At 54.1% G+C, this 220623-nt stretch overlaps 7 protein-coding genes, 1 long non-coding RNA gene and 2 other non-coding genes across 27 annotated transcripts; 4 read left to right on the top strand and 6 right to left on the bottom strand.

The window, feature by feature from the left end:
* Positions 1-6609: 6609 nt before the first annotated feature.
* Positions 6610-6725, top strand: LOC125623717 (U5 spliceosomal RNA). Its single transcript, XR_007353095.1, has one exon. It is a non-coding gene; the product is annotated as a U5 spliceosomal RNA (small nuclear RNA).
* A 4062-nt stretch (positions 6726-10787) lies between these two features.
* On the top strand, positions 10788-21449 carry CDK9 (cyclin dependent kinase 9). Its single transcript, XM_048822470.2, has 7 exons — positions 10788-10994; positions 13023-13104; positions 13937-14027; positions 15858-16024; positions 16907-17078; positions 17462-17610; positions 20222-21449. The coding sequence occupies exons 1-7, from the start codon at positions 10903-10905 to the stop codon at positions 20585-20587; spliced, it is 1119 nt and encodes a 372-aa protein (XP_048678427.1). The 5' UTR covers positions 10788-10902; the 3' UTR covers positions 20588-21449.
* An 86-nt stretch (positions 21450-21535) lies between these two features.
* Positions 21536-42288, top strand: FPGS (folylpolyglutamate synthase). Of its 7 annotated transcripts, none has more exons than XM_048822465.2 (16): positions 21536-22176; positions 22854-22929; positions 28225-28353; positions 28589-28642; positions 28962-29026; positions 29142-29256; positions 29832-29909; positions 30654-30715; positions 31168-31270; positions 31618-31695; positions 32221-32368; positions 33883-33984; positions 35445-35595; positions 36065-36140; positions 37065-37131; positions 37745-42288. In XM_048822465.2, the coding sequence occupies exons 2-16, from the start codon at positions 22891-22893 to the stop codon at positions 38179-38181; spliced, it is 1704 nt and encodes a 567-aa protein (XP_048678422.1). In that variant the 5' UTR covers positions 21536-22176; positions 22854-22890; the 3' UTR covers positions 38182-42288. The 7 variants fall into 7 exon arrangements, with proteins under 7 accessions (XP_048678422.1, XP_048678420.1, XP_048678423.1 ...); XM_048822463.2 differs by having other exon boundaries at positions 22823-22929; XM_048822468.2 differs by lacking the exons at positions 21536-22176; positions 22854-22929 and adding an exon at positions 24002-24157 and having other exon boundaries at positions 37745-37833; positions 39750-42288.
* A 2201-nt stretch (positions 42289-44489) lies between these two features.
* ENG (endoglin) lies at positions 44490-98923 on the bottom strand. Of its 2 annotated transcripts, none has more exons than XM_048822460.2 (15): positions 98533-98922; positions 81523-81671; positions 71077-71214; positions 65939-66095; positions 64957-65122; positions 63799-63937; positions 62643-62817; positions 61625-61767; positions 61181-61321; positions 57757-57795; positions 55566-55679; positions 51878-52132; positions 51030-51090; positions 47445-47540; positions 44490-46669 (listed from the first exon to the last, which is right to left on the bottom strand). In XM_048822460.2, exons 1-15 carry the CDS (start codon positions 98588-98590, stop codon positions 46551-46553), a joined length of 1950 nt encoding a protein of 649 aa, XP_048678417.1. In that variant the 5' UTR covers positions 98591-98922; the 3' UTR covers positions 44490-46550. The 2 variants fall into 2 exon arrangements, with proteins under 2 accessions (XP_048678417.1, XP_048678418.1); XM_048822461.2 differs by lacking the exon at positions 44490-46669 and adding an exon at positions 46676-46848 and having other exon boundaries at positions 98533-98923.
* TRNAR-UCU (transfer RNA arginine (anticodon UCU)) lies at positions 83450-83542 on the bottom strand. Its single transcript has 2 exons — positions 83506-83542; positions 83450-83485 (listed from the first exon to the last, which is right to left on the bottom strand). It is a non-coding gene; the product is annotated as a tRNA-Arg (tRNA).
* Positions 98924-109927: 11004 nt separating the features above from the next.
* On the bottom strand, positions 109928-150896 carry AK1 (adenylate kinase 1). 7 transcript variants are annotated; one of them, XM_048822986.2, is made up of 14 exons: positions 150744-150896; positions 146516-146702; positions 146000-146161; positions 144860-145032; positions 142880-142993; positions 141743-141934; positions 141247-141337; positions 138629-138708; positions 123861-123903; positions 118926-118961; positions 117563-117726; positions 116825-116941; positions 111995-112186; positions 109928-111419 (listed from the first exon to the last, which is right to left on the bottom strand). In XM_048822986.2, exons 1-14 carry the CDS (start codon positions 150801-150803, stop codon positions 111351-111353), a joined length of 1680 nt encoding a protein of 559 aa, XP_048678943.1. In that variant the 5' UTR covers positions 150804-150896; the 3' UTR covers positions 109928-111350. The 7 variants fall into 7 exon arrangements, with proteins under 7 accessions (XP_048678943.1, XP_048678944.1, XP_048678945.1 ...); XM_048822987.2 differs by having other exon boundaries at positions 146516-146633; positions 150744-150865; XM_048822988.2 differs by lacking the exon at positions 150744-150896 and adding an exon at positions 147362-147550.
* Positions 134698-144143, top strand: LOC125623503 (uncharacterized). Its single transcript, XR_012665291.1, has 3 exons — positions 134698-134905; positions 135826-139080; positions 142869-144143. It is a non-coding gene; the product is annotated as an uncharacterized LOC125623503 (long non-coding RNA).
* Positions 150897-152797: 1901 nt separating the features above from the next.
* ST6GALNAC6 (ST6 N-acetylgalactosaminide alpha-2,6-sialyltransferase 6) lies at positions 152798-168249 on the bottom strand. Its single transcript, XM_048822413.2, has 5 exons — positions 168180-168249; positions 161366-161545; positions 159907-160304; positions 158641-158748; positions 152798-158538 (listed from the first exon to the last, which is right to left on the bottom strand). Exons 1-5 carry the CDS (start codon positions 168192-168194, stop codon positions 158349-158351), a joined length of 891 nt encoding a protein of 296 aa, XP_048678370.1. The 5' UTR covers positions 168195-168249; the 3' UTR covers positions 152798-158348.
* Positions 168179-192781, bottom strand: ST6GALNAC4 (ST6 N-acetylgalactosaminide alpha-2,6-sialyltransferase 4). 4 transcript variants are annotated; one of them, XM_048822409.2, is made up of 8 exons: positions 192580-192781; positions 192149-192254; positions 191269-191331; positions 188000-188173; positions 186747-187159; positions 185339-185446; positions 184215-184400; positions 168179-168244 (listed from the first exon to the last, which is right to left on the bottom strand). In XM_048822409.2, the coding sequence occupies exons 2-8, from the start codon at positions 192176-192178 to the stop codon at positions 168187-168189; spliced, it is 1032 nt and encodes a 343-aa protein (XP_048678366.2). In that variant the 5' UTR covers positions 192179-192254; positions 192580-192781; the 3' UTR covers positions 168179-168186. The 4 variants fall into 4 exon arrangements, with proteins under 4 accessions (XP_048678366.2, XP_048678364.2, XP_048678365.2 ...); XM_048822407.2 differs by having other exon boundaries at positions 192149-192223; XM_048822411.2 differs by lacking the exon at positions 168179-168244 and adding an exon at positions 181552-183613 and having other exon boundaries at positions 192149-192223; positions 192580-192780.
* A 4784-nt stretch (positions 192782-197565) lies between these two features.
* PIP5KL1 (phosphatidylinositol-4-phosphate 5-kinase like 1) lies at positions 197566-220067 on the bottom strand. 2 transcript variants are annotated; one of them, XM_048823139.2, is made up of 11 exons: positions 219846-220067; positions 213289-213425; positions 210987-211181; positions 209639-209689; positions 208965-209119; positions 207309-207433; positions 206724-206758; positions 206553-206608; positions 205777-205889; positions 202011-202173; positions 197566-201249 (listed from the first exon to the last, which is right to left on the bottom strand). In XM_048823139.2, the coding sequence occupies exons 2-11, from the start codon at positions 213289-213291 to the stop codon at positions 200829-200831; spliced, it is 1317 nt and encodes a 438-aa protein (XP_048679096.1). In that variant the 5' UTR covers positions 213292-213425; positions 219846-220067; the 3' UTR covers positions 197566-200828. The 2 variants fall into 2 exon arrangements, with proteins under 2 accessions (XP_048679096.1, XP_048679094.1); XM_048823137.2 differs by lacking the exon at positions 219846-220067 and adding an exon at positions 214689-214842.
* Between the last annotated feature and the right edge of the window lie 556 nt (positions 220068-220623).

Here is a 220623-nt window from a genome sequence, read left to right as displayed (position 1 = left end):
GTTAGACCCAGGCAGACTGCGAAGAGCTACAAAAGGATCTCTCAAAACTGGGTGACTGGGCAACAAAATGGCAGATGAAATTTTATGTTGATAAATGCAAAGTAATGCACATTGGAAAGTATAATCCCAACTATACATATAAAATGATAGGGTCTAAATTAGCTGTTACCACTCAAGAAGGAGATCTTGGAGTCATTGTGGATAGTTCTCTGAAAACATCTACTCAATGTGCAGCGGCAGTCAAAAAAGTGAACAGAATGCTGAGAATAATTAAGAAAGGGATAGATAATAGGACAGAAAATATCATGTTGCCTCTATATAAATCCATGGTTCGCCTACATCTTGAATACTATGTGTAGCTGTGGTCACCCCATCTCAAAAAAGATATATTAGAACTGGAACAGGTTCAGAAAAGGGCAACAAAAATTATTAGGGGTATGGAATGGCTTCTGTATGAGGAGAGATTAATAAGACTGGGACTTTTCAGCTTGGAAAAGAGACAGCTAAGGGGAGATATGATAGAAGTCTATAAACTCATGACTGGTGTAGAGAAAGTAGATAACAAAGTGTTGTTTACTACTTCTCAAAACACAAGGACTAGGGGGTCACCAAATGAAATTAATAGGCAGCAGGTTTAAAACAAATAAAAGGAAGTATTTCTTCCCACAATGCACAGTCAACCTGTGGAACTCCTTGCCAGAGGATGTGGTGAAGGCCAAGACCATAACAGGGTTCAAAAGAGAACTAAATAAATTCATGGACGATCAGTCTCTCAATGGCTATTAGCCAGGATAGGCAGGAATGGTGTTCCTAGCCTCTGTTTGCCAGAAGCTGGGAATGAGCGACAGGGGATGGATCACTTGATGACTCCCTGTTCTGTTCATTCCCCCTGGGGCACCTGACACTGGTCGCTGTCGGAAGACAGGATACTGGGCTAGATGGACCCTTGGTCTGACCCAGTAGGGCCATTCTTATTTTCTTATGGCTCCTCTGACTGCCATGGATTTTGATCAGTGTTCGTGAGATTGGAGTTTAGGCCTATGTATAGGAATCAATCTGCCCAACCTGAAACACAGCCACCACTGCGATGAAATGTGACGGCTGTTTAATTCTACACAATGATTTTTGATAAGATGTGAAGAAGAATCCTGGAGGGTGGAAGGAATAATAATAGTAGTAGGAATCATAATGAATAATAATAAATCAATTAATTATTTTTATTGAATAATAAATACATTGTACTTATATAGCACCTTTCATCCAAGATCTCGAAGCACTTTACTGAGGTGGGTGAGTAGCATTATCTCTGTTTTACATGCACGGGGAGTCCATGGCATGCTGAAGGGCACACAGAGATTCAGTATCAGGGTTGGGAACAGCACCTGGGTCTCGACCGGACTCCTCTGCTCTAACTACTAGACAACAATGCCTTTCTTTTGCTAAAACGAGGTTTACAGAACTCATCATAGAATCATAGAATCATAGAATATCAGGATTGGAAGGGATCTCAGGAGGTCATCTAGTCCAACCCCCTGCTCAAAGCAGGACCGATCCCCAATTAAATCATCCCAGCCAGGGCTTTGTCAAGCCTGACCTTAAAAACTTCTAAGGAAGGAGATTCATCTCCAGTGCAGCCCACTGACACATTTCCTGTGCTGTGCAAATTGGGATTTTACCCTCTTTTTACCCTTGGGACAGGTGTCGTGTGTGAGATACCCACAAAAGGGGCAATCGGTTAATCAGCAACAACTACATCAAATGGACAGTCTAAACATAGATGCTGAATGGTATTTTTTAGTTGCATCCTCTGAAGCATTAGACATTGGCCATTGTTAGAGGCAGGAAACTGGGCCGGATGGATCAAAGGTCTGATAAAGCCGATTCTATGTCACTATGAGTAGAAAGGAATGAGCATCAGAGAAAAGCCCCCTCACTGTGCGTGCACGCACACAGAGAGACACACACATGCACGCCCAGATCCCATGCAAAGAGCCACATTCTACCCACCCAGATGCCCACAGTGGAGTGGCTTGCACGGGTATAACTGAAGGCCAGTATTTAGCCCATTCAGTGGAACCAGATGGTGAATCTGATCTCGCTTCGTTGGTTCAGTCAGTGAGTTCCTATAATAGAAATAGGTGTGAACCATTGAGCCCAATTATGGTCCCAGGAGATGCTGTCTCACAGCCGGATCTCTGTGCATCCAAATGGAATCAAGTTTTACATGAGTGGCCAGCTCAGCAGAGATCAAAAATGGGGCTTCCTGGGCGGCAGCGAAGGGTGGCCAGTGGCAAGGTTGGTTATGCAGGAATCGGTCCAACAGGACTGTAATTGGAGGAGCGTTTTGCGCCATCTCCGGGGGCCAAACGAGGGGGCTGTGTGCCCCACAGCTGGGGCGGCTCATCCTTTCTGTGCAGTTTAAACAGCATCCGGCTGCAGCAACAGCAGCGCTGGGTGGAAAGAGAGCGTGGCCTTCCAGCATGCCGAGTGCTTTACACCCATCCCAATGGCAGCAGTAGCCCTGGAAAGACCCACCTGGACAGTGAGGCTCTGCATGGGGGAAAAGGAGACCAGCCCCTTCTGGTCCAAAGGTCCAAGCTGGTGGGATTAGGCGCCTGCTCGCTGCAAACCCGGCCCGGGTAGCGTAGGTCAGAGCCAGGCTCAACACCAGAGCATTTCTGGGCCTGGGGAATGGGGGAAGCTTTGTACCGGGCGCGATGGCAGGTCAGAGGGGGGACGCAAACTCCTCTGGACGTTAGGGCCACAGAATTATTCACAGGACACCCTGGTCAGAGACTGTAGGGAAAAGGTCAGTGTCTGGGAACCAGCCTCCAGGTTTTCTTTGGCAGCTGGGGCCCCTCTTGTGCGGTGGGTGAGGAGAACACTTTGGGGCGGGGCGGGGGAAGGCGTGTTAATGCAGCTGGGGACAAGACAGGTACCTAGACGGGGCCTGTGGGAGGATGGTGCTGAAAAGACAGGGCCCATGTGGTGGGTGGAGGGGCTGTGTGTGGGTGGGGTGTACGGGAGGGCTAGGAGGCAGGGGAAGGGGGTGGGGGTGGTGTATGGGAGGGGGCTGGTGTGGTGTTTGGAGCACTAGGGCGCTGGTGTAGCCCGTGAGAGGGCTGGGCAGAGGGAGCCACCCTGCGGCTCCCACCACCCCTTTCGGTAGCACGGTGTTGTGGCAGACGGGCAGAATTGCCGTTGCCCGAGAGCGCTCGCTCGTTATTGAGCACGCCAAGAGGTGGGCGTCACCGGCGCAGGGTTTGTTCCACCCTGGACACCACAGTCACCCGCTCTGTCCTGATGGCTGCACATGCTCCCTGAGACACTGAACGTCATCCGCCTGCTCCCCTTCCCCTTGCTGGGAAAGTGGCCTGTGCGCTCCTTGCCTCTCAGAGCCCGGCCTGGCCTGCGCACACAGCTGCCGAGCAGCAGCTGGGCTGGCCGGGCTTGAAAGGGCGTGTAACCCGATCGGCATTTCCCACGCTGGGTCAGAGCCTGGCAGGGCTAAACCCACAGGCCAAACGCTAGGGAATGTGTTACTGAGACCGGAGGACAAAGCAGCTGTTGTGGGCTAGGATATCTGCCAAGCCGACCTGTTAGAGAGCAGAGTGTGGCACCCAGGAAGGGGGCTGGCTGGGCTGGGCAGAGCTATTGCTGGTCATACCAGGGCTTTCACCACAGCAGACAAGTTGCAGTAGTTCACTGCTACCCGTGGGACACCTGAGGTGTGGAAGATGCTTCCATCACACTAGGTTCTAGGCTGAATCTGGGGAGGCCCTGGAGCTCTGTGGGATTCTTTTATTGGACTTGGATTAGATTGTCCTCCTCACCTGCCAACCCTTCAGGGTCCAAAATACTGCTATGTGCTGGGCGAAACCTGGGTATGGGCTGAATTAAAGCCTCATTAAGAGTGATGGGTGTGAACAAACCCCTTCAATTAACATAACTATAAGGATAATTAGTCACAGTCCCTCACCAAAGAGAAAAGGGTTACATGAACCCACCCAGGAGATTTGGACTGTGTGTCCAGAGCGGGTTTTGCTGCAGAGTATTGTTTTGCATCAGGGGATGGGAGGGGGAATGGGAGGAAAAGGTGAACCCAGAACCAGAGAGAGACAGAGACAGCCTGAAGAAGCAGCAGAAGCCTGTGAGCATGGTTTGACCCTGAGATAAAACGTCTACACATACATCCAGGGCCAGCCCCAGGCCCCAGTGTTCCAAGCAGGTGCGTGGGGTGGCAGGCAGAAAGGGGCAGTGGTGTTTCCGCCGCGGCAGCAATCGGACGGCAGCTTCTCTCTTCTGCCGTCCGCCGCGGCAATTCGGCAGTGACAGTTTTTTTTTCACGGCTTGGGGCAGCCAAAACGGTAGAGCCGGCCCTGCCTAAGGACTTTTGCCTTTGGTTCCTCCTGCATTCGGAGCAGCAGGACTTTGTTTATTCTTGTAAATAAGCAGGATTGCGTCAAAGCAAAGCCAGACTCCAGAAGCAATTTCTGTTCCCAGCTTGGGCATCCCCTGGGCGCCAAACTTGGACGAGCAAAAAGAGGCAACTATATGTAGTAAATGACAACAAGACTTTGCCGTTCTCCACCGCCTTTGATCGGAGGCTGTCTGTGTGATTTACAAAACCAGGAATTAATTCTTGCTATGCTCCTCTTGAGAGAGCTAATAAATGGCTAAACTGGGGCACAGAGAGGATAAGTGACTTACCCAAGGCCATGCAGGGAATTTGTGGCAGGATTGGGACTTGAACCCAGAGTGCCTGAGTCTCAAATCAATGCTTTGAACACAAGGCTCTCCATGCCACTTCCTGTGTACACAGTTTTGGTGTCATGGTATGAAAGTCTTGGCGTATGTGGTACTTTCAAACAGCCTCTTGCCCAGGACTCAGACTGCAATCTGTATATGTCACAGCTCTGGGGGGCATAAATCAGGTGAGGTGAGTAAAAGAGGAGGTAGTACAGTGCTTTCCATTTGCAGGGCGATCGATGGCCTCTCAGTCTGTGGCACCTAAACCTACAACGCTGCTGAAAGCACCAGGACAATGAAAGGCAGGTCGTTCGGCTGAGTGCCGCGCAGCCCAAGGGCAGATTGGATTTTGATGGGCAATATCCACGTTTGTCAACCAATCCTCTCCACCTCCCTGACCTGAACGTTTGCACTTGGCGGCTTGGGGACCCATTGTGCCCTACATGCGATGACCCATGGTTGGGTCTGAAAGCAAAGCAAAGCGCAAGGGGGCAGTTGTCATTGTTCGCTGCAGGTCTCCTGAGCTGCAAATGAGCAGGTGCTCGCGGGGCCCTCTGGGATCAGGGTGGCAGGGTGTCCTGCTCCTCAGCCTTGATCCCGAGCCCGCGGGTTAGATCTAGGCTCACACCTGCCTCTGTGGCTGTGATGGATCCTGTGCCAACCAGTCTGGTTCTTCTGGGCCAGGTGCATGTCGGAGCACGCAGTGGCAGGGGGGGTCACAGAACTCCTACCTGCACTGCTTGTACCTGGGCTGGATCTACTGCCTGGTTAAACAGATAACATCAGAGCCCAGGCCCTGGCAACCTGGCACTTCTCCCCAGCGCGACATTAGCACAAGGTGCTTCCATTTTCCTCTCTCTGTTTCTGGACGTGCATCTGAGGAGTCGCCTCCCCCACGAGCTGAGCTCACTCTCTGCTCCTGTTTATTGTGGCTTTTCCTGCCCAAGTCCCCAGAGGCAATGAAAGAAATCCACTCACCGGCCCCTGGCAGGAAAATGATACAACAGGATGGAGAGCGGACGGCTCACTCCTGCATCTCAATGAAACACCCACGCCTGCTCTTCTCCTGGCGTTGATTACATTAAATGAGGGGGGCCCAACATGCTCCCGAGCCAGTAGAGCAGATGATTCACTGGCAGCAGCTCGAGTGTGTATGCCAGGGGAGTTGGCACACCGTGTTCCCGATGTGAGCGCTCTCCCCACGGAGTATTGTTCATAAACAAGCAGCCTTATCAGCCGACTTGTTGCTCTGTGTCTGCAAAGTTCTTTGTCTCTACAGAGATATGGGAAGCCCAGATATTGCTGGGACGGTTCTGGGGAGTGAACTGCCAAGCCAAATAACAAGCTTGGGTCACAATGGGATGTCAGTCACTGGTGTCCTTTGCAGGACTCTCTCTGATGTATCCGTACACTGTCCCTCTCCCGCTCCCAGTTCACTCACAGATCTCAAAGGACTCAGCGAAGGCAGGGCAGCGTTCTTCTCCCCATCTGACAGTGAGGGGAAGCTGAGGCACTCAGAAGGCCAGCATTTGCAAGAGTTGCTGCTACTTTTGGGTGGGGAGGGGCCTTGATTTTTGGATGACCAGCGTTAAGATAAGTTAGGGTTGATTTTAAGAGGAGTCGAGCACCCAGGGCTTCCACTGGCATCACCTGGAGCTGTGGTTGCTCAGCACCTCCAAAACCCAGGCTCCAGGCACACAAAGCCAGAGGCCACTTTTGAAAATTTCCCCCTAAGTTACATTACGGCTCAGTGGCCGAGCCACTATAGAACAGGAGTCTGGACGCTCAGGCCTCTGGTCTTCCCACTAGCCCACACTTCCTAAATAACATGAATGATTTCACCACCTCACACCTTGAAGATGAGATTGGATTTTGCACCAGATCGCATAAATCTTTCTCCTTTTACTAAAGATTTCCGTGGAGAGGATCCACTGCAGAATCTGCAAATCATCCCGCAAGTAGGAGTCAGCCTGGTGGGCAGAGGAGCGGGAGGGCTTTTGCACATGCAAAGAGTATTTCTGCTCAGCATAGCAATGTGAAATCTTTGTTTATTGCAGGAACATTTCTCCCCGGCTGGGAGAGCAAGGACCATGGAGTCATAAGAACAAGGTCACATCTCATCCATCCCCTGGGCCAGTGCAGGACTGTTCCCCACAATGTGTATTGCACATGTTGTGCTTTGACAGGAAGAGAAGACTGGAGAAGCTATTCTGCAGGGTATGTGAACTGACCTGGGTGGGGAGTTTCCTCAAGGAAGGTGTAAAGTTATTTTATTCCTTAGCGCTGTCAAGAGGCTCATCAGGCCTGCTGATTATCTCACTCGCCTTTCCTAATGCCTGGGTCACTCGGGAGGCTGGATGGATCTGGTGGAGAGCTGTAACGAACCCTACAAATTGCCTGCTCCCCTGCAGGGACAGTGCCCATGGTGCAACTGGGTAAAGTTGATCCAAAAATTGGGTTTGTTTAGTTTGGAAAAGAGAAGACTGAGGGGGGACATGATAACAGTTTTCAAGTACATAAAAGGTTGTTACAAGAAGAAGGGAGAAAAATTGTTCTTCTTAACCTCTGAGGATAGGACAAAAAGCAATGGACTTAAATTGCAGCAAGGGAAGTTTAGGTTGGAAATTAGGAGAAACTTCCTAACTGTCAGGGTGGTTAAGCACTGGAATAAATTGCCTAGGGCGGTTGTGGAATATCCATCCTTGGAGATTTTTAAGAGCAGGTTAGACACACACCTGTCAGGGATGGTCTAGATAATGCTTAGTCCTGCCATGAGTGCAGGGGACTGGACTAGATGACCTCTCAAGATCCCTTCCAGTCCTATGATTCTATGAAAATCATGCTGCCTTGCTAGTGGGCTGAGGGAACTGCAGACTTCCCTCCATCCCTAATACAAATCACTCCACTGTTATGCAGCTTGCCTGGTGAAAGATGGGCAGCACCTGACTTGGAAATTAGTATATATCAGCAGATGGTGTCCAGAATTAAAAGGAACCACTCAAGCAGGCAAACTGCATCACAGGACACAGCCTGCTCAAGGGTCAGGCAAGCACAGAGCCTGTCTCCCTGAGGAAAGGCCAGTGATGGAGGGCTGGGAAGAGGCAATGGGAAATATCAGGGGCTGATGGAATCCACTCAGAATTCTCCTTGGAATTATTATTCAGGGACTTCTGCTTGGGGTTGGGAGGAGAGGGGATCAGCCACCTTCATTTCTGGTCTTGGGAAAAACTAACCTCCTCCCATAACAACAGCTCCCAGAAGCACTGACAGACGAACCTCCAGACCAGCTCAGAACTCATCCCCCAGACCTTCTGTGTGCCTGGTGCTAATGGACATTAGCATCGCCTGTGTTGGTAGAGCCTGGTGGAGAGTTCGGTGCACTGGGGCCAGTGCTGCTACCTAGAGATGGAGATACCCTTTGTATTGCCCTGAATAGGGACTAAAATTGTTTCCCCTTCAGCTCATGCCACCCCTAGAGGGCAGGAAATGAGCACGCTGCCCCATCTGTGAGCGACCTAGCCTACTGGCACCGAAACACAAAGCCGTCAAAACTGTCAGGGACAGATCTTCAGATGGTGTAACTGACAAAGGTCCATGAAGTCAACAGAGCAATGCCACTTTATACCCACTGAGGACCTGGCCCCAGATGTACGCAGGAATGCATTTGACCCAGCCTCCAATGGATCAGAGAACAGATATGGGGCCCAGTGTCTAAGGGATCAGACAGCAGCTAGGGGATGTGTTGGATGCAGTATGCGAGGGCTCAAAGAGTAGCCAGGACGCCACAGCATGTCAGTCAGGGCAAAATGCAAACATTCTGTGAAAACTGATTGGTGTGTTTTGCTCTCTCTCAGGGGCCATGCAAATCGTCCCTTGTTGCTGGTTCTCCTGCATCCCAGCCTGTAAGTGAATACTGTGTATCACTGTCAGTGGGACCGGCTTTTGACACTGGTTCTCTAGGCTCCCCTTTTAATCTTAATCATACAGCTGAGGCTCTGAGAGGATAAATGACTTACCTAAGGCCACACCAGCAGACAGTGGCAAAGTCAGGCCTGCCTCCCAATTGCCCGTCCTAACTACTCCAATGATCTAGTCTCTCTCCTTTCCCAACGACGGGATTAGTGGCGCCCCACTGTACTATCAGATGTCTCTGCTCTCTCAGCAGGCCCATTTCTATTGCCTGAAATCTTGGCTTGACTTTATCTCAGGACTCCTGAGAGTGCTAAATCTCTCCCTCTCTGCCTCTGCCTGGCTACTAATACCGTCAGCTTGTCTCAAAGCCCCCCCTGCTGGCATTCTGCACTCATATGCATCTGCAGACAACTGCATCTGAGAATGCTGCTGAATTGTGAATAATTGTTGCATCAGGCAGATATGATAGGAAGTGTGGGTTGGGGTGGGGGGATAAAGCCCCAGTGATGGAAAGGTGCTGAGAAGATAGACAATGTGCATCTGATTCATATGCATGAAGAGAGAGTGTGTGTAGGGGGTGGGGGAATGAAAGACAGGGGGTCGTGAGGTTATTACATGGGCGGTCGCAAGCTGTCAGCCCCCACCCGAGACCCTGCTTTGCATCCACCATTTCTAATGGTGTTAAATATATTTAAAAGTGTTTTTAATTTATAAGGGGGGGTCGCACTCAGAGGTTTGCTATGTGAAAGGGGTCACCAGTACAAAAGTTTGAGAATAACTGTGCTAGGTTGATGTAGAAATACTCCACAACGCTCTAGAGGTAGATGGGAGTTTGTTTTAAGCACTTGGCCAATGTAGACACATGGGGAGATGAAGCTGAGGTGGTGTAAGGACACACAGAGATGACCTGAAGACACAGACTGAGGAATGACATACGTGATATGTGCATATTTTGACGTGATGTGGTACCAGCATGTCAAGAAGCAATGTGATGTCACAGAGGTGCCATAGAAGAAAATTCAGAGGGGATATGATGACAGAGGGCTATGACAAGACAGTACTGTACTGATGCTGCCTGATGCTGTAATGTTACAGTGGGTTGACACGAGCCAAGTGTGATAATGCAGGGATGCCATGCAATGATGCAATGTCTCAGCTGGGTGACAGGGCATGGTGCAGTGATGCAGTGTGATGATGTCATCTCTCAGCTGGCTGACACTGGGCATGGAGAGGGGATGCAGTGTGATGATGTCATCTCTCAGCTGGGTGACATGGAGCAGTGATGCAGTGTGATGATGTCATCTCTCAGCTGGCTGACACTGGGCATGGAGAGGGGATGCAGTGTGATGATGTCATCTCTCAGCTGGGTGACATGATTAGGGGTCTGGAACATATGAGTTATGAGGAGAGGCTGAGGGAGCTGGGATTGTTTAGCCTGCAGAAGAGAAGAATGAGGGGGGATTTGATAGCTGTTTTCAACTACCTGAAAGGGGGTTCCAAAGAGGATGGCTCTAGACTGTTCTCAATGGTATCAGATGACAGAACGAGGAGTAATGGTCTCAAGTTACAGTGGGGGAGGTTTAGATTGGATATTAGGAAAAACTTTTTCACTATGAGGGTGGTGAAACACTGGAATGCGTTACCTAGGGAGGTGGTAGAATCTCCTTCCTTAGAGGTTTTTAAGGTCAGGCTTGACAAAGCCCTGGCTGGGATGATTTAACTGGGAATTGGTCCTGCTTTGAGCAGGGGGTTGGACTAGATGACCTTCTGGGGTCCCTTCCAACCCTTATATTCTATGATTCTATGATTCTATGACATGGAGCAGTGATGCAATGTGATGATGTCATCTCTCAGCTGGGTGACACCGGGCATGGAGCAGTGATGCAGGGTGATGACATCATCTCTCATCTGCGTGACATGGGGAGGAAGGGCAGGGTGGGCGCACTGGGTCCACAGGCACTGCACGGGGCTCCCCGCTGGGGAAGACCTGGGGGACCCTTGGCGGGGCGGCCCCCGGAGAAGAGGCGCGGGGCCTCCGAACTCAAACGTGACTTTTCCCCGCCGTTCCAGAACTGCAACTCCCAGGCGCCACCGCGGCGCAGGAAGGGGCGGGGCATGGCTGGCGAGACCGGAAGCTCCCGGGATCTCGCGTCACCAAACGCGCCGTCGCTGGGGGCGACAGAGGAGCCGCGAGGGCGGGGACGGTGGCCGTTTGGCGCCGTTGGGCTCGGGGGCCCCGCCATGGCGAAGCAGTACGACACGGTGGACTGTCCCTTCTGCGACGAGGTGTCCAAGTACGAGAAGCTGGCGAAGATTGGGCAGGGCACGTTCGGGTGAGAGCCGGACCCTCCCCAGCCTCCCGGGTCTGCCCCCGCACGGGGTTAGAGGGGCCCAGCCACCCCCCCGCCTACCCTGGGGTCTGCGGGCCGAGCCCCCCAGCGCCCCGGATACCCTCCTTCCTGCTACCCGGGATCTGAGAGAGAGAGACACAGATACTCCCCCCCGCCCCGGTGCCCCGGGATCTGTGAGAGACTCCCTCTCTCCCCCCCCTCCCCCCGGTGCCCCGGGACCTGTGAGAGACTCCCTCTCTCCCCCCCCCCTCCCCCCGGTGCCCCGGGACCTGTGAGAGACTCCCTCTCCCCCCCCCTCCCCCCGGTGCCCCGGGACCTGTGAGAGACTCCCTCTCTCCCCCCCCCTCCCCCCGGTGCCCCGGGACCTGTGAGAGACTCCCTCTCTCCCCCCCCCTCCCCCCGGTGCCCCGGGACCTGTGAGAGACTCCCTCTCTCCCCCCCCCTCCCCCCGGTGCCCCGGGACCTGTGAGAGACTCCCTCTCTCCCCCCCCCCTCCCCCCGGTGCCCCGGGACCTGTGAGAGACTCCCTCTCTCCCCCCCCCCTCCCCCCGGTGCCCCGGGACCTGTGAGAGACTCCCTCTCTCCCCCCCCCTCCCCCCGGTGCCCCGGGACCTGTGAGAGACTCCCTCTCTCCCCCCCCCTCCCCCCGGTGCCCCGGGACCTGTGAGAGACTCCCTCTCTCCCCCCCCTCCCCCCGGTGCCCCGGGACCTGTGAGAGACTCCCTCTCTCCCCCCCCTCCCCCCGGTGCCCCGGGACCTGTGAGAGACTCCCTCTCTCCCCCCCCTCCCCCCGGTGCCCCGGGACCTGTGAGAGACTCCCTCTCTCCCCCCCCTCCCCCCGGTGCCCCGGGACCTGTGAGAGACTCCCTCTCTCCCCCCCCCCCGGTGCCCCGGGACCTGTGAGAGACTCCCTCTCTCCCCCCCCCTCCCCCCGGTGCCCCGGGACCTGTGAGAGACTCCCTCTCTCCCCCCCCCCTCCCCCCGGTGCCCCGGGACCTGTGAGAGACTCCCTCTCTCCCCCCCCTCCCCCCGGTGCCCCGGGACCTGTGAGAGACTCCCTCTCTTCCCCCCCTCCCCCCGGTGCCCCGGGACCTGTGAGAGACTCCCTCTCTCCCCCCCCCTCCCCCCGGTGCCCCGGGACCTGTGAGAGACTCCCTCTCTCCCCCCCCCTCCCCCCGGTGCCCCGGGACCTGTGAGAGACTCCCTCTCTCCCCCCCCCTCCCCCCGGTGCCCCGGGACCTGTGAGAGACTCCCTCTCTCCCCCCCCCCTCCCCCCGGTGCCCCGGGACCTGTGAGAGACTCCCTCTCTTCCCCCCCCTCCCCCGGTGCCCCGGGACCTGTGAGAGACTCCCTCTCTTCCCCCCCCTCCCCCGGTGCCCCGGGACCTGTGAGAGACTCCCTCTCTTCCCCCCTCCCCCCGGTGCCCCGGGACCTGTGAGAGACTCCCTCTCTCCCTCCCCCTCCCCCCGGTGCCCCGGGACATGTGAGAGACTCCCTCTCTCCCCCCCTCTCCCCCCGGTGCCCCGGGACCTGTGAGAGACTCCCTCTCTCCCCCTCCCCCTCTTCTCTCCCCCCCCCCCCCCCCCCCCCGACCTGTGAGAGACTTCCCCCCCTCCTCCTCTCCCCGCCCTCCCCCTCCCCCCCCTAGTGCCCTGGGATCTGAGAGAGACTCTTTCCTGAATGCCTCCACATCTGAGATTCCTCCTGTACCCTTCCCGCCACCTCTTGGAATCTGTGAGGCCTGCCTCCAAAACTCTCCTGGGGATCTGTGAGAGCCCTACCCCATTGCCATTCTCTCACATACCCTGGAATCTGAGAGCCTGCTCTCTGCAGGAGATCATGGCCTTTCTTGGCATGAAGGGGGAGGACCTGGGTTAGGCAGAGGGTCCGCACAGAGCTGCCTGTGTGAAAGTGTAGAAATGTCTTGTTTGGTCTTGCCTGGCTGTGCCTGCTCTACTTGGCCACTTCAACTCCTCCGGGAATGCTCATGTATTTCCGTCCTCTCTGCAGGGAAGTGTTCAAAGCAAAACATCGACAGACTGGCAAGAAGGTGGCTCTGAAGAAAGTGTTGATGGAAAATGAGAAGGAGGGGGTAAGATAGATGGGCATGGGCCTATATTGTGTATGGTGTGGGAGGATGGGAGTTTGAGAGCTGGGCATATGTCTTTAGTAGACAAATCAGAATCTTTGTCTGGGATGTGACAAGGAAATTCATTGTGTGTGTAACTTTGCAGGACCTTCTGCAGTAAAAACCAGTATGGAAATGGATAAAGTAATATACAAGACTGAAAGTGGTGTGCTTCCCTATGTATCAGGAAAGTGATTTGGTTAAAAAACCTCTTTCCATATTGCCTTTTTGTGTGTCTGAGTCACATCTCTGTTGATTCAAATAAGGTTTTACTTCTGTTAACATGGTAGTGTTGATACACTGAAGAGATGGGGAGCTGAATTCTAATCAGGATCACACATGAACAAAATGTGTCCATATTCCGATGACAAACATCTGTATTGCTGGTGACCTCATAAGAAGCAAAACCAGACTGGATTCTCTTCCACATCTCACTTGGGTTTTTTTAGTAGTTGGTGCTACACCCTAAGGGCCTGATCCTGTGTGGGGTTCAGGACACTCAACTTCTACTTAAGTTACTAGGTGCTAAGAGTTGTAAACTGAGCAGACTGGAACTGGAAGTCACAGTGAATAAAACTGGAACTCCACAATGTTGGTTTTAGCCTCTGTTCTGACCCTAGCTGCACTTTGTCCTGCACTTTTAAGTCTGCTTGAATACATCTCCTCTTCGAGATTTCTGCCATAATTTTCTCTCTTCCCTCCTCCACTGCTCCCCCGCCTTACCCGCAACCTGCTTTAGACTAGATTGGGATATTCTCTTGCAATTCTGACTTGTGGCTCTCTATCTCCTTGTTAGTTCCCCATCACAGCCCTACGTGAGATCAAAATCCTTCAGCTGCTCAAGCATGAGAATGTGGTGAACCTCATAGAAATCTGCAGGACCAAAGGTAGCATGTTTTAGTTCCCTCTTTTTGTTTTGTTCACTAACATCAGTTGATCTCCAGTGTACCCTTTTTTTTTCTTTCAGTGAGATGCACTTGCCCAATACAAAATAGCCTGGTTTGTCCAAAGATTTTGTTGGATACCTGTCTCCTTTGGATAACAGTGGCCTGCTGAATGCCCTTGGGCAGGTCACTGCCCCTCCCTGTGCCTCAGTTTTCCCATCTGTAAAACTGGGATAAATGATACTGACCTGCTTTGTGAAGTGCTTTGAGGTCTTTGGGTGAAAAGAGCTACATGGTGGTAGTGTGTTATATGAGCGTTAACACCTCAGTTAGCATAGCTCTGACTGTGTCACAGCTCGACTAGAAGATGCCTTTGTAAGCTTCTTCGAAATACTGTGTTGCTACAGTTGAAGGCGTGTGTGTGAGATTATAAAACTCATGTTTCTGGGGTTTTTTAACAACAACAAAAAAACACTGGAGAGAAACTTGACGTACAAGTTTCTCATCCTGAAAGTGGTTGGTTTTTTACATTTGTCCTTTCTTTAAAAAAACGAACAAACCAAAAACCCCAATGGTGCTAATATCCCATTAATAGCAGGAGCGCTCCCTCTTCTTGTTTAAAAACATTGTTTAACACAGGCTGGCTCTTTTTATAAACTTTGTATTCATGACATGCTCTGTAGCTGATTTGCTCAGAGCTCCCCTACTGTGGCTGGTAACTGTAAGCACTTTGGTCAATGGATTCAAAGGCTTTCTGGTTCCATGGTGCAGTCACTTGAATGCCTGGTTGTCCTCCCACTGCATTGCAAGTTTTGTTTCTTTGGGGCAGTGAGTGTGCCTCCTTTGTGTTTATATAGTGCTAACATCTGCGCTCCTGGAAGCAAATAATATAATCTGAGGCTGCATAAAACCTTCTGTTGTGTATTACAGCATTTGAGAAATAGAAGATTCCTTGGTTTTGCTCAGTCTTCGGTTGTTCATCCTCCTGGGCTTCATTTTGGATCCCCCACCTCCCCCCAGTATACTAAATCTTAAAAAACATAAGAATGTGACTGGAAGGGTCTTTCTGGGTCATCAAGTACAGTCCTCTGCTATGAGCAGGCAGCCCTGTCTCATAATCTTACTTGTAAACTTATCAAGCTCCATCTTAAAGCCAGATGGGTGTCTTGCCCTCACTACTATTGTTGAGAGGCTGTTCCAGAACCTCATTCCTCTGATGGTTATAGACCTTCTAATCTCCAGACCAAGTTTACTTGTGGCCAGTTTATTTCCATTTGTTTTTGTACAACATTGTCCTTTAACTTCAGTAGCTCTTCTTCCTCCTTGGTGTATTTCTAGAGAGCAGTCATTCCCTCTCAGTCTTCACTTTGCTAGGTTAAACTTTCCCTCTGAGAAGACAGGTCACCCTAGGAGCTCACCACTCTGAAATGTGCCGTATGTAATGTACACATGCCGTGATCGTCACTGCTGTAACCCTCCTCCTCCATTCTCCCTATTTCTCCTTTGGATAGCCTTATGGGTATCTAGATGCTGAGGTTCTTGGTGGCCAGGGATGTCCCCATTTCTCTGTATAGCTATGGCTGTGTAATTGAAGACTCTGGGGGTACGCGGTGAAAGGGGGCAGGCGAGGTGGAAGTTGTGTGTTCACCCTGACGCTCGATTGTGACCTTAACATAGAGTTATGTCATGTTTTCTATTTCTTAGTCATGTGGCAAAGGCTGGTCAGCATCCGGTGCTAGAAGTTGACACAGGGAAAGCTAGCCATCAGTGTGGGGGAGAGAACTGTTTGGGTTGATAGACCTCCTTAACAACCACACATCGCTTCTCTCGTAGCCTCCCCATACAATCGCTGCAAGGGCAGCATCTATCTGGTGTTCGATTTCTGTGAGCACGATCTCGCAGGCCTCCTCAGCAACGCCCATGTGAAGTTCACGCTGTCTGAGATCAAGAAAGTGATGCAGATGTTGCTGAATGGACTTTACTACATCCACAGGAATAAGGTAAAGGGCGGGATCTGTATTCCCTTGCTGCATGGCTTGAGGGCTGAGATTGCAGTGGCCTTGTGTGTGCCCTTCTGAGATACAGGCATGTGAGCACAGGCCAGTGTCTCTAGCGGGGCTGCTAGTTCTGCACACTCACACTCTGGGATGTGTGTGCTTTTCAGGGTGGCTTAGCACGGAATCAGTAACGATTATTCTCAGTCTCAGGGTTTGATGCTGGGAGGCTTTTTTATAGGCCGGGGGAGTGGGAAGTGTTAGCAGAGCCAGTGATGGCCAAGTAAAAACTTAGAATGTATTTTCAAAGGGGGAGAAGGATGCTCTGGAGGATCCTTATGAAGTCCTCCCAACCCACCATGGTGTTTGTAACACTGCAGAATAGAGCATCCAAAGAAGTGATACACCTGAAAACCAAATTTAAGCGTGACCTGTGTTCTAAGTTCAGGAGCTAATGCATAGTTGTGCTGTGATTGCTAACATGAGGGCCAGGACTGACTGGGCCATGTCATCTGCACTCACCCTGGCTCTCCCAGGGCAGGGGTGAGGCACATTAGCTGCTGTGGGGATGCTTGTCATACTACCGCCTGTGCTCTGTCTGTCCTGTGGGAGACCGAGGGTTATGGTTGCAGTACCTCTCACCAGTTCTAGATCCTCAGCTGTAACTTTCCCCTCCAGCCAACTCCATGCTCAGTGAGATGCTCCCAATGGGTTTATTTTCTGTTGTGTTCATCCATGTTCAATCCTAGCCTTTCCAGTGTTTCTTTTCCAGGGTCGGAATGCCCCATTCACCTTCCTGGTGGTGGGGATCTTTGTGATGAAGATAGAGCTGGATCCAGCGGAAGATGACTTAATGGCTTAACCTTTCAATTTCCCTCCTTTGTGCAGATCTTGCACCGGGATATGAAAGCTGCAAATGTACTGATCACCCGAGATGGGGTCCTGAAACTGGCAGACTTTGGTTTGGCTCGAGCCTTCAGCCTGGCAAAAAACAGTCAGCCCAACCGCTACACCAACCGGGTGGTGACTCTGTGGTATCGGCCTCCGGAGCTTCTCTTAGGTAGGTGGGAGGCTTGGCTAGAGGAGAAATTGCACAGGGAATTCTCCCATCTTCTGTTTGAAGAAAAGGAGGACTTGTGGCACCTTAAGACGAACAAATTTATTTGAGCATAAGCTTTCGTGAGCTACAGCTCACTTCATCGGATGCATTCCCGATGAAGTGAGCTGTAGCTCACGAAAGCTTAAATTTGTTAGTCTCTAAGGTGCCACAAGTCCTCCTTTTCTTTTTGCGAATATAGACTAACATGGCTGCTACTCTGAAACCCATCTTTTGTTTGTTTTCTCTTTCCCCTGTCCCCTTTACTATTTTGTTCTCTCAGTCTGGTGCATGCAAAGCTTTTAATATTAGAGTCTAAGTGGTTAATCTAGTGCTGCTGTCTTTAGGGGAACGGGACTATGGCCCCCCCATTGATCTCTGGGGTGCAGGCTGCATCATGGCAGAGATGTGGACTCGCAGCCCCATCATGCAGGGGAACACGGAACAACACCAGCTCACTCTCATCAGCCAGCTCTGTGGATCCATTACTCCAGAGGTAGGGACCCCAAAGCACGGGAATGCAGCACCTGTGGGGAAACTGCAATGAAACTGAATGGGCATGGGTTTAGAAACCTGGAACCCTGCAATCTAATCCTGCCTCTGAGACTGACCTGCTGGGTGACCTTAAGCAAGTAATAGATCTATCGGCTGCATTTAAAGGGGGCATCCTTACATCTCAAGAGTGGTGAGAGCTGTGCTCAAGGGCTGCGTTGCTCCATGAAGAGATCAAACATGTTTACTGTATCCAGAATGATACACTGCCCTGTTCTAGCACCTCTACCAAAGATAAACAGTGAATTTAGCCTCTCCCCATGTGAGGTGAGTATCACCCCCTGGGATGGGATGGACCCCCGGGATGTCACTTGGGGTGCTGGGATGCCTCTGAGTCAGAGTATTCTGCCAGCCTTGGCGCCCTTTTACCTGGTCTTACTGGGCTGGGCTCCCCAGCCTTTTTCAGCCAAGCGCACAGGCAGGGCCGCACCCAGCTGCGCAGAGAGACAGAGATCTGCTCTGAGAAGGCTCAGCTTAAGGGGCTTGCCACAGCATCCTGACGTCAACCCCCCCCCCCCCCCCCCTTGGAGTACAGACCCAAAATTACATGAAATTTGCCTCTTCCCTCAAGGTGGAGGAGGGTATGCACAACTTCTTGCCCCCCAGTTAGAAATCACATCAACTGGGTTGTATTATAAACCAGAAATAAAGGTATTAACTGTAACAGGTGTATTTTAAGTAGCTAAGGAGGTAGCAGACAGAACAAGACAGATTACTAAGAAAATAAAACAGCGTGCAAATTAAGCTTAATGCACTAAAGAAACTGGGTACATGTAAGTTCTCACCCTAAATGTGGTTCTAATAATCTTCTTCACAGACCAGACACCCTTCCAGCCTGGGTCCAGTTCTTTTCCCCCCAGTTCAGTCTTAGTTGTTTCTAGCAGTCATCTTGGGTGGGGTAGCAGGGGAGAACTGATGACCTGGAGTACCTCACTCCCCACCATTAAATAGGATTTACATAAGGTGGGAATCCTTTGTTTCCTAGTTTGACTCCTCTTCCCTTACAGTGGAAAGTTACAAGAAGTCCCAGGTAATGTTTTAGTATCAGGTGACAAGACCACCTGACCCTGTAGGGCCCCTGTAGCCATTCTTCAGAGGCTGACTCACGGGAAGACTAAGCTCTTTTACAGTCCATTGTCTCTTGCTGATGGGCCTGTTGTACCTGAAGTGTTAGCAGTGGGCATCACCCAAAGTAACAGTTGAAATACAGATACATAGTCACTATTCCTAATTTCAGATACAGAAATGACACATGCATACAAATTGGATAACCACTTTCAGTAAATCATAACCTTTCCAATGGTATCACATGAGCCATCTTGCGTAAAGTATATCTCAGTTATGTCATATTCATATCAAGCATTTTCCTAAAGAATATGGAATGACACGTCACACCCCCATTTTACAGCTGGGGAAATTGAGGCACGGAGCTGAAGTTATTTGCTCAGAGTTTCTCAACAAGTCAGTGAGAGAACTGAGAATTGAACCCAGGTCTCTCAGCTTCCAGTCCTGCGCTTTAGCCACAAGATAATCCTCAACCGCTATCACATTAGAGAGTTGGTAATAGGCTATTACTTACTATTACAGCGAGGGGGGGGGGTGCTTTTCATTTCTAGGTTGTGGGTCTGAATCTGTCTGATACGTGGCACCAAACCCATTGGTAAACTTGCCACCATCTTGCGGCTATTGAGAGGTCTGTGTGAAATGAATTTGGTGCCAGCCTAGTTGCTAGTTGACCATTCTTTCTCAGACAACCACCGTTTTTGGCTCTAGTTTTTTCAGGAGAGAGGCAAATGTCTTGAATTAGTCATTGCGTCTGAACCCCTAGCGATGGTCCCTTCAAGTCAGGATTGTGGCACAGTGGGGCATGATAGATAGACTTACGCTGCTGCTGCCTGATTATACCTGTGCTATGGATAAATAGGAGGCTGATCTCCAGGTCTGTCAGGCTGTAACCTTCACTGGTATAGATGAATGTATTACCCCTTTAAAATAAACAAAAGCTTGCCACGTTCCACGCAGACCTGGACTGTTGGGGAGGGGGTGCATTTGCAAAGGGCTCTGGGCTCTGCTGGGATGAAAGGTGCTGTATAAATTTAAGTTACTCGGTTGGCTTTTTCTTTTGTGTATTCTCATAATTGTCTAGCCCATGTTACTGTGCAGCTGCTGTCTGATGTCTAAGAGAATTAGAGTATCAAAGAGCAGCTTAAACGTACACTGCTAGATTTTTCCCACTGATTCTTCTTCTCTCTCCCCCCCCCCCCCCCCCCCCCCCCCCCCCCCCCCCGCGTGTATCTCCAAGTGCAGTATCTGCCTTACGGGTTTGTACTGCTGCTCATCTCTGTAGCAATTGTATGCATTCCGCTTTCGACTGCAACAGTAAAATTCCTAATGGATGTCATGGGGCCCTAGAGGGTGTGTAGTGAAAGAACTGGTTTGTTTGTTTCTCCACTACAGCTGAATGCATGTGGGGTTTAATTAGGGCACTAACATCAGGCTCTAAAACGGTTTAGCTGTCTTCTCTCTAAGGCTGATCTCCCTTATGCTCCCTCTAGGTTTGGCTAAATGTGGATAAGTATGAGCTGTACCAGAAACTGGACCTGCCCAAGGGCCAAAAGCGCAAGGTTAAAGATCGCCTGAAAGCCTATGTCAAAGACCCATACGCTCTGGATCTTATAGACAAACTGCTCGTTCTGGATCCTGCCCAAAGAATAGACAGTGACGATGCATTGAATCATGACTTCTTCTGGTCGGACCCGATGCCCTCTGATCTCAAGAACATGCTCTCCACCCACAATCAATCAATGTTTGAGTACCTGGCTCCACCCAGGAGAAGAGGTGGACACATGCCGCAGCAGCCAGCTAATCAGGGCAGGAATCCAGCTGCAACCAATCAGACAGAGTTTGACAGAGTGTTTTGACTGGTGGGGGCCCGGAAAAGTGAGTAGGGAGCAGGCTGAGTTTTCTTTGAAATACCCTTACGTTCTTCAGTCTCTTGTAGCAGCAGCTCTGATGGAAAGGAGCTGCAGGGCCTGGTCTGAGATATTGGGCTGGACGAACTGTCTGGAACAATTGTGGGCATAAAGGAAGGGGGCTGTCCCTAGATGTCCTTGGGAGCTGTTTCCAAGGGCCTGGGATCATCTCTCAGCCTATCTGGTCCAGAGTTTCTGCCTCAGCCCCCAGAAATAGCATCTCTTTACCAGTAGCTGGATCTAATGGGTCATTTCTGTTGGGGAGCCACTGTTGGAGAAGATTTTGTCACTGCCCAAGCTTTACAGCACTGGAGAACATGACTGGGTGACTCAGTAATTGAACTGCTGCTGCAGCTGGCAGGATAGATCGGCTCACTTTGGGAACTGCCTCAGATCTCTTCTGAATTGCTCATGTGTGGCTACAGTTCCCCATGTGGTCCTTCCTTCTGCAGGGAGCTTCCCTTGTTGTGTGTAGGGTGGGGGTCGCATTGCTGAGTGCCACTGAGCTCTTTGTGCGTGTCTTCCTTGTGTGGAGCCAGTGGGATTGGTACAGACAAAACGCCTCCAAATTCAAGAACTAGCTCACACCATGTTCAAGACTAGCAAGTCCTTCTGGTTCAGACAGGGTCAGAGCCTATGAGAAACAAAGGGTCGCAGCGACTAATCAGGAGGAAGCAGGGGTGCTCATTACTGTTGCTCTGACCAGGAGGATCCGTCTGAGTCGTTGCTTTCAACACAAGTTCATCATGCTTTGTGTTCAGCCTACTGCCACTTTTGGTTGTAAACTGCAATTAAAATTCCCTTTCTTAGACCCCTGGTCTGCTGTGTATTCCTCTGACTGACTCACTAACCAGTGCGGCAACAGCACCAGTTCAGACGTGAAGGGAGCTGGACACATTCTGCTCGTAGTCTGAAGGTGGATGTGACTGGAGGATGGCAGGGGTCTGTCCAACTCCCCAGGGTGCTGACCATAGTGACAGAGCAGCAATGCCCAATGAGCTATTACTACTGCGAAACCTGGCCCAGCTAGACACCTGGCTATATTCTTACAAGCATTCCTGTGTCTGTCGCTTTATCTGGCTTTGCTTACATGGGTCTAGATTAAGAGCAGTAACTCTCCAAGTGAACAGAGCAAATGCACTGCACATTCAATGCACTTAACTTCGGCAACGTGTATCCCGTAAATACCTTTTCCTGCCAACAGAGCTTATTAAACCTGATATGCACCTAATAGAAACTCTCTATGGAGATCTTAATGGATTCCTGTGCGGAAAGGAAATTCTCTCTTTCCTTGGGCTGCAGCAGCTCTTGTGAATTTGTTTGAGAGGGTGCAGCAGTGGTGCTGGCAAACCAGAGTAAACCCTGAGCCTTTGAAATGAGAGAAATGTGTGCAGAATGCAGCTGGTGATAACCTTTGTCCTTCAACTAGGCTAGTAGCAACACCCGCCAGCAGCCAGTGTGAGGTCTGTAAACAGCAGGCAGCAGAGATCAAACTTGCTTCAGAGCAGAAAGTAAGGATGATAAAGGACATGTATAAGGTAAATCTCTTCTCTGGGATGGGGTTCGGAAACAATGGGGAGTTGTGGGAAGCTTTTGGTGCTAAAGGGCCATGAATTAAATTAGCTGCAGGTGATACATTGGCCTGGTGCCCTATGCCAGTTGTTGTGAAGAAACAATCATATGTTCTGTTTTTAAATGATTTCTCTCCCCTGTGTGAATTTTTTCAAAAATAGGGAAAATGGAGCTGCAGCTCTTCAATGTGCTCTATGAGCAAGTAGGTAACGGTTCACATACCTGTAATTCAGTTGGTGATGTCCCCCTTAGCGGCTAGGATGGAGCTGTCAGCTGTAATGCTGAACAGTGTTAACAAGTTAGCTCCTGCATCAAGACCTGAGCAAGAACAAAATCTGGCTGAACTGCTGAATCCTTTCTCTCCAGAGCAGTGTTGGAATCTTAGAAGATGGCCACGTTAGAGTAATGATTCCTACTCGTTCCCTGCATTTTTTCCACTGAGGCACTTTGGGGCAGGGGGACTGTCTTTGTTATGTGTTTGAACAGTGCCTAGCACAGTGGGACCCTGCTCCGTGACGTGGGGGTCCTAGGTGCTACCACGATACAGGCAGTAGATGATAATCCTGAACGGGAACAAATGGCTCCTATACTAAAAACTGGTCTTTGCTACAGTTGTAATCTCTGGCTGAATCTCCACACTTAGCAACAGCCCTGCAAACTGTAGGAGAGAGACTGGCTGAATGTGGTGGAGCTGCCCCTACACTCGAAGAATTGAGATGGTAATTTAATTTTGTTTTAAATTCGGGGCTGGGTTACTAACTTCACTGCTAAAGCTATAAATGCAGTTAAGAGTTGGGAATGGTGAGCGGGAGGTAGAGCTGGCTGCACCTCCAGCTGTTGGTTAATGGAGGTTTTAATGGAGGTTTTCGTTGGAATGTGCCAACTATGGCGTATCTGGCTTGGGGTGTGTTTAAAGCTTGCTATTAAATTATCGTTTCGGTCCTTGCCAAAATCCTTTTTTAAAAGACCTCCGCATGTGTCTAGTTAAACGGGATGGAATGACAGCTTGCCCATGTATTTGCAACATGAGGAGAAAACAGTGCATGAAAAGTGGAGCATCTGCTGTGTATTTTTGTGGGGGTGGGTTAGGCCCCTGAAATACCCTGGCTGTAGTTGGTCGTTTCCTTCAGAGGGGTGTGTTGTGTTTTTCATAGATAGGCACCGCCATAACATTCCATTTTGTAATAAAAACCGCTTTATTGAACTAGCAGGATTGCTTGGACTTTGCGCTGCCCCTCTGTGCCGGCTGACCTTGAAAGCCGCAACGCGCAGAGTGCCCCCTGTGTAGTGGCGGGTTTTCCTTGCCATGTGCCCTGGAAGGCTTTAGATACTAAGCAGCGAATGTGCAAACATGGTTTTATCTGGGGATGTTCCCCTGTAGACACTATGGGGACATGGGGCCTCTCCAAGGCGGGACCTGACCTGTCTTCTCTAATGCGGCTATTGGGGGGTGGGGGTGGGAGGGAATTGATCACTGTGTGTAGCACTTGGGAAAGTGCTGTGTGTGGGGGGGGGGAGGCTGCTGCATCGCTATGAGATCAGCATTGTGTCCCCCCCCTCCCCTTTGCTGTAGGGGACATGGTAGCCCTAATGAGTAAATGGGAGACCGCGTTGCCCTTTAAGAGAATGCGGTGCCCCTCACAATGATGGCGGCCGTCGCCCTGCCCGGGCTCTCTCCCGCCCTGTAGTGCCCCTCACAAAGATGGCGGGGCTCACGCTGCCGCGCCTGCGCGCTGGCGGTGGCTCGCGGGGCGGGCGCACCCCCCAGGGAAGTGGGAGGGGTGGGGAGCTGCGCCCGTCGGTGGCGGCGGCGGCCGCCTGTCAGCGGGAGGCGGGATGGGCTTTCGCGGGCTCCGCGCGCTGCACTCCGCGCTGCGGCTGGTGGCGGCCGGCGGCGCGCGCTGCTTCAGCACCCGGCCGGCCCGCGTGCCCAGGATGGAGTACCAGGTACCGGCGTGGGGCCGGCCCGGTTACATCAGCCGGGACACGTGGGGCCCGGCGGGGGGGCAGGGCAGCGCTGCATGGTCCATGGGCACGTGTCTTTAGCTGGGGTGGGGGTGGAGGGGAGGCTGGTGTGGGCACATCGCGGTTTATATGCAGGGTTTCTGTGGGGGGGGGGCTTGAGGGCTTTGGGGGGGCATCTGGCACACGTGGAGGCGGGGTGCTGTGCTGGGGGTCGGTGCTGATTATAAATGGCTGTTGACGCTGCCTGGGGGACTTGGCCCTCGGCACCGTTCGGATGCAGAGCAGCCCCTCAGGCCAAAACCTCAGTGGGTGACCCCCGCCCCCTCGCCCCTTCTGGTTTTTATTTTCGGGGATGTGCCTCATACTGACATTGTGTAGGGCTCGATGGGCTTAAAATGCATTACAGGGTGACTGGGGTCGGGCTCTCTTCCTCATAGGTCCTAATAGCCCAGCTTGCCTAATGGTTTCTACTTACAACTCCCTGTCTTCCGTCAACTTTCTTCCCATTGATTGAACTCAGGGGAAAGACTCCCTTGATTTCAGTGGGCTTTCAGCAACAGGCACCATACTTCAAACAAAGGTCAGGAAGTAAGTGGGGGAAAATCATTCAGCCAACTTCGGATTTGTGGGGGAAACCTCTGAATAAATGAAAGGTTTCAGAGCACTCCTGTGAGTCTGTATTTGCAAAAAGAAAAGGAGGACTTGTGGCACCTTAGAGACTAACCCATTTATTTGAGCATAAGTTTTCGTGAGCTACAGCTCACTTCATCGGATGCATTCCCGATGAAGTGAGCTGTAGCTCACGAAAACTTATGCTCAAATAAATGGGTTAGTCTCTAAGGTGCCACAAGTCCTCCTTTCATTTTTGTGAATAAATGAAATCACCCTTATCCCATCAACTTGGGTTGGATTGTCATGCAAGCATCCACCGTCTTTGTCCAAGGCAGCGCTGAGGTCCACTTGCTTACCATCTTCTTTGCTGCAATCCATCCATTGCATCCTCAGCATCTCTTTCCTATCACCCTCTTCTGCTCTGCTGCTTTCACCAGGTGCCCTTCCTTCATCCTCTGCCTGCATCCAAACCAGTACAGCTGCACTTCCTGCATTTTGTCAAATTAAATGAAATCACTTCTGTACAAATAACAATATCACTTTTTTTTCTCATCACAACAGCTTACATTTGAATCTTAACATCGAAAATGGTTGCCACTGGTTGATTGGACTTCAGTTTGGGGGGGAAAAACTGATTTGTCAACTATCACTTAGTACATTTGAAAACTGCATCCTGAGAATGCCCTGTAGAAAAGGTCTCTACATCGGAGCGCTCTTCTATGTGAGCTGCAGAGCTGTATGTGCGTGTTCTCTTCAGACGAAGGGGCTTTGAATATATGGAAATCAGGGACTGTTAATAGATGCTGGATGGTCTTAGAGGAGTGAAATGCGTGAAGCACAGCTAAAGCAACATGAAGGTAGCTGAATTGGAATCAGAATGTCCGATGACGCAAACAATCATGTTCCAAAGCACCATTAACGTGGCTGGCTGCACCCGGCTAATGTCTTCGCTCGCTTTTTCTGGCGCTTGCTGTGTTGCTTACTCGGCTCCTCCTGTAAAGTCAGAAGGGTCTGGGACGTAGCCATGTTCAACATTCATGTGGAAACTGTGATTTCTACCCTTAGAACCAACTTTGACCGGGCAGCTCCATCATGAACATAATGTGGAGGGGTCTTTGTGTCTAATTAAATGATGTTTGGGCAGGAAGTGAGTCAGGATCACATGGGATTCACAGCCTTAACACCTGGCTGAGTTCTGAGTCGTGTCAGGTTTGGGTGTCCCGATGTCAGTAGTCACCAGTAATAGTGATGAAGGATGGAGGTGGGTTTCGGTCCCTGGGGCAGGGACAGTCTCTTCATTAAGTGTTTGTACTGCACCTAGCACAGCAGGGCCTGGTCTATGACGGGAGTCCCGGGTATCGTGATAGTGCCTAATAATAATCTGCATGAGCTACCGTGTGCCTGGGTCTAGCTGGGAAGTTCTTGGGGTCACCACAGGTCGTGGGCTGGCTTCCTGTCCTGGTTGGAGAAGGGGAGCAGTGCATGATGTGGGGAGAGCAGGAGTTCTGGTGCAGTGTGGGGAAGACCTGATTCCGTCTGGCTCAGCTGAGAGAAGGCAAGAAGCGGACGGGGCGTTTGGTGTCTTTGCTCCCTGGGAGATACACTATCCCACCCAGTATAAATAGCCACATGTATCTGGAGGAGCATGGCTAGTGCTTTTTATAGAGGTGAATTGTGGGGAGTAGATCTGGTTACCGTCCAGCCCCTGCCAGAGCTGCACAGTCTACCCCCAGAGATAATTTAAGAAACCCCAATAAATTGCTACTCTGCACAAGGCATACTGGAACTAAAGCCAACCCTGGGAAATGTATTAATCAGCATTTAAAGAGGCTATTCTGGGCCTTGGAAAACCAGGACCTTAAAACACTCTGACTCAGACAGTGCTGTGATCAAAGCGAGTGAGATTATATAGCCCTTAAATGCTCTGCTCCAGATACTATTGCTGTGGTCCCATGGTTGGGGCACAGGACTGGAAGTCAGGAACCCTGGGTACTGATTCTGCCATGATGAGGCACTCTTTGTGCCTCAGTTTCCCTTCTCACACTGACTGTCTTGTCTGTTTAGACTGTAAACTCTTTGGTGCAGAGGGTCTCTCCCATGCATGTTTGGCATGCCTAGCACAATGGGACCCCAGTCTCTGTTGGGCTTTCTAGGCACGACTGCAATACAACTAATGTTAGTCATGGCAATGGGTGAAAATATATTGCCCTTAAAGTGTTCTGGTGCAGACTGTGGGCGGATTGTACTGCCCTTGGACCCACCCAACGCACCCTGGGGCTCTGTTACACCAGTGCTCCAGCTTGCGTTCCTGGGGCTCATCTCGTGATCGGGGTATGCTCTGTCCCCACTCTCCGTGCCTTGGACATAGTTATCAGAGCTGATTTTGCGCACCTTCCCCCTCTCTTGCCTCCTCTGGCAGCTGCCTGTCATGTTTTCTGAATTACTGCTGAGACGCTTCCTCTGTGGGGATCGCTCATCTGGGGTGTCACTTGTGCCCCTTATTTTTGTGGTCCTTCATCTTGTGTATTTTTAAAGAGTTATCAGTCGTGTCTCTTCCCCTGGCCCCCGAGTCTGGTCTGAGCAGACAGGGCAGGGAGATGCATTGCCAGTCACCTAGCTAGTGGGGAAAACTCTAAAGGCCACTGGATTTCAGTTCCCTCTGCTCTAAGCACTGTACCTGGGACTGTGTAATTGCAGTCCCATAACGATAGCGGGGCAAGACAAGCTAGCTGTGTGCAAGTCCTGCTGTTCTGAATGCAGCCCATGCATCCAAGGGCCACTGTGGAGCAGACGGAGCTAGTGGCTGGTTCTGGCCTGGCCACTATGTTTCACCCTCCAGCGTGTGAGTAAACAGTGGTGCAGCGTATTGCCTGGAGTGATGCACCCCCTCTGGGCCCTGAGCTCAGCCTTTGTTTGCTCTGGCTGGAAGCGAAAGCTGGGGTTGGCGTGCTCTGATCAGCGCTCACCTGGCAGGGAGAGGAGGGAGATCCTACTGCTTCCCTTTGTCACGCTTCAGCACTGCTCTTGGTGCAGGGCAGACGAGGCTCTTGGCACAGGAGGTGACTGATGAGCCCTTCACCTGGGAGGGCCCTGGTGTGGAGATGGGCTGGGTGGGTGGCACTGGGGTTGGAGGTGGCTATCTTCCCACCTGAGATGAGGGCTCTGACGGCGGGGAAGCCTGGTCGGTAAGGTCGCCCTCCCCCAGAAGAGCAAAGGCTGGCAGCTGTGTGTTGGGAGCCAGTGATGGGTGGGAGCAGTGTGGGCTTGAGCTGCCTGGCAGCCCCTGAGCTTAGTATGTAGGTCCGGGGGCTCCTCTGTGGGTGAGCAGGAGACCCCCTTCCAGCACGCACAGGGGGCTGGAGCATTGGCTCTTGGCCACCATCCCCTCCTACGAGCGGAGAGCTGATCTGTGCCTCATCTTGTGAGTCTCATTCCAGGATGCCATCCGGACCCTGAACACCCTCCAGACCAATGCCAGTTACCTGGACCAGGTGAAGCGGGAGAGAGGAGACCCCCAGGTGCAGCTGGAGGCCATGAAAGGCTTCTTGGAGCGAAGTGGGTTAAAGGTGAGAGCTGTCATGTCCCCTTCCCTGGCTGAGCAGAGCCCTCTCAGTGCCGCTCTGTGGCGAGGGATGGCTGGAGGGCGGGGGGTGGGGGGCTGAGCATCCCAGGCTGTACTGGCCTCTCTGCTCGGTGGGACTGGCTGTGAGCCCTCCCGCCATGTTGGCACAGTGCCCGGGCCGGGGGGGTCTCCCCAGCCCTGACCCCCTTCTCATGGGTTTGTTAACCTCTGTCTTTCAGGTCGAAGACCTGGATCAACTGAACATTATCCACGTAACTGGGACAAAGGGCAAGGTAAGCGGGGGCATTGGGGTGGGGTTGCGTGGGTCACTGCTGGGGGGTGGGGGGTGGAACAGGGCACGTTGGGGTGAGGGGATTCTGTGGGGCGCAGGGCGAGGGGGAAACGATGGGCCAGCACGCAGCAGGATAGGGTGAGAGGGGAAATAACTCGGCCGTGTGATGGGTCATGGGACACTCAGGGTGCGGGTATTGGAGGTTTAGGACAGCGGCACTGGTACAGTGGGGATGAGGGGGACTCCAGGGGGCTCCCTTTTGCTGGGGGCTGCTGGGGAGGGCTGGCTCCATGGTTAATGCTGCCGACTTCTTCTTCCAGGGCTCGACGTGTGCCTTCACGGAGCGCATCCTCCGCAACTATGGCCTGAAGACTGGCTTCTACAGGTGGGCGCCCCGGTGGCTCCTGGGGGACGGATTCAGGGTGCTGAGTGGCACCCCAGGGAGGGTGGAATGGGGGAGCTGTCCCGGGTGCTGACAGTCTGTTCTCCCATCACCCCAGCTCTCCCCACCTGGTACAGGTGCGTGAGAGGATCCGCATCGACGGGCAGCCGATCAGCAAGGAGCTCTTCAGCAAGTACTTCTGGCAGGTGTATAACCGGCTGGAGGAGACCAAGGTGTGTGTGGTGGGAGCTCTGGGAGGGGGCTGCTGCTGCCCCGGGTGGGTAGAAGCGACTGCTGTCTCCTGGAGCCTGTACGAGGCACTGGAACACCCATTCCTTGGCAGGAGTGTGCCCCGCGACCAGGCCAGTAAGTTCCCATGCTAGGGGAGTCACCCCTTTTGGTACAGTAGCAGAGTCTATGCTCCTGGGTCCAGAGGGGGCCCAGGCAAAGTCAGACCGCAGCCCCCAGGCTGGCTCCTTGTAGGGATTGGGTGTGGGCGGGTTATCTAGTGCTTACAGCAGAGGACCTTTAGGTGTCCTTGGGAAGTCAGTTTCCCCGCTCTGTGCCTCAGTTCCCCAGCTGCGTGGCGAAGTTGACTCTTCTTGTAAATCTCTCAGATGAGCTGGGCCCTGGACGTGCTGTGTCTCTGCTCCTGCCCTGGGGGCTGGGCCGGAGGCCGGCAGCACTGGGAGAAGGGTCAGTCCCTTGCTGGTCTTGTGGCAGGAGTGTGCTTGTGGCTGTGGCTTAGCAAAGGGGCTGGGGTAGAGGTGCTGCCCTGCAGTCCCTGAGATAACGGTCTGTCCTGCAGGACCCCGGCCACACCAGCATGCCCGCCTACTTCCGCTTCCTCACCATCATGGCCTTCCACGTCTTCCTGCAGGAGAAGGTATGGCACTCCCTCCCCTCCGGGCGGATGGCTAAGTTCCTGCCAGTGCCCCACGGTGCCAAGTGGCTGCAGCCCTGATAGGCTGTAGTGGGAGCTGTGGGTGGTGAGGGTCTGGCCACCGGAGCCCGGGGCCCTGTCACTCCCTGGCCCCAGTCTTACCCAGCCATCTGCTGCTGGGATGGGGCCAGGGGCCTTTGTCTCTCCCACCCTTCCTCTCCCATGTTTTTTTCCTCCTTTCCTGGTTCCGTTCCCAGGGATGCCGAGTAGGAGAGTCCTGGGATCTGCACAGCTGTAGTTGCCCCCTGGGACCGCCTGTGTGTGTGACTGTTGCCCCCTAGTGGCTGCAGCCCACAGGGTAAAAGCTGTAATACTGCTGAGAGAGAGTGGAGCTTCTCCTCTAGCCTCCAGGGCAGAGGCCTGTGCGTGTGTAGCTAAAAGTCCTGGGTTCATGCTCTCTTACGTGCATGTCTTTCTGCTGCAGTCTGGCATGCGGGCAGCTCTCTGGGTAGCTGTGCATTCCTGGGACATTTCTCTGAGAGTCTGGATCGGAGCCTGTCCCTGCCTCGTGTGTTTGGGCCAGGGTCCCATGTGTCTGAAGGGCTGCTGTGAGTAGAGCATGCCCTGCGTAAGGGTGCTGAGCCCTCTGTCCCTGCTCAGGGCTGTGCCATGGGGCTGTTCTGTCTCCTGCGTGTTGGGCACGGATGCCACAGGTGGTCCCTTAGCACGCTCTGGTCTCCCCTCCAGGTGGATCTGGCTGTGGTGGAAGTTGGCATTGGGGGTGCCTATGACTGCACCAACATCATCAGGTAGGAGCAGGCTGGGCCTGGCACTGGGACCAGGTGCCCGCCTCCTTATTGCCTCCGGGTGAAACTCGCATGCGGAAGCCACCAGCTCTCCCCAGAGCAGGGACAGCCTGGGCAGGGGCTGGTGAGTCAATGGGCCTCAACCCTGCTGGGCCCGGTAGGGGAGTTCGGTCAGTTCTTGACCCCTCTGCTGACAAAGGGGCCCAGTCCTGGTGGCTGTGATGGGGACTCCTGGCCAGGGAAGCCATTGACTGTCGTTGAGGTGATAAGAGCTTCCAGCCATGTTGGGCTCGCTGTGAGCCGTAGCCCGGGAGGTGAAAGGCTCTGTGCCGATCCGGTGAGCCAGCCAGTGCCCTGAGTTCTGGGGCCTCCTGGGTGCTGGCTGCAGAGCTGGGGAGAGGAGCCTGCCCTTCGGGAGTCCTGGCGCTGGGCTCTCACCTTCTCTCTGTCTACAGGAAGCCGATCGTGTGCGGGGTCTCCTCTCTGGGGATCGACCACACCAGCATCCTGGGGGACACCATTGAGAAGATCGCCTGGCAGAAAGGGGGCATCTTCAAGGTAGAGACCATGGGGCTCTGTGGGGAGAGGGGGTCTCTGACAGCCTTGAGCGGGCTGGTCCTGGTTCAGCAGGACCAATTCTGCCCACATCTGGGAAGTGAAACTCCCCTGGTGCAGGAGGCTGGTCCCAAGCCAGACGGCACAGGGCAGCCTGGGGGGGTAGGGGCCCATCTGAGGGGCAATCTCTGAATCTGAGTGAGGGGTCCTAGCTCACCCCTGGGTGTCCAGGTCTGCCCCAGACCAGCAGCCTGTCACTGGAGTCCAGGTGTCTGCATGGGGATGGGGGGGCCTCGGCATTGGGTGGCAGGCTGGGTGGCTGCCTGTGACGACATCTGCTTTGCTTTCAGCCTGGTGTGCCGGCGTTCACAGTGCCCCAGCCTGAGCGGCCCCTGGAGGTGCTGAGGGTGCGAGCCAGGGAGAGCTCGGTGAGTTCTTGTTATATACATGCCTCCCCTGCCCCCTCCTGCTGCTGTCCCTGGGTCGGGGAGATGACTCTCCCTGCTGCACCCACGCCCGGTGCAGGGGCTGGGACGTCAGATGGCTCCTGCCCCCGTGGATGGTGCTGGCCAGAGGCCTGGGATCCCAACCCCCTCTCTCCTCCCCAGGCAGGGTTGGGCTCCTGTGGCCCCTCCTCACTCTGGACCCTTTGCAGGGTGGCCCCGGGCCTGTGATCCCAGGGGTGCCCCCGTTTCTCCTGTGCAGCAGCTGAGTGTGGGTGCTGCTGGTGCCAGCGCCCCTCGGGGTCCATCCCTGGGGAGGCAGGGCCAGATGGAAACGTGACGACCCATGAATACGAGCCCCAGGGCCCGGGGGTGGGGTTGCCTCAGTCGCTGCTGCCTGGTCTGTAGCTCTGCAGAACCCATCGGGGGCTCTCGGTCAGCTGGTGGAGCTGCCCCGTGGAGGTGGGTGAGCTGGGCAGGGCTCACCCTCTGCCCCCTCTCTCCGTGCAGTGCCCGCTTTACCTGTGCCCTGACTTGGGAGCCTTCGAAGAGGATGATCAGGCACTTCAGCTGGGGCTGGCGGGCGAGCACCAGCGATGCAATGCCACTCTGGCCCTGCAGCTCTCACGGGCCTGGCTGCAGCAGCAGGGGTATCAGGGTAAGGAGCAAGGCCCCGGCACGGGGGAGCTTGTGCGTATGGGAAGGGGGGAGCTTGTTAGGGAGCTGGGGCCGCCCCTCCTTGCGCTGAACAGCACATTCCAGCCCTTGCTTCTAGTTCCTTGGTTGGGGCGTCTCTCCGAGGAGATTCTGGGAAAGTCCTGATTGGGTTGCACTTCAGTGCGTGTGCTCGCAGGGCTCCAGGCGGGCCGCTCTTACGCAGCATGTGACCATCCAGCCTGGTGCTGCTCTTTTCCCAAGTGCCCTGTGTGTGTCGAGGGTGAGGAGCTCTGGCTGGGACTTTATGGGAGACTGGGAGGGAGGGCTGTCTGCACCCAGCAAATACGAGCCAGCAAGTTACCAGCGTGCTGGGGGCTAAGCTAAGGGGAGCCCTGCTGGCGAGGGGTGTAGGATACTTGGGATAGTTTTTATTTTATTTAAATTATAAGTTTTTTCTTTTTAAAAATAAACCTGTTTAAAATGAAATGTGAATTTAATACAAAATATGTTAAGGTCTTTAAACCCTTTAAAAACATTTCAATTCAAAATCAGTGTAGAAGAGCCTCTATAAAGATTTAGAGTTCAAGGCTGCTTTTCTATGCAAAGAAAGAACCAGGGGAAAAACATCTAACTTTGGAGGACAAGTGTTATCAATGTGATAGGTTGCGTAATGTGTTAAGGGCTGGATCCTGTGGGGGGGCCCAGGGGCTATGCTGCTGGGTGCATGAGACTGGCAAAGTCATCACAGGTATTGGGACCCAGCCTCTGAGTTCAAGAGACCCCATCGTGTAGCTCATCAGGACCTCCAGTGACCCCCCTGGAAGGTCTCAGGCCCCTATTTTATAGCGTCTCCTGTCCTGAGCTCTGATTGGCTCAGTTTTCAAATTATGAGTATTTAGGACTCCACCCACCCTGGAAACACTCTCTACCTCACGAAAAAACACTGCAATTTGTGTATTCAAATCATCAAAGGTGGTTTTGTTTAAAACTAAATGTGATGTGCTGTTTTGTGTGTAGTGCAATTCCAGGTACTGTCCTAATGCAGCTTGACACAAATCATGAGCAAAGTGCTAATTATCTAGTATAGAAGCAATGCAGCAGACACCATTTTCTAACATACTAAAAATATGCAATTAACAAGAATCTGAAGCTACGTAATTGCTTAAGTAAATGTGTATAGTTAGCGTATACTCTCCTGGGGAGCAAAAAGAGCTACCGCATGTAATGTGAAAGTTCCTTGATGCTTGTATCAACCCACGAGGATGCACCTGTCTCTAGAAAAGAACCAAAGTGCAAATGGAACCCTTGATGAAAATCCACGATTTGAACTGAGGTTTTCCACTCGGTGATTTCAATCACCTTGATTTAAATCAATCCACCCTCGTTTCTATGGAATATACCCCCGGGGTGGCTCTACCAGGCTGACTGGAGTCCAATCGTGTGTGAGGAGAGGGGGCTACAGGCGGCCATGTGGGGCTGTTAGAATGGTGATTCAGCCCGCCTTCCATCTTTCAGGTACTGGGGAGCTGAAGGACTTGCAGCCAAGTGCTGAGCTACTAGGCAAGAGACCCGTGCCCCTGGCACCTGCCTTCAGGCCCAGCGGCTCCATGGTGCAGGGTAAGGACGTGGGTGTCGTCCCCTCCACCCCCCCACTGCTGCTCCGGTGCCCCCTGTGTGTCCTGGGCATTTCCTGGGTGCTCTGTTGTGGGTCCCTGGCTAGTGCCTGCCCTTGGCTTTGGCGAACTGGGATCAGGCCGGAGCTGCCGCTCGTTGGAGATAACAAAGCGCTGTGGGCCGTAACCGCCAAGGCCCCGGACTCTGCCCCCAGCCCACCCCGGGCATTGACATTTTGAACTTGCTGCCCTTTAGCTCTTCCTGTTCCTCAGTTTTAACCCTTAGGAGCTTGGTGCTTCCTGGGCTGCCAGCAAGTGCTGAGGGCGATTGTACATCACCAGCCTCCAGCACCAACCCGACCTCCCCCTGCCTCCCGTGCTGGGTATTTCCCGGCCTGTTTGTTGGCGAAGGGTCATTGTCTCTCCGCCACCTGGCCTAGGAGGCTGCCTGCTGCTCTGCCCCTTGCTGCAGAGTGAGGGGCCTTCTCTCTGCTCCGCTATTACCCCCCGTACTGTGCCCCATTGTGGGGTCCCTGGGCAGTGCAAAGCAGTCACTAGCTGGGCATATTACAGTAGCCTCAATATATAATGGGTTTATCCATGCAACCAAAAGCAGAGCAGGGCTGATACCCCTGTTTTACCGACGGGGCACAGGGAGACCAAGTGACTGGCCCAAAGTCACACAGCGGTTTGTGGCAGAGCAGGGAATTGAGATCAGGTCTCCCAAGTCCCAGGCTGGCCCCTCACCACTGCACCATCCTACCTCCCTGGGAGCACTGGGCCGGCCCACACCATGACCCTAGCTGCTGGCCTGAGGGCAGGAGCCCAGGAGGGTTGGGCTGGGTGGGGTCTCTGCAATCAGTACCTGCCCCATTGGGAGTTAGCACACTATGAGGTGGGCAGGCCATGGGCGTAACGAGTCACTGTCGGGCTCCTTGCCTCTGCGGCACAGGGCCGGTGCCCCCACAGCCAGCACTAGAACTGGGGGGGCTGGCTGCCGTGGCCGCCTTGGGGGATTAGGGAGCTGGCTGGGCTGGCACAGTGCAGGGCTTGGGGGAGCTTGGTACCAGAATAAGGGGAAGGGGGGATCTGTTGGTGGTGTTGGGGTCTCCCCAGTGAAATGCCCCTGGAAGGTTTTATGGCAGGAATGGCTCTGGGTGGGATGAACATACCTATGCACAGGCCCCAGAGTGGATGGGTCACAGTGCTGTCAGCAGGGCCCCATGCCAGTCCCCAGCCTTCTAACAAGCCAGGCCTGCTTTATGACACCAACGCCCCCCGGTCTCTGATCCCTTTGTCCCCACTCCCCTCGTGCTGCCATAACTTAGCTGGGTCGGGCCTGCCAGGGAGCTGGTAACTTGGCTTGAACAACAGTGGCGGGTGTGCGGGGTTGTGGCTGGTGTAGGGGGCTGCGAGTCCCTGCTGCATGGGCCTGGCCCCTCATAGCCCCCTCTCCCCTCCCAGGTTTACGGGACACAGAGTGGCTGGGCCGCACCCAAGTGCTGCAGCACGGGCCGGTGACGTGGTACGTCGACGGGGCGCACACCACCAGCAGCGTGCAGGCCTGCGTGCGCTGGTTCCGCCAGGCAGCCCTCAACGAGGAGAAGCCTGTGGAGTAAGGAGGCACTGGGATGGGGAGGGGGGTCCGTCGCTCTGCTGTCACAGACTTTGCCTGAGCCCCACCTAGGGCGGCTGGAGGGAGCAGGCTTATGTGGGGATTTCCCAGTGAAGTGCCTGTTGGGTTGAGAATGAGGCTCCTGTGGCCCATTGCGGCGGAGAGCCTGCCCATCAGCCATGCCAAGGGTGCGAGCAGCACCTGCCTTTCCCTGCTGGAGGGGGGCGGGCCCCAGCCCAGCAGGGTATGTTTGGAGGTGGTAGGCCGGGAAGGGGAGGAGGGTTGAGGTTTGTCTCAGCAACCTGCATGGTCCCAGATGGGGAAGGGACCCTGGTGGGACAGGCCTTGGGTTGGGGTTCCTGGACTTCCTGGGCCTTGTGAGGTGGCAGCTGCTAGCACAGCCAGCTCCGAAGTGGGGCTGGGAGCAAGAGCCCCCAAGCTGACCAGGCTGGTCCCTTCTCGTCTGCAGCGGCTCTGAGGTCCGGGTGCTTCTCTTCAACGCCACGGGGGACCGGGACACAGCTGCTTTGCTCAAGTTGCTACTGGTGAGACTGTCGGTGCCTTGGGGCCCTGCCTGATACAAGCTGGTGGGTGGGGGGCTGGTGCCGGGCAGGTGGGTTGGTAAGGGCAGAAAATGGGCTGGCAGCAGATGGGCCTCCTGGCCCATGTGGGGGGAGCGGATCAAATGGATTTGAATTGAGGGAGGGTGGTTACAGATGGTGCTGGGTATCTGAGGCTGCCAGCATCCAGCTCAGGCTGGGGGCCTGGACTCCTGGGTTCTGTTCCCAGCTCTGCCCCAACCCTTGGCTAAGTCGTTTCCCTCTGTTCCTCGTTCTCCCCTTTTGTGCCATGGGGTAATGCTGGCCTCGGGCAGGAGCTGGCAGATGGATCTGACGTGCCAGGTGGATTCAGAGCCGTGGGGCCCTTAGTGGTGTCTGACCTGCACCTGCCTGGTTGTTCAGGGCCTGCTTTGACACATCCCACAGGGTGCCACCAGGTGGTGCTAGTGGCCCGCTCTTGTCCCCCAGCCATGCCCCTTAGAGTCCAGTCCACCTCTGTCTCCTGTAACAGCCCGGACTCTCGGGGTCTTCCGGCCTCCCTGCGCAGTGGCTGGGAGCGATCCTGGGATAGAGTCTTGGGGTCTGGATTTGCCCCCGATAGTGGCAGAAGTGAAAATAGAAGGGGAAGGGACAGTTTCCAGTGACTGATTGATTGGCTGCTTTGCCCAGTAGCCTCTGCAGGAATAGAACCCAGGCGTCCTGGCTACCCTCTAGACCAGATGCACCCCTGTTGGTTTGTAATGGTTCCAGCAGGAATAATGACGGATGCTGAGCCAGTAGCCGAGGAGCTGAATCCCCTGCTCATCCTCCTCCCCTCCATCCACCCCAATGTGGGCCGCCCAAGGCTGCAGCACCAACCCCCTATGCTGGCATGGCCATTGTGCTGATGCTGTGTCTCTTGTGCCCCAGCCTTGCCAGTTTGACTACGCCGTCTTCTGCCCCAACTTCACGGAGGTGTCTGCGGTGGGGAACGCAGGTCAGTACCCAGGGAGGGGAGCTCCATTGGGAGTCTGCTCATGAACTTGCCCTAGAGCAGGCATGCCCTGACTGGCTTGGATTCTGCCCTGCCCGTCCTGTTGGGGGATGTCTGTGCCGGGAATATTCCTGCCCCAGGGGCACGGGTTGGCTCAATGGTGGGGGTGGGAGCAAGTTGCCCCTGGAAACCTCCTCGCTGGAATTTTCTGCAGGGGCTCAGGATCTCTTGCAGAGTCTTGGGCCCTGTCTGCAGCGCTGGTCAGATAGCTTTGATCAAGGTTCTTGGGGAGACACGTGCTGCTTCCGCAGGCTGTGGGGCTTGGCGGGCTCCCCCATGTACCAGCGTGTTGGGCTGGGCCAGCCCACCTGCCAATCTCACGGCCCCACAAAGCCAGGGCTGGCTCCACAGCACTGCTCTGTCGGCCCATGCCAGGAGTCCCGTCTTGTCTGTGACCCTCCTGCTCTGCAGGGTTGGATTTGCCGGCTGGTGGGGTGCAGTGGCCTGGTGTCCCCCCGGGGCCTGGCTGTCTGGAGGCAGAGAGGCCATTAAAACAGGCAGGGTGGGAGTGTCCCAAGGCTGCTCTGATGCCAGCTCATTCTTCTCCCCTTTGCAGACCAACAGAACTTCAACGTCACCTTGGAGAACATGCTGACCCGCTGCCTGGAGAACCAGAAGAAGTGGAACCAGCTGATGGAGGAGAAGGTGGGGCAGGACCTCTGGCTGTCTCCCCACATGCAGGTGGAGGGCGTGGGCAGCCTGCTGAAGCCAGACCCCTTGCGCAGCCCCCTGCTTTTCGTGCCCTCCTCCGAGCGCGCTCTCAACTCCAACTCGCTGGTGTTCCCCTGCATCTCTCACGCCCTGCAGTGGATCACCCAGGGCAGGGACCCGCACTTCCAGGCGCCCGCCACCAAGGGGCTCCACCTGCACCCCGTGGCAGGCAGCGGGGCCGTCTTGCTCAAGGAAGCGGCCGCCATCCGTGTGCTGGTCACGGGAAGCCTGCACCTGGTGGGCGGAGTCTTGAAGCTGCTCGACCAATCGCTCTCGCAGTAGCGGGTGCCCGTGGTGGGGGGGCCTCCGTGCTGCTTTTTGAGGTTTACTTGAAACGGCTCAGGGGCTGGGCACCGCTCGTGCTGCTGGGGTTCTTGTGCTGAGCCCTTTGCAGCAGCTGGACCTACCCCCTAGGACTGGGAGTGGGGCAGCCAGGGTCCACGTCCCGGCACCGGGATCTTGTGCGGAGCCCCTCGCGGCGGTGACACCCGCACCCTGGCACCAGGACTCACATTCAACCTCACCCCCACCTCCCCGGAGCAGGATCCGCTCGTTAGTGCCAGGATTTGGTCACTGCACTCATGCTGGTGTCCCTATTGCCTGGGCTGGGGAGCCTGGGGTGAGACCCCAGCAGCTGATCTCTGCCCGCAGGGACTGGCTGCACCATACGTTTACTTGATGTTCCGTGGCGCTGTCCTTCCCGGAAGCTCACCGTCCCTGGCCTAGCCAAGCAGACAGGTGGGGAGCTCTTACGTGGGCCGGAGTGGAATTCCTGGTCTCTGCCCTTCTGCTGCCTTCTCCCTACCCAAGCCTCTGGGCCCCACGGGGGGCTGAGGAGGGCAGTGTTCGTCTGCGAGGGTGAGGCTTTCCCCTGCCAGGCATTCAGAGGGAGGCGTGCGCATCGGGCAGACCCAAGCTGAGCATCAGGCTCCCTTGGCTGGTGCGTTGCCTTCCCTGGGAGCTGCCCCAGCCACCCCGCAGAACGAGAGTCTCTCCCCCACCGCCCTGGTGCCTTTGTCTCTGCCCTGGTGTCTGTTCGGTTGAGCCGCACAACCCGAGCGGTGTGCGATCCAGGGATGGGTTTGAGTCTCGCTGCTTCAGACTGTTCTGGCTCCTCTGGGACTGGGCTTGCCCTGGGTGAATGCAGCCAGGTCCTGCCACCTGTGTGTAGAATCGGCTCCGGAAGCTCTGGCTGGGTGCTCGTCAGAGGCCGTTAGTGCTGAGGTGTGTCTGGATTGGGATCCGGTTGGAACTGCCTGTGATCGAAGGCCAGGAGTGCGGTGGGAGCTGTGGGCCAGGCACAGGGCTCCAAGTCGTGCTCACTCCCACCCATTGGTGCTGCCGGGCATGTTCACACAGCCCGTGGGGTGAGATCCATGCACTGTAGTGCCAAGGAGTCTCTCACAGTGGTCTTGGTGCCCCATTATGTGAGCTTCTCCCAGGCCAACAATGGGGCAATGGGGTCCATGTGCACTAGTTCCAGTGTTGTGTAGGCAGGTCATCCCTGAGTGCAGAGGGGCCTAGTGCAGGATTTGTCCCTGTCTTTCCCTCCCGTCTCCTCCCGGTGCAGAGATCTGTGCACTGGGGCTGAGACTCCTGCCTCTCTCCAGTGCTGGGCAGTGGGATGTGAGGGCTCTCTGCATGCCATTTGCAAAGTGGGTGATCCCCCCAGACTCGGGTGGGCCAGGTGGCAGGCCGGGCTCGCTCTCTGCTGGACGGTAACTATGAATGACTGGTGGGCAGGGCATGTGGGTCTGGGGGTCGGGAAGCCCTAGTAGCTGAGGAGCCGGGCTGCTTTCTGGACCTTATGCAGTTCTCTTATTTGTGCTGGTGGCTGGCCTGCTACCCAGGTCGCTTTAGGATGACAACTTCACCGCCCGGCAGTGTCCAGGCAAACGGGTGCTGGGAATCGGCCTGATCTCTCAGGGACCCTCGTTGAGCAGGGACTTCAGGAAGCATCTGTCCGCAGGAGCGGAGTCCCTCTGGCGCAAGAGTTGTGGAAACTGGCTCCAAGCCCCAAGGCCACGAGCCGCCTGGTGTCGTCACAGCTCAGCCAGCGTCTCTTGCTGCCCTCTGGGGGCGTGCTCCATGCAGAAACCCGCTGAAAGCTGCACCAGGCCAGGCAGCGAGCTAGCTGTCCCTGCTCGAAGAAACAGCCAGGCTGGGGCAAGCATGTTACCGGAGATGGGTCCTTGAAAGCCACTTGTGAGCAGGGCGGCCTTTGGGGTGGGGGGAGCGAGATGCTCTTGCGAAGGTCTTGGTTGCACTGGGTGCACTACATGGCCTGTCTGTGCTCACTGGAGTGCCCAGATGCATGGCACGGTCAGTATGTGCCAGGCTCTGCTGACACGAGTACCCAGCTGTGCCAGGCCAGCCATGACCTGATTCAGTGACTAATAGCCACCTGTCTGCTGTATCCCTGTATCCAGATTTGTTGCCCCAGTGCGAGGGCTTTGGCTGGACCCACTCCGGACATCGGCCAGGCTGTGGGCTTGGGCTTTGAACCCCATCCTCAAACGCATGCAGTGCCGGGGTGCTTGGGCAGACAGTGTGAGGTCTGGGCCATCTAGCCCCTGAGCATGGATCTGTGGAGCTGTGTTTGATCACAGCAAGTCCAGCCTGGTGCTGCTGGGCAGCTGAGCGTGTCTCCCACTTCTGCAGGCTCCTGCCTGGCTGGTCCCTGTGCTGAGTGGGGCGGCTAATGGGGCCGGTGCGTGCCGAGGGTCGGTACCAGCCCTGTTATGGCTGATCGTACGTTGGGGCGTGTGCACACACTGAGCATGTGGGGCTATTCGCTGCCGTGGGGCCTGTGCAAAATCCTGCTACTGGTCTCTAGGAACGCCGTGGGTTGCTGGGGGGACTAGGTGGCCCAGTGCATTGTGGCCCGGTCCTAGCCGTGTGTGTCTCCGCCCGAGGGCTGGGGAGCTCTGAACGATGCTGTGCCAGATCAGTGCCATTCCCAGCATGGGCGGCTCCAGTAAGGGAGCACTGCCAGGCTGCACCAGGCCCTGGGGCTTGTCACGCTGAAGGAAACCCCTCCCTGGCTTTGCAATGGACTGCCCTACCTGCTCCCCTTGCTGGCTGTGCCATGCAGCCGCCTCACTAGCTATTCCCAGTGCTCTGCTGCATTCGCCCTGGGAGACGGGCCCAGCCCTTCGCACGCACGCTGGCAAGTGTCTCTCCTCCCCTCCCCCTTTACTGCCACAGTGCCTGTTTCTGAGTACGCTGACGGCAGCCTGGGGCCTGACCCAGCCCCTGATGCCCTAACCCCTCCCCAGTGGGGGGAGGGGGGCAGGAGGGTTCAGGGGCTGACCTGGGTAAATCTCAAACTGCGAAAAGCTTGGGGCCCAGCATGTCCCCCTCTCAGCAAACCCAGCCCATGGCCTCTGGCCCAGCCACTCCACGTGCGGGTCTGGGTGACAGAATAATGCTGCCTGATCCACGGACCTCCTTGCGGAACCTCCCGTGCAACAGACTAGTGACCCACGCGGCCTGCTGCAGCCTGCCCCTCTCCCGGGGGCTGGGTTACTACACTGGCCCTGGCAGCGGAGATGGGGGGAGAAGCCGGCTGGGCCCCTCTGCACTGCCACAGAGCTGTGCTTTGGCATGCTGGTGCCTGCAGGTCCTGCTGTGATACAGAGGATTGTTGGAGCCAGGCCGCTGGCTCCGGAGTGTCGCCTGTCCCTTAGTAAGGGGCCATGCATAAGCCATGAGCGAAGCAGCTGGTCTCCCCAGGTGGGAGATGGGGCCGAGCTGCCTACGTTTGCCTTGGCTGGAATATCTGCTAGCTGGTTAGTGTTCCCCTATGTTGTCCTAACCAGGGATGGGTCGCGCCCCCCCCTCCTTTAAAGATCTTTGCAGAACTAGCCTGAAGGGAGCTGGGGGGGGGGTGTCTGCACAGCCGTGGGAGGTGTAACTGCAGCGTGGGTAGATGGACCTGTGCTACTTTTGATCCAGCTAACACAAATACCAATAGCAAGGAGGCTGCGGCAGGATGGGCTAGCCACTCAAGTGAGTCCCTAGGCTCCTGGGCAGGCTTGTGCAGGTCATGCTGCTCTCGCTAGCCAGCTCCGTGTTGGGGTCTACACCAGCTGCCATCACACCTCCAATTGCAGCCTGGACATTCTGGGTTCAAGCATGAAGGAAGGTTGGAAGTTGCTCCCCGTGTCCAGCCTCAGATGATGTTGAAAGGCTGAATGGTACTGAGTCTCCAATAATTTAACGAGCAATAGGGTTTTTATTAAATCTTCTGCAACTTAAAAAAGAGTATTGATTCAATTTCCAGATTGCTTCCTGGGAGATTAGGGTTTGAAAATGAAGCCATGGTGCTGCTGTTACATGAGAGTCTGCTCCATTGACCTGTTGATGGAAATAAATGTCCTGCTCATCGTGGTGTTGTACAGTGTCATCTCCTTCCTGGGCGCGTAGGGCGCCTGGCGGGGATGAGGCTGGGAGCTGTGTTGCCAGGCAGCATTGGAGTTGTTTGTGAAGCCCCTTACCTAGCCTAATCCCCTTGGCCCTGGTGTGGGCTGGAAAATGACCCTCACTCTGCCAGTGGGGAAACTGAGGCAGGCTAAGGGCCTGCTCCTGAAAGAGCAGCATTCCCCCTGGCTGCTCATTTCAAAGGGCTCTTCACCTTCCAGGTGTGGGCCTCACCTGGGTTGCAGGGGCTGGGGCGCGCCCCACTGCTCTGCTGAGCTCCCAACGGGCGAACGGTAGTTAATGTTTAGATGATGAAATTCTGTGTGTCTGAGCCCTAGGTGGGCTGCACCTGCTGGTTACTCCAGCTCTGCCCTGCCAATCGGCACTGGAATCTGGTGCTAAGCCGGCCACCAGCCTGGCCCAGAGGCAACAGCTGGATTGCACCCAGCTCTGGATTTTTAAACCTCGCTTGCTGCTCCACTTTCTCAGGGGGGAGGTTTCCATGACCAGGGCACTGGCCTTGGGGGCTTTACCTGGGAGGCTGCTGGCTGCTCTGATGCCCATTGCAGGCTGGTGTGTGCAGTAAGGGGCATGGGGCAGGTTCCAGCCTAACTCAATACAGTGCAAAGGGAAGGGGCCAGGCCTGGGCTGGTATGGAGTGAAATGATGGAACGGGAACAGCTGCAGAACAGCCAGCGGGGCTGCTGGCTGTGTTATTGCATTCACCGCGGGGGCCTGGGGCCTGGCCTGGGCTGCCCGGGTGGAGTCGTGGGCAGGGCTGAAGCTGCTGAGAGCACCATGGCTTTTGGCTGTTAATAAATCTTGGCTGGGTCCCCCTCCACGTACCCAGGGCCCTGGCCATCCGTGCACAGGTGGAGGACTTTCCTGGAGGGCTTAGTCAAGCTGTGTTCATCCCTAGAGCCCCACCACCCCATTCTGCATGTGGTCCCCCCTTCCCCGGGGCCTGCTGCACGGAGCGATGGTGGAGCTGGTGAACACGGGGCTGGCCTGGGTGCCGCTGCTCAAGGACCCAGCTAATATGTACAGGGGTGGTGTCAAATCTGCTGGGCAAGCCGACTGCAGCTCCCGGGGGGCGGACGGAGGGACACAGCTGCTGACGGGGCTGCTGACACTAGCCAGGCACCAGTGTCGGGGGAATTAGGCCCGGCTCACGTGACGCTTCCTCTCACCGTGGCCAGCCTGGCTGGTCCCTTCCATGCAGCCTGGGTAAAAGCAGGCGGCCCGCGCAGGGAGCTGCTTTTCCTGCTTCACTTTGCACCCCAGGGAAGGCAGCTCGGGGTAGGAACTGGGGTGCTGGGCTGGCTTTGGCCAAGGCGGGGCCTGGGCTCGCTCAGCTCGGGCTGGCGCCAGGAGGCTTAGCTGAGCTGTGGGCAGGAGCAGGGCTAACCCAAGGCCTTTGGGAGCCGGGGCAGCCTGGAGCATCTGACATCAGCAGTGCTACCTGCAGGAGCAGCGTCTCCCCCGTCGCCAGCCGAGGCAGCCCCCAGCCCGGGGCTCAAAGTAAGAGCTGGCTTTGGCTCAGCCCTTCCAACACCCGTCTGGGGCAGCTTGGCCCTTTCTGCCCGTCAGCTCTGCAGGCTGGGATGTGGCTTTTCCCTTCGCTATCCCTACCCGCAGGCTGGGATCTCTAGGCCAGAATAGACCTGGGGCTGTGGGATAGGATGGCTCCATCTGCCACTGGCTGTTCCTCCAGGGTGGGGGGATGCCCGCCTGGGGCCACGTTCCCCACCCCCTCCCCTGCTGCTGTACCGCAGCTGTTTGTCAGCCCATGGCCGCTGGTGCCGGGGTGAGCCCGGCAGGCCGTGCGGGAGCCAGGAAGGAGCTCGCCCCTCGGGCCGTGCTCTGCCGCTTCGGCAGCAGGGTGCTGCTCTGGGTTTCCGGTTGTCGAAGTGGGGCCGGCCAGGGCCCTGGGGGCAGCGCTGGCCGGCCGCTTGCACAGCTGCATGTGCACAATGCACTGGAAACCCAAACACAGGGAGGTCACGTGGGGTCTTGGCAGTTGCTGGCTCGCCCGCGCCCCCCCAGGCCAGCTTGCAGGTGGTTTGTGGCTGGGCCGGGATAAACAAGGAAAAGCTGGAAAGGGGGATGTGCTGTTTGGTGCCTTTCTGGGAGCAGGCTGGGCAGGGCCAGGAATCCTCTCCACAGGCTCCAGTCAACCCACTTTTATTGATACGTTATCATGGTTACACGGGTCAGTACAAATATTTACAGACCAGAGGCACAACCCCGGGGCTGGGGAGGGAGGGCAAGGCCCAGCCGGTGGGCGCCATTCAGACTGGTTCTGAGCCTGGGGGCATCAAACCTGGTCTGTGGGCCGGTGGAGCCAGGCCCTCGGCTGAGAGCCCGCGACTCCCAGCCAGCTGCGCTACGGCTCGGGGGGTCCACGTGTGACTTTAATTACACTCAGTCCCCCAAGGGCCAGGCGTTCAGCCTGGGGGGCCTGAAACAGGCCAGCGAGCTGCCAGAGCGGGTGTCTCCCGGTGGGTTACGTTTAGTAAAGGGCGGTATCAGTGACACTTCAGTCAGGGTCAAGCCCCCTGGGGGCACCGGGGGGGGGGTGTTTAAAGTGTGTGTGTGGTGGGGGGGCTCTGCAGGACCCGAGCCCACCTCTCGCCCCAGGGCAGAGGCATGGCGCCCGCCGTCATGCCAGGTCGCCAGTCAGAAAACGCTCCCCCTGTGGCTTCGCCATGCAGGCCCCCGTGTTCCCGCAGCTGTGCCTCGCGCCTCGCCCTGGGCTGTGCCTGGCGCACACGTAAATACCCGCTCGGTCAGGCTGAAGGCAGCTCGGCTCCCAGTTCTAACCCCCCCCCAAAAGGAAAGGTACATAGTTGCTAGTAACTGACACGCCGCCTCGGCACCGTGGCTGTGTGACTGCAGGGCTAGAGGGTTATGTACAGCAAGGAACGCTGGGTGTGCCACGGCCCGAAAGGGCCACGACGGCCGGGCCCCGAGCTCTGCCCTCCCTGCCCGTCACAGTCATGGGGGAGCAGAATCCCAGCTTCCTATTTGCTGTGCGGGTGCGCACGCCTTTCCAGCAGCCCCAGGGCATGGGGGAGGAATCTTTCCCTGCTGCCTGCCCAGATCTGTAGGAGTCGGTCCCTGACAAGGAACCGGACTGGGGTGGAACGAATCCCTCCAGCAGGAAAACCCCGTCTGGCCCGGGAGCCTCCCCTTGCCTGGCCGGAGTGCGGTCACACAGCTGCTGTCTGAGCACCCAGGTTCCACGAGGGGACCTGCTGATTTCAGCTGCCTCACCTGCGCCTCAGTGGGCCTGGGAGACCGGCAGCGCCTTGACCGCGTTTGGCAACCGCTGCAGTCGGAGTGGGTCTAAGCAGCTGGCTCTGGAGCCCACTGGCTGCCAGGCTGAGGCCCGGGGCAAAGGGCTGGGCTCATGCTGACTTAAGCTCTGCTGTGAGTGGCAGGGCATTCGAGTGGCCGCTCCTGCTCATGGGCTGTATCCCAGCAGACGGGCTGCGTGGGAGGCGACGGTGATTCTTCAGCTGGAGGGATTGGCAGGGAGCAGGGGCCTTTCCCCTCTAGTCTGGGAAGTAGGCAGCAGCAGCACCAGCCGAGCCCACTCCTTGACTGGGGGACCCCGGCGAGGGGAGTTCAGGCCTTACGCCCCCGTCAGGCTTTGGCCCCTCTCCTGGGGCAGCCTGCAAAGGGGGCAGGACAGGGGGGATCCAGCGGGGCCATCTCTGCATTAGGGAATGGACAGATGCCCCCAGCCCCTCTCAGGCTGGCTACTGAACAGCTGCAGGAGAGAGTTAGAGGGATTTCGGGCACTCCGGCTCCTGGGCAGAGAACGACTGGCCTCGGAGTGAAAGGCTCCCTGGGCCATCCGCTCTCCCGACGTGCTGGCTGCTAGTCCTCATGCTCACGCTCCCAGCCTGTGGCTGGCATGGGCCTGGCCTGGTCTCCCAGCCCTCAGCATGCTGCTGGTACCTTCCTTTGTTCAGTTCTGGCTGTGGAGAGCTGGTGGGCGTGTTGCTCCCGGAGTGCGTGAAAAGTGAGGGTGTGGTTGCTCCTCTCCGCTGTGCCTGTCCAGCAGAGCAGGCTACGAGGGACGGGCCCCACTGGCTTCTCCCCCACAGCTGTCCCTGGGTCGGGGAGCTCAGCTGCCTGCGGCTCCGATGAGGTCCATGGGCGGGAGCTCCCAGACAGCCCCTCTCTCCCCGAGGGGTGGGGGTGTCCGGGTGGCCTGCTGCCTAGGCCATGCTGCTGCTGGAGCAGGGGGTGCTCTGGGTGCTGCCGACGCTGTGACTGGGGCTGCTGCTCTCGGAGGCTGGGGCGTTGGTGGAGACCGGCTGCATTTTGGCCATGGGGCCTGGAGGATGTTACATGTCAGAAAAAATGGAAAACATTAGGCAGGCGCCAGGGGGTTGCTCACAGCCAATCAGGTGATGACGAGGGAACACAGAGCATGTGGTGGCTCAATCTTCCCTGGCCCAATCACGGCCCTGTCAGTGCTGAGATAAGCCAATTGTCCCTGTGTTTACACTGGCGCTGGAAGGAAAAGGCGAGAGATAAACCAATCAGCTGGTCCGGGCTGGGCCTGGCCAGCCTATTCAGGAGGGAGCTAAGGCGATAGGCTGCAGGGTTTTGTTGTCCTTGCTCTATTGATACTGGCATATTATGCAGATAAGCTTCCAGGCAAACCGGGAACAACTGCTCCGGCCCTTGGGAACAGGAGCAAGGCTCCCTGAGCAGCACCGAGCCTCGGACAGAGCCGGGGCCTTCTGACAGCAACCATCATCCTCGCTCCCAGCTGGAGGCCTCAGGAAAAGGGACGGGTGGACTGTTCCAACAGGACAGCATTTTCCCTGGGTCGCTGTGGGGTGGAGCTGCGGGGCAGATGCACCGGCTGGGGATCCGGCCCGAAGGCTGCGTCACACCCTGGAGCCTGGACCAGCCCAACAGCTGATCAGCACCTGCCAGCCACGGATTCCCCCACCATCCCCTGCAGCACTCCAAGGAGAGACCCGGCTCCTGCTGAGCAGACCGAGCTCACCCCAAGGCCATGGCACTGGGCACCATGCGAGGGGAGGGGGGCAGAGGGAGGGAGACTGGGGCAGAGACGAGGCAGAGCAGCTGATACTCACGGGTATGGGAGTAAATGCACCAGAGCGCGGCGGTGAGGAGCGTGCCAATTAAGAAGGCTGCGAAGGTGATCCCCACGACTGCTTCTATCCCTAGGCCTGGAGCCACACAGGAGACAAGGCGAGAGGAGCATTGAAAGCAATCAGCACATTTCCTCAGACATGAGCCCCCCATTCTCTTCTATAGCCCAGAGCCCCCCGCCTCCAGGCTCCAGCTGGGTTAACACACTGTGGAGCCTTCTCTCTGCCCATAGTAAGGACTCTCCACTGAAACCCATCCACTGCTGATGGGCCAGCAAGAGACGCCCCTGTCTCCTGCCCCAGAGCCTCCCTTTTCCACGCAGGTACCTGGCCAGCTCAGGAAATAGCCAAGATGAAACCATGGTGGGAACTGAACTACGGAGCAGAGCGACGAGCTGGGCAGGGGTTTGTCCCTGTGGGGGGGATCTGGCTGGAAGGACGTGACTGCTAGGTTTGTAAGGGCTCCGCGCCCTTAGCAGGTAGGATCGGCAGCTCATAGGCTGTGCAATGGTCTGACAGCAGGAGCGTGCCAGTCCCACCAGGCACTGAGGAGTGAGGGCAGGACCAAAGCTTGCCAGTGACTTGAAATTAACCAGTTAAAAGGAGACAGAAAGCAAAGCATATGGCTTTTAAGTGACCTTATCCCCCAACCCCTCTGCATCAGTCTGACTCTGCCCCTCTCCCGCACGGAGGGAGGGGAGCTTTAGAAATTGTCAGAGGCAGGTTTCTCTGCAAGCAGCAGGCTCACAGCTTCTCTCCTGCCGCACTGACCATGCGCTTTGGGCCATGCAGTCCTGCAAACTGCCGCATGCTTTATACGTTCGTTCCTGTACGCGCACAGAGCACCACCTTGGTGCAGCATTGAAAAGCAGCCACCTCTAGGCATGGGTGTGACAGCTGCTTGGCAGCGCACAGGAACACTACACTGATGGTGGATTTTCTGCAGGCGGGTTAACAAGGAATGCCTAGCAGCTGAAACCACATGGAGGATTCCAGATGAGGCTGAATGTTGTGAAACTAAACATTCGGCGTGGCGGGGGGAGGAGCGCACCCCTTGGGATCTTTCACGGGCACAGGTATTCAGGACTTCAGTGCTACATCTCCAAAGATAGCAAACCCCACGGCCACCACGGGCTCAATACGGACTCAGAGAAGATTCACACCACCACAGCCTGCAGTACCTAGTCAAGGAACGATCAAGCCTTTGCTCTGATTTATTTATTCTGGGCTTGCTACGGTCTCCCAGTTCCTTGCAAGCCCCACCTTGCTCAGGTGGCTGGGTGGAGGCTGGGTGGTCTGCTGATGGTTCCTGGACTCCTCTCAGTCACTGGTTCCACCCCCCTAGAGGGAGCAGCTCTCCTCTGCTGAGCCCAGCAGCTCCTCCCTGTGTCTGTCTCCGGGCCGCGGCACTCATGAAACCGCCCGGGGATGTGAGACGTGTGTGTTTGAGAGTGTGATGTGCGGCGCGAATTCCAGTCGGGGCTAGCGCGTGTCAAAAGCCTTTCCTTGCTTTGTTGTGCTGCCGTCCTGGGGGAGCTGAGCAAACAGAGGCAGGAAGAGGGGACCAAGGTGGGAGGAAAGCAGGAAATCATCCATTCTTGGATGGGGCTGAAGATTCATTCCTGCTTGGAAAGGATTCAGCTGTGCAGGAAGACAGGCCACGCTCCCTCGCATGGAGCGAATGCAAGAATAACTGCTCTGGGAGACATCAGCAGGACGCCCCCCTCGCGGCTGCTCAGGGGGTTCAGCCGGGGGAGACTGGCAGGCAAGGAAACCACTTCTCAGTAGACACCAGGGGCTGAAGTCACCCGTCCATTATCATCCCCAAGTCTGTGTCTTTCGGGAGCACCTGCCCCGTGCCAGGTGCTGTTCGCACGCAGGCACAGCTCCTGCCCCAGCGAGCTCACCACACCTCTGCCCTCGCACAAAGCTCTGTGCAGCATCGCCAACCCCAAAGCTTCAGAAATCCTGAGCCAGCCCCCCCACCCCCCAAAATCAGGACATCTTAAAAATAACACATTCTGGGGGCTTGACTTTGCCTGCTGGGTTTTGAGATGTAAGGGGTCACGCTGTCTAGCTTTTCTCTGCAGCCACCAGAGCCAGAAACGTCCTGGGTTGTAACGAAAGCCGAGCCTGCCACCTCCATCCTATGACTCCAGGAGCTGGAGCTTGAAGACAAACACTAACCATCTCATGACATGCATTAAAATGGCAAGGCTTGGCCACACTGTATTTGTCTATCAGAGATCAACTCCTCCAAAGAGCTTCTCCCACACAGAGATTCTGATTTCCAGGATTTTGTGGGGAGGATAAAAATGATGTGGTTGATACTAAATGCAAACACCAAACTGGACCAATAATGCATCTACATCCATGCAGCAGCCTTTGTTCAGAATGACCCAAAGGCACGTTACAAATGCTAGCTTTAGGAATCACTGCACACATCAGTGAAATGCAGCTACCTCTGGGGTTTAACAGCAACACAGGAAGGCTACACAAGAGTTTGGTTCAGGAAGTAAAGGATACTGCATCCAATTGCCCCCAGGCTCTTTTGACTGAGTCCTCTCCAAGTTGGGCTGTTTCCTATCACACCAAGACAAGTTTACTTGGGCTCTGGCTCACCTCAGAACTTCGCTTCCCTTCCCCACCCCCTGCAGCCTGTTATCCTCCGCAGACAACTGGTGCACAGTCACTGTACACAACTTCCTGTAGGTCAGCGCCTGGCCCAGCCGCAACCCCTAACCCCTCTCCGGGGAGACCGGCTGACACACTGCACGGCTCTGTCACAACAGCCACAGCGGGAATGTAGATCAAGAAGAAACAAGGGGAAGAAAAGCAGAAGGAAGCTGCCAGGAATTTGATAAGCGCGCCAGCGGGACGGCGCCGTGGAAAAGCCTGTGTTGAGTCTTGGGCTCAGTGCCAGCCTGGCCCCTCTCCCCCCAGCCCCCCACCAGGATGAAGGCATCTCACTTGCTGAGGCCTGCGCAAGCCACGCACCCTGAGATGGCCAGTTCTCAGGATGGCTCCCGCCAGCCTCTGGCCCGTGGAGTTCCTCGCACGGAAGCCTCGTCCATATCTCACCCGCTAGCAAGGCAGCTCATCCCAGCCTGCCAGGTCTCACAGTCATTCAAGGGCCTCCCCTTTTGGTGAGGAACATACTGAGCCCTGGTCCTGCTATCCCCTCCTGGGCATTGCTTCCCAGTTACAAGGCGTCCCATCAGCCATCACTCCTTTCCCCACTCAGCCCATTTCTATAGGTGCAACCACGTTTCTCTTTGAACTGGTATTTCTCTCCCGTCTAGTCACCCTGGTCCCCATTAAACCAGCTCCCATTCTCCAGCCGAGGGAGGGCGCTAATCCTGCCAGAAGATCCTCACCAGACTGAAACTCGGCAAGGACTATGGGACACTCTCTGCTCCCACCCGTCTGCCTGCACCTCGCACCAGGGACAATCTAACGGCAGTCCAGGCTGGGCTCCGTGCTGATCCACCCTCACTGGGTAGCTCGGCTCCAGCTCTCAGCTCTGACCCGACGTGACGTGACGTGACAAGGAGATTGTGAACTCACTGGAAGGTGGAGGTCTGGTGTCCTGCAGCGTCACCTCTAATTTTCTCTCGACGGTGCTGTCCTGTGATTTTGAGAAGAAAACCAAGAGGGTTAAGATGAGCTGCGCACATCTCTGCCCCGCCCAGCGAGAGAGCCCTGAGTACCCCATGGATCCCCCAGCAGCCGGTCACAAGGCTACAGCAGGAGGGATGAGCACCTGGCGACACCCTGGGAAGAGACCCCTGGCCTTGTGGCTAAGGTGCAGGCCAGGGAGGCAGGAGACCTTGATTCTATCCCTGCCTCTGCCACAGGACCAGTGCCCAGGTGACCGGGGGGCAGGGGTTCATTCCCCTCCTTGTGGCTCAGTTTCTCCCACTGTAAATGGGGATACTGATCCCCAGGACTGGTGTGAAGCCTGATTCGTTCCTGTTTCTAACGTACATTGGGGCTCTTGGCCAGTAGGTGCACTACGTGCCCCTGGCCGCAGCTCCACTGCTCTTGGGAACAGGGAGGCGACGTCACACCCGGCTTGTGCCCCGTGCGAAGGCTGTGGCAGTGGGGCTAGTCTGGGCCCTGCAATCCAGTGCAAACCCCTCTCAGCTCAGCAGGGCGGTGCAGCGAGAGCTAGGCCCCATTAACTTCCACCCAGCCTTATGTGTGTGTCGTCTGGTCTCGGGCTGCACGTCACCAGCCAGCCAGCGGGACACGGGAATGGAATCCCTCAAACCTCCCATCGGTGCCTCCCTGCCCCCCTGCTAGGGCAGTGGGAACAGCCCCCTCGCTCGACAGATGGGCAAAGGGTCCTGGGCCAGGGTCATGCCACCAGGCCTCCTGGGGGTGCCCACGAAGGAGACGGCCCCCACACTCACGTTGAAAGGCAAGGTCACTCTGCATGACAGGATGGCGCAAGGAGGAAAGGGCCCTCCCCCAGCCAGGCTGTAGACAAAGCTGAACCGATGGAGTTCCCGGCCCAGAGTGGCTTCTGTTGGCTTGAGGACGGTCACTGCTTGGCTGAGCGCTGTGACAGGCTGGATCAGGAGCTGCTGAGGCTCCTCGCCAGCAGCCTGCAGAGAGCACTCCTCCACCTTCAGGTGAGTCTGGGCAATCTCTGCCCGAAACGAGACCTGCAGGGGGCAGCAGGAGAAGGAGAGTTCAGTTAGCTCGTCTCGGAGGTTGCATCTCAGCTCTGTATCTGGGCTGGCAGGGAAGGAAGCCAAAGGATCCACCCATGTACAGGCTGAGGACTGGAGGGGGCAAGCCAGCCCCGACTCCCAGTCTCCAGTTGATGTGGCTTCCTCATGGGTGAGTACAACCCGGCTGGGTGCTTCTCTGAGGCGTGGGCCCTGGACGCAATGAAGCTCTGTCCACACTGGGATCAGAACTGGGCTACTCCAACCCTGTCTACACACCGCTGGTGTGGCACAGTTCTAGCAGGGTTTCTGTCACCAGCCCAGGCAGGAATCCTCCGCTCCACGCCGCCTGACCCACTGGAACACAACTGTCTAGCCCATCCAACGGTATCTGAGCCATACTATACCCCGAGGCAGGTTGATTCTCACCCACTCTTTACAGGATGACCCTCTCTCTAATTTCTCTTTGCTTTTCATTTGGCCATGTGAATGTGGGTTATCGCTCTCGACTCCCCTGCGGAGTCACTTCCCGCGGTGTGATGGTGTGGCAAACCCTGCCCTGGAGTAACAGGCCTGCGCAGACAGTTGGAATGGACAGTAGCACAGAAGGAAGGGATTGGCAGGATGGCAGAAGCAGAATAAACCTTCATTGCCCCCAAGCGCTGTCAAAGGCATGGGCGTTAGGGGATCTGCCAAATAATGCTGCGTGTACCAGGAAAAGCAGAGAGAGCAGGAGGTGGGCCAGCTGCTGGAGATCTTAGCCACCACCATGCCATGGACACCAGCCCTTGGGTACCTACCTCCCAAAGAATCTACAGAGGCTACCTTCTCCCCACGGCACCAGGGTTACTCTAGCTCAGCCCAGGTGCTCAAGGGGAAGGCTGTGGTCTGGCTGCAGGCCAGTGAGAGAGGGGAAGATGCTGCTGAGTTGGGGGAGCTCCACGCTCGGTGACCACAGGACAGGTGAACCCCCACAGTGGGGAGCTTTCCTCAGGGTAAGATACTTTGCTTTCATGATATAAGCATCACCCCTGGGGATTAAAGCTTTGTTGATTGCACACGTTTCTTGCCTGCTGAGTTAGTCCACTGCCTTATACTTGGGTTTCTAACATGGCTTCAGACCACTGTAATTCCCTGTCCTCTCTGGTCTGGGCCAATGTACCAGAACCCACACTGCAACTGCAGTGTTTAATGCACAGCTGTAGATGGCCTGGCTCTGATCCCCCTGTCAAACAGCGCCGGGTTGTAAGGGCCGGATCCAACAACTGTCGTGGCTTTGGGTCAGGCTGATGACAGCCACATGGCCGGCAGAGTTTGCACAGAATGGGTTTGCGGACAACCCTTCATCTGACTGATAAACGGTCAGGAAATCTAGAGTCCTAATTCCTGAGCCCGAAGAGTTTGAGCAGGAAGCTATGACCACATGAAGAGGCTGGAGCCACCTTGTTTGGGAAAAATGATTAGCCCTGATAGACGCTGACCCCTAAACCTGATTTGTGGATGGAGGGGGAGAGGGAGGGGACAGCCCGAACCATCTGGAATCAAAGAACCAGTTCCCTGCCAATTGTCTGACATGCACTGTGTATCCTGGCACAAAGAGAACAGAGGAGAGGAAAACGAGTTATTTACCTTCCCCCAGCCGGAAGGCCCCAGTGAGCTATCAGCACCCGTCACCAATGATCAAATGCTTACAGACGGGATGTGGGAATAAGAGAGACACCAAGCCAAATGGCTCTGTTTCCGGCCGGCAGAGCTTTCTGACGAGATCTAGGTTGCTAAGTGATATGTTATCATCTTTACGTGAAAAAACGTTCCACTAAAACCTAGGCCTGAGTCATCAGAGACCTGATTATCATCGAGGGGTAGTGTAGGACTGGAAGGGCGCTCGAGAGGTCATCGATTCTAGTCCCGTCCCCTGCACTCACCCTTTACCCCTCTGCACCCGCCTAACTGGGGTAATGTATATACCCATGGGCATAGTATGACTGGGGTCATTCTGGGGCACAGTCTGCCTCCAGCTAACACAGCGACGCTCGCTCCCTGGGGGAATGCCTCCACTGTAAGCCAAGGTGCGACTGCGGTTTGTGCAGCCACCCCCCCGTGAGCACCGCTGAAAACAGCAGCGTAGATGCAGCGCCGTGGGCTTCAGCCCGGTCTGTGCAAACGCACCAGGGTTCATTATATGCGTGTTGCTCGCCTGCGCTGAAGCCTGTGCTGCCATGTCTACACGGCTGCTTTGAGCTGGGCCAGCACGGGTCTGCCTGCACGGCTCTCCCCTCCTGCACTGAAGTGCGGGTGACTGGAGCGGGTTGTCACACGTTCTCTCGTGTCTGGAGGAAGCTGGTTGCAGGAGCAGCCTCGGTCAGACTGAAGCCTGTACACAGGGAGTGAGGCTGGGTGGGGGGCGGAGGTGGCGTTGGCATGGAGCGGGAGTTTGGGCCAGGTCAGCTGGGCCCAGGAACAGGTCCATGGTCACATGCCGTCCTTGGCAATTAGCTCTCCCCCGGAATTCTCTTCCTAGGAGCGGCTCTCCCCTTCCCGTAGCTATGACTTGTGTGAGCAGCAAAGGCAGGGGGGTGCAGCTGGCTCCATGCAAACTCCTTCCCACGCCAGCTCTACCGACTACCCTCAACCCTGAGCTGCAGCCTGATCCCCGTCCCCTCCCCGGGGCTATTCCTGTCCTAGCCCCGTCCCAGGGCGCTGGCTCAGCTACCCGCTGCCTGGCCCATTTGCACGGTCTCTTACACACAGGTTGTTGCTCTTGCCCATCTGCACCTTTGATCTTTTGATGCCAAGCCCTGCGGAACATAGTGCAGACATGTATCAGGAAGAGCCGCCCCCCCCCAGCTTTCTCTGCCATGACTCGCACACTTCCTGCTCCTACCAATTGTATCGCTGCCCCTGATTGAGCTAATTACCTCAGCAGACCAACCATTGCCCCCACAGGGCAACGGTCCCCACCAGACCTGGTTCACTGGTTCCAGTCATGCCTGTAATTGTCTCCGTGAGGCATTTAGCTAAGGGACACCTGTCCCAGCCCCACACATCTATCAGATGTGTCTGTCTAACACTTGGTTTTAAGCCCATACAGTGAGTGCTGGCCTGGGCCTCTCTCAGCCAAAGCCTGCCAAGCCGGGGGATTCATTCAAGCAGGTGCATAAATGACTTCTAGTCACAGAGCCCAACTGGGATTTCATCCCAGCTTTCCAGGGGTAAAGAGGCTCCTGCACTAACTCCCCACTCCCAAGGCATCACTCACTCTACAGCCACAGCAGGGAACAAACACACCAAGATGCAGGGACGGGCTATGCAAAGCCACTCTCCAAGTGGCCTGGAGCCTTCTAGCTGCTCACCCGGTCTCATGAACTCAGCCCAGCCAAGCCTGGCACCAGCCGGGCCCAGCAAAGATGGGAGAGATGCCCAATACCTGGACATAAGCAGCTTTGTTGACTTCCAGCACGGTGGTAGAAGGCCACTTGAAGTCCTGGGTCTGGTAAAGCTGCAACTGGAGCTCCTGTGGCAGTTTGCACTCCAATGGCACCTACGTGGGAAGGAGACAGGGCTGAGCTCCAGGCTGCTGTCGCTCTGACAGGGCTTCCACAGGGCACTGGGTGCCCACTGTGCATCACTGCAGAAATCTAAGCTCCCGGAGCCAGCCCTTAGGCCTTGCACTGATGGGTGCCTTAGGAATACCTCAGAAAAGGAACGATTATTTCAGCGACAACGGATATACCTCCCCCCACTCCGGTGCTTTTTCCTGATGCAGCATCCCAGAGGGCTACAGCCTTAATGCTCCCCTCCTCCCGCCCCCGAACAGTCCTGCCAACAACTCGGACATCTGGCTCCTAGTCTCACCTTTGACCTCTCTCTTGCTATTCAAGAGTGCGTGTCTGTGTAGGGCAGTTTGTTCAGAACTTATTGTGTACTTGGTTCATTATAACCAGGCGGAAACCTGCTCCACGGTCAGAGGTGTGGAAGCAGAGAAGTGAGGGTGGAATTGCCATTGCCCCAAGGGCCTGGGCAGGTCTGTTCCCGATGGCGTATTCCTCCCTGCTTTGTCCTGGCCAGTGACTCAAGGCATGGGGCTCCCGGAACCTGCATGAGACAGTTCCTACCTCTCCTCGCTTCACTTGCTCCAGGTCCCGCAGTCTGAGGAACCCTTGGGCAGGGCCAGTCTGGGGAGCTGGGGCGAGTGGCAGCCAGCTACAGGTTTCCAGATTGCCGGCTCCTGAGCCAGTGTGACAATTTGGGGGTCCTGTCTGCTTTCATGCACGGCGGAAGGCCCGTATGTGTGCGGATCCCCATGAGCTAGCGGGGTGGTGTCATGTCTCTGCCAGGCCAGAGACAACGGCGAGTGATCAAAATTCAACCATCCCCTAGCAAAGTTGAACACCTTGGGACCATGGGTTTGGTCTAGCTGGGAGACGCCGTTGCCTCCTCTTGTCTGAAGGGAGGGGGTTTGAGAGGAATGGAAGTTACCGGGAAGAGAACAAAAGAAGCAGGAGCCTCTAAAGGGACTCACAGGGGGAATGGAGAGCGACTGGAGGAGACATTTTGCATCAGATTAAGATGAGGGATGGGAGGCTGCGGCAGGGGTGGGATAGGCAAAGGGTGGCAGCCCTGGCCTGCCAGAACACAGGTGATCTCCCAGGGCCCACAGGAGCAGGCTGAGCTAGGGAGGGACATGGCATTTAGGGTGTTTTATTGTTTTGTATGCGCTGGTGAATTGCATGATTCAATACAAACAGCATGCCAATGTTAGACTGGCAGAGTGTGCGCGTGTCGACCGTGTCACAACTGCAGGCCCCCCAAAGCTTCACACCTTTAGGGTGAAGTTCTGCAAGAGAGGTGTGTTTAATTACTGGGGTCAGGGCCGTATCCAGAGTGGGTAGGCAGCTGGACAATGGGTTCCAGCCCTCAGAGGGGGCTGCCAGACAGAGGGTCTGTGGTCTGAGAGCGAGCCTAGGGACCCCGAGAATGGGGCAGTGGCAGGACTCCATTCGGGGTCCATGGGCTTGAAGCATTGGGGATCCAGAACAGCAGTGGCTCGGATTCCCCTCGCAGTAGTCCTGATGAGTGGCTGGAAGGGGGCACTCACTGGGATCTGTGACGCCAGTCAGTCCCCAGGATGGTAGAAATCCTGTACTTATCTCTACTGCCTCTGGAATGGAGGGATGCTCTCTGCTGCACCACGAGAACTCGGCCGTCTCAGTCACTTAGGGTGACCAGACAGCAACTGTGAAAAAACGGGAAGGGGTGCGGGTGGGGGGGTAATAGGCGCCTATATAAAAAAAAAGTCCCAAAAAACGGGACTGTCCCTATAAAACCGGGACTTCTGGTCACCCTACAGTCACTTCTAGCTGCATCGTGAGCAAATGGCAAACGCTTTCGCTTCCCCTCCGACGGGTTTTGTTGTCAATCCCCTACCAGGGCGGGAGGAAGGAAGACTGTTCCCTAATCACCGGGATTTCTCTGGCGCAGTGGGGAGGAGCAAAGCGTGACTGAAAAAGAGAAGGAAAGAATCCTCTCGAATCACAGCCTGGGACTCCTGCTGTCCAGGAGTTGTCCTCTCGGAAACAGCTTGGAGCCTTGGAGATTAAACAACAAACTCCTCTTACCTCGACTTTCTCCAGAGATGAAGCCAGTGTCAGGATCAGCTGGGAACACAAAGAGAATGGAAAGAACGTGAGACGCTGGTGAATGGCTCACAGAACTGATGCAGCAGACAGTGCTCTGGCACCTGGTTCCCGAAGCGCCGCACGTGGCATCTTTCAGAGGTGGGAGCCAATCATTTGGGGGGTAGAAAAGGGTTAAAAGTCCAGAAGACAGTGTGGTTTCTGGCCACTGAGTTCACTGTGCCACTTGGCATGCTTGGACTTGCAGTCTCCGCACGCCACCTCTGTATTAAAGACAAAACCGGCAGCTGCGGCCTACTTGTCTGCAAGTTCTGGTGTTGCGATTGCAAGGTACTGAGCAGCCTCAACCTCCAGCAAAGCTAATGGGGGGGTTGAGGATTCTCAGCACCCCACCGAATCAGGCCCTCGCGACTGGCTCTCGGCTGGGCTAGGGTCGGGCACCCCTGCCTGCTGGAGCCACGGGCAGCTGGAGACACGCAGATGAAGCTCGGTCCTTTACTGGCAGTGCCTAGGAGTGGCATGAAACGCAGGGACAGTTCTGGAAGCGACGGAGTCCATTTTAGTTGCTTAGCGCAAGGGTTCGCAAAACCCTTTTTTGTGCGGAGGCCCCCCCGCCCCCCCCGCATGCAGTAAAAACGCCACGGCCCCCCTGTGCCACAGCAACTGCTTTGCTGCATGTAAAATCCAGGGCCGGCGCTACGGGACAGCAAGCTGGGCACCTGACGGGGCCCCACACCACAGGGGCCCCCGCAAAGCTACATTGCTCAGGCTTCGGCTTCAGCCCCAGGCGGCAGGGCTTGGGCTTTCTGCCCTGGGCCCCAGCGAGTCCGATTCTGGCCCTGCGTGGCGGACCCCCTGAAACCTGCTTGCGGCCACCCCTAGCGGGGCCCTGGATCCCTGGTTGAGAACCACTGGCTTAACGGATGTAATGGACATTGGTACTGGGTACCTGCCCCGAATAGCCTTTCATTACCAGAACCTGCTATTGATGCTAATCACGGAATCATAGGACTGGAAGGGATCTCGAGAGGTCACCTAGTCCAGTCCCCTGCACTCATGGAAGGACTAAGTATTGTCTAGACCATCCCTGACAGATGTGTGTCTAACCTGCTCTTAAAAATCTCCAGTGATGGAGATTCCACAACCTCCCTAGGCAATTTATTCCAGTGCCTAGCCACCCTGACCGTTAGGAATTTTTTCCTAATGTCCAACCTAAACCGCCCTTGCTGCAGTTTAAGCCCATTGCTTTTTGACCTGTCTTCAGAGGTTAAGGAGAACAGTTGTTCTCAATCCGCCTTGTAACAACCTTTTACGTACTTTGAAAACTGTTACCATGTCTCCTCTCTGTCTTCTCTTTTCCAGACTAAACAAACCAATTTTTTTTCAATCTTTCCTCATAGCTCATGTTTTCTAGACCTTTAATCATTTTTGTTCCTCTTCTCTGGAGTCTCTCCAGTTTGTCCATATCTTTCCTGAAATGTGGCACCCAGAACTGGACACAATAGTCCACTTGAGGCCTAATCAGAGCAGAGTAGAGCGGAAGACTTACTTCTCTTGTGTCTTGCTTACAACTCTTCTGCTAATACATCCCAGAATGATGTTCGCTTTTTTTGCAACAGCGTCACATTGTTGACTGATATTTAGCATGTGGTCCACTACGACCCCCAGATCCCTTTCCCCAGTATTCCTTTCTAGGCAGTTATTTCCCATTTTGTATGTGTGCAACTGATAGTTCCTTTCTAAGTGGAGTACTTTGTATTTCTCCTTATTGAATTTCATCCTATTTACTTCAGACCATTTCTCCAGTTTGTCCAGATCCATTTGAATTTTAATCCTGTCCTCCAAAGCACTTGCCACCCCTCCCAGCTTGGTATCGTCCGCAAACAAGTGTACTCTGTATGTCACTATCTAAATCGATACTCCATGGATACTAATGGATACTCCATGGCAATTCCGAATGGCATTAAGGGTTTGCCTTCTTTTCTTACGGGCCTCACACCTTCCTCAGGACAACATCAGCCCCTTGGCCTTCCTTATACACTTTTGTTAATCAACAGGACAATTTGGACCCATTTCTTTAAAGCAAGGTTCTAGTGCAAAAAGCAACTAGGCAAAAAAGGCACCTTCTTACTTAGCCAATTTGCTCCCAGCATGGAGAGACTCATATCTGCTTATTCTAGTGACAACGATACACTTTCACTGCTTTTTTGCCCCTCTCTCAGCCCTGCAGACCCATACAGCTCTGAGAGAGGGAGCTGGAGGCTATTCGTGCATCGGCAACAGAATGCTTTACCAAGTTGCAGTCAGACTGCAGGGTTGGCAGGCAGATAAAAACAATGTCTTTTTGCTAGGAAACGGAGCACATCTTATAGAGAAATGAAGTGAGAGCCGGCTCCTGTGAGTGAGTGTTTGTGGTTTGCAGGCAGAGTCCTTTGGGAGGAAGCTTTCCAGGGCAAGAGACACGTATGCATATACGTCACTATATAAATAAAAAAGCCATGGTCTTTAGCTGTCTAAAGGTGATCAGCAGGGATCACTTGCCAAGAGTGACAGCTCATGTAGGTTTCATTCCAGGAAGGCAATTTGTTTATTTCATGCAACTTGCCCAAATGTCACTTCCGTTAGCAAAGCCAGAGCAGACAGCCAAGGGCTGTTTAGCAGGTAACATTTCCACCGAGTCCCTTGTTTTGACCAAATCTGATTTTTCCACAATTACTAGGAGCCAAAAGCAGCACCCTTGGGTTGGGGTGGGGAAGTGGCAAGGTGCAAACCCATGAACCGTCTAACAGCATGGATGCTGAAATGGAGAAATCTGAACTGGCATGCAGAACACCAGCATGTCGCTCGAGATGTCTTGACTACATCCTGCTACCTGGCTGGCCCTCGCAGGATTATTAAGACTTAGCCTGATATTCAAAAGTGCTGAGTGCCCACGGCTACAGTGACTGACGTTAGAGTTATTGGTGATCAGCTGCTCTGAACATCAGGCCACCAGTGCATTAGAAAAGGGGTCTGGAATTAAGTGAAATACTTGCTAGAAGGCCAGTGGCTAAGAGCCCGAGTCCGCTCCCACTGATGGCAATGGCCAAACACCCATTCAGTGGAGGCAGAAATGAGTTCTAACAGTCCCATGCTGTGAAATACACTAGGAGTTTCCTTGATGCCTGAAGGTGACAAAGTCTCAGTGAAATACACCTGAAATCTCTGCCCAAGCGAGGACGGCAGATCAATACCCTGGCGATTCTGTACAGCAGGAATCTCTGCAGCAGGGGGAGGGGGGCAATATCTCTGAGCAACAAACCAGGAATCAGTGTGCTGGGGGGTGCGGGTGGGGGCAGACTGTAACACCAAGCCGTTCACGGGGATAAGAACGTAGACGTTAGCACCATGTTGGACTATCACTGACCTTATTCTTGGCTTGGCTTCCCCTCTCCAGTTTGGTGTGGCAGTCCCCCAAATACCTTTTCAGCACAAAGTGAGTTTTGTTTTGTTCGGCTCTGCAATGGGGGTCTTGCAATGTGATATCCGTGACGTGGACATTTAAACCCTAAGAGAAAGATACCAATGTATCCATCACCTGTTACAGGCAGAATCCCAGATTCCCCTCGGCGCCCCCTGCTTGGGAAAAACATGTGGTTGATCCCTCTATTGCTTCTCTCCCCCGTCCATAGGGGCAGAGTAAGGCAGAACCCTCTGACTCCCAGCGTCCAAATGTCGGAGACAGGAGGAAACCAAGAGCCCAGCTCTGCAAGACACGGAGAACCCTTCTCCCGGGTCCCAGTTCTCTTCCCACAATTCTGTCCGGAGCATGTGATTTCTCAAGCCTGCGGGCTCCAGCTTAGTCACCCACCTGTAAGGTCGTCTTCAGCATGACTATCTCAATGGAGTCGTCCATGCACTTCCACGGTCGGGACAGACTGAAAAATGCTTGAACAATATTGACGGTCTCAGGGTGTTGTGCAGGTGTTGGTGGTGGAGTCTTCACTTCTGGTTCTATAGAAATCAACATCAGGACAGCATTGGGCAGGGGCTGGAACAGCTCAGTTCCTTCGGCAGCCCAGAGAGAGGCTATTGGTATCTACAAGGATGAACTCGCTGGGATGACGTCTTTGCAAACTCAAGAGTAACCCTCACAATGCAGGTGATGATAGAACCCAGGGGGTTTGATCTAGTGCTGGGGAAAGGTGCCAGACTGAGCTCTGGAGAGGGAAGGTAGGGCACAGGCAGAAGCAGGGCCAGCTTCCCATATGCTGCCCCACCACTGGGCCTTAGCCCTGAGCTGGAGAGAGCCATCTCTGGAGGGCAGGGGGCTCAGTCCCCATGGCCCAGCCAATCCTGGGCACTTCTCTTGAGGCTGCCAATAAGGGGAACAATTTGTGCGAATTCTGATGTGGACACTTGCTCGCTGGGATCTGGAATGAGGTCACCAAGCAGCCAGCAGATGACAACAGTGCTTAGCGAGTGCTGACCTGGCTGGAGCTGAGCCTGTGACCACGGGGGTGGGAGGCTCGGCAGCCCATTCCCAACCTCTTGAACCACGGGGCAGTTTCGCCCGCGGGGCCGTTAGGGAATGTCTACACTGCCATGTAAACACCCGCGGCTGGCCCATGTCAGCTGACTTGGGCTCGTGCTACAGGGCTGTTTCATGGCGGCATAGACCCCGCAATGGGTCCCAGGGCCTGGGCTCCAGCCTGAGCGCAAAGGTCTACACCGCCATTAAACCGCCCTGTAGCCCAAGCCCCAAGAGCCTGAGTCAGCTGACACAGGCCAGCCATAGGCATTTAACTGCAGTGTAGACCTACCTTTAGAGCCCGGCTGACAACTGAGTTGAGTGACTGGGCACCAGGCAGCGTCTAGTGTAGACTCACCACATCTGTGCAGCTCAAGGGTCACGTGGGTAGCAGACGGGATGTCTGTATATGAAGCTATGTCATCAAATCCTCTCTCGCGGGCCAAGCTAATCAGGCCCTGCTCATTGTCAGGGAGGACATTCTCATCCAATGCCTTGGAGGGGAATATGGTGATCCAGTATTTCCCAGATGCCTGTGGAAGAAGAAGAGGGAGGAGAGAGAATAGGAGGGCGGGAGATGGAGAAGTCAGGAACTGATGTGCTGGAGCGGGGTGGTGGCGGCTAGCAAGCTTGTCTGTGACCCACGAGCAATCACAGACCTGGCGGAAGCTGGCGGGGGTGCTAGCCATTTTGCAGTCAGGTTCAATGAGGGCACAACCGAGTGCATCCTCTGCAGCCTAAGGACGAAGCCTGCAGGAGCCCAGGTGTTGCGCGTGGTGAAGTGGCATGGCCCCCGGGACGTCATGAAGCCCCTTTGGCGAAACTAAAGCAGGGCCCCAGCTCCCCGCACTGCCCAGATGAGAGTCACTAGGACAAGCCAGTCTGTTCTGGTGCCGGGATGCCATCAGGACCCAGGCAAGCTGCAGGAGGCCGGGCTGGTCCTTGGCAAGAGACGGTTGTGGAGCACTCCAGCACGGCCGGCAAGAAATAGCAGCGGGGAGTCAATAGGTGGCGCGAATGGTTGAAATAGATCAAAACAGGAGGGGGCGCTCTCACCGCACCAGCCAGAGCTGGGGAGCCGTAGGGGAGCGCTGCCTGCCCAACCCAGGGAGAAGAGGGGAAGCTGTGTCCCCCCCCCCCCCCCCGGCCTCCTTTTTACTTTAACTTCTGTGCTGCTGGCAGGTACCACCTTTCGTCTGAGTGCCGGCCAGAGGTCCTGGCCACTTACAGCCTTTCAACATCCCAGGATGCTTTTCACAGAGTAGGGCTGGTAAGCCCGTTGTCCTGGCCAGATTCTCACTCAGTGACAGTCTGCTTCCCTAAACTCCTCCTGCTGTTTCCGTTGGATACAGAACTCTTCACTGCCCATCTTGGATTGCTCTGCAGCATGGCTGGGTTTTATAAAACAACTGCTGTGTTCCACCCCAGAGGTGGCTGCTTTTCAGGTGAACATTTTGAGCTGAAAGGCATCACAGAAATATGAGCTCCCTGTCAGCATTTCCCTCCTGCCTTACCATGATGCTCACGGTGCGTTGCGTATCAATGTTCCAGGTCACGTTGGGTTGGCTTTGGAGGATCAGCAGTATTTTCAGATCCTGCAGCAGCTTTGCTTCGGGGCAGACCACATTCACCTTCACCTCCACGGGCTGAGAGCTACAATGCAAACCCCAGAATAAACTGATGGGCTCATGAACCAACATGGCCTCCCACCGTGGTTAGTCCACTTTCTCGGCCACAGCTGGGCCCCCTGGACAAAGACCTCCCACGGTAGGCCTCTTCTGCTAACAAGCTCTCCGCAGCTTCAGGGCCTCTTTTGCCAACAACAAAATATGCCACGTGGTCCTCTCTCTCTCTGTCCCTCACACACACATGGGCCTAGCCAGAGAGGAACATGCCATCACTGGAGACTGGATAGAGTGCGTGGGTTTCAAGACCCTCCACACCTTTCCCAGCCCCACAGACCTCCCACCCCACTGACCTCCCAGTCTTCCTAGCCAAGCCCCCACTTAACTGGGGGCTGTCCCCCTCCATCAAAGAGGGAGATACCACACACTGCTCTACCCCCTGGCCTGGGCCCTCACAAGGTGCCATCCCCTTCCAGAGTGCACCCCGCCCCAGCCCTCACTCTCCCCAGCCCCTCACCCCCACAGCAAGGGCGGGAGCCTGGTCATCACTCTTACCACTGCTGGGCTCTTGCCAACAGGCAAAGAGAACCACAACCCTCCTCCAAATCACCCCTATCCGCCCTCTTCCTTCCCCTGACCCCCGACACCTGCAGCTCTGTCCCCAGAGCTCACAGATCCGAATCCCTCCTTGAGCCTCGCCGCCCGCCCTCCAAACAACTTCTCCCCAGACCAAGCCTCGAGACGTACTCTCGGCCCCATTGCTGGGACCCAGCCAGCATGTGTGTGTTGGGGGGAGGGGCTCCCTTCCTAAGTGAAGCCCCACTGCATACACCCCCTGGCAGCGCAGTGAGCTTAGCTACCCTGCGCTGCGGCTCTCGGCCCAACTGCCGGGGCTGCCTCTTTAAGAGGCGCCCCCTTTCCTTCCCTCCCCCGGCTAGGGAAGAACCTGCAGCCAGCCTCAGGTGTATTCTGATGGGGAGGCCCGGGGTGGAGAAGGCTCCGACCCCTCCCTTCGCGAGGTGACGGGGTTGAAAGCACACCGATTACCTGGTCTCCTCTGGGCCCTGCTGCACGTGCAAGATGTGAGCCTCCTTCCCCTTCTTCGCAGTGGGGCTGGTGCAGCCTTTAACCTCTTGGACTAAGAACTCGGTCTGTAGGTACCGCCGGGCACTGAACCCAGACTGCACGATGCAGTCCTCTGGACTGCTAGCATCTGGGGGAGAGAAGAAAAATCAACCGTATTCTCCAGCGTGGGGACCTCTGCTGAGCTGCAGTGACCTCCCGCTCCAACCTCACAGGGGCCTGGTCTCCAGGCCAGAGTATGGGACGGAGCGGGGATGTCTGACGTGGGCTCCCATGCCCCTCACTGCTATCTGCAACACACTGAGCCCTGGTAGAAATGGACACAGCTCCTGCTGACTCCCGTGAGAGGTGCAACCTCTTACTCCATGGCTCAATGTGGCCCATTGCTTCCTGCGTTCCACAAGAGTCAGAGCGGCTGGTTTTAGACACACACGGCGCTGAGATTCTCAGCGGTACCATTTGGTATCAAGGAGTCTTGTCCAGAGAATCCCCTTCCTCCCTTATCAACTCAGCCTCTGCTTGACTAGCTCCAAACCAGTGCCTGCAGGCAGCACTCAACACGAACCGCTGCTTGCAAGGGAGTGCATGCTGCTGAGATGCCAGCTGGCATGGACAGGCCACTGCTCTGAGGAAGTCCACAGCACTAACAAAAAAACAAACCTGCCATATCCTTAGTAAGCCTTCAATGAAAGTCTAAGCCTGAGTCGGGAAACGTCTTTCGCCAGCGTGGCTTTTCACGGTAAAAACGGCTTGTTTCTTTTAACAGTCCCAGCGACGGCCCACCAAGGAGGTCGGGAGCCACGTGCTGCCCTGAAACCTGCCCCTGCTTTGATCGTGTGAGAGTGAACCAGAGCAACAGCTGGGTACTGTGGAGCCTCCAAGGGGTGACAGCACATCACCACACAGTGGATGCCAGCTCCCAGCCCCAAGCACGTCCAGGACCCACCTTCGCCCACTCGGAAGTGGATGTGGTTGGGGTTTTCCAGCTTGGTGAAGGACGTGATGCCCTCATAGTGTTCTTTCACTCGTTGCACAAGCAGCTCATCACTGATATGCTCGAAGGCGCTTGACACGTTGCGTATGACGCCACTGACCATGTTATTCTGAAAAAAACAAAGCCAGCAATAGAATGGACACGACCGCCCCGACGGGTGATGGGCTCCCTGCTGGGGCGAAACCAGAGGCCCACATTCCACCAAATATCAGGCTAGCCCCAAACGCCCCATTGGGTCCAGGGGACCCGAGAGCACTCCCGTCTCTGGAAATCGGGCCCAAGGGTGACCAAGCAACCAGATACCAAGACCCCACAACTTCCCTGGCCGCTCTGGCAAAGGGCAGGCACACATGTAGGCAACGCCCTGCCCCGGCTGCCCAGCCGGCCCGGCCCGGCCCGGCCCAGCTCTCACGGGGATGATTAGAGCCCTGCGGGAGGGGTCTCTCCTCAGACACCGAATCCCAGCCAGGTACCACATCGGCAGCCTGGCTGCGCTTGGGTTCTGGCGGCCCCCCAGGAAGGCTGAATCAGCTGGCATGGCGTTGGGATTTTCCAGGAACATTCAGCGGAGCCAGCATCCAGCCTGTCTGAGCCCCTAGGTCACCTTTGCTGGGTGAGCACATGCCAGGGAAGAGAGCCAGGAAGCTGGGCTGGCCCTTCACTTCCCCCAGGGCAGCGCGTGGGATTAGTGGAGGGGCCGCTGGCAGGAGTGGTGCCGTGTTCGATCTGATAGCCCTTTGCACCCTGCCCCTGCCTCCGCCATTGTCAGCCCGGGTTATTATTAGACACAAATAGGAAGGAGGTGTAGTTTGCTAACAAAGCTCCCAGCCCCAGCCAAGCTCACTGGAGCCAAATCCCATCCCTGACCTTCCTCCAAACAGGCAGAGGAAACGGGAGCTTTTTCAAGTTCTGTGCGTCACTCGCTGCTCAGACTGGCCCTCTGCTCAGATCCAGGGCCAGAGGGGAAAGCCAGCCAGGGCCAAGCACAGGGCCTGAGCCAAAGGGAGGGGTGCGCTGCGGGAGGCAGGGGGATACAGGCCAGCTGCAGGGAGGGGCGCACTGCGGGAGGCAGGGGGATACAGGCCAGCTGGGGGGAGGGGCAGTCTGGGGGAGGGGCGCGCTGCGGGAGGCAGGGGGATACAGGCCAGCTGCAGGGAGGGGTGCGCTGCGGGAGGTAGGGGGATACAGGCCAGCTGGGGGGGAGGGGCAGTCTGGGGGAGAGGCGCGCTGCGGGAGGCAGGGAGCTGCTGGGTGGGACTCTGGGGAGCTAATGCTCTCCCCCCGCCCTCCAAAGGGAGGGTGGCGATGATCTCTCATTTTCTGGGGGAGCCAGCCGCTCCCTGGATGCTGCCAACTCATCTCTGACAGGCCAAGCTTATTCCTGGGGCTCAGCCCCATGCTTTGGATGAGTCCCAGCTTGCCTTGGGAGTGGCCCAGACTGCCCCAGGTGCTGGAGTTTTGAAACCGTTTGCAGCCGGAGGCTCTCCCCGGCTCCCTGTCAGGTTCTCCTGCACCCAGAGGCAGAGCGCTGTGCTGGGGCCCCAATGCAGAAGCACAGTACAGAAGGGATGGGTAGCTCCTCCCATCCCATCCCTGCTCCTCTCCGCTGCCCACGGACCTCTCACAAGGGTGGGGGGGGCTCTTTGCAGGCTTTGCTCACCTATTGACAGCGCACTTCCTGTCTCAGACGCCAGAGGGAGACAGAGAGACGCGGTATAGCGCCCGGGAGGTCCCTACGGGGAGACCCAGCAGGAGAGAAGGGCCAGGGACCTCCCAAGCAGCAGGCCAAGCTCTGGTTTAGGCTGGTGGGAGGATGAACCCAGGTGTTCCCTTCATCATCAGCTATTTCTCATGCAGCCCTTTGAAGTTCACACACCCCACGGCTTCTGCGCAGCTGCCTGACTCTGTGGGGCTGTGCTGGCCTGGCTCCCAGGAGGAGGCAGGGGCCCAAGGGCCCCGCAGTGGGCAATGCTAACAGGAAGGCAGCCGCAGAAAGGGGCTGGATGGGGGGATGAGGGGGCCCTGGCAGCCAGGGCTTCCCGAGGAGCAGGATGGGGGAAGCCCCCCAGAGAGTAGCAGGGAGGCATGGGCTGCTTTGACCTGGAGGTTGGGCCCACTAACCACAAACCAGGAGACGATGGGAGCCTTAGCAAAGCATCCACATGCCCTCTGCAGCGAGCACTGGGCCAGGGCTCCCCCAAGCGCCCTCCTGGCCCGTGAGCCAATGCTGCGTTGCCAACATTTCCACAAGGGGGTCCCCCTTGGCTGTGCAGAAGCCTGTGTGCCGCTGGGGAGGCATGTGCTGCACTGGGGATCACTGCGGGCTGGGGAAGCTAGGCATGTGTCTTCACATTAAACCAGCGTTGAAGAGGGATCTTCTAGTAAGCGGTGTGGCCCAGTGCTGGGCATATAGCATTGAGTCCTAGAGGAAGGGGGCCCAGGGCCTGCTACTGGCTGCACAGGGCTCAGGAGTTGGCTGCTAGAGGTAAGTGGTTCAGGGCCCACTGCTGGTTGTATGGGGCTCACGGGCCCCCTTCCCACTTGCTGGGTGCATGGGGCTTTGGTCTCCCCCTCACTGGGAAATGGAGGTCAGGGCCCTCTCTTTCCCTCCCCTGTGGGGTGTATTGGGGTCAGATCCTCACCTCTGCTGGACAGGAGGAAAAATCGGGACCTTTTCAAGTCAGCCTTTATTAACCCTAAAATCCTCCCTGACTTCTGAAGCCACCTCTGGTGCCAAGTACAAACCGTGCCATGACTATTCATAAACAGCCTGGACACGCCCCTCCCTGCCCGTGGCACCCGCCCGCCTCCCCGCCCCCGCCTAACTGCCAGTGCTGACCTTCGCGAGTCCTTTCTTCACCTCCTGTCCTAGCTCTGCATTCCTTCCAGTCCCCGGCCCCAGCCCCATGCCCACCCCCACCGGCTCCTGGAGCCCTTGCAGCTGCTCTCCGTGAGGAGGAGAAGGGGGATGAGGGGTGCAGGACTTGGCTTCTCAGCTAGGGAGGCAGTGCACGTTTCTGATGGGGGGTCACACGCCCTCTCCAGCCCCTGCTGTTTGTTATCAACACTAATGGGTCCTGGGGGGCTTGGTTTGGAATTTGGAGGATTTCTTCCAGCTGTGGCAGCGGCCAGCAGCTAACTGGCCAAGAACTCCCCCTTCCATGGGGCCCGTTGCTCAACCCAGCCAGAGGAGCTGAGCGGCTCTCCCAGATGCCGCCATCTGTTTGCTTCCCATTCTCACAAGAAAAAACACAGACAGACAAAGGCAAACAACAGGACACAGGAGCCAGAAAGCCTGAACGAGAGACCAAGACAGAAACAAGACAGAGACGCTTCCTTCTCCCCTTCTTTCATGCGCTCCTCCCCACCCTCCTATCCAGGGCACTCTTCTGTGTTGTTTTAATAACTTGTCCCTCCCTATAAGGGACTTCTTGTCCCCAGCTGGCGTCTCTCCCTGGGCAAGGAGAGTTGGTGTGGAGTTAGTCAGGGACACAACCTGCCAAATTCCCAAGGGAAGCAAAGCCAGATATTGGGGGGTTAGGGAGTCAAGGCACCAGCCTGTGTTAGTGACAACAACATTTATGCTGTTGACTCTTACCATGGAGTGCGGTAGTATTGTCTAGTGAGTAGATCCAGAACTCCTGGGTTCTATTCAGAGCTGGCTCTTCAGATTGTCCAATAAGCAGCTCTGTCTAGCTATGGTGCTTATATGTCACTCATCACCATTTTACCCGAGTGCCTCACAATCTCTAATTTAGCCTCACAACACCCCTAGGAGGCAGGCCAGGGCTGCTCTCCCCAGTTTACACAGGGGGAACTGAGGCATTGAGAGACTCAGTGACTTGCCCAAGGTCACACGAGAAGTCGATGGCAGAGTTAGGACCTGACATCAGGTCTGCTGAGTCCCAGGCTAGCCCACTAACCACTGGGCCACGCTTCCAAATGTCTGGCCCTACCAGGCCACAGTCATGCACACAAACAGATTCTGAGGATTTTGCTGTCCTGGCTAGCTGGCAGAACCAGCCCCACTCCTGCCTCTGCCACTGACATGTCTAAGGATCACGGAACTGCTCTGTGCCACAATTTCCCTACATGTAAAATGGGGGACTGATAATCTCTTCTTGAGTGGGGCAGCCTTCTCACCCCTGTAGGGAGCCCAAGGGGTCCCCATTTTTCATAGATTTACATCCCTGTCCCTGGAGGCCCTGTATTGTGTCCACCATCCTTTCAGCCAAGGAGGACTGGAGCGGCAGCATATTCTAGGGCATAGGACACTGGACTGGGGATAAGGAGATCGGAGTCTTATTCCCAGCTGTGACACTGAGCTGCTGGGTAACCTTGGGCAAGTCACTTTCCCTCTCATCCTCTATATTCAGACTGCCAGCTCTTCAGGGCAAGGAGTGTCCCTCGCTCTGCATATGTACAGTGCCTAGCACAATGGGGCCCTGAGCTCAGCTGGGGCCTCAGGGTGCTGCAGTGATACCTGAAAACAATAATGAAGGTGGACAATGCTGCTCTTTAATCACGGAGGGCCAGTCCTCAGAGATGTGATGGGCTCCACCTCCCCCACCATGGGCTGCCCTTCCTCCGACTCCCTTCTGACCTGGGGACAAGACCTATGAAGGAGGCTCCCACCCAGCAATACCCCAAGGCTGTCCCATTTGCTAGTATGAGGTAGCGTTCCAGCTGCTCAGACCCTTCTCAAGCAAATTCCTGGTGAGTGAAATTCTCCAGGCGCGCTCTGAGCCCAGAGCCTGACGTGTATTTGTGGGGAAAGTCTGAACTCAATCTGACTGGCCCTCGTGAGCTGAGTGTGGAAGCCGTGATGACTCCTTCCTCTGATGTTCTGCTCAGACGTTCCATGTTCGGCTCAGCCAGCAATGGCTGGATCAGATTTTACTCAGATGGTCTCAAAACACTCACCGTGAGGCAAGACTGAGCCTGGAGAACATCCACCCCAAAGAATTAGTTTGAGAAAGTTCTGAACAAGCCAATGGGAGCCGGGACACATCTTTTGTTCCTTCTGACGGTCATGTGTATTTAGGAGTTCCGCTCAATGCTGCTAATGTGTTTCAAGGTACAATACTCACCGAGACAAAGGTCGGGTGCAGATCCGCCGAATGAACTGTCACCCTACAGGACTTGTCACAGATGATCACAAACAGCACCTTTCGCTCAGGTGGGGTGGTCCTTCCTGCTGAGGACACACTCAACTGGAAGTGCCCCATCTGCAGGAGAGAATGGGGATAACGTCATTCATGCTTACTGAGGATAGGTGCTCTCGGGACAGTGCCCCATCCGCAGTGAAGTGCAGAGAAGGCCGGCTGAGCAGGTTGGGCAGGCAGGGCGGGGGAGAGGAGGAACCCTCACTTCCACACCTACATGGGCCAGCCACACAGGGCAGCCAAAGGCTTTTCAGCCTGGGCTACTTGTGCTGCAGATTAAGCTAAAGCCAAACACAGCAAGAAACAAATTGAAAGTCACCATGAGAGTGAGCGACCCGCTTGGTACCATTCTGCCCGTGGGTTGGGCACTCCATGCCAGCTGCCCCTGGACCCAGGCAGGGAGATGCCGCTACATGGACAGGGAGGGAAGGGGCCAGCTCTGTCCTCTGGGATCGGTGGAGGAGAGAAGGAAACCCTGACTATGCTCAGCTGATGCGTGTATGACCCAGTCCCTGTGCCTCTATGTTCCATCTTGAACTGGACCCTGCTGAGGACTGGTGAGGACAATTACACCTGGTCTATACCCGCCCCCCCTTCCCCCTCGGCCCCCAGAGCAGACACACTGTTATATGCAATGCCCCCACACTCCCCATTCACCCGGTTGTGCAAAGAGTCCAGTCTCCTTCTAGTATTAGTATCAGGAGAACCCTATCAGGACTTGGAGCTCTCGTTCATGTCAGAAGTAACTGAGAAGATAATGCAACCCCAGCATGGCTTGTTAAGAACAGGACCGAGGTGGAAAGACCTACCCAAACTCCACAACCTCTCTGTTCGGGCCACCACAGCTAGAAGGTAGCTGAGAGGCAGCCAGGGAGTGGACTGAAGAGTGTTGATGTCCTGGGAAAAGGAGAGCCTACTTGAGTTAGGCTCAGCACAGGGAAGATCAGGACCCAGATTCTCAAGTCCCAAGGGCCAGGAGTCAAGTCCTTGTCCAGTGCAGGGGGGAAAGCATGAGTTTGACTGGCGAGCCACGAGAGAAAGGTCATCTCGCTGCTGCTCCTCCGAGAGGCGGGGGCTGGAGTGTGCTTCCCTGATGGTTTGGGTTAGTTTCAGTGGACGCGCTGGTTGTTGTCAACAGCACACACACACGTGCAGCGGCCCGGGGAAACCACCGCCCCACCCTAGCTGGTGCATCCTGTGTGAGCTCAGACAATGCGGCTGCACCTGCAGCCACCGGGGGCTCCCTGTCACAGGCCCTGCCGAGGCTGGCGTGCTGTTTACGGCCACGCAGTGCGTGGCACAGAAGCTGCTCCGTGCCGCTGAAAACAGGAGCCTGCCGGGGAGTCTCATGGGCTCCTGCAGCTGTTTCAGGTTCTGTGCAGCCCCTCCCCACAATTTAACTGGAAACCTCCCTCCATCGCCCCCTAACTCGCTCTACAAACGCCCTCCCACTGCCGAGCCATTGCCTCAGCTCCCCCTACATCCAGCCTGGCAAAGGAAGCCTTGGGCACTGCAGCCAGGAGAGCCCTTCCACCGGCTTGGCTGGGGGGGGGGGGGTGCCCCAAGTTTGTTTCAACCAGTCCCAGTGCCCAGGAAGTTCCAAACTTTGCCCAACCAAGAGCCACCACAGCAGCTTGCCACAGCGAGCAGGAATGGAGCAGAGCAGACTGCAGTCCTCCCCCGACCTCCGCCACCAGCCCTCGGGCCTGGTGGCCCACAGAGAACCCAGCTCTCCTCTGCTCAGATTCAGGGGAAGCCCCAGATGCTCCAGGGGCTGCATTTCCGAATGAACACTTACGGCAATGGCAAGGTGTGCTGCAGGCTAGTAGGCACGCTTTGGCCACTCTTGAAGTACACAGAGCACTCCTGCCCACACACCTGTACACACAGAGCTCCGGGGCCAGCTAGTTCTGCCAGCTTCTTAGTTTCAAGACAGTCCGGGGGGGGGCCCTCAGACATTGAAACTTGGGGCATTAATCTGTACCAATCTGGGGTGCCTAGAGTTAGTCTCCTAAACCTGGCTTCAGGTTCCAAACTGCAGGGACCAAGTTTGAACACTGCCCCCTAAACCGTTACCCCACAATACCAAGTACGGGATGGAAAACTCCGAGGAGTTAACCACAGTAATGGATGGACAAATGAACAGAGAGACCCTCCAGCAGCACCTAACCCTTCTCCCAGCACCATCCAAGGGCCATCCGCATGGCATTGCACGCGCTGCTGAATCCCGCTTCCTGCCAGAGCCTGGCTTTTCCCTAGAGGTCACCCAGGCTGACCCTGCTCGGAGGAGCCGGTGGCGGTTGGGCTGCGGGCTCTGTGATATCGGCAGAGCTTCACACATAGGGTGGCCAACACTGTAATTCAAAAGTACGGGACTGTTTTCTTAGCACCCCTAGCGGGGAGTGGCCTGTGCCCACGGGGCCGGGGTGGGGTGCCCACCACCACAGGGGTGGGGGTACTAATCACATGGCAGTAGAGGAAACCTTCCACTCCTTGCAGCAGTCAGGCAGTCTGGGCTGCCAGGACCCGATTCTGGAAGCGAACAGGGCAGCACAGAAAGGCGGGGAGTGGAGAGATTCACCCGTGAGTACTGACCCCCGCTGGACAGGGCCCCCTGCTGACCCCAGCTTTCCCTGTTCAGGCTCTGTCTGGCAGAGCAAGTGGACGGGGCCGCATGCCTTGGAGATGCACTGAAGGGCCAGGGTGAGGAAGGGGCTCTGCCCGGCAGAGGGGTCAGTACTGCCGGGGTGTGGCCTCCCTGCTCGCAGAGTCTCTGCCCACGTCCCCAGCAGAGGAGCGTAACTTCTGGCCGGGGGCTGCTGCAGACTTGGGGGGCGAGGCAGGCAGGGAGCCTGGGCCTAGCAACCAAGCCTCTGCCCAGAGCCCTGTCCACTTCCCCCACCGGACAGAGCCCCCTACTAATTCCAGCCTTTCAGTGTGGCCCCCCCTCCCCGATAACCTTATTGTGCCCTCCTCAGGGGGCCGTGCGCCAGAGTTTGGGAACCTCTGTGCTATAGGTACATTGGTTCAGTAAATCATGGGACTGGCTCTGCATTATGACATTGGCTCATGTTACAAACTCTGTATCATTGGACGGTAAGGGAATAATCAAACTGGCTTTGCATAATGAGAATATTTGTAATATGTTGCGAGACGGGATACAAGGTGCCCTGCACTGATTTAGTATAGGACAGGGCAATTTTCTATTTCAATATCGGGACCTCCCTTGCAATACGGGACTGTTGGCAACGCTATTCCCGCACACACACACGCCCAGATGATCTTATCAGGAGCTACTGGAAATTAACTGCCAAAAAGTCTACCACCAGCCTCGTAAGAATAACTCAATCCTATTACAAGTCCAGCCCCTATGTGACAGCACGAGGTGTCCTGTAAATATGACTGTGTGGGTGGCCACAGGACCCCAGCCGGTCTGTCCCCTTGGCCTTGTGATGGGGAGGGCCTTGGTTCTATTTTTACCACCTGTTTTTTCCAGGGGCCATTGTTTCTCTCCTCCAGAGTGGCGGGAGGTTTTATTTTACCCCAGTGCTGCCTTTTTCATGGGGATCTGCTTATAGAAACCAGCTTCCAGTAATTCTTCTATATGTGGAGCCTAGACTTTCTCCTCAGCCCCCTCCTCTCAGTCGGGGCTTGGTGCCAACTACCTTGAATGGCACGATTGTGACATCAATGGCTGGCTCCCCCCATCTCCTCTTTACATAAACAGTTTGTGGGGGGGGGGCAAGGCTATTTATTTACATGATACAACACACTGCCCCACAACCAGGTCTCCCACCATCTCCTCCCCCCTCGTCTGTGCCTTGGCAGCCAGGCGATGGAAGCTGGGCTGGATCCACCAAGCAGAGAGAGGAGACACTGGCTGCGTCCACCCAAACACTGCGCTGAGGCCCAGCTGTCGCTGTCCCTGATTCACGGCATCTCCTGTGGGGAGGAGCCCAGTGTGGCTCCAGAGTCAAACTACTTCACTGTGGGTGGCACACAGGCCAGCTGTTGGTTCAGGCTCCTCTCTTGGAATAGGAGGGTCCAGTGGTTATGTGCTAGCCTGAGACTTTGGAGAAGGGCTTCAAATCCCTGCTTGGGCAAATCACTTAGCCTGTGCCTCCATTCCCCGACTGCAAAACGGGGATAACAACCCAGCCATGCTGCCCATGGGTTTGGGAGGATAAATACATCAAAGACGGCGAGATGCTCAGACAGTGCAATGATGGGGCCAGATGAATCCCTGAGATAGATCCTTAGATAGCCTAGAAGCCAGCTTAGCGGAATGGCAAGAAGGGAAACATTTCATGGGTGGGTGAGGTTCTGTGGTCTGCAACATGCAGGAGGACAGACTAGATGATCATGCTGGTCCCTTCTGGCCTTAAAGTCGATGTGTCTATCAGACTTGAATCCCTGTGGCCCAAAGTACCATCCCAATGATCAATGCAGCTGCTGAAACAGATACTACATGACACTGCTGTACTGCCTAGCCCCCTGAAGATCCCCCTTCAATGCATCACCCACACAGGCCAGTAAGAGTGGTGTTACCCTACACACAGGCTAAGAGGGTCAGAGCCTCAGCTCGTATAAATCAGCATCACTCTATTGAAGAGTAAGCTATCCTGATTTAAACCATTTGAGGATCCTAATCTGGATCACTTTCATGACTGCAAAAAGAAAAGGAGTACTTGTGGCACCTTAGAGACTAACCAATTTATTTGAGCATGAGCTTTCGTGAGCTACAGCTCACTTCATCGGATGCATACCGTGGAAACTGCAGCAGACTTTACATAAACACAGAGATCACAATGACTGCATGGTTGAAGCCAGGGCTTAAAGACAGCCTGGGTGGTGACATTAGTCAGCCCAGGCTGTGTGTGTTAGTTTGGGATCCTAGCCTGTAGAGCTGATGCTTGCTTATGTGTATATAAAAATGTGTTGAAAATGTAAGTATGCCCAGAAATCTGTTTCCTAAGAATAGACATGACAATAGCCAAGCGAGGCCTGGTACAACGTGAGTAGTCAAGTGAGACAATTCTGAGGGAAGTCAGAGATAAGTTCGGGCATAACCCAGGTCATGTTGTTTTGGTCCTCACTGGTTTTTACAAGTGTTTTAAATAAAATGTTAATGTTTTGGGCAATGTTATCTATATTGACAGTTATTGGTATGGAATTTACACAGATGTCAATTCAAATGATGCTTAATGTTAAATAGCCAATAAGGAAGTAGAAAATATTTAATTATGGTAGTAGAAATACAGATAAGGTAAAAGGTAGATTTAATGTTAATTAGTGATGGGGTGTTATTATAATTGATTATACAAAGGGTAGCAGGCTAATTTTAGCTTAGGCACATCTATCCACCATCAAGGTGCTGTTAGAGAAATGATTATACCCAGTCTCCTCATTTAGGGACCACTCACCTCTAAATGTGGCTTTCCTCTTAGCATGTGAGTATCAGTGCAGTGTCTGGTTATGGTGCCAGGCCTGATTGTTAAATAGATATTTGATAATAAATAACTTTTTTAATTCTATCACGCATGTTATTCACAGTCTGCCACAAAATTAAATGAGCTGTAACAGTGCTGGAGGCTCAAAACTTAAAGAATTCAGTTTGGTTTTCGTCCTTAAATGACTACTTCGGAACACACAAACCCTAAGGTCACAGGGTCCAGGCGAACCACAAGTGCTGCCTGCATCCAGGAGCCTGTGGCCAAAAGCATCACCGTATTCACACCCTACACACTAGTGTAATAATCTTTGTATAAAATATGCCTTGTGGGGTATCATCTAAAAACTAATAAAACGCTGGTCAATAATATCCTGGTGAAATGTATATAGCAACGTTATATGTACAGTTATGAATTCCCCTGTTATGAGCATATGTTCAGAGCCAGACAGCCCTGCTGAGGGTACAGTTGTTAAACCGGTCTATCCTAAACAAAGAAATGTGCGTTTACCTCACGTTACATATAAGTAGTAAACAGGGTCCTCAGGTCAGCAGGGGGAGGAGAGGGGAGGAAGCAGAACAATTTTAATTTCAGCAAACACAAGTGGGGGAAAAAAGAGGCTGGAGCCTCCTTCCCCGCCATACTCCATGGTGCCTTCCTCACTGCATGATAAACTTCCCTTTGAGGCGTAACCTTCAGAGGAATCCATTGCAAAGGTTCACTGGGCTATCCAAGAAAGGGGCAGAGAACCCCAGCTTGTCTCTTTCACCCAAGAAGACAAAGGCAGCAGCACCTTTGGGCCTTGGAGAGAGATCCTGACTGTGGATAGGGTCAGTCACCAGCTTGCTGAAAGCCTGGGGTGAGAATGGCCATCTTGAGCAAAGTCTGGAACCAAAACTTGCTAGATTAAGTTTTAGACTTTTAAGTATGTTTTTGCTGGTAACCGTCTCTAATTGTATCTCTTATACTTGAATGCACTTAAAATCCTATAGTCTTTTGTTAATAACTGTATTTTATTTTTAATCTAAACCCATCCAGTGCTGTGTTTAAACTGAACTGTCTGGTAACTCCAGTGAAAGTAACATCTAAACCCATCCAGTGCTGTGTTTAAACTAAACTGTCTAGTAACTCCAGTGAAAGTAACAAACTATTGAATCTTGACTCCTTAAAGGGGAAGCAAACCATAACATCTCTCTGAACTGCCCAGGAAAGGGCTGGACATTGCAGAACAGATGTTTTGGGAAAAATCTGGGACTGGGAGTGTGTTGGGGGTCCCCCTGCAAGTAGTAATGAAGGCTGGTGGAAGCCAAAGTGTGGCTTAGGGGCTGTAGACCAGCTGCTGGGGTCAGAGTGTTGAACTAGTCCTGTCTAGCACACAGACACTTCAGGGTGTGACCTACATGCTGGTAGGCGGGCTGTGAGCAGCCCAAGTTGGGAGCGACAACAGCAAAGCACTGTGAGGCACCCAGGGTTACAGAGAAGGTGATGAGACAACCCCTCACTGGGCTGGACTGCACCCCGGAATGTGACAGAGCCTCCATACAGAATTTCCTATAGATTCAGTACAGCTGGGTTCAGTCTTTTCTCAACTAGGGGGACAGGCCCTAAGGGCTGCTCGTCGAATAAAACCACCTTGGCTGGCACATTGTGTTCACACCAGCTTCCCCGCTGCACTGTTTGATTCTTTGCAGTGCCCAAAGCCCAAACGGCCTCTGGACCGCAAAATAATAACTAACCAGATCCTCAGCTGGTGTCATTCGACATGGCTCCATTGGCTTTAGCGGAGGATCTGGCTCAGCATCCACAAACGGGTGATGAGACCTTTAGAAAGCAGAAAGAAACCCAGCAGCCTTCCTCTGGCTGGATACAATAAAGACTGTAAATATCACACCCAGTCCTTGGACACAGAGTTCAAGAGGAAACAGAAAAGTCTTGCGCACAACCCTTCCGTTGCCACTTTGCATTTGGTTGCTATTAAGCTGGATGCTTTTTGTTCTCTGCACGCTGCACCTTGGAATTTTCAAGCTCTGTCGGAATGCGGAGACAGCAGCCGTTGTTATCGTTACTGTTTATTATTTGTATTGCTGTAGCGCCGAGCAGTCCAAGTCACGGACCAGGACCCCACTGCGCGGAATCACACACCGCGCTCTTTCTCTCTGAGAGACTTCACTTTTGGCCTTCCTTGCTATTATTTCTTAATCGAACAGCCATGCGCTCTGTTCTTTGGCCATGTAGAACAGTTATATTTTAATAATATTTAGTGAAACTAGTTGGGACAAAAGGAAAAAGCAACAGATTATTTAGAGAGCACTATTAGCACGAACAGCCCTTTCTCAACACACGAAGAAATAGGGTACTCTCCCCCAAGGGAAATGACAGCCTAATCCAGACAAAGTCAAGACAAATGACACATGAGTAGGTGCAGAAGCGGGAACAGATGAGGTGACACTGCTGAAGAGAATTAGTTCTGGGTAGGAATTCAGGAGAAAAGCGAGTATGAAGGAAGGATCAGAAAGACGAGGTTGCTTAGGGAAACTCCAAATATCTTTTAAACATCCAGGGATCTCGTCCTATAGAGCCTGAGAGATTTCACTGTCACCACAATTGTGGAAACTCTTTCATTTCCTACAAACAACAGACTGTCCCTTACAGCCTCCCCCCGAGAAAGCAGAACTAGGTAATCCTCAGCAGAGCCACTGGGGATATTACGAAGACTGATTCCACTACGTCTGCCGTTTTCTACCAAATCTAAATGTTCATTTAAAACGACCCTCTGGCTGGACTGATTTTAGGGACCTCCTGCTCCAAAGCACAGACAGGTACCACTTGAGCTAATGGACCGATTCCCTTAGCTGGGGAAGTAGCAGGCAAATAGCCACTGAGGATCAGCTGGGGGGAAGACGCAACACATTTTGTCAGTGCGCCACATGCTTAACATCCCCCCGCCCCCCCAGGCAGAAATATCCTTTTTGTCATGAAGAGCCAGTAGAGCGTGAACTGACAGCCTGTTGCCCTGTCACCCAAGCTTTGGAAAAAGGTGGTCTCCTCACAAATGGTCTATAGTTAAAAAAGGTTACATCAGCTCTCCGTGAGTGAGGGAGCATTGTCCAATGACTGGAACAAGTGAGGGGATGTACTCTGCAAGCATCTAAAAAGGTTCTTGTCTCAGGGAAGACGACCGGCCAGCCAGAGCAGCCTCAGCCATGCTGGCCCGTGTGGCCCCAGCCGCGCCAGCTGGATTGGCCCCAAGCCACACCGGCAGGACCTGCCCCAGCCGCACTGGCCAGCCAGAGCAACCCCAGCCCCTCTCCCTTTAATCAGTTAACCGTTTAAATGAAGTATTTTTTAATAGTTTAAACTGTTAACTTTTTAAATGGTATTTAAATCCTCACCTCGCACCACTCATTCTTAGCGCTGCGCCTAGCAGGGAACCATGCTACCAGCCTGGTAGCACAGAGCCTGACTTCCCAGCTTACTGGTCCCTATACATAAAGGATCCTTTCCCAAACAGCCATACCAGACCTCTGTGCTGGGGCCGATTTTCCCCAGGTCCAGGGCCATTAGCATAGGCGTAGTTTGACAGGTTAACCAGTCTATATTTAGTGTGTGTGTGTGGGGCGGGGTGGCTCCAGTCAGGCCAACGGGGCTGCGAGGGAGGGGGGAATTCTGTGCCTGCACAGGGGCACCATTTCAGATTTTTTGGGGGAGGGGGGCCACTTTAACCGTGATTCGAGGGGCTACCTACGCAACTGAAAACTTCTGATGCATCCATTAATCTTTTTCACAGACGCATCATATTGATGGTTCATAGTCATCCTGTGATCAACCAATACACTCAGTTCTTTCTCCTCCACTGTCACTTCCTACTGATAAGTCCCTGGCTCATAGCAAAAATTCTTGTTGTTAGTCTCTAAATGCGTGACCTTGCGCTTTGCACTGTTAAATATTATCTCATTTCTATTACTCCAGTTTACAAGGTCATCCAGATCTTGTATGGCATTCCAGTCCTCCTCGGTATTGGCAAGACCTCACAACTTTGTGTCATCTGCAAATTTTATTCGCACACTCCCACTTTTTGTGCCAAAGTCGGTAATAAAAATGTTAAATAAGGTTGGTCCCAAGACCGATCCCTGAGGAATTCCGCTAGTAACCTCCCTCTAGCCTGACAGTTCACCTTTCAGTATGACCTACTGTAGTCTTCCCTTTAACCAGTTCCTTATCCACCTCTCAGTTCTCATATTAATCCCCAATTTAATTCTCCAATTTAGCTAATAATTTCTCATGTGAAACTGTATCAAATGCCTTACTGACATCCAGGTAGATTAGATCTACTGCATTTCCTTTGTCTAAAAAATCAGAAAGTATCAAGGGGGAGCCGTGTTAGCCTGTATCCACAAAAACAACAAGGAGTCCGGTGGCACCTTAAAGACTAACAGATTTACTTGGGCATAAGCTTTTGTGTGTAAAAAACCATCATCCCAAAACATCATCCTTTGTTACCTTCTCTTGAATACAACAATTGTAGAAAAATCTACAATTACCATTCTGTTATTTAGGCTACTTACTTGTTGCAGTTCACCAAGCTTGGAACAGATCAGTTAACTTTAGAAAACATCCTAACAGCCCTTTCTTATCTTAATCACCTGTTAATCTCTGTTTAGAAACAAAATTCTGACTCCCTGCTTCAGGGGGCAAGCAGCAGTATCTCTCCTGTCTCCTCTACAGAACTCCTTATATTACACTCTCAGGCTGCCTGCCTGAGGCTTGCAGTTTGGGGGGGGGGGGGCAATGCCCTCCCCACAAACTCCGCCTATGAAGCCATATGCCCCAGGCAGTGAAAGCACCTGGTCTGTCTGCTGACAAGGAGCAGACATTGTGTCACTGCGTCTCTCCCCCACCCTCCAAGCCCCCAATTACTGACCTTCTCCATTTTCACTTGGAGAACGTGGACTTCCTGGGGTCTCCCCACGGTGCTGCGGCTCACACAGCCACTCACAGTCTTGCCTGTTGTGTAAGACACCTTGTCCTTCATGATCTGCTGAAGGGTGCAAACATCAGCGCTCATGGGACCTAGAGGGGAAACAACTCAATGTCAGTCATCTCGCTGCAGTGCTGAGGGACAGAACAGTTACAGTGAGAAGGGGGGCTCAAGGGGGCAAGGAGCACAGGAGGATGGGAGAAGAGAGAAGGGCCTGGGACATCAGGAGGGGAGCAGGAGCACAGAGTGGCCAGGGAAGAGAAGGGGTCAGGGATGCGGGGGAAGGGGGGCCAGGGGGGGGGAGGCCAGGAGAGGATACAGATCAAAGGGCAACTGAAGCCTTATCTAAGAAGCCTGAGTGGTAGGAGGGGAGAAGGCTGTGCTGCATTGTCCTTATTGTAACAAGAGGTCCCTGGGAGCCCATTTCCTGCTCAGGACAGCAAGAAGGGGCTCCAGGTTGGGGGCATAGGAAGGAGGTGCAGCAGGAGCTGAGAAGGGACTTGGGGGCAGAATGTGTCTGAGCACAGGGGGTTGGGATGCACTGAGGAAGCAACATCTGGCAGTTATTAGATGCTGCCGGTAGGATAAGGGCTAGGGGTTTGGGGGGGGGGGGGGCACTTTCAGCTCTAGTTTCCAAGGGTTTACAATGTCAAGCTTAAAAATTTGCTTTGGCAGAACACTTAGCCCTGAAGGGATTGTTCTAGAGGCCGTAAATACAGGAAGGAAGCAAGGAAGGACAGAAGGACGGAATATCTTGAACCGTTCCTAGGTTACTGAAAAGGACATTTCCTCAATCAGCTGTAACTGCTCTTTAAAAAAGTAACCAAACAGGATTCTTCCTAGTGTTTTGGCTAAGAGGCGGGGGAAGCACCAGCTTACCAGGAATACACCCTCTCTCTGGAGAACGCGTCCTGTCTTTGCAGCTGTATGGACTTTCATCAGGGTCTGTCAGGGCCAACTCTGAGACTAGCTCCAGGGAAAAGCAGCAGCAAAATCATTCAAACACTAAAACTATGCTGATCGAGAGGAAAGTCCAAATTAAGGCTATGCTCCCTCCTTTCGCTCTATGCCCTGGGTAACGACAGACATCACAGGTCATTCCTGGGCATCGACCCCTGGATTGCCCAGCACTAAAATGTGAATCGTACCACCTGAGCTGAAGGAGTAACTCAGTTAACTGGTACCTGTAGTACAGTCATATCCACTGTAAGCCAGCCACAGAGCGGGGATGGATTTAATAAGTTTATTAAGATGATGTTAAAATAAAAAGAAAACGGTGCAGAGTTTAAGCATAGAAATTTCTGGTTATCAGGGAATAAGGTACAGATTATCAAGGGGTGCAAAATTCGGTTTAGGATCTGGTGGTGTAAGGAATACATAATCTGCAATATCCCCGTAATACACTGAATAGTTTTCAGAGTACCAGCCATGTTAGTCTGTATCAGCAAAAAGGACAGGAGGACTTGTGGCACCTTAGAGACTAACAAATTTATTTGAGCATAAGCTTTCATGGGCTACAGCGTATCAGGGGGTAGCCATGTTAGTCTGTATCCACAAAACAACAAGGAGTCTGGTGGCACCTTAAAGACTAACAGATTTATTTGGGCATAAGCTTTCATGCATTTGAAGAAGTGGTGTTTTACCCACGAAAGCTTATGCCCAAATAAATCTGTTAGTCTTTAAGGTGCCCCCAGACTCCTTGTTTTTTTAGGGGAAACAGAGATGAAGTGATTTGCCCAAGGTCACCCAGCAGGTCTGTGGCAGAGTCAGGAACAAAGCCCAGGTCTCCTGAGTCACAGCCCAATGCCTTATCCTAGAACCATAGAGTTAGAAGGGAGCACAAGAGTCATCTAATCTAACCCCCAAAATATGACTCTGGTGGGATTCGAACCCACAACCTTTGAATGACTTAATCTGTCACTATGCTAGAAGTCCAATGCACTATCCATTGTGCCACAGAGCCTACATAGCATGCACCCTGGCTGAGGTCCTCTGAGCAGTGTTCACTGACACCTTAGATGCCTTTGAGGGACAATGGGCACTGTCCTGGGCTCTCTGCTCAGCATCCCCCTTTGGTTCCCTGATTTTCAATCTCTGACCTCATTCCTGCTCCTATTTTTAAATTTGTTTCCCTACATACTCACTTATGGCCTGGGGTTAGCGGTTCTTCCCCCTTAGCTATGGTGGGGGGCTTTAGTTTGGGGGGGGCCTTTCCCAGATCCGCAAATAGCACACGACACTGCCTACTCAGCCACAAGCCTTCCACCTTCAAACACCCCTGTGCTTCGGGGGTTGAAATCCTGAACCTTATTCAAAGTGAAATTTTCAGACCCATCCACACAAAACTGACCATGAATCAATTGTGAGATCTCAGCACGCCAGAGCACAGAGAAATCCGTGACTCACACTTCAGGACATGAACGGTCAATTCCCATCGAGGTCTGGAATTCCAGCCCGGTGCCCTCCCACCAAAACACACAGCATTTCGCAACAGGCCAAGTGCTCTATGTTGGGTCTTTTTAAAAATTCCTCTGAAGTGTCACATATTGGCCGCTGCCCAAGGCAGGAGATTGAACGTAATAAAGCTCTTATCCGGTATGGAAAATGCTATGTCCCTGCTGCAACCAACACTTGACAGAATCAGGCTATACCTTTCACAAACAATTGAGGACAAGAAGTTGTCCCTGTCCCCGCACGCCATGCCACGTACACCCCCTGGTCTGCAGCAGGGTAAGTGGAAATCGGAAAGATCAGAAGTTGTTATTTACATCATCTAAAAACCAGGGCATGCAACATTTTACTGAGGGGACAATAATACTGTGCCATTCAAAAAAACAAAATAGAAAATCTAAGTTACTGGAATGCACGTGGAATCCTCATTGTAAGGGGCAAGTTAGATACCTGATCCTGCAAGCAGATTTTACTTACTCCCGCTGACTGCAATGCAGCTGATTGGGGAATTGTCCCATTGAAGGCAATGGGACTTCTGAAGCCGAAAGGTGCTACTCGGTGTGAGTAACGCTATCAGAATATGCCCCCCTGGCTCTGTTTGGCAGAAGCTGAGACTAGAACTGGCCAAACCTCAGGAAAATAAAAACACAACAATGTTGAGGAAAATAAACATAAATAAAATAAAAAGAAAAGGAGTACTTGTGGCACCTTAGAGACTAACCAATTTATTTGAGTATGAGCTTTCATGAGCTCACGAAAGCTCATGCTCAAATAAATTGGTTAGTCGCTAAGGTGCCACAAGTACTCCTTTTCTTTTTGCGAATACAGACTAACACGGCTGTTACTCTGAAATAAATAAAATACATATTTTTTGTGTGGCTATTTTGCACTGACCTCGGAAAAATTCCATCCTGCTAGAGCTGAGACCCGGAGAACTGGGTGAGGACATGGCGAGACACCTCATCTCACACAGACCACCTGAGCTGGATTCAGACCAGCAATGGCCTAGGGGTATTCGGTTCCATATCCCGCAGGAACAAGTCCCCAGCTCATGACACTTTATGACTGAGCCCTTGCTGCTGCTGAAGGGCAGGCATTGCCCCTGCTCTGGATGAAGGGGGAGCAGGGAATTACAGTAGGAGCTGGCTAGTTTCCCCTTTCTGCGTCCTGAGGGTCTCACTGATATTAAGAAGGTGAGGTGCAGGCGGGGAGAGAAGAGGCTCCGTGGCTACAGCACGTCGAGAATGACGGTCAGGTTGACAACTCTCTGTCCACCTGTGTGAATGGCCAAGGCAGGGAGGAACAGGAGCTGCCAGTGCTATGGTGGTGAGACCCCTTTCCTACAGGTAATCAATGAAGACAAGGCAAAGGAAGAAAATATACTAATTAAATTGTGTGTGTGTGTGTGTGCGTGCGTGAGAGACGGACAGACAGACCGATGGCTTTCACTGGAGGGATCAGAATTGTTCAGTTGTGTGTCAGAGGCCCTATACAGCTAACAGCTAATGGAGATTCTACTTTGGCACACAGGCCTGGACTATCCGTGCAAGATCTGATGTCCCAGCTGCTTCTGTTAAGTTCCTAGTGGCCCTAACATTCAGCACTGCAACAGCTGTGAAGCCTTAGGTGCCTATAGATGTTTTACAACACATCCTAAGGTAACAAAGGATTCACTAGGGTGGTGGTAGTGAACTGTGACACACCATGAGCTCTTCCTTAAAGGGAGCTCAATATCCTTTGACAAACCTCCTGAGTCCGATACACAGAGGGTGGGAGAATGAGCCTGAAGCAGAGGGGGTGAATTGGGGTCCAGCAGCTGGGCCTGGCTGCCCCCTCAGGGTAATGTTTTCCTTGGAGATGGCCAGCCACTGAAAGGATTTCCATCACTTCCCTCTGGGGACTGACGCTTACCAGTGGCTCCAGACAACTGCATGCAAGCAGAGGCGTCTGGAGGCAGCGGAGCTGGGCCGGATGCTAGGCCCGGATTGTCCAGACGCCCTGACGTTGAAGGGGGAGAAGGGTGGATGACTGGACGATGCTATCTACAGCTCCAGTGAGTGACAGGAAATGGAAAGCCCAAGGAATGGGAATGGAAATTTACACAAAAGTGTCAGCAGTGCTGAATGAAAGGAGGATGGAGAGCAGGAGAAGGGGAGATGGAGGAGGAGAACGTGTGGTGGGGGGGAGGAAGGCGCAGGGAAGATGCAAGGTCAGGGTGCTGGTCTTATGCAAATGACAATCCCTTAATTTGCATATCTGATGAACACACATTCCCTTTTACAGAAAGAACAGAAGTGTCCCATTTCCCAGAATTCAAGCCCGCAGCAGGGAATGAGCTGTAGGAACATAGGGCCGGCCGTGCTCCGCCCTGGCTGGTGCCCGGGAAACTCCGGCTGAGCCGAGACTCGACTCTGCCCCGGTTGTTCCCTGTCCTAGGCTGGGTGGGGACCAAGGTTGGGGTGCTGACACCTGCTGCTTGCCCTGGAGAGGGAGGGGGACCTGGCTGCTCCCAGCTGTCTGCTAAGAGCGGCTATGGCTGGGTTGCTGTGGCCGCTCCTAGCCCCTAATTTCCTGCTGGGGGGCTTTGGGCTGCTGCTCCTGGGGATGGGACAGAAGCCTTTGGCCCAGGCTGCCATTCTCTGGCTTGCAGTATGGGGGCTCTCAGCAGCTCCCTGGCTGGCTGGGCTGGGGACGGGAGCCCTGGCCGCAGCTCCTGGCAGGAGGGTAGCTCTGGGCTCTTGGGTAGCATCCTTGGCTCTAACCAAGAGATCCCACCCACAGCAGCCCTAAGCCCAGAGATGCAGTCTTGAGCATCCACTCAGGGGACTGAAGCACTTAGGCTGGATCACTGCAGGGAGCTGCTGAACCCAGGGGCCTCCCCATCCCAGCCCCCAGGGATCCTGGACTGGCCACAGTAGGAGGGAAGTGTATTGGGAAGCCCTAGGCTGACATCTGCAAAGCCACCGAGGGATTTGCACTCTCAGATCCCACTAAAGCCAACCTCCATCTCAGCCACTTCCCCAAGGCCCCAGGCTGGGACATGGCTGTGTGTAGCTCATCCCATGTCAGACACAGTCAGGCTGTGGGGGAATGGGGGAGAGGAGTTGGTCTCAATGCAATGAATGCAGCAAGCAACACTCCGGCTACTATGCCAGCCGGAGGCCCCCACTCCTGTGGTCTAGTCCCTCAGAATGTTAGTAATAGTAGTGAGCCCTGTGACAGCAGTTCACAGCTTCCCCCATTAGCCACCAAGGGGCATACTTTGTGCTCACCATCCCTTCCCTTCAGAGCTTCCCTGAAGCTGCAAGGTCAAGGTGGGTCCCCACTGCTCTGCCCTTCCCCCAGCCTTTGGTTTTTTGAGTGGCCCTCAGCACTGGCACCTGCCCCGGCTTCTGGTCAGAGCTCCCCCAAATCAACAGAAACATGACACTGATGGGATCTACTGGGTAACACTCCATTGCAGCGATACTCAGACCTCAGAGGTTCAGGAGCCAAATTAGCGACCAACAGTACCCAAAAGAGCACCAGTCGTGTGAGTTCATAGTTTCATTTAGTACATTTCATTTAGTAAATATGACAGGACTAGTCATATTTAAACCGTATGACAGGAAAATGTTTACAGACGCTCCCTGTGTTACGCAAACCTGACGTACGCAAATCCGCACTTATGGAAAAAGTTCCATAAACTAGAAATAGGAGCGTTGCGGGTTTTTTGCGTAATGGTCGGAGATACGTTTCCAACTTACGCAAAATTTGTGTTACGCAAGGCGTTCCAGTCAAGTTCAAGTTCAAGTCGGAGGGCGTCACGTATGTGCATATATATAATTCTCGCAGCAAATAAGTTAATAACAGTGTAAGTTGATAACTTAATTGGTTAATAACATAGTAAAAGGATCCTGATTGGTTAATAACTTAGATTGGTTAATAATTAAATCCCACAGTGTTTTAATATCATGTGCTGCAAAAAGCCGCAGGAGACACATTCAAGAGCCACTTGTGGCACGTGAGCAGCAATCTGAGTTTCGCTGCTCTAGGGTCTGTGTTGTGGCCAGGAGCTCAGATGAGATGACCATAATGGTCCCTTCTGGCCTTAGGATCCTTTCTTGATCCTTTCATTGCTTGTTCACAGGGGCTTGTTAATTTCACCCTGCTGTTGGGCAGAGCTGTCTGTCTTTAGACTCGGACACCTAGTCCTGCTTCCCTTTACGCTCTGTTCCCCTTCGGACAGTTTGCTTCATGCGCATCCGAACTAGGAAATATCCTAGGTAAATCCATGCACACACTTTCAAATGACAGCTTACGTGCTGCCGAAACTGGTAGCTTCACCCCTGCCGTCCCGCAACACCACACCACACCCACGCGTCGAGGAAATCTTCCTCTGGTAAAGATTTTTCAAGCCCTGCTAATGAGCTCGGCCAGTGTCAAAGCCCAGTTTCCTGCACCCAGTCTGCAGAAGATGCGACTGCAACTGTGACTCACACAGAGTGACAGCTGAAAAGATGGGGGTGGGGAGAAGAGAAGTCAAACAAGGAGAAGGCAAATTGCAAAGCCGCCCTTGCACTAGGGTCACAGACCAGGCCTCGTCCAGGACGCTGCGTCCACTGCCCACCTATTGTCCTGCACTTCCTCGACACACCAACTAGACCAGCCATGCAGTCAGCAGCATCAGGAGGAAGATAAACAGAGGCTTATCTGGGTTCCACAGGCAGCCCACTCTTCCCTTCCAGCCCTACCCCAAGCAGCCAGTCGAGGGTTATTCAGCCAGGACTAGACACCGGACTCCTGCGGCTGCTCAGAACACTGCAGACAGGCCCCATCTGCGTAGAGCCTCACGGCCCTCGCACTGAGGGACTAGCACACAAAGGGGAAAGATTAGATCTCCGCGGCCCCCGGGAGCTGCTCGGAGACTGTTTCCAAGGAGAACGGCACCGATCACTTATGTAAGAGGGAGATTACCCAGCCGTCTGGCCTGGCTGTGAAGCCGCCCACCTACAGAGTGAGAGCTGGGCCACGCCGGCTGGGAGGAGCCAGCCACCCGGCATCCTAGGCTGGCACAGCCAGCAGGGGAGACCTTTCACCTGGCAAGGCAGGAAAAGACAGGCCAAGGCTTCCCTCTGCCTCATCAGCTCTGAGCCCCCACTCATCAAAACATTGCCCAGCACACAAACCAATCCATCAAATTCCCCATGTCACTCAGCGCCCCCACCCCCATTGCTACACCACGCTCCGCGCCTGCGCCCAGCAACTCATTAGTATTAACTGGCGCCGTCCAGTGAAACACCTTCCCCCTACAATCCATCAGACCCTCCCTTCGGCGCCAACAGGGCACCCACTTCCTGCCCCCTTCCGTTCCATATATCACCCAACCCCCACTTGTGCTCCAGACCCCAGTTATATGCTACCAGAGACCCCCATCACCTAATGCCCTCATACATCAAACACCTCTGTCTCACTTAACCCTCCTCCTGCTCCCTCGGGCTGTGTACATCCGCATGTCCCCAGTTCATAGCACTGTCCCTGCCCTGGCCAACACCTCCCTCTTGCTGTGCTCCAGCTCCTTTATCCAGGGGCCTTCAGCACAGTGCTCCCGAGGCGGGACTCCTCCCTTGCCCCCAGATCATAGGGGGCCAGGAGTCCACCGTTCTCTCCACTGTCCCACCCCCTCATGGCATGCAGATGCTAAACCGAGAAGGGGAAACCTCATCTCTTGTAGGCGCTGCCAGAACAGGATTCATCATCCCGCAAGCAAGGCGTAAGGGCCTCTCCCTGCAGAGGGCTCAGGGCTGGCAGCGTTACACTCAGGCTCGGCAGCTCCCCATGCCTGCTCCGCATAAACACGGCTGGCTCCTCACCTCCCTGCCAGGCCCCACTGGTATTCCGTCAGGGGGGAAAGCAGCCTGGCTCCAGCATTATGTAATGATCAGATAACATCGCTCAGCTGGGCCCAGCCTGCAGGGCCCCGGGGGCATCAGATAAGAGAGGCTTTATTTTTGTACAAAAAAATCTTGTTCCAACTCCTTCCCTCCCATCCCCCCGCCCACCCCAGCGCAGAGGAGACCAGGGAGTTGGAAAGGCCCTGAGCGTCACCCTGTCTGCCCAGAGCATGGGCCTGGAGGGGGTGGGGTGGGGGAAGTCCTGTTTTCTGCAAGCAGATCAAGGAGACGCTAACCAAACAAGTGCAGAACAATGGAACAGACCCTGGGGTGCAGTGGCATGGAGGAAACCATATGTATAGGTGGGGGTGAGGGGGTGGGAAAGAATTCCCATACAGATACAGTGTAAGACCCTCAGTCCAGGGAGAACTGAATAGATCCAGGGATTGATAATGGGATTTGGAGCCTTTCACATCTAGGTTGATGGTTTTGAGTGGGGACTAACTGACATGGCCAAGAAAAGCATCTTGGCTTGGCACACATGGAACGAGCTGGTGGGTCTCAATCCAGGAGCCCTGGCACAAGACCCTTCATGTCACAAAACCCAACACCCCTTTTGGTTCTAACCAGCCCCTTGTTGGCTGTCTCAGCAGAGAGGGCATCAGCTCACAATTACAGGGCAGTGCCTGACAGGGGGCGGAGATGTGGGAGAAGGCTTCTCTGCTACTGCCATGGCAGGACCTTTCCTGGGGATGAGCCCAGAGCATCAGCCTCTAGGGCTTTCAGCAGCACTAAATCATTTAAAGACTGAATAGAGCCCTGGCCCCACTCACTCAGACCTAGTGCGAATCACACCTGCGCTGGGCTGATACACCAGACACTGGGGAAGATTCTGGAGTTGTTGCTATTTCTGGCCTTTTAAGGGTTGGGAACTTTAGCAGTTTGTTCAGTGGGATCACTGGGAGTCCATTTGCATTTATTATTTACTTGTTTCCAAATCGGGCGCTTTCCCTTCTATGCCTTGGCCACTGCCCTCACCTGTTCAGCCCAACAGGGGGATTTTGTAAGGCTAAACCTAAGGCCAGGAGACTTGATCCTGGGAGGATATACAGGTTTGTCAATTCTGCAGTGACACTAACAGCTGTTGTAATCGATTCTCATTTACAGGCTGAGAAAAACACAGCGAGTGAATGACTGGTGAAAAGCCAACGGGATTCAGAACTCTTAGCTTTAATAACCGATGGGGCTGTTAGTAACTCAGAGAAGACATTCATTTAAAGTGTTTTTACACTGACTGTGTCAGCACTTAGCACCCTTCACTCCCCATGATTTAGTTAGCCAGAGTCGCTTGGGTCCTTCTGCTTTTCAGAGCTGATTTGTTACCACTCCATCTTCCTGGACTGGCTTGAGGAGGTGACGTGAACTCGTTCGAAGTCATGCAGTGGCTCTGTGGGTTTAGAATGAGAATCCAGGGCTCTTTGCGGTGACCAATGGACCACACAGACCAACCTGCCACCTCTGCCAGTAGGAAATTCCACTGGGGATGTGACATCTGAAAGCTTCAAGGAGCAGATATTCAGCAGCAAGCTGGGCTAGTCAGCTCCAGGACGGACCCCCATGAAATCTGCAGCTTAGGCTGTGTGCTCACTCATCAACCCAGGAAGGTATTTTACTAGGTTAACTAACCACAGCCACTGCATGCTGCAGTGATGGAAATCCACAGGTCAATGGAGTAGGTGAGAGCTGTCTCGGACCATTTCCCTCTCCCATCGTGGCTAGAGAAACTATTCCCCCTAGGTGAGGGGAAATTGATTTCCCAGGAATCAGCCTGTTTCCGGGACTAAGCAAAGGGAATAACCCCTTTTCTTTTTGAGCCTTTCTACATCATTTCTGCTTGTCTGTTCCACCCTCTACACAATAACTGGGAGATCGCCGAGGTGCCTCGGGGTCACGGAGCCTCTTTATGGGCCTGGGATTTAAGGGAGACAATGCAGATTTTTGCCGCTGGAAATCCAGCGCTAGTTCAGAACTACAACATGGATGATCACCGTCTCATAGACACCTCTCTCCTGGCCCCGCGTGTGAGGGAAGTGAGGCAGGATCTGCTGCCAAGCCTTTGTCCCATTGCCATGAACGGGATTCTGGTGATTCACTGTGGCTCATGCTGTCCAGGCTCCTGGTCCTGTGTTGTCACTGTTAAGTACAGCAGAGCCTTTCCCTGACCTCTTCTACACAGTCTGCAGGATGACATGAGGGCAGTGTAATCTGCCCCAGCTGCCATGCCAGGCAGAGCCAGGTAAACCCAGGCATATGAGGACCCTGAGGACAAACCCCCAGTTCCACTAAAAGCAGCATAAACGTTACCCAGCTCGCTTTTTGATGTCACTGGTGATGATGGATACAGTAATAGCTGGGTGAGCTCAGCACACCGGGACACAATCATATGATTCAGATCCTTTCTCTGAGCTGGAAAACAATGCCAGTAAATGGCCAGCAACACAATGGGATGCCAATTCAGAGCAGAGTGTGCAAACAGTGGTGGGTGTGATGCGCACATAGGACGGGTGAAGGCAGGGGTGGGGTTTAGGGAAGGGAGGTCTGGCTGAAAGGGGATGCAGCTGACTGGCGTGGCCAGGGTGAAGGGACTCAGGCTTTGGATCCCGATCATCCATTCACATAGCGCCTTTCACCCCATAGCACTTTACCAGCTCACAAACAAACGATACACGGCTCACTCCAACAGTCCCTGAAACACAGCGCCTTCTGGGGTGGGACATGGCAGCTGCTTCACAGCAGATACCAGCGCTCGACTGCAGTTTAGGACACAAAGCGAAAAATGCCTTTTTCAATGGAAAACGCAGATGGACTGTTAGGAAGGCAGAACATTAAAACCCACCCTGGAATTCAATCTGGGATCAGCAAGGGTTGTCAGGGGCTACAGGTACCTGAGTGCTGTCTCCTAGTGCTTCTCAAGCTATCTGATGTGGGGGACCTGCAATTTTTTTTTCCAATGTGCGTGCAGACCGGTAGCTGATGGCTCGCGGACCGGCACCAGTCCACGGACCACCACTTTGAGTAGCACTGTCCTAGGCCACAATTGTGGTGCTGGCCAAGGGAAGAGTGACACCTACTGCACCACCAACACCCACAGGGGAGCTCTGACCGGTCTCTCCGCTAAGCACTCACTCAGTCCAACACTGCTGAGCTCGGGCCAGACGGCAGGAGTGCAGCACAAGGGGCTACAGAGATGGCTAGATGGCAGCTGGGGAGCGTAGCTTTTCCCCCACTTGTTTGGGCGGCTTTTGAGTTTTTCCATAACTAGGGCTTTTCACGTGTTTTTTCTACTTTGGAAGTGAAAACCAGAGTGGGGGACAGGGAATCACAGGGGGAGACAGATTTTCATTTTGCAGCTCTACTTAATGTCACTGGTTCAGGTAACTGAGCCTGTATCCCGTGCCACGGTCCCTCGAGGGCACCCACTTAAGGTTTCTGGCTCCCAGCTGTCACCTCTCTTGGGCACAGCTCCGGGCCTTGCACTGTGACATCCCCAGCAAGCCAGGCTGCCGAAAGACGAGTGCCTGTAGTTTGCTTTCTGTCCGAGGGTTCTGACCAGCACCTTGCCTGCTGTTACAAGTTACCACTCAGCTCTTTCTGAGCCAGCCCAGCACCTTTATTCTTAAGGTAAAAGCAGTACAGAGAAAACGTGTAAAAAAACCAAAGTTCCTATACATGTGCTAACAGTTGACCTGAGGTCACCTGCAGCCTTAGGGGGACCTAACAAGCCAAAGTCTTTCCCACTCTTCTGCAAGGGCTGGGGCCCTTGGACAGAAGGTCCGGTCCGTTTGCTGGATCAGAAAGAAGACCTGAGCCTGTGCGAACCCAGCTCTTTATCCAAATGGCCTTGCTTTGTGGGATGGTGTCTGGAATCAGTCTCTGCTCTCTGGAGATGTTATAACCTGCGTGATTTGCCGTCATCATCTCCCACGGTTTGTGGTTCCTGGAGAAGCTGCGGGAGCCCTCCTCACAGGAGTTCAGTAAAATCCTTAGCTCACGGTGATACACAAACTTAATATAATACAGGCCCCAAAGACATTGCACAGGATGGCATCACCTGTCACACGGCGCCTGGCAGCTCCTACCCGGTTTGTAGATGATAAGGGCAGGAGAGGACATTGGATCATCCTGTGTGATCCCCCCGCCCACCATAAGCAGGGAATGCTCAGCTGGTCTCCTTCCTGGGCTGTGGCTGGGCAGTGCCACGCATAGCAATGCCCAGCTCACCTCTACCTGCATACAGCGAAAGAGCTTCTCATCCCCGGGTGATTCTGTCACTCAGAGGGGTTGGTGTCAGACTCCTCATGCTTTCCAGGAGCAACGGGAAACACACACTGGCCTGCAGCTAATCCAAGAGCAGCCACTGAGCCAGCATGCCCATCCCCACCTGTCATTCAGCACAGGCCCAAAGGAGGCCCACAGGGAGGACAGCAGCTGCCACGTGGAACATCAATGGTAGCATGAAAGGGATGATCCTCAGGGTGCCACCAAAGAGGACGAGGACCCTCTGGGGTTTTACTGAAGACATACTGAGCCAAATTTCCCCCAGGTGTAAACCCAGAGAAGTCATAGGGTTCCACCAGGGATAGACTTGGCCCAATGAGGCTGTCTAGCCACAGTCCAGTCCCATTTGAACCAGATTATCCAGCCACATGGGAGTTCTCCATGAGAAGTCACTTTAACTAGATCCCCTCGCACTGTTGAGCTCAGTGCCATGATTAGCACAGTCCTTCCCCACCTGCAGGGATCACACAAGCTCTCGGGACGCACCTTCCCTTAGTGACTCATGATCACAGGCGCAGCTTCTCCCATTTTCTAGGAGCTGCCCTGTCACCACACTTCCATGATTGCTGTTCTGCAGATGAGTGTGCGCCCCGGGTCCTGAGATTCCACACTGCTCTCCCAGCCCCACTCATTACAGTGCTGCCAAAGCTTATGGTTTTATCACAAGTCCTGGGATATTTGGTTGGGCTTCTTAAAGCTCCAGCTTCTGGAGTCATGTGATTAGGTGAAAATCCCAGCTGTAATTTTTTAAAAGGTTGGTTCCACAGAAAAGCTTGAAAATGTGACTCAAATGCAGCCCGAAAGCTCAGAAACAAAAAGCAAATCCCCCTGCTCAAGACATTTACACATTTTCTAATAGCTTGTGATTTTTAACCCATTCTGATGCTTGTTGGGTCTTGATGCATGATTTCTGAATGCAAGAGTGGGTTAAGCTGAGTCAGGGAAATTCCACCCTCATCCCTAGCCCCTGCTGAGTGGGAATCCTGCAGTTCGCCCAGTGGTGATCTCTCCTGAGCTGACCAAACTGCAGAAGATCCCCCTGAAAATGCTTCCATGCCTGCCAGTCCCTCTGGTTCTGTGGGCCAGGGCCCTGGGGCATACACATTTAAAAACCATCTGTACGCACTGTTAGCCAACGCAAGCCTGTATTCACACCCTACACACCACTGGAATAGTCTTGTACAAAATATGCCTTGGAAGGTATCATTCGAAAACTAGTAAGCCACTGGTCAATAATATCAACAACATACATAGCAACCTTATGTGTAAAGTTCTGACATCCCCCTGTGTGATGTTGAAGACACATGTTCAAACCTGCACAGCCCTGACTAGGTGGAACTGGTCAAGCAGGCCTGGCTTAAACAAAGGGGTGTGTGTTTACCTCATTTTACATATAAGCTGTAAACAGAGTCCCTTCAGACAGTGAGAGAGGGGAGAAAGACCACAGAGAAAATCTGCATTTCAGAAAAGAAACAGCATAACACCTCTTTCCTCCACCAGATGCCCTGTCTCCTTGCTCCCAGCTAGAAAGAACCTTAACTAGGGGGCACGCTCAGGAAAATGCTTTTCAAAGGGTGACAGGTCAACAAAAGCAAGAGGCAAAACACCTCCGGGTCTCCCTCCCTGCCCACCTCTCTCTAAGACAAGAGACGTTGGGCTTTGGGAGCAGATCCTGACCTGAGAGTTCGGTCAACAATGCTACTGGAAAGCTGTCGCAAGAATTTCACCTTGAACCACGTTCTAGTTTGTTACGTTTAGTACTAGGAAGCTTTTTGATCTTTATTTCTCTTGTAAGGGTTTCTGACTTTAATGCCTTATACTTGCACTCACTTAACACCTAGCTCCTTGTACTTCAGCAAACTTGTCTGACTTGCTAATCAAACCTAATCCAGTGTTGTGACCTGCATGGGTAACTCCTCTGAAGGCAGCAAGCTGCCGTGTGCTGATCTCCTTAAGGGACCGAATACATCTGGACTGTCCGGGAGGGGGCTAGACAGTGAAGAACACATGCCTTGGGGAGACGATTCGGGACTGGGCGTGTGTTGGGGTCACCCCACAGGCAGTACTCAAGGCTGCTAGAAGCCAGAGTGTGGCTGATGTGCCGCTGACAGGCTGCTGGGGTCACAGCTGCTGGACCAGGGCTGTGGATCTACACAGATACTCAGGACGTCAGGAGCCCAGCTTGGGAACTACAGTAGCAAAGTACTGTGAGGCACCCCAGGTTGCAGGTAGGGGTGACACAGCCCCTCACTGGTCTGGATTGCACCCTGGAATGTCATGACCATATTATCTCCACACCCACGATCCCCCTGGAAACCTGATTTTGGTTTAGAACCGATCTCCACGGCCAAGCCTGCCATGTTGTGGGACTGGGGTATAGCACAGTGCTGGCCTGGCTGTATGCATGAGATCACAGAGTGTTATAAACCAGCGTGGAATCAATGATGATTTTCACAGCCTGTCCCTACTACAAAGCTACCCTGCGCCTTGCTAGATATCCAGGTAGTCCGACCCTTCAGCAAAGCCACAGCTCCATCTCTGCTATCTGCTCTTCCAGTCTCATTCTCCAAGGGAGCTAACAACTTGTGCTCTCTCCCTGTAGCTCGTTTAGTTTCTTTGGTGTGTATTTCTGTTCATTAACTCACAACATTTGTCCCTTTCAAATCCTTGCTCATCCTGAATTGTTCTTTCCCCTCCTACTGTTGCTTTACTCTTTGGCCTCGACACTTGCAAGATTTTATGAGGGTGAATAAACGCAGCTGGGGGATTTCCCAAGCATCTCACTTCTCCAGAGGAGGTTACTTTAGAGAGAGGATTTATCCCGATCCACGGAATTTGGCCAAATTCCCAATTTCTTTACAGTCTCAGTTTTCAAAGGCTCGTACGTTATTTTCATTTCCCCTTTTCCCTCTCCCCTCCCTGCGCTGCCTGGGACCTTTACAATCCAAAGCGAGACAAACAAGCTGGGGTTTGCACTTTTCTAACATTTGTTTCGAGTTTTCTCTTTCCTATTCCCAGCAATGCTTCAAGCGATTTCCTCTGCAAAACTCCAGCTCTCAGCATTCTGGCTGCAGCCGCAGGAGTTTGATTTGACTGAGTAATCAAAAGATGTTTTACACCAAACACAACAGGCCGGATCAGCCTCCCTCCCAAGCCATCCCACTGGGGCATGTGCTGATTCACGCCAGCTGAGGATCCGGCCCCCTGCGTCTCCCAGCACTAAACGCTTATGTCAATCACCCCCAGCCCAACACTGGAATGGGAGAGGGGCCCTAAGCAGCACAGTGGTTTGTTGCCTTGCATAGCCCAGGAACCTCCTAACAGCCATTCAACTGGCCTTGCACAGTGTTTGTCTGGTCCCATACTGTGTCCTAGAACTGAGATTTATCTGGTGGGTCACTGGGAAGCCGCAAACCACCCCCCGTCCCAGGCCCAGGGGACAGGTTTTCCTTCCCTCCTTTAGCGATTTTTTCTGTAATTTGCTTTCGTACTTGCTAACTATGGCCCCAATCCAACTTCCATGGATGTCGAGAGACGGGCTCTCATTGATTTCAGTGAGTTTTGGATGAGGCCCAGGGAGTCCGGTTCTGAGCTGCAGATTGCCCTTGGCTCCCACTAAAGCCAATGGCGCTGAGGGCACTACCGGAAGCACTCAGCACTTTGCAGGATCTGGCTCTAACAGCAGCAGGCTACAGACCTCAGGCTGCAGTCTCGGGCCCTGTGTGCAAGCACCCGCCCGCCGGGATAGTTCACAAATAAGTCACTCTCCACTCGGCCACAGGGAGCGCAGTGCGGAAAGCCCAGGCCTAGGGATAGCAGAGGAGGTGCTGGGTGAGCTTTCCCGGGCTAACCAAGGGAGTGACTGGCTGAGATGCAGCTAACCGGAGAGCTAGGTAAGAGTCAGCCAGCGATGTGGGGTCCCTGGGTTGCGGGGAAAAGGGAAAGCAAAGCTGGGTTTTGCTCTCACCATCGGCTTTTCACAGTGCCTGCGAGGGGCAATGGAGACGCTTGTGGAGTGCAAGTTCCCGGTGCAAGAGCAGGACTCTGGCTGTGTTTGCTGGGGACAGGGTGGCACACGGCCTGGGGTCTAGCCCACCAGCGCATGTGAAAGTGCAGCATGAAAAATGGAGCACTTTGCTCAGCTGGATTCAGGTCTAGTGTAAAGATCCAGCTGCGAGAAGGATGGGGCTAAGGCACAGCAGGAGAATACAGAATTAAACCAACCCCATCAGCCAACCGCCCCGCACCCAGAGCCGCCCACCCAGTGCGCAGGCAAGGAGGAGTCACTCACTTGTGCGTATCGGTGTGCAAGAGAGCAGCAGCGCTGCTAGGAACAGCCCAGCCTCCATGGGGTGGGAATGCCAACTCCCTGCTCTGCCTCTCTTCTCTGCCTCCCGGCACTTCTTAGCCTGTGTCCAGAGGCAGGGGCCTCGCACCAGGAACCCCCGAGGGGCTGCACTGTTTCGCTACAGGACCGCGGAGACAAAGCCGGAGGGAGGGGAAGCGTCTCCACTCCAGCCTTGGGGAGTTTCAGAGCTCGTGGCGATGCAGAAGTGGAGGAAGCAGCAGAACCGGAGCCGGCCGTCGTGGGCTGGCGAGGCGGCTGCCACTTGCTGCGCCCGGGCTGCTCTGCAGCGTGGAGGTGCTGTGTGGGACTCACAATGCCTGAATGGGCAGCACTGACTCAATCCAGCCCTGATGACGCGGCGCGGCAGGAAATTAACTCCCTTTAGAGGAGGGTCTGCCAAGCGATCGCCTGCCAAAGGAAGAGAGGAAATGCCGTTTTCAGAGGTCTGGAGCCTCTGCTGGAGGTCATGCTCTGACAGCACGACGGGAGCTGTGGCTCAAGGCTGAAGGAGAGCAAGGGAGGGCGCCTTGCACTTTCGGTTCCCTCTGCAAGGAGGAGTGCAGCCGAGAAGGGGTTCCCAGCACATCTGGAGCTCCTGGAAGTGGCTCTGCTTCCTGGCCTCCATGTGGGTCTGCATTTTCTTTTCTTCTGCCCTCAGCCAACCCGGTAACTGATACTATCCCCTGGCATGGCTTCATCCCCAGGAACAACTGTACGGGCCACACTGGGGAGTGATTTCTGGCTTCCCAGCCAGATTCTGCATGGAGACAGATAGTTGGGTTTGTGAGCATGCCTCAGTGCGACTGCAGCATGTGTGTGGACACCGCCCTGTTCTCAAGTCCCAGCCACTGAATCCTTCCTTTAGGATTCCTGAGAGGGAGTGTGGTCTAATGATCAGTACCCAGGCCTGGGATTCTATTCCCAGCTCTGCCACTGACCTGCTGGGTAACCCTGGGCAAGTCACATCACTGCTCTGTGCCTCGGTTTCCCCTGTCAAATGAGGCTGCTAATCTCTTCCCGCCTCTGAGGGGTGGTGAATCTAGAGTGCTTTGGATGGAAGGGGACAGAGACGGACAAAGCATCTTTCTGCGGGGGCTCCCAGTGTCCTTTCAGGGGGTACGACGGGAGTTTGACGGGCTGTCTGAGGCCAAACGGGGAGTTCCCATGCCCAAGCTCAACAACATGGGGCACAGTGTCTATGCGCTGGAGAACACAGACACTGCAGCCTCTCCCAGGGCATTCTCAGAGCCTGGCTAGCACAAGGACCTACGAGGGGGAGAGGAAACTTTTCAGGCAAAGCACAGTAGAAGAAACTTTTCTCTAGGTTAGCAGCAGACCCCCCCACACACACACACAACACAGCCTGACAGGACTACGTGTTCTCACTGGCATATGGCTGATGGCGCCACTCCATGGGTAGTGCTGAAGAAGTCAAAGGGCTGCTCCATGCTACAGTAGCAGCTGAGGCAGAGGACCTGTTGCAACCTGGCTCCAATTGTAGTGCCGATGGGCTCTTAGAAACATAGAATCAGAGAACATTAGGGTTGGAAGAGACCTCAGGAGGTATCTAGTCCAACCCCTGCTCAAAGCAGGACCAATCCCCAACTAAATCATCCCAGCCAGGGCTTTGTCAAGCCAGGCCTTAAAAACCTCTAAGGATGGAGATTCCACCACCTCTCTAGGTAACGCATTCCAGTGTTTCACCACCCTCCTAGTGAAATAGTGTTTCCTAATATCCAACCTAAACCTCCCGCACTGCAACTTAAGACCATTACTCCTTGTTCCGTCATCTGCCATCACTGTGGTCTGTCCCTTAGCTGTGGTCTGTCACTGGACATGGCCAAGGCTTTAGCCTGGCTAGGGAATACAGCTGAGGTCCTAGGTAGGCTACAGCATGGAACTGCCTTTCACCCCGCTCAGGGGACAAGCATGTTGTTACAGGCCATAATTGATGCCCGGGCAGGGTCTTAGTCCCACGGCCATATGTGAGAGCAAGAGTGACTTGTTAAAGGCTCACTAAGGACACTGCTAAAGAGCTATTGTTGATATAACAATGGGACTTCATGACCTCAGAAGCCAAGGTCCCATAGTAGCTGGGGGAGGGAATCTCCCTGTTTCTGGTGGGCTTCATTCCCCTATCAGGCCATCCCAGCAGATCCTTCAAAAAAAAAGTGTTGTTTTTCCCCCCAGCCATTAGAACGTACCAAAGGAGAAGAATGTTTGTAATTGCTCACTGGAAGGCTCTGGGTGAGCCCCCAGGATAGGTCCCCCGGGCTGGGAGGGGTTGGCAAGGTAACGAATCCCATCTGAAGCAGAGAGATTCACCCCCACCCCACTTGACCCTGGCCCCCAACTCCAATAAGTCCCAGCATAAGCAGGCTAAAGGAACACGTCTATGTGAAAGGGTGGATAGCACCACGGAAGGGCCGAAGGGCTCACAACAGTGGAGCACCAGGGATGTCCTGGGTGAGAGGAGGAGGCTGGGACTTTGCCAGGTTGGGTCTTCACAGGGCAGGCCAGGCTCTGTTTAGATCTCAGCTCGTGACATGCTGCTCTCACAGTCCGTGATCACCCCCTGCTGCGTCACCCTCCCACAGCCCTGCAGCAGCTTCTCAGCAACTCCTCTGCCCTTCTGGGCCGCCAGCTCGGCCCTGACAGGTGGTGCCACCATCTTCGGTCATCCCTCTGCTCCCGAACCCACCATGCCACATGCCCTCTTCCCCCAGTGGGCCTGGAGACTCCTGTCGGCAGCTTTTCTGAGGCATTCCCGGCTCCCTCGCCAACTCACTGGCCTTCCACCTCTAAGCGGCCAGGGGACATGGGGGCCCTTTTCCCAAGCAGGCATCCAGAGCCCACACTTGGCCCCTCACACCGGCTCGGAGACCTGGGCAGGCACCAGAAAGGTGAGCTGTAGAACTGGGATCTGGATTTCAAACACCCCAAGGAAACTGGAGGCATGTTTGGCTCTGGGGAGGAGGGCTCACAGTTCCCAAAAGTGATTTCGGGTGCCCAGTGGGGAATGCCTGCAAAAGGGCCTGACCCTCCGAGGACGGATGTTCAGCACTTTCGGACCCTCAGGTCCCACTGGGGTGCCTCGTGCTGGGCTTCCAAAAGTCACCCGTCGCTTTTGGAAATGTAGGCTAGGGTGTCCGGTTTGGGTGCGTTTCTTGATTTCAAGCCCCTAGATGCCAGTTGAAGCATCCAAGGGTAGGATCTGACATCCCAGGCTTGGAAAGTGGCTGGGCATGCCTTGGGATAAACAGCTGGCCAGGGGATCAAAGGCCGGAGCATCAGCAGCTGTTTAATGGCACATAAAATATTGGTGTAACTTGTGGGCGGAGAACGGGAGTCTCGAGGACTCAAAAAACAGAGTGACTGGCTTGGACACAGGCCTGAAACCAGAGTGAGGAGCCAGCCAGAAAGCTAATAGATCTAGCAGAGGAATGGGCCCAGCTGGCGTAAATCAATATAGAACTAATACAGTCAACAAGCCACCCACGGAGAGCGAGACGGCAAAATACATGCTGGAGTTGGGATCCAATGGGTGGGAGGTGGCGATTCCCTCGGCCTCTTTCGATGCCCCTCCCCTCCGCTTGGAACACCATCCTCTTCCATCCAGACCCTCCCTTAAAACACAGTCCTTCTGCGGCGCCTGTCCACAAGGATTCCTCCAGCGGACGCCCGCACCGCTTCCAGTTGGGCCCTACATCCGGCGCGTTACGTGTCTGGTTTGGACTCGGAGCGTGACTCTCTCCACGCTGCACAGCCCTGAGTGTGCTGAGAGCGCTTTCTCAATAGACTCCTTCCCCAGTGGCTATTCACTTCGGGAGGATCAAAGACTCAACAGAGACATGCACGGAACGGTGCAGCTCCTAGACGCAGCTGCATTCCCCCCTCCCTGCTGTCTTTGGCCTTGTCTAGATTAGATCAACAGATCGATTTGTCCTTCTGGTGTGTGTGCATGGGGGGGGGGGGAATGCCCTTGCCTGCACACACAAATTTGTTATGATCAATTTTTCCCTGGTGAGTCCACAGCTCATGTTACCCTGATTACAGGTTGGGATGGACGTCAATCAGAGCAAGCTCCTTGATTGCAGAATAGACAACAGGACAGAGCTGCCTTCAGAATGGGGGACACGGATCCCCATATGCCAGGGCCTGGCTGATGGAACTGACACATCGCAGTCTGTGACCTCCTTTTGTCCACCATTAACATCTTCTTTGTACGCTTCGATTCGGCTTTGGCTTTTCCAGCGGGTGATTCCTCCCCTGGAGATGCCGGGGAGCAGAGGGTGCTCGCCACCTTGCTGTGCTGGGCCTGTCGCTCTGAGAACTGTGATCCCAAAGTAACTGGGGATTCTGCTGAGCCACATCAATTTCTAGAGCACCCATCAACCAGCACAACAGAGCTCAGGAAGCCGGACTGCAGAAGCTTCGGAGTATGTAGCTGTGGTGAAACTTACACGGGAGGGAGGAAACTCCTGCGCTCTTTGCTGCCCTGCCATTTTTATGGCTGGGGACAATTTTTAATTTTTGCTTTTCTATTTATGTTCACTGGTGGGGGCAGTCCAGCTCCCTGCTGCCTGGGAGAAGCTCCCTCTCCTGGGTCTGTCTGCATGCATTTTCGCTTCCATGGCCCTTTGACACCATCTCTCTCCCCTGCCCATCTGAACAGCAGCCACTGGCTCAGCAGCCACAGACCTCTGCCCCATGTCAGAGCACAGTAACAAAGATCAGCCTCTTCCCAGCACGCCTGTCTCATGCTACCACTGTCCAATAGCCGGAGACTCTAGCCATCGATTGTTACCACAGTAACAGAGCACGCCACAATCTTTAATGTTTTTATCCTCACAACACCGATATGGGGCAGGGCAGTGCTGGTATCCCCAGTTTACAGATGGGGAAACTGAGGCACAGAGCGACTAAGTGACTTGCCCAAGGTCACACAAGAAGTCCATAGGACAGCAAGGAATTTATCACACATGTCCTGAGTCCCAGGCTAGTCCCCATACTGCTGAGCCACTCTTCCTCTCCTCTTATAAAGTTTTGCCCCCTGGAGACAGAAGACTCAGTTCTTCTCTCACACCACTTTTATTCCAGTTTACCTCTGACTATACTGGAGTTACTCTTGAGTTATGCAGTGTATGAGAGTAGAATTGTGCCCAGAACATATAGATGTAAGCCTACCCCGCTCTGTTCCTTCCCCTGTTTGATGTGAAAATCATTCTGGACATTCACCTTCTTACTCACTATTGTACAGATGTGCTGATGACATTCGTAGAAGCGGACTCGTTTTAATATGGTTTTAAATGGCAGTGTAGGTAGCAGTTGTGTGTCTCCACATGAAATTCTGCTTTCATGTAAACAATTGGGGCTCTGCGGCGTGAAGGTTTGAGAAAGGGAAAAGGCCCCCAAATTTTCACTGTACAAGCGATACAAAAATGGCATTGTGTCACCCCCAGGACACATCATATAGACACACACAGGACACACCACACTGAGTGACACAGCACACAAGTATCTAGACAGGATGATCCATTACACACAGACACGCCTCAATATGATATCCCATCACACACACAGTGCACTATACTTGTGCACACGCATAAGAGTGCATCAGGCATTGGCAAGAGGAGCGCGTTGGCCTAGGCTCTGCGACTGGATGTCAAGGCCTGGTTCTCCCTTGCCTTGCTCCTTGCACGGTCATTGACAGCTGCCCAAAGCCTGGATAAAACACTGATTTGCAGAGTTCAAGGGAATCAGGCCCTCCCGTATCCCAGCCCCAGATTTCCAAGTGTAGTCAGATGTCCTCATGCGTCATTTGTGCGCTTGTCATTGAACGGTCTCACAGGGTTGTCCTGGTAAATCTCTGAATTTCTATGAGTTTGTACATTTTAACCATTTCTTCTAGATCCGGTCATTCCAGGCACTCCCTACCAATGGCACTTGTGTTTGCAGAGATCATTTCCAATAGCAAGGCCAAACTCATTTCTTTTCTTGTATCACAGAGAACTTTAGAGCTAAAATTAAGTTATTTTCTTTTTTTTTAAAATTGCTAATGGAAATGGTTTCATTAAATCTCACTCTCAGTCCCCATCATGCACCCAATATGCTGAGCGATTTTGAAAATAACGAGGAGTCCGGTGGCCCCTTAAAGACTAACAGATTTATTTAAGCATAAGCTTTCGTGGGTAATCTGAAGAAGTGGGGTTTTTACCCACGAAAGCTTATGCTTAAATAAATCTGTTAGTCTTTAAGGGGCCACCGGACTCCTTGCTGTTTTTGTGGATACAGACTAACACGGCTCCCCCTCTGATACTTGTCACCATGCAAGGCACTAATTTTGAAAATGTGATCTTTAGCGTTTTCTATGGGGTCCATCCCCGGCAAAGAAAAAGCGAGTTTATTTGTTTAAATAAAATCAAAGTGGGCTGAGACGTTTCTATGGAGAAGATCCAAAGCTAGGATAGTTCATGCTAACAGAACAGTTTGGAAGGGATATAAACCAAACGCAAACTATTAGGGATTAGGCGGAGACCTTCCCGGAGTCAGATTATCCTACATCTATCTGCCTGCTGCACGGTTTCCTGCATCTTCCTCCAACACACCTGGCGCTGGGCACTGCCAGAGATAGGTTGCTGGACGAGATGGAGCCAGTCTGGTAACCCCGGTATTCCTGATTCCCCGGCTACGTTAGTAGGTGACACGGGCACCCAGTGTTAAGTGTGTTACCTGTTCCCCTCCGTGCCTGCTCCACGGGGGATAGCTGCCCGCTGTGCTTTTAGATGAAGTGCTGGAGAGCCCAACCGTAGCACAGGTGGGCACTTGCCTCCAACCCAGGGTCCATTGTTTTCAACCTGGAACTATCCCTCAAGTCCACCTTGAGAGAAACCAGAGGGCTGTCTCCTGTGAGAGCATACTGCCACCTCCTGGACAGCTCCGGAAAAGCAGCGGCAACGGGCACCGCTACAAAGCCTTTGGTAAAACCCTTGCTTAAAGCCAGGTACAGTAGCAGGGAGCTGGTGGAGATTTACAAAGACACAGGAGTACACCGCTCTGCATGCCGCGAGGGGAACACATACCTGTCTTCTGGCAGCTGGGGACAGTCCAGTCAGTTTTCACAAACCCTTCTCAGGGGGTTGCCTGGGTAAAACTCCTGATTAGGCCTTGACAGAGCCACTTGTTTAGCAAACATTTCCTGCTCTGACCTGAGCATGACTCCAACTCAGCCACAGACCAGGAGGCCTTGGGCACGTCCTTGCACTTCTCTGGGCCTCAGTTTCTCCAGCTGTACAATGGGGACAATACCTGTCTCACGTGGGGTCTGGGAGATGTGGCTCTAGACAGCTGTGAATGGATGCTGTGCTATGTGAGTGCAGAAGCTCCAGGGCTTATTTGGGGGAAGCGCGGGAGGAGGCGGCCTGGGTGTTACTGAACATCTGACCCGGCTGGGGTTTGCAAAAGGAGCAATAGGTAGACTTACCAACATGGGCAATGGAGGAAGGGCGAGCAGAGTCAGGGAGGGCCCATGGAACTGGTGCTGGAGGAGAGTGGAAGGCTTGAGTCAATGGGGCAGGAATCAATGGGAGTTAGGCACCAAGGTGATTTAATGGGAGTTAGGCACTTAGGCACTTTGAAAATCCCACAAGGTCCCTGTCTGTTTAGGTGCCTGAATACCTTTAAAAGTCTGGCCCGAAGAGAAGAGAAGAGAAGAGAAGAGAAGAGAAGAGAGTGCCCTGCGTCTCAGGTAGCTCCCCCTGTGCACACGGAATGCTGGGGACAGGAGCAGTACGACCTTGGTACTAAGGGTTAGGGTTAGGGTTGGGTCAGTGCTTCTCTGACTAAGGAACACTGAGTCCTCCCTTCCGGGTTCTCTGAGCACCCCAGAGGCAGGTACAGCCGATGAGAGCTATGTTCACTCCCCAGCCTTGGCAATAATTAAGCCTTAAGTGTTTGCGTTCAGTAGACAGAGCCCTGGTCCTTTCCCCTCTCTAGCCCAATGCTCCAGCTCTCTCTCGCTGACCTCTCAATATGCAGAGGCCCCATATCAACAATTTCCTGGATACATTTTGCTTTTGTTTTCCAGCAACTCTCTAGGCACTGCAGTTCCCGACTGCAATATTGTTTGGGCTTTTCAGAGTCTTCTCCTTCCTCCTCACTCCGCTCTGCTGCCAGGTTAGGGGAAGGACAAACAACCCCTGGCCAGGGACGGATGGAGAGTTCATTGAAAGAAATCAAAGGGCGTCTCCTCTTCCAGGCTGCCTCTGGCTCCTAGCTCAGTCCAGCCCCCAGAGAGAGAACCCAGCCTCCCTCCCCTGGGGCAGGGGGTTAACACTTTCAGTGCCAGCTCCTGCAAGGTATCACCCGTCCCATCTACAGGAACAGTCAGCACTTCACAAACATGAATTGATTAGTCCCACCGCTTTCCATGAGGTAGGTCAGCATTATCCCCATTTTACACATTTGGGAAGCTGAGGCACAGGACGGTGAAGTGATCCAAGGCCACAAAGGGCACCAGTACCTGAGCAAGGACTAGAATTCAGAATTTCCTGGTCCCCGTTCCATGCTCAGATCACTAGGCCATGCTGCCGTGGGAAGAAGACGGTGGAGCTCAGGGGTGGGAAAAGTAGCATAAACCTCTTGGGCCTGGTTCTCTCCACATGAACACCTGCTGTCTCTACTATGCAATGGGAAGGAGGGGAGAAGCAGGCCCTTGTCCAGTTAGACCTATGGATATGTAGATGGCTAGCCCCCCAGGGCTCCTGCCCCATTGGTACCAGAATGTCATGCAACGTCCTTCGGAAAGCCAAGGAGAGCTGCACACAAGTCTGCAGCAAGCCTCAGGTAGCTCACCTGTCACCTCTACCTTCCCCCAGACACTAGCCACTGGTCATGTGCTCATCCCCATACTGCTAGCTGACTGCCCATCTGCACGTGGTCCGAGCTCCAGCCCTGGTCACTCACCGGGTTGCTGGGGTTGGCTCCCAGCACTAGACCCGTGTGCGCATACAGTGTGAATCCAAGCAGAGTTCAGTCCTGGCTCTATGGTTCAGGCAACGCTCGGAGTGCAGATTCTCTTCTTGCAGCCCCTTCTGAGAGTGGAGATCCCACAGTGCAACTGCCTAGGCCTTGAGACTAGGGCTGCCTTTCCCAAACTCCTCAACTGCGTCAGCACACCCTTCCCCAGAGCTCCTGCCTGCAGGCACGCTGGCAAACACTTTACTGCTTCAGGGACACGGGCAGGTGAAGCACAGGTGATTTCTGAACCAATTAGCCAGCAGGGGAGAGACACAAACCCAAGCAAAATACAAAGCACCGGCACGCAAAGCCTTGCCTCAGTTTCCTCACCACTCGAGAATTCTTTGGCCTTTGGCTTCCAGGTCCCCTCCTCTGGGCCACACTTCTCCAGCTCATGGCTTCTCCTCCAAGCCTTGGCCTCTCTCTCTTACAGCTTCCTTCAGCCTTGGCTGGTCCCACAATCAAATGTCCCCTCTCCCTCCAAAAGCCTGATCCCGTTGTTCCTCTCTCCTGCCCCAAGTTTCCTGTGTCTCTGTGACCCACCCAGGCCCCGCGTTTCTAAAGGGCTGTATAGACACATCTCTGTTCCCTCTCCTGGGCCAGTTCCATTCCTTCAGCCCCTAGCCCTCTGCAGAGAAGTTGAGAAAACTAGGTTTTTCTAGGAGGCAGTGACTCCTCTGCTCTGCCTGGGCAAGATCTAGCCAGGTGCTGATAGTCATTAATGACCAACCAGTTCATAAACAGACACCCAGCGCCACCCTCTGCCCCTTAGCATGAGGAGTGTGAGGGGACAGTACAGCCATTGACAGCCCTAACAGACAGTTCATAAACTCAACTTCATAAGTTATACACTGGAAATTCCCCCAGTCATCACAATCCTCCGCTCCATTGGCCACCTGACACACACACACATACACACACACACCCCCCCAGCTGCTGCAGGAGGTGATGCCTTTGATGGAATGTACCCCTGACGGGACGGGCGACATCCTTCCTGACTGACATTCCAGACGCATGCTGTGTCTGACTGATGCTTCTCAACAGCAGCCAGACTGGGCTTATTTGCTTGTTGCAGACCCACCGGTTGTTCCTGTTTGTGACCCAGACTCCAAGCTCTTGTATAACACGTCTAACATCTGAGCATGTTTTGCTGCTCATTTCCTTCCTCATCACCGTCTCAGCAACTTCTGTGCCTTCCAGACAATCTCTTTTCTCCCGACCTTGGATCTGCCCGGACCCTTGCTGGCTGATTGACGGCAACGTGATCTTCCCCTTTCTAGAAAGAACCTGATCCAAAGCCCTTTGAAGTCAAAGATCCCTGCTGACTTCAGTGGCCATTGGATCTGGCTCACAAAGGCCTCCTACTGATTCTTGTCCTTAGGAGGGTGGAGAAGTTCATGACCGTTGCTTCTCTGAGCATTTTGTGCACTGGCCCAGTGCACACCTATTCAAGCCCACTGACCCTGGAGTAGCAGCCCATGAGCCATGGGTACAGCAGTGCCAATGGGGCATGAAGCAGGACGAACTTGGCCCAGGAGGGTCCCCAAGCAATGGATCTGTTTGGTGCATTGGTTTGTCAACTGGGAGTCAAAATCACTTTCTGTCTTTTAGCCTTTCAAGTGTCCCTGGCTGAAAACAGAGGCCACCAGGACTTCACCTTCACTCAGCATCTCTCACACCACACAGCCCTTCATAAAATCTCTGCCTCCTAAATACACTGATATTAATGGCACATTGTCCTGAGAGTGATAACTTGGTTCTCCTGGCCACCTTAGCTTGCCCGCATTGGAGAAGATGCCTCGCCCCATTGTAGAGAGGAAGGATGAGCTTGCAGGTAGGGCCCCGGCAACATAAAGGGGTGTAAGCTGCAGTTACACCCACTTTAAGGCTCCTTCTTGCTGCCCGAGCAGCGACAAGGGGTCTCTGTGTACGTGGGAAACAGATGTTTGGCTGGAGTTTGGCCAGGATACCAGGGGCCAATACCCCACTGGTGAAAAGTGCCACATGCCACAAGGGCACAGGACTGCAGGTTTCCATGGCAACTTGAAGATGGCACCACTCACTGTCCAGGACCCCCTAACATTATGCTGAGGGCCTTGCCTTGTGGAGGAGAACTATGGTACATTCCCATGTCCTGGGCTTTCCTCGGAGGTCTCCCATCCCAGTGGGGACAGGCCCTGCCCTGGCGAGAGCAGACAGGATCCGAGCCAGGGGTGTGAATTAGGACAGCAATGCAGTCCTCCCCGCAACTCCCTAGACACAGTTGGTATTGAATGGAGCGCGGTGAAAGTCAAATAAAGGCACAGCTCACACTGAGAAGCACTTTTCTGCCACGCTCTTTAATAACAATATGTCAGTGTACATTTGGGCAGCAGGGGCAACATGCCGCCTTTAAGACTCAGGGTGGGGGTGGAGTTGTTGCTTTTCATTCATAAATACTTTTGTTTGTAACCATTGTAAAAAAAATGAGGAAGAGAAGAGCTGCCACCAATGAGTGTGTGGGAGACAATGCATGTGTGTGTGGAGAGGTGTGAAACGTGAGTGTGTGCGGGGCACGGGAGCCATAAAAAGCACAGTAAGACAGCGACCAAATGAGGCACAGTGTTCACATCACAGCCTTTTGGGGTAGGCCCTAGGCTCAGGCAGGGCCCCTGGCCTTTGGTAACTCACCCAAAGCGCTAGACAGTCCTGGGAGAGTTGGGAAAAAGCAAGCGGAGAGGGGTTTCAGCAGAGATGCACTCCAGCCTTGAACGCCTTCCCTGGAGACAGAGCTACACAGAGGTACAGGGCAGCTGGACTCCAGGCTCCTGGAGAGACTATTCCCTCATGTTCTAAAGCAGCAGAAGATACCACCCCCCCAAACCCCGGGCTCTCTGCTGCTAATGCTGGGCTACTCTGCTGGCAGATGCTGGCTCTGTGCAGGCAGCATCACAGTGGGGAATGGAGCTCATCCCTGACCCCACCTGAGAGCTCACACCCCCTGCCGGAGCCCCCACCCCCTCCCACATCCCAGCCCACTGCTTCAGCCTACAAATGGATTTTATACACCCCCTGGGGGAATCTGTTCCTTCCCCAGGGCATCCCCTGCTTGGTGACTGCTCTCTCCCTGTGCTCACATCATGCAAGGAGAGTGGATTGGGGGGGGGGGGGGGCGCTCAGCAATGGTGACACTAGTTGGTGTCTGGCTCTACAGGCACAAAGGGATTTTGCCCAGCCCTGGCTCAAATGGGGTTTTCTCTGCATTTGATTCAAATTCCCTCTGTGCCAGGCAGATTTTAAGACTCTCAACTGCATCCTCTGCTCAAAAGAGGGAGCAAGTTGCCTGCACTGTCAGAGAATCCTCCCCCTCCATGCAGGAGCAGATTCCCCTCTCCTCCTGCTGATGCCATGGAGTGGGATAAACAGGCCACTTCCTGCCTTTAATCAACCTCAGGGCGCAGTGGGGGGGCGGAGGGGGAAAATATCTGGAAAGAAAAACTCACTTCCTGTTACAGAAGAAAAAGATAAAGCCTGGACTCATTAAAGTGAATTTTACTGTGGCGAGAAGGGAAGGAGTCAAACACAATGTCCTTGAAATTTCCTCCACAGGGCTGTGTCCATGAAAACAGGATAAAGCCACTTCCGCTGTCTCTGCCATGGAGCTCAAATGGGGGCGGGGGGAATACTCGGGCTCTGGGGGTGGGAAAAGTGTGATGTTCTCTCTGGGTGGGAAGGGGTTAGAGGTGGGGGGTCCCTTTTGTGCTTTACTTCAGGGCATCCAGATGAGTGCAGACCTGTATGAACACGTCATCCACAGAGCCTTCTGCATTCAGCTGTAGGGGCAAAGGAGGAAAGCCAGTCAGGACAGGGCCATAGAGAAGCCCCTAGACTACATCCTGCATCGTGCAGCACCGCACAGGCCTGGGACAGCCCAGCTCCCAGATCTCCATGCTAGCCAGAGGATCTACTCCTGGCAGGCGCAATGCCCTCAGAATCCATTCCACAGCGCCTGAGGCCTGTCTGGCTCTGGGGGGCACCGGGCCTGAGGCCTGTCTGCTCCGGGTTGCCAGGCCCAAGGCCTGGTTGGAAAGCCCTCTCTGCTGCTTCTCTTCCCTCCTCAGAGCCCCATCCCTCCTTTGTTCTCCTCCCCTGCTTGTTGATCCATAGTAGCAGGGCGTGCTGACAGCCAACCTTGAATGTGGCTTGCTCTGGGATTTCCTCAGATCAGAGGCATCTGAGGGTGCATTCTGCCCCTTTAAGTGCTGGGAAGCCCCAGACCATCTGAGACACAAGGACGGCAAGTGGCTCAGACCTGCCAAAACCCACAATGGACTCTGCAGAGTCTCAGCAGATGGGAAAGGGCCAGTTCCACCCCCACCCATCCCCAGTTGGCTTGTGGCCAACGTACCTTCCGGACGATCCCTCTTTTCTCGTAGAATGCGATGACCGGCTCAGTGGCCTTGTAGTAAGTGTCCAGGCGCTTCTTGATCGTCTCCTCATTGTCATCCACCCGCCCGCTGGTCTCACCCCGTTTCAACAAACGCTTGACCATGGTGTCCTTCCCTGCATCCACGTAGAGCAGCAGTGTTGGGGGGGCGATCTGTTGGGGAGGAGAACCAGGGAAACGTCCTTACCTATACAGACAGGCTTTGGCTTTACCAAGTTCATAGTTTCCTCCACTAGCCCTGCAGCATGATGACCCGAGGGGTGGGGGAGACTGTGCCCCGCGTCGTCACTGAATCACCCTGACATGGAGGAAGGGAAGGGAGAGCTGGGTCTGGAGCAGTCACCCTTTAGGGTGACCAGGTGTCTAGTTTTCAACAGGAACACCCGGTCAAAAAGGGATCCTGGAGGCTCCGGCCAGCACCGCTGACCAAGCCGTTCACTGTCCAGTTGTCAGCGCCAAGCAGTGGGGCTGGCAGGCTCCCTTCTAGCCTCCATGCTGCATGGCTCCCAGAAAGCAGCCGGCATTTCCCCCCCTCCAGCTCCTATGTGTAGGGGCACCCAGGGGGCTCCCCATCCTGCCCCGCCCCAAGTGCTGTCCCCACAGCTCCCACTGGCTGGGAACCAAGGCCAATGGGAGCTGCAGGGGTGGTGCCTGCGGACAGGGCAGCATGCAGAGCTGCCTGTCCATGCCTCCGCTTGGGAGCCCGGAGGGGCGACATGCTGCTGCTTCTGGGAGCTGCTTGAGGTAAGAGCCACCAGGAGCCTGCATCCCTGAACCCCACAATGTCCCAACTCCCTACCCCAGCCCTGATCCATCTCCAACCCTCCAAACCCCTCGGTCCCAGCCCAGAGGACCCTCCAAACCCCAAATCCCCATCCCCACCACAGAGCCTGCAACCCCAGCCAAAGCCCTCACTCCCTTCACCGCACCCCAACCCCCTGTCCCAGCCCTGATCCCTCTCCCGTCCTCTGAACCCCTCATCCCTGACCCCACCCCAGAGCTCACACCCCCAGCCGGAGCCCTCACCCCCTCCCAAATCCCAGACCACTGCTTCAGCCTGGAGCCCCCTCCCGCACTCTGATCTACTAATTTCTGGCCCCACCCCAGAGCCCGCACCCCCAGCCGGAGCCCTCACCCCCTCCTGCACCTCAGCCCCCTGAGCCAGCCCAGTGAAAATGAGCGAGTGAGTGAGGTGGGCAGAGCGAGCGACAGAGGGAGGGGGGATGGAGTGAGCAGGGGCGGGGCCTCTGGGAAGGGGTGTTGACTTCTGTCGAATTGTGGAAGTCAACGAATGGCTACGCAGGTGGTGTCGGAGAGAAGGCTTTGGATTCTTTGACCATGGGATGGTGTTCCAAGAAGGAGGAGTGCTAGGCAGAGATGGGCTATAAAGTAAAGAATAGTAAATATGGCAGGTGACCAGCTTGGCTTAACAGTGAAATCCTTGCTGATCTTGAACACAAAAAAGAAGCTTACAAGAAGTGGAAGATTGGACAAATGACCAGGGAAGAGTATAAAAATATTGTTCGGGGATGCAGGAGTGAAATCAGGAAGGCCAAATCACACTTGGAGTTGCAGCTAGCAAGAGATGTTAAGAGTAACAAGAAGGGTTTCTTCAGGTATGTTAGCAACAAGAAGAAAGTCAAGGAAAGTGTGGGCCCCTTACTGAATGAGGGAGGCAACCTAGTGACAGAGGATGTGGAAAAAGCTAATGTACTCAGTGCTTTTTTTGCCTCTGTCTTCATGAACAAGGTCAGCTCCCAGACTACTGCACTGGGCAGCACAGCATGGGGAGGAGGTGACCAGCCCTCTGTGGAGAAAGAAGTGGTTCGGGACTATTTAGAAAAGCTGGACGAGCACAAGTCCATGGGGCCGGATGCGCTGCATCCGAGAGCGCTAAAGGAGTTGGCGGATGTGATTGCAGAGCCATTGGACATTATCTTTGAAAACTCATGGCGATCGGGGGAAGTCCCGGACGATTGGAAAAAGGCTAATGTAGTGCCCATCTTTAAAAAAAGGGAAGAAGGAGGATCCTGGGAACTACAAGCCAGTCAGCCTCACCTCAGTCCCTGGAAAAAGAGGGACTTTTTCCCTCTTGGAAATGGAGCAGGTCCTCAAGGAATCAATTCTGAAGCACTTAGAAGAGAGGAAAGTGATCAGGAACAGTCAGCATGGATTCACAAAGGGCAAGTCATGCCTGACTATTCTAATTGCGTTCTATGACGAGATAACTGGCTCGGTGGATGAGGGGAAAGCTGTGGACATGTTGTTCCTTGACTTTAGCAAAGCTTTTGACACGGTCTCCCACAGTATTCTTGCCAGCAAGTTAAAGAACTATGGGCTGGATGAATGGACTATAAGGTGGATAGAAAGTTGGCTAGATTGTCAGGCTCAACGGGTAGTGATCAATGGCTCCATGTCTAGTTGGCATCCAGGATCAAGTGGAGTGCCCCAAGGATCGGTCCTGGGGCTGGTTTTGTTCAATAACTTCATAAATGATCTGGAGGATGGTGTGGATTGCACCCTCAGCAAGTTTGCAGATGACACTAAACTGGGGGGAGAGGTAGATACGCTGCAGGGTAGGGATAGGATACAGAGGGACCGAGACAAATTAGGGGATTGGGCCAAAATGGATGAGGTTCAACAAGGACAAGTGCAGAGTCCTGCACTTAGGACGGAAGAATCCCATGCTACAGACTAGGGACCGAATGGCTCGGCAGCAGTTCTGCGGAAAAGGACCTAGGGGTTACAGTGGACGAGAAGCTGGATATGAGTCAACAGTGTGCCCTTGTTGCCAAGAAGGCCAATGGCATTTGGGATGTATAAGTAGGGGCATTGCCAGCAGATCGAGGGACGTGATCGTTCCCCTCTATTCGACACTGGTAAGGCCTCATCTGGAGTACTGTGTCCAGTTTTGGGCCCCACAGTACAAGAAGGATGTGGAAAAATTGGAAAGAGTCCAGCGAAGGGCAACAAAAATTATTAGGGGACTGGAACACATGAGTTATGAGGAGAGGCTGAGGGAACTGGGATTGTTTAGTCTGCAGAAGAGAAAAACGAGGGGGGATTTGATAGCTGCTTTCAACTACCTGAAAGGGGGTTCCAAAGAGGATGGATTTAGACTGTTCTCAGTGGTAGCTGATGACAGAACAAGGAGTAATGGTCTCAAGTTGCAGTGGGGGAGGTTTAGGTTGGATATTAGGAAAAACTTTTTCACTAGGAGGGTGATGAAACACTGGAATGAGTTACCTAGGGAGGTGGTGGAATCTCCTTCCTTAGAAGTTTTTAAGGTCAGGCTTGACAAAGCCCTGACTGGGATGATTTAGCTGGGGATTGGTCCTGCTTTGAGCAGGGGGTTGGACTAGATGACCTCCTGAGGTCCCTTCCAACCCTGATATTCTATGATTCTATGACAGGGGCCGGGGCAAGGGTGTTCGGTTTTGTGCGAGTAAAAAGTTGGCAACCCTATCACCCCACCACTCTGACCCCGTGCAGACGAGGGTCAGGACTGTTACCCCAGTGTGCACCAACATACATGCCCTCACACCAACCATCCCATGGCAATCAGGTTGGGGGTAACTTGGATTTTCCGGGCGCTGGGTGACTGTAGCTCACGAAAGCTCATGCTCAAATAAATTGGTTAGTCTCTAAGGTGCCACAAGTACTCCTTTTCTTTTTGCGAATACAGACTAACACGGCTGTTACTCTGAAACCTCTAATAGCTGGCTCTGTCTTTGCTCTGGAGCACGCGACTGCATATGTGCCAGGGGCACACTGAGCCTCCGTTTGCTTGTTACTTTGCACATGTTCATTAGCCCAGGCCATTTACCACCCTGACTTGTAGGTTCATCCCAGGCCACAGCCTGCTAAAAAGGATCCTTCCTCTTCAATTGTTTTTTCCAGCTGTTTCTATGGAGCAACCATTGCGCCACCTTGTGCCAGTCCCACGTATTACAGCCAGGGATCACTCCAACGCAGGTACCTTCCTCTCTCACAAGTTTTCTCCCCAGCCTCTCCAGGCCAGCACTAGCAGGGTTACAGTTTCCCTGGAGCAGACAGTAAAACCTGCTCCTAGGCAGCACACGGAACAGCCTTCCTGCTCTAACCCCATTAACAATACCATCATATACAACCTTGCACTCCAGACACCTTCAGGGTGTTTAAGGGGCTCACTGCAGCCACCTCTCGGGTGGAGCATGACAGTTATTTACCAGCATGCAGCAACCCTACCTCAGCAGTTCAGGATGGGAAGGAAAGACGAATCTGACACTCAGTTGAACATGACTGGGTAACTGGGGGAGGCAGAACGTAATTACTCAAGTTGAGCTGGGACAAAACCTGTTCTACAGAAAATAGCAGTGATCCAGACCTTGGCTCGACATCACAACCTAAAGATGGTGCCTCCAGGAGCAGATGAGATGGTCTGCCCCAATGAATCGACCCCACCACTTCCCCATTTCTAGGGTCGCCTTATCCAGCCATCGAGCAATCCCACCACGCTAAGTTTGTGACAAAACTACCACAGGTGTGGGTGTGATGTCCAGTGTTTGGGGGCAAGGGGTGAGAAGACACTGCTGGCACTGCTGTCTACACTCACTGTTTGTGTCTCTCCCCTGGGGAGCGTATCCCTTTTCTGCCCCACTGAACAGCTGCCCAGCCCCTGCTCTGCTCTCTAGGGTGGCTCTGGTTCTGCTTGACAAGCTTTTAGTGCAAATGGTAGCACGCTCAGTCAGGATTGTGCCAAGTGGATGGCCCTCCCAACGGCATTGGAGCCTCTGCCACCCTCTTCCTCACCTTCTTCTCAAACTCCACACCTTGCTTCACCTCTCGGGGGTAGCCGTCAATCAGGAATCCCTTGGAGACATCTGCCTTGGCCACCATGGCGTCTCGCAGCATATCAAGCACCGTGTCCTGAGGGGAGGGGAAACGTAGGTGTTTTAGGTCACAGTTAGGGACAGCGCTTTCAGTTCCAGCTAGCTGGCAGCTTTGCCGAGTCTCCCGCAGTCGCTGGGCTCCCCTTCCCTATGGGCAGCCCTACCTCTTAGTGAAAAGCCACAGGAGCATCAATGTTTGTCCTTGATCACACCAACAGACAGATCCTTTTGCAGGATCCAGGGACCATATGCAGCTCCTGTCTCACCAGAGGAGGCACAGCAAGCAGCGGCTGCTCACCGTGGTCTCTGGGCACCAACACCCACAGACATGGAGCTTGTCCTCCCCCATTTTATGCCCTAACTTGCTCCCCTCCCCAGCTGCCAGAGCACTTTCTCCCTGCTGCTGCCAGGAGCGACCAGACTCCTGGGAAGCCAGGTCCATAAGCCATCCCCTAAGAGCTGGGAAAGAGGTGCTCCAACAGTGGCCCTTCCATGCACCTGCCTCAGCTCCCCACAATGCACTGCAGCCAGGAAAGCAGGTGGCCTGAGATGGCCTCCGCATCAGGTTCTCACACGCCAGCATGGGTAGCTGGAAATGTGCCAGGATGTAACGCTTTAAGACCCACTTCCTTCCACTGCAAAAACGGCCCAGACTCACCAGGGGCACCAGCTCTCCCTTCTCCATGATGGCAGAGAGCTTCTTGCCTCTCTCTGAGCCAGAATTGACCTCTGCTCTCAGGAGGTCTCCAGTGGACAGATGGGTGTAGCCATACTTCTGGACAATCTTCTCACATTGGGTCCCTTTCCCTGAGCCGGGCCCACCTGCAATTCACACAAGGACAAGGCCCAGATTCAAAACACAGAAGGGGGAGGATGGGAAAAGAGCTTGGGTGCTTCCGAGGCAAAAATCCCACCTAGCAACAGCCCTGTTTCATCCTCCTCTTTGTTCTTACTTACTAGGAGCCTCTGCACACAATGGGGACCTTAGGTAAGGAGTTCAGGGCTCCTGCTGGGCTCCGAGCCCTCTGCCCCAGGCAGCACAACCAGCTCTGGGGAGATTATTATGATCTCATCAACAGGTCAGCGTGAAGCAAAACAGGCAGCAGCTGAACCCCAAAGCCAGGAAGCTCCTGTCTTTGTGTCTCTATCGCTAGTGACAAAAGGTGGGCGGCGGGGAGAGAAACAGAGATACCCGCAGAACTGCCTCCACAGGACATGGATCCACATTTCCCCCACAAAGCGCCCGTGTGTCTTTGAAAGCAGCTGCCCAGGATGTCACCCGAAATCTGTGGCTCAGCTGCCACTTCAAACCTAGCCCAAGCTGGGACTTTGCTTGGTGGCCTACATGAATAAAAGGGGCCGGGGGGCGGGGGGGGGGGTGTCACTGTGTGTCCGATGCATCCGATAGTCTCAGCAGAGAGAAGCAAAGGACTGAATGGGCCCTGGAGACTGTGCCCCCACTCATGCCTCCAGAGGTGGCTCCTCCAGGTGAGGTGGAGGAAGGCAGGTTGTGGAAGCTCTCCCCTATGCTGTACCTGATCTGGGGGTAATTAGAGGCCTTCAGGGCACCCTCCCCAACAACACCAAAAGCAAAGGTGGCAAGCGCCCACAGGCCCTCTGTTCCGTCTCGGTGCCACAGCAGGGCGCTCTCTATTGCCCACTCCCATGTATTCTGTCCAGTCTGGTTTTGGATGATAGCCACGACTTCCCTTTGGAGGCCAGGGCAAACATTTGCAGACATGGCTAGAGATTTTTAGAGCGCAACTTAGGACACCTTAAAGGCACCTGATGACCCGAAAGCTCCGAGCACCTGCCTGCTGAAAATCAGACCCCTTTACAGGATCTCAGGTTGGCCCCGTGAAATCCCAGGTCTCTTTGAAAACTTCAGCTTAAAATTTGAAGGACAGGGTCCCATGTCACAGCCCCATGAGCTCAGTGGATGTGGCTTTAGGTAACCGAGCCAGGACTGAAAGCGCCGCTCACGACTCCTCAGCTTTTCACTGAGCCCATCGCTGACTTACCCACCACGAAGATGATTTTGCTGTTCTTCAGTTTTTCTGTGGGAGAAGGAAAAGCAGAGAAGAGGATTAGTCCGAGAGCGAGTGAGCGATCGCAGGAAGGAAACCTCCCCCGAGCCGGGACAAATCCCTCTCGACCACTTCCCCAGGGGATCTGCCTGGAGGAGGGAACTTGGCAACCAGCCCCAGTTCCCCGGGGATAAATGGGAGCAGAACACGGTCAGCAGTGGGCCGTTCGGTGGCTTCATGGCAGGCGATATGGGGACATTGCCCCCCCAGGGTACCTTTGCCAGCCTTTTCCGCTGAGGCAGCCAGGCAAGAGCACTCTGTCCCCATCTCTCCGACTCGCTGGCTCCTGCTCTCCTCTGTTCCCCCCCTTCTTGCCAAGCAGTTTCTGCTCAGCACATTTTGATGCCTGAGCCAGCGGCTGGCCTCCCTTCAGGGCTGGGCCAGGCTGGAGCCTTGTGGTCAATGGCTAACACACATTGCCAGGGAGACGGTTGCTAGGATATGGCAGGAGCCAAGCCTCAGCCACATCACAGAAGCCAGTGGGCAAAGATTCTGATCTCAGTCAATCTGGAGTTACCCCATGGGGGGCTGGTGTAAATGGGCTCAGACAGCAGCTCTTGGCGGTACCTCTCACGGAACAGCCTTATACCGTGGAACCCGACAGCCACGAGCCCCCACAACATGGCGCCCACACCAATGCCACCCAGGACCCATCCTCTAGCACTGAGCTGTAGCTTTTGATGTATATATAAGGATAGGGGAGAAAGTGGTAGGACATCCCAGGTTCCCCAGGCACACAAGGCAGGGCACTGGGTGGCATCCATCTTCCTTCTGACCGGGAGGATGGCTTCCTCTTGGCCTCTGCCCCACCGCCTCAGATGCCTCCAGAGAGAGGACCAAATTCATCCCTGGTGTAACTCAGCTGGCTTCACTGGAGCTACACCAGGGAGGGATTTGGCCCACTGTAAGTAAGCTCAAAATCCGAGGGCCCCCAGTGAGACAAGGAGACTAAGGAATCAAACAGCGAGTCAGGGCCTCAGCCCTTTGAGAAAGGCATGGGCCATGGGACGAAACAGGCGGGTGCTTCCTTCTAGGGAGGGGAGAAGCTCCTTCAGCCTGTGGCGATTGACATCTCCCCCTTTAGCGCCCGCACCATTACAAAACCTAAGGGTGATTCACCTCTCTCCCGGGACACGTTCCCTCCCCAGAGGCTCACGTCCGTGGCCTGGCAGGTGCTTCACAAACTCTGACCCCTCGCAGATATCACTGTCTCCCATCTGCCCCAGCCAATACCTCCACAAGCTCTGCTGAGCCAGCCACTCCAATTCCAGATCTTCCACCTGCTCCAGTCGCCCCATCACAGCCTCTGTGCCCACCTCTTGCACAAGCCCATCATCTCTGATATTCCCACCCGCCATGGTATGTCCACCCGCGGACATGCCCACTATTTCCGACACGCATTCCCCTTTTCCTTGCCCACCCTCTCTGGCCATTAAACTCTCTGTGTGAAATCCTGCTGCCAGTTACACCAATATAAAGCTGGAGTAACTGCACAGGTGTACATACAGTCAGGGGCTGTGAAGCACCACTTAAAGTGTGTGTGTGGGGGGAACAGATTTATGCCACACCCCTGCCTAGCCCTCTCTTCCCTTCTCAGGTGCCCCCTGCACCAGCAGCCTGACCCTCCCACCCCCCGGCTCATGAGCCCCTACACCCACCCCCTCCATATTTGAATGCGTGGTGTTGTGGTGGGTGGGAGCTTCAGTGTCACTCTGGTTTGGCCTGGCCAAAAAGCGGTCAGGCTGATGGCCTAGACGACTCCCCCAGCCTATGCACAGAGTTACTCTAGCTTTACACCAGTGTGACTGAGAGCAGAATCTGGCCCCCATGCCACGCACAACAGCAAATATTACGCTGGATTAGCACCAGGAGGGCCGGCTCACTTGCATTTGGCCGCAGCTATAAATCCCCACCCAGGAAAGAATCTCCTCCAAAAAGCCAGAGTGACAAGAGAGATGCAACCACTGACCCTCTCAGAAAAGTTGCAACCTCAGTGTCCCAGCTGCCCCCCTCCCCCAATTCACATTGGGCCAACATCCCAGCTCCACAACCGAGAGGTTCCCTCAGCGTCACAGTCATTCTGGGAGTGGGCAATTTAATTCGAAGTCACCATTAATTCCAGTGCCTGGAGCTGATAGGGAGCTCCTCTCCCCAGGTACAGTACGCTGGAACATTTTCAAAGCTGGGTGAATGGTCCTGTCTCAAGTGTCGCAAGGACAAGGCAGAAGTGCTAAAAATAAAGGAAGATGTTCTCAGAGCTGGCTGTGGCTTGGAGTCTGCAGCTCCCAGCAATAAGAGGTCTTCTGATTGCAGCCTTCTAAAATTACACCTCCGAGCAGATGGGGAACAGGGTGGCCTTTGGCAGTTAAGATGCTTTCTGATCACGTTGGCAGATGAGATCTGACTGTGCCAAGGAGCTCATGCAGGGAAAGGCAGAGCCATGGTTGCAAGCACTGGCTGAGACACTGCGGGACTGCGTGTGGTTGGCTCACTATAAAAGCAATTTTCCCTCTCTTGGTATTTACACCTCCTCATCAATTGTTGGGAGTGGACCACATACACCCTGACTAAATTGGCCTTGAACACTGGTTCTCCACTTGCAAGGTAGAACTCCTTTCTCTTCATGTGCCAATATATATTTATGCCCATTTCTGTAATTTTTATTCCATGCATCTGAAGAAGTGGGTTTTTTACCCACGAAAGCTTATGCCCTAATAAATCTGTTAGTCTTTAAAGTGCCACAGGACTCCTCATTGTTTTTGTCTGAGACACTGGGGATGTTCTTCAGGAATTGGAGCAAAACTGGGAATGGAGAAAAGGCTGTTTGATGGTTAGGGCACTGCACAGGGAGCCAGAGGACGGGGTTCAATTCCTGGCTCTGTCACAGATTTGCACTATGGATAACATTTGCAAAAATGCTCAAGTGACTTAGAAACTTAAGTCCCACATTTTCAAAGGCTCTGTCTACACTTCAAATCCTACAGCAGAGACACTCACTACAGTGATGGGTGGGGTTCTCCCACTGGTGTAGCTAATCTGCCTCCCTGAGAGGCGGTAGCTAGGTGGACGGAGGGCATTCTTTCTAGCAATGTCTACATCGGGGTGAGGTCAATATAGCTGCATCTCTCAGGGGGGTGGATTTTTCACATCCTCAAGAGACATAGCTATGCTGATGTAAGTTCCCAGCGTAGACCAGCCCAAAGTGGTTTCCACACGTAGCAGCCTCAAGTCTCACTGAAAGCCAACGCTTTTGAAAATGGGACTTGAGTATATTTGAAAATTGTTATCCCTCACTCCCTTTGTGCCACAGTTCCCACCTATCAAACAGGGATAATACTTCACCACCCACTAGGGAGGCTGTAAGGATATATTCAGAGCCCATGGCAATGGGAGCCAAAGACAGAGGTGTACAGACAGGGGATTGGCTCTCGGTTGTATAGCCTGTCACTGGCTCAGGTTGGTAGTAACGAAGTCGTCACAGAATCATAGAAGATTAGGGTTGGAAGAGACCTCAGGAGGTCATCTAGTCCAACCCCCTGCTCAAAGCAGGACCAACCCCAACTAAATCAACCCAGCCAGGGCTTTGTCAAGCCGGGCCTTAAAAACCAATAAGGATGAAGATTCCACCACCTTCCTGGGTGACCCATTCCAGTGCTTCACCACCCTCCTAGTGAAATAGTTTTTCCTAATATCCAACCTAGACCTCCCCCACTGCAACTTGAGACCATTGCTCCTTGTTCTGTCATCTGCCACCACTGAGAACAGCCTAGCTCCATTCTCTTTGGAACCCCCCCTTCAGGTAGTTGAAGGCTGCTACCAAATCCCCCCTCACTCTTCTCTTCTGCAGACTAACAATCCCATTTCCCTCAGCCTCTCCTCATATATCATGTGCCCCAGCCCCCTAGTCATTTCCGTTGCCCTCCACTGGACTCTTTCCAATATGTCCACATCCTTTCTGTAGTGGGGGCCCAAAACTGGATGCAATATTCCAGATGTGGCCTCATCAGTGCTGAATAGAGGGGAATAATCACTTCCCTGATCATCTGATGGCTCTTCTCCGGTCTGGGAGAAACAAGCTGAGTGGTTCTCAGTCCAGTTGCTAGTGAACAAGTGCCAGCCTCACAAAAACCACCCTCATAACCAGCACTAATCGGCAACCTTGGCAGTAGTGATGCCAGGGACTGACTGAGGGCCATGGAGACTGAACTCCCCTCTCGGCCCTAGAAACGGTCCCTGCAGGCCAGTGCTGAGGTCTCACGGCAGGACAGGGTGGGGACACCAGGGACGTACTGCTGCTGCCAGGGCCGTGTCCCTTAGTCACTAGGGCTGTTATTCTGTGTTTACAGAGCAGAGAGCAACCCACTGCCTCCAGGCTAGAGCAGGTGAAGACCCAGGTGAAACCCAAAGAGGAGAGAGGGAGAGGGGGAACACCCTGACAGCTGCGAGCCCTCATACTGGGCTCAAGTGCAAGGACCGCGCATGGATGCTGCCAGCCAGGACCAATTGTCCAAGGGAGGTGCCTTAGTTCTTTCCGGCTCCTGATCCTTCCAGCATGCATGAGCCTTGCATTTCCGCTGTTCTGGGCTGGCAGGGAGATGAGTGGAAAAGAGGAAGAGAACCAAGGAAGGACACAAGGTTTCTAAAAGGGGATAACGCAACAACAGAACCTGAGCCTGGTTAGCAGAGATGGCCCTGAGCCAGAACTCTGGATCCAACATCCCTCCCCTCCCCCAGCCATACCCTGGATCTGCACTTGGGGGCTCAGGCCCATTGCTATGGGCTTAGACAACTGGATGTAGCCTTAGTAAGATGGAGACAGATGCGTGGAGAGAAGGAGCCACGCCCAAGCCAGGGAAAGGGAGCTCTCACCTGTTGCCATCCTCAGAAGATCTGGGCAAAGAAGCTCTTCAGTCTGAAAGGAAACAGAACTCCTGGTTAGACAGTGCAGGAGGGCCTGGGGGGTCAGCTATGGGCTTTAGGAAGGGGCTGGTTTGGCCTTCAGAAACAGCCCCAGTCCCTTTCCTCCTGAGGCTAAGTAGTCCTTAATGCTTCCCAGGGCCCATGCTCCCCCTTAGCTCACTGGGTTTCAATCTCTTCCCACCTCTCAAATACATTTCCTAGAAAATGGAAGAAGGTGATTCCCACTGTTTGCTCAGCTGCCAGTATCTTGGAGCAGAGGAACACGCCAGCTCCCCTGCACACACATGGCTACCCACACACGAATGGCACAGGCCCACAAACACAGCACCCTAGTAACTGCTCCCTTGTTCTGTTCTAGAGAGTGACTGACAGGGCTGGGGACAGAGGTGCAGGTTCCTGAGGCTCCCAGGCTGGTTGGCAATCAGGCACCTACTTACTGGAAGCTGGTGCATTTGAAGACATGTCCGAAGACTTCAGAGGAGGAGGCCCCAACCTCCCCTGCAGCTCAGAAGGCTCTCAGCCTATAGCCCGTTCTAGCATAGCGGTTCTGAACCAGCAATACCATTACCTGATGGACACGGACACTTCAGAGCCTTCCTCTAGCTGCTTTCTGCTACCCGGTCTGATCCAGAGAACAGCAGTCCCCCGGCCACCTGGGAGTGCCTCAGTGCCTATGGCACGTCACTGTGACAACCAGCCCTTCCTGCCTCCTCTTCCACCCAGGGAGGGAGAGAAAAAGCAAGAGAGAAAACACAGGAGACAAAACCCACCCGAGACAGGAACCGTGAGATAGATTCTGAGCAGCGAGAAATCAGAGAGCCAGAGATGGGCACGGGGACAGACCCCGTCAGTCAGACCTGGTCACCAGCCCGGCTGATCCAGTCCTGCCTGTCACAGCAGCAGCACTTGGTGTCGGAGCCTGGCGGCTGCCTTTGCATGTTTCATAAGCGTTGCTTCGGTGACAGCGGGAGCTCAGGGGATGAAGAAGCATCCTACAGAACCTGTTCCAGCCTCGTGACCCAGGGCTTAGTGCACCGCCCCAGCAGGCAAGAGGCCTGGGTTTGAGCCAACTGGATCACCAGCACACCCCGCTCCTTGGAGGGCAGGTGGAGAGCCTTGCTTTGGCCATTGGGGGGCGCTCCCACCCCCCCTTGTTCCTGCTCCCTCTTCTCCAGCCCCATTTCCTCCCCCCCATGGGATGCAGGGCCACCCTCAGCCAGGCGGTCAGGTCTCTTCTCCTGGGCACTGCACTCTGGTCTGGTGCTCTGGTGAAGATTTGGCATAACTAGCAGTCAGTGCTTAGACTCTGCTATGGGCCCAGCTGGGAGCCCTGAGCCATGTCTCCAGGGCAGCAGGCAGATTCCACTGTGCAGCGTTTGCCTGAGGGACTAGCTGCTCTCAAGCTGAGTTTGGGGGTGGAAACTAAGAGGGTGACGGGTGCTTTGACTCGCTGGGGTGAAGTGGGGAAAACTGGGGCATCTGGAATAGCTTGGGGCGGAGGGGATACGAAGTGCGAGTTTAGCCTTCTTCTTCCTTAGACAGATTAAAGGAAGAGCATTGGACATTCCCCCCCGGAGTCTCCAAAGTCTCCCGGGGCTGGAGCGCTCCAAGCCAGTGGCATGCAAGGGGAGCTCTTGGAGGAAGAGCTTTAGATAAAGCCAAGCCACAGAGTTTGATTAATGAATGATGAACTCCTCTCCCTGGCACAGTGTCATTGCACTCAACCCAATGGGGTCACAATGGCACAGGAGGGCTTGTGGGTGCGAGTGCATGTACATAGACCTTCCCTGCTGGGTTCTCTACATACTCATCCCAGAGGGTTTGCTATGAGGCAAGAACCAAGTTGACAGTAATATTGCATCTCCGTGGGCCTGCTGTTTACAGGGTAGGAATCAAGAGGGGCAGAAAAGCAGGGTAACAGGACCCCTTTAAAATTTACTACTGTGACATTGTAGAGGGAGTTCGGGGTGACACCCCCTTAGCCCTGAGTACTGGACACACATGATCGTGGGGGCAGCTGAGGGCTGCATTATTCAGTACGTTTCCCCACTAGAAGAGAGACCCCAAATTCCCTTCCAATGCTCAGCTGTACGTCTGCCTTGACACGATCAGTCCCATTTGGGGCTGTCTTGCATCCCCTCCCCTCCCCTCACTCTGTGACCACAGGTTTTGTTGATCCCAAAAGTCAGCTGCATCCTCAAGACGACAAAGTCATGCTGCTGAGGTCCATAGCAAGCCTCACCCAGCCCTGCCCGGCTAGGGTGGGGCAGTGGCTCGGGGCTCCAGCAGAAATGGAGAGACCTGGTTGCCTTCACGGAGCCCCAGAAGCTGGAACATGCAGATGTTTCTCATGCACCTTTATCTAACTCAGCCCTCCCTTCCCCACAAGTAGCCAGCCATGATTCCAGGCCCCCCCGCCCCCATTCCCTTGATATCTTCAGCAACTGACAGTGCACATCCGCCTTGCTGACTCCCTAGGGGGGAGGGCAGTTTACCTCGATTCACAGACTCCAAGGTCAGAAGGGACCCTTGTGGTCATCTAGGCTGACCTCCTGTGTAACACAGGCCAGAGAACTTCCCCCAAATAATTCCTAGTGCGGATCCTTTAGCAAAACAGACAGTCTCGATTTTAAAATTGCCGGTAATGGAGAATCCAACAGGACCCTTGGTAAATTGTTCCCCATCCTCCAGGGCTCACAGAGAATCCTGGCAATGTAGGGCTAGAAAGGGACCTCAAGAGGTTGAGGTGCCTGTTCAGGTATTAGCCCCCAAACCAGAAAGAGTCACCATCACTAAGAGTGCCAGCAGACCCATCCAGCCCCTGTTCAAACCTCTCTGACATGCAGGGAGAACTTGTGTCACTTTTCTCCAGCCTAGAATGGCCAGTCCAAAGGGTTCATAAATCATGAGTCAGGTCCCCAAAAAAGACGATTTCCTTCAGAGTCATGAGACTTTTTAAAATCATAAGTGTTGGGGTCTTTTTGTCTTTTGGTTACTGAGCCATTGGGCGGCATTTGGATTCATGTTCTCAAGCTTGTCAAACTGGCTTTTTAAACAAACAAACAAAAACTGAGATTCTCATCTAATCACATGACTCCAAGACCTGGGGCTTTAAGAAAAACACCAGGTATCCTGTGATAAAATTGCCAGAGCTGGCATCGCTGCGTTCACCTAGAAACAGAGCCAACTGGTGTATGCATGCGTGAGCCCGGCACCACACCCCTGTGATAGGAACCCCCTCGAGGGATGCTCTCTCTCACACAGACCTTGCACGCTTCAGACCTCACTTCCAGAATTCACAGCTTCCCTTTCCCAGAGATCAGAGAGGAAGTCATATGACCCAGCCTCCACTGTGCCCCCTGCACAGCCTGATCAAGGCTCCACCCTTACAGAGCACCTGAGTAGAGCTGACTTTACTCCACTGAGGGGCCAAGCTAACCCCTGGGTGTCACATCAGGAATGATCTTGGCCTGACAGCTTTATGATGCAGCCACCTTAGGTTGGAAACATAATGCTTACATCGGACACCTGTTGTTACCTGCCCCTGCGCTGCTCAGTGACCAGATCTCATCAGCTCTCAGCTTCCTTTGTTGCAGGAAGTTAACACATCTGATTGACAGTCCACCCAAATAAGCAAATTCTTAAAGGTACAGGGCCCAAATTCCACCCTGAGTTAAACTGGTGGGGGCCGGTAGAATTCCTACACATTGGTCACTGCATGGCCCTATTTCCTTGCAGCAATGTTGAATTAATGTGTGTTGAATGGAGAGTGAGTAAATGCAATACAGGTATGTAAACACTAGGGGGAGCATGGGGAAGAGAAGCATCCGGGGGGGACTGGAGAGAAGGCCGATGCATTTGGAGTGAGGGTGGAGTTGCTCCCATTTTCACCCCCTGACTGTGGGTCTACCCTGGGGGTTATTGAACTAGTGTTATTATGCCGATGCAGCTGCACCAGAGGGGACGCCCCGCGCGAGTGGAACAAGTGCAGCTTACCCTGGGTGTCGGTGTAAATCCCCTTTGACACCAGGGCAACTACATTGGTGCAAACCGCGCTTCCCCCTGATGCAGACAGGGCCTTACTCCAGTCTGTAGTGTGCAGGAACAGGGCAGTGTCCCTTTGGATAGTTCGCAAGCCCTCTAGTGGTGGATGTTGTATGTTTTCAGAAGCAGCCAGCGCAGCAGGATGTGTGCCGTTTGGGGACAGGACTAACCAGCCCTCTGCCTCCCCTGTTGTGTATGAAGAGCAAAGACACAACCCTGGACTCCCCCCGCACACAGAACAGCCCGTCCTCCCCACCCATCTCCCACACGCAGCAGCCAACTTACTGAACCTCCTGGGCACACTCCCGCAGCTGCCCAGCCCCCATAGAGAGCCATTCCTCTTCCCTCACCCAACTACAGGAGTCCCCCAGCCTTGGACATAGTGGCCCACCCCCATTGGCCCCCGGTGCACAGAACTGCAGCTCTCACCCTTCAGTAAGATGGGATCCAGGTGCTCGGAGAAGGGTTCTGGGTTCCTCATCAGCCTTGTGTTTTCACTTATTCCTGCCACTAGGGGGCATCCCAGGGCCCAATCCCCTCCTGCTCACCTGTGTTTGTCGCCTACGGGCAGCAAACCTGCCTGGCACGTCAGGGCCACCCTCATGCCTAGCAATGTAGGGAAAGCCTGAAAAGGCCTTGCGCATTAGGGAGCACATGAAAAACAGCTTGGGTAGCCCATCCCTAAAATAGATCCATGCCCTTCCAGAGCTAACGCCTCCTCCCCCGGGCAGGCCCAGCCTCAGTGGGGAAGAACAGAGGTCAGGTTACAGCCCCCAGCCCATGCCTAAAAAGGGCAGGTGCCCTTCAGCTTCAGCCTGCTCTGGGGTTCTAAGTATGGCCCAGGCATAAATCCTGCAGAGGTCACGTCCACACCTGTGCCAGGGTGGGGTTGGCCCCAAGGAGCAGCCAGCTAGAATCACAGTCTTTCCCCCATGAGCAGTCAGTCAGAGGAAGGCAAAGGTGGCAGCAACCCAAAGGAGGGTGGAAATAGCGGCCCCTCAGCTCCCCTGGCGTGTTGAACAGCTCCACAGGGACTAGCCTCTGCCCTCCAGCTTGCATCTCAGCCCCATGAAGCCCTTGGGGGCTGCCCTGTGACCAGAGGGGCCCAAAGTGAGAGGTCAGTGAGGCCTTGGGCCTCATCCAGCCCTAAGGGGCAATTCCTCTGGAGCTGCATCTGCTCATGCCAAGGCTGAACATGGGCCCACGAGGGCACCGGGAGGAAGTCGATGGGGGAGGCTAAGGAGACAGTTCTGTTTTCGGTGGGTGGGGAGGAATCTAGGAGTCCATGGAGGCTGGAGAAAAGAGCTTCAGCTGGGGTTGCAGGGCAATATTTGGGGAAGGAGAGGCGTTCCAAACACTGGTGGCTCCAGGGCAGGTTTAATCCTAAAATGCCCCGACAAGCAACCTCTTGGCTCAGATCAGTGTCATGCCCAACATAGCCCTTTCGGTGCCTGGCAGCATCTGTGCTCCTTCAGCTCAGCAGGCTGCAATGGCAGGGTAGCCAGCCCCCTGTCTGACACCCCTAGACTCTCCCCTCCATCAGCCAGGCCTCGCTCAGCCCCGAGAAGGGAGGCTCTGAGCACAGAGCTGTGGTTTGACCCCTCCATCTGAGCAAAATGGGCCCGTAGCCCCCTCAGCCCCTCTCCCTCCCCGGTTCCCTCCCACACCAGAGAGCAGCGCAAGGGGGCAGCACATTAGAGGTGGGGTTTCCAGTGCTGCCAGCTCACCCCTCCTAGGGGCAAGAGCCACTTGCTGTGACGTCCCAGCACTGCCGCAGCCATGTCCCCCACCCTCCCCTGTTCCTTAGAGCCACGGGCCTGCCCCCGCTCCCACTGAAGCCAAAGCAAAAGCTCCCATTGGCTTTCAGGAGCTGCAAGACCAGGCCTGCTGGCCTTCAATGGGGCCCTGCAGCCTTTGCATCTCAGGCTATGCCGCTGAGCGCCAGAGACAATGCCATGCCGCGGTTAGAGCCGGGGCCTGGGACTCAAGAGAGCTGGGTTCTGTGCCTGGCTCTGCTATGGACAGGCTGGGCCGGTCACGCTCCATCTACCTGCCTCTGCTTCCCCACCCACGGCCTGGGGGTAGCCACCCTGTCTGCCCGGGGAGTATCCCTGTTCATTAGGCGTTACCTCAGGTCCCTGACCAGGCAGGCTGGTTTCACATGCTGTGCAGGGCCAGGGTGAGCAGGGACATTAACCTAGAGAGCAGGCGACCGAGGGCTCCTGCTGCCCTGAAGCTGAGAGTGCTCATCAGAGTCGGCAGCTGTGCCAGCTCAGATCCCATCTGTTTCCCTGTATCCGGCAAGTGGGAGCCCCGTGTGCCTCACCCTCTCTGGGCTGGGGTGTTCTGGTGGTGGGTCAGGGTCTGTTTGCTAGGTGGGGCCCTGTAACTAGGGCACTTGGGAGAGTTGCCCTACCTCCTCTCCCATGCATGCCGGGCCTTTCCACCTCCCCTGGGGTCCTGCTGCTCCCCAGTTTGAGTCTGGGCCACCGGGCGACTCCCCCGTGTGGGAATGGCCCTCGGAGCAGCGCCGACACTGTCAGAGCTGGAGTGCATCTATGGGACCGATCCTTGGAGGGGCTGAGTGCCCCATTGGAGCCGACGAGTGGAAAGGGAGGTGAGGGCCCCACAGGATCAATGCGATCAAGCCAGCGACTCTAATAATGGAGCCCACAGAGTGGAGACGGCATCCCCCCATGGGTATCAGCAATTGCAGGGGGCGGTAGGCTGCCGTTACCTCACTCTACTGACTGTGCCATAGGAGAAAGGCCAGTGGATAGCCCCCTCCTCTCCCAACACTCACCACACGGCTCTCACGCTGCTCCATTCTGCCCATGCCACCAAAGGCTCCATCAACCACTGCTGATCCCCAGACCAGGTACCACAGTGATGGGCACGGTACAAAACCAACACCCCTAGGCAGATAAGACTAGGCAGAGGGAGAATCGTTTGAGAATCATCTTTAGGAACACAGAACTGGAAGGGACCTCTTGGGTCACTGAGTCCAGTGCTTTGTTGTCACAGGCAACCCCGTCAGAGACTCCTGTTCAAAAACAGATCAATCTCCATCTTCAGACTAGCTAGGGCTTGTCAGAGGCCATGTGGTCCCAGCCTGCAGACGCTGCAGGATCATTCATACAGAGTCACACATTCACTGTAAGCTCAGAGCCTGTCTCTTCCCATGTGTTTGTACAGCACCAAGCACGGCGTGGCCTTGCTCCTGACTGGTCTGGGTGCAGCCATACTACCAATGACTAGCTCCACTATTTTTCCATTTTGAAAAGCCACCGTAGTTCTCAGGAATGGTGCTGCATGGTTAGCCCTGCAGCCAGGAGCCCTTGAGGTACCTGCCGGTTAGAGTGATGTTTGGATGCATGGACTCTATCTTGATACTCTGATTCCCTGCCAGCTGATTGTCTGGCATCCACCACGTATTGGTAGCAGAGAAGCCAGGGGAATGCTCTGTCTGGGCTCTGCAATCCCTGGCTCAGAACATGCTGTGACCCTAAGCCCCATATTCTTCATAGAGATGTTGTTATGATATGATTATGGCGTAACTATGAGGTGTTTTATACAAGATGGGTCATGGGAGATGTCATCGGAAAGGTTATGCTTGGCTGAATATGATTCTCCTATTTGTATGCATGCGGCATTCTGGTATCTGAAGTTAGGAATATGGTCTATGCCTCTATTACAAATGTGTTTACACCTGGGGAATGCCCACTGGACAGAATGCAATCAGTCTAGATGGCTGGCTGGGAAGGGCCATTAGGGAAAACAACAGGTCTTAGAAGATGCTAATCTCCCTCTGGGGAGCCTTCTTGGGAAGTTTTCCTGAGGACGCTACAAACAGCCTCCGAGTTATGTGACCCTACAGGGACAAGTGACCAAGTCACCTGGTACTGGACTTCATCTTGGAATACCAGTGTTTTTTCCACTGAAAGGCGTGGGAACTAAGTCTGGAGACAAAGGATTCCCGCCATATACAAAAGCTATTTAAGGCACGGGAGTGACATCACCAGGGTTCTTCTCTGACTCCCAAAGGAGACTGCTGGAAACACCTGAGGAACAAGGACTGGAACTGGGGAGAAGGGCTGAACCCAGGCTAGACGGGTTTCAAGCCTGTGAAAGGTATACCTGGCGTTTTAAGCTGCAAACAAGTGCAGTTTGCCCTCAAGAACTGCCAAAATTAACAATTAGGGTGAGAATTTGCTACTCATATCCAATCTCTTTAGTATATTAAGCTTAGATTGTGTTTTTGTTTATTTGCTGGGTAATCTGCTTTGATCTGTTTGCTATCCTTTGAAATCATTTAAAATCTATCTTTTGTAGTTAATAAACTTGTTTTTGTTTTGTCTAAAACCAGTGTGTGGACATTATAACTTGGGGCAGAAAACATATCTCTCTCCACATTGAGGGAGGGGGTGAATTTTATGAGCTTACGGTGTACAGTTCCCTGTGCAGTGCAAGACAGTATAACTTTGGGTTTACATTCTAGAGGAGGGTGCACGCCTTGGGAACGGGGAGGTGCCTTAGCTGAGCCTTCCTATGCAGAGCTGATCCCAGCATCTGTGAGCAGCTGCAGCTGGGTGTGTCCCCACCTATGTGTATGCTGATTTAAAGAACAAGCTTGGAGAGCTTAGCAACTTGTCACACCAGCACAGTGTGAGAGGGAGCCCAGGCTGGTGGGTCATGGGAACTCAGTGATACCCCAGTTTCAGGTGGCACCCCGGGGGAACTCGTCACACATGCATCATCTCCCAAGCCCAAATGAATACACCTCTCCCTGTAGATTGCCATCCTTATTACCTAAACACATTGACAGTTGCTGGTGACTGCCCCATGCGATTCAACACCTCCAGGTAACCTGCCCTGACCCCACAGCCATCTGACTGGTGGGAAGAAATTAAAAAGCAACTCCAAATGTCTCCAGGTGGCAATGAACCTGGCTCTGGGCCTCCACAGAACAATATCCACTTCCACACTCCTTCTCCACCTGACTGCAAAGCACAAGGCCCTGTCCGTCGGGAAGCTGCGGCTCTTTCCAAGATAACCCCAGTGAAACCCAGCTGGGAACTGGGAACCATAGGTGCTGGAACTGGGGGTGCAGTAGCACCCCAGGCTGTAAGTGGTTTCCATCAAATGCAGGGTTTACAGTTCCATTCAATGGCTCTCAGCACCCCCCTATACAAACTGTCCCAGCACCCCTGCTGGGAATTCTGTGCAAAGGAAGACTGGGAAGTGCTAGCAGGGGGGCGGGGTCCTGCCAGCCACTCTCTCTCCACTTGATGGCAGGGTGTGTGGCTGGGGAGTCCTCTTCCAATCACCAGTGAGCGAATTCAGGGCCTAGGACAGCAAGGGGCTATTAGTATAGTGCAGGGAGACTGCAAACTTCCCAACTTCTCACTGATCCTGACCTGCAACCCTACCCAGCTAGTCCCGTCCTGAGCCCCTCGCCTTGCCCAACTTGGCCAATGCACCTCAGTCCGGAGCTGCAGCGTCATCTATCCTGGAGCCCCTCTCCCACCACAGCCCGGCCAACACCCCACAATCCCAAGCTGGAATCCCCAACCCCCTCATTTCAACCCAGAGCCCCACAGAGCTCCACCAAGACTCCTCTGTTCTGACTGTAACACCCCCTGCTCTGGGCTTCCCACAGCTCAGTCAAAACAACAGCCTTCAAACCTGCTACACCCACGGCTGTTCCACTCTTGGACCCGTCCTGTGTCCAGACTGGTGAGATGCCCAGAGAACGGAAGGGGAGCCGACAGCCACTAAACCAGGCAGACAACACACACAGGGAGCAGCAAAGCCACCCGCTACCACAGGCCGACACTCACAAGGCACAGCCAATACTGCCCGCATGCACTGACTCCTGCAGGCATGCAGAGAGCTCAGCCACGCTGCACCACCTACACAATGGACACGCCAGAAGCCCGGCCCAAAGTCACAAGCAGGTACCAGGAATAATAGACTTTGTATTGCTCCTGCAGAGTCCAGCTGCGCAAATCAAGGCACCCTTGACAATCTTAATTAAGCCTCCCGACTTGCCTGGGTGTGGGGGAAGGTAGGTATTGTCATCCAGATGGGGAAACTGAGCCACAGGAGTCACATGACCTGCCCAAGGTCATTGTGCGGCCAGGGCAGAGCTGGGATCAGAAGCCAGAAGTCCTCACTTCCAGACTGGAGCTTTCACCACAGTCACAGGCGAACCCAGATGCACACCCAGTGCACGTGTGCAGAGCAGCCAGCAAAGGGATAAACATCAACTCGCCCGGGGAGCGCTGGGAATCTGGACTGCCCGTGACAAACAGCTACGGACAGAGTCTGCCAGGGCCAGCAGCCGCCCTGAGCTGCCTCACAAGCCAAATAACCGTCCCGCCACCCCCCCGTCTGGCTCCTGGGGCGGGAGAGCAGATGGGAAACAAAACAAGACTCTGAGCAGCAGCCGGGAGGGGTCCAAAGCAACCCTCCCCTCTAACAAAACCCAGCAAAACCCTGTTCCCCTGCCCTCCTGCGCAGGCCCTGGGGGCTTTGCGTACTGACCTCTCAGTGTTGGGATGCAGAAGTGCAAGGGGGCAGAGAGCAACCAGGTCCGGTTCTGTGCAGCCAGCTGCCCTGCATGTCCTCCCTGGCTATTTTTACTCTACATATAACACTGTCATTCGCACTGCATGCCGGGAGGGAGATTTCTCACAGCCTCTGAGCTGAGCCAGCAGAGAGACACCTGACTCCCAGGGATGTGATCTGCATAGCAATGATTTAGGGGAGAAGGGGGGAGTGCATGGTGCAGACAAAGAGCCCAGTGAGAGCGAGAGCACAGAGGAGCTGGCTGGAGGTGCTGGAGTTACAGCAGGGAGAATGGGGCCAGGCTCAGCTCAGGTCTTGGGGCCCAATCCTGCTCCCATTGAAGTCAACAGGCAGGGCCAGAATTTGGCCCGTCATCCAGGGTGAGTCCCCTGAAGCTTGTAGGGCTATTGCAGTGTTGCAGCTCTGTGACTGAGGCCAGAAGGGGGCCCAGCACGTTTGCACCCACAAAGGAGGTTGAAGTGCCGTTTCCTGACCCCCTTCCCAGCCCTGTTTGGCGTGCAGGGGGCAGGTATGGTAGCCCTGGGGCGAGGTTCTGCACTGATCCCCAGATCAGATGTGGCATGAGCAGCAGCAGGGCAAGCTTTCCCCACATGCAGCCCTGCAAATGTGCCCTGGGGGGACCCCCTCTAGGGCTCAAGGGGGAACTGTTCCATGTGCTGGTCGGCCCCGGGGGAGGTCAGCTTTTGTGATGTGGCGAGTGGGGACTCACCCCTGGGAACTGTCTGGAAATCCCCCCCCCACCCCCCGCACCTCCCCAGGAAGTACCATCCTGGGGGGAGAAGGGGGGGGCAGACCAAACCGCTCCATGCTCAGGCTAAGCGGGAGAGCTCATTATTTCACCAAGTGGGGCATTTTTTGCAGGTGTGGCTAAAATACTCTGGCTACAACAGCCTCTTCCTGCCATCTGCCAGGCACCCAGAGAGGCACAGCACAGCTCCGTCCGGGGACGTGCTGCGGCTCAGACAGCAGCCACTCTGGACCATAAGGGCGTCTCCTTGCTCAGACCTAGCTGTTCGTCTGATGGAAGGTGAAAATAGCTCTTCCTGTCCCCTCCCCTCCAGAACTGCACCCAAACAAGGGACAGTGCTTTGGGGGAGCTAACCCCTGCACTGCTGGGCCCTGCTGCAGCACCAGGGCAAGCAACCCCACAAAGACCTTGCCTACTGCATGGGGGCAGCAGAACCAGACGGGGGAGCCATCCAGTGTACCAGGCAGCGCAGCTGTTAAAATGCTGCTGTAGGATCTTCTTCGTCTTACTCCCTTTTGCTTGTGTGTCCAGGTGGAAGAAGGAAGCATGAAGAAGAAGGAAGCAGGACACTGGGCTTCCATTCCCAGCTCTGCCCACTGCCTTGTTGTGTGGTGTGACGAAGTGGGACTGTTCTTAATGTTTCCTCTGAATAGTGTGGGGGTGCCTCAGTTTCCCCTAGGCAGTTCTTAAGTATCTAGGTGGTGGGGTAAGGGTGTATGATCATTGCAGTGCCCTAGAGGGCATGTGTGTGCAGGAGTCTGGACACAGAGAATGGCCAACACCCTGTTTCCTGGCAACTGATGGCCTGGGCCCTTCCCCCCTGCAAGGTGAGAGCTGAAGGGTTGGAGAACAAAGGAATCAGGTGACCTCCTGGCCCGGGAAAGGAACAAAGCCCAGAGGAGGAGGGGCTGGAGGGGTTTTTCAGTTTGGGGCTGGCTGGGACATGGAGTGAAGTGCAGACGTGGTTGTCTGGCTCACTGCCCCCCAGAATGGACCCAGCTGAGGGGTCCCGTTCTCTGCACCTGCAAGCTCTGTTTTAGACCATGTTCCTGTCGTCTAATAAACCTTCTGTTTTACTGGCTGGCTGAGAGTCACGTCTGACTGCGAAGTTGGGGTGCAGGACCCTCTGGCTTCCCCAGGAGCACCGCCTGAGCGGACTCGCTGTGGGAAGCGCACGGAGAGGCAGAGGATGCTGAATGCTCCGAGGTCAGACCCAGGAAGGTGGAAGCTGTGTGAGCTGTGTGTCCTGAAGACAGGCTGCTCACAGAAAGGCGACTACCCCAGAGTCCTGACTGACTTCATGGGGAGCAGTTCCAGAGCATCGCCCAGGAACTCCGTGACATGTGGCCTCAGGCAAATCACTTCCCCGTGCCTCAGTTTCCCCTTGGGATAGTACTTAGGGGAGTTGCGAGGCTCAAGTCCCTGGTGTATATAGAATACTATGAAAAAGGCCACTCAGCACCTTGAGTTATTACTCCTGGATTATTCACTGTTTATGTACTTCTGTTGTGTGTATTCACTTACTCTGAATGCCAAGAAGTGATGCCGAGCAGTGACAGCATAACAGTTACTGAGCCTGTGCCTTAATACAGCCCCTTGCCTCGGAGGCATGAGAACAGCCGGGTGCCAGCTCTGGGCCCCATTGTGCTAGGTGCTGTACAGACATATGGCAAGAGACAGTCCCTGCCTCTAGTAGCTTGCAATCTTGTGTGAGGCAAGCCTGAAGGAACCACCCCGGTGGGCAGGAAGAAGAGGGAGGAGGTGGTTTATAATCCCAGGCTGGTCTTTCAAGCAATGACAGCGTTTGGATGCGGAGCCATTAGAAACCATTTCCTCTGGGCAGGCTCCAAAGTGGAAGCTGCACAACTGAGGGCTAGCCCGTCCCACAGCGGCCCCAAGACAAGGGCCCCATGGAATTAATTCCCCTGCCCCAGCTAAACCAGCCCAGCCTGACGACGCTGCACCTCTGTCTCCCAGACAATCCAGTGATGGCTCAGGCCAGCTGCTCTGCCTCCCGCCTGACGCCCACCCACACACGCCCCTCCTTGCTGGTGGCTGGGGGCAATTCACCAGCTGGGATCAGGAACTAGGCCCCTGACACTCAGCCGGGCTTGCAGTCAACACAGCAGCAGGAGAGAGCAGGGCCCAGGGTGGACGAGCCAGAGATGGGCAGAGGCCAGGGCTGGCTTTAACTGACTCTCTCTGCTGCCTTGGGGCTGTCATGGGGGAGGCTTCCCTGCCCCCACATGGACTGTTTTTGGTGGGGGAGGCTTGTCCAGCCTGCCCCAGGCGTTTGCTGCAGGGCTAGTCTCCTCAGGAAAAGGAGGTTGCAGGCCAGGGTGGGTTTAGGGCAGAGTGAACGCAGCATAGCGCTGCTCCATCTCCTCCACACCCACTCAGCCAAACAGGGCCCCCAGGTTGGCATGATGCAGGTGATCTGGAATCAGCAGGGGGTGAAAAAGCAGCCATCCTGCCCACTGCCCCGGGCCCCACTGCGCTGATGAGAGCCAGGATCCTTCTGGAGCAGACCCGGGTGCAACAGCATCAGCTGCCCGGCTCAGCACAGCTGACGCCGTGTGAGGGATGGGCTAGCCCCCCTGTGCATGCATAGTGCCTAAAGTGTCTGAAAAAAGTGAGTGAGGGGGTCTCACAATCAGGGAGCTGCAGCCGTGGTAAGACAGGGTTTAAAGTGCGGCCCACAGCAGCCCAGCTCAATGTTAAATGTTCCCTTTGTCAAACTGCAGTCCCTTCCGAGCTCCCCAAGCACCACATGCCTGCAGCTGCTTACTCGCCCCACGGCTCTCCCGGTAGCCAGTCTCCTCTCCCATCTCCTAGAAAGCTCACGCACCATAACACACACAGACCCACATCAGGGCTCCCGCCCCTTCCATCCCTCCACCAGGGAGTTGCTTAGAATTGTCAGGCGTACTCGGCCCATCCATCTGGGGCTCACCATCCATCGCCGCTTCTCTTCCCTGGGATCCCGTCCAGCAGCACCCCTTCCCCATTCTCTATCCCCCTACGCTCCCTTTCCCTCCTCTACCTGCTCCACTCTCTCCTCCCCTGGCGTTCTCCGGGTGCTCACCGCCCACCCTGCATTCTCTGTTCCCTGCTCTGTGCTGCGGCTGTTCCTGACCTCAGCCCACTGGCTGCTGATGGCTCCAGCATGTGGACTCTGCAGTATGTTTCCACAGGCCCACGGGAGCGTCCCTGGTTCCTGTTTTTGACCCTTCAGGAGGAAGTTTTGTTAATTTCCAATCCCGGGCCTGGAAATTCCAATGGCATCTCCCTTAGGCTCCTAGCTGGGGCCTGGGGAGCGTCACTGCGGCCTTACCTGCCCTTCCTCATCTTCCTCCTGAGGATGTTCTCTGTCTGCACCATAAGGCGAGTCTAACAGAGCCAACTGCGGAGACCCTAAACCAGAGAGATAAACAGTCACCAGGAAGCCATGTCAAATACCCCGAGGGTTCAGGGGATGGGGGTGAGGGGGTGACAGGGGGACACAGGGGGAGTGCTAGCAATGGGACGGGTTTGAAGTCTTGTCAGATCAGCATCCGTAAGTGCAGTTGTCTATCAGAGCCATAACTAACCCTCTGTACCTTAGGAAACCCCCATCCCATCCCTGGCTCCTTCCACCCACTACACATGCGTTTCCGTGTTCCTCTCAGGGTCATCGGAGCCAGCTGTGCCAATCTGTTCCAGGATCAGACTGCTGCTGCAGGGACCCAGGGACCTCTGAGCTCTGGCACCCTCTTAGGATTGCTTTGCAAAAGGCTACACTGCACAGTGAGTGGGAGATTTGAAGGGCTGATCAATAGGGCCCTGCAGAGCAACAGTGGCTGCCTGCCGCAGATATTAAAAGGCGTGGGTGGGGATGAGCTCAATGTCGCTGTGAGATTAGCCCAGGGTCCGTGCATAGTGTGTGTGTGTGGGCACATGGGCATCGTCAGCAAGCTAGAACAGTGGGAATGATGGTGGAAGAATCAGAGAGGAGCTGGAAGCCCCTGCAGGGTAGATGCCTGGGGGGGAGGGGGGGTGCCACATTAATAGATCCTTTCCAAACTGTCCAGGAGGAGGCAGAGATGCACAGACTATGTACTGCAGACAGCATGGCCCAGTGGGCAGCACACCAGCCTGGGCGTCAAGAGCTCTGAGGTCTATTCTGGACTGCCATTGGCTTGCAATGTGACCTTGGGCAAGTCACATGATGCCTCCGTGCCTCAGTCTCCCTATTGAGGTAGTATGGCTTACCCCATATTCTAAGGTGCTTTGCACTTGGCAGTAGTGTCTCCTGGGTAGCTACAGGAAGTGGGGTCTTTGGGGAGATTTTCAGACTCTAGGGGAACAGCTGTGTGTTTGGTTAGTGGGTTGGATGGCGGGGGGCACTGTGAATGAGAGAGTCTGCCAGCCTTGGGGCTGCCCTAGCCTGTGCTATGAGCTGCCTGGACCCCAGCAGCCTATGCAGAGAGGAGGCACAAGCTGCTTCCCTCCATCCCTCCACTGGCACTTGTGCGGGTGCAATGCCCTCCATGCCAGCCTCATGCAAAAATCACCCTGGGGTTCTGTGTTGCCTGGTGCAGAGATGGGCTCATCCCTGCTGGTTTGTTCCTGCCAGACACTGAGGTGAGGTCAGGAGCTCGGAATGAGCCTGGGGACGGGGTATTCGGGTTCCTGTTTCCCACAGGATGAGGCATGTCTTGGAATGGGTTAAAAGCATCCCGGGGATCTCTGCTGCTTTAGGCGACTCTTCCCCATTGTCTCTGGAAATGGACTCCCCTTCCGGCTCCCAGCGGAGACGCCCTGAAAGCAGAGGGCAGCGAAATCTGCAGAGCCCTCGCCTGGCGTGGTGACATGCCCCAGAGAACGGTGGGGGAGGCTTCCACAAGGATGGAGCCTGCCCCAAGATGAGAATGTCACCCCGGCGACCCAGCCCCGCTCGGCCACGGTGGACAGTGCGGTGGGGGCTTCCGAGGGCAGATGGTCTCTGCCAGTCACTGTTCCTCCAGCGGGCAGATAGACACTCCCTTCTCTTCCCTTGTACTGCACGCAGGGACCAGAACAACGACACTGCCCTTCTCACCTGGGAATATCAAAGCACTTTGCACCAAGGGGGAGGCTTACAAAGGACACTGAGGTGCCCACGTCTCATTGATTTTCAATGGCGGTTGGGTGCCCAAGGTATCTTTGTGCCTTTAAAAAAAACCTTCTCATTAATGAGCCCTCGCAGTTCCTGGTGGGCCGGGTCTGTATCATTCTCACCATTGTACAGACTGGGGAAAGCAGAGAGGTGAGGGGAACTGCCCAGTGTCACACAAAGTTGATGGCAGGGCCAGGTACAGAGTCAGCCCTCTCGTCTCCCACGTCCTGGCTCTAACCATTAGGCTGCGCTGATTCCCTAGGGACTAGAGGGTTTTGGGGATCACCCGGACAGCTGGATGCCCTGAGCTCAGCTGAGTGCTGCTCCCTGGCCCGTGCAGAAGTCAGCGGTCAAGTCTCCCACCCACCTCTCTCATGATGCCACTGGGCGAACCCCAGACAAATCAGCAACACAAGCCGGACTGCAGAGTGCCGGCGGGGCAGGGAGACATGTGGGGCAGGGGGAGAAGCGCACCAGCTTTGTGGGGCTCACGCAATCCAAAGGCCGGAGCTGCCTCCAAGTTGCAGGGACTCCCGTGAAGGGAACAAAGACTCTGGGGTGCATCACTGCCGGAGCACCTCCATCGCCTCCCCCGCTAGCTATGCCATGGCTCTTGCACAAGCAGGAGGGGATGGGAGCCCCCAGATTTACTTCAGATTCCGAAAGCCGGCCGTAAGGGGCTCGCCCTGTGCAGAGCAGGCCGGGGGGGTCCCATCTGGACATGGAGTTACAACTCCCAGGGGTCTGTGTGCCCGGAAGCAGCCCAGTTTCCTTGGCCAGTTGTCCTGAGTGCACCTAAGGGGCTCTGCTCTCACCTGCTGTATCAATGCCATGCGGGAAGAGCCGCTCCTGAACCATGGCGCTGATGTCACCAAATACATCCTCCTCCTCTCTGTCTGCGTCAAACTGAAAGAGGGGAGACCGAGACAGCCATCAGCCGGGTTCTGGGGGTGGGGGAGGGGTGTGGTGGGGGAAGGGAGACCGGGAACTCCACTCCACGCTGGGGTTCAGGACTCCCCCACAGTGAATCCCACCTGCATCTCAGAAGAACGAGACCTCAGGGCCATAGTGCACATTAGGCAGGTCAGTGCCAGGGTCCTGTGAGCATGTCCCATGCTTACCCTTTGTGATCAGTACCAGAGACCTGGACCCAGTATGTGTCAGGACCCTAAATCAAGCTGGTAACCAGGACATCAAGACCCAGGGCTTGGATCTGTGCAAGTGTTGGTGTCTGGGACTACTAACTAGACCAGCTTCAGTGGGAAAGACTGTGTCCCAATCCAGGCGCAGGCTGCCCCAACGGAGCCTTACCCGGACGATGATGCTCTTTTCCTGATAATATTTCACAATCAGCGAGATGTTCTGCTTGAAGGTCTCCACCCTCCGGTCAATGGCGTGGGCATTATCGTCCGGCCGGCCCTGCTCCTGCGCCCGTTTCTCTAGACGCTGCCGGAGACATTGGTTGGAGCAGGCCAAGAAAACCACCAGGTCTGGGGAGCCGATCTGCCAGTGAGAGAGACAAGCACTCAGAGGCAATACAGTGGTGATCCCTTCCCTACAGGGGGCTCTGGGTAGTCCTTGATGGGCCTGACAGGGGCTCTGAGGATTTCAGGGCTCCTTGGGAGCTGAGACCCCATCAGCAAAGGACTCTAATGGCTGCCAGCCCCTCCACATCAACACGCCCCCCTTCCACAGAGGAGCTGCAGGTCTCCAATGAGTCCTGCCATCCCACAGAGGGGTCTGAAGAGCCCCGTGGCATCCCTGAATCAGTGTGGCCCTGTCCCTCAGGGACTAGAAGGGTCCAGGCATTCCCAGGACCCTTGGGCTGAAGTGAGTCGATCATGATCCCATCTGGGACCCTGAGCGCAGATGTTACTCCTCCCTCTGTAGGGCTGGCCGGGCTCCCATCGTCCTCCAGCAGTGCGGGAATAACAGCGGGCGCCTGACATGCCCTCGGAGAGGAGCAGCACTACCGTGGCAGCTCCAGGGCACCCAGGCTGGCACCCAGGGCAGGTGTGTGTCTTAGGAGAGGAGGGGGAAACTGAGCCATGCACCTGCCTTTGGCCAGCAAAGGGTCACCGAGAGCAACGGTCTTTGTCCTCTGTGTAGTTGGGTTTTGCCAAGCCGTGCCCTGTGTCCTCAGAGAGCAGAGCCTGGAGCTGGGGCACACGTCCTGAGGCCAGGGGGGGAGGGGGCAGCATGGAGGGGCTCGGCCAACATGCAATAACCAGAGAAAGGAAAGGACAAAGCAGCATGTCCAAGGAATATAGTGCCAGGTGAGGGGATGCTCTTCGGAGAGGCCCGGGGCAGAGGGTGCCAGGAGAGGGACACACCTTCAGAGAAGGCCCCAGGGAGCTGGTGCCTGATGAGGGCACAGGGAAAGGGGCAGCCCAGGATGGACAGCAAAGGCTTGTAAAGCCCCTTTGTTTTTCCACAGCTGCACCTCACCTGCTCCTCGAAGGTGAAGGCCTGTCCTATCTCCCGGGGGAACCCATCCACCACGAAGCCTTTGGCGTCTTGCTGCTTAATGAACTGCTGCTTCAGCTCCTCAATGGTAGTTTCCTGCAAGGCAAAGAGACCTCTCGAGGGGCTCGTAATGGGGGATGGAGACTGAGCCTCTCACCTACAGGCCACTGGGCTGAACCCAGCCCGGCTCAGAAGGAACCCAAAAGTCATTCCCAGTTGGTGGCTGCCAGATGGCCTATGGGACATGAGTTTGGTGGGTCTCAGTCCGGTTCCTGATGGAACAGTGTTGAGAGCACAAAACCCACCATTGTAATTGACACTAATTGTCCCCTTGTTGGCAGGCTCAGCAGAGACACCTGACTGGGCTATGGTTCCGTAACTCCCTGTGACGCTGTATGGAATTTGGGGGACACGTTAGTATATTATGAACACCAATATTGTAAAATTGCAATGAGTTGTGCCAGATATGCCATGTCAAGTATCTGCAAAAATGTTATAATTTGGCAAGTATGATAATCTTGTTTGTATCACCTTTGTATTAGGAGTTATAGATATGTATGTATGTCTGTATTTAAAACTTGTGCCATGCTTCTGGGCCTGCTTGATGGCTCACCAAGGAACATCAATCGTACAGTGAACCCATTGAAAGGTTCAAGGGCTACACCTTATGACTCAGCAAGGGCATGTCTGTGGACAGAACTCTAAGGCTTCCAGGCCATATGCTGGGCAGCTTGTGTCTGGAACAAAGGAAGCACAGGCCACATGGCAAAAGACTATAAAAGGCAGCTGCATCTTCTCCATTTTGTCTTCAGTCCTGCTTCTTGTCTTCAGTCCTGCTTCTTACCTTTGGAGTAACCTTCCTACAAACGAAGCTCTGAACAAAGGACTGAATGACCCATCCAAGCTGTGGATGTGTTCCAGAGGGACTTTCAAGCCAGCAAACTCACCAATACTGCGAGGAACCTGATGGATTTTGAAGTCTTTGTACATATGTGACTGTTTTACCATTTAACATCTCTCTCCTTATTCTTTCTTTTTTCTTTATAATAAACCTTTAGTTTTAGACACCAAAGGATTGGCTGGCAGCGTGGTATTTTGGGTAAGATCCAAACCTATACTGACCTGGTAACGTGGCTGTGACATTTTGTATATGTGAGCAGAGTTTTTTAAATAACTTCTCATTGTACTGGACCTAGGTGTTGACTGGGAGCCAAAGAATGGGAATGCAATAAAGGGGGTTGTGTGATTTCTTTTTTGCTTCTTGATAACCAGTGGGAGAGATCAGAAGCAGTTTGTAACTGGTTAGGGAGTTTGACTTCAGTGTTACCGCCCAGGCTTGGGAGTATCTGCTCTCCCTTTGCAGCCTGCCCTGACCTTGGCATTTCCAGTGAGGCTGCCCTAGGCATCACGGGTCACACTCCCTTCTTGACCTTAGAGAGAAGCAGCCTGGCTGGGTAGCATGGGAAGCTTGCACTGAGGCTGCTAGCCCATGGATAGCTCAATACTTGGTCCCCCAGGGCTGACCTGCCACCACCTTTCCTGAGGATATATCCAAACAAGACCCAACAGAGACACTGGGTGGCCGAAACAGGCTACTGTTTTGCCCACTATCTTGTGGGCATCACCAAGGGTGCTATTACCAGCTCCAGATCGATGGGAGACAGGACTCCCCACCATGAAAGTGTTGTGTCCCAGGTCCCAGCACTGGGAGCAGCCACTGACATGAACTCAGCAAAAGTGGGAGGGCAGAGCATGGAAAATATTTCCCTGGTGCCTCTCCAAGCAGGCTGTGGGGCCATGAAACATCTGCCCCAAGCCGGCAGGGTCCTGTTGACCAGACAGAGGCTGCCAGAAGAGGCCTCAGGACCATGAGTGCAGAAGGCAGGGAGTCTGTTGCGGGCTGGATGGATGCCCCCTCAGGCTGCGTTGAAGGAGTGATAGAAAGCTCTGGCCATGACTCACTGGTGGGGCCAGTTCCCCATTGGCGATTATCTTGGCGATCAGCTCCCACTTCCTGTCGCTGGTGGCATGGTGGATCAGCTGGTTGCGCAGGATCTCACCCACCAAGATGCAGACAAAGCCGAAGTGGGAGGCCATCTTGGTGCTTTGAGTGCCCTTCCCGCTGCCAGGGCCCCCTGCCAAGAAGAGAAGGTCAAAGAGGCATCCATGCCTGAGCATCCCCAAGCGTTGGCCAAGAGGCTCTTTCCTTGCCCTGCCAAGGTTCTCCCCAAGGGGTACATGTGTGCAAGTAAGTTACCTACTAGCAGCTCAGGAAAAACTCAAGTGGTAATTGCTGTGTTCTTCGAGCAAGAGAACACGGGTTCTACTCCTGGTTCCCCAGATACTTATGGGATTTATCAAGCACCTGTTTCTGTTGTCTGCAGCATGCGCATTCAACACAGAGGTGCCAGGGTCAATTCCCCAATATGGGATTAACCAGCTTTGGGTTTCTTCACTGAACTGATGAAGGAGCCTCTGATAAGGCAGCTGAGTTCCCACCATTGAATACTAAGGCCTGGTTCTTCTCTCACCTACACTAGTGTAAATCAGGAGGAAACCAGTGGAGTTTCACCGATGTAAGTGTGGGGACAAGCTGGCTGCAGACATTAAAGGGGTAAGAGGCCATTTCCCCCAAAATAGCTACGCTAGCAACAACATATATAATGGAGACAACAACCAAACGCCCTCCAAACTCATCAGGAATGGTGGGGAAACAGAGGAGAAGAAGCCATCCTTAGGGGAATAATGATCCTTCTCCAGCGCCTCCCATTCCAGGATCTCAAAGTGTTTAACACATATTTATGAATGAATCCTTTCCAGCCCCCAGCAAAGCAGCACAGCATTATGCCCATTTTACAGATGTGGAAACTGAGGCTTGCAAATTGTCCTCTTCCTTAGTATGTGGCTGTCTAATAGGGAAACCGCTGGAGATTACAGTATGTTTCTTCATTTGTCTCTCATCTCTATCTCCCCATCCTTCCTCTGCCTCTCTTCTCCCCTCCCTCTCGCTCTCCCATGCTCACTTATTCTTCCGCCTCTCCCCAGAGGGATTACCCAAACTGCACAGCTCATCCTACAGCTGCAGGAAAGCAAGTTTCTCACCAATCACAAAGATGATTTTGGGGCGGGGTCTACTGGGGTTGAAGACGTCATACTCCTGGATCAGTCCAGTGGACTCTGTCATGTCCGAGTCACTCTCGATGGAGAACTGGCTCTGGATGGGCGGCAGACACCCATACCGGCGGTATGGCCCTGCAAGGGGGTCTGTAGGAGAAACCAGGGGCAATGCATCAGCTGCAGTGGACTGCACACGGCCCACTCAGGTGGTTACAGTGCTGATACACTGAGGAGCTGACCTGAGTGGCACATAGGGATATAGGTGTGAACACATGGATGAGCCTGCTAAGGTATGCATGCAGCTGAGCAACAGGTATGTGTCCGGGCATGTGCAGGTGCACACAAGCCTGTGCCAACCCATGGGCAGACGTGCTCACGCTTGTGCACTGGGATCTGTGTGCATTTGCACGTACTCAGGCCCCTGAGAAAGTTTGCCCACAAGCAGTCCTGCCCCTGATCCCCCCTCACTCTGAACAGACACCAGTTCAAGATGCAGCTCACCTGTCCAGAAAATGGGTTTCTTCCCTTGCCCGCCATTGATGGGGGGTAAGGTCCGCCGCTCCTGGCCAATGAAAGTGTCCCATTGCACCTTCTCGGGACCACCCAGCTCCCGGACCTTCTGCAAGCAACGCTCAAGGTAGTCAATGGGGTCCTCAGGGTGGTAATACATCAAGCCTGTTAGCATGCTCTGGGAAGGAAGCAGACACAGGTCAGACAAGGTGGGGTGAGAGACAGCAGGGAAAAGAGAGGGAGAATTGGGGGGTGAGATTCTGCAGAGCAGGGGCAGCAATGAAATCTGTGGAGTGCTGGAATCACCTCTGCCTGTTCTTGTTGGAGAGCTTCATGGTTCTGGTGTACTAGGAGGAAGGATGGAGATGAGGGAGGCGCTTGTCCCTCCAGGAGCCTAGCAGGACATCATAGCCCAAGTCCTGGCACGTGTTTATGCTCAGAGACTCACGCTTTCATTACACTGGTGGGTGCCGTGGTTTTACTGTGCTCGACATCTGCATATGTTGCAGTCCAAGGAGACAGTGAGCAAGGCCTGGCTGTGCTCAGGGGTGAGGGGCCACCTTCCTCTGAAGCCTTTGGTACTGATGGCTGCAAATACCTGACACTGGGCTCGCTGGACCATAGGGCTGATCCAGCCTGTCACACAGAGCTAATGATCCTGGCCCACCCTGAGGAAAGGTGCTATCACAGCTCAGCGTCCAGGCCCCTCTCTCCAGCACTGGTACACCACGTTCCCTCTGCTTGCTGGCAGCCAGCACCGTGTAGCCTCCACTGTTACAGAACCTGCTCTCGCAAAGCACGGTCGTGCGGGGCCTGCTGAACTGAGCCATGACTCACCTGCCATATTCTCCATGCTAGCGCACAGCCTCCGAGCACAGAGACATGACTGTATCGCCTCCACTGCCAGCCCAGAGACACAGCTCCAGCACGTTGGCTGTGGGTCAGATTCTGCCACTCACGCCATGGAAGGAACTCAGGAGAACAGTGGAATAAGATTCTACTTGGTGTGAGTGACGGTGGTGGAATCCAGCCCTAGTTTATCAGTGCTTAGCGGAGCAGGGATCCTTAAAGCACTCTGCAAATATTCACTAACAAATCCTCTTATCAGCCTGCTGAGGCAGGTACCTACAGAGGAAAGAAGTGAAGCATAGAGAAGTGACCTGGCTTGCCTAAGGAGGCAAAGGGCCAATAGAAGAGGTAGGGAAGAGAACCCAGGTGTCTGGATTCCCCTGCTCCAACCGCTCAGCTCACCTGTGTCTCTCTCAGTGTGTGGTATCAAGGGCTGCTAGCCCTGCAACACCACTGCATGACGTTCCCGGGGGTAACCAAGGAGCAAGAATGAGAGACAAGTGCCGTCTCTGAGCCACATGACCACAGGGTCTCCTACAGCCCTGTGGCCCAACGGCAGCAAAGTCCAGGGGGACTATTGTGCAGGTGGGAAGATCACCTGCTTTGATTCCCACTGGGGCTGGCGCTGCTGGCAATGTTGCTCACTTGTTATATTAATGAGTGACAGCTCGCTCGTTTCCACATCAGTGTTTGCTAACAGCCATGATGAGAAGCCGCAAGCGCCTCAAACCACTCGAAGCAGCTAGGAACAAAATGTGGGGCGGGGGGGAGCACGAACGCTCCAGCCCAGCCATGGGAACAAACAGCCTGTGTTGGGGGAAGAGGGGTGCACCTGGTAGGATCAAAGGCAACTGCAGGGGATATGAGTGCCATGGCTCCTTTCAAAGCAGCTGCTTCAAAGCACCGTTGCATGAGAGAGCATAGGCCTGGGAGCGGTGAGTGCTCCAGGCTGGGAGACAGAGATTTGCATGTTGCTATGGGCCCTGTCCGGAAGTGTCTTCTGCCATTGGAGAATAATAAATCCTTAGCTCTTGTCTTCAGGCAATCGCCAAGAGCTCGGCAAAGATTTTAGAGTCGCAAATGTTAGGGCCAGAGAGATCATTAATCACCCAGTCTGTCTTCCCTCCTGTAGGAGCCAGGCCAGAGAAGCTCAGCCAGTTACCCCTTTATTGTGCCCAATAACCAAAGCACATCTTCCAGGAAGGTGTCCAGTCTTGTCTTGAAAACCTCACCAGACGGAGAACCCACCACTGGCCTGGTAGGTTGTTCCTATGGTTAATCACCCTCACTGTTAACATAATGGTGCCTTATTTCTCCTCTAGATTTGTCTGGCTTCAGCCTCCAGCCACCCGCTCTGGAGGCTCTCTGTGCATTCAAGGGCCCGTTAGGGCCTGGGATTTTCCCTCTGGAAGTCCCTATACGCTGGGAGCCAGGCTCAGAGAGGGGAAGGGACTCGCCCAAGGCCATGGAGAGCATCAATGATAGAGCCGGGAAGGGCACTCGGGGGCTCCTGCATGGGAGCTCCAGGGTCAGAAGAGCCCCGCCCCTTCACGCCCTTGCACTGAGAGCCATGTTTGTGGGGGGCGGAGGGGGTGCTGCACTCATACATGGCTTGGACTGAATGTTTTTCTACAGGGTCACTCTTGCTGGTAAAAAGGGAGAGAGGGGAGAGGGCACACGGTGAGAGAACAGGGAAGGGGCCCAGGGATATGAGGGGAGAAGGGACTAGGGGTGCTGCTGGAGGGCATGGTATATGAGGGGAGGGGAGTAGTATGAGGCTGTTGGAGGCCTTGAGGTATGAAGGGAGGTGGAGGGGAGGGATGTAGATGGACGGTGGCAGGGGACAGGGGCTGTGAGGGGAGGTATAGGAGAGGGTGGCAGGGGACAGGGGGTGTGAGAGCAGGTGGAGGGGAGGGATGTAGATGGATGGTGGCAGGGGACAGGGGGTGTGAGGGGAGGTGGAGGGGAGGGTGGCGGACAGAGGTAGGAGGGGAGGGATAGCTGGAGGGTGGCAGGAGACGGGGTGTGTGAGGGGAGGTGGAGGGGACGGTGGCAGGCAGGGGACAGGGGTATAAGGGGAGGGATAGCGGGAGGGTGGCAGGGGACGGTGTGTGTGAGGGGAGCTGGAGGGGAGGGTGGCAGGCAGGGGACAGGGGTATGAGGGGAGGGATAGCAGGAGGGTGGCAGGGGATGGGGGTTTGAGGGAAGGTGGAGGGGAGGGTGGTAGGCAGGGGACAGGTTTATGAGGGGAGGGATAGCGGGAGGGTGGCAGGGGACGGGGTGTGTGAGGGGAGGGATAGCAGGAGGGTGGCAGGGGACAGGGGTATGAGGGGAGGGATAGCAGGAGGGTGGCAGGGGACGGGGGGTGTGAGGGGAGGGATAGCAGGAGGGTGGCAGGAGACAGGGGGTGTGAGGGGAGGGGAGGGTGGCAGGCAGGGGACAGGGGTATGAGGGGAGGGATAGCAGGAGGGTGGCATGGGCGTGGGGGTGTGAGGGGAGGGATAGCAGGAGGGTGGCAGGAGACGGGTGTGTGAGGGGAGGGGAGGGTGGCAGGCAGGGGACAGGGGTATGAGGGGAGGGATAGCAGGAGGGTGGCAGGAGACAGGGGGTGTGAGGGGAGGGGAGGGTGGCAGGCAGGGGACAGGGGTATAAGGAGAGGGATAGCGGGAGGGTGACAGGGGACGGGATGTGTGAGGGGAGGTGGAGGGGAGGGTGGCAGGCAGGGGACAGGGGTATGAGGGGAGGGATAGCGGGAGGGTGGCAGGAGACAGGGGGTGTGAGGGGAGGGGAGGGTGGCAGGCAGGGGACAGGGGTATAAGGGGAGGGATAGCTGGAGGGTGACAGGGGACGGGATGTGTGAGGGGAGGTGGAGGGGAGGGTGGCAGGCAGGGGACAGGGGTATGAGGGGAGGGATAGCGGGAGGGTGGCAGGAGACAGGGGGTGTGAGGGGAGGGGAGGGTGGCAGGCAGGGGACAGGGGTATAAGGGGAGGGATAGCGGGAGGGTGACAGGGGACGGGATGTGTGAGGGGAGGTGGAGGGGAGGGTGGCAGGCAGGGGACAGGGGTATGAGGGGAGGGATAGCGGGAGGGTGGCAGGGGTACCGTGTGAGGGTTGGTGAAGGGGAGGGCAAGGCAGGGGCACGGGGTATACGGGAGGGGTACACGGGGCATGGAGCTGGGGAGGGGAGGGGTTACCGGGGCTGGAGTCTGGGGTACCCGGGGCTCTCTGCGCGGAGAGGGCTGGAGCTGCCCCCGGGACCGGGAGAGCCTGGGACCCCCGTCCCTTCCCTGGGATCTCCCAGCGCAGAGCGGGGCGCAGCCCCCCAGCTCCCAGGGCCCGTCCCCTGCCCCCGGCGCCCCCGCCCCTCACCTCGAAGAGCTGCGGGATCGCTCCCCGCTGGAGATAGTCCTTCGCCTCCGCCGTGGTCATGCTGCAGCCCGCATTGCCGGCCCGGCTCCTCCCGCGGGCTGGGGCAGGAGGAGCCGCGTCCTCCCTCCTCCCCTGCGCCTGAGGCTGTGACAGGCGCCCCCTCCCCTCCTGGGCACCGGGCTGCAGCGAGGGTCTTGGAGGAGCGGGGCTGGGAGCTGCAGGCTGTGGGGCCGGAGCTCTAGGATCTGGGGGGTGGCGGCCCGGGGTTGGGGGCTGTGGCTGCAGGCTCAGGGAGGGAAGGGAGCTGTCTCTCTGGAGGGACTGGGGGGGCTACAGGTTGTGGGTCCAGGGCTGCAGGATCGGAGTTGCGGGGGGGAGGGGGGAAGATGCAGGTTGTGGGTCTGGGCCTGCGGGATCTGGGGGCAGGGGGATATGCAGGCTGTGGGGCTGTGGGCTGCAGGCTGGTGGATCCAGGGCTGCTGCTGGGGGGAGTGGGAGAGAAGGGAGGGACAGGTGCAGGCTGTGGGTCCAGGGCTGCTGCTCGGGGAAGTGGGAGAGAAGGGAGGGACAGGTGCAGGCTGTGGGTCCAGGGCTGGGGGCTGCAGTTCTCAGCAGGGCACATGGGAAGTTAGCCACACTTTGCACACACACACACCCCCCCCCCGGCCATGGGAGGGCAACAGCCCAGGTGTGGGGATGGGAAGGGCCTGGGGGAGAGGAGAGCAAGCCCAGCCCCCCCCCCCCCCCCCAACTCGGAGAGCAGGGCCATATCCTCACTGCAGGCCTAGGGCAGACATGAGGGGACGAACACGGGACCTGCCATGAAGCCACTAGAAATGAGGCACTGGTTCGAGCAGCTGAGAAGGCGAGTCTGGCAGACACACGGGTGCTCCTGACAGCCGCCGAGAACCAACTGCAATAGAGCCAGAAGCTGCCCTCACAGGGCTGGATGAAAATCACCTGGCCTCTCACCAGGGTCTTCTGGCTGCCATCATCCGATCAGCTCTCCAGCAGGCTGTGGAGTTCAGGAGACAAGGACCTTGACTTTCTAGGTGAAAACACAAGCAGACACCACCACCACCCTTGTCTCTTGACTGGAGGGGTCCCTTTTCAGGCCTTTTTCCTGCACCATAAGGAAGCAAAGTCAGGTCTATTTCGGTTTAGCTTTGCGGCGGCAGCCCTGATCCTGCCCTAGGGCCAGCACCAGCATCACTATCTCCCAGCCTGAAGCCGCACAAAAAGGACCCCAAAATAGCCACAAATACACAGGACTTATTATGTATAATGAGGAAGTATCTAGAGGCCTCAGGCCAGGATCAGGCCCCACCTCACTATGCTGCACCCATACACCACCAGGATGGCCCCTTCCCAGACAACGTGTGGTCTGAGTAATCAGTCTAGTGTCACTTTACCTGTGGGACCCTTGGGACTTGAAATCCTGATGCTGGACTAGTCAAATTAGGAAGGTGTGTATATAGCAACTATGGCTTAGCTTTACAATTTAACTGCTTATTTCGGGGGGAGGAGTGTCTTGTTTTGTTCAGATTTTGCCAGGGCCCCGGCTTTTTCTCTCTCTATTTATCTGATGCCCATCACGCATATATCTGGACAACTCCCCCCTATCAATAGATGTATCCTCCCAACGCACCTGAATGACACGGAAGGAGTATGAGCCCCATGGCAAACTCACAAGGAGATTAAGGGCTTTCCCCTATAAGACCTTTCTTCCTTCCACTCTACCCACTGTCCTAGCAGACCCAGAGCGGACACTGCGGTTGGGAACCTCCCACCACTGCACACTGTGCTGGACGCTGCTTTTCAGCAGCATTCACACTGGAGACCTCGAGAGGACGACCTGGGAAAGAAGCTCGCTGTACTGTAGAGCCAGCTCTGGCACTGCTGGGGGGAAGTTCACAGTGCTGGCTGGCGAGAGGGCACAAAACACTTTAATGAACCAAGTCCGTTCCACTATTACCAGGAGCTGTCACGAGGCAGGGCACCCTCTCTGAGGCCTTGGAATGATACAAGATCCAAATTCACAGAAACATGGCGGCTAAGATCATAGTAATATTTATTCCCCTACAAATCATTACAAAACATTCACTCCTTGCTGGCTTGACAGACAATCCCAGATACAGGGGGTCACTCGGAAGCAGTACCACAAGTCAAGGCTACCAAATGTGTTATGTTGACACTTCACGGCAGCTCATGAGGATCTGGGCCTCCGTGCTGAGTGAGAGGACCTGCAGTCAGAGAGGACCTGCCCCTGAGCTAAGGATCTGGCACAGAGCGACCTTTCTCCTTTAGCCTGCGCCTTCTTGTACTTTGAACCTCTTAAAGGGGCTCTGGCAGGCTCAACAACTAACACTTTGACATTGGTATAATCTAACGAGGCCATAATAAACCTTTGCACACCATGTACGTGAGGATCTCACACAGTGAATTAAGCCACACAATGCCCCGGTGAGCTATATTACAATCATGACTCCCGATGGGAAACTGAGGCACAGGGAGGCTGCACTGCAATTCAGCTGCAGCTTCAAGAACAGAATCCAGGAGTCCTGTCAGGCTGCGTCTGAACATAAGCCAACTGGATTCTTAGTACCCTGTTTGGTTTTTTAAATCCATAACTCCACTGCTGAAAAATTGATGAAAAAAAAAAAAAGGGGAGTAGTCACGATCTGTGGATCTACAAGCAAAACATCACCTTCCTCTGGCTGCCTGCACAGCAGCAGGAGAGAATGAACAAATGCTTTTCCCAGTGCTGCTGGGACCCCATCCCTGCAGCTCCTGTACAAAAGAAGGATGTTGCGGTCAGATAAGGTGCCCCAGAGGTGAATGCTGCTGCTAAATCAAGAGGCAGCGTTGACATTCATTCAAAACACTAGAAAATGTCCCTGCTTGCCAGCTGGGAGAGGATGGAGCTGGGAGCGGAAGAAATTGCATTGCCAAGTTCTTCCACAGCCCAAGCAATGGGGGGAGGGGAAAAAAAGCAAACTTCAGCACCCCATTCAGTTGCATTGCTAGTTACTTTTATAGCAAACGTCTCACATGAAATGGTACAACCACATGCTGTTATGTTACCATCCAGGTGTTTACATCACGCTTTCTATTAAGGTTCCATTTATAGTTTATAACGGGTTAATAAATGATTAACAGATGTTCTCATAAATGGCTAATCCACGGTTATTAGAGAGCCTAATGGCTTGCTTATAACGAGGGTTCATTACCATATATATGCCTTCTACCGCTGTGTTTCTAATTCATGCTACTCATATATGTAACAGGCTTCTAACATCTATTCATCATGTATTAACCTTTTATAAATGCAACCTTATATTCAAGAGTGACTGATTTTTATAGGAGCTACCCGAACGAGTGACTTGACAGTTCTGTTCAAAGGATCATTCACAGAGTGGTTTAAGCGGACCAGCTGTTTACAGAAGCCCAGAAGAGTAGCAGCAGAGAGAAAAGCATACCAAAAGGGGATCAACCCTAGTTCCTTTACTGCATTCTACAGAACCCTATCGGGTTTTGCAGAATTTGCCAGGGCAGTACAAGATGTACAACTGGGCTTTCCAGAGGGTCCGAAACACATTAGGGGAGCAAGGCATCTAACAGCATTAGATCCCTTTGAAGGCATGGCCTGGTACACAGGGGTGCTGAGCACCCATGACTCCCAGATGTAGATGGGGGTCAGACTGGCAAGCCAACATCAATGGAGCTGCAGGTACCAAGCACCCAGCTGGGTTTGCCTCCCAGCCTCCTTATCTCACCCTGCTTCTTGTGCAATTTTAAAATATATTAACCTATTTTAGGAAACCAATACAAATACAAGGACCAGGAAAAAAAAAACCCACTCCCCCCCAAAAAACATCTCAACAGTGTTGCTTTGAACACCCGACAGGTCCTGGCTATGGTGGGAAAGTAGCAGCTCCACAGCCTTCCCAGAAGGGTAGCCAGGACTTCTCCACTGGCTGGGGAGTCTTTTCCAAAGCTGCATCCTCCGGGGTGGCAGTGATGTTCAGAATAGGTGTTCACAGCCGGCGCCACATTGCTGGGCACACTTTGCTTCCTGTGTCCTGAATATCAGGGGTCACACGATGCTCAGTCACACGGGTGTAAATCCAGAGCATCTCCACTGACTGTAGTAACCAAGAGCATGGTTTGTTCGTATCAGCGGATATGGATTTGGCTGATCTTCTGCAGGGTGGGGGGAGAAATGGCATGTCCCCCAAGGGACATTTGTAAGTTTCAAGGTCCCCTTCCCACCTCCTTGCCATCACACTCCTGCATGTGTTCCCCTCCCAAAGTGCAGGGGGAGAGTCACCTCTTGCAATATCAGCCATGGTCAAGATGACTGAACAAGGGTCATTCCCACCTGTGGGTGTCAGAGTAAGCGGGGGATCTGCTCCCAGCTCACACAGCCACGATACAATTCCACTCCAGGGGTGCATGGACAATGTCTCTGCTGCACGGAGGCGTGCACCCATTCAACCCCCCGCGGTGGAGCACAGAGCTGATGGTTTTTCCTCCAGCACGTTTATCAGTCACACCCTTGTTTTCAAAGAAAACGCTGCTGTATTCTACAGGCACGGGGCTGGATTCTGACCTCATTTTCTCTGGTTCAGCTTGAGCAGGCTGGCTGCTGATTCACACTGGTTGGCATGGGATCCAAGTCTGCCCCTGCGCTGTAACCAGTTCACAATCAGGTTACTCCAGGGTCCAATCCTGCAGCCCTGCCCCAGACAAAAGTCCCACTAGTTGCAGAGGGGAGTTTTGCCTGAGTGAAGATCTGGCCCACCGTGATTTGGGCTGTTACTATAAAAGACTGCAGTATTTTTATTTTTATTAACTTGGAGATTTTCAGCAGCTATTGCCGAGGACCAGGAAAGGACAAAATCCAACCTGGTGGGTGACTAGAAAGCATCTGATGGCCCCACGCTGAAGTGCACTTTTCATGGAGCCCCTGAATTGCTGGGGAAGGCAGAGAGGGGAAGAGACCATGAGAAATGGGAGAGGTGGGATGGGGATGTGAGAGCAGGAGAGAATGGGAGTAAACACAAGGGGTCCAAATCTATTAATCTAAATCCACGACTCTGTATTGTCTGCACTTTGTGCTGTCATTTAAGAGCAGGTTAGACAAACACCTTTCAGGGATGGTTCAGATAATACTTAGTCCTGCCATGAGTGCAGGGGACTGGGCTAGATGACCTCTTGAGGTCCCTTCCAGCCCTGTGATTCCCCCCAGAACAGAGTAACACCAAACCATAACAGGAGCACTTCACACCCACTCTACCCTGAGGAAACAGGCATCAAGCCTAAGGCTGCATCTACACTAAGAACAGAACCATATCTGACTGACACCCACACACGATCCCCTCAGCTGTGCGTGTACACGGAAGAAGCCATGTTCAGCAAGCACAGAGCGGAGACCCCTGCCATGCAGTCGTGGTCAGTGCTTGCTGTCCAGTCTCAGTGCCTTGATTTAAGGAACTCTCAGTAACCTGAGGCATAACAGACCCAGCGGCAGGGATCAGAGGCAGCCAGGCAGAACAGCGATCAGACAGACAGAACTAGGGAGGCAGCTGAAAAGTGCCTGGCTCCTTGTAAGTCAATTCCCTCCAGCCCTGGGTTGAGATGCTGAGGGTATAACTTCCATATCCACAGTACTGCTGCCCTCTCTCTTACCACATGGCCACTTGCTCTCCCTGGGCAGATGTTTCACTGGCAAGGGGAGAGACGCAAGAGGGGTGGGTGGGAGGGGAAGCGCCAATGGCACCAGAAGCAGCAGCAGGAAAGCACATTCAAGAGGAACGGCCCTGAAAATGGTATGGAGAAGCCATGCAAACAGTGAGCCTAGCAAATGGCACTGCCTCTTGGCCACCAGCAGGGAGCACCATTGCCTCACGCTGAGAAAGGGCCAGGCAGTGAGCGCACCAGCAGCCCTAAGGTCTCTGCAGCAGGGACAGGAGAGCAGGACGTGCAGCCATGCAGCTGGGGGGCCGGGGGGGGGGTCACTGCTGTGTCCTGACTAGGAGTGGAGGAGGCACCGCAGCCCATGTGGACAGAGCTTGGGGTGTGGGGGGGGGGAGGTGAATAAACCACAGCCCCAGGCCTCCCAGCCCACTGGGGGCAGCCAGCGTGGCCAAGTGCCACCAAATCTGGGTGTCACAAGCACTGTTCCCTCTAAGCTGTGTGCACGCACCCAGCTCCAAAACCCCACGCACACGGCGAAACACCGCGCCCACAAAAATTTGCACAGAAGAAATTTTTTGCGCACACAGCCTGTCAAAAATTAGAGGGAACATTGGTCACAAGTGGGGTTAAAGGAGGGCAGTCACCGGCTGCCAGCCAGCAGAAGGGGAGCTAGGACAGCAATCGCCCTGGCACGCGGCTCTCAGACTGGGCTTTGTCCAGGGCAGCTGGTGATGCCAAAACAAGGAACCTCTCCACCCCCTGCCCAGTGCCCTCTACAGCTGGGGAAAAAGAAGCCCTTTTGAGACTGATACCCCCTTGTCCCCTAACACACCTCCTAATGACTGTCACACACACACACACACACCCCTTACTGCCTCCCAGTGACTGTGACACCCTCCATACCTCCCAGCAACTGTGACCTACACACCCCTCAATACCTCCCAGCAAATAACACACATACACACAGCACCCTCAATGACGGTGACAGCTCCCCTTCCCCCCCAACACCCCTCCCAGTGACCGTGACGCTCCCCAATACAACACCCCTCCCACACCCCACAGGGCATCCCTGTCTTAAGCAGCCACACAAGGGATCAGCCACAGGCAGCAGGGCAAAGAGTTCTCAGGGGAGAGTGGGCTCTGTCCTTGTCCCGTATGGGGGTCAGTGCTTGGACAGCCTGTTTAAAGATGTCTCATGCCCCCTCCCTAGCCATGCCTCAGACCCACCTGAGAAGTCTACCCCCTTGAGGCTGGTCTCTATGTAGGCCTCACTGGAAACCTTGGGGACGCAGGTGGTAGTTTTCCAAGGCAGAGGCTGCCTGGGGCAGGGTTGCACTGTACTGAAGATACAGCCTCCCGGGTTCTCAGTATCAGGCTGAGCCTAGCGGAGCTGAGAGGGTTACAGTCCTCCCATCTCGGAAATACGTTCTCCCGAAGCCAAGAGAGGTGAGACCAGAGACGCCACCCAGAGCGCTAAGAAGGGGTCAGCCGTTCCATCTGGGCAGCCAGTGATTATTTCCCACTCACTCTTGGGCCCCTGAGCTGATCGCTGATGGGGGAGCGAGGTGACCTCAAAGCAGGGAGCCAGCGATGTGCACGAGGTGTGTGTGTGGGCGGGAGCACCATGAACCCAGCAGTGCCCCGCGGGTAGCAACACTCCCTGGGCCTTGGGACTGCAAGTCGGGTCACAGGCACCATCCCAGTCCCTTCCTCCCCTCACCCAGTCCTTCTGGCCCTGGACAGTGAACCGGGGCAGCTTGTGGTGTGGGGCCTCCTCCCTCAGAGCCCAGCCTGGCTCACAGGGTTAATCCAAGAGATGTTTTCCCTTCCAGGTGAAGTTATCCCACGACTAGCACCAGTTGCTGGGCTGGGCACTCAAATGGCTCCATGTCTCCTCGGGGAGCCCTAGTCCCAGGCCGGGTGGGAGAAGGTGATGTTGTAGAGGCTGGCCCAGCTGGCAAAGACCTTTTTCTCCGTGATGAAGCGGTGGTGGTTGCCCTTACGGCTGCGCTCATTGTGGATGTAGGTAGTGCATTCGTCCGGGCCCTTGGGCTCGTAGTAGTGATATGCCATCTTGCCGGGCTGAGGTCTCCTGCTGCGGAAAACAGAGTTACAGGGTGAGCCGCTGGGGCGCTGCCAGCCGATGGCCGAGCGCTGGGATCCCGGGAGGGGCACCTGGTGGGGGTTGGGTTCTTACCTGCAGTAGTTAGGGGGGACCATCCCGTAAACATGCACCTTGTCACACAGCTCCACGGCAATCACCATGGTGAACCAGCCTGTGCTCAGCCACGACCGGGACTTCTCCCTGAGAAACGGGGAATGGCAGGGAGCCGGCAGAAGGAGAGGGAGAAAGAAAAAGAACAAGAGATGGACAGAGCAGGAAGAAGAGGAGGAGGAAGGGAATGCCAGGGGAAGAGTGATGAAGGAAAGGAGTGTAGGATGGTGGGGGGAGGAGGACAGAGAGTGACCAGTTAGGAGAAGGTGGGAGGACATTGAATTATATTGATGCCAAGTTCTTGAGTCTCCCATTTACCCCCCCATCCCCACCCCATTTCTGTTCTCCTGAGGCTCCCTACCACCCAAGCATGCTGGCTTCCCCTTCCCAGCTAGGGACCAGGATGTACTGCCAGGCAGGCAAGTGACTCCAGAGGGCAGTATGGCCTCTTTTCATGGGTGTGCATTGCGAGACAGCCCAGGTCAGTGGCACTGCAGCAGGGGCAGACAAATAGGATGGGCTGGCCAGCGAGGCTGGGGCTCCAGTCACCAGGCATGCGAATGGTACGCCTGAGGGAATTCTGCACCACTGCGCAACGCAGAATTTTGCAGAAATTAACGTTGTGCATGCAGAATTTCCTTTCCCCGCCACCCCCCCCCCGAAACGGGATGCAGTGCTGCTGGCTGCCACTAGGGGCCACTAGACCCACCAGAGCCCAGCTTGCACACAGAAGACACTGCGGCAGGGGTGTGGGGGGTGTGAGGCAAAGCGGGGCAGGAGGGAGCTAGAGGGTTCCAGCAAGCCTGGGATGGACCATCAGGCTGTTTCTCCCTATGGATCCCTGGGCTGAGGGGGCCATGGCTGGGCTTGTGTGTGTGTAGGGGGTATCTGGGCAAGGGGGGGGCCCGCAGCCGGGCTCTGGGGGGGAGGGGTTGTGGGTGTCTGACCCCCTGGCTGGACATGCGTGGGGGGCGCAGAAGTGGGCAGAGAAACAGGAACTAGGTTGTCATAGGAGTTGCTTTAACTCTCTGCTCCTGGGGGAATTTGTGTGTGGCTCTGTATCGTTACAGACATACTTGCTGGCAGCTATTTTGAACTGAATTACCAAAATAATCGAAGCGGGCGTGATTATGTAGTGTTCTTCTGACTAATAAAATGTGCAGAATTTTAAAATACTGTGTGCAGGATCCGGAATTTGTTGGCACCGAATGCCCCCAGGAGTGGAATGGGAACGGGGCTCCAAGGTACCTGTCCTTCCCGGTCTCTCCCCGGAACAAGTCGTCGAACTGCTTCATGCGCACGGGGGAGACCACGTAGGCCGACATGCTGGGGAAGGACATGCTGACACGCTGGAGAATCTTGAGCAGGCTCTTCTGCATCTTGCTGGGCGGACCCCAGAAGATGAGGATGGTCTCCGGGGTCTTGTTGACGAACTCCTGGGGCCCCTTCAGCACCCTGTAGATGCTGGAGTGAGCCACCACCCGGACCGTGGTCTTGTTGCCCACGTCTGCCTCGTAGCCGGTGGTGGGGGCGTCGTTCATGCGGATGGTGCACTCCGATTGGTCAATCTCTGAGCCCAGTTTGCTCCCAAGCAGGTGGCTGGAGCTGGTGATGATCACACACTGGTGGCAGTGGGAATTCAGGGTCTGGGGAAGAAACCATCATTAGCAAGGACCCTGTGGCCAACTAAGACCTCCCCACCACCATGACCCTGTGCACCTTCCCTGCTTAGAACGCCCAGGCGATGGAGAGAACAGAACCGAGACCCTCCTCCTCCAGAGACACTGGCCCCTGCCACTTGAGCTATCGGGGGTTCTCTCTGAGGTGACAGGAAATAGGGTTGTTTTTCGGATGCGGTACTGGGCTGGGACTCAGGAGATCTGGGGTCAATTCTTGGCTCTGTCAGACTCCCTGGGTGACCCTGGGCGGTCACCATCTCTCCGTGCCTCAGTTCCCAGTCTGTGAAATGAAGCCAGGAACGCTTCCTTTGTCAATTCAGACTGGAAGCTTTTTGGGGTAGCAAGTGTCTCTAAGTGGATGCACAGCACCTAGCACAACGGGATCCAGGTCGGAGAGCATTACGGTCACTCTAACAGCAATACCGGAGCTCTGGGTCACAGTTCTGGCTCCATGCGGCAGAGGGCAGTGCTCCACACTCACTGGCTAGTTCCCTACCATGCTGCCCTTTGATAAGCACCTTCTGTCCGAGGATCCCAACCTGCTTACCAGACATTCCCTAATGAACCCTCTGACGATGCCTGGGAATTACTGCCCCCATTTCACATATGGGCAAACCAGGGTACAGAGGGCCAAAGTGACTTGCCAAGGGCCGGTTAGTGAGCTGGAAGCAGAGTCGGTCACAGAGTCCAGAAGACCTGATTCCTGGCTCTAAGCAATGGGTGGCGCTTTCATAATAGAAACACAAAGGTCCATTCTCCAACTGAGCTGCTGCAAATTGTATCATGTCGCCTCCGCTCCACCCCTCCCACTGGGCAGGGTGCAGCCGTACGGAGGCCAGAAAAGCAGCGGCCCTTCACGCTCCTAATGCACCAGCCTGCAATCGCGTGGCTCCTCCCAGTGATTTATAACCCAGCCCTTCCTTCCCGGTGTAAACCGCTTGCTGGGCTCACCCCCGAGACCTGGGACCCAGTCTGCGACGTGACCGCAGGGAGCGCCCCGGGCTCACCCGCGGTGGGCTGCGACCTACCTTGTTCCCGTAGACAGGGAGGTATCCACTTTTCAACCCCCATTTCTTGAGGTTGGGGGGATGGGGGGATTTCCCCCGCAGGGCAGTGTAGTGAAAAACTTCGTTCCCACTGTTCGAGCTGTAGATGATCAGCAGCATGATCAAAGCAAAGAGGACCACGAGGATTGCTGTGCGCTGGCCCTGGAGTGGGAAAAGGAGAGCCTGGGATTGAGACAGTGCTGCGTCTCCAAGTGCCCCGCCTTTCTGAAGGAGCCTGGGAAAGGGCAGCCGAGGGGACCGGCAAAGCTTCTGCAATGGTCTCCGATAAATGACTGAGAGACTACAGGCCTAACCCTCATGAACCTCATTCGTGCCCCCTTCTCCCTTACCCCGTGCCAGGAGCAGCAGCTGGGCAGGATTCCAGCCTACAGCTCCCACGAGCCTCAGATTTCAGGTGCCCAACTTAAAATACCCTGGGCGTGATTTTTGGAAGCACTGAGCCCCTCTGACCGTCAGGCCGCAGGTCTCCCACACTGTCCCCCACCCCGTCCCTCAAATCAGCGGTACCTGGAAAACGTGGCTCTCCATCCCTGTGGAGAAGGGGCATCTCCCAGCGGTCTCTAGCACCCCCGCTGTCTGTGACACCAGAGATCCCTGCAGCTAACACCACAGCAAAGGGCTCCAGAAGCACAAACACCCCCATGTTCTCTGACAGGCAGCCATGGCCAATTCCCCCCTCCCCAAGCTCTGCTGTGACACACAGACGGATGTCAAGGGAGAGTTTGGCAATGGGCAGCTTCTTAAAGGAATATACGTCCAGCTTTAATGAGATATTACCCCAAGCCCAGAAGCACCGGGAAGCCAGAGGCTGCTTTAAGCACTGTATCATTATCTATCATGGCCAGCAATTGGTCAAGCTTTTTGCCTCCACATGCTGGCTTTGTTTGGGATGTGGCAGCGAAGAGACCAGGAATGAAAGGGTTAACTATGCGTGTTGCAGGGTGATGGTGTGGGGGACAGGGACAGGAGGGGCGCAGGCCTGCAAGGGGTGGAATTAAGGCGGGGACAGGAGGCACCTGCAGCCGCAAGTGGAGCAATGAGCACGTGGGGGCAGAGGAGAGGCTTGGGCTGTGGCTTGTCCTGGGTTAAATGGGAAGATCCCAGCAGGGAGGCCAGCTAATGAGACAGCTGTGCAAAGAGACCGGCCCTGCAGCTTCCAGTCTGCCTCTGCAGCAGTGTGCTGGCCCCATTACAGCAGGCCCAGTCGCATCAGAGCTTTCATTACAAACTCCATGGAAAGGGCGGGGACCTTATTCTGAAGGTATTTATCACAGAGTGTGGACGGGATCCCATCCCATGCCTTAAAATAAACCACATCTCACAGAGCCAGACAGAGATAGAGGGAATCTGGCTGATTTTGAGTTTATGAGATTATCCTGCCCCCAAATTAGAAGGGAGAGACACTCGTGCCTTCCTATAACCACCACCTCGCTTTACCCTGGTCTACTCAACCTAGCCCCTGGTGTAGACACAGCTCGGTCGATGGCGAAATGTTTCCTCTGACCTAACTGCCACCACCCAGGGAGGTGGAGTTCCTACAGTGACAGAAAAACCCCTCGGCTGCTGTAGGGTTATGCCGCGGTAACCCAGCTAGTGTAAACAAGCCCTTACACAGTGCCTGTCACTGGGGGACTTCAAAGCCCCTTTCAGAAGAGGCCAAAAGTTACCATTTTACACAGGAAAAAACTCATATTATGCAAGTCAATGGCAGAGCTAGGCACAGAACCCAGCAGTCCTGATTCCCAGATCTGGGTGCTAACCACTAGTCAATGCCACCCGAGGCAGAGGGGCCAAGAGTCAGTGCTTGTAAAGGGATTTTCCTGCAGAACGCTGCCAGGACCTCCTACCATTTATTATTCTAGTGTGGCTACTGCCCCTCTCTTTCAGCTTCATTACCACTTCTTTTTCCTACTCTCATTTTCTAGTCTCCTGCCTTGCCTCCTCCTTTTCTATTTGTAATTCAGGCCTTACTTTCCTACCTTTGGGGTTACTAGTTTCTTTGGCCATTTTATATAATTGCATTTGTTTTCCTTAGTTGGATACTTGGGCGGGAGGGTGTCAGGGAGCACAGTTAGCCTGATGCACTGTTGCTGGCCTAACGTTTCTACAGACATTGGTTCTTCTGCATGTTTTTTCTCCAATATTCTGTGTAGGAGTGAATTCTTCTCAATCATCTCATTATTCCCTGGTGCTCTCTCATTTGTCTGTCATCCATCTGCCACCTCTCATTGCATGGTTCGAATACCAACTCAGGGGGCAGAGACTATCTTTTTGTTACACGCGAGTCAAACACCTACCACAACGAGGCCCTGCTCTCCGATTGGGGCCCCTAGCCATGACCTTAAGCCAAATAATTTCTGCATGGATGGACCCAATTGCAAGACAGGGATCTTCGCTGTTAGTTTGGTCCACGCAGGAGTAAAATCTTGTTGAAGTGGACGCGTAGACGTTTGCTGTGCTTATGAAATCTAATGCAAGTAGAAATGTTGTTTTTTCTTTTAAATTCAAAGAAAACAAGTGGATTTAAAAAAACAATTCAACATGCTCCCCCCAGAACCATGAGCACAGACAACATTATGCCAGTGCCCAGAGTTGAAACAAAAGTGAAATAGACCAGGCTGCCTTCCCCATCCAAGTTCTGTGAAAGGTAAAAAAAAAAAAAGTGAAGCAGCAGCTTAAACGGACACAAGTAAGCTTTTCAAAGTTCCGGGTTATATTAGCAAAAGAGGAAAGGACACTGGTTTTCAAAGGCAGCATATGGCCCTGCCTCCTCCCCCCGAGTTACACGCTGCGGGGCAGGATGTGGTACTATGAAGCGTTCAATATTGGACGAACTCTGCTCCCAGTGGTAATTCCCACTGGCTTCCATGGCAGCCGTTAGGCCAGCGTTGAACACTTCTGAATATCCCTTCGTTATGCTGAGCGTCTCTTTGACCTGTTGTTCTCTCACATATTTCTCTAATACCTGCTGATCACCGGGGCTACTTGCGTTGAATCTCGGCTTTCCCCCTCCCAGCCTTAGATTCAGCTGCAGAGGGGGAGGGGGGGCACTTTGTCTCAGATACGTGCCCATCTGTCCCCTGGGCAGATTACCCGGCCTGCAGATCACACCAAACTCATTTATTTCACCTGTTCTATTTGTCAGTGTTTCTTGGGCCCTCTCCCCACAGTGCCTCCTTCCTCATGCGAGCTGGGCACCCTGTGTAGTTACTGGGTTCCTCCTTGTGCCAGATTTGTGGGAACTGCCTGGATATGTGGCTGCTTTGTATTCTAGGCCTCACATTTGGTTGCTACTGTACAGTGCTTAGAGGTGCCTTGTGAACAAATTACTTCGATAATCCATAGAAGTCAGCAACCACAGCACACTGCCCCAATCTCTGTGCACCGGTGACTTCTCTTCTTTGGCCTCCTTTTTGTTGACACTAAAATCTGTCTTGTTGATTTAACCGGAAGTCAGCCAAGAAAAAGAGAGTGAATTCCTTGATACGTCAGGAGGGGATGAGACGAGACAGCTGCTGTGCAGCTGGTCGGTGAGTACTAAGTTCAAACCCAATGTTCTTTCTCTGGCATCACTTGGCTGATTTCACCTATTTTTTAAAAACTAAGTAAAATGATTTAGAACCACCAGGATACACCAGAATGTGCAAAAGCTCCCTGGGTAGCAGCCTGATCCTATTTCCTCTACCCTTGTCCTCGCCTCTCCCAGTCTCTCCTTCAGGGCCCGATCCAAAGCCCACTGCCACTGAAGTCAATGGAAAGAGTTTTTAGATCAGATCCCGTTTGACACACTCACTTCAGGACAGGGCCCGATGACACCTAGCACAGCAGGGCCTCTTGGGCACTACAGAAAAATACAAATAATAAACAACAACTACAGGCCTGACTCAGCCAAAATTTCCCATGAAGCAGACAGGAGCATTGCCTGTGCAAGGACTGAATACAGGCACTGAGATACCCAAGTGATGAGGGCTGGCTGGAAAGAAGGGGAGAGAGATGGAATAAAAACCCTGAGTAGCACCTTCATAATTTGGCCTGGAATAAGACCCTGGGGAAAGTTTAATCTAGTTCTTATCTAGATTTTCTCTTCCTCTCTTAGGCTCACTAAAACGCTGAAGAAGTGTTTTTTTTACCCACAAAAGCTTATGCCCAAATAAATCTGTTAGTCTTTAAGGTGCCACTAGACTCCTTGTTGTTTTTGTGGATACAGACTAACACAGCTACCCCCTGATACTTAAAACATTATTGTTCACACTCACAACAACCTCACAGCCACGATTCAGCATCAGTCACCACTAGATCATGTGTCAGAAACACCTGTCACACAAAACATCAGTGCTCAGCATGGAGGAAAGAGAACAATTGTTTGTGTGTGTGTGGGGGGGGGAAAAACAGACAACTCATCCTCCAGTCCTTTAGATCCTGGATTACGTTATGGCAGCAAGTCATACAATCCCCTGTTGGAATAGGAGGCCTGATCTTTAGGCAAAAGTCCCCTGCAGGAGCAGGCCCCAGAGGTGCCTTCCTTGACTGGAAACTAACAAGGGCTAATAGGCTATGGAGCAGCACAGGGACCCAATAGCCCAGCCGGCTATCAACAACCTGCCAGCTGCCTTCTGCTCCAGGAACCTCAGATGGATCTTAGCCAAGATTGCGTTTTCTCCTCCCTTGTACTTAATTTGTTTTCAGGGAGACTGAACGTCAGGGCAAACACTCCTGGGTGAGGTTTATTCACTTCCCTGCCCTCTTTCCAGTGAAATCTCAGCTGGATTTCATGGTGCATTTGAAAACAGGGCAGCCCAGTAACCTGGAGCTGGCAGCTAATGAAATCCAGCTCCCACAACAGGGCAGATGCAGGTTACCTGGCTACTATTTCACCATGACTTCAGGGTACAAAGATTTGATATGAATGCTGCTACTTGGTGCGCCTGCTGTGAGCAGTTGAGAATGCACAGATCTCCTGGAGAGGAAAACCACTCAGACATCTTTCCTGCATGGCCTCATCTGCACAGCACGTCTCAAACATGAGTGAGTCAGTCCTCATATCAGGCTTGAGAATAGAATCAGTGACATTAGCCCTGTTTTCCAAATGGGTAAACTGAGGCACTGAGCTCTTTCGTATAGGGGCTGAGTCTATGTGCAGCACCCAGCACAACTGGGGCGTTGATCCCAACTGGGGCTTCTGAGGGCTACTGTAATTAGCGTTAAATAACTGAATAATAAAAGGTTACGGCCAATCTTTTCAAAGGTGGCCACTGGGTTTGGGTGTCCAACCTGAGTCACCGTGGGCCTGAGTTGTAGAAGGGTGGAGCACCTGCAGCTCCGGCCGAAGTCAAGGGGAGCTGTGGGCGCTCATCAGCACTGAGCAAAGGACCCTGCATGTCTCGAGGTGGAGCTGGGCACCCAAAGCCAGAGGCTGTTTTTGTAGATGTTGCCTCCAGTGACTGCCCAAGCTCATGGCTGGGATTAAAACCCAAGAGCCCTATTCTCCCACTGCAGGACACAAGGCCCCACTGGGCATCAGGGAGAGTTTCTCCTACCCCATAGCCACAGGGCTGCCTGGGGCCCAGAGCAGTTTTCAGACTGCTATCACTAGTGGGCAGAATACAGGAAAACAGACGCAGATGAACATACACGGTCCTGATGGAGCGGAGGGCGAGGCTGGCTGGGTGGGAGAGAGTCATCCCTCATGTCAAAGGAGTTCCACCAGAGCGGGGGCTGGCCAGCAGACTTACTAGTGTGGGGAGTGGGGGAAGGAGGGAACGGGGGGGAGTGGGGAGGGTAACAATGCCCGGAGCAGTCGAGGAGCGGAGGGCAGGGCAGTGGCGGAGTAAGAGATGAACGCTGCAAGGCTTGGAGAGAAAGGTCAGAGCTGGGGAACCTAAAACCAGGCAAACTCCGCTAATTCCCAGTTTAGTCACCAGTCTAAGGCTCTGGCCAGGCTTCCCGAGGCCCAGAGATTTTTAGTAAGCCCCAGAGGCTCCTGCTGTCTCAAGTAAGAGTCCTCCCCACAAAGCTCTAGCAAAAGCTTCAGGGTCCCCTCACATCTCCCATGAGATTCCCCTGTGCCTCATGGGAACCTGGGCTGATGCACAGATTCTGCTGGAAACCAGGCAGAGTCCCCCAGTTCTGCCCTGACTTGCGGTAAAGTCTGGAGGTTTCTCTTGAGACTGGGTCTGTTCAGATGCCCCCTGGGCCTCTGACCATGGGCTGGGACCCTCTCCCCTGGAGTCTGGTCCTCTGGTGAGATTTCTGCTACCTCCTGCTTCCATCAAGGCTGGAATGAACCACCCAGCGTTGCTGCAGCTCCCTCTTTCAAGAGCCTGGAGGACAGGACAGCAGGTCTTGGCTCAGTCAGGGCTGGCTTTCCCCAGTCCCGAGCGACAGGCTTGGCCGACCAGCCTGAGGAGCAAGGAACACCTACCTCTGGCTCCCTCTGTGACCTGGGGCTAGGTGGGTTTATTGGGGTTGTTTTTAAATCACGTACAGCCACAGGGTCTAGACGCCACGCTCCGAGGGTGAAGCACAGCGATTATGTACAGAGCTGCCCTGAACCCAGAGCACAAGCTGCCGCTGCTGCCCAGAAAAGAAACCGAAGCCAGTGAAAAATCACATTAACCTCCAACACTGTGCCAGGATGGTCAGCGAACCAGCTCTGGTAGATGGCCGAGCAGAACGAGCTCCAAAGGGGAGGAGGAAGCCCATGACACCCTCCGAGGGCCCGGAAGATGGACGCACGGGACCAGGACAGGAGGGCTGCTTCGTGGGGAGGACTTACCGTGTTGTTACTCATGTCTCTCTGCCAACCTTAGTGCGGAGCCTTCATCAGCATAACTCAAGTCCCTGCACAGAAACACAGAGGCATGGTCACTCTCTAAACTATCTGCCCCCTTCCTCGAATACAAGTCCATGGCTACCAATCTCCACCCCATCGTGCTCTGACCCGCATGACAGCACAGCCCAAACAGGTCAGGCTGGGCTGGGCGCACCTACAGGGCCGAACACACCACGTTGCTGCGTTGTGCTCTCCTGGCCTGACCCAAAGCCCGGCGAAGTCACTGCGAGTCTTTCCATTGACTGCAAAGAACTTTGCATCAGGCACTCTGGCACCATGCTGCCTTCCCAGATGTGCCCATCTGCCCTGCCGCAGATCACAGCTCAGAGCCGTCTCTCAACAGCTCAATTTTGGATGTCACCATTTCCCCCCAGCCCCCTTATTTTGGTCTTTCATTGCCCTCAACCTGGGCTCTGCACCTAAATGGCCCTTTTCATGCATATTGCTCCCAGGCTGCCTTCTCCTTCTGCTCCATCTCCCAAGCACAGCCAGGTCCAAAGTTGAAGTACAGAGTCCTCTGACCCTAGTGTGGGTCTCCCACTCTCCCCACCTGCTGGGAAGCAGCCCCTCCTCCTACACCCTTTAATTAAAGCAGGGGAGGTGCAGGGGAACCATGCCACAGGGTGAAAGCTCAGTCACTTTTCTAAAGCGCAAGTCAGCCATGTGTTTAGTGCTCCTCAGACAGAGAGACGCCGTCAGCCCAGAACGGCTGCTGGTCACAGAGAGATCTCCCAGGAGGAAGAAAAGCAAGCGATGGTTTGTAAACTGGATTAGCCATACCTAAATCAGCTTACATAATGGGTCATTACAGTGAAGCACAGCAGGGGTCTGGGATCTAGGACTCCTGGGTTCTATCCCTGGTCCTGACACTTTGCGCAAGTCACTGGATCTCCTGGGCCCCAGTGGCCCCATCTGTAAACTGGGGAAAACAATAATATCTGCCAAAAGATGGGGGGAAGGGTTGAGAGACTTAATTTCATTATCAGAAGGGTAGCCATGTTAGTCTGGATCTGTAAAAGCAGAAGAGTCCTGTGGCATCTGACAGACGAACAGACGTATTGGAGCGTAAGCTTTCGTGGGTGAATCCCCCCTTCGTCACATGCAGCTGAATCTTCAGATTCCCCCACGAAAGCTCATGCTCCAATACGTCTGTTAGTCTATAAGGTGCCACAGGACAATTTGCCACTTTCACTTAATTTAATTAGTTAATGTTTGTAAAGGGCTTTGCAGACCCCTTAGATGGAAGGCCCAAGAGATGGGTCAAATATTCCTCTGCTTAGTGAGCCGGCACGGATCTTCCGAACCGCAGGGGTTATGAGTCAGCTGCAACTCTCCTTCCTCAGCTTGTGCTGGAGAAGTGAGCTCAAGATCAAAACCAGTGTTTGTATAGCAAGGTCTTGTGCGAGGACAGCTTTGAAAACTCATCAGTCTCCCCATCACAGGCTCATTCCCTGGCAGGGAGGTGGAGGGAGAGGTCTCCTAAGGCAGCCTTCGGCATAAGCATGCCTCCCACCCCCTGGCTTATTACAGTGCGAACCTGCAGGCTGGTTAAGCTTTAGGAGGAGATTATTTTCCTGCCCAAAAAGCTCAGTAAAATCCATTCAAACAAATACCTGATCAAGGGCCATAAATCTGCTGGGGGACAATGTTTACCCATGATCACATCAACCAAACCTCTCTAAGGGGATTGCAGGCTCCAAAGATACAAAATCCCATTAAAACGAACACCTGGGAATGGAGCAAAGGCAGCCGGCCACCTCTCCCAGGGCTCCCACAGGGTTTTACATGGGTGGAGGGGAAGGGCTGGCTGGGTCAGGGAGAGAGGGAGCTTTTCACAGCCACCTCCCCAGCCTGAATCCAGCCTAGGCTGATGGTGATTTCAAGTTGGTGCCATTTGATGGCTCTTTGGTGGCCTGTATTAAATGAAGGTGCTAGGTTAGGATGTTTCAATCCCAGCTCTGACACAGCCCACGTGACACTGGGTGAGTCAGTCGGTTTCCCTGTGCCTCAGCTCCCTGATCTGTAACTGGGAGGAGGTAACCGCCCCAAACAGGGGTGCCGTGAGGACAAATACATGAACAACTGTGTGGCCCTCAGGCGCTCTGGTAACGGGGGCCACGCATGTACAATGGACAGTTTGGTCTGTCTCAGCCCAGTCCTTGGTGGACAGGTGCCTGCATCACTAACTCCATCCCCACATCTGGCACTCCACAGCTCCCTTTGCTGGCAGGCTCAGCCCGGAGGCTGGGGGGTGAATGGGCCAGGAGGAATGAGCTCCCCTCTCTCCACTAGCAGGGGTCCCCTCCAGCTCAGAAGAGAGGGGTCGGGGAAGGGATCACTGCTGATGTACCTCAGTCTGGGAGAAGGGTCTTCGATCTATCGTCCCCACTACCTGCCAACGGGCCAAAGTCCTGGAAAAACCCAATCAGCAGAGGGCAGCTCAGTCTCCATGGCCCAGTCTGACAGGGACCTCTTTGCTGAGACCAGCTACAGATGGGGATGCCTGTGCAATAGGAACTGGGCTGAGAACCACCTAACTCATTTCACAGAGGCGCTCCCAGCTCAAGCCAGCACCTCTATGAACAAAGAAGCACTAAAGAGTATATTTGTCTCCCTCCCACGCTAACATGTGTACCTGGACACATACAAGAGCTCTCATTCTCGCTCTGCAGGGATCTACCATTCCACAGCTGCTCCATACCAAGCACAGATCTAACCAATTGTTTTTTAAGTCCTCATTAGTGATTCACTGCAATTTCCCCTCTTCGGTACTTACCATGATTGGAAAAATCCTCTTTCCTCACTGCCTTGGGAAGGCTGGGAAATAACACACACACACGCATGCACAAAGGGGAGTTAATCTCACACAGCCTGGGAGCCCTGACCGCAGAGGTGACCCAAGGGGGCCTGAGGCCCAAGGGCAGGATGTATTTAGCAGACCGACATCACCCGTATGCCCATGGGTTTTCCTTGTAACTCTTTCCTGTGCAGTCATTGCTGGGGAAAGGAGCCAGAGGGACAGCCTGGCAAATGCAATCTGATGGTCTTTGGGCCAGGATCAAAGGGATCACCTAGGAGGCCAAAGGCGGCTCTGCACACCTCTAAACCAACCAGTCTCAGTGTGTGTGGCATGGGTGACAGTGGGATGGATAGGGGAAAGGACAGCAGAGAGGAGCCCATACAGATGATTTAGTTGGGGATTGGTACTGCTTTGAGCAGGGGGTTGGACTAGATGACCTCCTGAGGTCCCTTCCAACCCTGATCTTCTATGATTCTATGTCAGCCAGCACTGAACTGGGGCTGCCCCTACACTGGTCCCCTGGAAAGAAAAGTGCACGGGGTGGAAAAGGTTAGGTTGACCCAGGGCCAGCCTTAGAAATAGTGTCCTAGATGAACTTATATTTTGGCGCCTCCCCAGCCCTTACCCCTGGCCCTTCTTGCCTTCCCAGCCGTTCCCTGCATCGCCCCTGCCCCCGAGCTCCCTCCCACGGCCTCGCACCCCAGGCCCACCTGCTCCTTGCCTGTTGACCACAGTGTCCATCCTGGGTCCTGCCTGCTGTCTGGGCTGGGTCCAGGGCGTTTGCAAGTGCAGTGGGTGGCAGGGGAAGAGCCAAACAACTCGCAGAGTGAGGAGACGGGACTAGGAGCTGGGCTGGGAAACGAGGTGGGGCAGCGAGCAGGGAGCCTTTGACTGGGAGCAGGGTGCTCCTGTCACGCTGGACCACACCCCGCTGGCAGCAACAGGGAGCCCGAGCCCCTTGACCACGGAGCCCCCCTGACCACAGTGCCTTGGACAGTCGCCCACCCCTAAGGCCGGCGCTGGTTGGCACCCACGCAGGAGTGAACCACAATGCTGCCGTCAGCGCTCCCCAAGCACTGCCGGCCCTGCTCAGCACCAGAAGAGGGTGCATCGGAGGATGGGGCCTGGTCAGACGCTGTGTGCACCGGTAGTGCCTTGAGACTGGCAAAGCTCATGCTCCCCAAAGCTTCCCAGACCCCCAACGTAGGCATAATGCCACCTGCATCTATCATCTGGATGTCTCCACTCCTTGCTCCTCCTCCTGGCTCTCCTACCCAACCTGGAGTCCACAATATCCCCCCTCGGCTGGTGTGGGAAGCCGTCCGTTCTCACTGAGTACAATTCATCCTCCTTAACACTCAGCCTCCCAACTACACCGACTCCGTTTGCTCCTTCATCACTCGCCTCTTCGGGCCTCGCCTGAATAGCTGAGGGGCGGGGAAGATAATGTTTTGTGTGTGGGAAAGGAAAAAGCAAAGGCGGATAATGTTTTGTGTGGGTGGGGGGAGGATGGAGACAGAGGGAGAGAAGCAGGGAATCATCACTTGGGCTGGAAAGTGGCTCTGGGAGGTTATTACCGCCCCTGTCCTCTGCATGGTGGCAGGACCAAATACCCTCTCCCTGGCTGGCCCCCGACAGGTGGGTGGCTTAGTCTGAGCCTTGAATTTCCCCAGAGTAGGTGATGGCACAAGGGGCGCTAAAAAGAGAGAGAGGGAGGGAAGGAGAGCAAACAGCCAGGGGAAGGAAGATGCACAAATGCTCAGGGCTCCCCCAAAGGCAGTGATTCAGCACCCCCCTAGCCCACCCAGCAGCACAGAGCTCCGAACACACCACGCGCTAGGAGTCTGAGCCAAAGCCCAGTGAAGTCAGTGGACTAACCCCCCACCCCTTCTCTGCTTGCCTCTGGGTTGCACTATCATGTCCTGTCTAGTTCACGATGCCCTATTCGCCCGGCAGCTGCAGAGTCCTCCCCACTAGGAGTTCACCGACAAATCCCTAGTGATCAGGACATCCAGGCTGCTGAAGTGCAAACCTCGAGGACGGGTCCCAGATCAGAGAGGGAGGCCTTGGTGAAGTTTCCCTTTTCCTTACCTGGGCGAGACCTTTCATATGAGGGAAGTCGAGAGCCTGGCTTGGGGGGGGGGGGGAACGTCTCTCCCCCCTTCCCTTCCAAGGGACTGAGAGCGGGCCCCAGCTCGGACGGGCAGGCTGCCCTTCCGTCTTGAGGCTCGCTCTGTCACATCTTTGCCCCCGCCAGGGCCCTGCCCCAAGGGGAGGGCTGATCCGATCTGCCGTCTGCAACCTCCTAGAGCGAAAAACCCAACCAGCTGCCCCTTTCTGCCTGGGGAAATCAGAGTGAAACGAGCGTCACGGCTAATCCGCCGGTATTACAGAAATACTCTTATCCGGCTAAACTGGGGCAGCGCACGACGCCCCTGCCCCCGGAGAGCCGGAATAAATCCCACCTTCCCGCTCTGGTCCGCCACTCGCACCTGGGGCCTGAGCCCGCCTCGGGCAGAGCCCTGCGCACCCGTGCAAATCACGATCACACACCCGAGCGTGTCACCAGCGCCCGGGGCAGGCCCCGGGCATCCAGCACCACCCGGCACAGAACCCACGCGGCCCCCAGGCAGCACCCACGCCGCTGTGCCCCCGGAGCCGGTCCCTGGGGCGAGGGCCTGCCTGCGGGAGACACCCAGCCCCGTTCACCCTCCGTGGGGCGGTCTGGACGCACCCCTGAGCCCCTAACCCCAGCAGAGGCGGCCCACCCCGGGGTGCACCTGCAGCAGGACGAAGGGCCTCTCCCCTCCCCAGGCCAGCCCCTCTGCTGCCTGCCCGGTAACTTCCCGGCCGAGGGGCGCCTGCACCCCGCTCCCCGCCCGCGGTGCCGGGGCTCCGCCAAGGGCACGAGGATGCGCCGCTTACCTCGCTCCCCTGCGAGCTCCGCCAGCCCCGGGCACACGGGGGAGCCCCCCGCTCTCCTAGCCCGGGACCAGCCGCCCCGCGGCAGGAGCGCCCGGGAGCTGGGAGCGCGGCGCCTGCAGCCCCCCGCGGCCACCTGCTCCCTGCCCGGGTCCTAGCGCGCGCCCCCTTCCCTCGCCAGCCCCATGCGCGCGGCCTGGGAAAGGGCGCCCCCCATCGGCTGCCGGGAGCGCGCGTGCGCTGCGGTCTCTGCCCTTGCTGGGGGAAAGGCGCGGGCAGGTCCTGGTCTGGAGATGCAGCCGGCGTAATAATACTTGGCCTGGCGACACATCCTGCCCTCGGGGGATCTCAAAGCGCGGGGCCAAACCCTGCCCTCCGTGCTCGGACTTCCCACGGAGGCCAAGCGGAGTTCTGACTGGCTAAGGACCGCAGGGTTTGCCTCAGTAGGAGACGCTTCATAGCGCCCATTTTGCAGCGGGGGAAACTGAGGCATAGAGCAGTTAAGTGACTCGTCTAGGTCTTACGGCCAATCAGTGACTGAGCTGGGAATAGACCCCAAGAGTCCTGGGCACCCCCGTGCCTGGCTGTAACCATTAGACTACACTTCTTCCTCACAAATAATAGTACTAATATGGAGGAATGGAGAAGGGTATTTCCTGGGGCTGGGAAGCTATTGTGCATGCAGCACCAGGGCACAGAGTCTCGGGGGCAGGTGGGAGTCTGGTCCTATGAATACATCCCTGTCTAGCCAGAGGCAGGAGCAATGGCTCCCAGGGTGGTAGGTGGCTCTGAAGGCCTCTCTCTTCATTGGTGTTTTACGCTGTCAAGAGGTTATTTTACAAGCTCTGTCATAGGGACTGGAACTAGAGGTGCAGGGGGTGCTGCAGCTTGAAGGGGTTTCCATTATATCCAGGGTTTACAGTTTGGTTCAATAGCTCTCAGCACCCCCACTGTAAAAATTGTTCCAGCACCCCTGGGCTCTGTTTGTGCAGAGCCAGCTGCCAGCACCTGCACAGAAAGTTACTGCCCAGGTAAAGCGGGTCAGCTCTGGACATGAGTCCGCCTCCCAAAGAAGCATGGTCCTACCTGTGAGCCAGGTTGTATTGTAAAACCAAGGAAACAGGCATAAGAAGTGGGCCTAGCTGTGGAATCTGGATCCCACTTCTGATCCGCCTCCCCCCATCCCAACACGTAGCGTGGGAGCCACTTTGCCTGGGGATCCCTAGGCTGGTTTCAGGATAAATAAGGCGGGTGACGTTCATCCCGCCCGTCTGGTCTCCGCCCCAGCGAAGCACAGCACAGACCTGCGCCCGCCTGGTATGAAATGGCCCCATGTGGCAATCGGGCTCCTTAACCCCATGTGTGTATGTTCGCCTTGGTTATCGCCTGTGCGAGCACAGTTGCCATGGCAGCCCTGCACACCACTGCATGCTCATATGGGCGGTGCACTGGAGAGATGATGTCGAAATGAACCTGTCCAGCTGGGAAAGCCCTGCCTTGCGTGTCGTCTCCCCCCACCCCCTTGGACCGGCTACTCTTCCCCCTCCAGTACACTGGGTGGAGTTGGGGGGCATGAGGCCGAGATGAAAGCTGCCAATAGCTGCATAGCCAAGGCTGGCTGGCTGGCCACAGACTAACCCCCAGTGACACAAGGCCCACAATGCGCACAAACCACATATTGGCACTTCGCTCTCTCGAGAACACAAGCAACCCTGTGGCTGGAGGGCTGGGAAATCCCGCTGTGTAGCACTAATCCTCCTCCAGCCCAACACAGAGTCTCAGGGAGAGCTGGGCACACCCAGGCCACTCAGATCCATTTCCACTAGCAACTCCGCTATTGGGCTGCTGCTAGGGCTGGCCTCCCACCCCTCCACCACTGAGCCAGCCCAGTGGGGCTGAAGTCTCAAATGAAACAAAACTTTGCACTTACTGGCTGGCATCAGGTAACTTCAGCCAAAGCCAACCAATAAGTAAAACCCTATTTACTGAGCAATGCCATCATGTGGCTGCTGGGAAATAGGCAGGCAGAAGTCCGTTGTGTTCACAGGGAGAGGAGGGGGCTATTTTTAATTGGGGAGTGTTCCCAGAGCAAGAGGCTTGTAGCTTCCACAGGGACCCATTTGACTGTAGCAGCTTCCTCACTGACAGCATGGAATCTGGGTCCTTTAACCCCTTGGCACCTTCCAGATCACAGGCATTCCTCTGCCTCCAAGAATAAACAGCAGCTCTTTGCTAGGGAGCTGTGTATTCCCCACTGTTACACCCCTATTGGTGACACTACTGTGTAAAGACCATTTAGTTAAACAAGGGAGTGTTGCCAAGTGGTTAGAGTAGGGAGATGGGCATTGGTACCTTCTGTCTCTTGCTCTGACATGATTTGCTGGGTGAGCTCCGTCAAGCTGTTTGCATAAAATGAGGCACATCGAAATTCAGGGCTTGCTCCTGGTGCCTATATGGGAACTGAGTTCTTTTGAAAAAGAGATCGTTCTTAGTAGTAGTGATTATTTGTGTCTAAAGGCCCCAGCTGAAAGCAGGGTTCTGTTGTGCTAGCTGTGTCACACCGTGAGAGGCTGTCCCTCCCACATAGACCATACACTGTGTGAGGCTGGTCCTCTCCCACAGACCTTACAGCCTACTAGACAAGATGGACACAGGAGACGATGTGACTTGCCCAAGGTCATGCAGCTGGTTGGTGGCAGAGCTGGAACTAGAATCGAGGTCTCCCGAGTCCCAGTCCACTGCCCTATCCACTGAACAACACAGTCTCCCACTAGCATCAGTGCTGCCTCTCCCCCACCCTTTGTCTTATGTATTTAGACTGTAAGCTCTTTGGGGCAGGGGCTGTCTCTCGCTCTGTGTATGTACCGTGCCCAGCACCAGGAGGCTCAGCTGCAACTTCTTGGGGCTACTGGAATATAAACGACTGTCGTTTCTTTCAGTTTTTCTCTTCTTCATTCCTCGGGGTGGAGTGTATTCTCAGAGCAGGTTCATTGGTTTCAGCAGGGCTACTCAGAAAATAAACAGCTGGTCAGCCAGTAAAAGCAGCAGAATCAGGCCCTCTGTGAGCTAATTAAGAGCCTGCTCTCAAAGCAGTCAGTTGACTATGAGTGTGAGAGCTACTTGGGATTTTTAAGATGTTCATTGTTCCCCTGGATAGATTGGAAATTCCGTCCCCCCACAGAAGGAAGTCTGCACACAAAGTGCTGACTAATGCTGAGTCAGCAACCAATGCTTGACATCTATAGGAGAAGAAAAGGAGGACTTGTGGCACCTTAGAGACGAATACATTTATCTGAGCATAAGCTTTCGTGAGCTACAGCTCACTTCATCGGATGAGGAAGAGTCTGTATGATTGGCATTGCTCCAGGCAGCCTGCTCTTCCTGTATAAGTTCAGCAGCCTCTGCCAGAGAAGAGGATCAGGGAAGAGTGTGATGGGAACAGGGGGCTCTGCCTCCCTCAGTGATGTCTATTTCTATTTAAACCAAGGTCCAGGAGAGCAAGCGGGCAGCGTGACATATTGTGTGACACATGATCAGCCTGTGATTTGGTGTTTCCAGCCAAAGGAGCAGCCCCTAGAGCTAAGGTGACTTGGCAACGTCAGTAGAGGACAAACTAATGGGACTGATAGAGGGGGCATTCAACTTGCACATGTACTGACCCCCTGGATGAGTCAGCAGGGACTGAGTGATCTAAAAGCATGACCTCCGCTGTTTGAATTAAAGGACGTAAGAATGGCCATACTGGCTCAGACCAAAGGTCCATCCAGCCCAGTATCCTGTCTACCGACAGTGGCCAATGCCAGATGCCCCAGAGGGAGTGAACCTAACAGGTAATGATCTAGTGATCTCTCTCCTGCCATCCATCTCCACCCTCTGACAAAGAGAGGCTAGGGACACCATTCCTTGCCCATCCTGGCTAATAGCCATTAATGGACTTAACCTCCATGAATTTGTCCAGTTCTCTTTTAAACCCTGTTATAGTCCTAGCCTTCACAACCTCCTCAGGCAAGGAGTTCCACAGGTTGACTGTGCGCTGAGTGAAGAAGAACATCCTTCTATTTGTTTTAAACCTGCTACCCATTAATTTCATTTGGTGGCCCCTAGTTCTTATATTATGGGAACAAGTAAATAACTTTTCCTTATTCACTTTCTCCACACCACTCATGATTTTATATACCTCTATCATATCCCCCCTTAGTCTCCTCTTTTCCAAGCTGAAAAGTCCGAGCCTCTTTAATCTCTCCTCATATTGGACCTGTTCCAAACCCCTAATCATTTTAGTTGCCCTTTTCTGAACCTTTTCTAATGCCAGTATATCTTTTTTGAGATGAGGGGACCACATCTGTACACAGTATTCAAGATGTGGGCGTACCATGGATTTATATAAGGGCAATAAGATATTCTCCGTCTTATTCTCTATCCCTTTTTTAATGATTCTTAACATCCCGTCTACTTTTTTGACTGCCGCTGCGCACCTCGTGGACGTCTTTAGAGAACTATCCACAATGATTCCAAGACCTTTCCTGATTAGTTGTAGCTAAATTAGCCCCCATCATATTGTATGTATAGTTGGAGTTATTTTTTCCAACGTGCATTACTTTACATTTATCCACATTAAATTTCATTTCCATTTTGTTGCCCAATCACTTAGTTTTGTGAGACCTTTTTGAAGTTCTTCACAGTCTGCTTTGGTCTTGACTATCTTGAGCAGTTTAGTATCATCTGCAAACTTTTCCACCTCACTGTTTACCCCTTTCTCCAGATCATTTATGAATAGGTTGAATAGGATTGGTCCTAGGACTGACCCTGGGAGAATACCACTACTTACCCCTCTCCATTCTGAAAATTTACCATTTATTGCTATCCTTTGTTCCCTGTCTTTTAATCAGGTCTCAATCCATGAAAGGATCTTCCATCATACCCCATGACAACTTAATTTACATATGAGCCTTTGGTGAGGGACCTTGTCAAAGGCTTTCTGGAAATCTAAGTACACAATGTCCACTGGCTCCCCCTTGTCCACATGTTTGTTGACCCTCCTCAAAGAACTCTAATAGATTAGTAAAACATGATCTCCCTTTACAGAAACCATGTTGACTTTTGTGCAACAATTTATGTTCTTCTAGGTGTCTGACAATTTTATTCTTTGCTATTGTTTCAACTAATTTGCCTGGTATTGATGTTAGACTTACCGGCCTGTAATTGCCAGGATCACCTCTAGAGCCCTTCTTAAATATTGGCGTTACATTAGCTATCTTCCAGTCACTGGGTACAGATGCTGATTTAAAGGACAGGTTACAAACCATAGTTAATAGTTCCTGAATTTCAAATTTGAGTTCTTTCAGAACTCTTGGGTGAATGCCATCTGGTCCCACTGACTTGTTACTGTTAAGTTTCTCAATTAATTCCAAAACCTCCTCTAGTGACACTTCAATCTGTGACAATTACTCAGATTTGTCACCTACAAAAGATGGCTCAGGTTTGGGAATCTCCCTAACATTCTCAGCCATGAAGACTGAAACAAAGAATTCATTTAGTTTCTCTGCGATGACTTTATCATCTTTAAGTGTTCCTTTTGTATCTCGATCATCCAAGGGCCCCACTGGTTGTTTAGCAGTCTTCCTGCTTCTGATGTAGTTAAAAAAACATTTTGGTATTACCTTTTGAGTTTTTGGCTAGCTGTTCTTCAAACTCCTTTTTGGCTTTTCTTATTACATTTTTACATTTAATTTGGCAGTGTTTATGCTCCTTTCTATTCACCTCACTAGGATTTGACTTCCACTTTTTAAAAAATGCCTTTCTATCTCTCACTGCTTCTTTTACATGGTTGTTAAGCCACGGTGGCTCTTTTTTAGTTCTTTTACTGTGTTTTTTAATTTGGGGTATACATTTAAGTTGAGCCTATTATGGTGCCTTTGAAAAGCGTCCATGCAGCTTGCAGGGATTTCACTCTAGACACTGTACCTTTTAATTTCTGTTTAACTAACCTCCTCATTTTTGCGTAGTTCCCCTTTCTGAAATTAAATGCCACAGTGTTGGGCTGTTGAGGTGTTTTACCTACCACAGGAATGTTAATTATTATACTATGGTCACTATTTCCAAGCCGTCCTGTTATAGTTAGCTCTTGGACCAGATCCTGCGCTCCACTCACGAGAGTTGCCTCTCCCCTTGTGGGTTCCTGTACCAGCTGCTCCAAGAAGCAGTCATTTAAAGTATTGAGAAATTTTATCTCTGCATTTTGTCCTGAGGTGACATGTACCCAGTCAATATGGGGAGCATTTCTGAGAATGCCACCATAGAGGTCCTGGATTTCAGTCTCTTTCCTAGCAGCCTAAATTTGGCCTCCAGGACGTCTCTCCTACCCTTCCCTATGTCACTGGTACCTACATGTACCACGATCACCGGCTCCTCCCCAGCACTACACATAAGTCTATCTAGATGTCTTGAGAGATCCGCAACCTTCGCACCAGGCAGGCAAGTCACCATATGATTCTCCCGGTCATCACAAACCCAGCTATCTATGTTTCTAATGATCGAGTCTCCTATTACTAACACCTGCCCTTTCCTACTGACTGGAGTTCCCTCCCCCGGAAAGGTAACCTCAGTGTGAGAGGATATCCCAACATCATCTGAAAGGAGGGTCCCAACTATGGGAAGGTTTCCCTCTGCTCTCCTTCTCTGGGCCTTTCATCCTCCTTAACAGCGCAGGGGCTGTCTGACCGGAGGTGGGACAAATCTACAGTGTCCCGGAAAGCCTCATCAACATACCTCTCTGCCTCCCTTAGCTCCTCCAGTTCCACAATCCTGGCCTCCAAAGCACGGTCTCCGAGGGCCAGGTGCAGTTTGCACCGAATGCACACATACGCCACCCGCCCACAGGGCAGATAATCATAAATGCTACACCAACTGCAATAAAGAGGATAGCCCCCACTCTGCTGCTGGGCTTCTGCCTGCATTTTCTCCTACAGCTACCTAGGTTAAAGATAGGGTTTTTGTTTAAATCAAGAAGTTTTGATTACAGTTTAGTTTAAAGGTTTTAAAGAATAGCAAGTGTACCTCGCCCCCTTCCCAACTCCCTCTCGAAACTCCCTGTTAGCGGCCCCTGGTCGCAAAGCTCCCTGGTCGCTTGCTCACTGCTTTATAAAGCCCTGACCTCCTTGATAGCCCTGCCCCCTGCCTACGGCTCCGCCAATGAACAGAGGCTTCTAGATTTCAAACCTTGTTTAGAAGCTCACCGCTTCCATCTGCCGGCCACAGCACACGGACCCATTAACCCTGCAGCAGCAGCAGCCTCAAATCTCTTATGTGGCATAGCCACTAGGGGACAAAACCCATGCTACGGAAGGTGGATTACACAGGCCGCGTGCCGGGGGATTATGGGAACTGCATATAACAGTTGACAGCTGAGGAGAAATGGTGAGAGCAGCATGTGCAAAGAACAGGGCTCTTACCCCATGCCCATGCCTTGAATCCTGGAGAACAGAATTTACAGCAATTAAAAATGCTCTGGCAGGATGGCTATAGGAGCTTTGTCTGAGCAAGGACTCCAGGATTGAGTCCAGCTGGATAAATTCACCCAGTTTGCACAAACAATGAATGATCACAGAATTAAAAATAGTTTTATTAAGTAGGTTTGCTTTGGTATCAATCCAAGGGCACTTGGTAACAAAGGCAGCACACGAACTCAAAGGGTACATGCCAGAACACTGGAAGGAAATGTTTCTTCCTGACACGGTGGAGCTGCTGACAGAAGTTGTGTCGTCCAGCCTGAACCCCAAAGCGACCACACTCTGCTCCAGTTCAAGAAACATCTTATGCTGAGAGTCTTTTCCAAACCAATTCATCTAAGAAGCGGTTTCAAACAGTCACAGCACAGCGCGCTGCACAAAGATGGGCTTTCCACACGGGCTGCCACTAACTGCTGTGTGGCCCGAGTGAGATGAACATTACAGGCCATCTCCAAAACTTCATTCACAGCGGTCACAGTTTAAACCCTCTAACAAGGATTTTAAATAGCTGCAACTATAATTATGTATGTATGCACACTGTATTTGAAGACAATGTAAAACTAGGCTCCCCCTACCATTTAAATTAGATACAGCATCTTTTTCAGCCATTTTTCATTTGCAGACCCCAACAAAATTTTGACTGGAGGTGCAGACCCCTTTGGAAATCTTAGACACGGTCTGCAGACCCCCAGGGATCCGGGGACCACAGGTTGAGAATCTCTTCTCTCTTCTATGATAATGACCATCTTTCGCAGACCCCTTAGACATGGTCTGCGGACCCCAGGTTGAAAACCACTGTTCTAGGGTGGTGAAGAGTGCTGCTGAACAGTTAAGTGTTCCACTCCAGAAGTAGCTGAATTTCCAGAAGGCGATGAGGTGGCTCCTGTAGCTATTCAGACTTTGCAAAAGCACTTTGGGATCCTTCACGGTTAAAAGTGCTACAGCAATGTAAGGTGTATCATTCAGGATCTTGAACCAGAACTGACCCCATTTTTCTGGCAAAAAGCTGTCACCCTTACTGAGGTCAGGGCAGCGTCTAGAACACATCATGGCATGTCTGGAATGCAGGGCCTGTAGTGCAGGGTAACAGGAGCTGCAGGGCAGATGCACACTACTTTGAAAGGTGTGATGCGTGGGAGTGGAGCCCACAGTCAGGTGCCCCAAGTAGGTCAAAATTCCCCATGCTGGGACAGACACAACAAGACAAGATATTTGGACAGACGCTATGGACTGCTAGCCCAGGAGGGAGTGTCCTTTTCCTTGCTGAACAGCAACACCTCAGCACAAACACCGCTGCCAGGATGGATCACTTGATCATTCCCTCTGGAGCACCTGGCATTGGCCACTGCTGGAAGACGGATACCGGGATAGATGCTTTGGTCTTATCCAGTATGGCTGTTCTTATGTCTACACCTCACTGAATGGTAGGCCGGTTGGCGACAGGGGATCTCTTTTCCCTGCACTGCACATCCAGCTCAGCATGCCCACTGGAGGACAGGTGTCTCGCCTCCATTAGGCCAAGTCACAGCAAGAGATGCTTTTGGAACATTCCACTCTTCTCACTCTTTGGGGGTCCTGGGTCTTCGGTCAGTTTAGAGTCCCCACATTTCCTGCCACTTTGCTCTGTGTGGGAGCAATTCACGAGGCCTGTGCATGGCTCCACAACAGGAAGAAGTACTATTGGGATAACTGTAATGCCTACAGGCTCCAGCTAAGATCAGGGCCCCATTGTGCTCATAAGAGCCAATCTCTGCCCCAAGGAGCTTACAATCAAAACGAACAAGACAGACAAAGGAGAGGAACAAATACAATGTACAAGCAGAAAACTGGGAACTGAGACAGAGAGATTAAGGGCCTGAGCCCATTGGAGTAATGGGAGTCTTTCCATTGATGTCAACAGGCTTTGGATCAGGTCCTAGGTAACTTGTCCAAGGTCACACAGGGAATCTGTGGCAGAGCTTGGATTTGAGTCCAAGTCCCCTGAGTCTCAGTCTAGTGCCTTGACTACAAGACTATCCGTCTTCTCTCTGGTCACCCACCTAATCCTCCTCTTTGAGGGTTTAAGTGGAAGGAGATGAGGAGTTTCACCCCAAGAGGCACTGGCTTAAACCTCAGAGCGATTCCACTTTTCTAAGATCTGCAGCCCGCTGGAACATAAGTACAGAAATGTTTAATACTGGATTAAATTTTCATTATGGTTCAAAGATTAAAAACTTTCCATAGACAGTCCTAGGGTCAGAGCTGGGAATGCTGGGGGAGAGGGGGCTGCAGAGACATCAGGGATTGCTTGCAGCAATGGAGGGGCTGAGACCCTGAGTGCTCTGAATGATCCCCTAGGTTTTCTCTGCCTCCTTCCAGCTGAGTGCCTGGGAAGGATTGTGCAAGACCTAAGATCAGACCCACAGAGACACTATGACCTGCAGATCTATGCTCCAGTACAAGTGGCAGGGACCCTGCAGAGGGTGGGCATGTGTTAGATCTAAGATGTGCCTTTATTGCTCCATTCAACATGCTGATTACAGCAGCTTGGTAAGGGAGCCCTTCCAATGCACCACACCTCCCAGGATGCTCTGCCTCTCATCAAGTCTGTGTTTGTGCAGCTCCTCTTCATGCACTGACCCCCCCAGTGCAACTCCTCCAGACAGCACCCCATGCCACGCTGCAGGATTCCCATCGGGCTACAGCCTATCGTACCAACAGAATGAAAGGTTTCTCCCCAGGAGCAGCACGTGGGCTGGACGCCCCTACCTGCCCACCCACGAGGGGTGATGGAAGACAATGTTCTTTGTCTTTGCCCAGTGGGAGAAGACAGTCTTCTCAGTGATGAAGCGGTGGCCACCCCGGGGGGCTTTCTCATGGGCGAGGTACATCCTGCACTCATCCAGCTTGCCCTTTTCGAAGTAGTGGTAAGGCACTCTGGGATGGTTCTTCTCCCTGCCAACCAGAGCAGACAAGGAGGTAGTGCAGCGGGGCACTGGCCAAGATGGCAGACTCCTGCTTCCAGAGCAGGGATGGAGCCAACACGAGAGAGCCACCAGCCTAATAACCCCAGAGATGTCCATTCAGTGTCAGGGATCTCTGGGCCACACAGGGATCTCTGGGCACAGAGCAAGAGTCCCAGCCATCAACCCCCCTGCTAGGAGTTCAGCATGTAACACCCACCCCCCAAACCTCCGCACTAGGCTGGACAAAGCACAAGCAAATCTACCAAAGGGACCCATCCTGCCCCACGAGATGGGGATGGGGGAGCTGAATGAATGAAGAACTTCCTCCTGTGTTACAGACCCGCCCCTGCTGAAATCCTCATCCTCCCCTTCATTGCCCTGGGCCTCCAGTCCCACCACATGCTCCCTCCATCATCTTACTGCAACCCAGCTCTGCAGACTCCAGCAGGTGTGGGCGTCACACACAGATCAGAGCCTGTCACCTCCGCAGCTAGGGCCCCCAGCTCCCTGTTCCTTTCAGGGGTCCTGTTTCAAACTGCCTCCTTGCTTATAAAAACACCTCGTGAACTCGCTCCCAGCTCAGACTCCAGTTCTCTCTGTTCTGTCCCCTTCCTTCTCTGATCTCACCACTGTTGGCGCGAGGACCTTCTCCTCTGCAACTCCTGCTGCTTGGAGCAGCCTCCCTGTATCTGTCCACTTCATATATTTTCTGCATTGTCTGCGCCCCCTAATACACCCCTCCCTGTGCTGTTTGTTTCTGAACTTGGCTAAGTCTCTGGGGACAGAGTTTGTATGGAAGATGTATTGTATTGCATGTGGAATGGTTGTGCTGCCTTGTGTTGAGTTAGCTGACGAACAGACGTGCGGTGTGGCAAAAGCCCCACGAAGTCTCCCACCCTCTTCCCCTCCCTCTCCCCATGGCCGTACCTGCAGTAGCTATCGCTGACCATGCCGAAGACAAAGATCTGTTCACACAGCTCCATTGCCAGGATCATGGTGAACCAGCCAGTGCTCAGGAAGGAGCCAGACTTCATCCTACAAATCACACAGCAACAGAGTTGGAGGGGACAGGCTGCCATAAGCAGCATGGCAGAGAGAGAAATGGACACAAACTGTGGGAGGGAAACCTGCACTCATCTCCTAGACCAAGAGTGGACAGTAAGGCACATCCTGCCCTGGCTGAGGGACATCTACTGGGTGTGATTAGGGCCTTTGGAGCAGTTTCTGTATGAGGATAGGAAGAGCAAACAGAAGAACAGGACAAGCAAAACGCGGCGGGGAGGAAGATGGGCTCTTTGGCTACCGGGGAGGGTGAGGAAATGCCAGCAATACAGGATGCACGTGTGTTTGGAAGCTCTCTCTTTCCGCCTCCTCCCACTCCAGTCTCCTGGCATGTCGTGCCCCTTGAAGTGAGTGTCGAGTTGGTGAACAAAGCTTCACTGACAGCTCTGGAGACGGACGCTCCCTGTTTATCCACACAGGGTATGGGACAGGCAGAAGCGGGGCGAGTGTTCTCAGCCTGCTCCTCCAATGGCCTCATCCCTGGCACGATGGGTCAGAGGGGAGTTCAGTCTCCACGGCCCAGTCAGTCAGTTCTTGGCCCATCTGCTGACCAGGGGGACTATCAATGCCAAAGGCGATGGAGATTTGTGTGCTGTGGACACCCGGCCACTAGGAACGAAATGGAACCCTCCACTCATCTACCAAGCAGAGGACAAATGACTGCTAGTCACTGCTGACCTGCCCAGGATTTGAACTGAAGTGCCGACTGCCCATAAATGCATGATGTAACAGACATGTTACATACTGTTCTATAGCAATGAATTCTTACGCTACAACTCTTCCTGGGATGAAGGTGACTCCATAACTTTCTAACATCCACAAATAGCCCATTGCAATTTACACGGTGACTGCCTGCTAAATCCATTCATGTGCAGCGAGACTGACACTCCTAAGATACCTTGCAGGTCCACTCACCACTGAGGGGCAAACAGCATTTGTGGGAGGGGAGTAAACTGTCCCACTCATGTCAATGGGTTGGTAACTCTGAAACCCAACATTTACAATTAGAGAGTGGAAAACTGGCTAACTGACTTAGGAGCACAGATCCCATTGGGATTTGTGCTCCAAAGTCCTATAGGTGCTTTCGAAAATCCCACCCTAAAATGGCAACACTGTTAACTATTTCACTGTTGATTGGTTTACCAGAAGCATCCAGTTACAGTAGACCTTGGGGTGGAAAGCTCTACTCTCTACACCCAGGAGGTGCCTGTGGCAGGGAGGCCCTGGGACATTACAGGCAGGGAGGGAGGAAGCGAGCGAGGCGCCTACTCACCTGTTCTTCCCCGTCTCGTCCTGGAAGACCTTGTCACAGTAAGCCATCATCCTCTCGGTTAGCGTGTACATCTGCAGGCTGGGATACATCTCCTTCACCTCCTGGAGACTCCTGTAGGTCAACCCCACCTTCTCCCGGCTCATCATTCTCATAGGCCCCCAGACGATGTAGATGGTCTCCCGGGACTGCTTGAAGAAGTACGACTGGTTCCTCAGGAGCAAAGGGATACTGGTGTGCGAGACGACCCTGAGGGTGCTCTTCGCCCCCACGTCCTCTTCATAGCCATGGGTGGGGGCCTGGTTCATGCGCAGGACGCACTCCATTTGGTCAATCTCCTTCCCCAGCCGCGAGCCCAGCATCTGACCCGAGCTGGATACCACGGCACACTGGCGGCACTGAGCTCTGACCAACGGCTGCAGCAAGACACACCGTTAGCAATGGAGAGGGACAGGAAAGACCAAGGGCTTGCAAGGGGAGGGGATCGCAGTATGTTTTCATTCCAGGCAGCAAGGCCATATCACCTTTTCATCACCTGCACTGGCTTCCTGTCTGTCTATGAATCCAATTCAGAACTGCCCTCCCTCCAGGGCCCCCTTCCACCACTTCCTCCATGGTGCTGCTCTGAGCCGCCCTCCCTGCAATTCCCTATTGCTGGCACAGGGTGGTGTCGCTCTCAAGCTGAATCTACACAGGGGCCAGAGCCATGTTACCGGAATGAGCTTTAAAACACCACCTAGAACTGGTTTCTCCTGACTCCCTTTAACTATCCCCTGGTGCCTCCCTGGAGTCTGAAAGCAGCATGCTTTAACTGAGGCCCCCACCACAGGGTAGCGTTTTCGATTACTCCAGATGTCGGATGTGCTTTGAACCTGGTCCAGGACATGGACAGCAGAGATTCAACAGCCTCCGGATGATGTGAGTGAGCCAAGGGGCTTTGTTACACCAGCAGAAGGCCACAGTAGCCCCACGGCTAACACTTTGCATTGCTGAGGCATCTTTCACACCTTAGGAGCCTCAAACACTGTGCAAACTTTAATCAATAAGCCTCAACTCTCATGGGAAGTAGGTACATTGTCATCTTCATTAGTGATGGAGAAACTGAGGCAATGCTGGGTGAAGTGACTCGCCCAAGGGCACACAGTGACTCTGCGAATGGAAACCAGGAGTCCCAACTCCCAGTCTCATGTGTTAACCACTACCTCACACTCTCTGCGTCTTGGGAGAGTCCATTCGCAGCTGGAACTTTAACCCACCTTTCCATCAGGAACACGACTGTATCCCTCGAAGCTGAGGGCTCCAGACACCGTCACCAAGGGAGGTTTATGTTCCTCCAGCTGCTGATAGCTGAGCCAACACAGCTGCGGGCAGAGCAGGATGTAGAGCACAGTACAAGCAGACAGAATCACCAGAGTTAAGAACAGACGGATCTGCAACGCATTGAGAAGGGAAGCTCAAGATTCGCTGCTGAGAACCCAGCACATGGCAACAACAGGGATGACTGCATTTTAGTGACCAGGGATCTCTCATTGTGGTAGGGCTATGGTGAACCGAACGCTGCAGGCATCCTGGAAAACAAAACAAGGACTGTAGTTCTTCCTTCTTCCCTATAGTGGGATGGGACTCCCCTCCTCTGGGGATGGGAAGGGCAGGGTGTTGCAGTAGAGCTCGACACCTGTTTGTGATTTCCAGGTTGAGAGACCATGATACAGTGTAATTAAAGACCCTTGCTGTTCTAAATTAAATACTCTGAGGGGTCCACAATGGGAACAAGGGCTAGGAGGGGAAGGAAATGGAGTCAGCTGTGATCGGATCAGGCAATGCTCAGGGGAAAGCAAGTGAGAAGGACCAGGATAGATGCTGGCAGGGCGACGGGGGGGTTCTTCACCTGGTCCTGTGACAACATCTCCCCCTGCTGAAAAGCCGCGCGATGCCTTCCACCCAAAGAGCTTCCCCTGTGTTTTCAACCTCACAGCACTCCCACAAGGTGACATTGCCCCTGCTTTCCAGCTAAGGGAAGGCTGAAGGGCAGGGAGATTAAGCGCCCTGCCTGAGGTCACACAGCAGGCTCATGGCAAAGAGCCCAGACTCCTAACCCCTGCTCTGGCCACCAGAAAACAGGTCCTTTCACAAAACGTCTGCCTACGAAATCCAGGAAGCATTGGTGCCAGTCAGCAATCTACACCTGAGGAGGGGACAGGGAAACAGGGGCTTGCAGCTGTGACCATTACCAGCACACACTGCTCCCCTTCGCGCGTCCCTGTGCAGAGCTACTACCTGCTACCGCCATCCTGTAATTCTCTCCTCCTCTCAGAACAGAGCTCACCCTGGTTAGTTTCATTGCACAACGGCCCCCAAGACACCAAGCGTCACTCGGCCTTTTTAGTGCTTGATCGCAAACCAGGAGCAGGGCTGCACTCTTTGATTGACAGTGATTACCGGTCAATATGAAACCTTCAGTCATTCATCAAAACTGGGGAGTGCTTGGCAAACGAGTAGCTCAGATGCGCCCGATTGTTCTGTTTCAGAATGACTCACTTCCTTTCTAGTAAAAACAGGCTGCACAGCTGACAAATGGCGAGCCTTAAAAAGCTCTGAGGGCCACGTGCTGCTCTGTGCCTGTCTGGATTGTAATGTCAGCTTCTGTCATGACTATGGATTGCTTGAGCCTCAGGGAGGAGCAGATCAGTGTCAAGCATACCAGGAACCACGCAGAGCTCCACGTACAATGGGGGTGCTACCTAAGCGATCATGGCTGACTTGGCTCTAGCTAAAGCATGAGGCCAACCACCAGCATAACCTGGCCCCATGTTGCCCATCTCAGCAGAGGCCAAGGAGCAAAAGTGGCCCTGGGGACTGAACTGTGCTATCCCCCTCTCCATGTGTGAGAGCGATGCTCGCACTGCCACTGTCCATGCTGAGGACATCTGCCCCTGGGCTGTCAGTCTGGGACCTCTTACAAACACTAACATGGGGGGGGGGCATAGCCTTAATGGGGGGTCATAAACAGGAAGCAAGAAACTTGTTCTGGGCTCTTTGCTTTAGCCAGACACATGCTGACCCAGCACATCCCCACATGCGTGCTGAACACCAGGGAGGTGGGGGGGGGCAACGCTCGGGGCCTCTCTCAGCCCGAGGATGCAAGAGGAAGGAAGGACAGTGACAGATAGAGAGATGCCAGGACAGCATTGTGATGAGTGTCCTGAATGTCCCAGTCGTGCCCATGATGGGCACTAAGCACTGGCCACACGCCACTCAGACAAAATCCCTGCTCCCCCGAGCTCACAAGCGAGGAAGCTAAGGCATGAGCCCTATACATTGACAAAGCACGGTGGGTGGGGAGCTGCACTCACACACGGTCATAGCAGTAACATCAGGGGCGGAACAGACTGACTAGTTCCCCATGGCCCATCCCACCCTGCCCAGAGGGGAAGCGTTTCCCCAACACGGTCCGGAGGGTTTAGATCAGTGATCCCCAACGCGGTGCCCGCAGGGACATTTTTGTGTGCCTGCCGGACACCCCGCCACCGGAGTGGCGCCGCCGAAGAACCGCCCGCCAAAACGCTGCCGAGAAGCGGGTGCCATTTCTTGGAGGCATTTCAGCAGCGACGCTTCTTGCCGCTGCCGCTTCCCGGCAGCATTTCAGCGGCCGGTTCTGTAAGCCTTTCTGTCCTTCCTTATACTTGGTATCACTTAAACCTATCTCCTTTTATTAATAAACTCACTTTGCTTTTATTATAAACCAGCTCAGTGCTTTGACTGAAACAGAGCGCTAGCCCCAGGTATGCTAAGAAGGTGCTGGGTACTGTCTGACTGAAGGAGCAGCGAACTCCGTAAGGTTTTGTGGGTGCTACAGTCAGAGGGGCTAAGCACTGCAGATAGACCTCTCTGAGGAACTCGAGAACTGGGGTTCACTGGTTGCTGCCCGCTAGGGAAGGTCTGGACTGGCAGAGTCCTGGAAAGTTTGCTGGTGAGACAGATAAGCTGGCATGTCGGGGAGCTGTCACACAGCTTAGCAGCAGCAAAGTTCTCACTGGCTGAGGCTGAGAGGGTCACACAGTGGCTCACAGCTCTGGGGACCCCAGCAGGTTGTCACGGATGTACTCCCCATTCTCCCACAAAGTGACATTGTAAAGGTGCCTTTTAATAAAGCCCCTTTAAGCCACAGGGCGCCCCGTCTAGTCTCCTGTTCTCTGCAGTTAGAGGATATTTATCAGGACTCTACCGGGGGCACAAGGAGTCTAGAACCAGCCTACTGAGCAGGAGATGGTGTACGTTTCCATATGGCGACCACACACATGTCCACGAGTTGTCCTTGAGGGTTCTCCATCAATTGGAACATAGATACCATCCTCACGTCCGTTAAGGACATGATACCCAATGCCCTTTAGCATTTCTGCCTCTGCCGCCTTTTCCTTGGCTCTGTAATGCCAGCCCATTTTGCTACCATCACTACGGTCCTAAATTCAGGGGTTTGGAAGAGGGGTTTAAGAGCATCACTGCTTCTTGGGATCTGGTTACTTACAAGTGTCTTCAGCTTCAGTGTCTTATCTGCCACAGGTTTGACTTGGGATTCAGGAACTGTGCCCTGCAAAACACAGACAGGTTAGCCTGTTGGCAACAAAATAAACATTTAGCAAAGAAAACAAAAAGCAAAGTCATTGATATTAAACTAGATAAACTTCTGAGCAGAGTCAGTCCAAAAGGGGTACATTAAGGAGTATGTGCATGAGACCATATATGGTACCCCGGAGATTTGGTCTTGAGAACCATCACCTTGAACACCCCATTCATTTTAAAGTCTTGTTAAAAACCACTCTCCTTCCTTGTGAAACCCTCTGTCAACTTGCTCCAGCCAACTACACTTTCCTTGTAACTCTCTGATCTCCCAGCCCTGCCACTTGTATAGCTCAGGCCTCCACAGAATCGCCTTGCTGTTGGCGTGAAGCCTTATCTTCTGCAGCACCTGCCATCTGGAATATCTCTCTCACTTCAGATCTCACCAGCCAGGCTAACAAACAACAATATACTGCACTTGTACAGGACCTGCTCATCGGAGGATTCCCTTACTCCTCAATGTGTTTTATACACTCTGTGGGTGTTGCACACTCAGTAATGTCTTTAACAATTACTAAGCCTCACAACACCCTTGTGAGAAAACACAGGGGCCACTCTATCCACCACTGAAATGCAGCCACCTCTGGGGTGGAACACAGCTGTTTAACAGAGCACAATATCGCTACACTAGAGCTTAGGATAGGAATATTAATCAAACATGCATAGCCTCCTACGGACCATTGTGCCAGCCAGTTGTCTGGGCCACGTTCACAGTTCTTTCCCTCACCCACTGTGTGGCTTCGCATCAGCCTTGTGCCTCAGTTTCCCTGAGAATTACAGTGACTCACCTGCCTTGTGGGGGTGGAACGAGGCTTCATTCGTCAAGGCCTGCCGGGTACTTCGAGATCCTCAGCTGGAAGGGCCTGGGGGGGAAATGCCAGGCTGTCATTTCGTCTGGCCAAGAGATGGAGAGGATCAAAGCTTCCGTTCTCCGGCCAGGGCCCCCTCGCCCTGAGCCCAGATGCTGCGGGCTCCCTCCTGAGCAGTGCCAGGCTGCAGGACACCCAATCCAGACCAACCCGACAACAGCATCCACGAGAAGGGACCCAGGGAGGGCGAGTAGGCCAGAGACGACACCTCGGTGTCACCTCGCCCAACACTTCTGCAGGGGTCTCTTTGCCGCAGGCCCACGGAGACGGGGTGTCCCCGCCCCCCCAAAGGCAGCAGAGCTGTGCCGCCCACTCCCCACCCACGCCCCAGGGGGGTGCCCCGGCCTTACCCCAGCCCCAGGGCAGCAGAGCTGCGCCAGCCCCGCCCGCGCCCTGTCGGTGGGGCCCCGCCTATGGGGTGGCGGCGCCAGGGCGGTTCCGGCGGGTCCCGGTCAGCCGCTTCCCGGCTCCCATCGCTCCCGCCCGGGCCCTGGATCCCGGGCAGGGCCTCAGCGCCAGCCCCGCGGCAGCCTCGCCCCGGGGCCCGGCCTCACGCCCCGCCCCCCCGCTCCGATACCGCCCCCCGGTACCTCCCCCCGATACCCCTCCCCCAACTCTCCCCCCCACTGCCCCCCCGATACCTCCCCCGCCCCCAAAACTCCCCCTACCGCCCCACCGCCCCCAACACTCGGATACCTCCCCCCGACCCCGATACCGCCCCCGATACCCCTCCGCCCCCCCCACCCAACACTCCCCCCCACGGCCCCCCCGATACCAGCCCTCCGATACCTCCCCCCGCCCCCGATACCGCCCCCGATACCTCCCCACCGCCCCCAACACTCCGATACCTCCCCCCGCCCCCAACACTCCCCCTACCGCCCCACCGCCCCCAACACTCCGATACCCCTCCGCCCCCACTCCCCCAACACTCCCCCCTACTGCCCCCCCGATACCTCCCCCCGCCCCCAACACTCCCCCTACCGCCCCACCGCCCCCAACACTCCGATACCTCCCCCCGCCCCCGATACCTCCCCTGATACCTCCCCACCGCCCCCAACACTCCGATACCTCCCCCCGCCCCCACTCCCCCAACACTCCCCCCTACTGCCCCCCCCGATACCTCCCCCCGCCCCCGATACCTCCCCACTGCCCCCAACACTCCGATACCCCTCCACCACCCCGCCCCCACTCCCCCCTACTGCCCCCCCAATACCTCCCCCCGCCACCGATACCAGCCCTCCGATACCTCCCCGCGCCCCAACTCTCAGATACCCCACTACCGCCCCCCCGCCCCCAACACTCCGATACCCCCCCACCGCACCAACACTCCCCCCTGCCGCCGCCCCCGACCCCAACACTCTGATAACTCCCCCCCTGACCCAGACACCAACACTCCCCCCTGCCTCCCCGTACCACCCCCGACACCAGCCCTCTGATACCTTCCCCCCTCTAGCAACCCCTCTGATACTCCCCACTCAACACCAAACACTTCTTCGGTACCGAGCCCCTCCCCAAACTTCCTCCCCCCCCACACCACCCCCTCCTCCCATACCTCTCCCCAGATACCACCCCCCGAACACCAACCCCTCATCTGATACCATCCCCCCAATACTATCCCCCTCCTCTGATACCTCTGCCCGGATGCTACCCCGCCCCATACCAACCCTCTCATCCGATACAATCCCCAATACCATCCCCCTCCTCCAATACCTCTCCTGCCAATACCACCCCCCTTGCCAACCCCCTCATCTGCTACTGTCTCCCCAATACCAACGCCCCAGTACCATCCTCCTCCTCCAATACCTCTCCCCTGCTACTATCCCTGATATCACCCCCTCAATACCAACCCCCTCATCTGATACCATCCCCCTGATACCAATCCCCAATATCAACCTGCTCCTCTGATGCCTCCCCCCAACACCAACCTCCTGATACCAGCCCCCAGACACTGACCCCCCAGTATCAACCTCTTCCTCCCATCCATTACCAACCTCTGATACCATCTCCCTGATGTAAACCCCCAATATCATCCACCTGATACCAACCCTCTCCTCCCATACCTCTCTCCTAAAACCAATCCCCCGATACCAACCTCCTCCTCCGACACCTCCCCCAACACCAACCCCCTGATACCACCCTGTTACCAACCCCCTCCTCCAATACCTCTTCCCCAATACCAACCCCCTCCACACCAACATCGATTCCATCCCCCCTCCAATACCAACCCCCCCAATGGGATCGATACGCCCCCCAATATTGTCTCCTTCTGATCCCAACCCCCCACTGGCTTTGATACCCCCCTCCTCCGATACCAATCCTCCCTGATATTGTCCCCCTGAGACCTACCCCTCTGATGCCAACCCCACCACGAACATTGATACCTCTCCCCCAATTTCAACCTCCCCTCTTGTATTGATCCCCCCTTTGAGACCAATACCCCACTGGTATCAGTGCCCCCCATACCAGTCCCCCCGATATTCCCTTTGGTGTCAACCCTCCCACTCCCACTGGCCACCTCCAAAGCTACACCCCATCTTTGACCACTATCTTCTCCTCCTCCTCCAGTACCAGCTTCTCTTCCCTAGTATCCTACCAAACTCCTCTCCTGTGGCACTGAATGCCATCCCACCAGTCCCTGCCACTTGCAAAGTACCTTACCCTCCTCTCCTTCTCCCCACATTAGCCTTCCCCAGCAAGCCAAACCTGACAGTACCACTGCACAAACAAAACGGAAACTGACTTCATTAATTTCCATTGGCCATGCTGAGAAATTCAGAAAGTAAAGAAAGAGGAACAAACGGGTAAGTGAACTGTGTATTTAAAATACTTTCAGTTTAAATACGATCAAAGGAACTGCCACTCCAGATCAGACCAGCAGCCCATCTAATCTGGTATTCAGTACAACAGTGCTCAGAAGTATCAGACGAAGGTGCAAGATACGCCATAATGGACAGTTATGCCAAGAGGGGATGTTTCTTCATAATCTCCATCAGTGAGTGGTTTATGCCCTGATGCATGCGGCCTTAGAAATTTTGCCTCCTGTGTAGCAAAACTAGGCTTTGAGGGATTCGATTTTTACCAGTAAATGTCAATAAATGTCAGTTTCAACCCCCGCACACACACACACTGAAAACATATTTCCATCAATGATGATCAAAAATTTTCAGACAGTCAAAGTAGCAAAAATGCTGCTTGAGAACTTATTACAGTTTGATTTAAGGATCTATACTTTGTATATTTTTGCCATGTGATGTTGACAATTTGGGTTTTAATGCTTTGACTTTTTGAATCTCAACATCCACTGTCATTAGATAATCACTGTCCCACAACTGTGAAGATTTAAATCAATATAATTTAAAAAAGTGCTTAAAAATAAACATTGATATTATCCAGCAAATTTATAAAAAATAAAAATTGAATTCTGCCAAGCCTAAAAGTAACTCTGGATTATCCATATCAATGTCTCGGCATTAACTTCAGCAGGCTACACTGATGGACACCAGCTGAAGCGCTGTGCCTGTTTGCATCGCAAAAATATTCTTTCAGCCATGCAGCACCCTGTGCCTTGGCAGGGAGTGTGTCTGTGTAGGAGTTTATACACATGATTATGATTCCTGGGCTAAATCCTGAAGCCTTTTTACTCACTTGCTATGACTTTCATTGAGGGTTTTACCCAAGTAAGGCCAGAGGGATTGGGACCACTCCCAATAAATTGGTTAATGACTCTGTCAATTTAGCTCACAGAAGCCATCAGCTGGAGTGACACACTTAGACAATGGAAGCTCCAGATCCTGCTGCTCCAGTAAATCCCTTTCCCTGGTTCACACAAATGAGTTGGGGGCTTGAGATCTTTATTGGATAGTTTTCTCCTGCACTATTTGCATAGCCATATGCAGAGGCCATTTCAGAGTGGGTCGCACCCAGTATCAGCATGCCGCAGCCCTGCCAATGCAGCATGTAGCTGAGACTATTCTCTGTAAAGGCTGAATGGGCGGGGGTGGGGAGAGAAATTAACATCTACTTGGTCAATGCTTGGGCAGCCCTGTCAGCCTTCATCTGTGTGACTGCAGCCTGGGTCACTGGGAGCTGTTGAGAAAGGATTTGTGAATATCGGGAGCATTCAGCCTCGCTTGGCCCAGAGGCACAGCCAGAGGGGATTAAAAGCCAGGAGTTATTGTTCCCTTGTGGAACCAGATAACAGTATTATGCTTCTCTGTCAAAATGGGTTTAAAAATGCTCTGGGCCCATTGGAATTAGAGGTGGGAAAGCCCCGTTAGGTCCTCTAGTCTGGTCCCACAGGACCAGAAGAATTGTACCCTGGTGCATTTTCTAATAAAACTTGTTTTTCTCTAGTGCTTTCCATGCAAGGACCTCACAATGCTGCATAAACATTCATAGGCCAAATTCACCACTGGCCCAGTGACATTAGCCTCACTCTGTATCTGTGAAGTAGGTGAGTTATTATTGTCCCCATATTGCAGATGGGGAGACTGAGGCCCAGAAAGGCAAAATGATTTGTCCAAGGTGCACAGGAAAGTTTGCAGTAGGTCTGTCGCAGTTCAGTCCTGGGCTGTAACCACAAGACATCTTCCCTCTTGCTAGCTTGTCTGAGATGTCCCCACAAGATGGTCCATTGACTCCTGCTGGATTTGGGGCATGTAAAAAGATAAGATTGAGCCCTAACCAGCTAATTTCATTAATTTAAATCATTTTTGAAATGCAGTCACTCTCTGGAGGGAGATTTTTAAGGTCGCTTGAAAGCCAGTTCAGCTTCCTTTTTCTTTCTAGACAGAAATAGGCACATTGTGGTGGAAGATTTGACTTTGCCATGGTTCCTTGCTTAGTCATCTGCAGTAGCCCGGAGCAATTATGAGAAGACAGAGTGTCTGATTTGTTTGTTCCTTTTCCTCCCTGAGTTGCCTTCAGAATTTGCAATGTGAAGAGCAGTTCAGGAAACACAGAGAAGATGACACAGCTCATCTGCACTTAATGGATTCATCATCAGATCAAATGAGGATCTCAAACCACACCCACACGCACACACCCACACCTATCCTCTTTCCATTGCCTAAAATCATCACTTAAGGGAAAAGGATAGTACTTTGCACTCAGGCCAGTTCTATACAAAGTTGTACCTATAAAACTAGAGGTGTGATTTGATATCACTTTGGTTAAACTGGTGTAACTTTGTGCCGCTTATATTAGTTTAAACCTGGTTTATAGCAGTTTAGCTTGTGCCACAGGCTATAAACTGGATTATGCCCCTTATAAAGTGCTACAAACCAGATGTGGTATAAGTGTGTTCAAATACAAAGATGCATCGGAATTATAAGCTCTTTGGGGAAGGGACCATCTTTTTATTCTGTTTGTACAGCACCTGGCACAGCGGCGTCCTGGTTCATGAGGACTCCTAGGTGTTACCCATAATACAAATAAAGTGATTCAAGTTCAACTGATGTAACTTCTGTGCGTAGACAAGCTCTTATGTCACGTCTTTAATCCCAGGAGCTGAATGCGTTTTGCTGACATTCATGAATGAAGCCTCACCCCACCCACGGGAAAACCGATGAATCTGTTTATCCCCATGCAGTAGATGGTTAAACTGAGGCACAGCAAGATGTGATTTAGCCCAAGGTCAGTGCCAGGGAGAGAATCCAGGAGTCCTGACGCTCAGCGCCATGCTAGATTGTGCTGCCCCTTCCCCTACCTTGTCTCTTTCATGCAGTTGCTCTTTGGACTTTTTTTTTTTTGGCTTGTGTCAGGTGTCAATGTTCAAATAGGGAATTGCTCTGCTGGACAAGACCAGGAAGCTGCATCCTCTTGGGTGACCGCAGGAAGGAATCCCTGCTTTAAAATTATTTATTTTCATTAAGAGCTCCCCACCCCCTGCTATTTATTCTTTTCCTTTTCACTGACCCCCCAACAAGTCTCTGGTTGGGCTCTGAGGTCTCTGAGGCCAAAGCTTTGTGGGGGGGGTTTTTTAAACAACAATGTTTTCCCCTGCAGATTGGGCAATCCCAGTGTTTTTTTCCCTCAATCGGCATTGCCAACACCAGGTTTGACAGCTGCTGGATGGGATTTCTGATTCCTGCTGTGAGGCTACAGGGAGTCCAAATGTCAACACACAAACAGCAGCTAGGCCCCGGTTCATGCGTGACCATCACAACAACTGCACTGACTCAACGGGGCGTTCACAGGAAGCCAAGCCGGAGAGTCACGACTCAAGGAGCATTCTCAGGGCCCCAAACTTGGGGTAACGCTAGACAGCCTCCTGACTTCCCTATACCCAGACAAGCTAACACAAGGAGAGCGCAGCTTTGCTGTGACGCCTGGCTCGTAATCACCCACAGCCCAGCTTTAGAGATAGTCAGGGAGCGTAGCCCTCAATCAAAACCAATCCAGCACTAGGACAGTGGCTTTGGAGAGCAGGGAGGGTAGGTTTTCAGGAGCTAGCCCTAGATCACAGACAGTCCACCGTGGGGATAGCTCAGGGCATAGGACTGATGGGGCTAGGATGAGGATGCAGGTTCTGGCTACCCTCTGTGCTACTTCAGTGCACAAACTGGAACTGGCTGCTGAGTCTGTCATTAGCTTCCCAGCATGCTTTTGGTTCAGCAGGTGCCTTTTGAACCCCAGACTGGTGCCTGTGGAGATTGGGTTTTGCTCCAGCGGCCCTTAGAAGGGTTCATATGGGATCGAAATGGCACCAGCAGTCGGGGGAGATCAGGCCGTCCCTTTCCGTCCATCCACATCTCCTGTCCCATCGTCATCCCAAGAGAGGATCCGGGGACCATGAATGGATTTTGGTGGGGCTATTTCACCACTCAAGATACAAACCGGCTATGACGTTGCACCCCATAATGCTTTATAGAAATATGCTTATGAGTGTAAATATGACATAACTGGAATATGTTTTATGCTAGATATGCCATGTAACATATCATATTCATCCTATTCGTATGCATGTATCATTTTTATATCTGAAGTTATGAGCGTTGGCTCTATGCTTGTATTTGAAGTGTTTGCTGTAGAAAGAATCTAAGGCAGATTTGGTCAACATAGTGTGAAGGGGTTATTCAAGTAATTGGGAGTACTTGGCTAACAATGGATCTTGATAGATGCCAGTCCACATCTGAGCTTTCCTGGGAACGTTTGGGCTAATATACGGGCAATGGCGACGGCCTGTAGAGAACTGAGTCATGCATGGACATGTGAAATGCCCATGTGACTCCAAAACTCCATCTTGTAGCTATGATTCTACACAGGGGGAGAGAAGGGTTTCCACGCACAAGAGAGAGACTATATAAGCCCCTGGAATCCCCTCCATTTTGTCTTCAGCTGGCTCAAGAGATAGCCTCTCCACCCCAAAGAGATGCCTGAAAGAAACTGGAACAAAGGACAGTAACTACAGGGGTGTGACAGGTTTCAGAGTAACAGCCGCGTTAGTCTGTATTCGCAAAAAGAAAAGGAGTACTTGTGGCACCTTAGAGACTAACAAACTTATCTGAGCATAAATACAGCTGTAGCTCACGAAAGCTCATGCTCAAATAAATGTGTTAGTCTCTAAGGTGCCACAAGTCCTCCTTTTCTTTTTACAGGGGTGTGAGTGATTGCTGGACCCTGACTAGGAGGGACTCTTGTCTGTAAAAGAAGCTTATTGGAACATCTCTGAGGGTGAGATTTACCTGCATTTAGTTTCTTACTGTAGTAGGCTTAGACTTGCAAGTTTTTGTTTTATTTTGCTTGGTCATTTACTTTGTTCTGTCTGTCATTACTTGGAACCACTTAAATCCTACTTTTTATATTTGATAAAATCACTTTTTAGTTATTAATTAACCCAGAGCAAGTATTAATTCCTGGGGAAGCAAACAGCTGTGCATATCTCCCTATCAGTGTTAGAGGGTCAACAGTTTATGAGTTTACCCTGTATAAGCTTTATACAGAGTAAAACGGATTTATTTGGGGTTTGGATCCCATTGGGAGCTGGGGGTCTGGGTGTTGGAGACAGGAGCACTTCTTAAGTTGTTTTCAGTTAAGCCTGCAGCTTTTGCAGGACGTGGTTCAGACCTGGGTCTGTGTTCGTAGCTGGCTAGCTTGTCTGGCACAACCAGGCAAGGTACTGAAGTCCCAAGCTGCCAGGGAAAACGGGCTCAGAGGTGGTCCCAGGACATCAGGTGGCAGGCCCAAGGGGGTTTCTGTGATCCAACCTGGCACACCCAGAGACACCCCACGCGGGAGCAATGCAAACTGGCAGCTGGCTCACAGATTCCCCATTTACTGGGTTCCTTGGACACTTGCAGCACCGACATTGAACCCCATCCCCACAGCACGCTGCAGGACAGCTGCTGCCCACAGGGTCACAGCCCCTCCGACTCTTCAGTTCTGATGCCAGAAACCGGCTCTCAGGATGCTGGGACTGGTCCTTCCGCAGCATTCCAGTAACACAGCGGCAATGCTGCCTTGAGGCTGCCCCCTGGTGGTGCAGGAGATCAGCAGTAGGCAGCTTGCAGCACTGTCTGTGGGCCTGTAACTCTCCCAGCGTGAGAGTGGGGCTGTCTGGGAAGCTGCCATCAGTTTCAGCCCCAGTGCAGGGCCCCACTCATACAGTGTGTGATTCCACCCACTGGCAGAGGCGCCTGGCATAATCTGAGGGGCTGACGGTGGAGAAGGTCTGTCCCCGGTACCGGATGCATTTCCACAGGTGCTCGAGCCTCTTGGGGAAGCTGTACACGGTGAACAGGTCAATGATGCCCATGAAGTAGCGGAGCTCCGGGCCATCAAGCAAGTGCAGAGGGCTCCTGCATCTGGGCAGCAAGCGTCGGTTCTGGGCCAGGATGTAGGCCAGATCATGGTCAGGCTTGGCGCTGCTTTGGAAGCTGACATCCTGCACCCCAGAGTTCAGCTCACGCAGTTGGTAGAGGTCGACTTCTCCTACCATCTCAGACACCACAATGTCAGACTCTTCATCCATGATCCCTGACATGGAGGTGAGCAGGGAGCTCTCGGGATTGCTCAAGGACCTGTAGCAGGGAAAGGCCAGGACAGGGAATGGGTGAGATCTTGGGGACACCCCAGATCAAAGTGATAGGAACCAGCAGCTGGTCTGCAGCTTCCCCATTGACTTGGTTCCTTGGACGCTCACAGGCTCCTAAGGTTCAGTCATCTACGGTCATGGATTGTGGGCCTGATTCTCAGTTACACTAAAGCCCTTTATGCCACTTGGCAGGGGAAAGGGTCCCTGAGACCCTCCCCCAGAGGAGAGGGCAGCATACAGCTAGAGTAAGGGCTCTGTGCTAGGCTGCTCCCAGCCCCAGGTGCAGGAGATATGTCAGGAGCAGGCCAGGGGCAGAGCATGGAAGGGAAGGGCATGGCCAGAGATTATAGCTGTTCTCTGCTTCCTAGGGCTCCTAAGCACCTGAGGGAAAGAGAGTGAAAGGTAGAGCAGCTCTGAGGCTGCTGGGACTGACACCAGGGACTTAACATCCCCTTTGCCTCATCCTCCAGTTTGGCCACAAAGGAGGAATGCTGTGACTGAGAATCAGGGCCTGCGACGCTGAGTCCAACTACGTTCCTGTGGGGTCTCTGCCCTCCTGGGGATGCTGGGCTTCAGGCACTCTGCAGGCTCACCCCAAGCAGCGTGGTAGCTGGGGGCAGAGCCTGTCGTGTCTGCTGCTTGCCCCCAAGCAGCCAGAGCTGCAGGAGGAGCAGAGGGCTGGCTGTGAAAGTGGCAACGCGCTCCCCTTCTGTGCTGAGCGTTCTCTGCAGGAGGCTGATCACTCACTTGGTGGTCCTGAAGATGATGTCTGCAAAGGACAGGTTCTGGCCCTTTTCGTCTGCATGCAGGGCCTGAAATGCCACCAGCAGGCTGTAATCCAGCACGTTCAGCTCCTTCAGGAACTGCGTGTCCACCTGCATCTGGCATAGGAGCCAGGAGCGCTGCTGACCTGCAGGAGAGAGCGGAGAGGCTGATAGACATGAGTGAGAGCCCCAGCCAGGGAGGGGAAGGTCTGATAGCCAGGGATGGGAGATAAGCAAGGACAGTTAGCCTGGGAGTGGGAGGGGCAGTGTTCTGCAGGGGACCAAGCAGATGGGGCCTTGGGCAGGGTGACAGACAGTTCTGATGTAGCAGGATCAGGAGTAGAAGAAGCTGCAGCTGGAGGAGAAACAGCTGCTTGTGGAGGAGAGATGAGTGCAACTGGAGGCCAGGCAGCAGAAGTGAGTCAGTGGAAGGAGACACACAGAGCGGAGAGAGAAATCAAGTGACAGCAAAGATCACAGAGCGATCACAAGAGAATGAGTGAGGGCAGAGGGGAGGGCAGTGCAGAGGGAGAGGATGGCTGCTAGTTCAGGGAGTACTGAATGGGAGGGTTACTGGGGTCCCCAGCTTGTAGCTGGCTTGGGACCCAGACTCCATACTGCACACAGCCACCTGCCTGCTGGCCATGGAGCAGCAGGGCTAGATACAGGCCACTCGCAGGCTTTGCAGGAGCCCAGAGGCCCAAGCGTCTGCCTGATGAGCTAAAGCAGCAGCTCAGAGCAAGCAGAGGCACACGCAGCCAAGTGCTTGGACAGGCTCCACCCCACTGTGCTCCGGGACTGTCTGTCTCATGTGGTTCCATCAGCATGAAACTTAGCTGGCAAGCTGAAGAAAGAGGTGGTTGGTGCAGATATGGTCGGGGGGGGGCTGGGGGGACACGTGATCTCCCAGAGCCAATGAGCTGAGCCTTGGAGGAGACAAATAAATAGAAGGTCCTTCATGCTGACTTCAGGGAAATCACTGCCCAGTCTCTGTGCCTCAGTTTCCCCACCCCTCATGATTCTGACCCTCCTCTGCAGATTGCTTGGAGCTCTAGGGACATGAGCCAAGGATCATTATCATCATCAGCATGGTGATGAATGGGCTAAGCAGGACACCACCATTTCCATCCAGCCTCTCTGCACCAATCTACAACCCTGCAGGGTGGACACACAGGCACATCCTGACCAATAGGAGAAGGGGGTAGAAACCCTATGGGAGACCCTGACCCTCGCGGGGGGGAGCGGCAGCTGCATGGCAAACCAGGAGCAGCAGGGAGGCTGAATGCAGCAGAAGGTGTCGGGGAATCATGGGAAGAACCAGCTGGGGCAGGAGCCAGGGAACCACATGTGCAACCAAGGTCAGGTCTGCGCAGAAGCTGTGGAGAAGCAATGGAGCTTGGGAACGTGGGCAGAGAGGTTCCAAGGAGACAAACTGATCCCGCTGACAGGTTCCAAGGAGACAAGCTGATCCCGGCCTGGAAACCCACCTCCAGCAGAAACGGAGCTGGAGAGGCACCAGGCAGAGGAGCCCTGACCCTCTATTGAACTGCTCCCCACCCCCACAGGCCCACACACAAACCACTTTTGGTTGACCTTAAATTGCAAGATTTCAAGCCACTTTCCCCTTTTGCCAGTCCTAGTAAAATACCCCTTCCTTTAGCCCAGTGTCTGACTTGTCAGTGACCCATGAGGGCTAGCGCCTAGCATCTAAAGCGTCTTCGGAGCCTGCCTCCAAGTCACCGTACACCTGGTGTGCTCCTAGTGCCTTTGGGGTTTGCTGGGCCACAGCCCTAACAATTACCCCATCATCACGGGGTAGCAGGACGTCTGCCATCTTGGCTGACACCTGGGGATGGAACCAGGAACGGCAGCCGTAACCCCCAAGTCTCTATAGCTTGAGCTAAACAGCCAGGATCCGAGGGGCCCCCAAGTCTCTATAGCTTGAGCTAAACAGCCAGGATCCGAGGGGCCCCCAAGTCTCTATAGCTTGAGCTAAACAGCCAGGATCCGAGGGGCCCCCAAGTCTCTATAGCTTGAGCTAAACAGCCAGGATCCGAGGGGCCCCCAAGTCTCTATAGCTTGAGCTAAACAGCCAGGATCCGAGGGGCCCCCAAGTCTCTATAGCTTGAGCTAAGCAGCCAGGATCCGAGGGGCCCCCAAGTCTCTATAGCTTGAGCTAAACAGCCAGGATCCGAGGGGCCCCCAAGTCTCTATAGCTTGAGCTAAGCAGCCAGGATCCGAGGGGCCCCCAAGTCTCTATAGCTTGAGCTAAACAGCCAGGATCCGAGGGGCCCCCAAGTCTCTATAGCTTGAGCTAAACAGCCAGGATCCGAGGGGCCCCCAAGTCTCTATAGCTTGAGCTAAACAGCCAGGATCCGAGGGGCCCCCAAGTCTCTATAGCTTGAGCTAAGCAGCCAGGATCCGAGGGGCCCCCAAGTCTCTATAGCTTGAGCTAAGCAGCCAGGATCCGAGGGGCCCCCAAGTCTCTATAGCTTGAGCTAAGCAGCCAGGATCCGAGGGGCCCCCAAGTCTCTATAGCTTGAGCTAAGCAGCCAGGATCCGAGGGGCCCCCAAGTCTCTATAGCTTGAGCTAAACAGCCAGGATCCGAGGGGCCCCCAAGTCTCTATAGCTTGAGCTAAACAGCCAGGATCCGAGGGGCCCCCAAGTCTCTATAGCTTGAGCTAAACAGCCAGGATCCGAGGGGCCCCCAAGTCTCTATAGCTTGAGCTAAACAGCCAGGATCCGAGGGGCCCCCAAGTCTCTATAGCTTGAGCTAAGCAGCCAGGATCCGAGGGGCCCCCAAGTCTCTATAGCTTGAGCTAAACAGCCAGGATCCGAGGGGCCCCCAAGTCTCTATAGCTTGAGCTAAACAGCCAGGATCCGAGGGGCCCCCAAGTCTCTATAGCTTGAGCTAAACAGCCAGGATCCGAGGGGCCCCCAAGTCTCTATAGCTTGAGCTAAGCAGCCAGGATCCGAGGGGCCCCCAAGTCTCTATAGCTTGAGCTAAGCAGCCAGGATCCGAGGGGCCCCCAAGTCTCTATAGCTTGAGCTAAACAGCCAGGATCCGAGGGGCCCCCAAGTCTCTATAGCTTGAGCTAAGCAGCCAGGATCCGAGGGGCCCCCAAGTCTCTATAGCTTGAGCTAAGCAGCCAGGATCCGAGGGGCCCCCAAGTCTCTATAGCTTGAGCTAAGCAGCCAGGATCCAAGGGGCAGTTATGGTCATTCCGACAGGAGGTTCCGTCCACTTCCCAGCGAGTCAGCATCCATGTCATAAAACCAGCTCACCCCACCAATTGGCTTCCCACGCTGGCGGCCTCAGCAGTGAGGCCAGGAGTGAACAGGGACACAGACTGAATTACCGGCTTCTCCCTAGAGGTGGCTGCCTTCAGCTCAGGTGTGAGGCACTTTGGCAAGGTGGCTGCGGGAGAGGATGTCGTACCTTTTTGGTGAATAGAGCACTTAGGCCTCCGGATACATGGATCCTGCATCTTTCTCCAGCGCTAAGCTGGGTCATTCTCTTTCCTCTCTCTCTCTCTTTCTCCCATCAACCTATGATTAATTCACAACCTTCCAGATTGGGACCTATGTAATGAGGAGGTTTAGCTAAGCGGGGTGTGGTAGATGGATAGAGACAGAGGCTGGATGGTGGGTGGATTGAATGGCAGACGGCTGGACAGTATGAAGTGGGTGGGTGTCCCAGCGGGTCGCCCTGCCTCCCCGGGCCTTCCTTGGCCAGGGAAGTACTCACCCAGGTGGATGGAATTTCCTTCGAAGTTGAGATCCTTCAGCACCACGATGACTTGGCTGCCCCCAGGGGCGGGCTCCGTCCAGCGATTCACCTGACACCCTTTAATGTCGTACCTGCACATGGCAATTAGGATAGGTGATTCCTGAACCCCTGTTTAACCCTTTCTGCACCACACCCTAGGCATGACATACAAGAGAGCCCATCGCAGCCGTGGGTCGGAAGGGGGAGGAAAGTATCTCATTGGGCTGCACCATCTGAGAGTGCAAAGGTAGGGTGACCAGATGTCCCGATTTTATAGGGACAGTCCCGATATTTGAGTCTTTTTCTTATATAGAAGCCTATTACCCCCCACCCCCGTCCCGATTTTTCACACTTGCTGTCTGATCACCCTATGCAAAGGGGTTATGCCCATGGACTTTGAAAAAAAGGGTTCAGTGCTCAGTAATTTTTCCATGAAATATTCATGCTCATCAGTAGGTTCATATCCCTTGCAGTCTGCAGCCGCTAGAGGGTGACATGATCACCCATGTTTTATCAGGGTTGCTTGTGCGATATCAGAGTTTGTAAACTCACAGCTGCAGCTATTAGAGGGCAAAGGAACAACACACATGGGAGCAGGTCTGACATTCCCTTTGCTAGTGGGCAGTGGTGACACACACGTTGCAGAGGGGCAGACAGCCACAAAGGCAGGACATTATTCCAGAGAAGAGAGGACTGTACAAATCCCTCTGATTCCAGAGCCATGACCCCTCTAACCGCATGGGCCTGTAACTCACCGTTCAAGGATTCTCTCGTCGGGATAGAACACGCTCTGCATGATGATGAAGTATTTCTAGAGGAGAGAGAAGAAGAGACTTGATGGAAACCGGCACAGAGATGGAGTTGGCTGTGCCAAAGATGGGGCTGGTGGCACGTGACACGGACTCCGACAGGCAGATGGAACCTACCTTCTTCTCCTGAGGCACGATGATGCTGTGAACCCCTGGAAGGGAGGAGACAAGGGGAAAGTTCAGAGAACACAGACCACAATTGGCAGTCTGGCCCGCTGGCGGCTCTGACACCCCCATTAACCAGCAGGGACACTGAGTACCGTGTCCAGGGTACAAGGGCCTTGCAACCAGGGTTTCAAATATCTTAAACATGGTTGCAGCCAAACAGGCTGTACCCAGGTATGGCTAGCAAGGAGGAGGACAGGCCAGACTGGTTGAGAGCAGGGCTTAGAGCCACCTGCTATAGACAAGGTCCCTTCTCAAGCTGGAACCCAGTGGTTCTCGATACACTGCCCAGCAAAAGCCTGTTAGATCCTCACTTGGCAGCCTTGACTTCTGGTCCCCTGAATCGTGACTTGGCTCAAGCAGAATCACAGGGGATAGGCGAGGTGAGGTTCCCCCTCAGAAGGTCCTAGGCCATGTCTCCCAGGTGCCATGTCCTACCATCTCCTCTCTGTTAGGTACTGTCCCAAGCTGGACTGTTCTCCCTGGTGTTTATGGAGCCTCAGTCTTTCCCCGCAGCATGTCGGAGGTGGTTCTTACCCAGAAACTTGACGAGGAGGGAGTGGGGGTATCTCTCAAGGTGCTGGATGTACTTGGGCAGGTTGGAGAGGAGGAACCGGATCTCTCTCTTACTCTGAGTCTTCAGGAAGAAGCATTTGTTGTTCCTACAGCACGAGGAGGCTGAGAGTTACCCCCGGGCTGTTGATGGGGATAGGGGGAAGCGAGAGTCCTCATGTCCTGATCAGACCCAGGACACACTCAGCTCCCCAGGTATGTTCCTATATGCCCAACATCTGCACACTGTGTGTCCACCCCTCCCCTCACAGCAGCAATAACCGAACATTTGGAGTTTTGCCATGAAGACACACATGTGACCCGTCTCCCTTCTTAGCATCGCCAGGACACTGCAAAGGCGTCCTGACTGCTGCTATGAGGAATTGCCCCTTGCTAGTGAATATCTGACACGAACGGTTCTGATCAGCACCCCCAATACTTTATCCTTACCCACACACTGTCCCATACCCAGAGACTGGACAGAAACAACACTCTGGGACATACGCTGTCCAAAAATACAGATAGCCTCCCAGTCACACACGGAAACCACCGCAGAGCAGGGGACAAAACACAAGCGTGATCTCCCACCTAATAAATGGGTAGCCTCCCCTCCCCAAACCCATGCAACTACCCACACTGTCCATGGTCTGACATATCCACCAGGTCATGCCAAAATGCAACACACACTTACACACCCTAACATATTGGGTACCTACACAAATCTAACAAAACACAGATCCATCCTCTCTCCCTCCCGCTACAGCCAAGTGCACACAGCATCACGCACCCATTGCATCTGCACACACAAGCCATCTGCACACACAAGCCACATACAATGCCCTATATCAGGGGTTCTCAAACTTCATTGTGCCATGACCCCCTTCATGACCAAGGAAGGGGGGAGACCTGAGCCTGCCCGAGCCCCACTGTCCTGGCTGGGGAGATCAAAGCCCAAGCCTCGCTGTCCTGGATGTAGGGGGGCAAAGACGAATCCCAAGGGCTTCAGCCCCAGGCAGGAGACCTGTAACTCTGAGCCCCTCCACTAAGGGCTGAAGTCCTCATGCTTTGGCCCCAGGTGGTGGGCCTTGGGCTTGGGCCCCAATCCCCAGAAAATCTAACGCCAGCCTCCGCAACCCCATTAAAACGGGATTGCGACCCACTTTGGGGTCCCAACCCTCTGGCCTACATTATAGCAGAGGCAGCATATTTGTGCTGGTTGTTACATGGGTCAGCTGCTGGGTGCTCTCTGATCACGACAGATCTTTCTAGTCAGTAGTAAGTTATCTTCTTGATTGCTGGTTCACTTAGGCAGTTAGTTCTGAAAGGCACGGTACAAATAGATCTTAGGCCAAATTCTGCCTTCAGACGTTCACCTGTCTTCCTGTGGATATCAGTAGGTGTTAGGCGGGACTACCTGAGGTTAAATTGGCTGTCATTGATCACCTAGAGGAGTGGTTTTCAGCCTGGGGTCTGCAGATCCCTGGGCGTCCGCAGACTATGTCTAAGATTTCCAAAGAGGTCTGCAGCTCCATTCAAAATTTTGTACGGATCCGCAAATGAAAAAAGGCTGAAAACCACTGACCTAGACCATTGAGCTCTCAGAGAGCGCAGACCTCTCTCTGCACTCATGGGAAGACTCACGTCAGGAAGAAGTCGGCCTTGCTCTTGGAGTTGCTGATGAACTGCAGGTAGGAGCTCCTGGAAGACAGGGACAGCTGGTATTCCTTCTCCGATATGCCCAGCAAGTGCCTGAAGTAAGCGAAGGCCGGGCCACCATACGTACGCATCTCAAAGCCCTGCAGCGACCCGGGAGGAGCAAGAGGTGAGACCAGGTTCTACTGTACCATGCTACCCGGCACGCATGCCAGGCTGCCAAGTGCTTTCACCCCACCTCCCCCAGTCAGCTGGAGAGGCGGGGGAACAACTGCTACCGGCTGGCCCACAGGGAGCTAGGAATAGCAACAGCATCTTGGTCCTCCCTCAAAGCTACAGAACGCAGACATGGCTACTGTTGGACTAGAGAGTCAGCACAGGTGACTGGTGGAGGTTGTATGGATGTGCCTCTGCATATGTATGTATACGTGACGGTGTGGATAGGTATGGATGTGGGTGGGAGGTATAGAAATAGGGGGGTGGCTATCTGCAGCTCTGATGGACCCTGGGGATAGCTGTATGGTTAGGGTGTGCGGCTACAGCGTAGGGGTTGGGGGGTGGCTCAGGAATCCTGCGACAGGTCCGTGTTAGTGAACTGGGCCTGGTGTACCAAAGCCTCTGGCCGGGGCCTGTGCTTTTTCCCTGCTGTGGTGAGTTCCTACCTCATGGGCCTGCTTCAGCACGGCCTTGCAGTCTGTGTCACTCAGGGCATCCTGGCAAGGAGAGAGAGACAGAGAGTGAGTGCACTGCAAGGGGACTTCTCCCCATTCACGTTCGCTGCTTCGCCGACCTTCCCAATGGGCCTTCCGGAAAGCAAATACGAAATGATCTGGGGGGAGGGAGGGGGAAGGGAAATCGGCCTGGGAGTGTGGGGACTGCAAGAAACATGATGGCAACTAGAGGGAGTACACCGGCCTCTGGGCTCACCCCAGCCCCAGGCCTGCCCCATCTCTCTCCATCTCTTTCCCCTGCTCTGCCCCAGTGCTGTGGATGGAACTGATGCGGGACAGTTATTCCTGTCTTTTTGAACCCCTTCTCCTCACTGCTAGCCAGCTGTCACCATCCTGCCACAGGAGGTCAGGATTTCCTCAGCAGGGATAGGCCCCCCCCATCTACCCACCTCATGCTTCTCTGGTTCCCATCATTGCAGGATCTCAGCCCCCTGGCACAGACTTCTCCATTTGCTAAGGGGAACGCTTCTTGCAGCCCCTGGTCTAGCAGGTCTCTTATTATTATTCAGGCCTTTCAGTAAAAGCCTTTTGTCCTCTGGCTCTCTCTATGAAGCTGTGCCTGCCCTGTTAGCCCCCGTGTAGGGCCGGAGTCCCATCTCAGTCACTCTGGTCTGAATATGCAGGGAAATTCATGGAGTACCACCAAGAGGCTGGCTCACTCCACATAATGTCCAGTGAGTCCGGGGGGGGTCACGGGAATGCTGGGATGGGGGCCAACCCTGGGCTTGAGTTGGTGTGCGCATGACACAGATCACTAGCTACCCCCATCCCTGGGGGCAAGGGGCGGGGAGTCCCCTACAGAGCAGCCTGTTCTCCCTCCAGCAGGAGAGGGGCCACTTTGCTCTTGTCAGTCAGGAGTTTGCTCTGATCACCTGTGCAGAGCTGCGCCGGGCTGCTAGCCAAGCAGTGCGTTTGAGCCACCAGTTTGGCTGGGCCGGCCAGGGCCGAATTTCACATCAGTTCGTCAGCGTTCTCCAAAGAGGGAGCACTAGCCTAGTTCTTAAAGTAGGGGGCTGCCTGGCTGCCTCGCCCTAGGACATGGGCCCGGCCCTTCCCCTCTCAGTGTCAGGGGGATGCAAAGCACTTGGGGCTCCTTGACTGCGGGGAGACAGGAGGGAGGAGAATGGGATCATGACGGGAGCGCTTAGGAGGCTGCACACCTTTGCTACAGCAGCACACCCACTGGTAGCCCCGTGCTGGGGGAGAAGGCCGTGTAGGAGTCTCGTCATATGGTCTGGCAGCTGGGGAGGCGAATGAGCCTGTCCCGGGAGGTACTCACCGCAGGCGGGTTGTCAATGGCCTCTTGGATGGCGGCCCTGAGCCCCACCTTCAACATGCAGGTCAGGTCATAAAACTCGTGCTCCCCGTTGATCTCAAAGAGGCCCAGGAGCTTCCACTTCTGGCGGAGCTTCCAAAGGAACCTGCGCTTCAGCGTGAGAGACCTCCGGCCCCTCGTGCTCTCCGGGGCATCCGTCTGCAGGGGACAAGGCCCAGTCGAGGAGTCAGAGGAGAGAGCAGGGCTCCATCCGGAGGCGGAAAGCCCCGGAGTCCCTGGGCAGAGAAGAACCAACCTGTTCCCAGCAGACAGTGAGGGGCATAGGACCTGAGCTTGAAGAGGTTTGAGGGAAGATGGATGACTGGCAAAGTGGGGGGAGTTCAGAGAGGAACAACAGCAAGGACCAGGGGGCTGAAGGGGAGTAAACTCCCTCTGGTCCTTGAGTGAGATCCCAGACCCACTGACATCAATGCCAAAGTTCCCATGTACTTCAAGCAGGCCAGGATTTTGCCCCTGGAGAACATTTGAACTCCTGGTGAAAGAGCCAAACACTTAGTCCTCGCGGAGACAGGAGCAGTGTGCATGCAAGGGTCAGAGCCAGGCAGGCCAGACAGAATGGTGGTTATCGCTCTGCTGAAAGGCACTAGTGGCTGCCACCAGTGGGGGCTGTAATCCAGGGACAATCACACACCTCAGTAAAACCGATGGGGGCGCCAAGCACTCTCTGTCAGACTCCCTAGAAGGAGCACTTAACCCTTGTATGTAAGGAAAACAGCTACAACCAAGAGAGGCTACTGCCCAAGACACTGAGTCACATGGCCAGGTCTGAGTTAGCCCAGTAGCATAACAGGGGTTTCCCTGATTGCGCACACCGGAACTAGGATATCAGTTTGCATCTTGAGTGGGAACAGCTAATTTAGACCCCATCATTTTGTACATATAGTTGTATTAGCAGATACTAACTTTTTATCATTTTTGTATGTTAATCTCTCATAATTCTTTTATATGCTAACCATAAGCCTTTTTATTTTGTGTATCTATATATTTATTAAAAAAAAGGAGTACTTGTGGCACCTTAGAGACTAACCAATTTATTTGAGCATGAGCTTTCGTGAGCTACAGCTCACTTCATCAGATGTGATCTGATCTTCATCACATCTGATGAAGTGAGCTGTAGCTCACGAAAGCTCATGCTCAAATAAATTAGTTAGTCTCTAAGGTGCCACAAGTACTCCTTTTCTTTTTGCGAATACAGACTAACACGGCTGTTCCTCTGAAACCTATATATTTATTGTCCTATATATATTGAAATTAAAAAGTTCTTTGTCCTTTAATTGAACCTAATGGGCAAAGAACATGAGAATGGCCAGACTGGGTCAGACCAATGGTCCATTTAGCCCAGTGTCCTGTCTTCTGACCGTGGTCAATGCCAGGTGCTTCAGGGGGAATGAACGAACAGGTCATCATCAAGTGATCCATCCACTGGGACAATGAACTCAATGATGAAATGCGTATAATCTTTTACCCTGATCTTATTAATATAGGCCAGATGTCCCAGGAAGAGACACACCCACCCATCCACAACCAACTACTACAAAGTTTCTACAGAAGGATGTTATAAACAAAATGAGGTGACTGATACAGGATACTTGTTATGACAGATGGGCTCTGTAATGGATGAAATAATGCACCACTGAAAGGTGTTTTAAAATCATTTAAGCACTGTCAGTAGTCACAGCTGTTAGTAATAATGACTGGATTAGAGATTCTTTTTTGCTCATCAGTCAGGTAAACTGAGGATGACATTCCAAGAAATTCCATTAGTAATGAGGAAAACAGAACATATGGTAAAAATAATTATGAGAAAATATTTTCCCTTCCAAAAAAGGAGTTTCTTTGTCTCACACACTATAAAAGGACATAGGTTTGGGGTGTTAGATAGGGAACAAACACTGTCGGCATTCCTCCAGTACAGAGGAGGGGATTCAACTACTTTCTCTTCACCGTCTACAGGGGGGTGGCAAAGCATCTGTTCCTTCTGTATAGAGCTGTATCAATCTCTGATTGATAATCTCGATTAAATCAATTCCGTATGAGCCTGTCATCTGACAATCGCAAATCACTATTCAATTCAAACACCCAACGTTGGGATTATGTTTTCCAAAGTGCATTACTTTGCACTTATCAACACTGCACCTTCCCTCCCGTCTGTCGTCACATGCCATCTCCCAGTCACCACTGCAAGTCACCAGTCAGCTCTCTGTAGACTAGTTTGAGAACGCCTATAAAATACAATATGACTCACCATGGCTTCTCTCTGAATGTCAGGCCTCAGCTCTTCAGTGAACGCTACCTGCTGATGCTGCTGGCACAAAGGATTCCTACCAACGAACCCCAGTCCATAGCCCACGGGGCACACCGTCCATGCTGGCGGGAACCAGCCTGTGCAAAGCAAGAGCACAGGGTGCAATGATTGGTCAGTGCAGCAACCAGACAAAGCACAGTTAGATGGAGCATGCATGCATGAAGTGGGGAGTGCAACATGAAAAACCAGCTGCCTTAGTGCCGGGGGCATGAATCAGTGTGCGGAGCAACAGCTGAACCCACGTAAAAATACAGATCACTGCTTGGGCAGAGCAGTGGCAGGAAGATGGGCTTGAGTGAGCTCTGACTGGCCTGCTGGATGGGATCAGCAGTGAAGTGGGACCAAACAGGGCGAGTCTAGACTCCAAAGGGAGTTAGGTGCTGGGTGGGTCCCAGACTGACTGACATCGAGAGACTTTACCTAATGGAGCACAGGAGTCGAAAAGCTACAATCCACGGACTTGCGGAAGCCTTGGCACTAACGCAGTCAACAGTTCGAGACGGTCCGATTTTAGGAAGGCAAATTTGGGGAAATTACAGAGCAATAGGGTCTGCTCTCATTGAAACAGGGTGAGAGCCGCTGCTGGCTTCAATGTATCACTGTGACCATCTTCTTAACGACTTCCCAGAGCTCCTCTCAGGATGAGGCTCCATGGGCCCCTTCTGGGGGAGGGCTCAAGGGCTATTCCAGAACGGCTCCCCATGGGGACCCTATTCTGCAGCCCGTCCCTGTGTTCTGGAATGACTCGTGCGCTTTGTGAGCATGATCACCGTTCCGGAATAGAATGTCCACACACGGAGCCATTCTGGAATCGCTGTGGCAGAATAGCTTATTCCACAACAGTTGTTCTGGTCAGTTTCCCTATGCAGACAAACCCTTTGGTCTCAGAACATCCTAGTTTAGACTCTCCTCATGATGATGATGCCTATTCATCTGCATTCCAGTAGTGGCCCAGGCACCCCGGCAGAGACCAGGACGCTGGGGTGCTAGGCGCTGTACAACGAGCCGGTCCCTGCCCCAAGAGCTCTGAAGAAGTCACCGGGTGCTGGGGGAGGCAAGGGGAAAGGCAGACCCGGTAGCAGCGCTCCCAGCAGGAAATGAGCCTGATCCCGGGGCTCCCCGTCCTGCTGGGGGAGGACAGCCCAGCCCAGGGACAGCTTGCTGCCGGTTTGGGGGGCAGGGTGGGCAGCGGCCCGCCCCTTCCCAACCCCGGGAGCGGGGGTCTCATGGCATTCAGCCGGGGGTCCGGGGCAAGGGCAGGGGGCGCCGGCTGTGAGCGCAGGGCCCCGCTGGGCTCTGCCCCGGAGTGAGGGGGGTGGCGTGGCCCTGTTAGCACCTACCTCTGCGGGCGTCCTCTGCAACCGCGGGCCCCGCCGCCTGGCCCCGCCGCGCCCCACATCACTGCCCGCCCGCGCCAGCCCGCAGCCGCCTCCCCGAGCCCCCGGGCTGCTGCTGCATCGCTCCTGTCCCTAGCAGGCGCCCCCCGGCTCCCGGCGGCGGAGGCTGGCGGCCCCGGACCCCCTGCCGCAGCGGCGGCGGCTGCCCAAGGGCTGCCCGCTGCAGAGCGGAGCGGGTGACATCAGCCTGCCGGCAGCTGGCCCCGTTGGCAGCAATGCCGCGGCGGGCGGGGGAAAGGCAGAGGAGACCGCGGCCCGCGCTCCCCCGGCGGGGGTGGGTCTTGGCCCTGCCAGAGGGTGCAGGGTTAACAGCTGCCAACGTGTAGCCGTCCTCAGCACGTGCCGCCTTCCAAGGCTTCATCCCCACCCATCCCTGCAGAGCAGGTAGCTGGAGCCCCGTTTGGGAGAAACTGAGGCAGAGAACAGGGCAGTCACTTGCCCAGGGTCACCCGAGGAGTCATTGTCGGAGTCCTGCTTTGAGCACAAGAGACCTAGGTTCCAATTCTGCCCTCAGACCATTAGACCAGAGGCCTTCAAGCCCTGAGCTCTGCACCTGCCCACACAAGGTATTCACCTGGCATTCAGGGGCAGCACCCTGCAAGTTTTCCATGAAGAAACAGGGGGCATCTCGAGCCCTTATGGCTGCAAGGAAAATCTTCCAAAGGTGATGGGCATGTAGCGGACACAGTTCTGTCTGCCTGAGTCTGCAGCCAGCCTGGGACAACAGCTCTAGGAGGGAGGTGAACAGCCTGGATGGAGCAGTAAGTATTAAGTCAAATTACCACAGGGTCAGAGCCAGGTTTTCATGTAACATGGGTGACCAGCTGCCTGGGGCAACCACTGCAAGTGTGCGAGCAACGCAGGTCACGTGCCACCGAACCCTGGCAGGCCGCAGCACCCAAGAGATTTTTTTTTCTCCCCCTGAATGACAAGTTTAGTGACCACATTAGGGCCATATCCTCTCCCCTACCAGCATTGGGCCAGCCGCCCCTCATCATTCTCCTGATTGCTTGTATTGTTATTGATGGGAGATCTGCTGTGGATTGAGGGGTGTAAATGGACCTGCCTTTGCAGGCTCAGTCCTGGCCCAGCATTTGAAATCAATTGCCCTGAGTTTCAGAAGTACTGAGAACCCTGGAGTTCCCACCGACATCGGGGGGGACTGCAGGTGCTCAGCATCTCTGAAAGTCAGGCCCAGAATGACACTGACTCCTCGGCACTGGGCCAGAGCTCCCAGAGCAGCGATTGGCACGGGGCAGAATAAAGCAACCAGGATGGTCTTGATGGAGGCTGGAACTCTGTCCTCGCCTCACCCTGTGGGGAAGACAGGCCTTCGGATAACCCCCATTGCCTGTATTGCACTTTCCAGCCCAGGAGCAAGGAACCATTTCACACCTTTGCACTGGGGGGAGCTGAAGCCCCAAGGGGGGAAGTGACTTGCCTGAAGTCATCCAGTGAGTTGGTGCCAGAGCAGAGAATAGAAGCCAGATCCCGACTCCCAGCTCTGTGCTCTGATCCCAAGAACAGCCCTTTCCAGATCCATGTGGGGGAGGCAGGAGGGACTCTAACCAAGTGCAGAAGCCCGAAGGCCAGGGGAGGGACCCTGCGATGCCCTGCAGGATCCTGCCAAGAATCCCAGGCAGCACACCTGGAGCAGAACACATACCGTATTCACCCTAATAGCCCCTTTCTTCCAGGCTGCCAGCTACCTTTGTACTGTATGAATAAGAATAGCATCTGCAGCAACATGGGCCAGGACACAGCTCCATGGGCTCTGGCCCCTTATGCGTTGGGATGAAGTGGGTGTCAGGGGTGCATTCCCTGCAGTAAGATGCATTGTGGAGGGAATGATGCTATCCACTGACTCCCCTGCTCAGGGCAGATCTATGTGACATACAGCCAGGACACCACAACCTCCCTCAGCCGTTACCACAGGTCAGCTCCAAACAGTGGGAAATCGGGGGGAAAACAAGCAGAGAGGAGACAAGGCCCTGGTGGGCAGCACCACAAAAAGGGCACTATGGGAGTCAGCCAGGCAGCTGCCTCAGCCTGGCTTTGTCAGCACATTTCAGTGACAGCCCGTGTCTTCCTGTGTGTGGCAAGGAGCCAGGAATCCGGGCAAAACCACAGCCCTTTCCAAGAAGCAGCTTAGCTGAGACATGGGCTCTAGGGCCTCTAGTGTGGGGTGGGGAAAGGACTTGAGGCCTCACTCCTGGATGGTACTCGCCCTTCCTGGGATTTACTCCTGGCCATCCCCTGACAGAGTGTCAGGGGAGCCCTGTCCCCTAACTCTCATGGGAGAAGCTCCCACCATCCTCCTGCCTTCGCCCTTGAAGCAAATGCAGGTTCCGCAACCAACCTGTCCCCTTTGGGGTTTTCCTCCCGGCGTCTCCAGTTTAATGGTCCAGTTTCCTTCCTTTCCTTTTGGTCTTTAGGAGGAAGAGGCCGGGGTTGCTTCTTTTGTTGGCATCTTTCCAGGAGTGAGACAGGACTTTCCACCCCTCGCACGGGACTCCCTCCCTTGCTCTGGGGGGGCCACTGAAGGAGCTGTTGTAATAATTGGGGTGTAGCAAGCCTCCCTCAATTGTGAGCTCAGCTGGCAGGCAGTGGGTGAAAGGTCACACACATCTGACAATCATCTAGAACAATAAATGCTGACAGAGAAAGGTACAAAAGGGCCACAAAGACTGGCCTAATCTGCTGACACCAACCGAGGTCTGTTAAGATTGTGACTGGTAAACTAGAGGAGAATGGAATCGGAGATTAATGGACCAAAACTGGCATGTTGGATATTATGTCTAACTGGTGGTCACCCATCGCCCCCCTTTGGGATCCTTTAAAGAGATTTTGGGTGGACTGAATAGGGGGATTCCCTCAAGCAAAAGTCAATAGAGCTCTGCTTTGCTCTAGAGACTCTGCCTTCGTTGGTGAGCCTTGAGCATTGGGACCTCCAGCCTAGCAGACCGTGAGGCTGCCTGGACCAATGAAGACCCTTGCCTGATAGAGCAGGATCTCGTGTGTAGCTTCCCTTTCTTCGAGTATTCCCTTCCATTGCCGCTATCTTCCTCCTGTCCTCGTTCTCGGCTTTTCACCTGATCCTGGAATCTGCCAGCCCAAAGCATCTGTCCGTGACTGACTAACTACCGTGTATCCTGAGAACGTCAACAAAAAGCTGCATTTCCCCATGCTTGCTATCCTTTCTCCCCTGCATTTCTGTATCTTGGCTGTCAAAAGCAGAAAAAGTAACCATCATTAACAGGGGCCAACTCAACATTGAGCAACAGAACTAGCCCTTTCTTCCCCGTTAAGAAAGATTGCTTGAAAAAATAAGAGACTAAGCAATCTTCTTATGTGGCCTCTCCATTACTGCAAGTGTGCAACCAACGCAGCCCAGTCAATATGATCGTCAGCTAATCTCTTGATGGATGAATAGTCCTTTTAATCCATCCAGGATACCACATTATCCATCCAATATCTTCTTTTTCTGTCTCATGTTCTTCTGCCATCAACTTTCCCTTCAAGTGCCTGTAAACATGCATCGCCCACGGAACCCCATAAAATGTGCCCTGCAAATCAAATCTTTCTTTTCGTAAAATCTCTAACTAAGGTTTGCTGAGTTCCAATCATCTCCAGTACCTTTTTGTTGGTTACATGGTCTAGCCATGAGATTTTCAGAATTCTTCTGACCCATTATTTGGAGGATTGCAGTTTATCATCAATTGTTTGAATGTCCGGATTTCACAGCTGTAATTTAACACAGACCAAATGTAAGCTTTTAAGAGTCGGAATTTAGTCTTCGGATTTATGTCCCTTCTCACCAGATATTTATTGCTCCACAATGTCTCTTCCGCTCTTGCTAGTTTGGTGCTGATATCCCATCTTCCATCTTCAGTAATGATCCTTCCAAAGTGGTAATCATTTCTCATTTGCTGTACAGTAATACCATTTCAGCGATACCCTCTCTGAAAAAGGGACTTTGGTAAGTTTGGATTGTTTGTTTTGCAGAACCCCTCCTTTTTGCTTTGAAAATACTTTGTGTTTTGTTCTCCGTTCTTCTTCTCTTGCGTATCTCAATCAATACACCTCCAGACTTTGACATGAATTTTTGAGGGTGTTTGTCATGGGACTAAAAAGGCCGAGGTGTCTCTGTCTTTGAAACCCTGAACCACGTTTAACTAGGTAGTGCTAGTTAAAGACAGGGTCACTCTAACCCTTTTGACTTGCTGGGCCCACTTATTCCACTGAAATTAACACAACAGAGCTCAACCCCGGCAGTTCTCCCTTTGCTGGGCTCTGAGGCTCCACCTACCTCATCCAGCCTTTGCCAGGGGAAGTCCCAGAAGATGATATTAAACTGAGCAGCTGGGCCAGAGCCTAGCAGGAAGGGTGAGAAAGCCGAGGGTAAGCAAGAAAGCAACGGGCAACAAGGAATCCAGAATCTCATCTTCTGTTCAACACATGCTGCACACGGAGAGCATATAGCTGGGAGAGAGCGCAGTGGGCTTGCTCAATAGACATGGGAGTTCATTTCTTCTGCCACTCTTCTAAAGCAATAAGGGTGTTAACATTGTTATGACTAAAGCTCAACTGACTGGCCCTGGTGAGCTGTTTCAGACTTTGCTCCAAAGGCATCTGCAATGCCCAGGGTAGCTGGTGGCCCCAAGCATGGCAGGGCTCCTTCCTGCTTGAGGAAGGAGCAGACACCTCACCCATGGTGAGCCTTCGTCCCTGCAGCTTCTAGAACATCTCGGGAGGTAAAAACTGCCTTCCCTTTTGGCGAGAGACAGAGGTTTCTCTTTTAAACACATTGTGCCAGAGTAACCTGCGAAGACCCTGGCAGAAGCACTCGAGGGGGAGCAGAAGGCAGCAGGCTCCTGGGAGAAGAGCGGGGAATCAGCTACATTTCACACTAAACTGGACCACTCGCTGGCCATCTCTGGCTCTGGGCCCTGTGCTCCACCAGGACTGGCTGCCTCCCGCAGTCCCTCCCCTCCTCACCAGACCCATTGGACAGCTGAACCATTCTCTTGACAGACAGGCCATCCTGCCACTGCCACCCACACACACACTCTCATTTCAGACTCCACACTGGGTTCATACTTGCCCTTATCTCCCGTGAAAATGCTTGGGAGAGTAAGTCCCTGGGCTTGTTCCAGTGACGCAAGCAGAATCCTGGGGATTATTCCAGCGGCACCCTAGGGTAGCTGGGGTTAGAAGACACAGGGAGTAGAAGCTGGAAGCAGCAGATTCCTGAAGGTGGGCGGGAAGAAATGGAGCAGCAGCAGCTCCAGGGCGGGCAGGCTAGGAAAGATGCCTGGAGTTGCTAAGAGATGAGGCTTTTGCTTCCTTTTTTCCCCAAAGCATCCAGGGGTGGAGTAACCTCATACTCATGGGAGCTGCTGCCGTTTCTCCTCTTTCCAAGCACTGAAGAAAGCAGACTGAGAAGTGCACCGGGGGAGCTCTTGAGTGGGAAGCAAGAGAGCTGGAGCAATAGGTAGTATAGAAAGGAAACGGAGGGATTTAGGACTAGCCCAACCCCCACCACCTCTGACACAGGGCCCATTCTGCCCAGGGAAGATATCAGTCCCAGCAGACTGGCCCGCTGCGGGGAAGGCATTGGCAGCAGAGCGGGTACACAGTGCAGCGAGGGTGCCTTTGCCTAAGGGCTCTAAATAGAAAAGTCTGGCTGGAATCTTGCCGTTCTCACCCTATAGCCCAACTCCCGTGGCAAAGCTCCAGAGCAGCAGCTGCAAGTGGGGCTGCAGGAGAGGTGAAAGAGCCACCCCTCGGCTTCCCAGAGCAGGAGGGCTGACGCACATGGGAAGCTAGGAGCGATCTTCTATCAAACCTGAATATTCTAGAGCCTCCAGCGCAGAGC

Source organism: Caretta caretta, chromosome 16 (genome assembly GCF_965140235.1).
Source record: "Caretta caretta isolate rCarCar2 chromosome 16, rCarCar1.hap1, whole genome shotgun sequence".
Classification (NCBI taxonomy): domain Eukaryota; kingdom Metazoa; phylum Chordata; order Testudines; family Cheloniidae; genus Caretta; species Caretta caretta.
Note: the sequence above shows the minus strand (reverse complement) of the source record. Positions and strands in the feature narration are given on the sequence as shown.

Bases quoted from the DNA above. Each gene is read 5' to 3' on its own strand.
- CDK9 (XM_048822470.2), top strand. From the start codon at position 10,903: ATGGCGAAGCAGTACGACACGGTGGACTGTCCCTTCTGCGACGAGGTG. The intron at 14,028-15,857 runs GTAGCATGTTTT...CTTCTCTCGTAG, and splicing joins AGAAATCTGCAGGACCAAAG to CCTCCCCATACAATCGCTGC. The intron at 16,025-16,906 runs GTAAAGGGCGGG...TCCTTTGTGCAG, and splicing joins ACTACATCCACAGGAATAAG to ATCTTGCACCGGGATATGAA.
- FPGS (XM_048822462.2), top strand. From the start codon at position 24,047: ATGGGCTTTCGCGGGCTCCGCGCGCTGCACTCCGCGCTGCGGCTGGTG. The intron at 29,257-29,831 runs GTGTGTGTGGTG...TCTGTCCTGCAG, and splicing joins ACCGGCTGGAGGAGACCAAG to GACCCCGGCCACACCAGCAT. The intron at 35,596-36,064 runs GTAAGGAGGCAC...TCTCGTCTGCAG, and splicing joins AACGAGGAGAAGCCTGTGGA to CGGCTCTGAGGTCCGGGTGC.
- ENG (XM_048822460.2), bottom strand. From the start codon at position 98,590: ATGGAGGCTGGGCTGTTCCTAGCAGCGCTGCTGCTCTCTTGCACACCG. The intron at 66,096-71,076 runs GTGAGTATTGTA...TGTTTTTTTCAG, and splicing joins TGCACCCGACCTTTGTCTCG to AATAACATGGTCAGTGGCGT. The intron at 65,123-65,938 runs GTGGGTCCTGGA...TCTCTCCCCCAG, and splicing joins CCACTTCCGAGTGGGCGAAG to ATGCTAGCAGTCCAGAGGAC.
- AK1 (XM_048822986.2), bottom strand. From the start codon at position 150,803: ATGACCACGGCGGAGGCGAAGGACTATCTCCAGCGGGGAGCGATCCCG. The intron at 141,935-142,879 runs GTGAGGTGCAGC...TCTCACTGGCAG, and splicing joins CCTTCACCTTCGAGGAGCAG to ATCGGCTCCCCAGACCTGGT. The intron at 117,727-118,925 runs GTAAGTCAGCGA...TGTGAATTGCAG, and splicing joins CAAAATCATCTTCGTGGTGG to GTGGGCCCGGCTCAGGGAAA.
- ST6GALNAC6 (XM_048822413.2), bottom strand. The intron at 158,749-159,906 runs GTACCTTGGAGC...CCCGTTTCTCAG, and splicing joins GGAGAGACCGGGAAGGACAG to GGAGAAGTCCCGGTCGTGGC. The intron at 158,539-158,640 runs GTAAGAACCCAA...TGTTTTCCGCAG, and splicing joins GTCCCCCCTAACTACTGCAG to CAGGAGACCTCAGCCCGGCA.
- ST6GALNAC4 (XM_048822409.2), bottom strand. From the start codon at position 192,178: ATGAAGCCTCGTTCCACCCCCACAAGGCAG. The intron at 191,332-192,148 runs GTGAGTCACTGT...TGTGTTTTGCAG, and splicing joins GTTCCACCCCCACAAGGCAG to GGCACAGTTCCTGAATCCCA. The intron at 168,245-184,214 runs GTAGGGGCGTCC...GTTTCTGTGCAG, and splicing joins CACCCCTCGTGGGTGGGCAG to GGACTTGAGTTATGCTGATG.
- PIP5KL1 (XM_048823139.2), bottom strand. The intron at 206,759-207,308 runs GTAAGAACCACC...CCTCCCTTCCAG, and splicing joins CCTCCTCGTCAAGTTTCTGG to GGGTTCACAGCATCATCGTG. The intron at 201,250-202,010 runs GTGAGTGATCAG...TCCCTGCTACAG, and splicing joins ATCATCTTCAGGACCACCAA to GTCCTTGAGCAATCCCGAGA.